Consider the following 263,281-nt stretch of genomic DNA (forward strand, 5'->3'; position numbering starts at 1 on the left):
GTACCTGAATATTTAAATAATCAATTCAAGTAATGATGGACTGTCATTTCTCTTTACTTAGCTGATTGGTTCTTGCCATAATATGAATTCTAACAGTTCTCAAATAGGGCTGTCAGCTGTGTACCAACCTGACTTCTGCACAAAATAACTGATGGTCCCAATTTCTTAAGAAGGCAAGAAATTCCACAAATGAACCCTGACAAGGCACACCTGTGAAGTGGAAACCATCTCAGGTGACTACATCATGAAGCTCATTGAGAGAAGACCAAGGGTTTGCAGCGCTGTCAACAAAGCAAAGGGTGGCTACTTTGAGGAATCTAAAATATAAAACATATTTAGTCATTTAACATTTTTTTCTTTGCTACATAATTCCATATATCTTGCTTCATATATTTGATGTCTTCAGTATGTATCTACAATGTAGAAAGTAGTAAAAATAAAGAAAAAACATTGAATGAGAAGGTGTGTCCAAACTTTTGGTAGTGTATGTGTAGTGGCATAAGTGAGACAGTGTGATGATATGTCTTTCCAACATGGATAAAGATTCGTACATTTGAGAAGTAAAAGCATAAGTTTACTGCAGACCTTGGTTACTTTCTATTGGTATCACAGAAGGTTAGGCTATAGTTTTTAATCTTTTTCACATCTTTTATGCTGAGGCATTGCCCTACAATACTATTCCACTAATACTTTATAAAAACTGGATTGGCATCCATAGGACATGATTTAAAAAAAAAAAAAAAAAATACAAACTGTAGCTGATATGACTTAGACTATGTTGTAATTCTGCTTATAGGAAATTACTGAAATGTTTTGTGAAAGTAAGTGCAAAAATAGTTATCTCCATATCTGTACTCAATGTCTGTCTGCACATAATAGCTGAAAGGGTCACATATGTAAAGTCAATCACAAAATGGAATCTGTCCCTGATCATGGTCCTTTGAGTATATAACTATTTTAGGTATATATCTTTTTTCCACTGAGTTGATAGCAATTGCTTATGCAGCAGGGCACAGATACCTATAACTTTCCTGGACATCCTTTTGCCAACATGGAATGGATGCATGTTTCCTGTAGAAAAATGGTGGAATTATGGGCCAGTGGAAAATGTTACCTGTATTGCAAAATTACGACATCACACAAAGGATATATTAAGTGGCATTTGCACAAATAAATCCACCTGTTTGTGTAATATCCTATGACTTAATACTTTTACCATTTAGCACACATCTATATATACTTGTAAATCAGGTTATTTTACGCCTCACTAGCAACCTAGCATGATGGTAACATAATATTTATCAGGCAATGCCTGTCAAAGATAACCAACCTGTGACACAAGCAGTGTTAGTGTTGGATCTGTGTTAGCAAAATATTTTTTTGGTTGGTGGCAGCAGCAGAATTCAATGGATCCAGTTGCATATAAGAGGGATTAAAAGTTTTAAACACCATCTTAAATCACAGATTGTGACAGGAATGGTTCATGTGAAAAGCCAATGGATTTGACATGGGAATCCATATTTGGGCAACAGTTTGTGCTCCATGTGGCTTCTGATATGATGATAGGCATGGTTGGATTTATATATTCATCACATATTCATCACCTACAGCATTAAAATGACCACAATTTACATATTCTGAAACATTTACCAATACACAGGATTTGTTTCAGTTCAAAATTCGTAGGGAACTGTGAGTAGTTCACCTAACTTTTTTTGCCCCAAATCTGGCAGCAGTCCAAGGATCTGCGCCAGCCCAAAAAGCTCCACTAAATTAGTTTAAATGAGTAGCATCAATCAAATGGTTAAGCTTTATGTTTGAAATGGTTTGGGACAAGGTCTGCCAATTCTAACAGAACAGGGACAACTGCTAGTGTTAACCCAACATGTCCCTGGTCACCTGGTCTCTTGTCCAGTCCTGGCTCTCAGAAGTTCAGTGGTGAATTGATACGTATTCCACACACATTTAATGATTCCCAAGTTTCTAATTCTGTCCATGGCACTACTTTAACAGTGCCATGATATCTATCCATTTCATTGATCTCCTTGTATTTTTTTTTCTGTTGTTACTTTTACGTTCACTGTTCCCTTTGTGGTTTGACTGGTTGTAAAGCATATAGCATAAAATTACAATAACCCAATTCTGTGTTTCACTTTGTTAGTCAACTTCACTCCAACTCATTACCACCAATTTACACTTATTTTTGGAATGTATGTGTGGTACATCCAAAATATAATTATATGGTCATACTTTAGTTTAATAGTTGAAACTGATGCTAATGTGGTGGCACTAACCCAGTGGTGCAGGAGGGTAGTGCAGCCTGGGCCTGACTCCTCCCTTGTCCCAGCCCCCATTCATTTGAGCCAGGAAATATAAGGCACCTGGGGGACTTTTGTTCTTTCCTGCCTGCCTCATGCCCTGTCCCTGCTCTGGCTGGATGTGTGTTTGCACCAGGTTTGAGGATTTCCTTCCATATTGCTGAGGGGCTAGGCACCTGCAGTGAGGTCCCTTCACTTTTGTGTGTGAGTAATTGCACTGGGACACCATAGACTGCACCATTGTTTTTTTGTGTGAGGATTGCTGTGTTTGCTGTGCCCACTGGTGGATAGCGGTAGCACCCCTAGGCACCCTTCTGTGTAGTCTGCCTCTCAACAAGTGGCCTCTACTCAAGTTTCTATTTTAGTTTTGCTTAAGTTGGGCTGAGTTTTAGCTTTTGAAATTGTCCTTTTTTAAATTTATATCCAGGCCTTTTTAGTATTGTATGTAATAAAGTAATTTATCCATTGTCAGTAGTTGTGCTGTTTTTTTTTTTTTTGTTTTTTTTTTCCTTTTCAGCAGCTCCAGCCCCTGCCTTTTGCTTTTGATTATTTTTGCTTATCTTTAATAAAACTTCTTTAAATTGTAAATACTTGCCTCTGCCTCCTAATTGGGAACGAACCTGAGTGTCCTTACAGTATTTCCTGGGGTGAAACTCCCCAGGTGGTGTTGTCTGGCTTCTGTTTTTCTCATTGCCATAATAACTTCTAACAATTCCAACCTACCCTCCTACACTTGCCACATTAACATATTACTTCAGTAATTTTTGAGCACTTTATTATTATTATTATTATTATTATTATCATTTTTTTTTTATTATTATTTATTTTTTATTTTTTTTGCCAATTTTAATTTAACATTTCCATATTAAGGTTTACACTTCCAAATATTAATGTCATATTTGTTTGGTGATAACATGATCAGACCGCAGGGAAACAGGAGGGTGGAACCAAAGTTTAGTTCGCGTTGCGCCCAGGTGATTCCAGGTGACGGACTCAACATATTGGAAACGCAACATGTTTTCCTGTGTTTTTCAGGTTAGTACACTGTGACAACCACAAAATAACTACCTGGTAAGAGTTAACACTGGCATTAGCAGCATGCTTTTGGTGACTGTCAATGAGCAAAAGTAAGTTTGATGCGAGTTTGAAATCTCTGCTCTAGTAAACAAAGCCGCTTGGCGGGAGTATCCGGGAAAATGGCGTCTGCCTGTTGTATAGTAAGCGGCGCTCATATATGCACATTGTGTATAGCCATTGTTTTAATTTATTATTCCTTTTTTGGGTCCTGCACACCTGACAAATACTGTAAAAGAAGTTGTTTTTGTTGGGAACTAATATTATAGGGTGTTTGTTTACCATAGGAATATTATAGAAAACTACTTGAAAAGTTGTATTTTTGAATGTTATTTTCTGTTTAAATAGCTACAGTTTAATGTGTCAGTCTGTATTTTCGATTTGTTTAACGGTGCTAGTAATATTGTAGATGAGTTTTTGAATATTCCCTATGCAAAGAGTTCACTGTTTACATTGATACCAGTCTGCACTATTTTAAATAGCTTTCAGTGAAACTTGGTATGTTAAATGTGATTCTTGACTTAAGCACACTATATATAATTGTAGCCATGTTAACAGCACAGATGCTGAAAATATGCTTTTGGATAAAGTAAAATATATTATGAATTCTTCTGATTCATGGATAGTTGTTTTGGATGTGAGATGGAGTGAAATACACTGTATCCTTTGAATTGATGTAGGGACAGATGAGGACCAAACAATGGACACTGAAACAGAGACTTGCATTAGGGAAAGAATGTTTATTGTATTGTGGAGAATTGCAAAGCAAAAGAAGAACATATTGGAAACGCAACACAGGTGGTTCATCTCTCTCTCTCCTGTGATGTTTTCCTGTGTTTTTCAGGAGTGAGGAGAAAAGAACCACCATTCATTTGTTATTTAGGTCACTCAGTGTTAGAGACCGGAAACATATGGTCAATAGACCTCATTTACATAAAATTATACCTCATTTTTGAGTAAAAATAAGCAGAATTTCTGAATTATTTTGACTCTAGTTAAATATAAATGGATGGATTATCACAGACTGGTATATGTGAAAATGAAATGAAATCATTTCAAATGTTTGGACCACCACCCAGAACCACCCAGTGATGGACGGATCAAATTGACCAGGGAATGTCACAGGGAAATTGAATAAAATATCAACAATTCTGTGCAAGTAGTGATCATCAATTTTATTTTAAGTGAGTGTAACAGAGAACCATCTTCCATTTTCAGGCAGTTATATGGAAGAAAATCAAATTTTAAATATAAATATAACAATATCAAATGTTAATGTAAATGAAACCTCTGATATTAAAATCCGTCTAGCTGACGTCACCCAGGCAGAACAAACGCCCAACATGTTAACAACTTACAGTGGCAGATGAAGACAGACTCCAGGCCAACGAGCTAAACACTGGTGATGAGCAAAGCCTTTTTTTTTTTTTTTTTTTCCACCAATGGGCAAATCCAGGCACTGTTTACAACCAGATGGAGTGACAGCGGGGACGGCCAATCACACATTAGCAAGAAACGGCAGAGCCAATCGAAGAGCTTGTGAGAGGTCTAAAGGGAAACAGGCTTCAGCTTGAGCGGCCGTTATCCGCTGGGTCCTAGTGCTTGACCTGTCTCCATTTAATATAACTTAACATTGTTTTTTGGACAGTAGAAACTGCAGGGGACCAAAACTGCCTTTTGAAAAAGTGGAGGGGACATGTCCCCCTCCCAAATTACGTCCGTGAGTCAAAGCATTAGCACTTTTCAGTGTTAACACTTTCCAGGCAAGCATCAATAGACTGGAGGGTTACCATGACAGTCTCTCGAAATTTCGCCACATCACATGTACTGATGGTTGCATAATGTGAAACACTTGGGTCTGGTGGCGAGGACTTCTTACTCCTCTTTCCGGACAACAAGGCTGAGGTGCAGCTTCTTCCATGAGGCTGTGAGGCTCATGAACTCTGGGATATGAATTGTCCTCTGCACCTCTCCATCACTACTGCACTTTATCCCACATATTGCAGTTTACACATGATTTGTTATGTTTTATTTATTATATATTTTAAGTTATTGGTTTTTAGGTTATTATTATCTATCTATTATTCACTGGTCCTGGGAGACACTTTTTGTTCTTCCATGTTTTTTAAACATGTTTGAATGACATTAAAAATAAATGAATCTGAATCTTTCATCACAAGAAGGCTTAGATACATTTGACAAGCAGACGCAGATGAGGGTTGAAGAGCTGGGAGGTCTGGATGACCTTGAGAGGGGACTACACCAGCTAATATTGTCCAGAGCTTTTTGCCCTCTGCCATCGCAGCCCTAAATTCACTGCCACATTGAACATATGAATGATTTTGTGCATTGGTGTATGCATGGATGATACATCTTTGATATGGATATATGTTTGGTAAGTTGTGTAATGTATGCTGATACAGCTGCTATGTTATGGATAGTGTATGGTTGTCATACATAATGTATGGTTATTTCTGCAGTCCAAATCTTGCAAATTTCCCCCTTGGGGACAATAAAGTCTATCGAATTGAAATAGAAATCCCCTTTTTTTTTTTTTTTGGGTGAAAATAGTGATGTTTAAAGTAATGATATTTGACTTATGTAAGACCAAACTTGTAATTTTGGCCTACCTTGAATCTTATTTTCCTGATGTAATGCAGTATCTTTATTTTCAATGCTAATCCTAACCCAAGCACTTCAGGCCGTCCCCTAAGCCTGTAGCAATGCCTGGGCAGGACTATAATATCTAGAGCCCACTGTCCACTGGACGCAGCTGCGTTGCATTCCGGCTGCACCATGGTTGCTGGAGTTAATTGAGGCTGTTCTAGCCAATGTTTCAATGTCCACCAGACGCGTGAGTGGTTCATGTCACTTGCATCCCAGGTGTGACTCTCCACTAAGCTAAATATACTGTATGTGCCTGCTCTATTTTTGCAGTAGTGGCTTGCTGTCATGTCTTGCGCCTAAGCAGTTAATTTAGTGTTTGGTTTTTTGTTTGTGTGTGTGTGTGTGTGTGTGTGTGTGTGTGTGTGTGTGTGTGTGTGTTTTAAAGATTATTGTTTAGGCATTTCCTCTTTATTAAACAGTCACAGTGGAGAGATAGGAAAGAAACAGTCGGCGATTTTTTGCCAGCATTCCTTGCGGCTTTTGGCAGCTGCAACTGTGTTGCTTTTTGCCTGGATGATTGATTTATATTCCTCGTATTTATTTCAGATTGTTGTCTGCTCCTCCGTCGTAAAGTATGCGGCTCTGGTGGATTTTTCCATGTCTGCGATTAGTTGTATGCGGCAAACACCGCCCTTTTTATGTGAGCGCGCACATATCTAGATTGGAAAACCCTGGGTTCAGTTAGCAAGTTGAAAACCGACTTTATGGTACCGAAAATCAGGATTGCGGATGCCTGGTTAAGTGAAGCCTGGTTAAGTGAAGCCAGATAATTAAGAGAAACCCCAGGTTTCTCTTAATCCAGCTGTTAATCCAGCTTTATGTTACAGACCCCAGATCTCCAGCCTATTTGCCTTCTCATCTTCCTGCCTGCCTGCCTGCCTCCTTTCTGTCTTTGTGCTAATCATACAGCACAATTCCTAAGCAACATTTACTTTACTTAGCTTAAAAGGCAAGTTCGCTATTTTGGAACCTAAGCCCTATTTTCAGATTATCTGGCATCATCCTCAGGCATAGAGACCATTATTTCACTGGCTGCTTCAATACTGAGCCTGATATCTGTTGTGCTACAACAGCAGTCAATTGGGCAATCACAAATGGCTTTGAAATGGTTTGGAATATTCATTTTTTCAAAGCCATTTATGATTTCCCCATTGACCACTCCCCAGGGGGGAGCCTGCAACACATTGATCAGTACTGAAGTGACCAGTGAAATGATTCTCTCTGTCTGAAAATGATGCCAGATAATGGGGGTATATATGGGGGTCAGCCCAGCAGCCAAAGACAATGGAAAAGAAGACATTCTTGCGGACCTCCTGGCAGTGTTAAATCCTTACCCAAGTAGGCTTACAGAGATGAGTAAAAGGAAAGCACATGGACTTTGTTGCATGCTATCCCTTTGTTTCTGGGAAGACAAAGGGATCTGGGAATTCCTGACTAAGTGGCTGGGAGAGGTGAGTCATGGACAGTGGCTGGTGGCAATTGGAGAGTGAGCAAGAGGAGCTTGGAGGGCATACTAAAACCACAGTTTGGTGGTCTATGGACCCTCGACATCACTCTTGGTTCTGAGTTTTTTTCTTCCTCTTGGCTAATGGTTAAAAGACCCAGACAGCAGTACACGCCGGAACGGATCCACCCTCAAGTCGCCAGATCCACGTAGCAGTCACACTGTTACACGCCTCTGCACCAGCTTTGCCCCAGACCTCCCATATGACAGATCCAAACCGTATATCATGGATCTGGGCCAAATCCAAATCTAAACCACATATCATAAGCATGGATCACATCATGGATCATCTGGGCCAGATACAGACCGCATGTCACGGCTTTATCCACTGTACTGGGCCAGGCCCGGTCAAAATCTGTTACAGAGCCGTTATCCAAATGTGTGCCAGTATTGGGCCGTTGTTAAGAAAGACACAGGCACAGATATGTTTAGTGGATCTGCACCAAATTGTGATCTATGTCTGGCCCTGATGCGGCACAGATATATTTTGCTGTTAGGGGAACAACAAAGACTGTTCTGCCAGAAATTAATGTGCAGTGTTTTGCTAACAAGTGAAGACTGATAGACTTTTCCCCCTCTCTATCTCTGATTGCTTCATTTTATCTTGCCTGTAATAATTAACTGTTTTTTTTTTTTTTTTTTTTTTTTTTTTTTTGTACTTAAAACTTGGCCTCTGGGCTGCACCAGTAGCTCACTTGGTAGAGCGTATACCACTTGTTAAGGCTGACTCCTGATTGCAGCGTCCTAGATACAAATCAAACCCGAGGCTTTTTGCTTTAGGTCATCTCCTCTCTCTCCCCTGCCTTTCCTCTCCGTACCACGAGTCAAATAAAGCAGAAATGCCTAAAAATAATCTTAAAAAAGGGCTCTGTCTGTATACTTGAATACCAGCGATACAAACAAACCTGCAAGCTCTCATAAGCCCTGTGCACACTTATGGTCAATTTCTGTGTGCTCTTGGTACTCCAGCTCAGAATGCTCAGTGTGCCCACTGCTAAGAACCTTGGAGTTATTTTCAATTGGACTCTTAATCTCAAGTCCCATGTTAAAAAGCTAGCTCAGTCCTGGTTTTTCCACTTAAGAAAATCGCAAAGGCATGATAATACAGTCCTGGTCATCATTATTGGCACCCTTTCATTTTTTTGCATAACCTGTACTGTATCCAGTAGTGGTTTTAGGCACGGGCGAAGCGGGCAGCCGCCCGGGGCGGCATTTTTTCATGTCACATGGGGGGCGGCGCGAGCGCAAAAAAAAAAAAAAAAAAAAACATCAGCGCTGCAAAGCAGTTTTCTATTACCATATTCATCTGACTATAAGACGATATTTTTTCCAATGAAAATGCCCTGAAAAAACGCTCTCGTCTAATATTGGGGGTCGAAGCAAATACACATGTATTGTTGCATATGTAAACCAGTAGGTAGGCTCGCCTGATGCCGCGATTACCGGCGAATGGCCGCATTGCGTAGTCAATAATCAACCATGTTGTCTGTGTCATTGTCTGTTGTGCTGCTGCAGCCACGTATGAACAAAAGTTGATTTATAATGAAGGGTATATATGGCACAGAACACAGAAGGGCGCAAGGCAGTAATTTCGCCCAGGGCGGCAACATGGGCAGAACCGCCACTGACTGTATCTCAGAGATAAATGGAAATATACCAAATTTATACAAACAGAATCTTTTAATTGGATGTCCAGAGCAATTTAACAAAAAACATTATTTTTCAACTTATATGTTGTAATTTCAAAGAGGAAACAGAAAAAAATGACATGGACAGTAATAAAGGCACCCCTCTTTAATATGTGGTTGCACACCCTTTGACAGCGATGACTACCCCCAAATGTTTCTTGTAGCCATCTATAAGCTTCTTGCACTTCTCAGCTGGTATTTTCTCCCACTTTTCCTTTGCAATTTGCTCAAGCTCTTGAGGGTTTGCAGGATTCCTTTGCCCAGTGGCAGATTTCAGCTCACCCCAAAGATTTTCAATGGGATTGAGATCAGGACCCATTGCTGGCCAGTTTAAAACAGTCCATTTTTTCCTTGTCAACCATTCCTGTGTGCTTTTGTTTGTGTACTTTAGGTCTTTGTTTTGCTGGAGAATGTATGATCTTCGACTGAAACCTAGTTTTCTTAACCTGGGTAGCACATTTCGCTCTAAAATCTCTTGGTAATCCTCTGATTTCATGATTCCTGTGATACAATCTTTTCTTCAGCAATGGGGTCTTTTTTTTAGCCCTAGCCCATACAACCCTGCTTGGTTTAATGTGCAGTGTATGGTACATGTCGAAACCATAACACCAGATTGTTCCATGTAGGCCTTCGGGTTTTCAGAGGTTTTATGTGGTGTTTTTTTGTGGTGTTTGCACCAACCTTTGAAGACTTCTGTCATTAATTTTCCTCTTTCCCCCATGTTCCATGCTTAGCAATCTTCTTAGTAACATTGCGTACTTTTGAAACAGGGGTACCATGGTCTTTGGAGAAGGCCTTAGACCCTTTAGAGTTCTTGTGTTTGCTATTAATATCACTTCTGATGTACTCAGCTCCATTGTCTTTACCATTGTGACAAAGGAACAGGGAATATCATGGGGCTTTTAAAAACATTTAAGTCATCATTCATGGGCTAATTCAAGTCATGTGGGCAGACAATTTATCACAGCTGATTCTAATTTCTGATTTATCACAGGTGAGTCTAAATGTTTTTTTTTTTTTTTGTTTTTTTTTTTTTTTACCCCCACACTGATTTAAATGGTTCCAACACCAGTGTCACAGCAATCTTTCACAGTTTTTGTATTGTTTTCCCTCCTATTGTTTTTTTTTTAATTGTGGTTTTATCATTTGCTGCTCTGTATCAAACATGAGTTGTCTATAGACCAAAGCTGTTCATTTTTTTCAAGAGATATTTTACATTATGTACTTCAATTCCATGGGTGCTAAAAATGGTGACGAGGACTGTATCTCTCCTGTTTTAGATTCCCATCACTGGTTGGCTGTCTGTTTTACAACTTAGTATAGCAATTTTTTAGTCTTGACTTTTAAGGCCCTGCGTGGTGGAGCACTGAGCTACCTGTCTGAGCTCCTAAGCCCTTACTCACTAGCCCACAGCATGACACCCTTTTATAAGGCCCTGCTAGGTATTGCCTAGTCAAGGCTGAAAACCAAGGGTGACAGGGCTTTTTGCCTCAACTTTTTGGAATAATTTACCTGAGAAATTTGCATAATTTTTAAGTGTTACTTTTAATTATCTGTTCATCAGCCATTTCCTTTACAACACAAATACTGTAGTATCTTACATGGAATGAAAATAGTCTTTTTATTTCTTTGTATTTCTGCTAATATGGCTCACACACACACACACACACACACACACACACACACACACAAACCCAACAACAAACAGTGGATGTGAAAAATCTGTTTCAGTGGGATTTGGGGAAAACTGGTGAAGCTGAATTGACGGGCAGAGAAGAAATAGTGTGTGGTTGGTTGGGGGTGGGGGTTGGTTGAGGCACAAAAATCAAGGAAAACTGAACACAAAATCCTGCTGCTGAGGCACAGGCTTTTTCAAGACTCTTCACTTCTAAAATGCATTCGGGGTACACTGTAACAGAAAGGTGTAAAGATGATTCATTTTTGTCACTATGTGGACATTCAAATGGCTCCTTCACCCTATATTGGGACCACGGTGTGTCCATGAAAAGTGTCAATTAAAACTTTGTCGCAGGACTAACCAAATGATGGTTGGATAGGTTTTGACCTGGAGAATATGTGAGTGAAGATTCTGAATGGCTCCTTCATTGAAATACTGACTTCTGAACCTTGCCCCTGGTACATGTTTTAAGGCTTATAATTAAAGCAAAAGAATGGGTTCAGCTGAATGTGGTTGAAATTAAATTTCACCCATTTAACAATTACATACTGATAATATAACAAAAAACTGAGGTAGCACTTTATGAGTACACACTATTAAGCATTAGTTAAGCATGAATAAATACTGAATACATCATTTATAACGCATGAATACTCATTAGTATGTAGTTTATAAACACAGTTATAAATGTTTTACTCATCATTTTTCTTTCTTTTAAGCCCGCATCCGCCGGAACCATCGATTCACTTCAGAGCCCTCCGTCTCCATCTCTCCAGTCTGACTGCTACACCTGTACGGAAAGTGTTGCCGTCTGCCACGTCATCACGTTGATGACGTGCTGAGAGCGGGATCCCTTGAAATCACATTTGTAAATGCTTTATAAGGCATAGATAGTCCCCACTTTAGATGAGCTCACACAAAATGCTTAATTAACGAGTAGTAAGTGCTTTGCAACTGCCTGTATTCATGAATTCCTGCATAAATAATTGTTAATAAGCCATCCATTGGAAATGGAATTTGTGAGGTTTTTATAAAACATCTACCAACACACTCACTAATCATTAGTACATGTCTGAATAGTGGAGCATGCAGACATGTACATCTAAATAGACTGTTCATTATTTGCACAGGCTTTCTAAATGAGCTTACCAACCACTGACAAATCCTAAATACCTGGTGGGTAAGTGATGTAATACTTAGAAATGCTGAATCCATCATTTATATAGATGAGCTTATTAATGAAGAGTAAAATATTTATAACTGTGATTATAAACCACATACTAATGAGTATTCATGCTTTATAAATGATGTATTCAGTATTTATTAATGCTTAACTAATGCTTAATAGTGTGTACTCATTATAAAGTGTTACCAAAACGGATATTTCCGATCAAATGTTAGATTAGATTAGATAGCCTTTATTGTCATTGTATCAAATATACAACAAGATTACGAGCGCTGCTCCACTTTGTACTAAACATACGCACACTCACACAATTGCTGTCAAAGGTGCATCAACAAAGTGTTGAGCAAAGGCTGTGAATACTTATGTATTCACAGTATTCACAATACTTATGTATTCACAGTATTCACAGCTGATATTGTTTTCCTATTGTTTATTCAGCCATTGGTTTCCATTCATTCCACTACAATATGAAAATGAACTTACAGACTTCACGCTTTGGTCAGACCAGTACTTCACCATTATAATAAAGGCATCCATACTGGCTTTCCTAATTAGTTTTATGAAGGACGACAACTTTCAGCCACAGGAGCAGAACATTATAAGGTGGATGACACAAGAGGGCTGTGTTTTGCAGGTGATGTCTGAGTCTAAAAAATGTTTTGAACAAAAATTCTAATTTGAAAATCAAGGGATTTTGATTGTATGTTGTGAAATATTTAGTAGGCCTCAATTTGCAAAATGGTTTGTTGCAAATGGTTTGTTGTTGTAAAATGTGCATAAATTGTAGTAAATGGGCTAAACATTCAAATCACTGGTATGATCCATTAATCTGTTAAAAACTACAGTACAATCCAGTAATCCAGTAATTACGTGGATTAAAAAGAAAAGTCCAAGAGTCAGTGAGCAGGAGACAATATTGTCAGCTGCACCAAGAACTAGGATTGTTGTTTGACATGTTTTCTTCTCTCAGTGGAGTGGAGTGTTGCACCACTGGAAACGGCAGTCAGTTTTGTTGATCTATGGTGAAAATGGCAAACTCGAAAAGTTACCAACCACCCGACGAGAGGCAGTCAGAAGCAAGAAACGACTACCATGAACAATATTTTATTGTTACAAGGTAACAATAAGCTTTTAGAGTGTAAATATGATGATAATTTATTGATGGAGATGATGAAGAAGACAGTGGTGTAATGAAGATGTGATGATGTTGATGAAACTGCCTGTTAAAGATTTTAGACGCAGGACTTTGTACTAAGTGAGGGGTTTGTCTGTACTAAGGTTACACTGAAAAATAGGATGTTTCCATTGTTTCTGTCCCTTATACTGGTGTCTCAAATGTGATATTTGAACCATTCAATTTGGTTACAATGGGTTATCACTAGTTTTATGGGGGAAAAAATCTGATATAATTTCGAATCTTTGTCTTTTTTGCCCCAGGTTGAATGTGCCCCTCTGACAAAACCCCTGGCCCCAGCCAGGCCCCTTCAGTAAAATTGGTCTAGAACCTCCACTGGTGCTCAGTGTTGAGCATGAATTCATTAAAGAGTGATGTTCATACATGTGGAACGCTGAACTGAATGTATCCATTTGCAACTAATAAAAGAGACCATAAGCATCACGCCCTGTTTTATGGCACCTAAGGCTGAGGATTTATAGCAGCCAGCGTGCAGCATGGCTAATGCTGCATGTTCACTAAGTTCAGACAATGCATCTACTGGCACTGCTAAAGCCTGTCCATATGAATATTTGAATATTATAATATATCTGAGTTTTATTAACAAATCATTGAAATTAATACAGATTCCAAAAAAAAAAAAAAACATAAATGTTTGTGGAAATTGTGCCCGCTGGGTCTGAAAAAAGAGGTCAGAATGTCAGCACATCAACATCAAATTTGAAAAGACACATCAAGTTGTAGCATCCGACCAGTCTTGGGAAGTATTTATGAGTGAATGATAATCACAAGAAATCATTAACAAAGGGTAAGACCACACGCCAACAGCTGCAAAGTTCCTCTACTCAAGTCCAGATCACTGCATTTTGTACATCTGTTTTGAGTTGTCCTGCTATATAAAACATTGTTTAAGTGGTAAATCATATACTCACATTCCTCTTGTAGTACAGCAATTCATTTATTTTGCAGTATGGGCAGTAGCGGCAATTGGGGGCTAGAGATGGATGATAGGAAGTTCTGCTGAAAAAGAATAGCCCTGATCAGCCCTGGTCTGGCATGCTCTCTTTCAGACAACAATCCATTCTAATGATTCCAAGGCTTAAAAAAAAGAGAACATTTCAAAACCCACCAAGTGGGTGAAGAAGAGGGCCATCAGACATAAGTGTTTTGAGATGACCAATAATGAGTGATATCAGTGGTGGATAAACTGGAGACAGCCTGGGATGTCAAAGGAGGTTGTATTGGAAACTCTCAGTGCATTACACAGACAGGAATCTTATCCTTTTCCTTCAGCTGGACAGCATAGTGCTGCTGTTGTGAGTATAGATAGTTTTCCCTTTAAACAAAGGCAGAGTTAGAAAAAAATGATTTAGGGCATTTAATTGTGAGTTTATGTATATTGTTCTATACACTTATATGCAGTGCTTTGTATAATACAGTGTTTATATATTCACATACTAACATAAACTCATTACATTACATAATATTACATTACATAATATAGTTACATAGTTAATGGCATTCAGCCAAAAATGATTGAGCCACCATTGTAATAACAAGTCAATAACATTATTATCAAAATACTATTATGTTGCTGTTTCAAGATTTTAGCGCATTATTAACCTAATTTAACCTAACCTTATTATGTTATATAGGCATAATTATTAGGCATAATTTAGTATCAAAACATTTTAATCCTCCTCAGTCATCAAACATTTCTACTGCTGTCCAACAAACAAAAAGCCACAACAAAACATTTTAATTGTAGGATGGCATGTAAGCTGTGGGCCTTGATAAGACGCTTGGCTGCAGAGAGCTGGGGGTTTTCCACTCCCAGATGAGTCTGTTCACCAAAGCATATGAGTTGTTATGTGAGAGAATGAGCATAGCTGTCTGTTCAGTATGCAATTCACCCTACTGTCATTTCTCTGTCCAAATCTGAACAGTCATGCTCAAAGTGAGGCTCCTACTCCACCCGTTATTTAGTGAGCTCAGTGATGTTAAATGTCACACCATGCTGTTATTGTGCAAGACAAAATCTAAATTTGGTCTCAAGTGTGTGTGTGTGTATATATATATGTATGTATATATATATATATACAGTACAGGCCAAAAGTTTGGACACACCTTCTCATTCAATGCGTTTTCTTTATTTTCATGACTATTTACATTGTAGATTCTAACTGAAGGAATCAAAACTATGAATGAACACATGTGGAGTTATGTACTTAACAAAAAAAGGTGAAATAACTGAAAACATGTTTTATATTCTAGTTTCTTCAAAATAGCCACCCTTTGCTCTGATTACTGCTTTGCACACTCTTGGCATTCTCTCCATGAGCTTCAAGAGGTAGTCACCTGAAATGGTTTTCCAACAGTCTTGAAGGAGTTCCTTATCTACTAATTTATTATGTTCTACAACTCATAAACATACACTAACACTACATACCAAGTGTTTGAGCAGCATATCTCCTCTGTGCTACAAAAGGTCCATGGTAAAAATTATTGACATTAACGCTGAAGCCCTCCCCCACAGTTTCAAAAAATCCTGGAGGAAACCCTGCACAGAGAGGGAAAGGGAGAGAGGGCGCGGGGCGTGAGAGCAGTTAAGAAAAAGAAAACCATAAAGAGAAATCTGGAGACATGGAGGAAGACAGTTGCCAGGGAAGATAACGTTAGCCGACAACAAAACAGAGTCGGAGAAGCAAGAAAAAATCTCTTAAAAGTCATATATGTTAGGTATAGGATTGAGAGTACCAAAGCTGTGATCAAGGTACTCATTCAAGACCTCTGGGCAGTTCAGTCTTGATTATTGTGTGAAACTGGGCTTGCAGCAAAACTAGACTGTTGTGTGATTTTTATTCTCTGTACCAGCACTTTGCAGGTTGTTAATAAAAGAGGAAAAGTTCCTGTTTTGTGTGCCCTGAACTTTTTTTTCGTCAAAAAGTTATCAAAAAGGTATATGTATCATTAATGGTAAAAAATTCATTTTACTTTTGTACTTAAGTACATTTCAGAGCCTGTACTTTCTTACTTTTACTTGAGTAAAGAAGTTGAAGTGGTACCTCTACTTTTACCAGAGTCTTTTCTCACACAAGTATCTTTACTTCTACTTAAGTACAGAATGTCAGTACTTTTGCCACCTCTGTCAGTGACAAAGCAATTACTGTGATATTACAGTACATAACTGGGGAATTACAACCTTTTGCTGTACATCATTACAACAAGGCCCTGTACTTTTACAGTGTGGACTGTGAAAGTAATGCACAAGTTGACAGTAATTTACTGTGAATTTACTATGTATACTGTGGAAATCATGCAAAGATTGGCCAGTAATTTACTGTGAAAGTAATGCAGATGAAGTTTCCATTTACTGTGAATTTACAATCATTGTACAATTAACACACCAACACACAACTCTGAGGTAAAGTCAATGTTAGCCCAATGGCATATTTATTTACAAATAAAGGGTTATTCAACATAGATGCCAAGAAATTCAGCTTCCTAGTCCTAGTCAAACTTTTCAAAGCATCTTAAAATGCAGAGAAACTGTGCAGAAATTTGCCATTCAACTCCCCAGCTGTGTCCCAATAACAGTAAGAGGATGGGAATGAGGCCTACATGGCAAGGTAAGAGAGGAAGGGAGAGAGCGATGAAGGGTACAAAAAGGGTGAAGGGTTGTACAAAAATCTTGTAGTGCAAAGTTGTCTTCAAAAAAAAGTACAAAAAGAACTACTCAAAACTGAGCCTGACAATTGCTGCAGCAAAAAAAAAAAAAAACGCACAGCAAAGGTACACAGAGAAACTGCAAGTTATTAACTGTGTTGATCTATACATTTTGACGACCAAGGACTGGATTCAAGACCCCAATGTACTCCCTCCACTGACTTATCTGGACACTGTGACAGAGCTGTCTAGACTCACGCACTGGTATTTTCATTATTGAAAATACAGTCTAGGCTATGTTTGGTCTGCTTGGCTATTATGACCCTGAATCACACACGATTTCGGCCGTCGTGTTAGCTCCTGATTCTTTTGTTGAAAGCCCAGGAACAGACCGGAGTCAGTCTTCAATTTTCTGATGCAATATTTATTATGGTCACATATAAAGCAAGGCAGCGCTGGTCTCAGTGTGACAGAGCTCCTGCAGGATCTCAGTCAGAATGAGCCCCGATATCAGGAAATGATACACATTTATGTTCTTGGGCTTGGGCCTGCCCCGTACAGAGGTTGGACTTAAACGCAACTGAGAATAATTGGCCAGTTACCCGGACATGGACAGGCCAACCACTGTCCATGCCTTGTTTCTGGAATGTGTGATGCTATGTGTGTGAATGTTGACTGGGCGTGTATCTAATGCAACAGACCTAACTAACAAGATAGAGATAGTACATCTGGCTCCTGCCGTGTCTGTCCTCTAAATAGCAGCCAAGCTGTCCTGAACTATGTAATACATAATAATAATAATGTAAGAAACAGTCGAACTAAAAGGCCAATTGTAACAGTCGTTACTATTGTTATTATTATTACACGTTAAATCAGCTGCTCATCTGTTTTTTTCTTTTTCACGTATCCAGTTTCTGTCTTTTTCACGTATTTTCTGCGCTCTGTTTGCTAATGCGCTAGCTAGTGCTAACAGGCTAACTGTAGAACACTGCTCCCAAACTCCATTCAGCATTTTGGTTCTTTGCTGTGTTCCACTCACACCCCATAACCCAGCGTGCTGCCTCTGTGGGAGCAGCTGTTTGTTGGGCACACACCAAACACATGTGGCCTTAATAAACCTGTTAATAAACCAGGTTAAAGCTGTTAATAACGTGTTGGTAAAGCCCGGGCTCCGGTGCCTGCAGCGGAGTGAAGAACAACTTTTCCTGGACTATCTCGTTTTTGGACTGAGCGCATATACGTTAAAATAATTCAACACCTATAAATCTTTAGAAGCCCATGAGCAGTTCAGCAGTGGACGGGTGCAAGATCTGCTAATTCACAAGCTGGAGAACTGCGAGAACACGCTTTTCAAAGTGGAAGTGACTGTTCGGTGCAGAGAAGTGAAGACAGTCAGACAAACCTGCACACTGCATCCTGCCTAGCAATGTCAATAAAGTGCATGCTGCGGTGGGACATGAACTACACTTCTACTGCTTCGTCACAAAAATCCCTGAACAGACTCCTGGACGGCCAGACTGTCGTCAAAACGTATGGATCAACACCGTTAATAACTTGCAGTTTCTCTGTGTCCCTTTGCTTCGCGTTTAATTTGAGTTAGTCAAAGTAGGGTCCTCCTTCAATTTTTTTCCTTCTCCATCTCTTTTTCTTTTTCTTTTTCTCTAGTTTCAGATAATTGTGCCAACGCCCCACAATGCATAGCGGCGTGATGTAACTTCACATTCTCTATAAGCAAAGATAGTAAAGATAGTTTCAGTTTTAAATAGACTTATGTATTGCAGGCAGCATTTATCAAGTCATCATCCTTCATAATCTTATCATATGCACACTCAACAGTTCAGTAAAAGCATAATGTACAGTATTTAGGTATTCACATTTAAATAATAAGATCGGCTGTGGTAAACGCTAACATTAGCTAGCTAGCGTTAGCTAGCCTATATCAGACCACACGGGCAAATGCTACAGCTAGCTAACGTTGGCTAGTTAGCTAACAGTGCTAATATCAGTTAAAATCCCATGGGTCACTGCAAACAGACGTTCTGCAGCTCACCTTCTCCATTCAGCCCAGAAGAGAAGAGGGAAATGGCCTCTTCAGGTTCAGTGCTGAGTTTGGTTATGTCATGTGACTTACCAGGGAATATTTGAATACAAAATTTCACTGTAATAATACTGTTGAATGCTGTGAAGTCCTTGCATTTTTTTAATGTGTTGCTGTGATATTACAGACCTTTTTGTGATATAACGGGTGTTTTGATTTGCAGGATTTTACTGTAAAATAACAGTTAAATGGTGTAAAATCCAAGGATACTGTAGTTTTTACAGGTATTCATTGGGATATTACAGGGGAACTTAATTACAACAAATTACTGTAAAATAATACTGTTAGTTATTGTGAAATGCTGGTAATTTATTACAGAGTATTTTCTTTGAGTAACTTACACTTTGACTTCTAAAGAAACTTCTTATGTCCACTTTTCTTTTTTTGGGACCCATCCTAGCTGTGCCTTATTACTAAACACACACACACACACACACACACACACACACACACACACACATGTTGGTTTCCATCACTTCAGAGGACATTACATTGACTTACATTCATTTCCTGGAGATTTATCCTAACCTTAACCCTAACCACTACCTGCCTAACCCTAACCCTAACCCTAACCTTAACCCTAACCACTACCTGCCTAACCCTAACCCTAACCTTAACCCTAACCACTACCTGCCTAACCCTAACCCTACCCTTAACCCTAACCACTACCTGCCTAACCCTAACCCTAACCCTAACCTTAACCTAACCCTAAAGTTATCTTAGCTTCAAATCAAGTCTTCACCCTAAAATTAATGGTGCTCCCTTATGGGGACTTGCTTTTTGTCCCCATAAGGGAGGCGAGTCCCCACAACGTGACTGTGTAAACAGATTTATGTCCCCACAACATTAGCAATACCAGGTACACACACACACACACACACAAACAGAGTTACCCCAATCCTACTGCAGCCCATAGGGCACATCCACTTATGTTGTCTCTTCGACGTTAGGGCACATCCTCTAATTTTATCACTCAAGACTAGGGCAGCTGATCGGACACATCCTCTCTTATTGATCATTCAAGAGGGCGGCTGATAGGGCATCATCCTTTCATTTTCGTGAATCCAGAGGGCAGCTGATGGGGGCACCCCGGCACACCCTTGCATTTTCATCCCTCAAGAGCATCTGCTCATTTCTGTCACTCAAGAGAGCAGCTGATAGGGCAAATCCTCGTGTTTACATTATGTAAGGACATGTAGGAGTGACTATTTTATTCACTCAAGAGGGCACTTAGTTAAGTGTGGCATTTTCATCAAAGAGGGGCGAGGGCACCAGGTGCGCAGCGTCTTCATTTTTCAACCAAGAGGGCGCTTTAGCACGGCGTTTTCAACCAAGAGGGCGCTTTAGCCCGGCAATTTCAATCAAGAGGGCTTTTTAGTGTGGCATGTTCAACCAAGAGGGCACTTTAGCGCGGAATTTTCAACCAAGAGGGCACTAGGGGTGCAGCGTTTTCAACCAAGAGGGCAATTTAACACATCAATTTCAACTAGGAGGGCATTTTAGCGCGGCATTTTCAACCAAAAAAAGGGCACTTTAACGCACGATTTTCAACCAGGAGGGCCAGCAAAAAAAAAAAAAAATTGTAGTTTAAAAAGAAGTTTAAAAAGTAGTTAAAGTAGTTAAAAAAGAGTCACAGAAAGTAATAAAAGTATTGCTGACTGTCCCTCTGACTCCTGCCACTGAGTCTCAAATATTTTTGTTGTGAAGCACCTTTTATGCAGCATCACTTGATGAGTGGCCTCCATTTTCACTATGCAAATATTCATCAAACACACATCCAAGAAAAAAAAAAAATTAGAAATGTATATATATCTAAATTAAATATAGATAGATAGATAGATAGATAGATAGATAGATAGATAGCCTACATACCATTGCCAAATCACCAAATGTTGTAGAAATATCATCTTAAACACATAAAGGGCAACATTGAGATCAGGTAAGGTTAAATGAGGTGGTCAGTCTACTTCTGTTCATATTACACCTAAACTACTGTGCAGTGTTACAATAAAATAAATCCCCATTCTGCCTAAACCCCAACACAGGAGAGATTGCCACTGCTGTATAGTATTCTTTCATTTATTTCAGACCTGGCAGACCTAGGTGTCATCACAGCACCAGAATAATTACTATTTTACTGATATGCATATCCATATATAAATCATCCTCCAGGGATATGAGAGTAGCCTGATTGATTAATCAGCTGGAGCTCCTGTGGCTGTGGCTCCATCTGTACACACAGCACAGGTAGTCAAATGTTTCTCTTCTCATTCTAAAGTTGCCAATCCAGTCATTGTCACTGAAAGTCCCTAGAATGACATCTTCCCACCAACTCTGACTGTGCCCTCCATTGTGTCAGCATTTAGTATGATATAGTATTCAATATCTGTCACCAGTTGCCACAGAGAAAGGTCCCCTGTGCTGCTTGTACACAGTGGTGATTTCTTTCATTCTGTTGGGTCCCAGGCCATGGGAAACAGCAGCTCCAGCATTGCCTCTTGTATAGTAAACACTGTCATTTTTGGACACAAGCTAGCTTACTACCCAAACTTGCTCAGTAGTAGCCTAACCATAGACACTTGGCATCTCATCCGACAGTTTATATATGAAGGAAAATCTAAAAATACAAACAAATGTAACTCAAAATGAGCTATAGCCAAAGAGATACTATAGAGCAGTTGTGAATATGAAGGCCTAAAATCTGTAATGCAAGCACTATTGTTCAGTTGTACATAACAGTCAAATAAATTTCAGTCTATTAGCTAAACCACCTCCTCTTTTACCACATGCCTTTTTCAGCAGACGTCTGTGTGGTGTTACATTGCCAGGAAAAAAGAAAGCTGTTTCATTAGTTGTGCCATTTGAGATTAAATGAGATTTGTTCGGCTTCTAGAATAGCTCTGGAACTGTCTGTTAGCCAAAAATTACAGTTTGCCACTTGTGTTAACATTGGCATCTGTGGTTTGCATGTGTGTTTTGAAGTATTCACCCTCTGATTGAGAAGAGCAGGGCTTCACCCTTTCTGTTCTTTGCTAAGAACACTGACAGTTTTATGCTCTTATGTGTCAACACATCAGCAGCGACATTAGCATGTGTATGCCCTTAAGCTTTCAGCAGAGAAAAAAAAAAAAAAAAAAAAAAACTGAGCCATTTAGCTTTAAAAACTTCAAAAGGGAGCTTTATACAGTGCTGTCTTGGTGTTGAGGGTTTAAATGGGACTGGCTTTGTCAGGAGCAGATGGGAGGATGGGAATGACCTGATGGTCTATAATGAAATAAGGCAAGCAGTGATTTATGTTCAAGGGGAGCAAAGCTGTGCTTGAATTGAATTAATGAAGATCCAGACATAGGGACAATCCAGATGTTTACCTGAACAGCCATGGGGGTTTCTTCTAGGCCTCATCAAGGATGGAGCATCTGCACAACCTTTCATTCAAACGCACCTGGAAGCTCCCTAACTTATCTTGGTGCTTAGAAAACATGGTGTCATGATTACGGAGAATGATGTGGCACAAAGGCCATGGGCGTTGATAAAAGGCTTTACAGTACTAATTAAGGACAGGCAGGAAGAGCAGTTTGGCATCAGCATGTTTGAATCAGCATATTGTAGGAGCTGGGCTTATGTAACTCAAGGATGAAGATGCAAATTGCTGTAACTAGCAAGCTCACATTGTCCCATGGCCAAGAGGGCTAGAGCACATTAGATTACACATATTTCAATCCAGTGCCCTTTGCCTTTGATTCATTACAGCAAAATTAAACTGCTTTGACTGCATGGTTCCCCTGACTACATCTGACTACGATGGGCAGTGAGACTTGATATAATACCTCTCCAGCCCTGCCCATTGAGCCATTATTTCTGTCTTTGTTATTTTGCTGTGATAATTAACCCCTGTATTTAATGAATTACAGGAAGAGCAATACTGAGCTTACAGACATTTACACCAAAAATGGGATTTATTAAACATTTCGGGAGTCCTACTTGTTGGGACATGCAAAGGAAATTCATGACAACCTGAGGGCACATGTAAAGCATGTGCAAACATCATCGCTTGTGTTTGATCTAGCGTATTTAAGATTTTTCAATGGTGATACTTAAGAGCATATGAGTCATATCAAAAATGGCACCCTGTTTTGTATGATTTATATTTTTTTCAGTATTAGTCAGGGGGCCAAAACAGTAACTGACAACTTTGCTGACCTCTCTGGGTAGAAGCTGACAACCTATCCAATATTAATATTTAACCCCTTTGCATGTGTTCTAGCCTGGTTGTCATCTCAGAAAATTATTTCTGTGTCATTTTATCACTGTATACTTAAAAGTGGTAAAATCCGACTTTCTTCCACAATACTGGTGATGAATATTTCTTTGTCTGGGATTTAAGATGGCTGATTTATCCTGTGTGTAGTCACACCTGTCCAGTATTAATATGTAACCCCTTATATGTTCTAGCTTGGTTGTCATCTCAGAAAATATTTTTTTTTGGTCATTTTATGACTATATATTTCAAAGTAGCAAAATAGTAAAATTTCTTGGTCTGGGATGAAGGATGGCTGATGTATCCTGTGTGTAGTCACACATATATATATATATAAACTGAAATATTAAACACATGCATATGATGGAAAAACAAACATATATATACAGTGGTGGAAAAAAGTTTTCGGACACTGAAATATTTGTGGAAAAATCTTTTTTGTGTTTCAAAAGGTGTGGCTGCATTAGACAGATACAAACAAATACAAATCATATTTTTTGTTTATTGTTTACAAGGAAAACAAAACTAAATTCTTGACAGTTTAATATTTATCTTCAGGCGTGTTTCCTGCGTTAGGTTCCTTGTTTTAGCCATTTTTGTGTCTGAAGAACTTTCAAATGTGCTGGCTTTATATAGACACAAAACTTGGCAACAAAAATTGTGTCTTTTAATAAAAAGAACCACCTTCATCACTGGTACCAAAATGACCCAATACTCAAAATTTCTTATGTATTTTTATGGAACCAATAAAATGTAAGTTTTTAGTGGCTTTTTTAGGATTTGTTTAGTATTTTGGCTGTGACTGTACTAAAAGAAATTGCACTTGAAGACCTAAGAGTGATCATCCTGTCATCCTGTAGTGTTTTTTTGCCGCCCTGCCATTGTGCCATGCAGTTTGTTGTTTTTCCTGTGTGATATTGCCAACTGTCATACTGTCTCCCTGATTCTATCTGAGCACAGTCTCAGCCTTACCCTAAAGGCCCAGAGCTCAACGGATCCGGATACGGACGGAGCCCTTCTGTCCATGCTCCGCGTTCATTTTGTCCGATTTCTGCACGTTTTCATAAAGCTTACGGATATGGGCCAAACAGAGCAGTACCACCAGAAACCGTGGGGGCAGTGTTGCTGTCACTACCCGATACGTAGCTCTAGTGAGACACAAAGAAGAAATAAGACTGGCGGAACTTTTTGAGGAAAGGCTGTGCGAGTTGATTAGAAACTATAAACATCTTTATGATGTTACGTCAATTTCTCTCATCGGCAGTACTAGAGAAAAGAATTCTCTGTCCTCTAGTCGCGATGTATTTAACGGCCTCACTGACCACCGCCTCCTATAACGTGGCCTCGGTTTTTGTCTTTTATGCAAGAGGTACAGTATCAATATCTCCTCCACAGTCGCCATGTTTGTTTTTGAGTTTGTTGTTGTCATAAACTTTTAACTCTGGGCTGCCCCCTGGTGGATATATTAGTTAACATCCATGCCAACGTAAAGGACATATGGAAGTATGTGTGTGCAGTGACAGTAACATCGTTTGAAACGAACGTATACATTTTCTTGCGTCAAGGGAGCATAAATGGGCCTTAACATGGCTGTTCAGTGTACACGGTGCAGTAGTGTGGTAGGCAACAACAGCACAGTGGTAAGTGTCTTAGTGGAGTGGTTCTCAAACATTTTTCAGTAATTTTTTCAGTACAACCTTGGAAATGTTTTTTTCAGCCAAGCACCCCCTAACCAGCAGGACTTTCTGCCTCTGGAGCTGTAGAGCAGTGTTCCCCAACCCCGTCCTCAAGGACCGCCTGTCCTGCAGCTTTTGGTTTCAGCTCTACTCTTGCACACGTTGATGTTTTGGGCAGTTTTAGTCACTCGTTGCAGAGTCTTCCTGTCCTCCCATACGCAAATCTGATATATGGCCATATATGTAAACTACACATTAAGTATATATGTCCATGTATGTCTCATACATATATGATAATTATATAGGCATATATGACAAATTAAAATATAGCAAAAATGAGGCTCTAAGAAGCACACAGCATGAGTGACAGTGGAGCTTGGGAAAGAGTCGCCTAAAAGTGGTGGTCAAACAAATGCTCTTATCTCAATGACAGTAAGTCCAAGCGTAAAATATAAGATATCATGAGAAAGGCAAGGCTTTGGGCTTTCAAACTGTGTCAAATTATTTTCAAACTCCCAAAAATCCCAGAGATTCGGCGAGTTGAAAAAGTGTGTGTTTCTCCCTCTCTCCCCAGCTTGTGGGTTCCAGATATAATGGGAGTCTATGGGGGAGAGAGCTGGCACTCCTGCCTCGTTAAGTGTCACCGTTTAAAAAGTTGAAGCTACTTTGCTTTTGTATTTACATTTTTCAAAGCAAAACTAGTTTTCCTACTACTTTATCCTGAATTTATGCATGTGGAGTGAAAACTGTCTCTCTTTCTCTATCCATCTCGTCTGTCTGAACGCTGAACTGAGCGGAAGACAGAAACCCCGCCGGCAGTATCAACGCCACTTAGTGAGTGACTGAGTGACGTCACCGGCTGCAGGCCAGGGTCGCCAGATACTGCGACAAATACCCCCCACAATCTGACCTGTTTCCTTCACTGTAAAATCGGGAGATTAGCAGGAGAAATTACTGACTGGGATCATTGCGGAAGATAAGGTTAAAAATCGGGAGTCTCCCGCGTGAATCGGGAGAGTATGTATGATCCAAATATACAATGCATGTATGGATACATAATTGCATCATTTATGTGCAAAACAAATACATCTGCCACATATTCACACTTAAAGTTCTTAATATTTCACTAGCAAGGACCACACCAACAACAAGATACGATTGAACGATTTATTGCGAAGTGAATTGTGAACTTGATAGACAGTCTTGTATTTCGGCTGCGTGTGGGGAAGCTTCTTAGGGAATCCGCCGGAGCTCCCGGGCACGACGAACCCCCTCAGGACCCTATGAGGACAGGAGAGGAGAAGGTAGAGAGAGGTACGAGAGTGACAGAGGGGGAGACAGAGCTGCCAACTCTCACGCATTGGCCGTGAGACTCACGCATTTGATTGGCTTCACACGCTCACACGCCACACCTCTGATTTCTCACGCTGGAGTGCTCATCAAGAGCCTTTTTTTTTCTTTTGACTAAAACGGTTCTGTTTATCTGTGATCTATCTGTTGAGCCTGAGAAAAGCCACTTGTGATCGATAAGTTATGCCTGCAGAGCAGAGGCAGCGGCGGCTGGGCCACTTTTACAAGAGGCCCAGCCAATCAGAAGAATCTTTTCGATCAATCAGGGACTTCCACTCACCCCACCGGCATATTATCCAATGAAATGAATGAGTTAGAGGCTACTCACATTACAAAGTTTGTACCGCGCCCAGGCGTTCATGTACAAGCACACGCACAGTCACGCAGCGCGAACGTGGATACGGTGTAAATCATGCAACTTTCCTCCTTCCTCCGCAAAATCATTTAATGCGCGCAGTGCGATTACCGGCGAATCGCCGCGTTGTCAAGTCAAGTCAAGTCAAGTATAATTTATTTGTCCCAACTTGGGTAATTTGGTTGCAGACGGGTATAAAAAAGACATGAAGGACAACACGTTTCACACACATACATTAAACAGATCACAGTCTCACTGAATATATAGAAAAACAGTAGTGCAACAAGAGGCCATCTCAGGTAAAAGTGTCAACCACATAAATCTCCGACAACAACAAAACAACATCTTCATCATCGTCATTATCAAACTCATCGTTATCGTCAACAACGTCATCAAAATCATAATCATCATCGTTACAATCACCACTAACATCATCGTTCCACCAGGTTCAGTTCCCTGATGGAGGTGGGGATGAACGAATGTCTGTACCTGTTCTTTTTCACCTGAGGGGCACATAAGCGCACACCGGATGGCAGCCAGACATACTCAGAGCTAAGAGGATGACTGCCGTCTGCACAGATACTCCTAGCTTTCCTTATTACTTGCCTTTTAAATGAACAGTTCAAGTCAACAAACTTAGTCCCCACAATCTTGCTAACAACCTTCACAATTCCCTGTAGGGCATTTTTGTGTTTAACTCCAAGGTTGCCATCCCAACAGACAATGGAGAAGTCAGGTATCGCAATCAATAATGAACCATGTTGTCTGTGTTGTTGTCTGTTGTTCTGCTGCAATCGCATATAAACAAAAGTCGGTTTATAATGAAAGTACGGCAGTCTGTGTGCGCGGCGCACCTGTCAGATCCGGCAGACCTGGTGCCGGCCGGCACTGTGACGGCACCGGCCGCGGCACCGCACAGTGCGCGGCCACCCGGTCAGGGCAGGTCTTCCGGATCTGACAGGTGCCGCTCCGGCTGTCAGTTGGACCTTTCTGAAGGAGGAAGTTACCTCCGACTTAAGGTAAATGAACTTAAGGTAAATAAACATCCCTATGTCTGATTACAAGGTAGCCTACAAAAATGTTTTTTAGTGAAAAGGAAGACATGATGGCCCAATCCCAATGTCCACCCTCACACACTCACTGACTTTGAGGCGTGCTCCTGCTAAGTCCGTGAGGGCTTAGGGTTGTCCCATTGACAAATCATGAAGTACGTGAGGGATCTCTTGCCGACTTTTTGAGCCCTTAATGCACCCTTTCCGTAAGTGGGCATCTCCGCAGACCTAGCGTAAGGGAATTACCCATAGTTCATTGCATTTTGACGTATGACATGAATCCCCTGGGGAGACCAGCTGGCGGCCGCTATTAAAGCAAAGTAAAATGAGCGAATTTGTAAACAAAAAACATGGAGGGTGCAATCAGCAGTGACGCCGCAAAAAGAAGTTCTCATGTGAGTATAATATTTTATAAAAGATGGCCTTCAGAAATGAAGGAAATAAGCAGATAGGAAATGCATATTGTTTTTTATCTCTTGGCAAGCTCATCAGTGCCTTTTGTGAAATAAAAAGAAAATAAAAATAATTAAATAAAATAAATAAAATAAAAAGTCCCAAAGCTGCGATTGTGAGAAACAGGATGTATCGCTGTTGACAAGCAAACAAAGGGCTGTCCCATTCCCTTTTTATAGTACTTCAGCCCCTTGCAGCCTCACGCACTCAGTCACTTTCCAGGTGCAGCTACTTAAGTCAGTGAGGGCTCAGGGCTCAGGGCTCAGGGAGGAGATCGAGATTCAGCCCCTGAATGTATTTGAACTAAGTCTACTACTAGCCGATTTATGATGACGTCGGGCCATGCATGTGTTGTATTTAAACGTGATGACGTACATACCAGGGGCAATCGTGCTTGCGCGTGTCCTTGCCCCCCCCCCCCCCAACAAATCTCACTCCAAGGTTTTTTGAAAAGTTGGCAGCTCTGGGAAGAGGGTTAGGAGAATTTAAGCAATGCCGGAAGAGGCGTGGTTGTGGTGTGGTCCTGCTCCTGAAACTACGCTAATTAGCTTCAAATGTGGAAAATAAATAATGTAATCCAGTATATGCACATATATGTTACCTTATACAAGGATACAAGGATACAAGGAAGTTTATTTGTCATTATACAACAGGTTGAATAATGAAATTAAAGTGTGGTTCCCTCTTGATTGATTAATTGATTGTATAGAAAATAAAATTATTAAACATGGAGGAGTGCAGATGGTGCATTTAGTAGTCTCACAGCCTGAGGGAAGAAGCTGCTCTGTAGTCTGGTTGTACGGCAGCGAATACTTCTGTATCTTTTGCCTGATGGCAGCAGGGTGAACAGGCTGTGGCTGGGGTGGCTGTTGTCTTTTAGGATCCTTTTGGCTCTGCGCAGGCACCTCACCTCCCCGATATCACTGATGCTTGGTAGATGGGTGCCAATGATGTTTTGGGCAGTTTTAATCACTCGTTGCAGAGTCTTCCTGTCCTGGGCCGTGCACATCCCATGCCAGTTTGTGATGTTTCCAGTCAGGATGCTTTCAATCGCTCCTTTGTAGAAGCTGACAAGAACTTGGCGTGGGAATTTTGCTTTCTTAAGTTTCCTTAAGAAATACAGCCGTTTCTGGGCTTTTTTAACCAGGGCAGAGATATGTGAAGTCCATGTTAGGTTCTCTGTTATGTTGATTCCCAGGAACTTAAAACTGCTCACTTGCTCCACCTCAGCTCCATTAATGTAGACAGGGTTGTGTGTCTTTGCCTCTTTTTTTCTAAAATCAACTATCAGCTCTTTGGTTTTGCTGACGTTGAGCAGTAGGTTGTTTTCTGTGCACCATTCTGCAAGATGGTTGATTTCCTCCCGATATGAGAACTCATCATTGTTGGAAATCCGGCCGATGATGGTGGTGTCATCCGCGAACTTCACAATAGAGTTCTCTCCATGTCGGGGGTTGCAGTCGTGGGTGTACAGCGTGAACAGGAGGGGGCTGAGCACACAGCCCTGGGGAGCTCCGGTGTTGAGCACTAGAGTGGAGGAGGAGAGACTGCCAATCCGAACTGACTGGGGTCTGTTTGTGAGGAAGTCCAGTATCCAGTTGCAGAGAGTGGTACTGATGCCCAGAGTGTTCAGTTTTCCAATCAGCTTCATGGGGGAGATTGTGTTGAAAGCTGAGCTGAAGTCAACAAACAGCATTCTGATGTAGGTGCTGCTTTTCTCCAGGTGAGTGAAGACTGAGTGGAGAGCAGTGGAGATGGCATCCTCTGTGGATCTGTTGGTTCTGAATGCAAACTGCTGAGGGTCCAGACTGGCAGGGATGTTGTTCTTTATGTGCTGGAGAACCAGTTTCTCAAAGCACTTCATCAGGATGGGGGTGAGTGCCACAGGGCGGTAGTCATTTAGATTAGACACTGCGGACTTTTTAGGCACAGGGATGATGGTGGCTGTCTTGAAGCAGGTGGGAACACTCTCCTGTGACAGTGATATGTTGAAGATGTCAGTAATGACATCTACTAGCTGGTTGGCACATGTTTTTAGTACACGGCCAGGGATGTTGTCAGGCCCAGCAGCTTTACTCATATTCACTTTCAGCAGGACTTTCCTCACATCCACTGTGGATACTGACAGTGGCCGGTCCTCTGGAGGCGGAGTAGACTTTACAGCTGATTCCTTGTTGAGGAGGTCAAAGCGAGCATAGAATGTGTTTAGCTCGTCTGGTAACGTGGCCTCACACATGATGGGAGCGCTCCTGGTTTTGTAGCCTGTCACATTTTTGACCGCCTGCCACAAGTCTTTGCTGTTGTTGGTGTTGAGGTCTCTCTCCAGTCTCTGCTGATGCCTTCGCTTTGCCTCCTTGATGCCAGCTTTCAGGTTTGCTCTGGCGGTGTTGTAGGCTTCTTTGTCACCTGACTTGAAGGCAGCTTTTTTGGCTCTACATAGAGCTCTCACCTCTCCATTCATCCAGGCTTTCTCATTAGGGAATGATTTAACTGTCCTTGTTTTTACCACATCATCAGCACATTTGCTGATGTATGATGTCACTGATGATGCGTATTCTTCAAGGTCAATATGGTTCTCCTGGGTAGCAGCATCCCTGAACATCTGCCAGTCCGTGCATTCAAAACAGTCCTGTAGAGCTGCTGCAGCTTCATCTGTCCACACTTTAACTGTTTTTACAGTTGGTTTGACCCTTTTTGTCAGCTGGATGTAGGTAGGCAGGATAAGCAAGGAGATGTGGTCTGACTGGCCAAAATGAGGACGAGAGAGGGCTCTGTAGCTGCCAGGAACATTGGTGTAGACATGGTCCAGTGTGTTGTTTCCTCTGGTGGGGATGTGGACGTGCTGGTGGAATCTTGGCAGAACAGTTCTGAGGTCTGTTTGATTAAAATCCCCAGCAACAATAATAACAGCATCTGGCTGTTTTGCCATCTGGCTGCTGATGACCTCATACAATTCCTGGAGTGCATTTTTTGAATTTGCATCCGGTGGAATGTAAACAGCAGCAACAAACACACTGGTGAATTCTCTTGGCAGGTAATATGGCCGACATCTGAGCAGTAAAAACTCAATGTCAGGTGAACATTTTCCATCCACTCTGACTGCACCTGTGCACCAAGCATCATTGATGTATACACAGAGCCCGCCCCCTCTCGTCTTACCGGAGTCTTGTGTTCTGTCGGCCCGGAACAGGCTCCGCCCGTCCAGTGTTAAAGCCTCATCCGGTATGTTTTCATGTAGCCACGTCTCTGTTAGGATGAGAACGCTGCAGTGTCTGATCTCTCCCTGCTGGGTCAGCCTGAGCCGTATCTCGTCCATTTTGTTCTCCTGTGATCGGACGTTAGCCAGGAGTAGGCTGGGTAACGGCACAGCCTTGGGTCCAAGCCTCCTCAGCCTCAGTCGCACCCCGGCTCGCCTCCCCCTCCTCCTGCGTCGACTACACCGCCCGCGATGACGTCCGATCCGAACGCCCTGGTCGTCGGATCTTAAGATGCCGAGTGCAGATATAATCCCAACGTCCGCGGCACTCAGTTCAATTTTTGCACTTCCTTTCCTGATGTTGAGGAGTGTATTACTGTCATAAGTAATACACACGCAGGTGGTACGATTCTCAGCAGTAAAAACAGAAGAATCGCTCCTATTTTTGTTGAAATTAAGGGAGCCATCAGCTGCTGCATCCATGTGCGCCGCCGTTGCCATGGTAAATAAATTATGCCAGAGACCCAATATTTACGCCACATATTTGCATACATATCCTGAAATATATGTCCAAATATGTGAACTTATATGTCCCATTATTTAATATATATGTTCATATATAGCCATATATCAGATTTGTGTATGGGCTGGGCCGTGCACATCCCATGCCATGCCATCAGCTCTTTGGTTTTGCTGATGTTGAGCAGTAGGTTGTTTTCTGTGCACCATTCTGCAAGATGGTTGATTTCCTCCCGATATGAAAACTCATCATTGTTGGAAATCCGGCCGATGATGGTGGTGTCATCTGTGAACTTCACAATAGAGTTCTCTCCATGTCGGGGGTTGCAGTCGTGGGTGTACAGCGTGAACAGGAGGGGGCTGAGCACACAGCCCTGGGGGGCTCCGGTGTTGAGCACTAGAGTGGAGGAGGAGAGACTGCCAATCCGAACTGACTGGGGTCTGTTTGTGAGGAAGTCCAGTATCCATACACATACCCCTATTTGAGAACCACTGTAGTCGTGCAAGGGTTCCCAAACTTTTTTCAGTCCAGCTGCCAGGAAAAAATCTTGGTATTTTATGTTTCTGCAAACTAAGGATATGTTGAAATGTAATGTTTTCAAATTTTGTGACATTACGGTATAGGTTTCAAGTTTTTTGCTGTATTGTATAAAACAAGCGAAAAACATTGCATTCAAAGATATGGGATAGTGGATGGCACAATCAACAGGACTTTGCATCTGCAGACCAGAATATTGACAAATTATAGCTAATGTTTTGTGACAATTAACCGTGACCTTTTCTTAACCTTAACTAAGTAGATTTGGTGACTAACCAAACTAATGATGCAAAGGAAAATGGCTAAAGTAGCTAACAAACTAACGTTCACACATATACAAATGTTAACAGTCACATAATGTTAACACATGGCTTCACCACAATGGCCATAATCTTAATGTAACATATTTTTGCTTCAGAAACATTCATGTTTTGTTTGTTTGCAGAAATGTAAAATGGCAACATTTTACTCAGGTGCCTAAGTTCATTTTTTCATGTTAGGGGTACATGTAGAGGTACTATTTGTCCTGTCACCCACTACTTATTTTGTGAAGTGAAATGAAGCTTTTACAAAAGTTGTTATGTTTTCAGTGCATGTATTTCCATCATTACAGAGAATGCTAGTGATCCTTAAATATTTGAAAAATGTATCTCTGGCTGTACTCCATAACATGCTACTAATTCCCTACTCTGTAAACCACGTTTTTTTGTGTTTTTGTTTTTGTTTTGTTTTTTCCTGATATTAATTAAAAATTATACTAGCAGGCTGTATGAATGTATGTATAAGCAATATTGGCTTTTGCAACAAAAAAATAGTTTGGAGTTTTGGATGTGACAGAAAGTGAAATTGTATAGACAACAGTGAGTTGTTTTTTTTTTTTTTCAGGAATGGGATCTATCTGTTTTTCCAAATAAATGTAAAACTTTATAACTGTTACGGCCCAAACCGCACATGCCAAACAACCATTTTGACGAACCCCCAAATATGTTATGACCACAACAACAAAGATTTGGCTCCACCTTGAGACCAGCAACATATAGAAAGGACGCCACAGCCCAACATTTAATTCCTGAGCAGAAATTAATTTTATTTTAGAAAAATAATTGCCAGAAATTGACCAAACTTATGGGAGTATGGACGTTCCAGACTCCCATGGGTAAGTCTAAGCCAACCTCTCAATGGGCCACTGGACCCAGAGCTTCCCCCTAAACTACCAAAACAGTGTTTAACTAAACTAGGAAACAAAGTCTGGACTGGACTACCAGACCTCCATCCTCAAAAGAAACAAACATAAAATAAGGAGCAAAGCAACAAAAAATAACCTGGAGAACTCCTACTGCCCCAGCCTTGCTTATATAGGGCAGGGCACTATTACACTTTCCAAATGGTGATTTTTTAAATTTTCAACATTAATTTATTGTTTTAGCCAGCACATTAGTTGTTCTGGGTTTTTAAAAAAAATGTGTTCATGTTGTCAGCTGGCTAATAAGGCTGCTACCACTCTGTAGTCTTTGTCTTCAGTTGAGCTTTAGTGGGGTCTGACAGAGGTGGAAATTTTCATATAAATTTGTTCAACATAAAAATATTAACATTTAAACCTTTTTTACATTGTCCCAGTGGTGACTTTTTGATTTTTTACCTTTCTTTGACCGATTATTATCAGCCACATGATTAAGGAATTGTCATCTGACATTTTTGATGGACAGATGCAGTCATGTAGCCTTCCCATGACCCACACAGCAAATACAGCAGTGTTAAAAATACGGTGTTAGGGCTTTTCAGTGTGAAATGTTAAGGTTTCAGTGTTAAATCCATCATATTAGCACCACCTGGTGTTAGTACACTGTTGAGCACAGTGTTGTTTCACGGTGTTGAACATAACTTAACACTTAACACTATATAATTTAACACTTAACACTACACACGTGACATGTGAGCAGGATTTGAACTTGCACGTTCTCCGCCATCTTTCTTTCCCGACTGGATGCGAAGCGGAGAGGTGCGGCGAGCGGCAGCTGGCGAAGCAAGGTAAATTTCTTCGACATTTAGCTGTTATTGTGTTAATTCATTACATTGTGGTGTCAAACATGAATTTGAAAAAGTGTAGCTAGCATATGGGTAACTTGTAGGCATAGCATAAACAGGAGTTAACATTAATAAAGTCACAGTAACTTTAGCTAACGTTCACTTGATTGTTAACATTAAAGTCAGCTAGCCTAACCACATTAACCGACATTTCGAACGGCAATGGAAAATAATTAATATAATTTGAAGATTTGGTGTGCAAGTTAATGGTATCAAACGGTCCTAAATCATCTACGGTATATTGGTAAGCAATGAGGAAAAAGTCGGCTAGCACTAGTTGGCGCCTAGCACGTCCATTGTGCTCCCAACGATGAAGACGAGAAGACCTCTCAACAGCAATGGTAACGTTATGTTAACGGCATCGGAGTCCTCGTTTGCTAGTTAAGTAAACGTTACGTTACAACATCAGCCATCTGACGTTAGGCTTACATGAAAAATGAGAAATTTTGAAGTGTTGCAGTGGTCCCTCGTTTATCGCGGGAGTTACGTTCTAAAAATAACCCGCAATAGGCGAAATCCGCGAAGTAGTCAGCTTTATTTTTTACAATTATTATAGATGTTTTAAGGCTGTAAAACCCCTCACTACACACTTTATACACTTTATACACTCTCAGACAGGCATTAACATTTTCTCACTTTTCTGTCTTGTTTAAACACTCTCAAAGTTCAAACCTTCGTAGAAAAATAAGTCCAGTATTATAGAATGAACGCATTCTGTACTGTGCAGGAGACACGCCACGGTCTCCAAATATGGCCGGAGGAACAAGTGTACTCGTCAAGATGGCCCCAAGACTCAGCGTGAGACCTCTACGTCAGAGCAGCTCTCAGGCGATGAATGCAGAGAAGCAGTGTCCATGATGAAGCATTCAGCAGACCAGTCTGTTGTCAAGGAGAAAATGAAGGCAACGTTCAAGTACAGACAGAGTATGGTGCATGACGAAGACAAGTCTGCACTCATCCTTGATCACTTCCCCCGGTTTTTGGATACACCTGGCTTGGTAAGTACATTGGAAACCAGTTGGATGCACTTAAAGTATCCAATCAATCAATCAATTGATATTTAGATGTTTGAGGTATTTTTGTGATAAAGCGTTTTAATGTGTTGTGAGTTGTTTTGAAATGAGAATGAAATAGATCTGTCAGTTTAAGGTAATTCTGTGTGATTGTTGCTATGTACAAATATATTGACAGTGTAATGGATTTGAAAGAATTTCAGTAGCTGTTTGTGTAGACCTCAATTTTTTCATATTGTCCTGCACCAGCGAAAGGCAGATGTGCTTAGGAACCTTATATTTTCTTCAAATTGAACATGTTTTAACATAATTTCTGTGTGCTAGATTGACCAATACTTCAAGTTAATCTTTGGAGAAGACATCTCTTGCAAGTTCATCGCGAAATGGCCAACATTCTATAAGCCCAGGGTCATCACTGCATGCAAAGACCTTCGCCCTGGCACTGTGGATGACCTTCTATCTGCTCAGGAGGAATCTAATGATTATGGTAAGAGTGTGTGTATATTTCTGTGTCAACTATGTTCATCCGTGTCTTATTAGCTATGACTATACTCATGGGATGTGGATGTTGTCCTTCTAATCCACTAGGATGGGACAGTGACTTGGCAGCTCTCCTCCTGCTTGTCCATCTCTTGCCTCCAACCGCCAAAGGAAAGAAAATGGGAAAAGTCAATGCCAGGGATGCTGCTGACCGTGTGATGAAGTTTGTGAAGGTATGCTCCAGACATGGAGGATGAATGAATGTTGCTTTGCCCTTAACACATCACAGTGATTTCTTGATCAGTTGTGTACCCCTTCCCAGAGATACCATGTGTCTTTAGGTGTTTACATATAAACATATTTAGTGTAGCTAAAGGAAAGTGGATTTTTTTCTGACTCCTCAATGTGAGCAAAGACAAAACATTACAACTATTTCCACTTTCTTACATTAAAGGTGGGGACGAGCATGGACACATTCCTCAGCAGGTCTGGATCAACACAGCCCTTTCTCCTCGGCGTTGGAGAAAAGAAGAGCAGAATCCAGAAGTTCTACGTCATCTTGGACCGGAAGGCCATTCCATGTGAGGCGCAAACGGCTGTGGCAGCCTTTGACGAACTGTTTAAAGCACACTTTGTGTTTGCAGTGTCCTATGATGAGGCCTTAAACTTTAAACTTTTACACCTTCATTCAAACTACAGTCTATGGCATTGATGTGGGAACTGCCAGGGAGAGTCCAAGAGTGAAGGAAATCAGAGTGAGACTTCACAACATTGAGGTCTAGTAATTTTCACATGTTACATTTGTAAGGCACAGCACTAGTTCTGCTTTTTTTCAACATTTGAAATTTAGTCATGCTTTATACCGAGGTCGTACTCTGCGTCTGAAATGTGGTGAACGTGGTTGTTCTTCTGTTTTTTACACATATTGTGGTTTCAGTTTTCAACTGAGAATGGTGAGAGGACATACATTGTTCCCTTCTGCAGTTTTGTCTGAGCTCCTCAGCAGTTTTTTCATTGCAGATGTATTATGATGAAAAGCAAAGTGCTAAGTGTGTGTGGCCAATAAAATTGGTTTATTGATTTATTTGTCTTTATTTTTCTTTCATCTAGACCAAGTTGTATGTGGGGGTATTATTTACACCTATTAGTGTTATCATGAATAATTTTTAACACCGAATTTTTGGTTATTTAACACTCCACATTGTAAAATTTAACACTAAACGGGTGTTGTATTCACACTACACTGGTGTTGTCATGTAAAAGTAAGTGTTACTTTTTAACACTGTATTTCAACACCAACACCAGTGTAGTGTCAATACAACACCCGTTTAGTGTTAAATTTTACAATATGGGGTGTCAAATCAACACAAATTTGGGTGTTAATTTATTAACACTTTCGATAATGTTAATTTAACACTCTACAGTGTGGATGCATATAGACACTCTGCCGGTGTTAAAATTAACACCGGGGGTGTTAATTTAGCACTTGTGATTTTACTGTGCACCTGTCTCAATGCTAGGACCCATAGTGTGAAAATCACTGTGTAAGTGTATGGTAAGGAAAGTGACCATCATGCAGTGGTATCAATTATAGTGCAGGGTGCAGCAGAGTACAGTTCACAAGTGTGATTTATCTGATGACAGCATTGATCAGCCTGTCAACTTGGGGGAAATGACTTTCTGGTGGTCTTGGCCTGGATGCTGAGAAAACCCTCTCCTTAATGGAAAGGAACAAAGAGGCCCAATTCTGATAATATGCCATATATTTGTTTTATGTTATTTTTGTATTGGTTAGTTTAGGTTTACACCAGTACAAGCAAAACAGCATTTCTGATACCTTTCCCTGTTGACTTAACCTGAGTATAATGGACCTGTCTGCAGTCTTTGCAGTGATTTCTCTCTGATATTCTCTTCTGTTTGTACTAGTTAAGATAATCATGAAATACATAAATAACGTCGACCCATCTGTCTGCTGTAGTTAAAAAAGGTGAGTTCACTCTTTGGCAGTCTTTTGGGAGTGGCAAAAATGCACACAGAAGGATAACAGAGGGACATACTACTCCTCCTAAACCAGATTGTTTTCAGTTTCTGAACAGTAGAAACTCTAGAGATGCATGTTTGTTTGTTTGTTTGATTTTTTGGGATATGAAAATTCAGTAAAGTATAGATTAAAGTGTCACTGTGGTTATAGATTAAAGCTCTGGTCAAAGAAGCTTTATATTTTGGCATTGCAAGTAAAAACAAACCTCTTACAGCTGCTGCATTAACATTGGAGAACCGTTACAAGCAGCTGATTTATCTTTGACCACTTCATTTAATTTCCCAGGGGACTGAGGACATAGATTCCTTTAACTGGTTTTCATTTATTCATGTCATCTGGGTTGTATTTAATAGAACTAAATACTATAGATCCAGTTGTTAAGGGGCTGCATGCTGCGTTTCACACATGGCATTTTGGGATTCACCATGAGCACAATTTCCTGGTCTGAGATCAAATCATATTCATATCGCTCAAGAGCAGAATGGGAAAATTTGAGAGAGCAGTTTACCAACATAGTGAGTTATGTAGAATAGAGCAGGAGGACATTAAGTTTGAAGTTACAATTTATAGTCATGCCTGAGCATTACGAAAAAATATGCAGAGATGTAACAATAAACAAACAAAAAACAATCTAGGAAGCAGGACTTTGCCAGAAATATGATTTACCATGTGGGAAAAAATGTTCATATCACCCTCAGAAGTAGGCCATTTAGGATTTTTCACATGGGCTCCTCTCTTGCTTTGCCTCATTAATTGTGGAGGTGTGCCAGCACAAGCAGCAAGCATTGCAGCAAAATAATAAAAATCTGAATTAGCAGCAATGTTCAAAGTGATATAGTCAAGACAAAATGTAAGGTCTGCTACAGATGATTTTTTATGGATGATTTTAAATCCATGAATAAAAGCTCTTTGGAGAATAAATGCTACCAAACTGCTGCACGATATAGCCTAAACTCAGCATAACTTCCAACAACAGCTCATTAAACAAGCACAGTGTGTTTCAATTTACAGCCCACCTAAGCTCTGCTGGGAGCAGGGGGAGGGATACAGCCTCCTGGAGTTTGGGAAGCCTCTTTAGACCTAGGGTTTCATTTATAAAACTCTGCGTGATTTCCACACAATAAAGTGTTGTAAGCACACCAGGAAAAGTACATATGCCAAAAAATATTCAAACTGGAAAAAACATGTGTAAGCAAACCTGCATGCAATTTTCCCTTTTATGAATCACACTCAACTAAAATGTTGTGCAAGTGCAGGAGCTTAATTCTCCACCCAGTTATAAGAAGCAATCACTCTCCCATTCATCAGAGGAATAACAGAACCAATACAACGTCATGAAAAAAATACAAAATACACACAGCAGTAAAACCACACATAAAAATAAAGGAGCTGTTGGTACATCCCAAGGACAAAATAGAACAGGATAAAAAATCTAACATAATATACGAAATACCATGCAAATCATGCAATAAACCATATGTGGGAGAAACAGGAAGGTCATTCAACACTAAGAAAGAACACCGCAAGGAATGCGAAAAGGAAACAGCAGGACGGCTCACAAGAACGCAAAAAGAAAAAGCAGAACAAGAACTCTTAAAATCAGCCGTATCAGACCACTGCAAAAGAAATAATCACATTATGGACTGGGACAAGGCCAAAATCACTGGATCAGAGACAAATAAACACAAAAGATGGATTAAGGAGGCAATCGAGATCAGGAAGCGAGCTAAAGATACCATTACATACCATTAGGAAAAACAGCTGATAAATGACACGTCACAGCTGTCAGGAGACGCTTCTGAGGAAGACTGCAGACACCAGTCGAAACATGTCAAGGTAAAAAAGAAACATCTACTACCTTAATTTTTGTCTGAAAAAATGAACGGTAACTCTCATGTGAAAAAAGAAGACAAAAAGAACCTTTTCAAACTATTCCAAAACCTTTGATCAGTCATTACTATTGTCAAAAGGAATTGTGTAGTTTGTATTTTTCTCAAAAGTCACTGATGTGTAAAAAATGTAGAGCATTGAATTTGCAGCTACTTTTCAGTAAAATCCAACTAGTAGGACTAGTAGTACACAAGGCCAATTAATCAAGCTGACACTTTAGTGTGTATATTATTGCAGGATCTTGATCTATCAGAATAATGCACTCAGCATGATATGACCATGCGCATATTACAAAAAGATTCACTGTATGAAATTAATGAGTTCATTGGGTGAGACTCCAGTCGCCCTTTGCTGCACCAAATTGCAGTTTAATTCCATTGGGTATCAGCTCACCTTCTGAACTGTGGGGAATTAATATTTTTCTTTGTAGATGCTGGGTATGTGGAAAGTGGAAGTATGGAGATGGCTGAAAAAGCTCCTGGATGCAGTGTTACCTGTGTGCCTTGTGCCTCCAGCAGCAGTGGGCATGTCCTGACAGATGTTGCAATGCAAACACAAATGCACATTATTCAGTAAATTGAAAATGTTGCTGCTGACTTAAAGAACATTAAAGACGTTTTAGCAGAAATCTATGTGAGAATTTACAAAGCAAGCAAGCAAGCAAACAAACAAACAAACAAACAATTATCTCTACCTGTCTCCCCCACTACCACTTGCCATTGTTATTGTTTCAATTTCCCTCCAAGAGTCCCCACAGATCATTCACTGGTTTCCCCTGTTTTCATTTTTTCTGTATCTAATCTTCTTGATTAGATTAGATCATTAGGTTAGATTGAAAGATGGCGCTCCCTGCGGTGCAACGTCGCGGCTCTCGCTCGGTCATAGTTTATTTTGTTTTGTATCTTTATGTGTTTTTTCTACTTTTTCCCGGATTCAAAGTGACCAGATACACATATGTTAGGGCAGGGGTCCCCAAACTTTTTCCTGTGAGGGCCACATAACTTTTCCCTTCTCTGATGGGGGGCCGGGGTCAGTTTGTAACAGAAAAAGTGTGTCGATCGCAGGGGTGCCTAAATATAAACATTGATTGTTTTCCAGAAAGCCACACATAACCAAATATTAATAACCCATTCCGGGATCTTCACAGAAAAAAGCCTCAGGAAATAAATAATAACACTATTAATGAAATAAATTACACTATTAATGAAATCAATAAAAATCAAATAACCCTCTCTGGGTTCTTCACAGAAAAAATAAAGTCAGGAAATATATAATAACACTATTTATGAAATAAATAATAACCAAATAACCCTCTCTGCGTTCTTCACAGAAAAAAAAGTCCATGGAACATTAACTTTCTGTTGTGCTGTGCACAATCTTAACAGGTAAAAGTTCAGCTTAGTTGTCAGAGCAGAATCTCTTACTTAAATGCAGGGATGGTTTTTGCTATGGGCAGTGTGGGCCAGGGCGCAATCTACTTGGGGGCGCACGAGAAAAAAAAAATCACCAGTTTTCTAGACTATCGTATTGACCCACACATGCCATCAGTACCATCAGTCGGCATCAGGCGGGCTGGTACCGTGCCCACCCGGTCTGGTCTGCTGGATCTGACAGGTGAGCGGCTTCATGCCTATGATGCCGACTGATGCTGCCCCGGTTGGATTAGTAACATGAAAGGGCACAAGCAAGTAATATCGCCTAGAGCGGCAACATAGGCAGAACCACCACTGCTTAAATGACTCATATGAGCAGTCTCTCAAAGTTCTTGTGTTCCTTCCTTATAATCCTTTTGTAGGTTCCAGTAGGCTTGTCACGTTCTATGCGTGTATTAGTCTCGATCGCGTGGCCAGACTGAAAAAAAAAATCATAATGCGTCTCTGGTATTGTTCAGGGGGCCGGGCCTAATGTGGAGGCGGGCCAACTTCAGCTTCTTGCATTCCCGGAGCTGCAGCCCAAGGCAGGGAGGACGCCGACAGCGGGCGGATACACCCCCGACGAGGCTGTTACACCTCCAGGTTTTGCTATCTACCGGTGCGACCATACCTTGGAGGAGTATGGCAAAACTCACGGAGGGCGTGTTGCGGCCCTCGTCAAGCAGTCATGGTGTACAGACACTAATTTGGAATACCTGACCATCAAATGCAGACTGTTCTACATACCGAAGGAGTTAAAGTGGATTACTATTATAATGGTGCATTTGCCAGATAAGAAGAAAGACTCTTCTGCAGAAACGGCTCTGCTTGTGCATGAAGTGAAAGCTCAAGTGATCTTGAGCAGATCATCTACAGCAACTGCAGAATTCCATCAAAGCTCCCTCAGATGAAGTAGGCGTCCCTGTGTGCTTAACAAGCAGAGAGGACGTGTGTTGGTGCCCTCTATGTATGTATTCATGCATTACTATCTTGATAATGAGCTTCAGATAACAGAAAAACCTGCACCACTGACTTCAAACCAGCTTTTTGTTGCTCAGTCACATTCAACTGCCTCAAGATAGCAATGCACCAACAATGTGCCTGACCACACCTCATTTTAAGATGTGCATGGGCACTCAGATAGACACAAGTACATGTGCCATTTAAACAATGTGCGCACTGGACGCCAGTTGGAAACTAGCAAAGACAGTTCAATCACACTTAGCAATGCAGTTTTATGCAGCACTACGATCTCAGCTGAATTAAAGGTAGTGATGATGCTTTGTTTCCTTGCCACAGGAAAAATGCAGCATTGTCATGCTGATGATTTGGGGCCATTACAACCATGAATTAGCCAAATTGTTATGGAAATATTCCACACTTGGGGCTCGAGTTTTGCAGACTGGGTGAGGCGGGGGCGCAGCACAGATGCGTTTCGCCAACTGGGTGTGGCCAGGTGGATTTTGCAAGTTTGGCACACTGTGCGTGCTAGCGCAAGTCCCTCCTACCGGTGGAAGGGAGGAGAGAAGGCGTGGAGTGGGTTTGACACAGCTGATTCACTTTAAACCAATCAAATGAGCCCCTGTCCTCGCCTTTAAAATGCGCTGCGCGAAGGCGTAATGAAAGTTTACACAACTGACACGGAGGAAGAGAGCAGCAGCAACACACACTCAGGACAATGAGGCCAGTCTTGGCTGCTGCCCATACGCAAATCTGATATACGGCCATATATGTAAACTACATATTAAGTATATATGTCTATGTATGTCTCATACATATATGATAATTATATAGGCATATATGACAAATATATTTTAAAATATAGCAAAAATGGCCACTTTCAAATATGTTCCATATATTTTTCCAGATATACACATATATGGCAAATATATTTCTATTGCATAAATGTTAATATATGATTTAGTCATATACTGTTAATCATATAATTAATCATATTATCATACTTGCCAACATTGGATTGTGAAAAATAGGGAGTTTTTTTTTTTTTTTTTTTCTTTGAATGTGCTTGCCACCCGTGTGGACATGTGGCAAACCGCCAGCCCTATGCTGTTTGTAGGTTGTGTAGTGTTGTTGCTCTTGACCAGGCGGGGAGTTGAACCCTGGTCTCCTGCATGGCAGGCAGAGACACTATCCACTGTGCCACTGGGGCTTGTGTGGGCGGAGCCAGAAATGAGGCTCTAAGAAGCACACAGCATGAGTGACAGTGGAGCTTGGGAAAGAGTCGCCTAAAAGTGGTGGTCAAACAAATGCTCTTATCTCAATGACAGTAAGTCCAAGCGTAAAATATAAGATATCATGAGAAAGGCAAGGCTTTGGGCTTTCAAACTGTGTCAAATTATTTTCAAACTCCCAAAAATCCCTGAGATTCGGCGAGTTGAAAAAGTGTGTGTTTCTCCCTCTCTCCTCAGATTTTGGTTTCCAGATATGATGGGAGTCTATGGGGGAGGGAGCTGGCACTCCTGCCTCTTTAAGTGTCACAGTTTAAAAAGTTTACGCTACTTTGCTTTTGTATTTACATTTTTCAAAGCAAAACTAGTTTTCCTACTACTTTATCCTGAATTTATGCATGTGGAGTGAAAACTGTCTCTCTTTCTCTATCCATCTCGTCTGTCTGAACGCTGAACTGAGCGGAAGACAGAAACCCCGCCGGCAGTATCAACGCTACTTAGTGAGTGACTGAGTGACGTCACCGGCTGCAGGCCAGGGTCGCCAGATACTGCGACAAATACCCCCCACAATCTGACCTGTTTCCTTCACTGTAAAATCGGGAGATTAGCAGGAGCAATTACTGACTGGGATCATTGCGGGAGATAGGGTTAAAAATCGGGAGTCTCCCGCGTGAATCGGGAGCGTTGGCAAGTATGATCCAAATATACAATGCATGTATGTATACATAATTGCATCATATATGTGCAAAACAAATACATCTGCCACATATTCACACTTAAAGTTCTTAATATATGTGGAAAATAAATAATGCAATCCAGTATATGCACATACACTACTCACAAAAAGTTAGGGATATTCGGCTTTCGGGTGAAATTTCAGGATGAACCTAAAATGCATTATAACCTTTACAGGTGAACTTAATGTGACCTTCTGTAATCTTTTGAATGCACATGTCCAACTGTTCAATGTTTCAGTACTTTTTGCACAAGTTGCTGTTCTCTAACAAGGAGCTTAACGGCAAAATTCACATCAGGTGTTTGATGCTCCAGCTCATCGAGGCCGTATCATGCATGAGACGTCGTTGTCTAGCTGTAATTGATGCTCAAGGGCACATGACAAGTTATTGACACTGACATTTTTTGTTGTGGTATATCCACCACTGTTGTTGGCTTTTGTTTCAAGAAATTGTTTGAGATGAGGAAATCACCAGTGTATGCTTCTACTTAAATGCCCTACTTTCATGATATAATATCACTGTAGCGTGAACATTTTACATTTTCCATAAATTTCACCCAAAAGCCAAATATCCCTAACTTTTTGTGAGTAGTGTATATGTTACCTTATGTCAGAGACCAAATATTTACGCCACATATTTGCACACATATCCTGAAATATATGTCCAAATATGTGAACTTATATGACCCATTATTTAAAATATATGTTCATATATGGCCATATATCAGATTTGCGTATGGGTGGAATGTTGCTGGAGCTACCTGCCATCTATCTATCCACCCATCTATCCATGCATCTATCCTTACATTCGTTTTCCTCATTCCCGTCTTTCCATGACCTACCTGCCTCACATCTCTCTTTTTCCAGCTCTGTCACCGTCTGTTAAAGTTATTGATTTTTACGAGCAAATATAATTTTAACTGTGAAGCCCCCATTTTTAATGAATGTTTTTACCTCAAAGGATAATCCGCGCCATATTCATATAAATACATGTTTGTTTTGCAACTTTCGACTCCATCACTTAGTGATGCAACAACACACTAGAGATTAAAACAAAATCCGATTCATGAAAGCTTTTACATGTGCTGTTTTAAACGCCCAGTGTCTGGCAAGGAACTGATACCTTTTACAACAACAACAACAACAACAACAACAACAACAACAAAACAAGAAAAATATGTGTGAGGTGTGATTAGAAACCTATAGAGGCTTACATGAAAACCACACCCAAGAGATATACTAATGTTAAAATACACACAATACAAAACTCACAAATACATATTAAATGTTCAAGTTGAAAATATCATGTAACGGGATGTGACGGGACAGTCGATATGGAGATACATTTATGTGCTGATTGAGATAGTAGCATTGAATAGTGGGTTTTGTGGGTATTTATTGCATTGTTAATGTGCCTGACATTCTGTAAACCTGCCTGTGAGGTTTTGGTGACCGGTGCACACTGCGCACCGGTCAGCCAAACTTCCACTGCGCCGGCTCTGCTCCGCCTTGCGTTGAAAGTAGACGTGGTTTCAGATGGCGAGCTTTGAGCCCACCTCGGCGAAGCCTTTTGGCATGAAACTGTCACTGCACCAAGCTGAATCTGTCGACACCTCCCCCTGCTGCAACGCCACTCCCATCTCAGTGCACCTCGGTCTGCCAAACTACCAAACTGTGGAGCACTTACTGCTCCACTGTTAGTCAATGTTTATGCAATGTTTATGCACTTCCAAGAAAAAACACAGAAATTCAATGTAATTTCCAACACAGCTGACTTACTGTTTGTTTGAAATATTTGAAGGCTTAAATATTTGAATGGGTAGCACAGTGGTGCAGTGGTTAGACTGTCGCTTCACAGCATGAAGGTCCTGGGTTTGATTCCCAGCCAGCTGGCCATGGTCCTTTCTGTGTGAAGACTGCATGTTCTCTGCGTGTCTGCGTGGGTTTCTTCTGGGAGCTCAAGTTTCCCCCCAAAGTCTAAAGACATGCAAGATAGGTGAATTGGAGATACTTAATTGCCCCTCGGTGAGAATGTGTGCAGGGATATGCTTGTTTGTCTGTCTATCCTGTGACGGCCTGTTGACCTGTCCAGGATGTTTCCCCTACCATCCACCCAAAGAGCACTGGGATAGGCCCAGCACCCCCCACGACCCTTACAGATATGTGGTTTGGAAACTAAATGAATGAATGTGACAATGAATGTGTATATGGTGTGTGTGTGTGGGGGTGTGTGGGTGTATGTGTGCAGTGTTGTGTGAAGTTGTGCATTGTAGGATCCATGTCTTATCAGGCATGAGCGCAACAGCTCGCACTTTTGATCTCAACTGTCCGGAGAGCGACCGCATCTCACTGGAACAGTTCTCGTCACCTATAGATCCCTAAAAAGGGCCCTTTTGTCACCTCTGAGAGTACCTTTCCAAGCATCCCCTTTCCAAGTGCTAGTCCAGACTGGCAGACATTAGTCACGGCCTGAAAGCATCTGCTGAATAAACATTCCCAACACATTGTGGATTCCAAATGGCCATCAGCATCAAGACTCACCAAATCTCCTGTAGGAGATCAAAAGACCTTCTAACTAAATGGATGCTGATAACATCTCCCAGTCCTCCATAGGAGGTTCACACATCGGGCATGGCTGATATAGGTAACTCCAATAAACAACCTGGCATTCCTTGGTCAAAGAAGGAGACAACCAAGGCTGCACATGACTGACCTACAAAATAAGACACTTTACCCCTGTGGTCACAAATGGACCTCAGTTAATATGAAATATAACAAACCCATGTAAATGCTCTGTTTAAGTATGAACCCCATGTAGTCACTTTGTCTAAAACTTGGTTAAACAACAATATTTCTGATGATGAAGTCAAACTTGACAATTATATTTAGGAACGATAGAGGCTCAAGAGGTGGGGGCCTCTTAACATATGTATCCTCAAATCTGACTGCAGAACTTGTTTCTCTAAATGAGAATCCCCGGCATTTTGAAGGCCTTTTTGTTAAAATTAGTTTTCATGAAAATAAACGACTAATCATTGGAAATATTTATAAACCTCCATCTGCTCCTGAAGAAACCACTGAATGCATCCTGTCTACTATAAATTTTTTAGACTGCACCAGTGAAAAGATTATATTAGGTGACTTCAATTCTAATTGGCTGGATCGCTCCTCCCAAAAAGATCGCAGTCTCTTTAACAGTATAAATTTAACTCAACTCATAACTGAATCCACAAGAGTGGGTCCTAGTTCTTCAACGCTGCTTGACTTGATTCTGCCAGGATGACTTGATTTGTCATCCTGGCAGAATCTCACAATCTGGGGTTTTACCTGACTCATTCAGCGACCACTCTATTGTTTTTTGTATTTGGAAAATCAAAATGCCTCATCTTCCTCCTAAACTGATTAAAGTAAGAAATTTTAATAAAATTAACCCTGAACACTTCACAAAAACAAAAGATCCTGTTGACTGGAATGCTTATAAAGAGTTAAGGAATAAATGCAAAACCAATACCAGAAATGCTAAAGCAAATTACTATAAGGACTGCTTAGCAACTGATTTTAAGAACCCAAAGAAATTTTGGAAGAGAATCAATAGTATAACTAATAAATCCATAAAAAGCCCTACAACGCATATTAAATTAAATAATCAAATTGTCAGCGAACCTTTATTAATTGTGGAGGCATTTAGCCAGCACTTCTCTACAATTGGCAGCACTCTTTCTGGTTATTCTAATTCTGCTCCTACCCCGACTCAGAATAGGTGTGGCAGCTCCTTTTGCTTCAAAAGTATCTCTCCAACTGATGTTCAGAGGGTTATTGATAATCTAAGCTGTGGTTGTAGTGCTGGTCCAGATGGTCTGGACATCAAGTTCTTTAAACTTGCTTCTCATGTTCTGTCATTTCCACTGGCTGACTTATTTAATTTGTCTTTTGCAACCTGTGAAACGCCTTCATTGTGGAAAAGTGCTAGAGTAACCCCTATTTATAAAGGAGGTGACATCACTGATATCAATAATTATAGACCAATCTCAGTTATTAATAGCATAGCAAAAATATTTGAAAAACTAATCTTTAATCAACTATCCACATATCTTACTAACTATAATATATTATCTCCACATCAATCAGGCTTTCGACCCAACTACTCAATCACCACTGCGCTCTTAAAATTTACAAATGATATACTGTCAGCATTTGACAACAATATGCCTACAGGTGCCATATTCATTGACCTTACTAAAGCATTTGATATGGTCGATCATTATCTTCTTTTAGACAAATTGTATGCAATTGGTCTCTCTACCAACGCTTTATTATTCTTTAACTCATTTCTTCATTATAGAAGTCAGTGCGTCTCCTTTCAGGGTAGTCAGTCAGACTTCAAGATTATTGATAAAGGTGTTCCACAAGACTCATCCTTAGGTCCTCTTTTTTTCTCGATCTTTATTAATGATCTTCCTCAAATCTGTTATGACTGCCAAATTCATTTATATGCAGATGACACTGTAATATACTCCTCCAGTTCTGATATTTCACAAATTCAACACTCTCTACAATCTGATTTCAACCTGGTTCAAAAATGGTTTTCCTCAAATAAGCTTCTTTTGAACAAGAGAAAATCATATAATATGTTATATGGAGGTCACCATACGGGCCTCTCGGTGGGTGGTTGGCGGACAGCGAATAAGACCTGGGCTGAGGCTGCCACCGGTCAGAGCCTATATGGACGACCTTACAACACTCACCATGACCAAGGCTTGTACAGTACGGCTACTAGGGAAGCTACAGCAGAACATCGAGTGGGCTCGCATGAAGATCAAGCCGAACAAGTCCAGGAGCATTTCCATTGTCAAGGGGAAGCTGTCAGACCACCGCTTCCACATTGGCGAGGAACCTATTCCAATGGTCTCTGAGAAGCCTGTGAAGAGCCTAGGTCGCTGGTATGATGCCTCCCTTAAGGATAAAGAGCAAATAGAGCTGCTCAGGAAGGAGGTAGCCAGCAGCCTGGAGAACATCGACAGAACCCTGCTTCCGGGCAAGCTGAAGCTCTGGTGCTTACAGTATGGACTACTTCCACGTCTCCTGTGGCCACTAACCCTCTATGAAGTCCCGCTCTCAAAGGTGGAAAAGCTGGAGAGACTGATCAACTCATATGCAAGGAAGTGGTTTGGCCTTCGCAGGTGCCTCAGCAGTATTGGCCTCTACAGCAAAGGGATGCTACACCTGCCCATTTCCAGTCTGGCAGAGGAGTACAAGTGCGCCAAAGTCAGACTGGAGATGATGCTGCTGGACTCGAGCGATCCATTTGTAGCCCAAGCGACCCCTGTCCTGGCCACCGGGAGGAAGTGGACCCCTTCGGTTGCAACTGAGCAGGCAAAGACAGCACTCAGACACAGGGACATCGTGGGCCGAGTTCAGGAGGGGAGGAGTGGCCTTGGTCTCGGGGCCAGTACACTGGCCTGGAGCAATGCCAATCCAGCTCAGAGACGCAAGCTGGTGGTCCAGGAGGTTCGGCGGGAAGAGGAAGCAAAAAGGCGCTTACAAGCTGTGTCACAGGCAAAGCAAGGGCAGTGGATGTCATGGGAAGGAGTGGAGAAGAGGAAGATCTCCTGGAAAGACCTGTGGGAGATGGAGGCGTTCAGGGCGAGCTTCACCATCAGGGCTGCCTATGATGTCCTGCCTTCTCCTGCAAACCGAAACCAGTGGTATGGCGAAGACCCCACATGCCCTCAATGTCCAAGTCCAGCAACACTGAAGCACATCTTAGTGGGATGCAAGACCAGCCTTACCCAAGGCCGTTATACCTGGCGGCACAACCAGGTGTTACAATGTCTTGCAGCAGTGCTGGAAACTCAACGGACAAGCATGAACGCCCTTCCTCCCCCGTCATCCAGTTGGCAGCCAATACCATTTGTCCGGGAGGGTCAAGCTAGCCTTGCCACCATAAGAGCTGACCCTGGGCAGCTGGGCAGTGCACGGGACTGGAAGCTGCTGGCGGACCTGGGCAAGAAACTCTGCTTCCCAGCTGAGATCGCATCTACCAACCTGCGACCAGACCTTGTTCTGTGGTCACCCTCACTCAAGCTCGTCTACATCATAGAGCTCACGGTGCCCTGGGAGGGTGCAGTGGAGGAGGCCTATGAGCGGAAGAAGATGAGGTATGCCGACCTCGCTGCGGATGCTCAACAACAAGGCTGGAAAGTCAAGGTCCGCCCAGTGGAAGTAGGCTGCAGAGGTTTCATAGCCACCTCAACATCCAGGCTACTCAGGGAAGTGGGAGTGCGAGGGAAGGCCCACAAGCAGGCAGTCAAGGACCTCTCCAGGGCTGCTGAGAAGGGGAGCCAGTGGCTGTGGATGAAGAGAAAGGATCCGACTTGGGCCTTCAAGTGAGCCGATGGCATCTAGGGAGTGAACCTGGGACGCTGGGACTCACTGCTGAACCCTCTGGAGGTGTCGTGGGTCAATCAGCAAAACACCCGTGAAGGAGGGCGCCCACTTGATAACCCGAAGGATGCCACCACTCACTTGAACTCCACAGAGTCTCATCGGTGCCTTAAGTATGTTTCTTTTGAGGGATATCAACACCTAGTCCTACATAACAGATCTTGTTTTGCACTCAACCTGATTCTTTGCTGTTAACTAACTGGTTCATCAGCTTTCTTGATGGAACAACAATAGCAAAAGTTGAAGAATTTAAATATCTAGGTCTCTGGCTTGATTCCCAGCTATCCTTTAAACCTCATATCAACTCAATTTCCAAGAAAATATCTGGTTGTCTAAAATCACTTTATCGTTCTGTTGACTGACTATGGTAACACCTCTGACACAAATCTCCGTCCTCTTAATGTATTATATAACAGTCTTTGTATTTGTGCTCAGGTGTCCGTATGGAACCCATCGTTGTCTAATGTATGAGTCCTTGAACTGGCTGGGGTAGCCTTGGGGAGCATTATTGGACTGTGCATGGGTAAGTGAGTGTGTGTGTCTCTGCGTTTATATGTTTGATATTTTGTTTAGTATTTACTTTTTATTATCTTGGTACTGTTTGTCATTATTTGTAAGGACCCCCTCGAAAATGAGATGGTGCATCTCAAGGGGCTATCCTTGAAATAAAGAATATAAAGTATAGTATCAGCAAAGATCAGATGGATGTTGTCATAGATAGATCTATTTAGCCATTCAACCTGCGACATTATGTGGCAGGCACGGTAACACACGCAGCATGCGAACGTGGATACGACAATCATGCAACTTTTCTCCTGCCTCCGCAAAAATGTTTATTGCGTGCAGTGCGATTACCGGCGAATGACCATGTTGCGCAATCAATAATCAGCCATGTTGTCTGTGTCGCTGTCCATTGTACTGTTGCAACCGTGTATAAACAAAAGTTGATTGATGATGAAAAGTATATATGGCAGTCTGTGTGCGCTGCGCACCTGTCAGATCCGGCAGACCTGACCCGGGTGGGCACGGTGCTGGCCGCGGCACCACACGGTGTGCGCAGCCACCCAGCTGAATGTAGCAGACAGCTGACATGCTGCTCCAGCTGTCAGTTGGACACTTTCTGAAGAAGGAGAAAGTTACCTCCAAAACTGTCAAGGTAAATAAACATTCCTTAACCTATGTCTGATTAAAAGAAACAAAAACGTCTTTTAGTTAAAAGGAAGACATGATGAATGTATTTGAACTATATTGATTTATGATGAGGTCGGACCATGCCTGTTGTCATATTTCAACATGATAATGTGCGTACCGGGGGCAATCGCGCTTGGGCACATTTGGGCTTTAGGTAATGTGAGTGCAGGCCAGCCGAGGACTGGGGAGAGGGGCATTTTTGCTTTAGTACGATACGGAGCAAATGGCCCTAATGTGAGCAATTAGTAACCTGGCTTAAGGTTACTAATTAATATGTAATGTCAGCTGTCTTTCTGTTCATTAGAATGAAGAGAAAGTGGATATAGAGTATTAATGTACATTAGGCAAACTTAGTTCCAGTTATTAGATTTGGGCAATGTTTAATAGACACTTTATCCGGCCTCAGAAAAGACTTGTTGACCATAAATTTGACACGAAGGGGACAGCCCCTAAGTTAGTAGATAACTTAAACATATTTGATTCGCCTAGAAGTCCCAAAATTGCTCAAAATTGCCATGTACAGAATCAGTGAGCCCTCTAACCATCACCATATGCATCACCTTGTTTCTTGTTCATGTATTACTTGTCATTTTATATATTTCGTAGTTGTTAGTGTGTAATTAGTAGTTGTAGTTGTAATGAAGTGTGTTTAATCCACTAATCCCTCATCATGAAAAGATCTTCCTGCCTTTCAATTTATTACGTCGTATACTTGTGTGCCTAGGTTGCAAGTTTTAGGTAAAATTACTATGGTGTATTAATAAGCACTCTTATGATGGTTATCAATCTGCAGTGATTTCCCCACTTATTCATAAAGACATAACTAAGCCAGTATCCTACAGCATATTTATATGTGTATATGTGTCAGCATATTTATATGTGTATATGTGTTTATATGTGTATATGTGTCTCACACAGTATACCCACCTGCTTAGACACCACTCTACCACTGTTCAAAACAGCTTGGCTGTCCAACTTTAATTATGTAAAATCCTACAGTCATTAACTTAACCAAAATAATGTAACTGATGTAAATGCAGATTGATTTTCATTGTATTCTGTCTAATTTTCAAAAATGCACTGTTTGCAAAGATTTGCACAGAGTCTGGGTGGAATGAAAGCATGCTGGAGTGGTTGAATGGCTCGCATCCACAGAAGGGCAACACATGACTTGTCCATGACGTCTCCAAAAATATTCAAAAATGGGAAGAGTAGCCTACATTTTGGGGAGAGAAAATAAATAAATAATAATGCTGATGCCTTGTTAATAATCACTTCTCTTTCATGGCCTTATCCAGCAAATGAAAGCGGGCCCCTCTTAAACTATGCTGGTATAAGCATTACCTTTGGATAAGGAAAGAGAAACATGATACACACACATTCCTGTACAAACTTTGAGCAAGCCATACTTCTATAGGGGAGAGTGGGGTAAGTAGTGCCAATTTTTACTTAAAGTGCCTTTAAAGCGAGGGGATTACAGTAATGCCTCCAACTAAAATATGGACATATAGTTTAGGATGTTGTGCATCCCTGGGAACAATCACTTTGGATCTTACATAAACTGTTTGAGAAATATAGCTTTCGAAAAAAAAGTGGTTTTGTGGCACAACTTGCCCCTGGTGCGGGGTAAATTGTGCCATTAGAGAGAATACACTGGGGTAAATTGTGCCATTGATAATTGAAGTAAAACAGATCATTTTAATCTCACAAATGATGATGCTATACAAAAGCAAATCAAATTCAATACAAAATTATTTATTTAACATTTATTTATTATTTTAACAAGATCACAGGCCACTTTTCTATAACAAGGCCTAGCGCCACATGAATACATACCCAGAACAAAATAAAAATTCCAAAATGAGCACCTGCAAATCATCTTCATCTAAATCTGAATAGTTTTAGTGATTAAAGGTAAGAAGACAATGCACAATAACATTAAAATACAATAAAGTAATATATAGTATATAATCACAAGTTGTGCTACTGGCACAACTTACCCCAGGCCCTTTGGCACAAATTACCCCAAGCCCACCATTTTGAAAAAAATGCATCCCCCAGCTGTTTTGAGCTAACATCATGCTAACTGTATAGACTCATGGTGTAGCTTACTAAAGTACTAAAACCTGTGTGAACTGTTTTCAAAGTTTTCTATAATTGTTCAAACACAGCAATCAAAAAATCTTGATCATAGAAATTTTACTTTGGAGGGCAAAAAAATGTATTTTGAACTGAAATGTGCTTACCTCTCAAGCCATGTGTCTCCCTTCTTTGCAGGATTAGTGAAATGGATGCCTCTTCAAAAATATGTGGTCACATGACCAACTTCTTCTATGGTTTTCTAGATAACAGGGGTGGCACTACTTGCCCCTTGGCACAGATTACCCCACTCTCCCCTACTATACAAAACTACAAGCATGAATAAACAAGAAGGACACAACCATATTTTCCCTCTCTGTAGTGTATAATATGTCTTGTAGTCTAACACATTTCAGTGAATAACCCTGTGTTGGCTGCAAGCTTCCAAGCCTTTATAGTGTAGAAGTTTGTGGTGTTATGAACACAGAGGAGGCAAGGGAGAAGAGTGATGAACACAATATCAGACTGTAAGCTGCTCTGCTGCAGTGGAATCTGCTTTGGATGTGATATTTTTTTTAATGATGGCAATAAATGATTTTTGAGTTGAGGTGAATTGAGTAAGAGTAAGCTGTTTTGTCTGTATAGTTGCTGCCCTTAACTTCCTCCAATGATACTCTGTCAAACTGTGAGCTCAAGCTGATCTTGAGGCAGTGTCATAAAATCTGGTATGGTTAAGCCTGTTCTTCAGCTGATAAAAATACATGCTACAAATGCTGAGTTATCAAAGCAGGGATGCAATGCTGACAATCTGTTCCACTGCACTGCCAATGGGCAGAGAGGAAGTAAAACACCAGGCGGTATAGACATTGCTCACCTACACACACACACACACACACACACATACACACACACACACACACACACACACACACACACACACACACACACACACACACACAAACACAGCAAATTACCTAACAGACCATTCTCACGCGCATAAAATACATGTGATAAAAATTAAATGAAATAAGGAAGTTGGGGACTATGCACAGCATTTATAAATCTACAGTACTTACAGAACATTACTTTTTAGTGTTTTGCCTGCCATTTGCAGCTTTACATTGTAGTAAACCAACATACAAGGATACAAGGATACAAGGAAGTTTATTGGTCATTATATAACAGGTTGAATAATGAAATTAAAGTGTGGTTCCCTCTTGATTGATTAATTGATTGTATAGAAAATAAAATTATTAAGCCTGGAGGAGTTCAGATGGTGCATTCAGTAATCTCACAGCCTGAGGGAAGAAGCTGCTCTGTAGTCTGGTGGTACGGCAGCGGATACTTCTGTATCTTTTGCCTGACGGCAGCAGGGTGAACAGGCTGTGGCTGGGGTGGGTGTTGTCTTTTAGGATCCTTTTGGCTCTGCGCAGGCACCTCACCTCCCCGATATCACTGAGGCTTGGTAGATGGGTTCCAATGATGTTTTGGGCAGTTTTAATCACTCGTTGCAGAGTCTTCCTGTCCTGGGCCGTGCACATCCCATGCCAGTTTGTGATGTTTCCAGTCAGGAAACAACATAGGAAACAACATAGTGTGACCACTTTATATCTGTTTTTTGTGGTCTACAAATTGTATTTTCCAGACTGAAAAACAGAAAAAAAAAAAAAAAGCAGAGAGACCTCACCTCCTCTGCACCAATTTGTTTTTAGGCCAGAATGCTGACACATTTCAGCACCACACCTTCATCACAGCATGCAGTCAAAGAGAAGAAGGCCAACCCCTTTTATTGCCTCATAATAGGCTAATTAGGGGACAGGTGCACCTGCTATGTAGGTGTCACAGATAAGAAATACCCGATTTAGGGAAAGAAAAGTGCAAATGATCTGACGGCCACAAGTAAAGTAAATAAATGGGTAGGTAAGAGATACTGTACCAAATAAGTTATAATATGAATTGGTAAAGCAATAAAGTAATGATATACACATTTAATTGTATTTTCCAGATGTAGGAGAACATGTCTGTTTGGTACAGACCCCTGCAAAAATCATTAAAAATTAAAATTTTAACCCCTTACTGCCTGAATTTATTTGCAATTATCTAAAAAAAATTAATTGTGTTTTCCTTCAAGCAGATGCTAAATTAAGTGGAGATTGTTAATTTGAATATAGCACATGCAATAGATATAAATTTAGGTATGATGCAAATTAGTGACATCACGCATCTGTGACATCAGGCATCAGGCATTGAAATTGAACAAGTTTCTGCACTGTCCTCTAACCTTTTCACCCATGCATCTGACCTGTGAAAGGGTGATGACTGGAAATATACTTATATATACTTATATATTCATAATATTTGATGTATATGCACAGATTCGAATTTCTACAATATTGCACCTAAACACAATATTATTCATGTGCAGCCATTACTGCCTGATGTCGCGAAAACGTGACAAACCAGAAACTGGCAAATGCTTAGGCAATTTTCATCACATGTAGTTTATTCTGATATATCAGCAGTAGAAGCAACCAATAAGCTGCTGTGTATTTTTATCTTAGCAAACTTATCTCAAATTTGGACAATTTGCCGAGTTTAGCAGCCAAAATCCGTATGCTTTGCCGAGTGAGCACTTCCTGTTTCATCAACCGGCTGTATTTTACTCTCCGACCTCTAGGTGGCGGTAGAGTACTTCCAATACAATTCTTGGTATGTGTGAAATATGCATCAACAGGCATCAGTGGGATACATACACCAACTCGGCTGCATTAAGACCGGAAATGGTTTGTCGCGAATTCGCGACAGTCATCCATAAGGTGTTGCAAAATTCCTGCTAAAATTGTGAATCATTTTGCAATCTGTAAAATTAAAGCAATTTGATTTCTTTGCTATATTGTTAAGCCTTAGTGGACGGACTTTCAGATTGAGGCACATATGGGTGAACAGACAAGGTGGAAGTGCAAAGGGGCCCTTCCCCAGAGAGTAGATGCACAACCACAAACAGTGTTCTTAACTTTCTCTGTTGTTTTTTCTCCTTTCTAAAAATGTGGCATCACCCACTGAGGAGGCAGGTGGAAACTGGGATTCAGTTGCCAGGAAAAGAAGTCTATGTAAAACAGAGAAACAGAGGAAGGGAGAGAAACAAATGGAAGCTTCCAGGCTGTGCACCGACATCTGAAACCCTCATCGCCTCAGCATTAACTTCAATCAGCATTTCAACTGGCAGTAGCATGGCTTGGGAAGAGTCCAGCTGTGGGAGACAGAACAGACATGATAATGTAGAAATTGGAGTTTTAGGACTAGGAGTTTTAAAAACTCTTAATCCTAAAACTTTTTATGTATTTATTTATTTTAATTTTTTGCCATTTCTATTTATTTATTTAACCCCATACAATTCCATCCCTTTCTTAAATAAAAGGGGCAAGGGGTCTTCAAGGTGAAATTAAAGGTCAGCAGTAGATGTCAAATAGAAGTGGTAAACATCATCTGAAAGCTAGGAACCTGAAGATTAATTTGAGATGTAGATCGCCACTGTGTCAAGTTATTATTGCCATAAATCTGTAATAACCATTGTGTTTTGGTTAGGCACCTATTTATTTATTTTTTAAATTTATTTAGAGTGTATAAGGGTTAGATTTAGAATATTATGATAATAGAATTTGATGGCCATTCCAATGCCTATTTATTTGTCATAAGTTGTTGCAGCAATTTTGAGGTTGATCCCAATTGGGGATTATGCCTGTGCACAGGCCTAACGCACCCTCTCACAGTCAGCCATCAATGGAGGTTGACACGCCCCTAATTAGCTCATTTCCATATAAATACCTGTTGCTGCTCACTTATTTTTTTTTAGACATGGCAACCAAAAGGACAGCAAGCGCCAAAGCTGCCATTGCTGTCAAATGCACAGCTCAGCCTGTTTATTGCTCATCATAATGACTATTAATTGATCACATGTCCCACTAAATAAATCTGTATTATGTGTGACACAGTACAACAGACATATTCTCACTCAACATAATGACAAAAAATAGATATTTATTTATTTATTTATTTATTTGGATCCCCATTAGCTGTCGCCCTAGGCAACCGCTACTCTTCCTGGGGTCCACACAAAATAAAAATACATACAACAATGAACTTAAATATAAACACTTATACAAACAAACAAATTAAATGTAAACATGTATCTAAACAAATAGACACTTAAACAAAGGTTAATCCGTCATCATCAAGAAACAAAATTTGCATAACGATCTAAGCAAAAGCATCCCAGATTCAATAGATATATAATATGGCAGATATTTTCAAATACACCTCCTAATTATCCTATATTACCATACATTAACATCTGGAATCTATTTATCCTTAAATTATCATGATGTGCTAAAGTATATGTAATACCATAAGTATACTTCTTATAATACAATCGAAGCTATATAAATATTATTATTGTTATTATTACTATTAATATCCACATCATTATCACCGTTATCATTATTCTTATTAAAACAAATATATACATACTCTTATGTAATACCATAAGTATACTTCTTATCATACAATCAAAGATATCTTAATATTATTATTGTTATTATTACGACTTTTACTATTACTATTAATATCCTCATCATTATCACCTTTATCACCATTCTTATTAAAACAAATATATAGCCTACATACTCTTTTGTCTTGTTCCCAGTGCACATAAACACTTCCTTGTTCTCAAATTAAAGTTTTCCCTGCTGCAGTAAATACTGTTTTACTAATACTTTGAATTTATTAATGCTTGTGGTAAGCTTGATCTTTTTTGGCAGTGAGTTCCATACTTTCATACCTCTATAGATAACAGTTTTTTTTATGGCATTTGTTCGCACTAGGTAAGGTAAAATTTCCCATAACTGCGTGCCTGGTGATGTGTCCATGATTTTCAGTACTGAAATTTAGGTTCTTGAATAAAATAAAAGGTAACTTTGAAACAGAAATGTTTTTGATGAAAGTGATCAGTGAGTATAGGAGTCTGTCTTTAACCATTAACCAGTTTAATTGCTTGTGCATAGAACTGATGTTTGTCCTGTAGTCGCACTGGAGTACTGTGCGGGCAGATAAGTAGGCTTGTATCATACAGGCACAATGAAATTGGATATTAAGGACACTTAGTAAGTTCAAATAATGAAGTAAGTAATGTCACATAAATTCCCAATTTCATGTCATTTTCTGTCACTTCTCCATGCTGATTTTTGAGTAGAAGACAGTGTCTGCATGTGTCTGTGTGTATGCAGCGTTTACACATCTGGCCCCTGGTCCTTTGAGCAGCTCTGAAAAAGGAACAGATCTATAAGGGCCAGTTCCAGACAAAGAGCCATAATTCCCATCACTACTGTTTTACTAAACCCACCCATGCTTCTGTGTAGAGGGTGGCTTTTGTCATCTGTTATGAGTTAGATTTTTTCATATATCAGTTCAGAGACCAGCTTAGCTTTAGATTTTTGACGAACACTGGTTGGTTACGGGGCTGTGCGGTGTTGCAGTGCCATCTTGGGCATCAGTACCACACCTGAGTGACTGAGAGAGAGGTTGTCACTGTGCGTTGTGTGTGGGCGGCACTGCTGCAGTAAACTGTGTGTGTGTAGGGGTGGGGCGCTGTGTGTGACTGGCTTATCACACAACGTGGACACAGTCAGCTACCCAATGAGGATTTTCATTCATCACAAGCACAGATATTGACTCATATTACTCGGATAACACTCGTACTCGTCAAAAGTTCTTTATCTGTACCGGATATTCATTTCAGCCGAGTATCTGGCTCAACCCTACTATCGACATTCTATGTAAAAATCTGAGTATGCCACCTGATACTAAGGACCCCCAGATGCTTGTAGCAGGGCATCCAGGCCCCAGCTGACTACAAGTTCACAGCACAGGCCAATGACAGTGACTCACCTCCCTGACATGCTGAATGACTTATGTGGATGGTTTGAGGTGTTGAACAACAGCCATGCAAGTCCATGCCAACACGTGAGGAGCAGGCGCTCTATCTACATGAGGAGTACGCTATCCAGAGTCAACCCACGCAAAACTGCAGGCCTGGACAACATTCCAGGCAGGGTGCTCATGGACTGTGGTGACCAAATAGCAGATACAGACATCTTCCAGAGCCAGGCTATGGTCCCTGTGGACTTCAAAAAGACCACTATCATCCCTGTGCCGAAGAGGTCCCCGGTGAGATGTCTAAATGACTCAGTGACCCCGTAGCCATAGCATCATGACTCCTATCATGGTGAAGTGCTTTGAGAGGCTGGTCATGAGACACATCCACACCATCCTCCCCACTTCTCTGGCATACCACCCCAACCGATCCACTGAGGATGCCCTGCACCAAGGACACTTACATCAGAATGCTGTTCATCAACTTCAGCTCAGCATTCAACACAATCATCCCTCAGCAGTTACTAAGGAAACTCTGCTGCTGGGCCTCAAGACTCCCCCATGCAACTGAATTGTGGACTTCCTGACAGAGAGACCCCAGACAGCGTATTGGTAGCAGAACATCAGGCACCACCATGCTGAGCACAGGCGCCACACAAGGCTGTGTGCTCAGTCCACTGCTGTTCATGCAGCTCACACACCACTGTGCTGCCAAGTCCGAATCCAGCATTATCGTCAAGATCACTGATAATGCGACAGTAGTTGGCCTCAGTGTTGACAAAACAAAAGACATGGTTGTGGACTTTTGGAAAAGGTTGTCTGCACACATTCCCCTGCTCATGGGCGGCGGTAGAGTTCACATCTCAGTCGACCTCAACTGGTCCATCAACACCAACTCCTCTGTGAAAAAGTTACAACAATGTCTACACTTCCTGTGGCGGCTGAAAAGAGCCGGTCTTCAACCACCCATCCTCACCACCCTTTACAGAGGAACGGTGGAGAGCATTTGCAGGAATCTTTGCAGCATCAGGACACGTGCTGCAAGGTTCTGCAACAGCTTTTCCCCCCAAGCTGTCACAATCCTGAATGCACTGGGCTGTTCATGGCCACTCACACGCACGCACACAGTACAAACAAACTGAACTGAACTGTACAATGTACATGACATTACCCCCGGGTGTACAGACATTACATCTGGTCATTACACCAGATGAACACTGCAATTTAAATATTTGGTTACAGCATACCTCAGTTCAATCTGTGCACTTGTACCTTATTTTATTACTTGCGCTCCAACCTACTAGTAAACTGTTGTGTGTTGTGCTCGCCACTATTTTTTGTCTGTTTTTTGCACAAGGTATATCATTATATTGTTATGCTATGTTATCTTGTTGTATTGCTGTTTTGTCTGCATCCTGGACTATGTGAAACGCAATTCTGTTCACCTGTACACTTTGTTTATGCGAGAAAATTTCCCTTTGATACATCAATCTTTGCGTAGATTTTTGCTCAGCATCATTTTTATGCGTACACATCCTTGATACATATGGCCCCTGAAGTATTAGTCTTGTAGTCTTGCATTAGCCAGAAAAACTGTGATTCATTAGCGCTGCTTTTTTAATTGAACGAGTCTACTTGATCTCTACTTGATCTCTACTTGAAATGTTTGTTGAAGTAAAACTACAATCTATGCCATGGTTGGACTGAGGTTTAAGATGAAAATGATGCCCATTATTGATCAACGTACTTCAGTCAAGGTCTAACACAGGCAGAAATTGCATTGTGGCTCTCTGAGATAACATTCAAAACAGTCCTTGTCATTTAAGGAGAAGACTAGATTTTTGTTATATCAAGATAATGACATAAGTAAGGGAAAACAACCATTTGTTTTTTGGAACGCAGCATAATTATGTTCCTATCTCGAGATATTGATCTTTGGTTATCTTGACATATCAGGCCTCGGTTTTCTCAAGATAAAGAAAACACACTTTGTTATCTTGACATAATGATATTATTAATTTGTAATCTCAAAAAGTAATTGCTTCCATAACCATCTGTTCATGCTATCTCTCTCTTTTTTTTTTTTTTTTTCAGAATCAGTTTATTATGGGAGACTGTAGTTGTGTAGTGATAATTTAATTTGGTCCTTCTTTACAACTGTACAAAATGAATGCATGAATGATATAAACAATAAGCCTCAGCTCATTATACCTACTTATCTTCTGCCCATCTAGTATTATCATTATTATTATTATTATTTATTGTTGTTGTTGTTGTTGTTGTTGTTGCTGCTGTTGCTGTTGTTATTATAATTATTATCATCATCATCATCATTTATAAAGTGTACTACACATTTTTAAATTTCTTGCCACAGCTATTCTCTAGTTAACCCCTTAGACAGATACATCTATTTTTATATTTGTCCTCACTCTTGTTTTTTTCAACAAATATATTCCCTGAAATTCTTTCTGGTCCTCACTAATTTCAAACAACCTCTGAATACAGTCAGGGAGTAAGTTATTTTTTGTTCTGTACATTGTTTGTCCAATTCAAAGATGACTACATCTCTACAATTAAATATCAGATCAGATAAGATACTCAATGTCCACTGCTGTGGAAATTTGCCTTTGGCATCACCATGGTTTTGAAAAGCATGTGAATTCATTTAAAGGGCATTTTAAAGGCAACCAAAGACCAAAATCCTTTGAAATGTAAGGGCAGAAGCTATGAAACAAATTCTCAAATCCTAACATTTGTAGTTTTCTAAAGGTGTTTTAATCAACCTATTAAAAAGAGCACTATAGTGCTATGAAAACTAACCCATGGCAGCAAAGCTCCACCATGTTCTATACAAAGATGTGGCTGTACAGGCTATAACACATTATGTCACATACTATATCCTGTCAACCTGCAGTTGCTATTTTAAGCATTACCACATACAGTATAGTACAGTACATAAACCCTGAGGAGCTGCTCTGTTCTTCAGTTTGGATTAAAGAGGGGGAGATGGGAGCATTTACAGCAAACCTGGGCATCAGCAATAACAGCCAATGCTTCTCAGAGAGTTTGAGACCCTTGAAAGCCCCTCAAGGACCCTAGGTGGTTCCTGGACTGTGTTTGAGAAACACTATAGTAGAGTAAGTGTAATCCAGAGCCTGAACCCTTCTGTCATAATGTCAATCACAACGCATAAGTTATGATCACAGAGCTTAAGTTCAATGCTGTGTCAATGATGTCATGACAAAATGACAATATGGCAGCAGACACTGTCAGAGCCATGCAAGTAGAGGGGGTGATTAATGAGATCAGGGCCATGGGCTTTGGTTGCCTCAGTTAACACTGAGGGAGAGTCACTGCCAGAAGCAGGTCACCTTTACCACACAGACAGCACAGAGCTTTTGCTGGCAATCAGTCACAGTAAGTCTGTTTGAGACCCTTGAAAGCCCCCCCAGGGAACATATCATATGTCAGGTCAAAAAAAGGAAGGTATGAGAAAGGGTTGAAAGAGCTAAAGACAAAGAGAGATAAACAGAAGCAAGGGATGATATGCACTGTTCCACTGCTGCTGTTGCAGATGGCTGGTTAAATATGCACTGGAGTATCTCAGGATACATTCATACATTAACATTAGTGAAGCCACATTTAATCATTTAATCATTTAGTCATTTCTAACATTATAATTCAGAGCTAGCCTGGTTCCAGACCTATGAATCGCACATTCCTTTTAAAAGAAAAAATCTAGAAATTTGGGTCTGGTGTTTCCCAATTCACATGTAATTTCTTTGTTGAAAAACTTTCTTGACCAGTTGTGGGACAAGCACTGACATAATCACTGCCAATCATTAATATTTTCCACACATTATTTTGAATTTACACTCCCCTCCAAAAGTATTGGAACAGTGAGGCCAATTCCTTCATTTTTTGCTATAAACTGAAAACATTTGGGTTTGACATCAAAAGATGAATATGAGACAAGAGATCAAATACACACATTAGAAGATAGCACCTTTTGTTTGAACCCACCCATTTTTCATGTGAGCAAAAGTATTGCAACATGTGACTGACAGGTGTGTTTTGTTGCCCAGGGTTGTCCCATTACATTGATTATTCAAACAATAAATAGCACTGAATGTCTACGCTCAGTTTCAGATTTGGGTTTTGCCTGTGCCGACTGCATTTATAGTTAGAGGTGAAACCAACATGAAAACCAGAGAGCTGTCTATGGGTGAGAAACAAGCAATTGTGAAGCTGAGAGAAGATGGAAAATCAATCAGAGCCATTGCAGAAACATTAGCCATAGCCAGTACAACCATTTGGAATGTCCTGAAGAAGAAAGAAACCACTCAAGCCCGGAGTGGCAAATGGGGATGACCGGGACAAGGGTGGCGCGGAGAAGGCAAGGATTAAAAAGAGGAAAGCTCTGGAAACAGACTCAGCCAAATGTGCTAAAATTGGCAACTTTTTCACTAAAACGAGCTCACCGTTTGAAACAACAAATGAGGACGATGAAACGGGTAAGGCAACATGTTGAACTTTGCCTGCAAACCACCGTTCAAGTTAATTAATTATCAAGTCAATGAATTGTGTGGCATTGTGACATATAACCAGTGGCGGTTCTGCCTATGTTGCCACCCTTAGCGAAATTACTGGCTTGCACCCTTGCATATAATTTAAATAATAGTATGATGCAACGCCACATAACTGGGAAACTTTGTCTTGGCTGGCTCCTGGCTCTGCTTCTGACACCAAATCACATTTTAAAAATTGTCATAATTCTCAGCCCAAATCTCCCCTTTTTACAAAGCCTTCTGATCAGTTCAGGTCAGTTTCATTAATGTAGTGCTGAATCATCTAGCATCTCAGGACACTTTTCATATAGAGCAGGTCTACACCATACTCTTCATTATATTAATTCTAATAATATTCACTCAATGAGCAATCCTACCTGCCCACTCTGGACTTGTGGGCTCATGGCTGGTGCTTGGTGCTGGATCTTGCTTGTGACTCTGAGGAGCTACAAGACAAAGTTTCCCAGTTATGTGGCGTTGCATCATACTATTATTTAAATTATATGCAAGGGAGCAAGCCAGTAATTCCGCCTAGGGCGGCAACACAGGCAGAACCGCCACTGGTTATATGTCACAACGCCACACAATTCATTGACTTGATGATTAATTAACTTGAACGGTGGTTTGCAGGCAAAGTTCAACTTCTTGCCTTACCCGTTTCATCGTCCTCATTTGTTGTTTCAAACGGCGAGCTCGTTTTAGTGAAAAAGTTGCCAATTTTAGCTCATTTGGCTGAGTCTGTTTCCAGAGCTTTCCTCTTTTTAATTCTTGCCTTCTCCGCACCACGGACGTGTTACGTCAGGGTGCGTCTGCAAAAAAAAAAAAAAAAAAAAAACAACTTAAACTTTTAATCATCTGATGAACAGCCTTCAGTTTCAGTTTAATGGTTGTTTGCAATAAATTGTTTACTCAATTTTTTTTTTTGTTTCACTCCCATTTCTTCTTTTTACATTTTGAAGCTCTGCTTAGAACCTTCTTAAGAACCACGAGTGCAAAATGTAAATTATTGCCATTTCTCAACTGATCTTAAGATTTTGATCAGGTGTGCATTTGCAGTTGGCTAAAGTTGCTATGTTAGAGGCCACTCACACTGGCAAGTTTGATCCGCGCCCAAGCACGATTGCCCCTAAAATCTGAATTCTTTGACCAGTGTGATCGCTCCGTATCGTGCTTGAATACAGTACACTTCCCCCACTTTGGCACGGTTGGAGGGGGTGTGCTTCTGCACGGTACGGGCGCATACACGAGCACATGCACGGTCACGCACGCAGTGCGCGGACATAAATCATGCAACTGTCCTCCTGCCTCTGCAAAATTGTTTAATGTGCGCAGCGCGATTACCGGCGAATGGCCGCGTTGCGCAATCAATAATCAACCATGATGTCTGTGTCATTGTCCGTTGTGCTGCTGCAACCGTGTATAAACAAAAGTCGGTTTATAATGAAAGTACAGCAGTCTGTGTGCGGAGATCCGGCAGACCTGGCGCTCCGGCTGTCAGTTGGACCTTTCTGAAGAAGGAGGAAGTTACCTCCGAAACTGTCAAGGTAAATAAACATCCCTATGTCTGATTAAAATGACCAAAGACGTTTTTTAGTTAAAAGGAAGACATGATGAATGTATTTGAACTACACTGATTTATAATGACGTCGGGCCATGCCTGTTGTCGTATTTCAACGTGATGACGTGCACACCGGGGGCAATCGTGCTTGGGCGCGTTTGGGCTTTAGGTAATGTGAGTGCAGGCCAGCCGGGGACTGGGGAGGGGGGGATTTTGGCTTTGGCACGATACGGGCTCAAACTTGCCAATGTGAGCCCTTAGACTGAAATAGTGCTGTAAACTGACAAGAGCAGCTGCCATGTCCCACTGAAAATTATGTCACAGTGTGTGGACACATCGGTCTTTAGTGATAAGTGACGTTCAAATCCTTTTGCTTTTTTTTTTTTGCAATAGTAGACAGAAGTGGAAATTGAATAGTCATTCAGGCTAAAAAAATGTTTAGGTACCAAAACCACTTGGTTAAGGTTAGGGAAAAGTTAGGTTTAGGCACCAAAAATGACTTGATAACGGCAATATAACATATGCTACAAACAAACACCACTATCACTTCATACAGGACTCAAATTCGAGTTGCCTGAGTTAAAGTCAGTTGTTTGACCCATCTGCCACCAATCGTGTCTCTTGCCGTTGCCATTTAGTTGTGTGAGAATGTATTTTTTAGGAGACAGGAAACTTAATGACTAAACTATTCATTGATCCATTGATTATATCTTGTCTCCTTCACTTTGTGTTATAGTGGATATAAGTGGAAGGTTTAGTGATAATATTAGGCACATCAGTTTATTAGATCATAAACTGATGTGCCTCTCATGGTGCAGGCAATAGACAGGGAAAGGCTTTAGAGGTTTTGCTTGTTGCTTCTATTACCTCCCTTGTACCATTTCAATTAGCCCAAGTGGGACCGGCTGCCTAAGGCTGCCTGGATGCCCAACATTATTCAGCTATATTACTGTACATGTCGCCTCAGGCCTTGCTGAAATGAACAGATAGGGGAGAGTTTGCACCGTTGGCAGTATCCATAAAACTATGTATGTTTTTAGATCATTTTTAGGTTGTAAATACACATACCTGCTGTGTTGTGATTACTTGTGAGATATAATATCCCCACAAAGTTGAGGGGATTGCATGTTCAGCAGTAAGCCACCTGAAGTAAGACTGTGAAAGAATAATTATCTGGAGAGCTAAAGTTCACCACTTCACAGTAAACATCTGCTACAATGATATTCATCTTATTAAGTTAAAATTAAATTATGTTAAAGCTGCTCTGGGTACCTTTGTACACTGGAGACCCCAGATGGCAGCGAAAGGTGAGTGTTGTAGCTGTTAAGACCCAGAAATCTTTTAAGGTTTCAGTCAACTACACAAAATATGTTCATGTTTACCAATCCAGCAAATATTTTTAATTTTCTGTCTTAAAGGAACATTTTGTTTCTTTTAGATAAATTTTTCGTATAAGTTCCAATTCAACACTTCTGATTTGTCATGTCCTGTATGGGGAAGAATTCCCACTAGTGAACATTTAATTTGGGTAAACAGGGTGAATGTACAGCATCTCAGTTAATGAGGATGGGACCCTAATCTGTACTACAGCAGCACTTTGAAATTTAGTAGGATTAGACAGCAGCAGTTTTACATTTAGATATCTCTCTGAGTTTCTCTCTTCCTAAGCTTGACTGCTTTCAGTCCCAACCATGTTGTTTTCTGTGCTGCTAACATATTCTCCTCTGTCTACGTGAGTGACTGGTGTCTCTGTTTCGCTGCGTGGATGTGGCTCCCATCTTTAGGGCAGCGGCCTGAACCTGTCCCTGTGCCCTGCTGTCCCTGCTCCTGGTCTCCCTGCATGGCCCTGCACCTCCTGCCATCTCAGCTCCGCAAACATTAGCTTTGTTTTATTCATTCATTTATGTATTCTCTCTTTGCTTCATTCATTCTTCGTTGCCTCTGTGTTTTCCTTTTGCACCCTCATCTTTTGTGTGTGTGTCTCATATACTGGTATATGAATGCCTTGTGTGAATGTGACTGTGTAAGGGACCCTAACCCTCCTCCACTACCTCATCCCTCATGTGTTTTCTTTTATGACAGTATTGCTCTAGTGATTTGTACACTGGGTTGGCACCTGCTGCACAGCTGTCTGGCTAGGAAGTGGTCTCCTCTCAGAATTTCTTCCATTTTTCCCTACTTCTTCTATGAGTTACTTCTTGCCCACTATGAGGATTGGAGACTGTAAACAGTGATTTTGGCCTCTAAATAAAATTAAACTTGAAATCTCAAGCACAGTAACAACAACAACAACAACAATAATAATAATAATAATAATAATAATAACCTTGACATAGCTTTAATGAATTGAAATCCCACTATTTTAAATTTAGAATTTTTGGTTTAAATTAAATTGAAATTACATTGTTCTGCTACTGTGGCGAACAAAGACGTCACTATAAACCACAGAACTGATAATTCATTGTGTTAGGCAAATGTGGTGTGGTTTCTGGTGGCAACACCATTTCACACCATTTCAATACACCCAATTTCAAGCAATTCAAGTAATCAAAATGTAACAGTGCTGCTGCTTATAGGACAACCAATCATGAAAGTTTTAAGTCTCAGAAAGTTAACTTTCTAGAGGAATGATTGGAATCCATTGGATGGAAGAAAAGAGTATTGGACTTCTAGAATATGACTGCTTGCTTCAGGAAAAGATTAACCTAAACGTTATATAGGTTATATGTAAGTATATACATTTTGTAGATATTATGCCAAAAATACAAAATCACTCGTTTGGTTGTTTTCAAGAGGAAAACAGTGCATTGAGGGGGAACTTTAAGACAATTTGAGTCATTACCCTATCGCAAAGGGATGAAATTAAATATAATCAACACATCCATGTGCCATGGGGCAAAAACAGTTCTTGCATATCAATATTTCATTATCAGTTTCATCGTCCTACTAACTGCCTAATTCTGCTTCCTGTCATTGACTGAAAAAAAAGTAACAAAAAGTGTTGCGTACAAGATAATCTACTATAGTAGGAATTCTAGTCAGTGGAGACAAAATGTTGTCTCCCTGTAGTTTAACTCAGCATGCACTCAAGAAGACAGGAAACATTCCTTGGGGAGGCTAGTTTTCCTCTAGCAGTGCTTTTAAGTCAGCCGCAGAGAAACGTACAGAACATACAGTAGCAATTTCCTCTAGTTATGAAGACTAATTATGCAAATGACCTTATGCAAATGAAAATATTGTTGAAGTAAAAAGGTGTAGATAAAATTTGCAACTTGAATGGTCATTGGATTTTCAAAATGTGATTTCTTTCTCCAGGCAGTTTTAGAGAATCTCCAGTAAACAAATCCCAAATGATAGTAGTCTTGACTGGCAGTTGTCAGTTGTTTCAAATCTTCCATTTGGGAAGGTTTAATATTTAACTGACAGACTCTGTGAAAGGGCGGCACAGTGGTGCAGTGGTTAGCACTGTCGCCTCACAGTGAGAAGGTCCTGGGTTCGATTCCCACCCAAGGTCCTTTCTGTGTGGAGTTTGCATGTTCTCCCCGTGTCTGCGTGGGTTTCCTCCCACTGTCCAAAGACATGCAGGTTAGGTGAATTGGAGATACTAAATTGTGTGTGTGAATGTCACCCTAGTGAGGATAAGTGGTTTAGAAGATGAATGAATGAATGACTCTGTGAAAGAACTTAATCAGCAGCATAGTACAAATGTTTGACTTTTTAAAGACCTTTTATGTTGAAAATGGTGTAACTGACAACAACTTCATCAAATTAAAATTCACTTTGATGTTTCAAGAAAGAAACAAATCACAAAGCAAAACTGTCACTGTCACTCAACTTACATTCAACTGCAATATGTGAGAAACTGAATTGGTGTTCTGTGACTAGACTGAGGAAATAATAGCCCAATGTTTAAAAAAAAAAAAAAAAAAACAGCGTTGAGGAGAGGAAAACAAAAGAGAACAATGTTTAAAAAGCCTCTAATACACCAGTGATCATCTTAGGTCCAGTTTTCATGGCTGGACAGAGTCACATATGGTGCACCAGCTGCCTTCAATAAATAATAATCATTTCTCACAGCAAATGTATGAATATGAATCCAAGACCATGGACAGACCTGTCTCAAACAGCCCTCTGCTCTGAATGGCTAAATACATTATTTCATTACATTACATCACTTACTAACTTGACTACTAACTAACTGGAGCATTGCGCACTGATTAACAAAAAAAAAAAAGAAAGAAAGAAAGAAAGAAAAAAAAAGAATTTGTTTGCACATCCAGATTTGTAAGAGGGAAAGCACAAAAGTAAAATTCTTAATTTCTTGGTTCTCCGCAGTGATGTTTAGTCAGAGAAGCCTGGGCTGTATCTCATTTTCCCCAAACAGGAAAGAAAAAAACACCGAGTGGGAGAAAAACAGGAACCCTGTCTCCTACAAATTACTTTGTTATGCAACTAAACTGAATTCTCAGTTATATACCAAGGGGATAATATGTTTGTTGTGGGTTATGTTTGTTTGTAACGTATCACAAGATCATTTGTAATCCTTTAGTTTCAGTGCCAGGCTCGGAGGTAGGTGGGATGGCAGATGAGTCACACAACCGACTCTTTCCCAAGGGACTGTAGTTAGAGTCCAGCCCAAAGTGATAGTGGTAGGAATGCCAGTGGGCGCTAACTAGTACTTTACGGGGTCAGCTAATCCATGGACGAAGGTGTCGCACAGTGAAAGACTGTTCTAGTCTCTGTCAACTGCCAGAGGTCGGAACTTGATGGTGTACTCAGAAACTCAGTGTTTACCTGGGCGCAGAAACATCAAGGCTCTCACAGCCTCCCGACCAGGAGATGTGCAGTCAATGATCATGTGAGTGTTGGATAAACTTTGCACAGAGGAGCAGCCCTCAGAAATTCTGGCCCATTCAGCTATCGCCTTGGCCCTATTAATGGGAAAGATTTAAGCGACTTTAGCCTGCTCAGAACTAGAATTGGGTATCGGTTGGGTTTTATCCGATACTGGTGCCTACTCTGTCTTTTTTAGACGGTTCCGGTGCTTAAACGGTTCTCGAATCAGACCTAAAAAAACGAAAACGCACACACTGTCAAAAAACAATGCCCTTTTATTTCCAGGGCCAAATTGAACACAATATTAACTTAAATATTTAAACAATATAAATACAAGTCACATATGGTACTAATAAACTCGTGCCATTTGTGCGCAACTGCGGGGGAGGAGGGGTTACAGTCGGGCTGCACGGCCCGGTCGGGAATGTCTCGCGGACCGGTGGTTGTGGACCGCTGACATAGATTATCAAACACGGTGCATTGTTCGGCTTTTAAATAAACTCCATGTGTGCCAGATGTTTCATTAAATTCAAAGTGTTACCTCCCTTGCATGATGCTTTAAGGCGTCTGTTGCATGTTGCAGAGTCTCCATCCTCCTTAGACGTGAAATGTAGCCAAACCTTGGAGCGTTTTGCCTTCGACATCTTTATTGATCTTCTCACTATCAGTTTTGATCAACAAGTGTGCGGAGTAGCGGCACTGACGTCACGTTCAACAACCGTAAGTTGACACCGGAACACCAGCGGCCGGCACCGAAATGTTCGTTCTTATTCGGTCTCATTACTACCGTTTACGTTGGAACCGGTTCCCTATTGGCACCTCGTTTCGGGACCTAACCCTACTCAGAGCAGAATGAGGATGCCTGGACCTCAAAACGCAGACCGCATGGGACCAGGAATGCTCGACAATCATGAGAGTCCCCAGAAAATAAGTTCTGGACTAGGTAAATGCAGTGAGCGGAACTGGAGCTCACGCTGAAGAAGGAGCTAGGTTAGGTGTCGAGACAGAATTCAGGTTGTGAGACACAGACATAGACGCAGGAACAGGAGTAGATGCAGCCAGAGTTTTAAGGCATACGACCAACTGCTGAAGTTGGTTTACCTGGCGCTGATGGATTGATGGATCAATTGAAAATGGCACAGGATGAACAACTGTTTGAAAACAAGGCAAATAAGACAAGACCACTTACCATGGGTAGAAAAGGGCATAAGCTGTGAAAAAAATCAGAATAAAATCAGAGTATAATCTGAGAAAACAAATTCCCAGAGTTATTTAACGTTTTTTTCTCAGCTACATACAAGGACAAGTTACTGAATGGGAGCACTGGTGGGAGCATTTATACAGAGACTCCTGAATGATTTATTTTTACCCTGACAAATTTCCCTCCTCCCTTCCCCCCATTGAGCGCTGGGATAGGCTCCAGCACCCCCTGTGACTCTTACAAGAATAAGCGGTTTGGAAAATGAATGAATTTTCCTTGCTTCACACTATGTGGTGACACCCTCTAAACATTTGTGCCAAGGAAAGGGGACAGGAAAGGTGGGCTCTGGGAGAGGATCAAAAGACAACCTTACAGATACCAGCAATCCTGCCTCATCTGTCTGACTCACCTGTCAAAAAAATAAAACAAATAAACAACAAAAAACAATATTTTGTTCATACAACTCATGGTTCAGAAAGCTATCGACCAAAAGAGACCAATCAATTTTTTTGTTTGCCTGAGTAATGGGTGACATTTCCAACCTACCTGTCAAGTTTGGTTGCTGTAGCTCTAATGGTTTCTGAGATCCAGATACTTTTGGAATGAAAGATGAAGAAGAAAAAATATAGCCACAAGGGGCAAGGTCTAACAGACCATATTCACACAGTGGCCATTTTCCTCTGATGTCATGCTCAGGTTGGGAAGCTCAAATGCAGCTATCATGTGGAACTGCTGTGTTCCAGGTTGCACATTGTATCAGCAACTGCAGTAGACAGTGAAAATCTCAAGGGACATCAGGCCATATTTCAAGGTAAAACAATATGATCACCCACTAGGTTAAACACACAGGATGTGATCAAGCTTGCAGTGTAATGTTAACTGTCCTGCTGTGTTTTCACCCAACCTTAGAAATGTTCAGGTTAACTCTGTAACATTATGTGATGTTTTGTTCACTGGAACACAGATTTCTGTATAATATTCGTACAGATTACATCCAATACAAAAGTGTATTCAAAGCACTTCAGCAGTGTGTGTTTTGTGTGGCATCAAGAGTCGAACATGATAACAGCATTTGAACTTCCCATCCTGAGCATGACATCAGAGGAAAATGGCTGCCTTGTGGATATGGTCTATGCCATGCCAGACTGGTTACCTTTACCCAGGGCCGGCCCTTCCTATGTTGGCGCCCTAGGCGAAATTACTCTCTTGCGCCCCTCCACCGCTAAGATCACTTTTTCATCTAGCACCATCATCATGTCACATCAGGCTATTTGGGCTCGTTAATGTTGAATTGGATATTTCCATTAATGGTGCAATTGTTAAAATAGTGTTCAATTATGTTTGGACTCCTCTTTGCATGGACGGTGGCGTGCGTTTCGCAACAGGTGCGTTTTAGCGCAGACCTATGCCTAACGTCGGTTGTAACAATAACAATAATAATAAAAGTATACTGTTAACTTACCATACATCGGTCATCGGTAGGCTACATCTGTCACACTGTGTCCGCTTTGGGTGGAGATAAAAGGCAGGTGGATCAGGAGGCAGCAGGGAGAGGTAGGCTATTTCTCCAGGGAGGCCACCGGACACAGTGGGTTACCCGGCTGCTCATATATGAATCCCCTCAGGCTTTCTATGTTTTTTTCGGCAGCATCTTTGTGATTTTTTGTGCATTCAGCGTGACATATTTTGGGCCATTTTCGTCTTGGCGTATGCTGAAAGAGTCAGGCTTTACGGTTGCCCTCGTTCGCCCTGCATCCCATGAAGCTGCACGTCAAACCAGACTTTACAGACAAGCCCCCAAGGTGTGTCTGAGCTTCGTGCCTGAAAGTGCTTCATCTTCTGGCAGTCTGCCTCGGTTCTGGCTTGGTGGTGGGAAGATTTGTCACGTCCTTCTCGGCGGAGTTTCTTTGCCACAGCGGCGAAAACATTGTTGCTGGTGGTGAATTCAGCGTCTTTTAACAGACACCAAGCAGCTCCTCCAACCACTCATCCAGGCTCAGGCCACCCAGCAAATCAAAATTCACCACAAAGTCTGACATTTTGTTTACAAAAGTCTTGAAACAAATGTGACCTAACGAGTAAGCTGAGTGCAGAGTAGTTGGTTGCTAGGCAACGCCATGTCCGTTTACACTGGCACAGGGATATTTTGTGCTGCGGTCTGCCAGCGGGTTACACTGATTTTACAACGGCATGGAACGCGGCTCAGCCAATCACATTTAAGGATGGGAAGCACCCGGGCCCACCCTGATTGGGTGGGCCTGGCTCAAAATGGCGCCGCCTATGCGGTAGAACAGCCGGTGCCCCTCTGGCCGCTAGCGGCGCCCCTCCAGCAGATGGCGCCCTTAGCATTTGCCTATACTGCCTATGCCACGGGCCGGCCCTGCCTTTACCTGTCTGTGATGGCTGCCTCGCTGAACTGCTGTGACTTGCATGCGGAGTGTCCACACAAATCCAAGTGCTGCTGCAGCACTTATGCTGACAGCCCTATTTTTTTGCATTGAGCTTGCCTTTGATAAAGAACAATGGAATGTTGGAACTTACGGTCTTAATAAAATGGGACTAGCACTGTTGTGTTGAGCATTCCTGAAAACTCACATACGGGCAGCCTCCACTTTCTCTGTACACTTGAAAAACTAGTTCAGAAAAAAATCATTTTTTTTCATGTGTGTGACATATGCTACAGATGTAAATATTAGTGAAAGTTATGTAATGTTGCTGGTATGCTGTTGATATGACCACTAGCAGATCATTTTTCCTCTCTATTTTTGCTGATAACTGTGCAAAAAAGGGGGAAAATAGGCTCAGAGCAAAACTGTAGCTGTAGCTGTAGCTGTAGCTGAAAACTGTAGCTGATAAGGCGTCTATTTATATGGGCACCAAAATGAAAATCAAGAGCTTCTGCAGTGCATACACACTGCTCAGGTAGACAGTGTCGCCTGTGTCTAAGCACTACAAGTCTAAAAGCAGACTCAAACAACAAACAGGTTAGAGGAGATTTCCAAGACATTTTCTTACTCAAACAACACTCGCATAGCCATTGTTGGCAGCACATTGCATGTTGTGTGTCGTATTATCATATTTCACTATCTCAGAGCTTATCTGGAGTAAGACAAAGTTTGTAGAACTTAGCTAGCAGTCAACCTCCTCATCAGATGCTGTTGTCCTGTCTCTCTTTGTGTTACCTGCTTCATCAAAGCTACTATTGGTGATTCTAGATAGCCATATCATGAAGCTGGTTATCACCTAGCTCTGTTAGCACTGGGGTATCCAGCTACAAGCAGAAGAGGCAGAATGTCAACCACTATGTTACAAGCAACATAATCAAAACCATGAAAGAAGTATTGAGATAGATAAAATACAAAAAATAGGTTACAGCAACAATTAAAAGTTAAAGTTTATGTAAAACCCAATATCACTGTTTACATTTTCAAAGGGCTTTACATACCAACAAACAGGACAACCCCCTGACTAAATTATCATAGCTGGCAAGAAATAACTCTTCAAAAAATTAATAAATAAATTCATAAATAAAGAGAAATTTGGAGAACTCATTTAGAAATTGATTAAAGGGCCCTGAGGGGTGATAGAGCAATACTATGAGGAAACGTGCTAGCACAGGACCTTTGTTGTCCTAGCAACATGAGAAAAGGAATAACTGGAGGGTGAAGCTTCACCCTCATTCATTGCTTTTAAAGGTTACAGTATGAAAGAGTCATGGCCATAGCCATGAAACAACTGAGGCCTGTCAGGGGTTATTGTAACAATTTCAACATTGTCAAATTGCTGTATGAACAACAACAAAAAGATGAAAAATTATACCAAAATTACACCTATAAACATTTGGCATTATAGCACATATTAGTCCATTATTTATACCGTATTGACCCGAATAAAAGACGACCCTGATTTTAAGACGACCCCTCTTTTTCAAGACCCTTTTTTGGAAAAATACTTTTTATATGGACAGTCTGCCAGGAGCGGACTTACCATTAGGCAAAACTAGGCGGTGGCCTAGGGCCCCAAGTTCCTGAGGGCCCCATAAAACTCCTCATACACTTATGGTTAATACAGTTATTACTTATTTGCGCACATTAATTATGTTTTGATTAAAATACTTTTGCTAAAATGCCAGCAGAATGCTTATCGTATTATGTGTGTCTCGGGGCCCCTGTTTTGTGTGTTGTCCTCTCATCTCAGAGGGCCCCATGCCTGCCTTTGCCTTGGGTCCCAAATTTCTTAAATCCGCCTCTGCATTCTGCAACACCAGCCCATGCTAGCTTTAAACTCAGTGCGGGCTATGTTGAGCTCTGTGGCAGCTTCAAGTGCTTTTTGCTGCATCACAGCCCTCGTAACGGGCAGTCCTTCACCACGTTTCTCATTCACAAAATTGCACACCCTCCTGTCATCTCGTTGAATCGACCAGTTTGTGGACCACGATAAGCCCTTCTCTGGCTGTGGGCATTTTTTTTTTTTAGCTCTTCTTTCTGAGACCGCCACCGTCTCACATTGCACTCAGAGCCAGGGTTAAGGGATGTTTATTTACCTTGACAGTTTCGGAGGTAACTTCAGAAAGCGTCCAACTGACAGCCGGAGCGGCGTGTCAGCTGGCTGCCACATTCAACCGGGTAATCGCGCTTCGCATTAATCGATTTTGCGGAGGCAGGAGGAAAGTTGCATGATTTACGTTGTATCCACGTTCGCCCGCTGCGTGCGTGACCGTTCATGTGCTCGTGCATGAAGCGGGGGAAGTGTGCTGTATTCAAGCACGGAACATATGCAAGTACAATACATGTGTATTTGCTTAGACCCCCAATATAAGACGAGGGCGTTTTTTCAGGGCATTTTCAATGGAAAAAATATCGTCTTATATTCAGATCAATACGGTACTTAGATATAAAGTTAGACCTGTTGACATACATTGTATGGACAAAGGTTTTGGGCCATACCTCTTGATCATTGAATTCAGGTGTTTGATTCAGTTCCATTGCCACAGGTGTATAAAGCCATGCAGTCTTGCCTGACTTTTGCCTTTACAAACATTTGCGAAATAATAGCGTGTTCGAAAGAGCTCACCGAATTTGATTGTGGTACTTTAATAGTAATGTAATACGATGCCACCCTTGCAACAAGTCAGTTTGTGAAATTCCTTCCCTACTAGATATTCCACGATCAACTGTAAGTGGTATTATTGCAAAATGGAAACATTTACGAACCACAGCAACTCAGCCACCAAGTTGCCGACAACGTAAAGTTACAGAGTTCCAAACCTCATCTGGCATTAACATCACCAAGTCAGGGTTTGGTGAATGCCAGGAAAACGTTCTATGCCTGGATGCATTGTGCCAACTGTAAAGTTTGGTGGAGGAGGGATAATGCTATAGGCTTGTTTTTCTGAGGTCCTTAGTTCCAGTGAAGGGAAACCCTAATGCTTCAGCTCACCAAGACATTTTGGACAGCTCTATGCTTCCAGCTTTACAGGAGCAGTTTGGGGAAGGCCCTTTTCTGTCCCAGCGTGACTGAGCCCCAGTGCACAAAGCAGCTCCATAAAGGCATGGTTGAGTGAGTTTGGTGTAAAAGAACTTGACTGGCCTGCACAGAGCCCTGACCTCAGCCCCAACACCTTGGGGATGAATTAAAATGGAGATTGCAAGCCAGGTCCTCTCATCCAGCATCAGTGTCTGACCTCACAAATGCTCTTCTGGATGAATGGACAAAAATTCCCACAGACACACACAAACAAATCATGTAGAAAGCCTTCCCAGCTGAATTTAAATCCAGCAGTCTTTTCCAGTGATTGAAAAAAATGATCTAAAACATCTCCAATTTAATGGTGATGATAGGCCAGCAGAAGTCTGTTGGACATATGTGGCCATCTATGAGCTTAACATTTTCAAGTCGCAAATGTGAGAATAATGTCCTGATACTAGACACTGAAACTGATACTAGTCCTGAAACTGCATTTCTATAGCATTTTTCTAGTCGACCGACCTCTTTACAATGTTTGCATCACATTCACACACTGGTGGCAGAGGCTACCATGTAAGGTGTCTAGCTGTCCATCAGGAGCAGCAAGGGGTTCAGTATCTTGCTCAAACTTTGACAAACTCTTGAGGAGCTACGGAATGAACCAGGAACCCTCCGATAACCAGATGACCGCTTTACCTCCTGAGCCACGTTGCCCATGCTGTTACTCACTGCTGGTAGGCTCATGCTGTGCTTATCTCTCTGACTATGACAGAAACCTGGTTGTTTATCATTCAGGAATAAGTTCTAATTGAAATCAGTGACATAAGTCTTATTTGGAAGATTGATGTGACTGTAGCTGAGGGTCCTGATTTGAGCCTATACTTATGTGGATTGGAAAAAATAACAGAGACTACATAGGTTGAACCAAGACGGCAAACTTTTACTGCATTCAGCATTGTTCATGGCAGCAAATTACAGTTCCACTACATCAATTTTCTGTTCACGATAAAAGCTTTAGACATGTACACTGCATGCCCCTCCGCAAGTCATTTTGCTGATACAAACTCAGTATTTATGAACACATACACATTTTTTATTAGCATTTCTTCTTCTTCTTCTTCTTCTTCTTCTTCTTCTTCTTCTTCTTCTCATCATCATTATTGTTGTTGTTGTTGTTATTATTATTATTGTTATTATCATCATCATTATAATGAAATCTGTGTTTATTGACAATAAACACAGACAGGGGCTTCTTACTCCATATCGCAGGGGCGTCTTCCCCCCAAAAACCTACCTTTATGCTTTTACATATTACCAAAAAAAGTATTTCATTTTTTTAAACTAATGGATCATCCATGATCCATTATTATCTTACTAACAGTAAAAAAAAAAAAAAAAAAAAAAAAAAAAAAAAAAAAAAAAAGTTTGTATAATATATTCTTCCAAAAACACACAGACACTTATTTTATACCACTTCTTTTGATTTCCTCCCGCAAATTAAATGATTCCAATGCTATTCCTAGAATGCACAACCTCTACCATCCAAGAAAGTAGCTGAAATGAAAACTGGCTCCATCTAGTGGTTAGAAAGGAAAATGCACTGGGGGAGGGGCATCTTACCCTATACACTCCTGATCAAAATTTTAAGACCAGTTGAAAAATTGCAAGAATTTACATTTTGCACTCGTGGATCTTAAGAAGGTTCTAAGTAGAGCTTCAAAATGCAAAAAGAAGAAATGGGAGTGAGACAAAAAAAAATTTGAGTAAGCAATTTATTGCAAACAACCATTAAACTGAAATAGGCTGTTCATCAGCTGATCAAAAGTTTAAGACCACTGCCTTTAAAAGCCCAAATCTTGGCAAAAATGTGGATTCAGTGTCATTTTCTGTCAGGTATCCACACTGTCATGACCTCCTGATGGCAAAGGCAAAAAAGCTTTCTCTTTTTGAACGCAGTCGGATTGTTGAGCTACATAAGCAAGGCCCTCACAGTGGAGGGGGCGCCATCATGATCTGGGGGGCTTTTTCCTTCAATGGAACAATGGAGCTTCAGGTTGTGCAGAGGCGTCAAACGGCAGCTGGCTATGTGGAGATATTGCAGGGGGCATCCCTCATGACTGAAGGCCATCGTCTGTGTGGTAATGACTGGGTTTTTCAACAGGACAACACAGCAGTTCACAATGCCCACCTGACAAAGGACTTCTTCCAGAGAAATAACATCACTCTTTTGAACCGTCCTGCGTGTTCCCCTGATCTAAATCCAGTTGAGAACATTTGGGATTGGATGGCAAGCGAAGTTTACAGAAATGGACACCAGTTCCAGACAGTGGATGCCCTCCGTGAAGCCATCTTCACCACTTGGAGCAACATTCCCACTAGCCTCCTGGAAACAGGAGGCTAGTTGTGATTTTTGTTGTGATTTGATGCTAAAAAAAACAAAAAACAAAAAAACAAAAACAAAGAAACCCAACAGATTCCCTCCTGCGCATGGTCTTGGCAACAGTGGCGAGGTAAAACTCCCCTTTAACAGGAAGAACCCTCAGGTAGAACCAGACTCAGGGCGGGCAGTCATCTACCTCTACCGGTTGGGTGGAAAGGGTAGAGAGAGAGACAAAGACACAGAGACAGGGAGAAAAGGACAAACTGGGACAAATGACAACAACAGAACACCAGAGCATCCTGGGGCTTTACTGCACTTTACTGTGCAGTAAAGTGCCCATTCTGTGCCCATTCTTCATTTTGCAAACTTTACAAATTGAGACCATTTTGGTGTGATTATCTTCACAATTGAAAAAATGAAGAATGGGCAAAGACTGGGCACTTTTCTGCACAGTAAAGTGCCCATTCTATGTGACATTTTACAATTTTTCAAACCAAAAATTTGGAAGATTTGGTAAAAAGTTCATGAAAATGTTGATGTTTTGACAAATAAATGCATTTCTGGTGCAATGGTCATTGTATTTTAGGTTAATAATGACCAAATAACAAACTCTAAATGAATATAAGACACAAACGCAAGCTAGAATGGTCTAATATTGAGGAATTTAAATATTTGCAAGTGGTGAAATAGCCCCATGTTTGGGATAAAAAAAAAAAAAAAAAAAAAAAAAAAAATGAAGAACATGCATAAAGAAAAAATGTTTTATATCCCAAGAAAGAGCAAGCTTTGAACTTTAAATTAAAACAAAAATCAGATTTTTTAAGACATTCCCACATGCAGTTAAGGGCCAATGAAAATGTGACATGAAAACTTTTTTTTGGATTTGGAGAAGCTGCCATCCAGAAACTAATGCATATATCTGACTAACCATTACTGCTTTGAACAGTCCATGTATGTATCTCAAAGCCCTGAAAAAATCAAGAAGGTGGGGCAAATACAAAGTTGTTTTCTGAAGGCCCAAACATGGTCGACCACAAAACCCACGTAATTTTTTTTTTCCATTTTTGAGGTGCTGGCATGCCTACCAGTTATGATGTATGACAGATGTTTTTGTATATTCTGAGAGAGTAGATGGAGGTGTATTATCGTACCAAATTTCAGTTTCCTATGTGGTGTAGTTCCTGAGATACTGACACCTGAAAATGGAGGAAAAATAAGGACGCGTGAAAATCGCACCAAAATTGACACATACTCCCTCACTAAATTGGCCATATCTCAAAAAGTATCCATCTGAGCAAACTAAAATTTTACACTGTGCCTTTTGGATGCATAAGGAACAACTGGTGAATTTTTCAGAATTTTTTGAGACTCAAGTGCATGGGCCATTTGGTGAAATGATGTGGAATGACCCTCTATAAAAAATTTGACTGTTATTATCCATTATTATAATAACCTTTATTTCAACAGGGAAGGCTAAAGCGAGCAAGTTCACTTTTACAAGGACACCTGAGAAATAACCAGAAAATAGGACCCACCACAAACATCAATAGTAGGGATATACATCAGCTCAGAAAACATGCAAACTTTGTCAGTTTCAGCAGGCTGTTCCACTTGTGTTGAGCATAATAATAATGTAAATTTCCCAACCTTCATGCTGGTGTGAAAATTTTCTGGGCCAGATAATCTTGGGATCTGTGTAGTTTGTTAAACAGTGCTTGGTAGATAAACAGAATGCAGTGCTTTTCTCTCTGTTATAAATGTACGGGCTGAATGATACATGTTTAATCGTAGAGACAACAGAGTGTATAAATTACATCTCCAAACAAATAAAAATCATCCAAAATAAATTTAAAAATTGCTTGAACAATTTTTCCTCAATTTCAGTACAACCATGCAGCATTCTCACAAATCAACGGGTTGTTTCTGTTCTTCTGAATTTCATAAAAGGTGTATGATTGACTGCAACAGAATTAAAGGTTCTGTAAAATCTAAGGCAATGTGTGAGTCAAGATGCAAATAAGTGCAATATCACTGCAGTACATGTCAAATAGAAAAGCTTGCTCAATTAAATATTCAAAATTACTCTTAGCAATAATAGGTGGTTTTAAAATTTTTGGAATTTTATGTGACAGATGCATGCTGTTGGTCACTGACATCTAAAGGAAACCATACCTTGATATACAGTGCTGAGGTCTATTTGTTAAGTAGCTATTTGGCAGCACGGCAGTGACAGGAGGGTTGGGGGGAGTGATCTCTTGCTCTTGACTTGTGATGTTGTAGTCCTATTGCTAAGTCTGTGGGTGGAGTGGAATTAACGCCAGTCAGCAGAGGCTGAATTTTGTGTAGCTGGTCTATTTTTTTTTCTCCAGTGCTCAGCTGCACAGCATGATGTGCTGTATGTGTGTCCGATGTATTTTAGCTGTTGGACCGTATGCAAACCCCACTTGGGCAAAAGGTGGCAGGAGTGTGGCCAGGTGAGGATGCCCTGGTTAGAGTGGAGCTTCCAATCCACAGGGGTTCCTGTGCACCTGTGGCTGGGTGGAGTTGGAGAGTGGGGTAGAGGTCAATGCACAGTGCCTAGTAGAAGGTGGAACAGATGGGTAAGCAATCAGTCCCTTCTCTTTGACTCAGGCAAGCCAATGCCACCATAGTGCAGCTCCAGTGAGTCTTGCTGCCAATGGCAGTGCTCCCAAGGCGCCAGTGGCATAGGATGCACAGCATGACTTACATACTGGCAGGTCGGTGACTCCCAGGAAAATGAGAACCTCAAAGTCGCAAAAGAACGCTGTGTTCTTGGAACATTCTTAAATCTAATCAACCAAATCAGTCATGTTCTTTAAAGTTTTTGTGGAATGTAATTAAAGGAAATTACTGGTCAGTATTATGGGATCTTTCCAGATGGCGGTGCGCACAGACGCAGCAGCCCAATGCTCCTATGCTAGTGGCAAGCTAAAGACTTATACTAGAACGGAGACTCTTCATATAAGAGACAACTTCACTAAATGTGTAACCGACAAGTTTGGCTCCACTGCAGAGGATATTACTTATATTGCTTAATCGGGCATATGGAGACCTACAGCCAGACAGAGAGGAGGTGAAGACAGTGCTATGAGAGACTCTCACTCAGTGACACACTCGCTGAGAAATCGTCTCTGATCATTGAAGACTCGATTTTGGGAAATGTGAAGTTAGGGACACCAGCAAACATAGTCAAATGCATTCCAGGGGCCACAGCGGTGAACGTCGAATCAGATTTGAAGCTGCTTGCTAAGGATAAACGTTAATATGGTACTAAAATGGTGGTCACTAAAATTAGAGTTGAATCGGTGTGTGCTTATGCCAAAACAATGGTGGATTCCGTAGTTTTCTCTGGACCCCTGCCCAATCTGACCTCGGACTATATGTTTAGCCGCATGTTATCCTTCCGCCACTGGCTGTCTAGGTGGTGTCCAGAAAATGATCTGGGCTTTATTGATAATTGGCATTCATTCTGGGGAAAACCTGGTCTAATTAAGAGAGACGGCCTCCATCCCACTTTCGATGGAGCAGCTCTCATCTCCAGTAATATGGACAAGTTTCTTAGAACCAAAGCCTGACAACGCAGAGATGACACCAGGAGGCAGAGTTGCAGTCCTACACACTTCTCTGCACTTCTATTAGAGTAGTTACCCACCCAAATGTCCATAGAGACTGTGTCTGCCCCCCGACCACTGAGACCAGCTCAATCAAAAGCAAAAAGAGGAGGAATTAATCACAAAAACATGATAAAAAATCAACACTTCCTCTACTAATGTAAACAGAGATAAGACAATTAAATGTGGGCTCTTGAATATAAGATCACTGTCACCTAAAGCACTACGAGTTAATGATTTGATATCCGATTTGAATATTGACTTATTTTCCTTGACTGAAACCTGGCTTGGTGAAAATGGCTGTGGGCATTAATGAGTCAACCCCTCCTAGTCATATTAATACTCACATTCCTCAGGATGGTTGAGGTGGTGGAGTCGCAGCTATTTTTAACTCAAAATTGTCTATAAAACCAAAACCTAAATTTAAGTATAATTCATTTGAAAGCCTAATTCTTACTCTTTTTAATCCAGCTTGGAAGACAGTTCAACCAACCTTATTTGTTATAATATACCACCCTCCTAATTCAGCGTATTTGAATTTCTGTCAGAATTCCCAGAGTTCTTATCAGATTTAGTTCTTAGCACTGATGAAGTGATCATAATTGGAGATTTTAACATACACACTGTCACAGAAAACTCTCTTAACACAGCATTTATCTCATTATTGGACTCAATTGGCTTCTCTCAGAGAGTGAATGAACCTACTCACAAAGATAACCACTAGGGATGAGCGAGTACACCACTATCTTTATCTGTATCTGTATCTGTTCAGCCATCTACATTATCCATATCCGTCTCTGTACTCGGAGTGGCCGGAGCCTAAACTGGAAGTGGGTGGGGCTTAAACTGGAAGTTGGTGGGGTCTGACTGGAAATGGGTGTGGCTTAACCAGTATGTTATTTTAAGCCTGAAATTGATAGAGGTTGATCAGAAGTTGCTATATTTATTGTTCATTAGAAAACTATTTACAGAACAGCCTCAGAATTGAGCTTCAGATCAATGTTCTTTATCACAATAGTAAACGAACTATTTACAGAACAAGTTTTTTATAAACACAGAACATGAATATTCTTAAGTGCAGCAGTGAATACAACACATGCAGTAGGCAATTATGAAGTACTAGAGAGAGAGAGAGAGAGAGAGAGAGAGTATTAATATATCCTTGATTTGTAATATACACGATGTGAGCTGTCAGACCTGAGTGAGTGACAGAGAGGTTGTCACTGTGTGTGTGTGTGTGTGTGTGTGTGTGTGTGTAGGGGAGGGGTGCTGTGTGTGACTGGCCTATCACACAACATGGACACAGTCAGCTACCCAATGAGGATTTTCATTCATCACGAGCACAGATATTGACTCATATTACTCAGATAATACTCGTAAAAGTGCTTTATCCACTGGATACTCGTTTAAGCCGAGTATCCCGCTCAGAGAGAGAGTATCCCCTCTCTTATCTGACCATTATCTGATAACCTTTGAATTCCTTCTTCAGGATTACTTGTCGTCGGAAAAAAGTGTTTCTACTAGATGCTTATCTGATACTGCTGTAGCTAAATTTAAGGAGGCAATCTTATCAGCATTTAATTAATTACCATGCCTAAATTCAACTAATGACTCACACTTGAAAGGTTATGGTGCTCTACAAAACTCTTGCCTTTAGTCCCTGGCAAACTGACGATCTCTTTGATAGTGTTGCAGCCTCACTGCAAACGACACTTGACGCCATCGCTCCTCTAAAAAAGAAGATTATAAAACAAAAGAGGTTAGCTTCATGGCATAACTCGCATACTCGTGAACTGAAACAAACCTTACAGAGACTTGAAAGGTTATGGTGCTCTACAAAAACTGAAGAATCTCGCTTATCCTGGCAAGATAGTCTTAAAATTTACAGAAAGGCCCTCTGCGTCGCTGAAACGGCCTACTACTCATCTCTGATAGAGGAAAACAAAAATAATCCCAGGTTTCTTTTTAGCACCTTAGCTAGACTTACAAAGAGTCATAACTCTGTTGATTCTTGTATTCATACAACTCTCAGTAGTAATGACTTCATTTGAGACAAAACTGATAACCTCCTACCCACAATTGACATTGACCCAATCCCCTTAGAGACCTCTGTCAAAGATACTAATTTAGAGGCCTTGTCCCCGATTAATCTCTCGGAACTAACTTCATTAATTTCCTCCTCTAATTCATACCTGTCTCCTAGACCCTATTCTAACCAGGCTGCTTAAAGAAGTATTACCTTTAGTTAGCACCTCTTTGCTAGATATGATCAATAAGTCTCTATCGACAGGTTACATGCCACAGTCCTTTAAAGTAGCTGTAATTAAACCACCTCTCAAAAAACCTACTCTTGACTCAGATGTCTTAGCCAACTATAGACCAATATCTAATCTACCTTTTCTCTCAAAGATATTAGAGAAAGTAGTCATATTATTGGATCTCAGTGCAGCATTTGATACTACTGACCATCACATCCTATTACAGAGATTAGAGCAATTAACTGGCATTAAAGGAACTACAATAACCTGGTTTAAGTCCTATTTATTAGATCGACATCAGTTTGTTCATGTTAATAACTAACAACGAAACTGGAATAAATTATATATATACATGTGTGTATTAATTAATTAATTAATACACAATTTCTGCAAGATGGTTGATTTCCTCCCGATATGAAAACTCATCATTGTTGGAAATCCGGCCGTTGATGGTGGTGTCATCTGCGAACTTCACAATAGAGTTCTCTCCATGTCGGGGGTTGCAGTCGTGGGTGTACAGCGTGAACAGGAGGGGGCTGAGCACACAGCCCTGGGGGGCTCCGGTGTTGAGCACTAGAGTGGAGGAGGAGAGACTGCCAATCCGAACTGACTGGGGTCTGTTTGTGAGGAAGTCCAGTATCCAGTTGCAGAGAGTGGTACTGATGCCCAGAGTTTTCAGTTTTCCAATCAGCTTCATGGGGGAGATTGTGTTGAAAGCTGAGCTGAAATCAACAAACAGCATTCTGGTGTAGGTGTTGCTTTTCTCAAGGTGAGTGAAGACTGAGTGGAGAGCAGTGGAGATGGCATCCTCTGTGGATCTGTTGTTTCTGAATGCAAACTGCTGAGGGTCCAGACTGGCAGGGATGTTGTTCTTTATGTGCTGGAGAACCAGTTTCTCAAAGCACTTCATCAGGATGGGGGTGAGTGCCACAGGGTGGTAGTCATTTAGATCAGACACTGCAGACTTTTTAGGCACAGGGATGATGGTGGCTGTCTTGAAGCAGGTGGGAACACTCTCCTGTGACAGCGATATGTTAAAAATGTCAGTAATGACATCTACTAGCTGGTTGGCACATGTTTTTAGTACACGGCCAGGGATGTTGTCAGGCCCAGCAGCTTTACTCATACTCACTTTCAGCAGGACTTTCCTCACATCCACTGTGGATACTGACAGTGGCCGGTCCTCTGGAGGCGGAGTAGACTTTACAGCTGACTCCCTGTTGAGGAGGTCAAAGCGAGCATAAAATGTGTTTAGCTCGTCTGGTAACGTGGCCTCACACATGATGGGAGCGCTCCTGCTTTTGTAGCCTGTCACACTTTTGACCGCCTGCCACAAGTCTTTGCTGTTGTTGGTGTTGAGGTCTCTCTCCAGTCTCTGCTGATGCCTTCGCTTTGCCTCCTTGATGCCAGCTTTCAGTTTTGCTCTGGCAGTGTTGTAGGCTTCTTTGTCACCTCACCTAAAGGCAGCTTTTTTGGTTCTACATAGAGCTCTCACCTCTCCATTCATCCAGGCTTTCTCATTAGGGAATGATTTAACTGTCCTTATTTTTACCACATCATCAGCACATTTGCTGATGTTTGATGTCACTGATGATGTGTATTCTTCAAGGTCAATATGGTTCTCCTGGGTATCAGCATTTTTGAACATCTGCCAGTCTCTGCATTCAAAACAGTCCTGTAGAGCCGCTGCAGCTTCATCTGTCCACACTTTAACTGTTTTTACAGTTGGTTTGGCCCTTTTTGTCAGCTGGATGTAGGTAGGCAGGAGAAGCAGGAAGATGTGGTCTGACTGACCAAAATGAGGATGAGGGAGGGCTCTGTAGCTTCCAGGAACATTGGTGTAGACATGATCCAGTGTGTTGTTTCCTCTGGTGGAGATGTGGACGTGCTGGTGGAATCTAGGCAAAACAGTTCTGAGATCCGTTTGATTAAAATCCCCAGCAACAATAATAACAGCCTCCGCCCGTCCAGTGCTAAAGCCTCATCCGGTATAGTTCATGAAGATTCATAGTGTCTACACTTTATATAGATCATAAAGTTTCATCTGTATCAGACACAAAACAGGTTTCTTCTTACCTTACATGTTTCGGTGGTAAGCTTCCGCCTTCATCAGAGGTGTCACTAGGTGGTGTGTGACGTGTCTTTATCAGCTGATGTTACGCTTAGAGGCGTAGCCTACCTGTCAAATTTGACAGGTAGGCTACGCCTGTCTGATACAGATGAAACTTTATGACCTCATCCGGTATGTTGTTATGGAGCCATGTCTCTGTAAGGATGAGAGCACCGCAGTTTCTGGTTTCTCTTTGCTGGGTCAGCCTGAGCCTTATCTCATCCATTTTTTTTTCCTGCGACCAGACATTTGGCAGGAGTAGGCTGGGTAGCGGGACAGCCTTGGGTCCAAACCTTCTTAGCTTAAGTCTTACCCCGGCTCGCTTCCCTCTCTTCCTGGGTCGACCACACCGCTTGCGATGACGTCTGGTCCGAATGTTTTTGAATGTTGGATCTTGAGATGCCGAGATGCCAAGAGCAGAGATCGTTTCAAGGTCAGCTGCACTCAATCCAGTCACTGCACCTCCTCCTTCGATACCGACGAGCGTATCACCGTCATAAGAAGTAAGAAGAGTGTATCACCGTCTTTAGCTTAGCTTATTGTAGCTTTGGCTTTCCAGTCCCTGCTTCCTTCCTATGTCCTAGACAGGGTACTGAATCTCAGGTGGGTGGTGTTTGAGTTCACTTCCACATTGAGTGCACAAGTCCACCCACTTTAAAAAAGTTACCTACATAGGCTTCTTACCCATGTGAGTGTAATACATCCACAAAGTTTACTCACTTTTTCAAGAATGGTAACTTCGCCTCTTTGAGCGGCAATGTACAGCTGTTTTCAGTGATGAATAACAATACACATTTGTTTTGGTTTCACTTTGAGCACTCTCTTCAGCCCACTGTTTTCCAAAATGCTAGAACTACTTTCAGCTACATTACTACTACTGCATCACCACCAGTGGCACTCTGCTCTCTTAAGGCCGGATTATGGTTCTGCAGACACTCGACCCTGTGACGTATGGTCGCTGCTCTTCCTATTGTTGTCCCAGCAGCTCCATTTTTCTTCAACAAGATCGAGCATGATCCAAACTTTCCAAAACAATTCACAACAATTTAAAAACAACCGACGAGTCTAGACTGTGTTTTTTAATGGCAGCTTTTCTCAGACTAGAAGTACTACATGTGGAGTGCACCAAGGCAGTTGTGTAGCTTATGCATTCAAATGCGTTTTGATAACATTTCTAGCGGGAAATGTGCATTTTATTTCCAAAATCTTCGTTCAGTTAATGTATATGATGTTTTCTTTGTTAGTTATTACGAAGATTCTTTCAGGTTCCTATCGTTGCTATGGCTGTTGCTATGGACGCTGCTACCACTAACTGATGTAGCTTCCGCTCAGAAGTATTTTCCTCACTGTCACCGTGGAAATCTGGGGAGGGAGGCGTGGGGTTAACCTGAAATCCGTGAAATGAGCATGACCTCTTAATAACGCATTGCATGCTCCTCGCACGTGACCTGTTTTAATCATAGATTTCTATGGTTTTGATTCGGTGTGGTCACCACACAAACAGCATCCACTGAAAGTCTACGAGGATCCGTGCTGGACGGATTCTCGGCTTCAAAGACGTCACGCTGTGGGTGGTGGTTCATAGATCCTGGAAGAGCAAATTTAATCGATATTCCGGAAAAAGTCTGATTATTAGCCATAACGTTGTAACCATCCAAGGCAGACTTACCACGAGCTATGAGGATGTGTAACGATGGCATGTGCTTCAGCCGAGTCCACAAGTCCCGTATAATATCAACTTTATTTTAAGAAAACACGTTTTATTTGCGAAGCACTACATTACCCATAATCCTAGTGTTTATCAGCGACGTGTCTGATTTGACTTTTATCAATAAAGTCAATAAAGTGTAATAAAGTGCATGAAAGTTGATAATATGCTGATATGTTACGCCATTGAACACAACCCTTTCAGTCAGAGAAACAGAGCGGGTGGAAAAACCATGGAAACACGTCAAAATAGCACTAAAGATTTATATATATTTTTATTTTTCATAACACATCTTTATTATCTTTGTTTACATTTAATTTGTTTGTTTGTATAAGTGTTTATATTTTGTGTGGACCCCAGGAAGAGTAGCGGTTGCCTAGGGCGACAGCTAATGGGGATCCAAATAAATAAATAAATAAATGCGATCACAACAGCAGTTCTTTTTAAAATGGCGCTGCTGGCACAACAACAGGACGTAACACTGGAGGAGCGAAATCCCGGAAATGATGTAGTTCGGCGGACCAATCATAGCTCTTGTTGTCAGTGGGGGGCCTGCGTTGGAGGACTATGTGAGGTTCGCGTAGCTACAATTTTTCGAAGGTGCGCGGCAAGGCTCTGCGGCGGTCACACACACCCTGTTTTTTTATTTTTTATTTAGCCTTTATTTTACCAGGAAGAAGCTTGAGCTCCAAGAGCTCTTTTACGAGCATCACCTGACATAAAAACAACAACATACAAACATAAGACCAAGAACAACCAGAGCAGGACAAGATTACAAACAAAAAGAATAAAATAAAGATAAAAGAGCAAGAGAGCATGCACGCAAGCAGCAGCCAGGGGGAGATAAAGAAGAGAATAAGGTAGCACAGGAAGGCTGGGATGACATAAAACATAAATGCAGAAGGATATAAGAGCAAGAGCAAGCAAGAAACAGCCGGGCTGGGAGGGGGCAGTTAAAAGTCAAGGATGGGGCAAGAGATGGAAAGGAAAATAGAATACACATCAGGCAGGATCATTAACCAGAAAACAAGCAGGGGTCAGAACGAGGAATCAAACAGGGAAGCATTTGCATACTCCCCTCTCAGATATTACCAGGTCTGAGATAAGAGTTCTAAAACTAGACATGGTAATGAGAGTATTAAGCCTAAGAGTTTTTTGGAGACCATTCCAGGTTGAAGGAGCAGAGTAAGCGAATGCTCTCTTCCCAAACTCAGTACGAGCTCGTGGAACTGAGGTGGTAAGGTAGTCCTGAGAGCGCAAGCTGTAGGATGAGTTTGAAGAGATGGTGAGATATGAACAGAGATATGAAGGTAACAGACCAACTAAAGCTTTGTAAATGAAGGTGTACCAATGTTGAAACCTTCGAGCCGACAAGGACAGCCAACCTACCTTTTCATATAGAATGCAATGGTGAGTGAGTGATCTGCAACCAGTTATGAACCTTAGCACACCATGATAAGAGGCATCCAGCATATGCAATGAAGTGGAACAGGCATTCATATAAAGTACATCACCATAATCAAGCACTGGCAAGAATGTGGCAGCAACAAGCCTTTTTCTGGAGTTAAAAGAGAAGCAGGTTCTGTTTCTGAAATAGAAACCCAGCCTTACCTTCAGCTTTTTAGATAGTTTCTCAATGTGTGGCTTAAAAGACAAATCATCATCCAGTATTATACCAAGGTATTTAAAGGAAGAAACCGTCTCAATAGGAATTCCGTGAGCCGTATATACAGCAGGCAAGGACTTGGGGTTCGATTTGGATTTAGAAAAGACCATCATTTTAGTTTTGTTAACATTGAGTACGAGTCTTAACTGCAGGAGTTGGGTTTCTATTTGATTAAAGGCAGCCTGCAAAAACTCAACAGCCTGAGACAGAGATCCCGCACAACAGTAAATCACAGTGTCATCAGCATAGTAATGAAAAGCAGCATTAAGGACATCCTTACCCAGATCATTTATATAAATTATGAAAAGTAAAGGGCCCAGCACAGAGCCCTGTGGCACCCCCTTGTGGACAGACAGACATTGGAGGTGATGCCATCAGCTTTAATGCATTGTGCCCTGTCAGACAGATAATTGCAGAACCAACCAACAGCAGAGACTGACAGACCTATACCAATAAGTCTGTGCCTCAAGACGTCATGGTCCACAGTATCAAAAGCCTTAGAGAAATCAATAAAGAGGGATGCGCAGTGTTGATTGCTATCTAGTGCTACAATTATGTCATTTACAACCTTAGTGGCTGCAGTAACTGTACTGTGTCCCTTCCTAAAACCAGACTGAAAGCAAGACAGGAGAGAATGTTGGTGTAAATATGCTTTCAGTTGGTCACTTACCAGGCTTTCCAGAATTTTAGCTAAGGTAAGCTTCGTACAACCGCCGTACACTTCGCGTACGCAGAACCATAATCCGGCCTTTATTCAGCCTATGTGGTGATGTTCTTGTAACCAGCAAATACCACTATACAAGTAAAAATTCCAACTATCAGTGTAAGGCACTGCAGGGGGGAATGCACCTCCTGTCCACTAGAGAGCAAAATCACATTCCATTTCTAGATTAATAGGTTTTGTTTGTTTGTTTGTTTATTTATTTATTTATTGTTTCTTTTTTTTTTTTTTTTTGCAGTAAGCTTTATAAGGCATTGGAAAGTCTCAACATCTGATGATAAAAACTGCTCATGGCTAGTATATGCCGTTCCTGAGATATTCATAAAATTATAATGAGCTCAACTTTTAACACCATTTTTTACTTGCAATGTTTCCCAGGTTCTGGCTATTTCACTGTAAAAAACATCTAAAGGTTAGCAATCTATACCATGATGTTTTAGAAAACCCACCACATAATAACTTTTCTGAAGCAGAAATGAATATAAGAATAACAATAATGAATGAATGAATGAATGAATGAATGAATGAATGAATAAAAACCCAGTGAAAACATGGAAAGACAGAGTACAGTGTACAAACAGAGCAGGAAGCAAAGCATGGAATAAAGTGTCTACACTTGTGTTTATTCAGTGCATGGTGCTCTTTTATTACATTTTGTTTTCCAGTAATGGGAAAGAGAAGGTTCACAACTAAGAACGAAACACAAACCTATATGTGTTGGTTTGCTTGTTTTCAGCTCCCAGGTCAGACAAAAGAAAATGGAGTGCCATGATGAAGACGACAGCACACTGAAGTAACTACAACACATTAGGGGCTGCACAGAATATTATTTGTACTAAAAAAGCATCATGTTTTAAAATAGACCAAACATTAGAAAATGCATGTGCTGTACTAAATATGTGTCTATTTTGAAGGGACAGTGCATACTACACAGGAGGTTGGATTTAATCTTCTGGCCTTATACCTTGCAGCGTAAATTAATATACTTAATATACATTACCATAACAATATTTATCTCCTTGTAGAGACTGATAATGAAAAGAGTTGCTTTTGCAATTGTCATTTAAGTCTACCCAAGTCTACCATTTAAGTCTATCTAACTAATTTCAATGCTGTTTGAGTTATATGGGAAACATTCTGGGTTGGCTGAGTACACACTGCCCCTTTTGGTAGAAAAGTAGAAACACGTGAGAATGAAATGTATGCAGAACAAAACATTGCTGCCATGCCCAGTACAAATTAACAGAGCTCTAGCTGGTGATCTGCTTAATACAAAACCATGAAGCTACATATACCTGTACTTAGGCAGGCTATCTAAAATGCAAAACACAAAAAAGATGAGAATAAATAATGAAATAAAATTGTCATCATTGCAACATACTGTTGTCTCCTCGGTTGTGATAAAGCCACATCCTAGTGAGATATGGACTGAAAAAATGCCAACTTATCTTAAACAAGCAAAAGATGTAACAATCATCCCCCAAATTATTATCTTATCAATCTTTTTACACATACATTGAAAAAATATTTTTTCACATTGAGAGGGAAAATAAAATAATATTTACTGTACATGAGATGACACCAGTATTAAAACTTGAGAGGAATCCTTATGCCCTGATGATGTACAGTCCCAAGAAAAATCACCCACAATCCCATTCTTGATGTAGTTTGGAACAAGTCATTAAAAAAACTTGACCTCCAAGTTGTTGATAATCAATTATGATGGTAAGAAAAGCTGTAGAAAAATAAAGTACCAGTAATCTCAAGATTAAAAGACCAAATGCCCTTGAAAATTTTCTTAAAATCTCCAGACAAATCGGAGAGGAATAAATCCACAAATGCTGTAATTTATTTTCATTTCTCCTTAAAAAAAAGAAAAGAAAAAGAAATTTCGATCAGTCCAGTGCTTTGTCTTTTGGCAGTGAGGAAAAGAGGGGGGGGGGGGGGGGGGGGGGGTGGGGGGGGGGATTGTGGGGAATACCGGAGGATTCTTGGAAGGTTTTTTTTTTTTTTTTTTCTGACAATTCCATCTCCTTCAGGCCAAACTCCACAAGCATGGAGGTCTAAGTCCAGGGGTCCAAGTTCAAGCTTTTTCCCTCTGATTTGGTCTGGTGTTTATCATCCAAGGCAGTGCAGCTGGGTGTGGCGGTGGGGGGCACTGAGGTAAAACGTGGAAATGATGACACAAGTGAGGAGAGGGTGGGGGCAGCTGAGTGTTTTTTCCTAGATGTAAGAGGGAGAGAGATTCAGATAGCCTCTCACCAACTTGATCTTAACAGATAAGAACTGACACAAGAATTTAGGTTGAAAAGGGAAAAAAAATACTTCCTATCAGAAGCAAATTTTATATGTTGCACATGGACATAATTACAAACGCATGGATAGTGACTGTTTAAAGTAAATGTTTTGTTAACGATATTCAGTCAACCATGGACACATTAGCATATGATTTTGAACAGTTTTTCCTTGAGTAGATACAGTTAAAAGGCATTTCCCTGTTCCATGCTGATGAAGGAGTAAATAGTTTGGAAGTTTCAGAACTTGTAAGAATTTCTTTATTTATGTATTGATGATTTAAAAAAAAAAAAAAGGGGGAATATATATGGATAAGACCTTAAAGATTTGTACAGTGAAAAATAAACAGTAAATAATAAAAATTAACTAAAAAAGAAATATGAATAAACAACAAAAAAATAAACTTAAGAAGTGGCACGCAAGATATCACAATTTCTACAACGAAATTTAATTAATTAATTTTGTGCTTGTACATGACACAGCTAGAGCCAAAATATTGTAATATTGCAAAACTGCACAATCCACCTAAAACCTTCATATTCACCAGGAACACCTCTCCTAGAACTGCAAGCACAATCTGATCAATAACACTGGTTGTGTTTCCATGCCAAAGTAACCTGGCTTGTGTCAATTCCTTGGTTGTATTCAGTTTAATGTGTTTACATGATCAGGAATTTAATCACCCTGTTGCTGCAAATAAACCAGTTTGCAGAAATCAGTTTCCCTTCCTCTTTGACTAAGCAGTGCCTTACCTCTAATTTCAGGGAAACAAATGATGACCCCAAATGTAATAGTAACAGTAAGTACTGCTGTTGCCATTTTTTTGTTACAGAAATATGGACCCATAATGGTATATATGTCTAATCCAACAGATAAAAGGTAATTCCATTCCTTGGTAACCTGTTTAATACTGGAGTGAGTCAATGACCATCATCAAGATTCTAATCGCAGTGCATGCTTACTGGGTTATTCTGGCTCAGTTCTGATGTTAACATGTTACCAGGTGTTACCAGCTTCATCACGCAGCCCATGATGATGAACATGTCTTGGTTGGAAAAGAAGGGCATTGTACTCACAACACACAGAGGTAAAAAAAAAAAAAGGAAGGATTTGTTGGCAGGACTAGGGTGTGGGTGATTGTTATGGCTGTTCTCAAGCTTCACTCCGATGTAAACACTGCTAAGTTGATTGAATAGAAGTATAACAGAGCAGTGCTTTTGCACGCAGGGGCTCAACAGGTGTTTGAGCCCTCAGCACTGTCTTACAGACAAGTGGCAGTGACATGGATAGGTATCTAACATAGATCCTTAGAAACAATTTCTCAAGGTGTGTCTCCTCAACATGTGTTACTTTAATGATGTTATCCCAGACTAAAGGTACCAGCTAAGCAAGATCAGTTTCTTTCATGATATGCTTATCTTCCAGACAAGGTTTTCAATGTAATGGTCTCAAAGCATAAATTTTAGATTTAGAATCATTTTGTAGTGAGCAAAGGTGTGATGATTTCTTCAGCAGCTGAGGCTGAGTTTCTCTCTTTTGGGGGAGGAGCTAGCTGTTTACATAGGCTTCCTTTGGTCTGTCAGACAGTGCAGAGGGTTTTAACATGCTTTGAGCTCACCGGGGCTGTACCTAGTCCCCCATTGGTAAAATAAAGCAGGAGACAGGCCTGCTGTGTTTACATACCACCCTGGCAGCCAGCTAAACAGCACCAGACTCCTGGCCTGGACGCTTTACTTGCACAAACAAGACCACAATTAAAGCCACATGGGCACCACAATTTCACATACCTCATGCTGAGATACCTTGATTCATGCTGGAATGGACTTGAGCAAACTCTTATAAGCAAATCAATGTGCTTAGGTAGTGCAACAAAACTGCAAAGACTTTGTGCTGTGCTAAGGCAATAAAGCAGAATATTATATAATACTTTGGATCATATAACTGGTTGCTGTAGCGTAATCACACTATGATTACCACAATCACAATATTTACATAATTTCGTTTAGTCTCTGCTTGTGTTTTTTTTCTCTCGGTGTAGCTGGTAATTGCTTTGGTGGTGTAATTATGATAGTGGCTGCTACAAATGCTTCTTCAATAGCACATTATGGATTTCCTTTAAAAAAAAAATGCAATGTAATTACCACTTAAATGAAGGCTTAATAAAATCACTGATGTTCTTTTAAAAGCAACCTTATTGGTGCTCTGTGGTACTCCCCGTGTAAAAAGGTATATTCAACCACGACAAAACACAGAATTTGCCTGTACACTTACAGAAGGCAGGCATGTTTTTTGTGCTAGTACAAGGATGCACAGTTAGCTGTTACTGAGTGATTAGCAGTGCAGAGTAGAGGCAGTAAATCCTCTGCTATTCCCATTTGTATCCATTTATCTGGAAAGATGAGGCTGTAGCAGATTATTGGACTTGGATGTGGTGCTTTGTCTCGGACGTCAAACAGTGAGAGTAGCAATGCCATGCTGTTTGGATGGTAGAGGGTAGAGCAGAATCACATGGAAATTAAAGGACTGAGGTGAGAGCAACAAGTTGCAAATACACCATACCATAACAGTTATTTTGAATGTTTGGCTCATTTATAATTATTTACCCACATTTTACATTGCAACAAATTATTTTGCAAATTATGCAGGATTACTAAAGATTTCACAACATATAATCAAAATCCCTTGATTTTCAAATTTGAGACAGTGGTTGAAACACCCACCTTATGATGTTTTGCTTCTGTGGCTAAAAAAAACATCAATATTCAAAAAACATGGAACTGATACTTATCTGTATAATGCACACATTTCCCTGAGGACTATTTTCCAGCACAGAGACTGTCTCATTCCACCAAAGTTCAAGTCATAAAAAACACAACAGTGCTGCTGCTTTTAGAAAAGCTAATTTATTCCGGTGATGGAATACTGGTGTGACGAAACTTTGAAGTCTCTGAAATTTCATTTTGTGGCGGAATGAATGAAACCAATGGCTGTATAAAAGGTAGGTAAAATGATATCACAGTTCCAAACTACACTGTGAAGTATATACATTTTGTAGATATTACACTAAATATGCAAAATCACCAGCATGGTCCTTTAATAGGTGATCTGTCAAATGGATGTCTTGTTTCCAAACTCCTTATCATTTGATTTCTACTGTGAGTGAAGTTTTCATTTTCAGAGTAAATTTTTTCAATGGCCAAACCATTACCTTTTAAAAATGAAATGTTTGTTGCCTAATCTCAACCATAATATCAACTGAATTTGTTCTACTTCCTTAAATCTATTTTTGTTGATAGGGGAATATAATCTCATGTCCACAATTTCTTTTGTGCTTTTTTTTTTTTTTTTTTTTTTAAATGATATTTTGACAGACTGATGGATGAATGGAGCAACATGTGGGGTGGTTAAAGGTGGGTTCAGTGTAGACTGCTCACCTTCCCAGGGTTCAGCCTGTTACTCTGGGGTGATCTCTGTTTCCTGGTGCACCACCACTTTGGTAACAGACATATCTGGATGCTGTTCCTTTGCCTCCTTTATAGCCTGGGCCAAAGCCTAAGGAAGGAAATATCAACACCAGACCAATACCCTTCTGTTAAATGGAATAGTATTTTTGGGCCTAATAAACCACACTGCATGTGGAATAGGCTTCCGCGACATGTAAACACAGAAATGGAAGATGCTAAATAATCCCATGTGGTCACTTATTTTTACTCAACCCAGATCAAAATGCAGTTATGTCCAAAAGAAAAGAATGAGTCGTGTGTGTAAATACAGCAAAACCTACTAACCCTCATTTTTTTTTTTTTTTTTTTAAAAAGAAAAGAATAGTGTAACAAGGTAGGGTTCACACTATGTTACTAATAAAACCATGGTGTCTACAGGTATCAGAGTTCAATTTAATGCTTTTGAAGTCCATTTCAAGATCACTTTTAATAAAATTTACAACAGATTTTGGGGAAAATCACCTTTCTCTCATTAAAATGAGCACTGCAGTTAAGTGTTGAGTAATAAATATTGAGTCTTGCCAGTTTAGTTTTAAGTAAGAATATGGTTGGGTATCTAACAGCCTCCTTTAGCTTTAGCTAAAGGAGGCTGATGTTGGAATAAATCTAACCAAGACTTTTTTTTTTTTTTTAAAGATTATTTTTTTGGCATTTCTGCTTTATTTGACAGTCACAGTAGAGATAGACAGGAAAGGCAGGGGATGATGTGCAGCAAGGGACCTGAGGTCGGATTCGAACCCCGGTCACTGCGATCGGGACTGAGCCCTGGTACATGGTGCACGCTCTTTACCGGTGAGCCACCAGGGCGCCCCTGACCAAGACTTTTTTAACACAGAACTTGAGACAGGTAACACCAAGGATAGATTTTTCTTTACAGATGTTAAAGTTAATCATCTGCTTTCTTGTGTGCATCTTAAATGTAGTATATGGGAGAAAATATTAAGTGAGTTAGGTTCATCCATTCAAGGTATTTTCCCAGCAGGTTAAGTGTAGCATGTAAGTATAAAAATAATCAGGTTCAGCAGTAGGTTTTGTAACATCAGATATATTGCTTTTCATGCAGAAATTAAAAGACAGATAAATGAAATTAGATAAAATCATTATGTGAAAATTAAGACCCCATGAATTCAAATTTAGCTGTTTATTTTTAAGGCTTAATATTTATAAAATTGAATTTAGTACTTCTTATGTCTTTCTAAGGACCTGCACACACAGCCTGAAAATGGGATACTGCACTGGGAAGCCAAACATGCATTCTTCACCTTATCATGATCGATCTCGGTGTCTCCGGTGATGACAATCCTCTTCTCAATGCGAGTCTCAGATATTCCTCCTTTCACTGTCTGGAAGACAGAGATGAAACAGGATGGAAAATCTAACATATAAACAAACACCCACACACACACACACACACACACACACACAAAGGATGGAGACTGGTCCTCCCTACTGAGACAATAAACTACAGTCCAGAGATGGACTCAAAGTCAAGGTCAAGGTAAACTTTATTATCCTAAAAGAGGAAATTCATGTGGTCACACCATATACGTCTCGCTTCTAACATATAAATACATAAAACAAAATGCATAGAAACATTCCCACACACCCACACCCCCACCCAGAAAACAACCCACACATTTATAGGAAAAAAACAAAACCCCTCAGCTATTAAGAAAAAAAAGGGCAACCTAAAATACATTCAGCATACTTACAGACACACACACACACACACACACACACCCAATCACTCTCTTCCTCACTCATACGCAGGCCTCAGTCACAGTTATTTACATTCATACACATCATATACAATCTAGACAGTTAGCAATATTTCTTGTTTAACAGCCTAATTGCTGTAGGCACAAATGATTTGCCGTGCCTCGCTGTTTTCATTTCTCGTTGCAGGATTCTGCCCCTGACCTGCCATTTCTTTGAAATGTTAGATGGAGAGGATGGGTAGGATCATTAAGGATCTGGTCAGCCTTTTTTAAAAATCAACTCTTCATAGAGCTGTGCTGCTGAAACTTGGTCGACCCCAGTGTTCCTTCTTGCTGTCTTAATCATGCATTGCTCTTGTTATTAATAAAGCTATCTGATGTTTACACCTGATGGTATTTGTTGATCCACTCCCTCTCTACTGTTCGTCTATTATTGGCTACTTTGGCCACCTGTAAATGGTTTGCCTTTGTTTTTGTTTATTGTTTGCCTGTTGTCTGTCTGTATTTTACTGTATTGATATTAACTTGTGATATATGTTGGGACCCACTCAAAAATGAGCTGATACATCTCAAGGGGTTTATCCTAATAAAAATTGACACAGATCCCCAACCCAGAATCTCATACAGACATCTGATTTGCAAAGTAGAAATCAATGAGTACGTTTACATGCACACCATATTCCGGTTCGGCTCAATATTCCGGTTAAGGTAACTGCGCCGCGGCAACTGGAATATTCCGTTTACATGTTACTTGGCATGCCCCCGTGTTTCGGCGCATTCCACTCTCTGACGTAATGCGACACTCAGCCGCGGGGGGCAGCAGTATGCGTATAGGCGTCTGGTCTGCCGGAAAAACAGACGAAGAAGTCTTCTTCCTCGTCTTCTTCTTCTTTTTCTTCTTCTTCTGTTGCTAGTTCTATGTTTTCTCCCATCGATATACTCCGTGATATTTAAGTCTTTCATTAGCTGAAGGTGGACTGCAGTCTCCTGCTGCTGTTCGCCCTGCTGTTTTCCCCGCTTGCAGGTAACCATAGCAACAAAGACGCCACAGAATTCCTTGTGAGTCGAGCATGCGCAGTCGTGACTGAATATTCCGGTTCGGGGAGTTTTCCGACTAAGGTGTTTACATGCCCCAATATTCCAGTTGGAACAGGAATATGCCAGGGGTCTTATTCGGAATTCTCTCCAACCGGAATATGACCTTAATCAGGTTCGGTGCGTGTTTACATGACACGTGCGCAACTGGAATATTGCGAATATTCCGGTTAATACAGGAATAAGGTGTGCATGTAAACGTGCTCAGTGACTAGGCAGACGGTGTGGTTTAACCTCACAGTCTCCATTCACTCCTCATCAGGTACTTAAATGTGGTGCAGTGAAAAGTCAATGTTGCTGGCACAATTGATGGAAAGTAAAGTGCACAGTGTTGAAGCACTAGCATGGTTGTCAGTTTTAATTTGTTTGCCAGCATGGTGGTAATTTACACTATTGATTTCTACTGATTGCTGGCCTGGAGTTGGCTGTGGTGGTGAGAGAGGAAGAGTTGGCAGACCTTGGTGATCTGGGTGGTGGTGGTGGTGCTGACGGTCTCAGAGGTGATAGTCTGGGCACTCAGTAGCACTCCCGATTCCCTCTCAGCCAGGCTGTCCACCGGCTGCAGGACAGACACCTTTTCAGTGTTAGTCAAGAACCTCTTGAGGACTAGGGACAAAACCACAACTTTACTGGACTATGCTCATAATGAAAGGATTTTTTTTTTTTTCAGATAAAAGGCCAAAATTACCAATTTAGGGGAAACAGGAGATGGAATCCATGTTCAGTGAGTGGTTGTTACCATAGAAACAGTTCAGAATCCAGCTGTTTACATGTCATGCCAGTTGGCGTGTGCTTATTAAAAAAAAGGCTTTTTTCTAAATTATGCAATTGTAATGCTGCATTCAAGACAATTTGCAACTTGGAAAAACACAAGCTCCTTAAAAATGAATTATATGGCATCAAACTCAGATTTACAGGTCAGAAATTTGGATGTCATTTCAGAGCTCTGATTTCTCCGACTTGACATCAGTGATGACATCAAACATGGTGGCCTTCATTGTTAACTGTAAGAATGGAGTTGTTCTAAAAGTATTTGACATTTTAGCACATAACTTGACGTGTACTTATGCAATCTGTGAAATATATTTATATTTCACTCTGATTATTGTAATACGTGGAATTTACCAGCTATTTTACCATCTCTCTAGGATTTTTAACAAGCCCCATTTTGACTAGCTAGCAGCACAACATTGGGTTGCGCAGTGCATCACAGTGGCACTAACATAGCTTTTTAACGTTTAACGTTACTGACCACCTCCGCCAAACGTATTTCAGGCATCCATGTTTTCTCCTGTGTTAACCTGCAACATGAATACATGCTGGAAGTCAGAAATCTGCAGTTTGGAGTTCCAACTAATGAGTTGTTTGGAAAGCAGTGTATTTTCTTTTTTTCTTTTTTTTTTTAAATACACAATTATAACACAATCAGACATTCCTCCATGGTTGTTTGTTTGTTTGTTTGTTTGTCTGTTTGTTTGTTTTTGTTATTGTTTTTGCACAAAGTTGCATAGCTCCCTGTAGCTCAGTGCACAGGTTGTGTGTGGTTAAGAAACAGAGAGACAGAGTGACAGATAGTAAGGCTGGTGACTGGAGCAGAGAATATGAATTTAGTGTTATAACTGTGCCATATGTGTACAGTTCAGACTCTTTGTCAGTGAAAAAATGCTACAACTCCTCAAGACCAAGTCAAGTTCCCATGTTTCTTGTGTAAAGTGCAGGGGGTTAGCCCCACAGTTAGCCAAAATGGGTTAGCCTAACTTGACCAGGTTCACGTAAGGTGGATTGGCTTTCAAGATGGACTAGGTTTTCTCATTTTAATAAAAATCTCAGTTGCTTCTAATGTCTCCCACCCACTCCATGACACACTGGCCAAGCACAGGAGTGGGATCAGTGCAAGACTTCCTCCACTGAGATGCAAAACAAAGCGCCACAGGAAGTCATTCCTTCCTGTGGCCATAGGACTTTTTAACGACTGCTGTTGAGGGTCAGATAGTCTGAGTTACCAGACTGCTAACTGTACACTATATAAACTGTTTATTTAACTAATTAACTTTGCAACGCTTTTATACCTGTAGAACTTGACAATAATTCAGTATTGCAATACCCCTGTGAACATATGATGAATATAGTATATAGTATAGTATACTTTTTACATATTCTCAATTTCTTAACTTCTGTATGTGTCGTGGTAATATGATTGTAGGATTAATGCAGGATTTATGTAGGATTGGTCACTGGTCAACAACAAATTTATTGTTTAAGTTTTTTGAGCTGATTTAGGATAATTTTGGTGTGCTGAATCCAAAAATCACATTGGTTTTGCTCAATCAGGTCAACTTTCTGAACTATGCTACATATTGGCTTTTTACCATTTTTGCTTACATTGATGGGCATTTTCATGTCCTATGATACAAAATTCTTTCATATTTCTTGCAATAAACAAATTCTGAAGATTTTACTTTTTATTTGTGTTGACCTGAAGATGGTAAATTTTTTGTTGGGGCAACAGTCCGGCTTCACCAAGTACCCATGCTTTCTGTATATGTGGGATAGTGGGGACACTGCTCAGCATTACACAAAGAAGGACTGGCCGGTGCGGCAGGAACTGGTGCCTTGCAGAGCAAAGAATGTCATCAACATTCCTCTGGTAGACAGAGACAAGATTCTCTTCCCACCACTGCACATGAAGCTCGGCTTGATCAAACAGTTCACCAAAGCTCTAGATCAGGATGGTGGCTGCTTCGCCTACTTGTGCCATGCTTTTCCAGGATTAACCATAGAGAAGTTGAAAGCTGGCATCTTTGATGGTCCTCAAATCCGTCAGCTCATCAGAGATCCTCAGTTTGAAAACTCAATGAACGAAGTGGAACTGGAAGCATGGAAGGCTTTTGTTCTGGTCGTGAAGAACCTTCTTGGCAACAACAAGGCCAGGAACTATGCAGACCTTGTCACCAATATGCTGACTGCTTTCAGAAACCTTGGATGCAACATGAGCATCAAAATGCATTACTTATTCTCACATATGGATCGGTTTCCTGAGAATCTGGGATCAATGAGTGATGAGCAGGGAGAGAGATTCCATCAGTTACCTCGCTCCTCCGAGTGGGGAGCGAGGTAACTGACTCAATGGAGGACTTCAAGTATCTCAGGATCTTGATCGCGATTGAGGGTAGAACGGAGCGGGAGATGGATAGGCAGATTGGGGCAGTGGCAGCAATTATGCGGCTGCTGTAACGGATCATCATGGTGAAGAAAGAGCTGAGCCAGAAGGCAAGACTTTCGATTTACCAGTTGGTCTTTGTCCCAATCCTCACCTATGGTCATGAGCTCTGGGTGGTGACTGAAAGAATGAGGTCACGGATTCAAGAGGCGAAATGGGTTTCCTCTGAAGGGTGGCCCTTTGGGATTGGGTGAGGAGATAAGACATCCATGAGGAGCTTGGAGTAGAGCTGCTGCTCCTCCACATTGAAAGGTGTCAGTTGAGGTGGTTTGGGCATCTAGTTAGGATGCCTCCTGGCCGCCTTCCGGTGGAGGTGTTCCGGGCACATCCACCTGGGAAGAGGCCCCAGGGCAGACCCAGGACACCCTGGGGGACTACATCTCCCAGCTGGTCTGGGAAAGCCTCTGGATCCCCCAGGAGGAGCTGGTGGATGTGGCGGGGAAAAGACTGTCTGGGCTGAAATCCTCAGCCTGCTGCCACTACGACCCAGTTCAAGATAAGCGGCAGAAAATGGATGGATGGATGGATGGACGGATGGATTAATGCACATATTTTTGCATCATGCACACAATGTACATACTTAAATTAGGATTAACACACATTATTCCATACATTTTTAAGTAATGCATATATTTTGATATTTCTTATTTTTCTTCTCTATTTCTTGTAATTTAACGTGTGTGTGTGTGTGTGTGTGTGTGTGTGTGTGTGTGTATGTGTGTGTGTGTCTATCTGCAATGCACTTAATTTGAAAAAAAAAAAAAAAAGTATCAACTACACAAATGTCCACACATGATCAAACAACTAAACTTGGTAACAACAACATATGAATGAAAAATAAATAACATTTAACAATAGCAATAACAGCATTTATCAGCAGATAAGCTCCACTGCAGCTACACATACAAGGAAGATGTGTCTGCAGAATTTGTTTTGTTTATAAATCACAGAATGCGTCTCACCTGTGCTGACTCATATGTGATGGTTTTGGTCTCTGTGTGCACTATGGGAACCTCCTTGTTAGCCACAGTTCCTCTCATTGAGTTGGTGACGTCTGAGATGGTTATTGTCTGGGTCTTCAGCACAGGAGACTGGGGAGGTGGGGGTGGGGAGGTAGAAGCAAACAAATAAAAAAAACTAATCAGGTTTCTCTGTTCCTTCTCTCCATAAAACTACAAAGTTTATGAAGGCTCTATCAAGAGGACAGTACTATGAAATATTAACTGCATTCTGTACATCATCTTACACAGCTGCAGTGATGTTTCAATACATATTATATAGCAGTACAAGAAAATCAAAACAAGGCATGTCAGTCTAGAAAAATATACAAAGCCCCTTTTATATTTCAGATAAAAATCTTGATTCCTAGAGTCTAAACACATGTATATACAATCAAAACATTCCTTTGAAGAGCGAACATATTTTTAATTATCTAAGATAAAAAATTAAAATGCTGGCCAAGTGTTTTCTGAATAATAATAAAAAAAACAGTAAAAGTCTGAAAGCTTATTATGTACATTGTCATTGAGGGTGAAATCTCGTCAGGGAAAGAAAACTAAAACTGCATCGTCATCAACAATCTGATCACTAAGACAGCAGACGCTCCCTGAGGGGCTAGCAACGGTTTCTCATACTAAGAGTCCTCCTGTGGGAGGATACAAGATAAAGCCCCAGGCAAGCCTGTCAATTATTCAAACAGCACAGCTCAGATACTGCAAATTATGCAAATCACAAACTTCATTAATTACTTTCATTTCCCTTTTTCATCTTTCATCTCCAACCTCTGCACCAAGCAGAAGGCATTTGATTTGATTAATGCTTAGCCAACTGAAGTCCAATGCATCTTTAAGCTTAAGCTAAGAAATAGAGAGGAAGAAACAATTTATTTTCTTAAACTCTGGATTTGCTGAGTTTAAGAATTTTCCATGTTAAGATCAATATCAATTTGGGGAAGCATTTTACTTCTGTGTGGAGTAAAATGCTTGTCTAGAGTAGCCATCACATCAGCACTAAAAAAAAATTCACAACCCCTCATTCACATCCAAAAAAAGTTTCCAAATGAAAAATATTTCTGCTTCTCACCTGCACAGTTTCTATATGGTGAAATTTTGACGCACAACTTTACAACACATTAATGCTCAATGACCAATTTGAGAGACTGGGTGGGATCAAGCAGAACTGACCTCTCTTTCACAACATTCAAAATGGAAAAGGCTTTTATTTTGCCTGGCAAAATCCAAAGTGACATCAGAGGGAGTGAGTTCCTGTTGATTCACTTTTGTAAGGCTCTCTCTTTCTCTCTTCCATAGCAGACATTCCTCATAAAAATATTCATTTTAAGACTATATCACTTTCTTTTTTCATTCTTGCCTATATTGGATTAAAGTCTCAGCTCTTTGAGCATAATGTTTTTCCATTGTTGTGCATCCATCTTATGCTGTTTCATGATTTCATAGTTCCAGTTTGGCTGGAAATTTAAAAATTTACTCAATTTAAACATAAACACATCTTTATCTATATCTATATATCTATATCTTTGTCTGTCTATCTGTCTATCCATCTATCCATCTATCTATAGCTAGATAAAGAGTTAGATGTTAATAACTTACTAGACTGAAGTTAGAATATAATACTCTAAATAATGTAATACAGATATTGTCATTTGTGTAGAACTGTCCAGCACAGTATTACCAAAAAACACCATTTAGTGATGTTGAACATTATGAAGCTTTCCCCTGAACTTGGAACTAGTATTAATCCACCCTCTTATGTTACTTGTAAGATGAAAGCTGGAATTATGGAGATGAGAGATCTGAGTTTGCCAAAATACCCATACATGACATCACAACAAAACGATAGACAAAACATAGCCAATGATAAACAAGCTTTTTCTGACCAGATTTTTATTTACACATTTGACTTCAGTGTAGCACTTTCTATAGTCTTTCTCTTAGCACTACCATTGAAGATGACTAGCTGTAGCTAGCTTAGCTAACATTAGTGGCTAACGTTAGCTATTGTCACTGACTCTTGTTAGTAAGATAATTTGCTGTCAGGTGACAAATCAATGTTTTTCTATCTCTATTTCTTGTGGATGTCAATGTCAGTTCCAGTGGAATTCATTCAGCACCAAGATGGAAAGCTCCCACTAGGACATCAGAACATCCAACAGTCAGTGTAAAGCTCCATTACATTCATCAGTTACTCGAACTTCCATTCTTTGCCATGTAAATAGCTTGGCAAAAATAAATGCACATATGTCTTGCTGTGATCATTTTAAGCAGTGAGGTGCATTTGTTGCAATGTCATGTTCAGGCCTTAAACACAAGAGTTTTCCAAACGTAACCCTAGAGATTTCCACCATATCCACTAATGGTACTTTGCTGCCCCGAAAATTGTCTGTAAAGCCGCACTTCCTACACCTGGTCCTATCCATCACCACAGCCTGGGAGGCAGCACTGCTGTATAATCAACAGTGGCAGCATATCCAGGTTCTTTTTGTAATTTTTTTTTTATACTTTTTTGTTTTTTACTCTGTAAAACTTTGTATGAAAGTTGGTTTATAAGACATTTGTTATTATAGCTGTATAATTTAGCTAAATTGCATGATTCCTTTGAAAATCAGGAGCCTGTGGGCAGGCTTTTGTGGGGGGTGGGGGAGATTATTTATTTTTGCTTCTATTGTATTTTATTAATTATTAATTTATCGATTCATTATTTATTTATTTTGTAACTTTACTAATTCTTCATATTTTTTGTACTCTTGTACTTATAATTCATTCTAAGTTTATTTATATGGGCTGGGCACCAGTGTTGTGTATAAACCTATAATAAAATCAATCAGATACAACTGTTTTGAGTTCTCACACAGGCTAATGTATCAGTAACCAATAAAAAAAGACAGCAAAAAGATAGATTGGCACATAACAACACAACCATTTCATACTTTGCACCTAGGTTTAAGGTTCAAGGTAAAGTAACTGGGGGTTTGAGCCTTGAAAATAAGTCACAATGCAGTACAATGAAAATTTAACAAGTAAATATAATTCATGAATATAATATAACTGCTTCTTAGTGGTGCAACAACATTCTGCCAAATAACTGAATAATAACTGAAGCAATTTAACCGCAAACGGCACATGCAAACCTTTAAGTACTGTATGTGCTGTACTTGAACAGATAAATTTGGACAAGAAATTCAAACTGGTTTTCTTAAGCTCCCTCTCTTTTTATCTTTGCTAAAAGCATGTTTGTTTCTGTGTGTGTAGTGTGTGTGTGTGTGTGTGTGTGTGTGTGTGAAGGAGGGGCTGCAATATGTAACTTTTTTTTTTTTTTTACAGTATAATTAGATATTTTTTTCTGATATGAGATTCAATAGTATGTCTTGTAAATGGGTTGAAAACTATTTATCTGAAAGATCTCAAGCTGTGTTGGCAGATGGTTGCTCATCAAATTTCCTACCTATTGGCAGAGGGGTACCGCAAGGATCTGTCCTTGGACCTCTTTTATTCTCTATTTATATCAGTGATCTTAATCTTGGTTTTAAACACAGTTTAATTCCACTGTATGCAGATGATTCTGTCATCTATTCATTTGTCCCGTCCGTTAATCTAGCTCTTCAAAAGCTACAATCTGATTTTAGCATTTTACAAAGTTATCTTTCTAATCTTAGATTGGTTTTAAATCCTGGCAAATCCAAATACATGATTTAAAAAAAAAAAAAAAAAAAAAAACTCTTCTGATGGCTATGACAACACTATCACCACTGTTGATGGGTTCAATTTGGATAGAGTTTCTTGTTTTAAATATCTTGGCATCTGAATTGATGACAAACTATCCTTCAAATCACATGTTGCAGAACTTTTTTAAAGACTCCTCTGGACTATCACTCTGCCATTAGGTTCATAACTGGTGATGAATTTAGCACCCACCACTGCATGCTCTATGAACATATGGGTTGGACTTCTTTGGCTCTGAGAAGAGAGACTCACTGTATTCTGTTTATTTATAAGGCCATGCTTAACAAGCTTCCTGTCTACTTAACTAGCTTGCTGTCATCTAGGCAGTTTAATTATAGCACTCGTGCCTGTAATTCATTAGCTCTTAATGTCCCTAATGTTAGGACAGAGATAGGAAAGATCGCTTTCAGACACTTCGCACCATCAAAATGGAATGTGACGCAAACTCGTCTCCAATTAAGCAGCTTGATTCCTTTCATGAATTTTAAACAAGTTCTCATTGATTTTATGTTTTCTCAATGCTGTTGTACACATTAATGTGTTCTTTCTCTTGTACCATTACTGTGCCGGTATTTTGTATGATTTATATTGTGTTATTGTTATTTATGTAATCAGGGCATCATTGGAAAAAAGAGCTTGCTCTCAACTGGCCCTCCCTGAATAAATAAAGGAATGAATGAATATGATGTCAGTGAACACCTGTAGTCTGTGTTCCCCAAAACAACCTGAACTTGGCTTGATGATGGTGCTAGAGGTCAATTTGTGGATTTCAGAGGCCATGTGGCCGCTGAAATCTGCAACTTTGAAAAGATTCAATTAACAAATTCACAAATTATTCAACCTGTTGGTGGGACTAGAGGAACAGCCCTGTAGGACTCATGAATATGCACTGCAAAATTGAAAAGATTCAATTAAAATAACTCAAATTATCACATACACAACTGGGAAGTTTGGCCTGATGGCAGCGCTATAGAGGAGAGGTCAAAATCAATAGACTTCTTTGTCTTGAGGTCAGGAGTGTGGTTAGCAAATAATAAATTTAACAAATGTACTTTATATTTAAAAGTAATTCAAGTTATCATATTCATAGCTGGGATCTGTGGTGGTGGATGAGGCCACAGTTGGGGGCGATTCAATAATATCCCTGACACTGGCATTTCCACGATATAATAATCAGTAAGCAACACATGTTCCTAAAAAGTACTGTTGTGTCTATAACGTTATAGATGTTTTTCAAAATAAAATGCTACTTCTTTTGTGTTTTTATGGGGGTGGGGTGGGGACAAATGCACATGCTCTAAAAATACAGTGATGTTGAAGGGTTTTCAGTGTAGTGAGACCCACAGCTGGTCACTGGAGTGGTTCCCAGGTAAACTGAGTGGGTCCAAAATAAATAAATAACTGAACAAATACATTATTAAAATAAACAATCTTTACTTGCCAGCTTAAGCTTAAACTTAACTGGATGTTTGGGTGCACCTGTAGTTTAACTCCAGCATAACCTGGTGCGCTGTAGATATAAAAACTTGCTAGCTCTGTTCTTTAGCTCTGTTTTGAATCAGCGCCCTTTACTGAATAATCCACTGTCTTTCAGTGAAGGCTAGATAAGGTGCTGAGTTAGCATTATAGGATGTTAGCATTATAGCATAGGATGCATCCACTGGACGCATCAATGTTGAGTTTCCTGCGTCCTTTCGGATTTTAATTTGTCAGGGACTCAGGACGTGTGCCATTCAACATCACTGTAAATATATCTATCTACACCAATGCTAGCAGCTATGAGGCAGGGAGGTCTAAAAAAAGACAGCAATAAAGCTAAAGACAATATACATCCAAAAACACAAGGTGGTTCAGTAAGGCCATTCGATTCATTCACATTTTGCATGTAAACTTCTAGTACCTTTATCCATCTTCACAGTCTTTTGTTTGGAATTGCAGTGATGCACCAACAAATGCATAATGAAGAACACAAGAACAACAACACAAAGATGGCACACCGTAGAAAACATGTTTGCCAACACAATGCAGTTCAGGATATGCCATTTCCATGTCCCATAGTTACCTAAATTGAAAGTGTATCAATTCCTCTTCAATACTTTTCATGCTTTTAACTGAAGGTAATGTTTTTGTTTAATCAATGCAAATATTAAACAGCTATATATGTGTGGTTGATTCAGGGAGTATTTCTGTTGCACATTTTCATGATAGGCCACACCCACCACAACACTCCCTTTTGGCAAATCAGCATGAAAGGTTAATGAACTCTTCCTTGCCCCATGGCCAAGCTTTTCACAAAGTTTTGCCATGTTATGTGAATGTTTGGCAAGTTATACACTTTTTGTGATAAGCCATGCCCACTGTAATTCTGCATGTTGGCCAATCATCATGAAAAGTTAATCTGGTCTTTCTTGACTGATAACTAACCCTTCCACAAATTTTTGTGCAACTCCATTTATAACTTTGAGATATCCTGCTAATAAGCAATCAGACAAATAAGGCAAAAACATATCCACCATCCAACTCCACTGGCGGAGGTAAATATCAAGTAAGACCAACAGTGATCATCAGCGTTGCTTTGTTACAAAAAACTCCCTGTGTGCCTCAACCTCAGGATATACTGTGTTGCTTCAACATAGAGAGTTCATTGGGATGGGAAGGATAGCAGGGTCACACAGTTCTTGTCTCAAGAAGAAAAGTTGCATATTGTAGTTATGCAAGCAAAGGAAGCACAATACCTCCAGTAGTAGCATAATGCTCAGCAACCAGTTTTTTTTGGTTTTGTTTTGTTTTGTTTTGTTTTTTTCCCGTAACCAATAGTAGTGTCAAGTAAACAAGTACACCATGTCGTGACAAGTGCAACAGCATCGATTTAAGGCCATTAAAGTTAGATGAGTGAAAGGTGATAGTTAATAGTACATAACTCAAAGAGATCTATTACTCAATCTGGTACTCTTTTCAAAAAGTGATAGTATTTACTTAATTACTCGACTGGAAGCAGTAATAACTTACACAGCTTGATATGTTGCTTTTGCATAATACCCCTAAAATTGTCAGTTGCATTCTCTCTTACTTTTAACAACTGAGATAAGCACTTTGATGTCCAATGCTCCTCTAATCCTCTAATGGCTTAGAGTTTATTTTTTAACAATACAGGCTCAATTTGATTGTTTACAAAGATGACTCTTTTGATCCTAATTTGTTCCTGTACTCATTACTGGAGAAATAAAAAAAATAAATAAAAATACTGTAACATGTTACTAACTAATGTGTTACCAACACTGCTACTAGCTCATGCATTCTTTATTTATACAATACATAGATTGATTGTCTTCCCTGTGAACACCTGCTCCAACATTAACACGGTACTAACACATACCAGTCACAGTGGCACACAAATTTTAACATTACTGAAGAGCTTCAGTCAATTGATTAACCAGAGATGTGTCAGAATGCAGTCCTGCAGAAAATACTAGCACTCTTAAAAGGGAGAAAATATATAACAATGCAAGCAGTATTCATTCATTAGTAGTACTGCTTGGCTTTTCCCTATGGAATATATGGCAATGACTCTGTGATTACACTGTGTTCAGACAGCAAGCGTCACATGAAGTTTTGTGCTTCCCCTGCCATTCATAGATGAACAGTCAGGCTGTTAAACGGCTGTTAAACCAAATGACCGCCTCTAAATTGGAACCTACACAAAAACAAACCTTAAATGATTAGCAAATGACTTTAAAAGACTTTAAAATTACACTGAAAAACAACACAGCAACAAAGCAACACAACAAAACATGCCTGGTAGATTCTTCAAGGGTGAAATCTTTCTCTTAACTTCCTCCTTTTGTCTTTAAAATACTGACACCAACAGTCACACAGGATTAGATTAGATCTCAATGATCAGTCATAACATGTCCTTTGTCTTTACACTGTATATTCTGATGCCAGGTTCAAGTAAGCATCAACATCAATTACTTGATCGATGCAGATTGTGTGAACAAACGTGTCATTTAATATGGACAAGAATTATTTTATGCCCTGACATGACACACGCTGTGTGAACATGGTGTGTCTATTCATGGAACAAGGGATTATTTTTTAACAGATAAATAGATAAGTAAATTGTTAAAAAAAAAAAAAAAAAAAAAAAAAAAATAGCAATCCCTTATAATTTTCACTCCATCTTAGCTTTATAGGACAGATGTGTGTGTGTGTGTGTGTGTGTGGGAGGGGGTTTAAAGGTCAAAGGTTGTGAATGAAGACCAGATAGAATGACTCAGAGGTAGAGGGGTGAAACAGCACTTGAATAAAGCAGTCTCTAGATGGTCAAGGTCACCTTGTAGGAGTAGATCTGCAGGAATCAAGCCATTTTGTCTTTGCCTTTTATATGAAGGCAAGCCACAGCATGGTCAGGGCCATCACTAGCAGGCCTGACAGAAAGAACGAGATCCGGGATTGGTGAAGCTTGGTAGTGTTTAGCTCACAAGGGTTAACCATGTTCCTGCCCTCCTCTGGCACATCGATAGACACCCTTACAGTGTGACCACAGGCTTGTCCTTCCTCTTGTTCCACCTCCGACTCAACCTCACTGTCATCCTCATGTTCTTCCAGCAGATAGTCATGATTGCAGAGTGGTGGTCCCCCTGGCGCTGGGGATAAACTACATACTCTTACCTTGTGCCTGAACAGAGGTCGCCTCCCTCGCTGTGCTCAGCAGTGTCAGACCAAGAGAGACAGAAAACAATGAACAGACAAGTGGGGAATGGCCAGCAGACAGGCGAAGGAGGTAGAATGACACAAGAGGAAATGGAGAAATGGGATGTTGGACAGCGGGCACATGGAGGGGGGTTCAAGAGTATTGGCAAAGCTCTCCAGGCTGTTATAGTTTGGGGAGGGAAAGGAGGAGGTTTGCAGGAAATCTCCTGCAGCTTTTAACAAACTCTGACTGTGGTGTAGTCTGACAGTAACTATGTTTACATGCACAGAGAATTCTCTTCTTAACCCAGTTACTCAGTATCCAGGTTTTGGGTCAGCGTCAACATGTATTTCAAACCCACATGATCCACTGTGTTAGTGAGACAGCTTTGCAGTTGCTGTAAGGTTTATTTTTTCATTTTGACAGAGCCAGGCTAATGACTTGTATAGCCTTCAAGTCTTTATGCTAAGCTAACACAAAGGGTTACCCCTAGGAACTAAACCACTGGATGCACAGAGGTGAAAATGGTATCAAACATCTTGTCTCAGTCTGGGGAAGTTGAAAAAAAAGTATTCGACCCAAACGTTGAAGTATTCCTCGAAAAGATGTGTTCACCACTTTCCAACCACAGTTGAGATTAATAATGCCCAAACTTGATAAGAGAACACCCATATGCACAGGTCAACATATTTTCACATAAAGCTTAGAGTCTACTAATACCGACTTTTGCATGGAAAACAAACACTAAGCATCACCAACCTTTTCTGGTAATATCATAGTAAGATTTTTGTTAAGGGGGTAATATTTTGTGTGGTGTCAAGCTTTACATCACATCGTTTATTTATTTATCTATTTATTTATTTATTTGTAAAACATGTCTCAACCTCAGAGCTGCCAGTATTAGCTGGTGCTCCTAGGGCGAGCACACACTAGAAGGTTACAGAGTCATGTGGATCTGTGTTCACCATTTTCTCTTTTAATTTTACATTTACTCTTAATTTTAATATGGGTGAATATTTTCTCCTGATTAAATATCTATATCTATATCTATATCTATATATATATATGTATATATATCTATCTATCTATCTATATAGATATATATAGATATATATATATATATATATCTATATATATAGATATAGATAGATAGATAGATAGATATATTTGTGAATGTCAAATCTACCCACAGTAATAAAAATGAGGCTCCAGTACATGAATGACACGATTAAAATTCAGCTCTCCATGTCCCAAAAAAACACTGGTGTCAGCCACTGGTTCTTGTTGAGTTGAGTTCTTCAAATCACCCAGCATTATGGGCCCATTATCCCTTGTATTACAGATTCTCTTATTGCATTCATGGCAATAGAGACTCAATGTAGACAAGATTCAAGTAAATATTCTACCTGAATAGGACATCCTCCAGAGTATAACAAGTAGCTGGGTTACTCTGGCATGGAAACATAGCCAGTAATATATGCTATAATATCAAGAGAACTCCAAGGTGACAAATAGGGACCCACACCACAGACAGGAGAAGCAGCAAGAGCAGCTGAGGAACAAGAGTAAGGGGCCACTGTGTTTTTGTGGACTTCTGCTACATGGCAGAGATTGGAAAGGCATTCTCTGGCAGCTAAAATACTAGCTAGTGCAAACCGTTTTGGCAGTGCAAATGCCAATTGCGGAGAAGAAACACCATAGAAACTATGTGATATGGGTTGGCAAGACCACAATATGCCACCCTCACTGGTTTATTCTGGACCATCTGTCTGTCAATCATCTTGCCATCTCCAATGGCAATACTCCTGGAAGAGCTACACAGTTTTTCAAGTCACTTCAGGGTCAGTCCGTACTAGAATATAATACTGCCTATGTGTGGGATGTAGTGAGATGTGATATTTGCCAAAGTGTTTAGCACATAATACTGTGGCAAGTCGGAGACGAGTTGACAATTTTGCTAAATGTGCTGTGTCTTTTAAACTGATGTAAGATGTTGCAATCAGTTGTTTCTAGTTTTTCATCAAATGTTTCATCATAAATCTTAGAGACCATTAATAATATCAAATTACCAAAATTGTTTATCTGGGCTTTAATCATAATTCCTAGAGACCAGTAATAATATCAAATTACCAAAATTGTTCTATGGGCACAGTGAAAATGTGCCTTTATTCAATAGACTCATTATTGAAGTGCTAAGAAAGGATGTGATTATTATGCAGGAACTTGTGGATAGGGGCTGGATCTCAAGTCTGGGATAGAAACTGTGATTTAAAGACATGTGTAGAGGAGGGACGAGAGCCAAAGGAAAACACTGGGTGACCAGAAGACTGAGATCCTCTCTGGCTTTCCATATCCATTTCCAAATGTGGAGGAAGGAATGGAGAGGGTGGTGGAGAAGAAGATGGAGTCAACTGAGATTTGATGGGGGAGCCAGGGCAGGACTTCAAAAGTGAAGGGAAAGATGAGGACAGTGTTGTCATGGGGAGGGAGAGGGAAATATAGAGGAAGGACATGTCAAAAAAAAAAAAAAAACATAACGACAACCAGTGAGGGGTAGGATGAGTGGGTAAGACAATGACATGAAGGGGACGAATGGGGGTCAGTCTTTTGGCTAGTGACTGTTGGTCTTCTGGTTGTTTTCCTGTTTTTTTGCTTTTTAGTCTTTCACTGATCAATTCAGACATGGTTATAACAAGAGTCATGCGAATACATTGTCAGGACGAACCCAGCCATGCGACTGATTGAAAGGTCAAGCAAGAAAACAAAGCTTGCAGGAGCCATTCATTGAGCAGAGGCACTGGTAAGGAGGCAGGGATTAGGGTTTAAAGGGTGAGGCTTGGGATAGGGCATCTCCAAGGTTGCGGCCAAGCATAATCCAGTGAAGTTGAAGAGCTACTTCTTTTAGCCAACATGCCATAGCCATAGCCTTCAGTTGCCATTCACACTAATAGTCCGTTCTTTATATAGATCATAAAGAAACGCTAGATAGTGTTCTCTTACTGCAGCCTGTGCCAGAAAGCCCCAAATTAGAGTACCTTTACCTCAGACACACCACCAAATACTTTGTGCTCAGGTACAACTGTGGGCATCCTGACCTACACACACACACACACACACACACACACACACACACACACACACACACACATTTGTACAGTATATACACAAATACCATCTTCAATGACAAAAATCCCCTGTATAACTCGTAATGTATGACATGAATCTTACATTTCCATTCAAGCCAGATTAAAAGAAAATAGTTTTATTACCAAAGTATGTGGTTTCATTCTTTCCTGTAGCAACCTAAGGTGACAGACTTGACATTTGCAATGCTCCAATGCCAAAACAATGGAATGACATGGATAAAACCCAACACCACGACCAAGTGAAGGATATGTGTACAGTTCAAGTTAAGAACACAGTGTCATAGCTGATTCTCTAACAATATATCACATATTGCAGAATTGCCTGTATTGCTATCCTATATCCTATTTGTTTTTACAATGATAACCAACCTGCCCAGGGACAAAGGATGGAAATTAGCTGCTCGCTACAATCCTACATATTTACACGAAGGTGTCTATTAATATGTACTGTCCCCTGATTTCTCTATCAAAATAAAAAATACTCAAAATATTATCATAGGTAAAATATTGTGATAGCATCATATCGCAACCCCCCCCAAAAAAAAAACAGCTAGCAGAAGGCAGAAAAAGATGCCCTCTTAAATCGTCAATGAGATGGTGTTACCTAGCTTAAATGTAGCATAATTTACCAGCTGGCAAGCTACTGTATAAACACATTTTGATTTAATTTTTGCTAGTTAAACTTTAATAGCATAGGTAAATATATTAAGCCCAGTAACATCATCAAATACTACTTGACCAGATGTAGTCCCTGTGCTCAAAAGCAGTAGTGTGGCTTCAGCAGTCCTGCTGTTATGGGGAGGATTCTAGAAATGATCTGTGCTGCATGCACAGTGCATGCAGCAGGTGTGGCCTCACTAGCTTTATAGTAAAGCCGCTTTCACATAGCATGCGGTTTGGGCCGCACTCTGCACTGGGTACGGTGCAGACTGGCGTAGAGCAGCGTGCACGCGTGTGTAGAGCAGGGCGCACACATGCACATCGGTAGGACTGTAGTCTGGTATCCCACAGCTCTGCACACAGAGAGACAGCTGCAGTGATGCTTTCCTCTATTGTTGTTTTGCCGTTCTGCCAAAATCTGCCATTTTTATCCGATTCCACAATTCTCTCCTATTGGACGCGCTGAGGTGACTAGGGATGCTACAGAGCTGCCAACTCTCACGCATTGGCCGTGAGAGTCACGCATTTGATTGGCTCCACACGCTCTCACACCACACCTCCAATTTCTCACGCTGAAGTGCTCATCAAGAGCCTTTTTTTCCTTTTGACTAAAAATAGTTCTGTTTATCTGTGATCTATCTATTGAGCCTGAGAAAAGCCACTTGTGATCGATAAGTTATGCCTGCAGAGCAGAGGCGGTGGCGGCTGGGCCACTTTTACAAGAGGCTCAGCCAATCAGAAGAATCTTTTCGATCAATCAGGGACTTCCCCTCACCCCACCGGCATATTATCCAATGAAATGAATGAGTTAGAGGCCACTCACATTACAAAGTTTGTACCGCGCCCAAGCGTTCATGCACGAGCACATGCACGGTCACGCACGCAGCGCGAACGTGGATACGGTGTAAATCATGCAACTTTCCTCTTGCCTCCGCAAAACCGTTTAATGCGCGCAGTGCGATTACCAGCGAATCGCCGCGTTGCGCAATCAATAATGAACCATGTTGTCTGTGTTGTGTCCGTTGTGCTGCTGCAACCGCATATAAACAAAAGTCGGTTTATAATGAAAGTACAGCAGTCTGTGTGCACGGCGCACCTGTCAGATCCGGCAGACCTGGTGCCGGCTGGCACCGCACAGTGTGCGGCCACCCGGTCAGGTCAGGTCTACCGGATCTGACAGGTGCTGCTCCGGCTGTCAGCTGGACCTTTCTGAAGAAGGAAGTTACCTCCGAAACTTAAGGTAAATAAACATCCCATGTCTGATTACAAGGTAGCCTACAAAAACGTCTTTTAGTTAAAAGGAACACATGATGAATGTATTTGAACTAGGCCTATATTGATTCATGATGACGTCGGGCCATGCGTGTGTCGTATTTAAACGTGATGACGTACATACCGGGGGCAATCCTGCTTGAGCGTGTAATGTGTAATGTGACCCCCCCCACTTTATTTAACTATTTGTACCAAATAGTTAAATAAAGTTGTTGAGCAAGAAGCCATTGACTTGAGTGGTATAAATTTTGGAAATGTATGTTGTAATGAGGCCACTGTCACCACCGTCACATTAGTGTCACCACCGTCAGAGGCAGTTATATTGGTTTTAAATGAATATGCTTACAATATGTTTCCTGGGTGCTGTTGAGTTATTAAAGTAATAGTCTCTTTAATACAAAAATATGTTTTTCAAATAAAAAAAAAAACATTACGGTAACAGTGTTGACAAAAACAAAGTAGCCTAATAACTGGAAAAACGCCTATTTTATGAAAAAAATGCAAAATGAGGCGGTTGCACCGGTACATTGCTGAACAGCCAAGACCTTGGCCTATAATGATATACCTTCAGATTTTGGAATTTAACTCACTTTTTTTTTTCAAAATTAAAACCTGTTTTATCCAAATTCCCAAGAATCAGTGACATGCATACTGCCTCTCACCCAAGGCAAATGCTGGAATAGGCCCCAATCCAAGAATCTGTCTCCAAAGCCTGGACTGTGTATGGAAGTAAGCTGAACTCTACCTATCAAAATATATCTATCTACATCACGTAAATTTTGCTAAATTAGCTTGCTGGTTAATGTTCCAACTCAGTGGGCCACATTTATCAAGTACCATATGAACACCTTTTTTGGATTTCCTTTGCACTGACATGTACACATGAAAAGTAAGTTTCATCCAACTTTTCAGGAGCCCAACCAATTTGGATGTGTGGAAGAAATTTACAACAACCTTAAAGCACGTGTAAACCGCCAGTAAACTTCATAGTTTGCTTTTTGTCTGCAGTATTTTTTTTTTCAATTGTAAAACTACCATATGACCATATTTTATCTAAAAATATTGAAATGTCAGAGAAAATCAGTAAAAACTTTGTTAAGCGTTGGGCTAAAAGAGCCAGTGAATTCTCAAAAGGGTACACTGTTTTTTAAATTTGTCTTGACTTTGTTGCAGAGAGCGATATGAATTTCTGATTCTCCAGAGCCCTTCTGATCCAACAAGTCTCACTTCAGCACCTGACTGCTGGTGATAAGAGCAGGGGGATTGCCCATCATTTGCATGCTGGGATTAAAAGGCATGTGATTAAAAAAAACATATCTACCAGGAAAACCAGAGGCACAAAGGAGTGGAAGGATGCATTACTCTTTTGGGGAACACTGCAAGCTAAATACATTTTAACATTTGGCTGTATAGGCATGGCCTACCTTCAAAACTTGAATGCTCTTTGAGGAAGGGCAATTGTGGTAATTGCAGGGATTGGAGATGAAAACTTGCATTTTGGCTAATTCCAATGCATATTTACGGAAATGTTTATCATTGTGCATTGTCCCTGTATGCCTGAGGAAATTTACACATTGGAATGGATTGGATTAGAGACTAGTTCAAGACAGATTACTACATAGATTATTTCATTTCAAACTACATTTGAAAACACATCTATTCCTTTTATTTGTGATATTGGTGACCTGAACCATTTTGACTTCACAGCTATTTTTTCCATGGTCTCAATTTCTAGAGTGATTGTTATATTTAAACATTATTTGCACACAGTCAGTTTCCAATGGACCCCTGTCATGGAGATGGGTGTGGATGAACTTATCAGCTTAGGTAAAACAAGGTGGTGTAAACCAGCAGTACTGATACCAAAGCAGCATGTATTCGCCTCCCAAGATAGTGTAGGCCTACTCACTGCTGGCTGCAGCTGGCCATTGATGCTGGCGGTGCGGAAAGGTGAGTTGGTGGACAGACGCTTGTCCCACTCGCTGGGGCGAGGCTCTGGTACTGACTCCATGAAACTTCTCTTCAGCTCACTAATGCTCGTGTGGTGACGCATGATCTCAGTCTGGGTCTTATCCAGATCCTTCAAGAGGAAGATTACAGAGAAAAACAGAATACAAAGTTGGAAGGAAGAATATGAAAGTAATGAAGGAAAAATGGTGATGAAAAGAAAGAGTGTAATGTGGAAAGGAAGATAGAAAAAAGGCAAGCAGAGTGAAAGGAGAGTAGGGCATTAAAGTGAATTAGAAACTACATGAGAAATGACATAAAAACAACAACAAAAAAGCAAAAACAAAAAATAAACAGTAGAACTAGTTCTTGTACCGTCTAAGATCTTTGTGCTGGTAGGCCTATGTGAAACATGTGGAACAGAGAGGAGTGGAAGAAGTGAAGCTACAACATTACTTTCCAGCTATCTTTTAGTATTCTGGAGGAAGTTGTTATTTTTGTCTTCTGACATACTGTATATCAGAAGACATTTTTAAAAAAATAGCGGGGGGAAATTTAAAAAATATATATAAATATTTTTTTTATTTAAAAAAAAAAATAGCTGGGGGAAAGTCCACCACAATAGCAGGAGGCTAACAGTTAGCATTTAGAGCATCCACCCAGTATCCAGCACTCAGTAACAATGGGAACTATCCTTCTAATCCTGAATTTATTCTTATCAGCTCAGCAGCACAAGCAAAATTAGACATAAAAACAACAACAATCGATAATAATCAAGTTTTTTAATGATTAATTGTAATAAAGTTAAACAGCAAGCCAATGCAATCCCCAAGATGAAGATGAAAAAATAATATAAAGGAAAAAAAGGTTTGTACTTTGTTTAATAGTGGGTGACTGCTGGATTACTGACCATTTCACAGCAACTAATTTATTGCTGCAGTGACATTATATTGGCTTTACTCTAAAAATGGAAAAATAACATTCCCTGTTGATTAAAGGAACACTCCAGCCCTAAATTCACTGTTTAAAACCAGGGATTGGCAAGTAATGTTTTCTTTCAGGTGTAGTTTCATTGTTTTAGGGCATAATACTGTTGTTGAGTTGGTCAGCTGCCCAAGTGCAATGAACAAAGAGAGCAGCTACAGTGGCACTTAATCAGAGTGTAATCTCCTTCGATGCTGAATTTCTCCCAGTACCTTTCTTTAACACTGCTGCAAATTAGTGATTATACAACAAGCCCTTGCTTCATTTTTAGACACTGAAACCTCACAGCTAACACACCTGTTTTAGATTTAAAACCATTGTCGCTGTGCTGAGAATATCCACCAGTGACATCAAGTGGATTAACTTTTGGCTAGTTAGCTACAGAATAACAAAAGCACCACATCAAACAACAAAACAGCATCAGAAATGCAATACAAATCATATATCCAGAGATTTAATTAGTTCTGACAGTGTTTTCGTCTGGAATTTTCCTTTATGCACTGAATGGAAAATAGTACAGAATAGAAAACAATGGAGATGAACAGTCACAGAATTACAGTGCAGAACCAACACTGTAAGGAAGAGTGAGAAATCTAGAGTTAATGAATGAAATGCCAGGGAGCTGGAGGTCTTCTGTAATTATGAGGACAGCAACAGATGGCCACACAATGACATTAGAAACTGCTACATGTTCATGATCAATCACTAACATCACTGTGAAATATCTGACTGGGAGAAAAAAAACATTCTGGCATTCCCTGCCTTAATTATGAAGCAGGAAATACACAGATGATCAACTTGGGCATGGAAGCTGTATTTTCAGGGAGACTTGTGCATGGTATCCTTACAACAGCTCCTTAATGCTCAATTTGCCTCTTGGACCATTGCTGTTAGCCATCTTGATTTTTTTGCATTATGCAACTTTTGAAAATGAACTCAAAGTATAAAATTAATAAGCCGGTCATCTGATTTTGATTAAACTTCACATGAATAAAAAGATATCAAAGGAATTTGAAAATTCCAATATTAAACAGGATGCCAGACAAGTGGAGCTGCTACATCATGGTCAAATTTGAGATTTTCAAATACTTATAACTGACTCTGAGACTCATGACAGGTGTCATATGATGCAAAAGCTAATCCTCTCCACTTTCCTGCAGAGTGCTTGAACACGGCAATTGCTGTTTGTAGGTATATTGTTGAATGTGTTTGCTGCAGCTGCGAAGCCCAAGCTGTTGCACTATAAGGTTTCCTTGAAGGATACTAAGCAAGAAACGACTCCCAGTCATATATTTGGTAAAATGAAAATAAGAAATTACAGACAACATCAAAGAGAAGTGAAGCTACTTGCATTAGAATTAGAGAGGAAAATAGTGCATGCCAAGCCTTTAGGGTTTAGCTGAAAACAAGGAAAGAAATGAAGAAAAAAAGAAGAAAAGGTATCAAAGCAAAAAGAAATTCAACATAAAGTCCATGCTGACAGCAAAACATATGGGGGCCAACATTTGAAAAGTAAGATGACATTTGAGTTTGATACAAACCTCCAACATTAAATTGCTATGTCTGATATAAATAGTTTCACCCTCAAGTTTCTTAGCTCTTTTCTGTGGAAAATGAGAAAAAGGGGAACAGCTGGTTGGTCTCAGATGTGGAGATAATGCAAAATTCATTCTCATGTTTTACTTTTACTGTTAACTTGCAATAGAATCCAGTAAGCATTACTGAATATGAGCAGACTGGCAATGACATAAAACAAAGGGTTTGCAGCAAGACAGAAGATTGTTGCAAAATCCAGTATGTCCACCTCAGAGAAGGAGAGATGAGGAATTCAGCCAAAAAAAAAGAAAGAAAATGAAGGAAAGCATCACATTGCAGCCTTCAGTATGAGAAGCCAGGCAGATACACATACACTAAGAACTGTGCATGCAGAGGCTGCTGCTGCAGTGCAGTGGACTGTGCAGAAGGATGAGTATCACTGCTTTACTTTTTACCATACAGTCCTTTCAGGAATTTTGCAATTGCAACAGCTGATGTAAATTCAACCAATCCCTTCAATATTTGTGAACCGATTACTCTAATCAGAAAAAAAATACTTAAAAGCAGTATTCTCAGGTATTTTCAACTTATACACTTTTGTCTCTGAATGGAGGAAAAGTTAATTAAAAAATGCAAATGTAGTTAATAAAAATACACTGCGCCAGATGCAAGGAACAAATTATATGTAATGTTATCTGATTTGTTTTTGTTTTGCCTGTACCCACTGATTTCTGGGATTCACCAATATTTTCTTATTTTTGCTTTTATGTTGAGTAAGAGACTTTTTCATGAGTGGCACAGAGAACTCTTACCAAGATCAGAAAAAAATGCTCACTGTCATCGTCCACAAATTATCTACCCAATGCAGGGAAATGAAAATGCATTACATGAATATCAGTTCTTTATGACAGTACTGACAGTATTAGGTTTTAGGGTAACTATAAGGATTAGATTAAAATAACACTGTTTGAATGCAGACGTTTGGGAGGTCACATAACAGCAAAAAAAAAAAAAAAAAAAATCCAGTAGACAACAGACATTAAGAAGCAGTTACAGTGTTGTTTAGTGTTTAGTATTTTTTTTTTTTTTTTTTTTTTTTTTTTTAAATTTTCAGTTCAATTCTACATAGATTCCAGCCCTGCATTAGTTAATTTTCTTCCTACAAGCCTTGTTTGGTGGCGTGTCCAATTCTTTTGCACACAGTACAACAAACTGCTCTTCAGGGAACTGCATGCCAAAACTGGGCACATTATTTATGCTAATAAGAAATGCTCATGACAAATGTTTAGTGTGTCACAGCTAAAAACTTCAAACATAAAGTCATATTTGATATATTTAGGCCCCAAATAATTTGTTTTCCACTAGGTTTTTTTTTTTTAATAACACAGTGATAAACCTAACCTTGTTGGTTAAATCTAGTCTTTTTGACACCCACTCATAAAGCTAATTAGCTTATTAAGTTATGGGATTCATCTTTCAGCACACCTGGATAAGAGCAAATTTAACTGACTAAGAACATTTGGGGAGCTGAGTTCTTTTTTTTTCTTGACAGAAAAATAACAGAAAATAAATATAATGATAAATATTTAAGAGAATGTTGCTGGATCTGGCCAATTGTCTTTGATTCTTGTGAAAATAGTAGTATATTTTGAGAAGCAGCAACCAACACTGTCTTTGAGAAAGTTGAATCCTTAGCACATTCTTGCATAGTCAAGAAGAAATATACAAGCCTTAAAAGAAAGACAACAATCAGAAAGCAACCCACAAGCAAACAGACTGACATGCTTGGTGTCTTTTTTTCCCAATACAAAGCAATTGTTAAAAGGTTTCTGGTGATGTGCAAGTGATGCAAAGATGAAAATGGTGAGTCGGTCCTCATGTTTGAGCAAGGAACACCAACGGAAGAGCCATGCTAACCTTCCTCACTCGCATCGTGTCCACCTTTGTTCTGTCCTGGGGAGAGCGCTGCTCCCCGGAGAAGGAAAGAGAGAATTAGGCCGACATTAGGGCTCCTGTTTAATTCAACCCCATGCACAAATCCATTTATCACGACACATATGGTAATAGAGTACACTATGTAACATGTATAGAGGGCTTGCAGGTGACAGTCCTCAGCTCTTGAACAAGAGTGAATATGAACAGCTAATTGTCAATTTTGCCATCTCAACATACTGAAAAGACAATTTTGATACTGTTTTGACTAGAATCTGACCAATTTGCCACTGATTTTTTTCAGTGGCAAATTGGTCAGTTGTGTTTAAATGTTTTTAAGGTTTGTAGCTAGTTACCCATAATAATAACTAACATACATATTGGTGAGAAAAAGATGATAAGCCTAGACTAGTTTACAAACATTTTCATGTTCTCAACCCCCAGATTGACTTTCCTGAAGCTCTGGACCCCCTTTTGAAGTGATTTTGCCCTGATATGAAGATATTTTGTTAAATAGTTTAGATATCATGCTTGAATATTGACAATAAATTCAAAGAAGTGAGATAAAAATACAAGCTGCTGTTTAAATAATCACTATATTTAAATAATCCTTTTTTGTATCATACCATGAAGTGAATTAAACTGTAATGAAATAAACAATTTTTCATTTTACTGAGTAGTCCTTGAAAGCTCCTGAGCTGCTCTGAAAACCACTAGCCCAGCCAGTTCCACCAAATGTCTCGCAAGAGGCGCAGGCTGCTGAGCAAACGCAATTCAGTTAGACACAAAAGTCACACACTCCAACTCCAACTATGGTTTATTTTAGACAAGCAGAGCCTTCTTCAGGGTTTAAAGACACAAGATAAACATATATTTATTTAAATGACTGATGCATAGACAATCAGAAATTATTAGGTACAGGTGTGGTCACTAGGCCATAGGTTAAACAACCATTTCACTATTAATTTCACAGGATACTACACCATATCCATTACATCATAACAGAGAAAAAAATATTCAAATTAGTAAGACACAGAGGTATACAGTTAATAAGTTACTTTCATTAACTGATCACCTATGCATCAGTCCTATAACTATAAAATGTCTGTTTATCTTGCATCTTGAAACCATGAGCAGGGCTTGGCTGATTGTTTAAAATACACATAAGTGAAGGAATTGAAGCAACAGCAAAGCCAAAGTACAGCTTTGCTCTAACTTTCATGTCCCAAACAGATACACATTAGGTCATAACAACACCACACATATATGTGCAGTATATGTGTAGTATCATTCCTCTGGGGGGTCCCTGTAATTTCTAGTGATAGACCGACTATTGCCATTTTGCATACCTTCTCAATCCTCTGTACATTTGTACTAATCATGTTTAAAGTGTTGAAACTGTCAGTTGAGTATGCTTATATATCCTCCATTTTCTCTACTCTGACTCTTTTCTGTATCCTCTTTGCTGTCACAAAAGCCCAATGTTCCCATGAGAACAATGATATGTTTAACTTACAAAGTGAGACAGTGGTGATAAAGCCCATGACTAGATTAGTCACATATTCTCTTGTTGCAATAGTTTCTGGCAAATTAGATTATTGGTAAATTAAACTTTTCTCATCTGTGGATCTCTGGAGCTCCTTAAGGACCTCAGTTTGAGAACCACCGGGTTAGTCCATGCATCTTGAGCTCATGCATGAGATCACAAGCCAAGAAAACAAACCTGGCTCTTTTTCTCCCTCTCCCCATTGGCAGTGGTCACAGCGGGGGAATGCCTCCGCTCTCTCCTGGCCACTGTCTGGTAGCACAGACACAGCTTAGACACCAGAATTAATCCCCACAACAATTGCCAAAACCATGACTAACACTTTCTATAAAACCATTTACTTTCCATATAGACTTATAAGGAATACCTCAAGTTTTTGGTAAATTGTCTAGTTGGTGAAGTTGTATGTGAACTAATAAGAACAGAGACAACAAAATGTATACACGGAACCATGTATACACGGAAGATCACTGGCATGCTCGCCACTAACAATTAAGCATCAACTATGTTGAGGCTCCATAGTGACACTCCCTATTTTCATGCCATTTTGCCTGCATTATTTGTGGGTGCATGCAAGTGTGCACTTTAGGTGTTAATTTCAAGTTTTCCTTGTAAAACAAATTTAAACTGAAAAATATTTTCTCTGTAACATTCTCTCAATACTCTCCCATAAGCAAATGTACATATAAAACACCATGCAGCACATAATGAAATAACATTTAAATTGGTAGACCTCTTAATCCCACAGTCTTCCTCTAGCCAAAATGTGGGTAAAAAGGTGGGTAGGTTAAAAAAAAAAAAAAAAGAAAACATCATGTTGCTGTTCTACAGGGCCAACATAGAATCTATTATCCGTTATGGCACCTCCACATGGTTTGGTAACCTGTCCGTCAAACTCAAATCCCGACTGCAAAACTTAGTCAAGAGGGCTGGTAAAATCATAGGTATGCAGCCCCCATGTTCTCTCCAGGAAATCTTTGAGAGAACAGTGAGGAAGCAAGGCCTCAAAACCACCCAAGACCCAAATCACATCCTCTATAAAGAATATGAGTTAATGCCGTCTGGCAGGAGGTACAGGCCACCATACTGTAAGCTCAATAGATATAAATTAGATATAAATAGACAATAAAGGCTAATTGAATTGAATTGAAACACACAAGTAAACAAAAATTAACATCATCCACTACAAGTTACTAAAATATCAGGCCTTATTAAATTAATTAAATTGATAAAGTAAATGGTACAGAATTCAAAGACATAAGTGCTCAAAGTTTTCAATATATTTCTAAGTAAAATGATGTGAATATAAAAGACGCAACAATCATAACTGTAAGGTCATGTTCAGTGAAATCTGCTAGCAGATTAGAGAGTGAGACAATAATCATGTGTGTGTGACATAATACATAAGGCACCGCCCTTGGGCAAAATGGCATGAAAATATAGTTCCTTTGGTGATAATATGCTGCAATTATTCATGTCATTCATGTACTAGTGGGATGCAATCTCACTATAACTTACTGTATTCCTTAACAAATTGCCTCTCCAGTGATCTGTCATAGTGGGGGTCATTACATGACAGCCAAAAAAAAAAAATAAATAAAAAAAAAAAATAAAAATAAAAAAATTTAAAAAAAAAATTTAAAAAGATGCTTGTCATAGAAACACTGTGAGGTCAAGATCTAGATTGTATTTCAAACATGTCTACAGCCTATGGTGGTGTGAAGGTTTACGTCCACTACCTTGATTTCTGGAGTAGACTCCTGTCTGGGGTTCTGGGTTTTGGTAGACTCTGCTGAATGGCTCTCCACCTTTATCTCTGCCTTCCTGTCTGCTGAGCGGGATTTGCCCTTGGGTGTGGAGCTTTCATGGCGCACGGTGTGAGGCAAAGCAGAGGGCAGAGGTGATGGAGCAGGCTCCCCAGGAGACACTGGTGACATGATGGGCGCACTGACTGGGCGAGTGGTTTTGTCTGGAGTGGATGCCATGGCTAGAGTGAACAGGGGATGAAAGAAAATGAGGATCTCCAGAATTGCAGGAAACCAAATGTAAGACTTGTTAAAACGATTTCAATGCAATATAAAGCTGGATGTAAACGATAATTTCAATCACAATGAATGTTAAGCCTGTTTTTCCAGCATATCCTCTCTCATTTTTAAAGAGTTAATTCAACACTAAATTACATAAAACAGAAAACTGCTGCAGCATTGTCCTCTAGGGGCTGGAATGTTTTTGGCATGTTCTATTTTTGGCCACAGCAAACAGCAGCAAAATTTTTGCCAGGTCTAGAATAATAAAATGCATAAAACATGGTGTTGTGATGGAAAAGCGGTTTCTGTCCAAATACATTTGAATGGTTTCAAGTTTTTGTTTCTGTGTGCATTCAGAGAACCATCATCAAAATTAACCAGGCATGAGTGTGTGTGTCCATTAGGCAAAAATGTAAACATTGGATCATGACTAGCTTGGCCAGTTTTCACCCAAAACTGCCACTATGACCTTTGCTAAAAACTTTGTTTTTATCAGCAGTCCTGTTTTTTCTAGTGTTTTATTAGAAACTGTCATGTGATTTAAGCTTAGGATGTAGGATATTATCACAAATAAAAACACCAATGAGACACTGGAGATGTATAGCCAGGCCTTGTTGGGGCTTTTTTTTCTGTTTAAGGTTTATTGTAATGATTCACCAGGCAGATCAATCGGACAGTTTGACTTACAGCAAGCTTGAAATTATACAGTCTGACACATATCGTAAGCAAGCTGAGACTCACCGCAGTGTCACATGCAGTGATCTTGTAAGACTACTGTTGTCACATAGCTGTTGTCAAGCTGGCTTAGCACTACAAGTGGAGCAGAATCACAGTTTATGGAGCAGAAGAACTAAAGAGCAAAACTGTTACTTTTGACTTCCACTGGTCATGGTCATAACACGGTGTAGAAGCAGGGCAGAGCACGACGGGATGTTTTTTTTTTTTTTTTTTTCGTTTTTTTTTTTTTTACCTGTTACACCAATAGCATTTCTTTTGCCTACCCAGAATGCAACCATGTTTACAAAGAAGAACTTTTCAGCAGAGATTTCAAGCTATTTTGCCTTGTGATAATGCAGTTGGTTATGCAGGACTTGTAATTAGAAACGGCATAGGGTATATAAGAACCAAGTGCAAAATTAATGTTTAGCTAGACTGTTTTAAGAATTATTGGATTGTCATTATGAACCTACAAGGGTGCACTGCTTCCTCGCATTGCCTCTGGTGCAATCAAGTATTCATTTTAATGGTTTTTGAATAGATTGTATTTATTCATTACACATTTCTATGCAGTTTTACCTGTTTGGTCTGGTAAAATAGACAATTTCATAAAAATATGAATCAATGTGCATTGTGCATGGCTACATGTAGCTTCTGTGGTCAGTGGAGCAGCTTCATTTGACTATAATGGACTATAATCCCACAACAGAAATGTCACGCCACGTCCACTTGTGTATTTTCCCAGTTACACTCTTTTTGGAAATGGCTAAATTTGTAACTTCTGAGGTCCTTCACCTGGACCTTAGCACTTAAAATGGGAGAATATAAAGCCAAGACTATGCAGTGTGGTAGAACAACTTCACCTACAGTACTAAAGAAGTTTTAACTTGAAAAGTTAAAACTTTCAACTTGAAAAGTTGAAAGTTTGAATCCTTATCCTTGATACACTCATAGTATAAATATGAAATCTCAAAAATGTGTAGGATGGGACTAATCATCTTTCTCTCAAAGGAAGAAATATTCATTCATTCAGGGGACTGAAAGAGCATTGAAAGTGAAACCAAAACAAAATGATGTTGACATGCATCCTTCAAAACTATTTTTCAAAAATTCAAAATGTTGTTTTTTCCCAGTCTTTATCTATTTCATTCATTTCAGAATGGTATATTCCTGGTGAAGCAGGAATATATGTTGTTTTTACAACAGGGAAGGGTTTAATGGACCAAATTTGGTGAATGTACTACATTCGCATAAACCAAAAAATATGTTATATGGGTAAGCATCCAAACTATCACTTTAAACACTCTGATGCATCACAGCTATTATGATTTGTTTGACTGTCTTACTCTGCTTTCAATCAAAATTTGATGCTATTTGGCAGGAGCTCGACTTCTAAGATTTTTTCAGTCACAAGGTTCTTCTTCAGGGTTGCTTCTTCATACAATACAAAGGGAAACAAAAGGACTTAACTGGTTATGGCAAATCCCAGATTACAAAAAGTTTCAAGTTACCTTTGGTACTAGAAAAGGACCATACGTGTGCTGCAGTCATAGTTATTTTTTCAATTTTTTTTAATTTGAATCAGAATACTTATGGCATATCACATTATTATCTTGTCACCTTCTACAAAGGAGCGATTGAAAGCATCCTGACTGGAAACATCACAAACTGGCATGGGATGTGCACGGCCCAGGACAGGAAGACTCTGCAACGAGTGATTAAAACTGCCGAAAACATCATTGGCACCCATCTACCAAGCATCAGTGATATCGGGGAGGTGAGGTGCCTGCGCAGAGCCAAAAGGATCCTAAAAGACAACACCCACCCCAGCCACAGCCTGTTCACCCTGCTGCCGTCAGGCAAAAGATACAGAAGTATCCGCTGCCGTACCACCAGACTACAGAGCAGCTTCTTCCCTCAGGCTGTGAGACTACTAAATGCACCATCTGCACTCCTCCATGTTTAATAATTTTTTTTTTCTATACAATCAATTAATCAATCAAGAGGGAACCACACTTTAATTTCATTATTCAACCTGTTGTATAATGACAAATAAACTTCCTTGTATCCTTGTATCCTTGTATTACAATATATTATTAAATTACAATATATTACAATAATAAATCCAAGACAATACATAGGGCCCTATCTTGCGCCAGACTCCCTAAACCCGTTATTTTCGGATTTAGGATTTAGGAAGAGGCGTTCCCCCGTAAAAGTTGCTATCTTGTGCACCTCCCGCTATCAGCAAAACACCTGCGCTACCCGCTATATTATGAATAGGCGTGTTTTGGGCATTACACCAGTTAAACCAATCAGTGTGCCAGGTGCCATTGCCTTTAAGGGCAGGCTGCGCTATCCTAAATCCTAAATCCTAAACCCGCGATGGAGAGAAGGAGGTAGATTTTCTCAGGGGTTCTACTGAGGCTAAAGGAAGTTGGCTTTATATATATATACATATTATATATTATATTATAGGCGAGTTAATTCGGGAGGTGGAGCCACATGTATCCAAGTGGAGTGTCACAAGGTTGTACTGATTGAGTAAAATCCCCGGGCCACACCACACACACACAAGAGGCAGAGGTGGAACTATGTGTAAACTAATTTATTGACAAGGTAGATTGGGCAAATAAAATATTAAAAATAAAAATATAGCACAGCTGCTGGCTTATGATAAAACAATAAAACGTGCTGGCGTTAGTGTCCAATTAAAACAGTCTTTCCTCTAAACAGTCTATATGAGTAATATACTCAGTCCATTCCGGCGGCGTCCCGGTATCAGTCCGACCGTGTGCGTGGCGAGCCTCCGTCGGGGTGCATTGAAGCCGCCTGGGCGCGCTCTCCTAACAGCCCAAACTTTAGGGATAGCGGATAGCGGGTGGTCCTGACCACCCGCTATCCGCTTTCCCTAAAGTGTGTGCGCAAGATAGCAATTTTAGGGATAGCGCATAAAACACGCCCACAGACACACCTCCAGGCGCAAATGACGGAGTCGGCATAACGGATAGCGGGTAGTGTGGGCGCAAGATACCGTTTAAGGATAACGGAAGTTCCTAAATCCGCAATTTGCGGGTAGCAGGTAGTGGCAACAGGTAGAGGGTGGCACAAGATAGGGCCCATAGTCTCATATCACATTATTAATAAGACATTAATATATCAACCAGCCCTAATTAATTGCCTTTAATTAAACAACATGCAGTAATTAAAAATAGTTCACATATATTACAGTAATCTTGAGTATTTTAAATCAATTTCAGTGATCACAGGTTTATTACCCCTCTATTCTTCAGTGTCTCAATTCTGTAAAAGGTGTGTGAAACTATATTGCCAATCCACTCTGAAACAAATCCACCCATCTAGGTGGAATCAACATATTTTCAGATTTAATCTAATTGTTTCAATTTTATTCTGGAGGAAAATTGCCTCGTTCTGTAGGTGACAAAACCTCTGGGAAGTCAAACCTACCTACTTTGGATTCTTTACAGCTCGTGACCCAACAAATTAAAAGCTTTAGTCTGGCAGCCTCAACTTTAGGCAGGTCTGTGGCCTTAGGTCTAGCTGCCAACTCCTCAATTTTTCTATCATCCTAACATCACTTGTCTAAGTCATCATCACGGCAGCTGTGTGACTGGGAGAGGCAGAAGCTTGTTTCGGTGATGTTATGGCCAAAACAACAAACATTTGGCTCCACCTTGTGATGAGCAACATAAGAAGAGGATGCCACAATTCAAGATTTAGTTTCTGCACAAAATGAAATTGCCACATATTAACCAAAACTATAGGAGTCTGGAGGCCTGGCCACAGCGAACAAAAGGATGGGAAAGTGTGAGCCAACCACTATCAAACTATCAAAACAGTGCTTAAACTAAACTATGAAACAAAGGTGCCAAAACTGAGACTACCAGACCGCCATCCTCAAAAGCAAAACAAACATAAAATAAAGAACAGTGAGAAGTGACAAAACACTCTGGGCTGATCAGGAGACTGCTTGTCTGAGGGAGAACTCCTACTGCCCCAGCCTTCATTTTATAGGGCAGGGCCAAACATCCAATCACATGATCACACTCTCCTGAGAGAGAGAGAAAGAAAGAGGGAGAAGAAAACAAACAAGGATGGGGAGCACAGAACAGGTGGCCCAGCTGATATAAAAAACGAACTCTCAAAAGAGTTGAGAGTAGTGGAAGAAGGGGAGGGTCCCGAGGGAAAAAGATAAATGACTCTGAAAAGCTTGAGTGCCTTTGCTGTACATAAAAAGCCTCACAGCTTCATTCACCTCACAACATAAAGCACTTCTGTCATTCTTCTTCTTCTTTTTACTAATTACTTGCTGATGTTTGAGAATTTTTTGCCTGATTTGCTCAGGTTTAAATGGATTAAATGCTGATTTATGCTGATTTACACTAGATTTGCCTTGAAAATCAGGAGGTGAAATCCCAATTGGAAGCCTGCTTAGGAGCAAAGCCATCCAAATATCTCAAAACCTTAACTGAGCTGCTGCTAAAGGCCAGCAGGGGGCAACAATATGCCAAACGCACCAAACACTAATTCATCCCAAATGTGATGCAATTTCAGATGCAATACATCAGGATTAACAAACATCACTAAGCCGCCTCTTTTTCCTTCTGTACACCACACTCCCAGAAATGGAGATTTTCTTTAAGTGAATAATATTGGTCCAGACTACTAAGTTAAGAACATTTTAGTTTCTTCAAGAAGTACACATGATCTCTGATCTCTCTCATGCAAGGCAAACTGAGTTGAATATAAATCTTAACTGTACTGGTATTTTTTGGTAACTATACAGATACATTAGATTTTGCCTCTCATAATCGTCAGTGATGTTGAAGGGTTTTCCAATGCAGTAAATCCCTATGACCAACAAGCGCTCATTGGAGTGGGTTCCAGAGAAACTGAGTGTTTTGTATTTTAAACAAATTGTACTTATATGGTTATAATTATGCTTACATTCATATACAGTACAGGCCAAAAGTTTGGACACACCTTCTCATTCAATGCATTTTCTTTATTTTCATGACTATTTACATTGTAGATTCTCACTGAAGGAATCAAAACTATGAATGAACACATGTGGAGTTATGTACTTAACAAAAAAAGGTGAAATAACTGAAAACATATTTAATATTCTAGTTTCTTCAAAATAGCCACCCTTTGCTCTGATTACTGCTTTGCACACTCTTGGCATTCTCTGGATGAGCTTCAAGAGGTAGTCACCTGAAATGGTTTTCACTTCACAGGTGTGCCTTATCAGGGTTAATTAGTGGAATTTCTTGCTTTATCAATGGGGTTGGGACCATCAGTTGTGTTGTGCAGAAGTCAGGTTACTACACAGCCGACAGCCCTATTGGACAACTGTTAAAATTCATATTATGGCAAGAACCAATCAGCTAACTAAAGAAAAACGAGTGGCCATCATTACTTTAAGAAATGAAGGTCAGTCAGTCCGGAAAATTGCAAAAACTTTAAATGTGTCCCCAAGTGGAGTCGCAAAAACCATCAAGCACTACAACGAAACTGGCACACATGAGGACCGACCCAGGAAAGGAAGACCAAGAGTCACCTCTGCTTCTGAGGACAAGTTCATCCGAGTCACCAGCCTCAGAAATCACAAGTTAACAGCAGCTCAGATCAGAGACCAGATAAATGCCACACAGAGTTCTAGCAGCAGACCCATCTCTAGAACAACTGTTAAGAGGAGACTGCGCCAATCAGGCCTTCATGGTCAAATAGCTGCTAGGAAACCACTGCTAAGGAGAGGCAACAAGCAGAAGAGATTTGTTTGGGCCAAGAAACACAAGGAATGGACATTAGACCAGTGGAAATCTGTGCTTTGGTCTGATGAGTCCAAATTTGAGATCTTTGGTTCCAACCGCCGTGTCTTTGTGAGACGCAGAAAAGCTGATTCGCATTGTGAAGCATAGAGGAGGAGGTGTGATGGTGTGGGGGTGTTTTGCTGGTGACACTGTTGGGGATTTATTCAAAATTGAAGGCACACTGAACCAACATGGCTACCACAGCATCCTGCAGCGATATGCCATCCCATCCGGTTTGCGTTTAGTTGGACCATCATTTATTTTTCAACAGGACAATGACCCCACATGGACATGGCCCTTACACACCTCCAGGCTGTGTAAGGGCTATTTGACCAAGAAGGAGAGTGATGGAGTGCTGCGGCAGATGACCTGGCCTCCACAGTCACCGGACCTGAACCCAATCCAGATGGTTTGGGGTGAGCTGGACCGCAGAGTGAAGGCAAAGGGGCCAACAAGTGCTAAACACCTCTGGGAACTCCTTCAAGACTGTTGGAAAACCATTTCAGGTGACTACCTCTTGAAGCTCATGGAGAGAATGCCAAGAGTGTGCAAAGCAGTAATCAGAGCAAAGGGTGGCTATTTTGAAGAAACTAGAATATAAAACATGTTTTCAGTTATTTCACCTTTTTTTGTTAAGTACATAACTCCACGTGTTCATTCATAGTTTTGATTCCTTCAGTTAGAATCTACAATGTAAATAGTCATGAAAATAAAGAAAACGCATTGAATGAGAAGGTGTGTCCAAACTTTTGGCCTGTACTGTATGTGTTTTAAATGTATCAGAAAATTAAACAAATAAAATCCCAAATCAAATGAAAACTGTATTCAGAAAACAATGTCACATCATCATGACATACAGTACAAGCTGTACTCAACTCACAATTTTCAGTTGACATTTCAATATGATGAATCAACAGTTGTTTCACCACAGTGGGAATCATCATTCATTTGGAAGATTAAGTTCATTTCAGTCCATTCACCAAAATGATTTGCTCACTGATTCAGTCACAATTTCAGTCAGTGGTCCTTCATGAGTACACAATACACTACTCACAATAAGTTGGGGATATTAGGCTTTTGGCTGAAATTTCAGGATGAACCTAAAATGCATTATAACCTTTACAGGTGAACTTAATGTGACCTTCTGTAAACTTTTGAATGCACATGTCCAACTGTTCAATCTTTCAGTACTTTTTGCACAAGTTGCTGTTCTCTAGCAAGGAGTTTAACGGCAAAATTCACATCAGGTGTTTGATCCATGAATCAACCAATAAATTTCCTGGTTCAATTAGAATTGGCATTTAAACAGTCCTCCTCATCATGCTGTTCACATCTTGACATCATGAGACCAAGATGACACGTCAGTACAGAACTGCCCTACACTTTGTGAATGTTGGATGACCACAGGATTGCATCCCTGCTTTTTGCAGATGATGTGGTCCTGCTGGCCTCATCAGGCTGTGACCTTCACCATGCACTGGGGTGGTTTACAGGCGTGTGCAAAGCAGTCAGGATCAGGATCAGCACCTCTAAGTCCAAGGCTATGGTTCTCTGTGGGAAAAAGGTGGTAAGCCCTCTACAAGCTGGGAGTGAGTTACTGCCTCAAGTGGAGGAGTTCACGTACTATACAGTATGTTTGTCTCTGTCCATGCATATGTCTGAGTCTACACCTGTGTCATTGAGTGGAGCAATGGAAAGATACGTGTACAACCGTCAGTTTTTTTGAACATCAAAAACAAAGAGGTTTTCTGGGATAAGCAGTGGCTGAGTGTGCTGAGCAAGTTGGGATTACTACGCGGCATGGGGCCACAGACCGGGACTCTGCTTGAGGCAGAACCAGCCAGGAGATCATGTAGGCAGTGTGGTAGGACACGGAAGCCGGGCAAGCGCAGAGGAGTGCATGCTAGGCTAACCACCAACCCACACAAACCGGCAGTTCCTACAATTATCCTGGTGAATGTCTGATCCCAACAAACTGGACCATATTAGCCTCTGGTTAGCTTCCCAGCACAGTGTGAGGGAGTGCTGTGCCATGGTTTTTACCGAAATCTGGTTGAACCCCAACACTGCAGCTCAGCTGGATGGGATAACTGCCCACAGAGCGGACAGAACTGCAGCATCTGGTAAGCTGAGAGGAGGGGGGCTAGCTGTTTTCACGAACAACTTGTGGTGTCAGGACGCTAAAGTAGTTTCTGCTTACTGCTCACCACACATCGAGTACATGACAGTCAAGTGCCGGCCATTCTACCTGGCGTGTGAGCTGTCAGCGGTCATCATTGTTGCAGTTTATGTGCCACCGAGTGCCGACGTGAAGGAGGCTATGAGTGAACTCTACCACAACATAAGCTTGCAGCAGACAGCTAACCCCGATGCCTTCATTGTGGCTGCTGGTGATTTCAACAAAGCAAGTCTCAGGTCAGTGTTACCAAAATTCTACCAGCATGTTAATTGTGCAACCATGGGCAATAACATACTGGATCATGTTTACACAAACATCAAGAACTCCTCTGCCATATTGGCAACTCTGACCACCTAGCTATCATACTTACTCCTACATATAGGCCAAGGGTGAAACAAAACAAACCAGCACTCTGTGAAATCAGACTGTGGCCACAGGAGGCTATTCCAGCACTGCACGATTGCTTTGAGGACACACAGTGGGATATCTTCAGGGAAGCAGCGACCAAGGAGGGTAACACTGACCTTCGTGAATACACTGAGTCTGTCTCTGGCTACATTAACAAATGTATCGATGATGTGAATGCTGTAAAAGTCATCAGGAAGCGTGCTAACCAGAAACCCTGGCTGCCTGGGGAGGTCCATTCTCTGCTAATGGCCGGCAATGCTGCTTACATCTGGAGATGAAGCAGCATATAGTCTAGCGAGGAAAAACCTGTCTCAGGGAATCAAGGAGGCGAAGAGGCTCTATGGGCAAAAGCTCAATAGTCACTTCACAAACAACAGAGACTCACAGCGGTTGTGGCAGGGATTTAACATAATCACTGACAACAAGTTCACATAGGGCCAATCCCAATTCACCCCTTAACCCTACCACTTGCCCCTACCCCTCCGCTTTGCGCGTTCACGCATAGGGGTAGGGATGTCCCAATTCTTGTTGAGGCGGAGGGGGAGGGTGGAGTGCTAGGGCTATATAGCCCTCCAAACGGAGTTTTTTCAGAGGCACACTCCAAAGCAAGTGTGACGAGAAATCTCCCACACTTCTCACACAATTAACACAAAAATCAATAAAGTCAGCGATTGTTTGTTTGACATTACACTACTACACCAGCTGGCTAGCATATTGTGTGGCTAACGTTGGGCTAACTACAACAAAACTTGTTTACGGTCTATCATTCATACCTCAAGCTGATTCACCGGCGCTCCCAGGCGTCAAATTAAACAATAAGCCCTGAGAAGCCGTGGGTTACAGTGATTTTACAACGGCTGAGGGGTGTTCTTATCGGCGGCACGAAGCGCAGCAGAGACATCTCCTTACATTCGTCTGATTCGCTATTGACAACCGCAAAAAGATGCCAATAGCCCACGCAAGAGAGACAACTTGACCTTCACCACCAAAACCATGGCCATTGTTAAAAAGGCCCACCAGCAACTGCACCCCCTTCGGCATCTGAAAAAGGCTGGCCTCCCCATTACTTTTTCACATAGGGCCAGGTAGGTTTTGATAGCCTTTTTCCCTTAATAAATGAAATCATCATTTAAAAACTGTATTTTATATTTACTTGGGTTATCTTTGTCTAATATCAAAATTTGTTTGATGATCTGAAACATTTAAGTGACAAATATGAAAAAAAAAAAAAGAAATCAGGAAGGGGGCAAATACTTCACAGCACTGTACACCCCCCACAAACATACATGCGTACACAATGACTAAAATACTGCTGCTACAGGTATAATTGCACTCTTTAATACCATTTAAATATGTGCAGCTAAGTGATTCTTAACTGCACTCTGATAGCACTTTAAACACACTGTGCTGCTGATGGACCAAAACATTTCTGTGCACCTTAACAGTGTGCTTTAAGCTCCTGTTCCAGTTTTTATGTTTACAATTTTTTAGGTTTTGATGTGTTTTTAGCACTACTTTTATTTTTTATTTATTTATTTATTTTTTTAATGTCTTCGATGTGTCTTTGTGGGCTGGGGAGAGCGATATTTCATTTTTTATGTAAGCAAGGGCATAAGAAGTTACAAATAAAGAAATCTTGAATCTTGAATCTTGGGGTCTTGTTCACAAGTAAGAGAATGCAGCAGGAGATCGACAGGTGGATCAGGGCAATGGCAGATGTTATGCAGTCGCTCTACCAGACCACTGTGAAGAAGGAGCTAAGCCAGAAAGCAAGATTCATGATTTAGCAATCTTTGTCCAAACCCTCACCTATGGTCACAAGCTTTGTGTAGTGACTGAATCTCAAGAATGAGATTGTGGATACAAGTGACGGAAATTAGTTTCCTCAACACAGGGTTCCAGGTTCCAGATAAGTGACCAAAAATGAAGCTGAAGACACAGGGTGGATTGATGGTAGGTTTACTACATCCTTTCAAATTTGAATGCATCAGGAACACAGGATGCTGTTCAACATCACTGCTATTTCTATGATTTGGTTATGAATCAGTACATTATGGCAGTGTGTTTTTAAAGTGCGGTCTTCAGCAAAATGAGAAAGAGTTACTGTAATTTAATAAAATGAGACAGTTAATATGGTTTAATTGTTAGGATTGCTAGTTAATGTAATATAATTGTTAGGATGCAAAAATGTATGAGGAATCATTTACAACATTTACTTCTTTACAGTTTAATCATTGTCAGTGTTCAAGTATAATATCAAAACAATTCAGCCCTTTGGAAACCTGAGAAATCAATTGATTGATGACAAAAAAAAAAAAAAAAAAAAAAAAAAAAAAAAAAAAAAAAAAACAGGAAAAAGCACAAAAAACAAGAAAATTAGCAAAGAGAACCTTCAAAATTAGCAAAAAGATTTATTTTAATTTACAAAAAACTATTTTAAATAGATTAGTTAAAAATACAAAAAGATTGTTTAAAAAACTGAAAATGAGTCAAAAACCCTTCAAAATTATCACCAAATAAACATTTTTTAAATACTACAAAACAACTCTAATTATAATGATTAAACTGATATATTTTAAGGTCTCAGTGATGCTGTACCAGATTTCTTGTGTTTAAGTGTTTATGAACGGTATCTGAACAAAGCCTGAGATGCCTTTCACAAGCATTTAATACAGAACATGTATTATGGGGCAAAGTCACTTGAAACAGAGGTCTGTGGCTCACTGGGAGTAAACTTGGAGAAAAGGTTTGAAAACCCCCTGTGATATGGTTAAGCAACCGCAACAAAGGATTCTACTAATTTTTCAGTGAGCCAGCATGCACAACAGCAGGGTCCTGCCTCTTTTTAATGGAACAGAACCGTAATTATTGTATTAGAGCATGTATTGTACATAATGAAAGCATGTGTCAGCCATCATCACCATTTTGGAACTTCCTCAACAGCACACCACAGTGTCACTGATTTAAAAAACATTTCCTCCATAGCTTATAGCTGAAGTGGAGCTTTGGCTTTAGCAAAACCAAGTCCATAGCTAACCTGTAGTAAGTTTTGGGACTGAGACCAGACACTTAGAGTTGAAAGTTAAGTAAGAATAAGAACAGTGTAAGGGGCAGATGGATTATTAACTGCGAGGGGAGGAGGAGTCGATCAACCATACAATCCACTGCCTGCCCAGCCTGTTGTCAACACAACTGAAAAACAGATGCTTTCAAGATAACAGTTACATAACCCTCTGTCCCAGATGACAAGCTGTGAAGGACATAACAGTAAGAAGAGTGGGGATAGGGTGAGAAAAGAGAGAACAGCTTGAAAACAGAGAGAACAGAGACTGACAGAATAAGAACAGAATGAGAAAGAGACAGAAAAGGCAGAACAGAACAAAAACAGAATACTAAAATATTGTTTGAAGGACGGCTACTTAGTTCTTCTAACTCTAGCTGGGTTGCTGGGTTCTTCTTCATTTTCCAACTTTAATGTATTTGTTCAAAAAGATTAAACCTAATCCCAGATTCCATTCCATTCCCCAAATGAAATTTGCTATGAATTGAAGTTTTAGATTAATCAAATTTAAATCTTCCAAATACATTTTCTCAGATCTACTTTACTAAATTATAACAGAGCATCTTGTACAATATCTGAATAAACAGATAAAAAGGCTCAGCCATATCATCGTTCAGGATGGTTGTGCCAGTCAACGCTACAGGGGGACAGCCAGGCCAGTCTGCTTATGCTACCTGTGAAGCCATCTGCTATGTCTGGCCCAGACACCAACAAGATGCTGCAGCGGGCCCAGGAGGCCAACCAGTGTGCTGAGGAGATGTTAGGGGTTCTGAAGCCAAACCAGGAGTGGCATGGGTTGACAGCCACACAGACTCAGACTAAACCACCTCAGCCTGGGATGAGGGTGACCTCAGAGTCTAGAGGCACAGTTTTTTTCATTCATATCATTGCAGACCCCAAGAGTCATTACATAGTTGTTACTGGTCTTATTATTAGGATACTTGTGATACTAGCAAATTTAACTGGGATAATATATGTAGTTTACTGAAATTCTCATCATTTAACATTACTTGGAGATCTTAACCACTGCCAGCATCGGGTATTGGATTGCTGTTCAGCCACTGTTTCCAAACTATTCAAATCTGTCCGAGTAATTAACACCTTTTTCTTAAAAGACTACACCATATTTGTGTGAACCACTTGTATAATTTGTGACTCATCAATAGAATTTTTTCTCATTAAGGTTAACTCTAGCACAAATGTCTTGTTCAGTGCCCTTTAGGAGTCACTTACAGTGCATTCAGAAAGTATTCAGACCCACTTCACTTTTTTCACCTTTGTTATGTTGCAGCTTGATGCTACAATCCTTTAAATTCATTTTTTCTCTCAATCTTTCTCTCAGAATCTCATAATGACAAAGTGAAAACAGAATTTTAGATTTTTTTGTAAATTTACTGAAAAGAAAAAAATGAAATATCACATTGACATAAGTATTCAGACCCTTTACTCAGTTCTTAGTTGAAGTTGGCAGCAGTTACAGCCTTGAGTCTTTTTGAGTATGATGCAACAAGCTTTGCACACCTGGATTGGGGGATTTTCTGCCATTTTCCTTTGCAAATCCTCTCAAGCTCAGTCGCTGGCTCAGTGGTTGGATAGGGACCGTTGGTGGACAGCCATTTTCAGGTCTCTTCAGAGGTATTGGATAGGGTTGAAGTCAAGGCTCTGGCTAGGCCACTCTAGGGCATTCACAGAGTTGTCCCTAAGCCACTCCTGTGTTGTCTTGGCTGTGTGCTTAAGGTCATTGTGATGTTGGAAGGTGAACCTTTGGCCCAGTCTGAGGTCTTGAGTGCTGTGGAACAGGTTTTCATTGAGGATATCTCTGTACTTTGCTCCATTCAGCTTTCCCTCAACCTTGACCAGTCTCCCAGTCCCTCATCTCATCTCTCATCCTCAACCACTTATCCAAAGTCGGGTCGCGGAGGAAGCAGTTTCAGCAGGGGACCACAAACTTCCCTTTCCCTAGCAACATCAACCAGCCTTGACTGGGGGATACTGAGGCGCTCCCAGGCCAGTGTGGAGATATAGGGCTCTATCTTGCGCCAGAGTCCCTAAACCTGTTATTTGGGGATTTAGCATTGCGTAAGAGGCGGTCCCCCGCAAAAGTTGCTATCTTGCGCACCTGCCTTTAAAAGCAGGATGCGCCATCCTAAATCCGCAAACCGAAACCTGTGATGGAGAGAGGAAGGTCGCGATTTAGTACTATCTCTGTCATTTTCTCAGCGGTTCAACTGAGGCTAAAGCAAGGTGGCTTTTTATTCGGGAGGTGGAGCCGCATGTGCACGTCTACATGTGCCCAAGTGGACATGCATTGAAGGCACCAGGGCGCGCTCTTGTAACAGCCCAAATGGCTGTTACACTTTCCCTAAAGTGTGTGCTCAAAATAGCAATTGTAGGGAAAGCGCATAAACACGCGCAAGGACACACCTCCAGGTGCAAATAATGGAGTCGGCATAATGTATAACAGGTAGCGTGGGCGCAAGATACCATTTAGGGATAGTGGAAGCTGCTAAATGCACAATTCACGGGTAGCGGGCAGTGGCAACGGGTAGTGGGTACACAAGATAGGGCCCATAATCTCTCCACCTGGTCCTAGGCCTGCCCCGTGGCCTTCTCCCAGCTGGACATGCCAGGAAAACCTCCCTTGAGAGGCGCCCTGGTGGCATCCTTACCAGATGCCCGAACCACTTCAACTGGCTCCTTTCCACGCAAAGGTTCTACTCCGAGTCTCTCACGGATGACTGAACTTCTCACCCTATCCCTAAGGGAGAGACCAGCCACCCTCCTGAGAAAACCTATTTCGGCCACTTGTATCCGTGACCTTGTTCTTTCGGTCATGACCCATCGCTCATGACCATAGGTGAGGGCAGGAGTGAAGACTGACCGGCAAATCTCACGTTCCAATGGCCCTCACTCGTGAACATGACCCCAAGATACTTAAACTTCACTTGGGGTAAGAACTCATTCCCGACCTGCAGTGGGCATTCCACTGGTTTCCTGCTGAGAACCATGGCCTCAGATTGAGAGGTGCTGATTCTCATCCCAGCCACTTCACACTCGGCTGCGAACCGATCCAGTAAGTGCTTATGGTCACAGACCGATGATGCCATTAGGACCACATCATCTGCAAAAAGCAGCGATACGATCCTCAGCCCACCGAACCCCTCTCATCCATGACTACGCCTCGATATCCTGTCCATGAAAATCACGAACAGGATTGGTGACAAAGCGCAGCCCTGACGGAGGCCAACACCAACAGGAAACAGGACCGACTTACTGCCGAAAATCCGGACACAGCTCTCGCTTTGGGCATACAGGGATTGGATGGCCCTAAGAAGTGCCGCCCTCACCCCATACTCCTGCAGCACCTCAATGGTGTTCTGTCAGACACCCTCGTCTCCTCCACTGTATCACCTCAGGGCTGTGTCCTTTCACCCTTACTGTTTGTTTTGTACACAAACGAGTGCCGCAGCCAACATGTGGGGTGTCACATCCTGAAATTTGCAGATGACTCAGTAATCGTGTCCTTGCTGAGCAGTGATGACCCTGATCTTGGCCCCGTAGTGAAGGAATTCACAGACTGGTGTTCCTCATCCTTTATGTACATCAATGTGTCAAAGACTAAAGATTTGTTGATAGACTTTCGCAAACACCTGTCAGTCACCCCTCCTCTTGTCATTGAGGATCAAGCCGTCGAGCTGGTTCATAATTATAAATATCTGGGCACTAACATTGATGACAAGCTGTCTCTTGATTTCCATGCTGATGCTGTTTGCAAGAAGGCACATCAACGCATGTATTTTTATAGGAAACTGCGGAGTTTTAATGTTGACAGCACTTTTTTGAAAATGTTTTACTTGTTTTATTGAATCTGTTCTGACCTTTTCTTTTGTTTGCTGGTACGGCTTACTTTCCCTCAAAAACAAAAACAGATTGCAGGGCATAGTGAGAGTGTGCAGCAAAATTGCAGGCATTAACCCTAATGATCTATCTGATGTGTACAAGCTCAGAATCCAAAGTAAGGCCTGCTCACTCCTCATTGACCAGAGCCACCCCTTGGTTGGTGAGTTTGTGTTGCTCCCGTCAGGCCGCAGGTACATCCTGCCAAGATGCAGGACAAATAGAGTAAAGTATTCTTTTGTCCCTGCTGCCATAGGTCTGCTAAACAAGTGATTGATTAATTTGTTTGTTTCTATTTACTGGCGTCTTCTGTGCTATATGTTGTTGCTATTCTGTGATTGCTGCTGATTGTTTTTGTTACTGCTGTCTGCAGAGCGATTTGCCCCATGGGGACAATAAAGACTCCTTGAACCTTGAACAGAATATCCCGGGGAACCCGGTCATATGCCTTCTCCAGATCCACAAAACACATGTTGACCGGATGAGCATACTCCCAGGCCCCTTCCAAGATACCTGTGAGAGAAAAGAGCTGGTCTGTTGTTCCAAGACCCGGACGAAAACCGCATTGCTCCTCTTCAATCTGAGGTTCGACTATCGGTCGAACCCTCCTTTCCAGCACCTTAGAGTAAACTTTCCCAGGGAGGCTGAGGAGTGTGATGCCTCTATAATTGGCACACGCCCTCTAGTCCCCTTTTTTAAACAGGGGAACCACCACCCCGGTCTGCCACTCCTTCAGCACTGCCCCAGCCTTCCACGCAATGTTGAAGAAGCGTGTCATCCACGACAGCCTCTCAACACCCAGAGCCTTCAGCATTTCCGGACAGATCTCATCAATCCCCGGGGCCTTGCCACTGGGGAGTTTTTTAACTACCTCAGTGACTTCCTCCCTAGAGACTGACACCAATCCCCCGTCATCCTCCAGCTCTGCCTCTACCGTAGAGGGCGGGTTAGTTGGATTGAGGAGTCCCTCAAAGTGCTCCTTCCACTGCCCAACAACATCCTCAGTTGAGGTCAACAGCGTCCCATCCCTGCTGTATACAGCCTGGATGGTACCCCCCTTCCCCCTCCTGAGGTGCTGGATGGTTTTCCAGAAGCATCTTGGTCCCGACTGAAAGTCCTTCTCCATATCTTCTCCGAACCTCTCCCACGTCCACTGCTTTGCCTCCCCCACAGCTGCGGCTGCTGCCCTTTTGGCCTGCCAGTACTGCCTCCGGAGTCCCCCGGGACAACATATCGTGGAAGGCCTCCTTCTTCAGTTGGACAGCTTCCCTGACCACCGGTGTCCACCACGATGTTCGAGGGTTACTGCCCCTTGAGGCACCCAAGACCTTCAGACCACAGCTCACAACTGCAGCTTCCGCAATGGAAGTTTTGAACATTGCCCACTCTGGTTCAATGTCCCCAGCCTCCACAGGGATGCGGGAAAAACCCCACCGGAGGTGGCAGTTGAAGGTTTCTCTGACCGAGGCCTCCTCCATATGTTCCCAATTCACCCTCACTATACGCCTGGGCTTACCAGGTCTGTCCAAAGGCTTCCCCTGCCATCGAACCCAACTCACCACCAGATGGTGATCAGTTGACAGCTCTGCCCCTCTCTTCACCTAAGTGTCCAGAACATATGGCCGCAGGTCAGATGATTACAAACTCGATCATTGATCTTTGGCCAAGGGTGCTCTCGTACCACATACACTTATGAGCATCCCTATGTTCGAACATGGTGTTCATTATGGACAATCCATGACTAGCACAGAAGTCCAATACCAAACCACCGCTTGGGTTCAGATCGGGGAGGCCGTTCCTCCCAATCACGCCCCTCCAGATGTCTCCATCATTGCCCACGTGTGCGTTGAAATACCCCAGTAGGACTACGGAGTCCCCTACTGGAGTGCCATGTAGAACTCCATTCAGGGTCTCCAAGAAGGCCAAATACTCTGAATTCCCAGTCCCTGCTGCTGAAAAACAGCCCCACAGCATGATGCTGCCACCACCATGCTTCACTGTTAGGATGGTATTGGGCAGGTGATGAGCAGTGCCTGCTTTCCTCCAGAAATAACGTTTGGAATTGAGGCCAAATAATTCATCTAGGTTTCATCAGACCAGGGAATCTTGTTTCTCACAGTCTGATAGTCCTTCAGTTGCTTTTTTGCACAATTCAACACAAATTTTCATGTGTTTTGCACTGAGAAGAGGCTTCCATCTAGCCACTCTGCAATAATGCCTAGATCAGTGAAGGGTAGCAGTGATGGTTGTCCCATGTCCACATAGGATCTCTGGAGCTCAGTCAGAGTGACCACCATGTTCTTGGCAACCTTTCTTACTAAGGCCCTTCTCCCATGTTTGCTCAGTTTGGCGAGGCAACCAGCTCTTGGAAGAGTTCTGCCTATGCCAAACTTCTTCCATTTGAGAATTATGGAGGCCACTGTGCATTTGGGAACCTTCAGTGCAGCAGAATTTTTTTTGTAGCCTTCCCCAGATCTGTGCTTTGCAGCAATCCTGTCTCTGAGCTCTGCCAGCAGTCCCTTTGACATCAAGGCTCTGTTTTTGCTCTGATATGCATTGTCAGCTGTGAGGCCTTCTATAGAGAGATGTGTGCCTTTCCAAATCATGTCCAAACAATTTATTTTACCACAGATGGACTCTAATCAGGTGAAGAAACATCTCAGCAACCATCAAGAGAAATGGGAGATACCTGAGCTAAATTTCAAGTGTTGTTGCAAACTGACTAAATACACTATATTGCCAAAAGTATTCGCTCGGCTGCCTTCACACACATATGAACATGAGTGACATCCCATTCTTAAACCATAGGATTTAATATGATGTGGGACCATCCTTTGCAGCTATAACAGCTTCAACTCTTCTTGGAAGGCTTTCCACAAGGTTTAGGAGTGTGTTTATGGGAATTTTTGACCATTCTTCCAGAAGTGCATTTGTGAGGTCAAACACTGATGTTGGACAAGAAGGCCTGGCTCGCAGTCTCCGCTCTAATTCATCCCAAAGGTGTTCTCTCGGGTTGAGGTCAGGACTCTGTGCAGGCCAGTCAAGTTCTTCCACACCAAACTCGCTTATCCATGTCTTTATGGACCTTGCTTTGTGCACTGGTGCGCAGTCGTGTTGGAACAGGAAGGGCCATCTCCAAACTGTTCCCACAAAGTTGGGAGCATGAAATTGTCCAAAATGTCTTTGTATGCTGAAGCATTAAGAGTTCCTTTCACTGGAACTAAGGGGCCGAGCCCAACGTCCGAAAAACAACCCCACACCATAATCCCCCCTCCACCAAACTTTACACTTGGCACAATGCAGTCAGACAAGTACCGTTCTCTTGGCAACCACCAAACCCAGACTCGTCCATCAGATTGCCAGACGGAGAAGCGTGACTCGTCACTGCAGAGAACATGTGTCCACTGCTCTAGAGGCCAGTGGTGGCGTGCTTTACACCGCTGCATCCTTTGCTTTGCATTGTGCTTGGTGATGTAAGGCTTGGATGCAGCTGCTCGGCCATGGAAACCCATTCCATGAAGCTCTCTACGCACTGCTCTTGAGCTAATCTGAAGATCACATGAAGTTTAAAGGTCTCAAGCTATTGACTCTGCAGAAAGTTGGCGTCCTCTGCGCACTATGCGTCTCAGCATCTGCTGACCCCGCTCTGTGATTTTATGTGGCCTACCACTCCGTGGCTGAGTTGCTGTCGTTCCCAATCGCTTCTACTTTGTTATAGTACCACTAACAGTTGATTGTGGAATATTTAGTAGCGAGGAAGTTTCACAACTGGACTTACTGCACAGGTGGCATCCTATTACATTACTATTACAGCACCATGCTGGAATTCACTGAGCTCCTGAGAGCGACCGATTCTTTCACAAATGTTTGTAGAAGTAGTCTGCATGCCTAGGTGCTTGATTTTATACACCTGTGGTCATGGAAGTGATTGGAACACCTGAATTCAATGATTTGGATAGATGAGTGAATACTTTTGGCAATATAGTGTACTTATGGAAATGTGATATTTCAGTTTTTCCTTTTTAATAAATTTGTAAAAATTTCTAAAATTCTGTTTTCACTTTGTCATTATAGGGTACTTAGTGTACATTAATGAGAGAAAAAATGAATTTAAATGACTGTAGCATCAGGCTACAATATAAACAAAAGTGAAAAAAATGAAGGGAGTCTGAATACTTTCTGAATGCACTGTAAGTCATACTTGAGAGGTCAAATAATTTCATGCACTGTACATCTTACAACAAAAAGCAAGTTAACGAGAGAATGTCAGACATAACAGACTACATTTCACAATTAGCAGGTCATAAAATACATAAACTCTCCCTCACCTGACCTACTGAAGGAATTACTGGGAAAAATGAAGTTGACGCTTTATCATCTTTCTTCTTCTTTATCTGCTTTTCTTATCCTTTATCACTTTCTCTTCTGAGAATGGTAGAGATTTATTAATCAACATAGCTACACCCCTTTTTTTGATTTGATTTACCCACACCTTGTTCACTTTTTTATATTCACCCTCCACCTCTTGATAGGATGATTTAAACCATGGACATTTATAGGACACAAGATTTAACCCATTCATATTAGTTTAAGTTGAGAGCCAACATCTCTGAGATCACATAGTAAAATAGTAAACGCGTCCTGCAATCTTTAAACAGATTTTCATTTGGTATGGCAATTTAGATTTTAAAGTCATGGCTCTTACACCATGTGGCACTGAAATACTGTAGAACATCCATAATCACAGAAGTAAAAAATAAAAGCAAAATTTGTCACTAGTGCCAAAATACCTAAGACGTCATAGAAAATAAATTCTTATTTGGTCTTTTTGCAATCAAGGTCAATGTGACAATGCACATGAAGCATGTAGGCACTGTCCACAACAGCAGTAATTAAATTTCAACCTCTTTCAGTGTAATATTTTAACAACAACCCTATATATTATATGGACAAAAGTACTGGACCACATACACAACACCTACACACCTACAGGAGCTTTCATGACATCCAATTCTAAATGCATAGGCATTAATATGGAGTTGGTCCACCCTTTGCAGCTGTAAGTATGTCTGTGGGAATTTTTGCCCATTCATCCAGAAGAGCATTTGTGAGCTCAGAAACTGATGTTGGACGAGAGGGCTTTGCTCACAATCTGCATTCTAGTTCATCCCACAGGTGTTAGATAGGGCTGAGGTCAGGGCTCTGTGAGGGCCAGTCAACTTCTTCCACACCAAATTTAACCAACCATGCCTTTATGGACCTTTCTTTGTGCACTGGGCCACAGTCATGCTGGGACAGAAAGGGACCTTCCCCAAACTGTTCCCACAAAGTTGGAAGCATAGAATTGTCCAAAATGTCTTGGTTAACTGAAGCATTAAGATTTCTCCTCACTTTAACTAAAGGGCTTAGGCCAATCCCAGAAAAACAAGCCCACAACATTATCCCTCCTCTACCAAACTTTACAGTTGACACAATGCAGTTAGGCAGATAACATTCTCCTGGCATTCACCAAACCAAGGCTCATCCATCAGACTGCCAGATAGAGAGGCATGATTTGTCACTCCACAGGACACATTTTCACTGCTCCAGAGTCTAGCAGTAGCATGCTTTATACCATTCCATCTGAGGCTTGACATTGTGCTTGGTAATGTAAGGCTTGAATACAGCTGCTCAGCCATGGAAACCCATGCCATGAAGCTCCACGCACACATTTTTGTGCTGATGTTAATGCCAGATGAGGTTTGGGACTCTGCTCTGCTGTTATTGAGTCAGCAGCGTTAGCCATTGTTACAAACTATGCGCCTCAGCACTCTGCAACCCCACTTTGTAACTTTACATGGTCTGACACTTCATGGCTGAGTTCCTGTGATTCCACTTTGCAATAATGCCACTTACAGCTGATGGTGGAACATCTAGGAGGGAAGAAATTTCACGTACTGTCTTGTTGGAATGGTGGTATCCCATTACATTACTATTTCAGTATCATGCTCAGATTCAGCAAGCTCTTTAGAACAAGCTATTCTTTCACAAATGTTTATAAAGGCACCCTGCATGGCTAGGTGCTTGATTGTGGCAATGGGATTGAATGAAACAACTGAATTCAATGATTAAGAGGTGTGGCCCAATACTTTTGTCCATATAGTTTATCTTTGGTGATAAGGGGTCATTACTGTGATGCTTGCTTTAGCAATCTGCAATCAGACAGTGTGTCCAGTGCTGTGATGCTTCTCCTTGAATTTTCTGTTTGAATTTCTGTAGGTGGCACTCTTTGTTCAAATTTTAGAGCCTCTTATCGCTGTTTACAGTCTCAAGGGGTGTTAGAGACCCACAAGTATAAAACAAACAGACAAAACAGCACACCCCATGACTTAAATGTCATAGAGGGCAAGAAAAAAAAACCCTTTGCCTGTTCAGCCATGTTGGCTATTCCTGGTCATGCAGACTACCAAGCTCTTCTATTCCTCTAAACAAATTACTAAGCTTGAAATTCATAACTTACTGTGAGCCACAGGATTTTTCCTTGGAAAAATCTACCAGACAGCAAAAGTCGCAACCATTTCCTTGGTCTCTTTAGTTAAAATCAACAAAAATATTTGATTCTGGAACTAATGCCACAGTTAAAAGCTGCTGCAACTGCAACAACAACGACAACAACAACAACAATAATAATAATAATTATTATTATTATTATTATAAACATGTCATGTTACTATGGTTTTACTGAAGGACAGGTAAGACCTATGTGTATCACTCTGTGCAGATGATATCATACTGTAAGTAAGATATCAAATCAAGAGGGAACTATACCTTGGGTTGTCTCCCTTGCTGCCTTTCGTGGTAGCTCAGAGAATAATTCCTCTGCTTGACTTTATTCTTTTCACAAATGTATCTCAATGTCACTCAAGTTTAAGAATAATAATAGAATCAGAATAGTAAATAATGGAATAACTTATTTACAATACCCGAGGAACTAGGTGGTATGACTTTACCATATTATATTTCAGCTGATGTAATCTTGAAGCAAATTCTTGTGCCCGCTCCTCACTGTCAGCATTAGTCCACACATCTTTGGCCTAAGATGGCATTCCCCATTCACCAAAAACAGTTTGGTGAAAACAACACTTAGAATATGGAAGCAGGTGCGGCGCCATTATAGATGGCATGGGCTCTCATTTCAATCACCAATCCATGCAAATCATATGTTGTGAGATAGACTCACAGACATAGATCCAGCATATAATCATAGTAAATCCTATATCTACATACATTCTGAAACTGCTCCAAGCTAACAAACCACTGGACCTTGCTGCTTAAGATACTTTCAGAGATCCTCAAAGTGACAAAACAGACCTGCACTTTATTAATACTCTTTTTGGAACTCTCTGATTTCTACCCTTTGAATAAGTTTTAGTGTGTCTTCTTGGCATCTTTGTACACTATTGCTCATTGTCTAATCCTACTGAAAAGGAAAGATACATTTCCCTCATCTCATGGATCAGGAAAATCTTGTATGGCATTAAAAATGCCCTTTCCTTAAAAAAAAAAAAAAAAAAAAAAAAAAACATGATTGTCAGCCAATTCTAGGTGGCCAGGGAGGACCTAATAAACACACACACACACACACACTTACAGCAGACACACTATACAGTGATATACCTCCATCCAGGCTCCGTGAATTCCTCTTGCTGGATGAGCGCTGGAAAAGAGGGGCCGGTCTGTCTATTAAAGAGCTGGCCTGGCGTGTCTGGGCCTGGGTCCGGCCACTGTAGCGAAACTTAGAGCCCAATGCCAGGAACTTCCTGGGAGTGGTGGCCACCTCAGTGGATGTCAGCCTGGATAACAAACCAGGAGCTTCAGATATTTAACCACAGCAACATGACATGGCTCTGAACTGCAACACACAACAACTGGTGTAAGTGGACAGTAACCGAGGGACTTAACAATCGTGACAGCTTACCTGAAAAAGGTATGATGTTCAACACACACTTTCCACAGCTTCTTGGATGCCTTGTAATTGGGTAGTTTGAAGCCAATTGCACTCTCATACTGTTCCAACTATTGAAAAAATATGAAGAACAGAGTTAGGATTGTCACAGCCAAACTCTATTGCCTATATGCTGGCCTTCATTTGTTAAAAATCGCATTTAATTTTTGAATGATAACATGGAGGAGGATATCATACATTTACTGCAGAATCATCTAGCCTGGTCGCACAACCCCATGAATCACACTGCAATCAGAATCAGAATCAGAAATCCTTCACTGATTCCTAAGGGGAAAATGGGTCAGTGACCCAATATTGAAATGAAGGCACTCGGGTGTGAAGTCCAGAGTCTAGCTATGGAAGACGTTACACACCGACGTTAGGTTGGCAGAGGAGGAATGTAAACAGCTACCACAACAGCATGTCAAATTTCTCTGGGTAAATGACATGGCCGGAGCCCCACAGCTAAAGGTTCAGTGTCCAGGCAGCAAATACATTCCTCAATCATAATGTGACCAGGATTGCACCATTTGTTATTAACTAATACAACAAATCCCCACCTTTCCACTTACTGCTCTTTATGTAATCCTGTTGGCCTGGACTGTCCAAAAGCCATCAGTGGATCTGGCCATGTCTATCAGTGACTATTTACTGAAGTCAGGGCCTATCCCACCTGACCATAAGTTAGCGTTAAACCAATCATAATCATAATCATAACCAAGACACAATCAAAGTGATTGTGTCATCAAGCATCAGAAACTTTGTCAACTGGCATAGATAGGCATCTCACACAGATTCCACTCAAATCCTCACCTGGGGGTGAGAGCAGAAAAATGCTGTCCACTTACTGCATTGTCCACTTTTTGGCAGCAGGTGGCCAAAGTTAAAAAAAAAAAAAAAAAAAAAAAAAAAAACGTCTTGAAATTGAGAATAACTGTGAGATCCTGAAGGTGTCACAGTTTTGGAACACTGAGTTATGATTATTTTGGATTATTCAACTTTTTATAGTATTATAGTATAGTAGTATAGTAGTATAGTAGTAAGGTTTGTTTTTTTTCTTTTTGTAATTTTTTTGGTCTTTGCGGTGATTTGATTTCCTTCTATGGTTGCTATGCAGTTTGCCAAGAGACTGCAGTTTGCAAACTGTCTTTGCTCTATCAAGTATCTTGCTCAAAGACTACCTCTACGATCACAAAATTTACATATGAATCATGTTTGTGAATCTGTTTGTTCACAAGAACCACTATGTACCTCTGATGGCCTTATTTTGATGAAAAAGCTGCTGCGTTTGTATGAAACTTTTAGGACCTTGGGCCATGGGAAACGATTGATCCTCAGTTTGTCCTTGTAAACCATCAGACCACTGGAGCAAACCCCCAGCATGATGTCCACCCCATCAAGATCCTGACAGACAGACAAAGACAGAGAAAACAAGAAGAGAGACAGACATAGATTTATTTAGGCTCATAATCATGGCATCTGCAGATTTCAGAAAGCCAAAGACTCTAAAACCTTTTTAATGCTACCTGGAATTGAAATTGAAAAGACTAAAAAAAAAAAAAAAGACAACTACAACTACAACTATAAATGGACAAAACAGGAAAATGACAAAAGGAAAACGTTATGGGATGTCTGTGTTTAGTGTATTTAGTGAAGCAGAAAGCTCATACTCTGCCTGCCTTTGATGCTACAAGTTTTACAGATTTTGAGAATCTATATCATTGCTGTGCTCTTGCACAACAGCCCAGAGAATGTCTTGTAGTGTTACAGTTATGTTTCTCCTTTTTTCTTCATTCTCCAACACAGAATGCTACTTGTCTTTGGTCAGTGTGAAGTTAATCCTGATTAAGGCTCCAGTTTGCCAGACATCATTTGAATGTACCTGGATTAGTGAGCGCAGGGCATCATTTGTTCAGTTTTCTTTGGCTTTGCATCTTTTTTTAAATTTTATTTTATTGCAAGTTTTCACATCATCAATTATTGCTTTCATCAATTATGTCATTCATCCTGCTATATTTATACATTTTTACAGTGCACCTTCAAGACAAAACAAAAATGCAAAAAACAACAGTACAGAAAAGAAAAGAAACAATAACAATACCCAGGTTGGGGGGTTTCAGTTGTAATCTTGCAGTACTCATGACTTTACAGTTTTACTGTTTTACTAATCCACTCCTTCTATTTCCATGACCCATTTACTCCAGTTTCTTTTGAATTCCTCCTCTCTATTTCTCAATTTATAAGTTATTCTTTCCATTTCCTTGATCTCTTCAATTGTTTTTTCCCAAGACTTAACAGATGGTGGTTTCACATTTAGCCAGTTTCACGTAATTTGTTTTAATGCTGCTATACATATTATTGAATACAGATATTTATCTCCTTCCTTCTTAATCTCTCCTGGGATGATGCCTAATAGGATATTTTACGGTTGTAATAATTTCTTTAAATTATATATGCTTGTGATTCTCCTCTGAATTACACCTCAAAATTCTTTCAACACTGGACAGAAATAAAAAAAATATATATATGTGCATGATTGGCTTCCTGTTCATTAAATTTCCTCCAAGATTCAGCACTACCTAAAACACTGTATTTGGATTTGAGTTTTGGTGTTACAAAGAATCTCATATTTATCTTGCACGCAATTCTTTCCAGTATTTGGACTGTGTTGTTTTAAAGATTATTTTATATGATTCTGTCCATTCCTCTTCTGAAATTGTTATAGCCAGTTCTGTTTCCCATCTTTCTTTTGTGTTATCCATGTTCCTGTATTTCCTGTAGGATTTTATATAATTTTGAGATTTTACTTTTGTCACTATTTGTGTTTTTGTTTATAAATTCAAATAATTCATGTATTCTCTCATCCTGATTATCTCCCTGCCATTTTATGAGGTAGTTCCTGATTTGTAAATATTTAAAGAAATTATTATTATCTAACTTAAATTTAGTTGCTAATGTTTCAAATGAGTCTATCCTACCATCTGTGCATATATTTGTAACCCTTTGCCTGCCCATTGTTCTAGTAGTTTATCTATTTTATTAGGTAAAAAGTTTGGGTCATTCGCCATCTCTCTCAAATATATGCATTCTCTGGGCTCTAGTTTCGCAGACCTGGTGAGGCGGGGGCGTAGTGCAGATGCGCTTCGCCAACTGGGTGTGGCCAGGCAGATTTTCCAAGTTTGGCACGCCATGCTCGGTGGCACAAGTACTCCACCGTCCCTCCTACCGGCGCAAGGGAGGAGAGAAGGCGTGGAGTGGGTTTGACACAGCCGATTCACATTTAACCAATCAAATGAGCCCCTGTCCTCGCCTTTAAAATGCGCTGCGTGAAGGCGTAATGAAAGTTTACACAGCTGACATGGAGGTCTACTGCCGCAGGCGGAGCGGAGCCCAGGAGACCGGCGCGGAGCGGAGACCGGCGAGCAGTGCGGACATGTCACCAAAACCTCACAGGCAGGCTTCCAGAATGTCAGGCACATGAACAATGCAATAAATACCGACAAAAAACACTATTCAATGCTACGATCACAATCAGCACATACATGTGCTGATATCATATCAACTGTCCCGTCACAGCTGATGTCAGATCAAAGGAGATTGGCACTGTTTGTGCTGATTGTGAGGTTTTGGTGATGTGTGCCAGCCAGCCAAACTTCCACTGCGCCGGCTCCGCTCCGCCTTGCGCGGAAAGTAGACGTGGTTTCAGATGGCGAGCTTTTGGCGCACCTCGGCGAAGCCTTTTGGCACAAAACTGTCACTGCGCCAAGTTGAATCTGTTGACACCTCCCCCCGCTGCGCCGCCACTCCCATCTCGGTGCAAGTCCGTCTGCGAAACTTGGACACTGTCCGCCTCTCCCGTTTCGCCGGTCGAAACTAGCTCTGCGCGGGGTTCGCCTCACTGCGCCACCCCGCGCTGCGCCGGGAAACTAGAGCCCTCTGTCTAGTTTATACATTGATCGAATGTGTCTCCAATTTATTAGTGTGTTTTCAACACATCTATTACTTCTGTTATATTTTTGCATTTCTTTTAACCCTAAGTAGGGTATTGTTCCAATTGATATTGATGTTGATTGTTTTTCTATTAATTTCCATTTATCTGTTACTCCATTATTCATCCATTTTATTATTGTGTCTATTTGAGTTGCGTGAAAGTAAAGTAAAGCCTACCCTTCTTTTTCACTTGAGTAAGGAGACTAAGTTTTTTCCTTTTTCTTTTGTAATTCTAAATAAAATTTGAGAGCACTGTAATCTTTTAAAACTACTGTGTGGGATGGGTATTCGTAAAGTTTGAAAAAAGAACAAAATTGTGGGAGGACCATCATTTTCACCATTTCTACTCTATTAAATATTGATTCTGGTATGGTTTTTCACCTGTTGAGGTCTTGTTTCAATTTATTTTCCAAAACTTGATAATTATGTATATATAGCGTGTTAATGTCTACAGTCAGATGAATTCCCAGATATTTAATTTTCTTTATGTTTTTTTTTTTTTATAAGTTCTTTGAGTTGTACTGTTTTATCTCTGTGATATCTGTTTTCCAACTGTTAATACTTAACATTTATTTTCATTTAGTTTATAGCCTGCATATTTGCTATAATCTGAGATTGTTTCCATTAGGTTTGGTAGAGACTGATCCAGGGATGTTAGATAAATGATTACATCATCTGCATATAGTGCCAATTTATGTTGTTCTTTTATACCTATGCCTTTAAGTTGTCATTTTTCCTTATACTTTCTGCGAGTGCTTCTATACAAAGTGCAAATATAATGAGTGAGAAAGGGTCTCCTTGTTGTGTCCCTTTACAAATTAAAAATTTTCTTGACAGTGTGCCCTTGACCTTTACTCTGGATATTGGATTTTTGTACATTCCTTCAAGCCACAAGCTAAATTTTTCATGAAAACCAAAACTATTTAAAATCTGAAACATAATTGGCCACAACACCCGGTCAAAGGCTTTTTCTGCGTCTAATGTCAAAAGTAACATATTTATATCATTTTTCTGTGCATAATCAAGTCCTTCTAATGTTGTCTGACAACAGTCTACCTGCTATGAAACCACACTGATCACTGTCTATTTTATCAGGGATGATGTCCTTTAGTCTATTGGCTATAATTAGTTATAAGAAGTTATTATTTTATGATCAGTGTTCAATAGTGATATTGGTCTATATGAAGAGCATTCTGTGGCATCTTTACCTTCTTTATGGATCACAGTTATTATAGATGAGTTCCAAGTAGTTGCTCATGTTCCAGAGTTTAAAGCAAAATTATAGGCCCATTGGAGTAGCAGTGTTAACTGTTTTTTGAATACTTTGTAAAATTCATTGGTGTATCCATCATCTCCTGGTGTTTTCCCTATTTTTAATTGCTTTATCTGTTGTAATACCTCATTTTCTGTAATTTCTTTAATCAACCCTTCATTTTTCTTCCGTTACCTGTTGTTGATTAAGTTTCTGTAAAAATGTTTTCATTTTTTCACAAGTCTATATCGCTTGCATCATCTTTGTAGAGCTTTTCATAATATTTTGCAAATTCTTCAGCTATTTTGTCCTTTTCTGTTGCTATTACTGAACTGCCTTCTGTCTTTAATTTTGTAATGTAAGCTTTCTTACTCTGCTTTTTTAAGTCTATATGCAAGAAGTTTTAATGAATTTGGCCCTCCATCATAATATGTCTGTTTTGTATATGTCATTAGCTTTTCTACTTCCCCCGTGCGGATCCTATCCAACTCTTTATATTTCTTTTTTTAATTTATTTTTAAACTCTAGTTCATTTGTATTTTTAAATTTTTCTTCCAAAAATTGTATTTGTTGTTCAAGTGTCTTCTGTTTTTGCCTTTTTTAAAGCTTTAGCTCCTTCCCATAATATGATTGGATTAGTTTCCCCTGTGTCATTTATCTCTATATATTCCTTAAGTATATTATTTATCTTTTCCACAAATATTTTATCTTGAAGAGTAGAGTTATTTAGCTTCCATATTTTTTCTCCTTCCTTTACATTAAAATTTATATTTATGGTCACTGTAACATGATCTGATAAGTCCCTTGTACCTATTATGCAGGTTTCAATTAACACTACATCTTTTTAAACATAAAGAAATAATCTAATCTATTATAAATTGAGAATCTGCCTGAGTAATATGTAAATTCTTTTTTTTTTGGAAGAGAGAGATTGTTATTGAATCTATTTTGCCAACCAATAAAATGAACCTACCCTCTTTATCAACAATATAATTTTCCTCTTCAAAGGCTATGTGTGGTTGAATAATTATAGCTATTCCCCTCCTTTTGGATCCATATGAACTGGAGTAAATTAGTCCCTTAGTCATTTTAACTAACTTTTCATGTTCTGTTTTCTTAAAATGGGTTTCTTGAAGGAAAAGCACATCTCCTTTAGCTTTTTTCAACTAAAAAAGAATCTTCTTCCTCTTAATTTGATTATTTAACCCATTAACATTTTGGCTTTGCATCTCTGATACAGTTGTTCTGTTTTGTAAAGATGTTAGTGTGATATATTGTGGAGGTATTTCAGAAAGCAAGATTACTAATAAACCAGAGTTTGTAAACCCAGGGTTAACGGAAACCTGCAACTTTTGTTTCCAGTTAGTGAAATTAGCAGCATAACCATGAGACAGTCCTAATTATAAACTTTGTCAAGAATGAAGGGTTTAAGCCTACTCTTAAACAAAGAAAGGGTGTCTTTTTCTTGGACACAAATTGGAAGATTGTTTCACAGAAGATGAGCCTGATAGCTGGATCCTCTGCTCTCATTGTACTTTGGATACTCTAGGAACCACACATAAGCCTGCATTTTGGGAGTGCAATACTCTAGTGGGGCACTATGAACACTATGAGCTCATTAAGATAAGATGGTGCCTGACCATTAAGGGCTTTGTAAATGAGGAGGATTTTAAATTCTACTATGTTTTTTGCAGGGAGCCAATGCAGAGAAGTTAATATGGGAGTAATATCTCTCTTCCTAGTTCCAGTCAATACATGTGCAAGCGCATCCTGAATCAACTGGAGAGTCTTCAGAGACTTGTTGGGGCAGCCTGAGAGTAAGGAATTGCAGTAATCCAGCCTAGATGTAACACTGGACTAGTTTCTCTGCATCTTTTTGAGAAAGGAAGTGCCAGATTTTTTGCAATAATGCGTAGCTGAAAAAAAGGCAGACTTATAAGTTTGTTTAATGTGGGAGTTAAATAACATATCCTGGTCAAAAATAACTCCTAGTGGTGGTGGAGGCCAGTGCATAACTGTATGTACTGTATGTAACTGTATGATTACATAATGCATTTCTAAGGTGTTTAGGGCCTCTTACAATAACTTAAGTTTTGAATTTAGTAGTAGAAAATTACAGGTCATCCATCTCTTTATGTCTTGAAGACATGCTTGAAGTTTAGCTAAATGCCTGATTTCATCTGGCTTCACTGATAGATATAATTATCATCTGCATAACAATCAAAATTTCTGGAGTGTTTCCTGATAATATTGCCTAAAAGGAGCATATACAAGATGAGTAGTAAAGGTCCAAGCATAGAACCTTGTGGGACACTATGTGGAACTTCTGTTGCATAGAGGATTCAAATGGTCAACAGTGTCAAATGCAGCACTAAGATCTAACAGGATAAATAGTCCTGTTAGATCTCAGTTGTCCAAAGCAATAAGGAGGTCATTATTAAGTTTCACCAGTGCTGTCTCTGTGCTGTAGTGTGCTCTAAATCCTGATTTAAAGTCCTCAAATAAACTAGTTTCTCAAGGACCTTGGAGAGAAACAGAAGATTAAAAATCAGTCTGTAGTTAGCTAAAACACCTAGACCTGGGGTATATTTTTTTAAAGAAGAGGTTTAATCACAGCTATTTTACAGGAGTGTGGTACATAGCCTGTTAATAAAGACAGATTGATTATGGGTCATTCCATGTCATTTCAACAAATGGCCCACGCACTTGGGTCTCAAAAAATTCTGAAAAATTCACCAGTTGTTCCTTATTTATCCATCCAATAGGCACATTGTAAAATTTTAATTTGCTTAGATGGAGACTTTTTGAGATATGGCCAATTTAGTGAGGGGGGTATGTGCCGATTTTGGTGCGATTTTCACCCATCCTTATTTTTCCTCCATTTTCAGGTGTCGATATCTCAGGAACTACATCACATAGGTATATTCTGAACTCTCAGAATATACAAAAATATCTGTCATACATCCTAACTGGTAGGCATGCCAGCCCCTCAAAAATGGAAAAAAAAATTACACAGGTTTCATGGTCGACCATGTTTGGGCCTTCAGAAAACAATACAATGACAACCCCAAGTGGGTGGGGTTGTGTGTGCGGTGTCTCGCTCGCCCTCTCCCCTCTCTTTTCCACAGAGCGTGATTAGATTATGGGCCTCCGGTGTGCATCTCCAAGGGGGCGGGGTGCCTCTCTAAAACCCTGTGGAGTCCACCAGTTCGGTCTCTGCTATCCATTCCCAGCCTGGCCCTGCAGCTCACCTGTTGTCCCTCTTTGTCTTAGCCTGCATCCAACACCCACACATACAGCCATGCACCTGCATACACTGCTGACCTCTTATATTACAGATATAGGTTGTTTGTTGTTATCATTGGTTGTTAGTGTCTGCGTTTGTTAAATAAATATTGCCGGTAACATTCCCTCTAGCGTTTTGTTTGTCAGAGATCTGAGCCAGCTCTGACAAATGGGGGCTCGTCCGGGATAAGTTATGTTGTTTAGATTTATGTGGTAGTATACTGGTCGGGGTAGGTGACACGCTATAGGTGCGCATTTTCTGGAGGTTCCCGTTAGGCTTCAGGGCACTCTCTCCTTTGGGATTGTGTTTTGTTTTGTTTTGTTTTTTGTTTTTCTTTTTTTGTAGTGCTGTGGGGAGTGGTAAGTGTTGGTTGCACAAGCAGCCTTCTCGGGGGCACTCCGGGGGCTCACCTGTGGTGATCCCGCTGGTTTCGTGCTTAATCGACCTGCTGCAGAACTGCATGAAGACCAGGGTTGAGGTTAGTCAGATCCTGTGTTTTTGGACCCGTGTAAGAAGGATCAGCTGGTCGAAATTGCTGAGCACTATGATATTGTGTTGCAAGAGGGAATGCTTAAGGATGAATTACAAGTGTTTGTGTTGTTGATATTGTTTGAGAAAGGTGTGTTGCAGAAAGAGTCTGCTGCTGAGCCGGCGGCTGCGGTGAGGTCAGAGTCAGCCTTTGTGTCTGTGGGACAGGTTGGGGAGCTCTCGTTTGAGCAACGGAGAGAGTTGTTGCAGCTACAATTGGAGCTGAAGCGGACAAAGCTGAGGGTTTTGGACCGCAATAGTAGCATGTCTGACGCGTCAAATGAGTTGGGGTCTGTGGCTGCGCATGAAGGCAGAGACCTGACCATGAGTCTGCGCCTTGTGCCTAAGTTTAATGAGCGAGAGCCCGACACTTTTTTCATGTTGTCTGAGCGCATGTCAGAGGCCAGGCAGTGGCCAGATGGAGACAAGGTCCTCCTCCTGCAGTGCATCCTCACTGGCAAGGCGCAGGAGGCGTACTTGGCTGTGTGCGCACAGGAGAGTCTGACCTATGAAACAGTTAAGTTGGCCGTCCTAAAGGCATATGAACTCGTCCCAGAGGCATATCGCCAGAGGTTTAGACATTGGGTGAAGTCCGATAAGCAGACAAATGTGGAATCTGTGTGCAATTTGACCACTCATTTTCACCGCTGGTGCACAGCGGAAAAGGTAAATGCATTTGATGGGCTGTGCCAATTAATTATCATGGAGCAGTTTAAAAACGTTGCTCCTCAGTGTGTAGCCGCCTACTTGAATGAAAGAGGGCCAGCTACTGCGCTTAGAGCGGCCAAATTGGCGGATGATTTCTTGCTGACGCACAGGGCTGGTTTTGCTGGGGTGCGCGAGCGAGTAGGTGATGACAGCAGTTTTACGCACGGCCGTTTTTCTAAATCAGGTCTGGCCTGGGGCGCGGCAGCCTCGGTGCGCCCAGGGCGTTCGAACCTGTGCAGTTTCTGCCGTGGGGAGGGTCACTGGAAGGACCAATGTCCTTTGTTAAGGCGTAAAAACGCTGCGCCTTCCCTAGCTCTGGCGATGTTGTGCGCAAGTGCGCAGGAGGAAGAGGTGGTGGAGGTTGGTGCCAGTGACAGGTCTGGGTTTGAGTCTTTCATCATAGATGCGCAGGTGTCCTTGGTGGGCAGTGCTGAATGTGTTGGTATTAGAGTGTTGCGTGACACGGGGGCCCGACATTCTTTTAATGTGCAGTTGGCGCTTCCTTTTTCTGCTGCTACGCAGTCTGGAGATTTTATTGTGATGAAGGGAATGGAACTCGGCTTTATCCCAGTGCCCCGCCATGATGTAATGTTGGATTGTGACTTGGCTAAAGGTGTGTTTTCTGTGGGTGTGCGGCCCGAGTTGCCTTTGCCGGGATTGTCAATGATTTTGGGCAATGACATCTGTGGTGGTCATGTTTGGCCCAGTGGTCCCCCACCACCTGTGGTGGTGTCCGAGCCGTTAGAAGTGGCATCTGACAGTTCGGTGCTGGAGGTTTTTCCTGTTTGTGCCGTGATGCGCGCTCAGGGTAAAGGTGCGTCTGTGCCATGGGAGGCTGCGGCCTCAGTGGAACCAGTTATGCTGCCTGACTTGCCTCCATTGGTGTCAAGAGACGAGTGGATTAAGGCGCAAAAATCTGATGTTTCATTGTCCTCATTGTGGGATCAGGTTGTGCCGCGTCACCAGGTTGGCGATGTAGCGCAGGGCTATTTTGTTCAGGAGGGGCTCTTGGTGCGTAAATGGTTGCCTTGTGATGAGGATGTTGTGGGGGCACCTGTGTTTCAGGTGGTGATGCCTCAGGATTTTCTTTCCCAAGTTTTGAGAACTGCACATGATGAATGTGGTCACTTTAGAGCGCGTAAAACCTATCTATATGTGCTCAAACACTTTTTCTGGCTGCGGGCCAAGAAAGATGTGGCTGTGTATATTAAGACATGTCATGTGTGCCAGCTGACGGGGAAGCCCAACCAGCGCATAAAGCCAGCACTGTTGCAGCCGATTTCTGTGGTGAGTGAGCCTTTCGAGTATCTGATTATAGACTGTGTGGGCCCGTTGCTTAGTGCCAAGTCGGGTCGTAAGTATTTGTTAAATGTAATGTGTCAATGTACCCGCTACCCGGTGGCTTATCCACTTCGTTCCATCACAACTAGGGCTGTGGTTAAAGCACTTTCACAGTTTATTTCAGTGTTTGGGATACCCAAGATCATACAGAGTGATTGGGGGTCTAATTTCTGCTCACATATGTTTGCTCAAGTGTTGAAAATGCTGGGGGTGAACCACAACCAGTCCGCTCCATATCATGCGCAAAGCCAGGGGGCATTGGAGTGCTTCCATCAGACGCTTAAGTCCTTGCTGCGCACTTACTGTACGGAGCTGGACCGAGACTGGAAGGATGGTCTCCCATAGTTGATGTTGGCAGCGCGAGAAGCCGTGCAGGAGAGCATGGGCTTCAGTCTGAATGAGTTGGTCTTTGGGCACTCGGTGCACGGGCCGTTGGCAGCGCTGAAAGGTGGGTTGGTTCCTACCGAGGCACCCCGAAACCTGATTGATTTTGTTAAAGGCTTTCAGCACAGGTTGTTTCGGGCAGGTCTGTCGGCGCGAGAAAAGCTGGGGCAGGCTCAGATGAAAATGAAGGCCCAGTATGACCGTGGTAAGGTGCACCATGAGTTCAGTCCTGGGGACCAGGTCCTCGCACTGACACTGCTGGTCACGTCGCCATTCCAGGCTAAATTCACTGGCCCATACACTGTGTCTGAGAAGGTCTCTGATTTGAACTATCGTGTTGCGACTCAGGTCAAAGAAAGTCATCTCAGCTGTACACATGAACATGTTGAAACCATATTATCAGCGCTCTGGGGATGGTGAGCGCATAAAAGGTAACGCGAGTCCTGCACTCACAGTGGACACCTGCAGTGTGGTGCAGGAATCAGACGGCGTTCCCGAACCCGATGACAGTTTGTTGAGTGGTAGGTTGAAAAATTCTGAGTCTTTGGGCTCTAGTTTTGCAGACCTGGCGAGGCGGAGACGTAGCGCAAATGCGCTTCGCCAACTGGGTGTGGCCAGGCAGATTTTGCAAGTTTGGCACGCTGTGCTCGGTGGCGCAAGTACTCCGCCGTTCCTCCTACCGGGTGAAGGGAGGAGACAAGGCGTAGAGTGGGTTTGACACAGCCGATTTACATTTAACCAATCAAATGAGCCCCTGTCCTCACCTGTAAAATGTGCTGCGAAGCCGTAATGAAAGTTTACACAATTGACACGGAGGAAGAGAGCAGCAGCAACACACACTCAGGACAATGAGGCCAGTCTTGGCTGCTGGAATGTTGCTGGAGCTACCTGCCATCTATCCACCCATCCATCCATCCATGCATCTATCCTTACATTCGTCTTCCTCATTCCCGTCTTTCCATGACCTACCTGCCTACCTCTCTTTTTTTCCAGCTCTGTCACCGTCTGTTAAAGTTATTGATTTTTACGAGCAAATATAAATTTAACTGTGAAGCCCCCATTTTTAATGAATGTTTTTACCTCAAAGGATAATCCTCACCATATTCAAATAAATAGCCTCCATGTTTGTTCTGAAACTTTCGACTCCATCACTTAGGCTACTGATGCAACAACACACTAGAGATTAAAACAAAATCCGGTTCATGAAAGCTTTTACATTCGCTGTTCTAAACGCCCAGAGTCTGGCAAGGAACTGATGCATTTTACATTTTCGATTTGTGTGGAATCAGGGTTTCCGTTAGAAAAAAATGGCACCGAACAACGTGACCGACAGGCAGGGCCAGAGTGGGACTCATTTTCAGCCCTGGAGTTTCATGCCTCAGACCGGCCCACTTTAGATCACAACCTATTATTATTAAAATCAAAAAATATAACGGGTCACTACTATCTTTTGAGCATAGAAAGTGGGTGTATTGGAACTAATGCTTGCTTGTTCACACACTCTGTTACAACAGCTCACCTGTTCCTTCCATACTGACAGGAGCAATCCCCTCATCACTACTGGCTCCTGGCTCTGCTTCTGACACCAAATCACATTTTAAAAATTGTCATAATTCTCAGCCCAAATCTCCCCTTTTTACAAAGCCTTCTGATCAGTTCAGGTCAGTTTCATTAATGTAGTGCTGAATCATCTAGCATCTCAGGACACTTTTCATATAGAGCAGGTCTACACCATACTCTTCATCATATTAATTCTAATAATATTCACTCAATGAGCAATCCTACCTGCCCACTCTGGACATGTGGGCTCATGCCTGGTGCTTGGCGCTGGATCTTGCTTGTGACTCTGAGGAGCTACAAGACAAAGTTTCCCAGTTATGTGGCGTTGCATCATACTATTATTTAAATTATATGCAAGGGCGCAAGCCAGTTTTTTTCGCCTAGCCTAGGGCGGCAACATAGGCAGAACCGCCACTGGTTATATGTCACAACGCCACACAATTCATTGACTTGATGATTAATTAACTTGAACGGTGGTTTGCAGGCAAAGTTCAACTTCTTGCCTTACCCGTTTCATCGTCCTCATTTGTTGTTTCAAACGGCGAGCTCGTTTTAGTGAAAAAGTTGCCAATTTTAGCTCATTTGGCTGAGTCTGTTTCCAGAGCTTTCCTCTTTTTAATCCTTGCCTTCTCCGCGCCACCCTTGCTCTTTCCACTGACCGAGTGTACGGACGTGTTACGTCAGGGTGCATCTGCAAAAAAAAAAAAAAAAAACTGCCAGTGGAGGCGGAGGCGGTCCAGGGACAGCGGTAAGCAGCATACGTGATCAAACCACTGCCATGACTGGACTGAACACCAGCCCCAAAAAAAAAAAAATTAAAAAAAGTGAACACCGGCCCTCGTGGCCCAAACATCAGACCGGCCCACCGGGAATTGTCCCAGTCCTCTCGATTAGCCACTCCGGGCTTGCCGACAGGTTTTCAATTTACCGGCCAAATGTTTGAAATTCCGGTCAAATATTATCTGAATTTATTGAGCTTAAAATTATATGCAGGCTATATAAGAATGATATCAAGGCATGTCAATTTATAGCGTAATCCTTTTATTGAAAAGTAGGCTATATCAAATAAAATGAGTGCCGTCAATTGACTCACGTGCGTAAAGTCTAAAATAAATAAATAAATATTGAACAAGCCTGTGCTCTTTTAATATGAACATTGCATACATGTGCAAACAATTGCAACTACAATTTGCAAACAAAAAAACAAACAAAAAAAAAAAAACTGGCTCATACCATTTTAATAACGCGGCGTGCTGCCAACTTGAAATTAAATAGATGCAATAAAAACTTAATTCAGCAGCTGAATTAAAATCCAAAGTCTCAAGTGTCTCTCCACAACTTGCAATGCGCATCAGTCTTGTGACCTTGTTCTCCCCCAGGCGACTTCGCTGCGCTGTTTTGATCCGGTTCTGCAGAGAAAAACCTTTCTTTCTCTCTCTCTCTGGTACACTGGAGACAGGGATCACGCAGGCTATTTTTAAAAAAATAAATTAATTAATTAAATTATGTGGAAATTGGCTGTTTTAATAAAATTAAAATTGTGCTTAGAGGGAATATTTTCACCGGACATTTAAAAATTACAATTTAAAAAATTACCGGACTTTGGCAGATTTTACTAGTCATAGTCCGGTGATTACCGGATAATGGAAAGTAGACCTGGGGCCCTATCTTGTGCCACCTGCTACCCGCTGCCACTACCCCTGGTCCTGGATCCTTAGGATTTAGGATAGCACAGCCTGCCCTTAAAGGCAATGGCACCTGGCACACTGATTGGTTTAACTGGCGTAACGCCCAAAACACGCCTATGCATAATATAGCGGGTAGTGCAAGTGTTTTGCGGATAGCGGGAGGTGCGCAAGATAACAACTTTTACGGGGGAACGCCTCTTGCGCAACCCTAAATCCGCAAATAACGGGTTTAGGGAGTCTGGCGCAAGATAGGGCCCTTAGGCACGTAGACATGACATGGTTCACAGCATTCATTATTTTTCAATAAAAGTCAGTTTACTTGTAGATTATCTCTTACATTCACTTAGTAACAATGATCATTTTAAGCAGGTGCTCACCAGTGTATGAAAGTCTATTACTTTTATCAAATAATGCAGTCTCTCTGTAAAAATCCATCTTGTGATGTTCTACAAACAAAATAGTCATCCCAATTTTAGTCACTGGAAAGGCACAGAAATGCCAGCACACACCACTAAACGTTCTTCCATGTATACGTTCAACATGCCAGATTCCACTGTGAACAGGAATTGGCTACTGATCCCTGATTCTGTCTGGCGCAAGATAGGGCCCCTGGTTTCAGATGGCGAGCTTTTGGCGCACCTCGGCGAAGCCTTTTGGCACGAAACTGTCACTGTGCCAAGCCGAATCTGTCGGCACCTCCCCCCGCTGTGCCGCCACTCCCATCTCAGCGCACCTCAGTCTGCGAAACTTGCAAACTGTCCACCTCTCGCGTTTCGCTGGTCGAAACTAGCTCTGCGCGGGGTTCGCCTCACTGCGCCACCCTGCGCTGCGCCGGGAAACTAGAGCCCTTTGTGTAATCTGGATTCCTTGTTGTCGCACCTTCCTGTACAGCGGGTCGAGCTGGTGGAGCTGATAGGGGAGTTCCCGCAGCTTTTTGGTGATGTTCCGTCCCACACCACCTGGAATGAGCATGATATCGATGTGGGTGAAGCGCAGCCAATCAGACAGCGGTTTTACCGCATGGGTCCTGAAAAGCTTAACCATTTGAATGCTGAGATTGATTATATGCTTAAAAATGACATTGCTGTTCTATCTGCCTCCAGCTGGGCGTCGCCTTGTGTGTTGGTGCCAAAACTGGAAAACACTCCGCGGTTTTGCACAGACATGAGGAAGGTTAATGCTGTCACCAAGTCTGATTCATTTCCCTTGCCCCGCATGGATGACTGTATAGATAGAGTGGGGGCTGCTAAATTTGTGTCCACGTTCGATCTCCTGAAGGGCTATTGGCAGGTGCCCTTGTCAGAGCGCGCAAGGGAGATTGCTGCTTTTGTGACCCCTTCAGGCCTCTATTCATATACTGTTATGCCGTTTGGGTTAAAGAACGCCCCGGCCACTTTTCAGCGGCTTATGAACCAGGTTGTACATGGGTTAGAGGGCTGTTCGGTGTATGTAGATGACTTGGTAGTATACAGTGACACATGGCATTCACATTTGCAGAGAATAAGAGCGTTGTTTGTGAGGTTGGCTGAGGCACAGTTGACAGTGAACCTGGCCAAATGTGAGTTTGCTAGGGTGACTGTGACTTACTTGGGCCGTGTGGTGGGTCAGGGTAAGGTTGCTAGGTCTAGTGAGTGCCAACAGGCCTTTGAAAATGTGAAATCTTTGCTCTGTTCATGTCCTGTGTTGGCTGCCCCCCAGTTTGACAAACAGTTTGTGTTACAGGTGGATGCCAGCCAGGTCGGGGCCGGTGCCGTCCTGCTCCAGGGAGGGGACGAGAGGGTGTTAAGACCGGTCTGCTTCTTTTCTTGAAAGTTCAACCGTCATCAGGCCAACTATTCAGTTATAGAAAAAGAAGCATTGGCACTCATTTTGGCCTTACAGCACTTTGAGGTATACGTGGGGGGGGCGGCACCTCTTGTTGTTTATACAACAAGACCACAACCCTTTGACGTTCCTGGGCACCCTGAAATCTCCAAACCAGAGGCTGGTCAGGTAGTCTCTCTTTTTGCAGGGTTATGATTTGGAAATACGCCACATTAAAGGGCAAGATAATGTCTTGGCAGATGCTTTGTCTAGGGCGTCTTTGCTTTATAGGTTGGTGTTGGGTCAAGTCTTGTGTATTGTCTATTTTTGTATGTTGTGACATGTAATTTTATCCCTACCTCTGTTTTCCTGCTCTTCCCTTGTCACCTTGTTTGTTTGAAGTGCCTCCACTTCAAACATTCATCACACAGAGGTCAAGCACTAACCGGGCAACCAGAGGCTCCACTCGAGGAGACTGTGTCATACCCATCAGAAAAAGTGCCTTTAGCCACTCAGCATTTTCAGTTAATGTGTTGCAGGACTGGAATACAGTACCAGGGCATATCAGAGAAAGTAGTACATACCATTTGTTCAAAAAACAGCTGTAAACATGGCTTATCAAAAACCAAACTACACATTAGTACTGCAATTGCTGCTTCTGTTCATATCTTAACAACTGCTTGCTTATTTCTAGTACAAGCTTTTTCTTGTCCCCTCTGTTAATGTGAATGCTGTGTGTCTTAGTGTTGTCATGTGTGTTGTTGTGGATCTGCCTTGTTGTGTCTACCGTGCATGGGTGGTACAGTTATCCTGTTGATTGTGTCTGCTTTGTTTGTCAGCCTTTGCTAATGTCTGTTTTTGCTTTGCTGCTAGCACAGTTCTGTGCTTGATTTACTTTACTGTTATTATTGCTTTGGTGCTCATATCGTTTTTGCTCATGTCTGTTTTACTCATGTTTGTTCTTGCTGATATCACTGTCTGTGCTTGTTTGTGTGAATTAGGCTGCTTTGTAATTGTTGCCTTGCCATGTTTGTGCCGCTATGTCGACCTGTGCTCTACTTTTATCATAACTGCATGCAATGATATCATTTTAAACCTGTTTTTATTTTATTGAAGGCTGCCAAATTTACATTTGGCCAGAGACTACGGATGAAAACCAGCCTTCTAGCTAATTCCGGCATGTTTACAGTATACTGTTCATCAATATGCACTGTCCCCGACAAATAAACAAATAAATAAATAAAATAAATAAATAAGTTGGCCCCTTCCTGTTCCAACATGACTGTGCACCAGTGCACAAAGCAAGGTCCATAAAGACATGGATGAGCAAGTTTGCAGTGGAAGAACTTGACTGGCCTGCACAGAGTCCTGACCTCAACCTGATAGAACACCTTTGGGATGAATTAGAGTGGAGACTGTGAGCCAGGCCTTCTCGTCCAACATCAGTGTGTGTGTGTGTGTGTGTGTGTGTGTGTGTGAATACATGTGTATATATATATATATATATATATATATACACTACTCACAAAAAGTTAGGGATATTTGGCTTTCGGGTGAAATTTCAGGATGAACCTAAAATTCTAACCTTTACAGGTGAACTTAATGTGACCTTCTGTAAACTTTTGAATGCACATGTCCAACTGTTCAATGTTTCAGTACTTTTTGCACAGGTTGCTGTTCTCTAACAAGGAGTTTAACGGCAAAATTCACATCAGGTGTTTGATGCTCCAGCTCATCGAGGCCGTATCATGCATGAGACGTCGTTGTCTAGCTGTAATTGATGCTCAAGGGCACATGACAAGTTATTGACATTTTTTGTTGTGGTATACCCACCACTGTTGTTGGCTTTTGTTTCAATACAAGAAATTGTTTGAGATGAGAAAATCACCAGTGTATGCTTCTACTTAAATGCCCTACTTTCATGATATAATATCACTGTAGCGTGAACTTTTTACATTTTCCATAAATTTCACCCAAAAGCCAAATAACCCTAACTTTTTGTGAGCAGTGTATATATATATATAGATATAGATATATTGACACACACACACACACACACACAGAACACACAGAAAGGAGCCTATAGGATGCCTTCACCATGGGTCACCCCCAATTTTGACTGAGGGCCAGGTCTTCAGCCTCTGTGACAGGTGGTGGTGCTGCCCCCCTACACATTTTCTGGGCTTCAGCCCTCTTCCTGTTGGCTAGAGTGAAATTCCATGAACCTCTGCCGATCATGAGACTACAATTAATAGAATGAAGCTGCTGCAAGGGCTTTTTTTGCCAGTTGCATTACGAATGAAAAGAACATGCAATATATAAACAGATGAAATAAATCTGGAGCTCATAATGACTATGCTTTGTTGAAATTTAACACTGACTTTGTCAACTATTTTTTCCCACACCAACTCACACTTTTTTGACGCTGTTGCCACGTTATGTTATTCTTCTTAGTACACAGTATGCTCCTATACTGCATAGTTTTGCATTAAATATTCCAATTCAGGAAAACTGAAACCCAACACTTGAGGGAAACCATGAAAAGTGTGTTCTAACCCTTAAAAAGAGTTAAGGGTTACGTTCAGGGTTTCTGTATCACCAGCCCCACTCACACAGGTGAGTCTGTCATTATTGCATGGCCGAGATTTTTTCAAACCTACAGAAATTTATTTTAAATTCTAGTAGAGATCCTGAGTTTTCCAAACATGCCAAATATGTCCTGCTGAATTACAAAGTAATGAGTATAAAGCAATGCACAAGACATCTAGATATTTTCTGTTTGATAGAACACTGGAGCCATTAAATAATGACGTCTTGGGTTTGAATATTAAATTCAATATAAGTTTGAAGTGCTTTCAATTAACCATTGCCACCAGAAGATACAGAATATGTATGTTCCTGAAATACCCTCCTGCTCGTCAAATGATGTCATAAGTTTACATCTGCTAGGTGTTACCTTGGATAAAAATGACTGGTTTGTTAAAATGTGTCCAAAATGCAATGTACTACCCCCTAGAAAAATATGAATACTTTGTAAAGATCTACAGATTCCCTGTACAATCATGTGATCATGCAAATACCAATAAAGTGTAGACAATAAGGTTTAATGCTGCTTTACTCTATTAGCATGCAACTGATTATGTAACTGCCTTGCTGTATTAACCATCATCCACACAGGGGCAGCATACACCTATGAAAATTACTATTTTTATATTCTATTAAAATCCTTGTTGCATGAAAAGAGATTACCCTCATTTCTGCAAAGAAAGCTGAAAATGTACATGTTTTCAGTTTTTGGGACAGGCAGACACATACGTAATAGAAGAAATCAAATTCTGAGTGTTTTCTAAACAAAATTGTTCTCTAAAAACACCACTGGAAAGATGAATCACATACAGTCCTGCCTTAAAGATATGTTTTAGTTCTTGTAAGAAGCTTAATTTTGCCTTGAGCTAACTAAATGAAAAACCCACCTTTGGATTACTCTTAGAGTTAATCCAGTTGAATGTGTGACTTATTTTGTGAAGAAATGGTATGCTCACTTCCCCTAATCCTGTCTCATCTACTTCTGCATCAGTTAGCGATTTCCGACATCTACTAGGCTGCCTTTCAACGATCCACAGAGGAGGTTCTCTGTGTTTTGTAGTGTGAGAGAAAAACACTGTAGTAACACTTCCAGATGAGAAAAAAGTGAGGTAAAAGAACCATGATCTTCAATTTACACTATAAGAGCTATTAATTAAGATGTATGTTGTATTTCACATGCTACCAAAAACAGAGCTCCAAAAATATAAAATGTAACTGAATTGCATTCTTGTCTAATGAGAGCACTGTTGACAGAAAAAGTTACAGTTATAATGATTTTCTATGGTAATGGAGATATTGTCCAAAATCTGAATTTTGACCATTTGGGTAATGCTGCCTTTTGCCTTTGATACTCCAGATGTATGTAGTAACAGACCCTCCATGAACTTTCATCCAAATCCACCTGTTACTTTTTGAGTTACCTCAACAGACAAATAAACAAACAAATGGAGGTGAAAAAACATAACCTTCATCCACCATGCATTTAGAGGTTACAAAGCACTAGGGTGGAATTGATATTACATAAATCTATAATATTACATAATTTGAACAATGCTCTTGTATGTTGCAACTATGCTCTTGTTTTACACTCAGCCTGGCCTGTATGGTCAGGTAAGATGCTTCTAACATGTTACAAAATACAAATACATCCTCATCAGAGGTATCAAAATAAACTATAAAATACTAGTGTCATAATTTTAATTAATTAAAATACATGTATTTTAAAACACCAAAAATATTCAGTGTGACAATAGGGTCAGTGCCGATAAATAAAAGGAAAAACAGGAATGCTGTGATTATTCTGTCACTTTTTTTTCATTTTTTACAAACCTAGTATAGCCTACTACTGCAGTCTCATTCACACAAGCTGAGAAACACAGAGTATGTGACTTGATATAAACTAGGCAAAAAAAGTTCTGCACCGCTTTTCAGTCTATAATTTCTCCCCTTTATTTATACCCAATAGTGTTGTATCTTATACCGTTGTAAAGGATTTTGCTCCCCTCAAAAAGGGGGGGAGGGGACATGTTTAGCCATGTTGGTCATACCAATTGATTGACCAACTTATTTCTCATTGAAAAGGGGACTAATCAGGCTTTCTAATGGTATAAAAGACAACACCAGTCGGTATTGTTAAATGGGAGAAATGATCAACTGAAAAAATATTGCAGGGGATTTTGTCAAAAAAAAATTGGTCGCTTCCCACACAATTACCGGTGTCACTCATTCCAGAAATGCCGGATCCTTACAAGTTCTCATTGGAAAGAGGACGAATCAGGCTTTACAATGGTATAAGATACAACACTATTGGGTATAAATAAAGGGGAGAAATTATAGACTGAAAAAGCGGTGCAGAACTTTTTTTGCCTAGTTTACTTGCAGGATATATGGTACTGTGCAAAAGTTTTAGGCAGGTGTGAAAAAAATGCTGCAAAGCAAGAATGATGTCAAAAATAGAAGTGTTAAGAATTTATTTTAATCAATTAACAAATAGTAAAGTGAATGAACAGAAGAGAAAGCTAAATCACATAAATATTTGGTGTGACCACCCTTTGCCTTCATTAAAGCATCAGTTCTCACTCTTTCTCTCCTCAGGGGCGGTTCTGGGGAGCTGGCAGCTGCAGCAGGTGACACACCTGCTCTTCATTATCTCATCAAGCACAAGACTTAAATTGGCTTCACAGTCAGTGACTCTCTTTAACACCAGTTCGTTGTTGTAACGTCTGTGGTAACTAATGCAAGGCCTTGTGAAATTCTAGTTGTGTTTTATGCGGAAATTTACCCGTGTTTCTCTGTGCTCTAGGACTCAGCTTGCCGATCTCTAGGATCTCTAGGCCCCGTTCATCTCTCCGTCGTTGGTCGTTGCTTCACCGCCTCCATCGCCCCGCTGCCTGCCCTGCTGCTCTGCCTCCAGCCCTCCCCTGCTTCTCCATTCATCATTCCCTCACTCCATATTTATATTCTCTTGAATAAATCTGCTTAACCGGTTCAGTCTCCGAATCTGCATCTTAGGTTCAAAGGAGGAAAATACATCTGTTGTCACAATTATGACCCCCAAAGAGCCCTGATCTCAACATCACTCATTCTGTCTGGGATTACATGAAGAGACAGAAGGATTTGAGCCAACCTAACTCCACAGAAGATCTGTGGTTAGTTCTCCAAGATGTTTGGAACAACCTCCCTGCTGAGTCCCTTCAAGTGTACCTAGAAGAACTGATGCTGTTTTGAAGCAAAGGGTGGTCACACCAAATATTGATTTGATTTTAGCTTTCTCTTCTGTTCATTCAATTTGCATTTTGTTAAATGATAAAAATAAACTCTTAAAACTTCTATTTTTAACAGCATTCTTACTTAGATTCTTACTTTGCAGCATTTTTCACACCTGCCTAAAACTTTTGCACAGTACTGTAGATGCTCAACTCCAGTGTTAAGTGCTATATTAAAACACATTTTAATGCGTGCTTATGTGGACTAACTGAACACTGGAAAATATCTAGTCTTATTTACGGACCTGTTAAACACCAAGATTTCTCAGACTGTACCCATAAATTAATTTAAATGTAAAATACTGCACCCAGAAGTAGCACTTCTTTATAATAAAACAACTGATAAAATACCTATTACAAATACAGGGTGACCCCAAAAAACGGGAACTTTTTAACAATCCAATAAAACCAAGAGTGATGGAAGAAAAATATTTTATTCATAGTAATTGAAACCTTAAAACATGCCATTTAAGAAACAATGATGGAATATTCATTTTTTAAAAATTGTGCTGCCACTTGCTCATGTCTGCCAATACGCACTTCAAAGATTCCCTTTTTTTGGGTCACCCTGTACTTTTAATTAAAATCGTGCCCATCCCTGTGAATTGCCAGCACTGGAACACTACCACACACTGACTGAACACTCAAATGGCAACTAAAACCATTTTTACAATGACCTAAAATCTCACTACCATTAAAGACTTTTAGGCTCAGTGTCAACATGTAAACAGTGTAAAGTGGCATTAGAGTCCAACGTTCTGAACCCTGCAACAGTCCTGGGTAATTATTGTCCTTGCCTTTGATTAGCATGGGTCACCCACTAATTTGCAATCCACATAGACATGCTTGCAGGGCATGCAGCAGCAGCAAGTGGGCTAAATTGGAAATTCAGTTGGGGTTTGTGGGCCACACAGAATAATTTGTCAGTGAATGGCTACGGCTAACTCTTACTCTCAAATTATTAGTCTTATGTTAAAAGATCTATTACTATTTGAAATAAAACAGCCATGTGCATGATGTTTTCTTCAATGGTTTCAATGGTATCATAACAATTAGTTCCAGACGGTAGCCAGTCCACATAATTAAGTAGTGCAGATAGGGCTACAAAGCTTGATACAAACCAAGGAGACACAAAGCCCTGTTAACTCAGCAATCACACCATTCAGTGCAATATGCTGCATAATAGCATGCACAGTCAGTGAAGAAGTATTCAAGTTAACTCACTATTTTCATTCATCTGAGTGCAGCCATTTCCACACACAATGAGTGTAATGGGTGTGGTGGAATGCATTGGGGAGGTTTGGAGACTGCTATCTTCACAGAATTATGTCAAATGAATAACTAAAGTAGACATGGAATTCATTATTGATTTTGTCTTAAATAAAGTAACAAATCACTGATTCTTGGGAATTTGGATAAAACAGGTAATTTTGAAAAAAAGGTGAGTTAAATTACAAAATCTGAAGGTATATCATTAAAGGCCAAGGTCTTGGCTGTTCAGCAATGTACCGGTGCAACCTCCTCATTTTGCATTTTTTTTCATAAAATAGGTTTTTCCAGTTATTAGGCTACTTTGTTTTTGTCAACACCGTCACCGTAATGTTTTTTTTTTCTGAAAAACAGATTTTTGTATTAAAAAAGACTATTACTTTAATAACTCAACAGCACCAAAGAAACATATTGTACGTATATTCATTTAAAACAAATATAACTGCCTCTGACGGTGGTGACACTAATCTGACGGTGGTGACAGTGGCCTCATTAAAACATACATTTCCAAAATTTATACCACTCAAGTCAATGACTTCTTGCTTAACAACTTTATTTAACTATTTGGTACAAAAAATAAGAATCCTGAGCTCTGTTATAAGCATTTTTCAGACTTCAGTCATCACCGTCACACAGAAAACCTGACGGTGGTGACGTCTGACGGTGGAGACAAAAACCTGCTCTTTCACATGGTAAGCATGAGTTGTTCACATTAGCCAGCTTGTTTTCGCCCTGTTGCTACCTACATCAGACCTCCAACCACAAAATAATAGTAAATATTGTTCAAAACTCATCGTTTGTAGTTTTTCATACATATTATGATTTACTCTTTCATGCGGTAAATATATTATTCAATGAAATTATTACTTTTTGTTGTTTTAATCAAGTTGAAATGATTATCTCCTATCCGAGGACAACTGGTTTTGTAGGCCATGGGCCAACATATAATCATTAAATTAATAAAAATTAAAAATAAACCTATAAAAGAACCTTACAAATGTGCAAAGGACCCCCTGATTATGCCCTTGATTGTTTTTATTCATTAAAATGTTGTAAATTTCCAACAGAAATAGCATTTTTCTTAGTGGGACATGATTTATCCAAATTCCCAAGAATCAGTGAAATGTAACTAATGCCATAAAGGGGTCTTATCACAATGACTTTTAACAAAATGGCAATCTAACCTTGTGAGACCTCTTCTAAGTAAACTTCCCATTTCATTGGTGCAAAAGCACCAAAGCACAACAGGAATGGGTAAATCGTGTTTCCAGGTCACCAAAACACCAACTGCTTACGATGGTCTTGGCATACCCACGAAGATAGATAGATAGATAGATAGATAGATAGATAGATAGATAGATAGAATGAAGACCACAGAGGCTGAAGCACTGTAGGCTAAGTACAGTAGGTGAGGCAGTGACTAAATAAAACTATCTTGTCAGAGCAGAGTTATAGAGCTTGACTGCACTTGGTAGGAAGGATTTTCTGTGCTGCCTTACAGAGCGTAAGGAAGCGGGACTGGATCAGTCTGTGGCTCAGGTTGCTCTTTTGCCTGTTTATAATGTCATGGAGGGGTGGCAGGGGTTATCCATGATGGTCAATATTTTGGACAGCTGTCTCTGCCACCACATCCTCCAGTGAAACCAGCTTCGAGCCAATGATGTTTCCAGCTTTTTTAATAAGATAAATAGGGCCTATCATGTTTTTCTGACAGGTACACATCCATAAAGATAGTAAACAGGATGAATATAGTAAAACACTATACATCAGACTAACTGCAGCCTAGGTAGGCCTGTAGCGTATGGGATTTTATTCATCATAGATTATCACAGATGCCAGCCTGATTTAGGCCTATTGGCAGCCTCTTGCAGGCCATATAAAAAAAATTTCAAGGGTTGGATCCGGCTCACAGGCCGCTAGTTGAATAGTCCTGCTCTTCATATGAGGTTAGGCAATTGTTACCTCAATGTAACTTTAACCTATATTATATGTTAAAGTACTACTGGAAGACTGAGAAGTGAATCTAGAAGTAAAATACATGGTCTGGGACTTGTACTCCTGTGAACAGTATCAACTTTTTTTAGGGGCAGTTCTAAATTTAAAAAAGACAAAAAAAAAAAAAAAAACCTGGGTAAAAACTACATACAGGGTGTCCAAGTGGTATATGAATTTAGAATTGCTCTGTTGGTTATGAACTTACCTTGGCCTGGTGAAGGTCAAGCCCATACATGGCGAGTTTCTTGGCATTCTCGAGGAACATCATGTCTGCCTGGGCTGGGCTCATTGACCTGTCAGGACACAGTGTAAGAATCGACGAGAGTCAAATGGAATCAAGGTTATTATCATTAATGAATACCATTGAAATAACAAAACTAGGTATGAAAAAAACATTTTTGTTGACTTAAATAAAAATGAAAACAAGGCTTAACAAATAATGATAACTAACTGAAACTTGTGTGGTTACAAAACAAAGTAAAATAAACTAAAATTATAGCAAAAAAATGTCTTTAGTTTTCATCTGACATTTTCTTTCATAGACAAGCTGGGTGTATGGAATTTATCTGCCATGGGCACACATGTGTGTTGCCAGTCCGTCCATACCTGGTATGATAGTGGCAAAAGCTGAGAGGGAGTGCCAGAGTTTCCTTTGGGATTACTTTAAATATGACTGTCACAGCTATCTCGGAAAAGTGTCACACAGATCAGAAACTGTTGTATCATCCTGGTCATTGACCTCACTTTCCAGAGCCACCTTAGCAGCATAATTAAAACTGGATTTTATCATTTTCGAAATATTGCAAAGGTAAGGAGCTGCTAGAGTTTTACCTAGCGAAAGGAAATATGACCAAAAAACAAATGCACTGAAATCATTACAGTTGTTTTCAGTCATTTTTAGGATTGATTTTAAAATTTTAACACTCATTCTTAAAGGCCCTACATGGTCTGGCACAACAAAATATATCTGACATGCTTGTGAGCTATGAACCACCTAGGTCAGGTCATCTGGAAGAGGCTGTCTGATTATTCCCCAGGTCTCCACCAAAATTGGTGAATTTGCTTTTAGCTGTAATATATATATATATATATATATATATATATATATATGTACAGTGGTGGAAAAAAGTTTTCGGACACCCCATGCATTTGCGAAATATTGCATTAAGAATCACTCTTAGGTCTTCAAGTGCAATTTCTTTTAGTACAGTCACAGCCAAAATACTAAACAAATCCTAAAAGAGCCACTAAAAACTTAAAATTGATTGGTTCCATAAAAATACATAAGAAATTTTGAGTATTGGCTCATTTTGGTACCAGTGATGAAGGTCGTTCTTTTTATTAAAAGACACCATTTTTGTTGCCAAGCTTGGTGTCTACATAAAGCCAGCACATTTGAAAGTTCTTCAGACACAAAAATGGCTAAAACAAGGAACCTAACGCAGGAAACACGCCTGAAGATAAAGATTCTCAGCCAGGAAGGGTACAGCTGCCCCCAGATAGCCAGGAAGTGGAGATGCAGTCCTTCAGCAGTTGGATACACTCTGCAGAAATACAGACGAACCAAAAGCTTGGAAGACAAACCAAGATCTGGGCGTCCAAGGGTTTCTTCAGCAAGAAATGACCGCATCCTGATCCGCATGTGCAGACAAAACCGCCCAGTGACATCACAGGAGCTTCAGCAGCAGTGGTCAAACCAAACTGGTGTCCAGTGTTCCACCCGCACTGTACGACGTGGCCGACTTTTAGATCATGGCTTAAGGCTGAATTATGCTTCCGCGTAGGAAGAGCGTACGGAGGTTGTGCGAAGCTTACGGAGGTTGTGCGACCGCCGCAGAGCCTTGCCGCGCGCCTCCCAAAAATTGTAACTACGCCGAAGTACATCATTTCCGGCATTTCGTTGCAACCAGCATCACATCCTGTTGTTGTGCCGGCCGGCAGCGCCGTTTTTAAAACAACTGTTGTGTCTCGACTCGTCGGTTGTGTTTGAAAACTTTGGAGAATGCTGGATCTCGCGGAAGAACGCCTGGCCGAGGAGGTGCACAAATACCCGCACCTATACGACTCGTCCACTCGCCAATACAGAAGAGCAGCGACCATACGTCACAGGGTCTACGTTGGTGGGAGGAGAATTGCTCAATGTGTGTTGCAGAGGTATGTTGGACACACACGCGCTGCGTAGGAAATGCGTGCTTCGCACAACCCCCGTACGCTCTTCTAACGCTGAAGCATAATTCAGCCTTTAAGGTCCTACAAGGCTATCAAGAAGCCCCTGATCAGTGAGAGACAGAGGTTAGCCCGGCGTTGTTGGGCCCAGGCACACAAGAACTGGACAGCCAGGAATTGGAAGAAGATTCTGTGGTCAGAAGAATTTGTCAAGAATTTAGTTTTGTTAGTTTTTCTTGTAATCAATAAACAAAAAAATATAATTTGTATTTGTTTGTATCTGTCTAATGCAGCCACACCTTCTGAAACACAAAAAAGATTTTTCCACAATAATATTTGATAATATTTGAAACTGTGTAAAATTTTAAGGGTGTCTGAAAACTTTTTTCCACCACTGTGTGTGTGTGTGTGTGTGTGTGTGTGTGTGTGTGTGTGTGTGTGTGTGTGTGTATGTGTGTGTGTGTGTGTGTGTGTGTGTGTGTGTGTGTGTGTGTGTGTGTGTATACAGTACAGGCCAAAAGTTTGGACACACCTTCTCATTCAATGCGTTTTCTTTATTTTCATGACTATTTACATTGTAGATTCTCACCGAAGGAATCAAAACTATGAATGAACACATGTGGAGTTATGTACTTAACAAAAAAAGGTGAAATAACTGAAAACATGTTTTATATTCTAGTTTCTTCAAAATAGCCACCCTTTGCTCTGATTACTGCTTTGCACACTCTTGGCATTCTCTCGATGAGCTCATGAAAATAAAGAAAACGCATTGAATGAGAAGGTGTGTCCAAACTTTTGGCCTGTACTATATATATAGGTCAATTGCTTTGTTTGACCATTTTTATTTGATCCCTACGTTTTCAGTATACATGTCCTATTTTTTACTGGTCGGTTGCTGGTCTTAATTATTTTATGTCACTGACTTGATAATTTGTTCATTTATTTTCTGTTCACAGGTATTATTTTGTGCTTATTTTAATTGTGCTTGCTTATGTCTAATATTTTATTTTGTATTGATCCACACAGTTTTTGTGGCTCGAACTTCCATGGTAGCCCAGATTCTGTGAAGCACACTGCTTCGACCTTGCTTGCCTGCTTGCTGGTTAAAGTAAAACTAGCAAACCCATGTTAAAAACAAATTAAAACTGAATTGAAATTGAAAACAAAAAGTTAAAACTAAAGAAAAATAAAAACTAAAGAAAAATGCTATAACTATAATAATCTTGAGAGGAATCACAGTGACGTGTCAGTGTAAATGTGGTGAATTAAAAATATTAAAATACAGATGATCTGTTTTTCACATTCAGTGTTAATATTGTGTTAATAACTGTATGTGCCCCTTGAACCCAGACAGAGGTTCAAGGACTTGCTTAAGGGCATATGGCTGCTTGATCCTGAACCACCTTGAGTTTTAGACCTTGTCTTAGAGGGTAAAAAATCACCATAATATTAAAAAAGCATCATAATAATAGCATATTCTCAGAAACTTTAAAAGAAAACTATAATGATATTTATTACAATTATATATTTAAAAACTTACGGCCCTATCTTGTGCCACCCGCTACCTGCTGCCACTACCCACTACCCACAAATTGCGGATTTAGGAACTTCCGCTATCCCTAAACGGTATCTTGCGCCAATGCTACCGCTATAGTAGCGGATAGCGGGTGGTCCTGACCACCCGCTACCACCCGCGCCCAGGCGGCTTCAATGTACGCCCCAACGGAGCCTCGCCACGCACACGGTCGGACTGATACCGGGACGCCGCCGGAATGGACTGAGTATATTACTCATATAGATTGTTTAGAGGAAAGACTGTTTTAATTGGACACTTACGCCAGCACGTTTTATTGTTTTATCATAAGCCAGCAGCTGTGCAATATTTTTATTTTTAATATTTTATTTGCCCAATCTACCTTGTCAATAAATTAGTTTACACATAGTTCCACCTCTGCCTCTTGTGTTTGTGTGGTGTGACCCGGGGATTTTACTCAATCAGTACAACCTTGTGACACGTCCACTTGGACACATGTGGCTCTACCTCCCGAATTAACTCGCCTATAATATAATATATAATATGTATATATATATAAAGCCAACTTGCTTTAGCCTCAGTAGAACCCCTGAGAAAATCTACCTCCTTCTCTCCATCACAGGTTTAGGATTTAGGATTTAGGATAGCGCAGCCTGCCCTTAAAGGCAATGGCACCTGGCACACTGATTGGTTTAACTGGCGTAACGCCCAAAACACGCTTATGCATAATATAGCGGGTAGCGCAGGTGCACAAGATAGCAACTTTTACAGGGGAACGCCTCTTGCACAACCCTAAATCCGCAAATAACGGGTTTAGGGAGTCTGGCGCAAGATAGGGCCCTTAGGCACGTAGACATGACATGGTTCACAGCATTCATTATTTTTCAATAAAAGTCAGTTTACTTGTAGATTATCTCTTACATTCACTTAGTAACAATGATCATTTTAAGCAGGTGCTCACCAGTGTATGAAAGTCTATTACTTTTATCAAATAATGCAGTCTCTCTGTAAAAATCCATCTTGTGATGTTCTACAAACAAAATAGTCATCCCAATTTTAGTCACTGGAAAGGCACAGAAATGCCAGCACACACCACTAAACGTTCTTCCATGTATACGTTCAACATGCCAGATTCCACTGTGAACAGGAATTGGCTACTGATCCCTTTAATTGTCATGAATGAACCCATATTACAACCTGTATGTGCGGTGCAACTCCATCATCTTGTCCTCCAGCTCTTTGGTTTGGCCCTGGGCCAGCTTCATGTCCTTGGCGTAGTCACTGGCATGCACCTCGGGATCGTACTCACCCAGCTCCGACTGCAGGGCGTAGGAACCCAGCAGGGCCAGGGTGACAAAGGAGCAGGGCAACCGGCCCTGCAGGATGTCCTTACGCAGCTGGAGACATAGGTAGTACCTGTCATCCACAAAAAGGCTAACGTTAGAGCTGAAGAATTAATCAAAATATTTTCAAAATCGCAATATGGCCAAGTGCAATATCCAAATTACAGTGACTATTTGCCAGATATTTGGTACAGACCACAGCAAAAATCACACCATCATTTTAATATCTTTTTTAGTGAAAATGAAAATTATCATGTCAAAATGATTCCTACAATAATCATGAATCATATTGCAATATCTGTAAAATTAACCAGAACATGATTTCTTACAATATCATTCAGCTCTAGCTAACATGTAGGTCTGGTACATCAGCCAATACCTGTGATGTTTTACACCTGGTACCGGGTAATGTAATGCAACAAGATGGTGTTCATCCTCAAAGCAGTTTACAAGAACATTTGGAGCGCCCACAGGTGGCTGAGGTATCAGTCAGGCATGAGAGAGACCACCACAAAGTGAGAGCGAGTGGGGCATATCAGCACCAGGGACAGCACTACAGCGCAAATCTAGGTGAAGTTCCACAGGGAGATAATTCCACAGTCCACATGTTAGGTTGACACCTGTTCCACTCTAAAACAGAGTGAGCAATAACCAATTACAGATTACACCTTGGAAATTTTCTTGACAGGATCCAACAGTGTCCCAAAAACGGGACCCAGGCATCTTGCAGCTTTTACCTGACAAAAATGAGTGAACATCATGATCTGTCATGATGGGTAATGTTAATTACTTGAATTTAAAAAGCTTGCAATTTCTACCTATGTTTCGTTTTTGTTCAGGTCCTTGGAACTTGTGGACATCCTTGGAACATCAAAAAGAGGCAGACACCTCTCTACTCTCAAGATCAGCCTCTCTACATCCATCTGTTCTCTACCCAGCATGACCAATACAAAGGTTCAGTGCAGTTTCCAGCCAATAGCAGAGCTTTACAGGCCTGGTACACCTGCAACATGCCACTGAAATAGAGACAAAGTGACCAATTTTGCAACATTTGCTGAAAGTTTAGATACTATCATCAAAACTACAGGCTGCTTTATATTTTTTCTTGCCACCCCTCCAGTCACCAGCTTCCAGTCCATTCAGTTAGGGAATGTAGTCCATTCAGTTAGGGAATGTATTATTACTACTTATTATTTGCCTATTATTTACTTATTTACCACTTATTTGGGTCCTAGCTGGAAATTTCAGACATTTCAAAAAAATACAAGACTCAAGAAACACAAGAAAGTTGTAATTATAAATTGCTAAAATTTGTCCATGAACACAACACAAGCATAACAGCTCACAGCGGATATGTAGCACGTTCTGCGCCTGATTGAAAAGAAATAACTCTCAATGGCAGTGGCAGGTAGTATTTGCAAAAAAGCAAACAGGAAGCCTCAGAAACTAGGGTTAGCCATGGCGTTAGCCCCTCATTTTCACATTACTATGAGCCTGTACGATTCGTCATACAAATAGAGAATACAGTTAAGTCAATAAGTATTTGGACAGTGACACAATATTCATAATATATACATCAATCCTTTGCAGTCTATGGCTGTTTATAGTATAGCCCTATAAACATCAGAATTCATCCTGCTACTGCCATCAGCAGTCACATCATCAATAAACACTAGCGAGCCAGTCCCACAGGCAGCCATACATGCCCATGCCATAACACTGCCTCCACCATGCTGGACAGATGATGTGCTCTGCTTTGGGTCATGAGCTGCTCCTTTCATTCTCCACACTTTTCTCTTCCCATCACTCTGTTACAGGTTAAATCTTTGTTTCATCTGTCCAAAGAACATTGTTTCAGAACTGGGCAGGCTTTTTAGATGTTTTTTGCAAAGTCTAATCTGGCCTTCCTGTTCTTGAGTGACACCAGTGGCTTGGACCTTGCTGTTTACCCTCTGCATTTATTTTCTTCTGCAGTCATCCACTTTGGATGCCTTCTGTGGTCATCCAGGCCTTTTGGTGTTGCAGAGCTTCCCAGCCCATTCTTTCTTTTTCAGGATACACCAAACCATTGATTTGACAACTCTTAAAGTTGTTGCTATCTGTCTGATAGATTTTTTATTCTTTTTGAGCCTAATGATGGCCTCCGTCATTTGCATAGACACCTCCTCTTTGGATCACATGTTGAGGGTTCTGATAAACAACAACCAAATGCAAATGCAAACACTTGGAATGAACTCCAGACTGTTTATTGTCTTCATTTGTCATGGAATAACAAGGGAAAAAAGCCACACCTGGCTATGAAACTGCTTTTAAGTCAAGTGTCCAGTAACTTTTGAGCCTCTGAAAATGGGGTCTGACAAAAGTATTAATTGTATTAAACCAATATATTAAACCAACAGTTCCACCAGAACCCCTACAAGGGACTGATAAGTAAGTCCTGCCAAACCATCAACACACAAAAACAAAATATATAAGAAAAACACACACACAGTATTCTCCAATTTACCCTCAGTGTATTTCACAGTGCTCCCTCAAAAATCCCTAGTACAATATTTACACGTAGTCACAAGTTCATATAAAGTTCACACCCAATCCTCAAACATTTGTCACAGTCACAGTCATGAAACAGGGTCCGGAGAATGTCAAGAGTTCCACTCGGAAGAGCCGTAAACCGTAGGAGTTTACTTGCCTACGACAGCTTGGAGCAGAACACGGGAATAGCTAGCAGCAGTCGGCAAGCAGTTGCTAGTGACGGCACTTTACCGTGAGTAGATCCGACGCTTGAGTCGCTGCAGAGCTCCCTAGCAGAGACGAGCCTTACTTTCCCACAGAGGACGTCCAAGCCAGGATCTGGGCGAAAACGGCGGAGCAAGCTAGGCTAAACCAGACTTTGGGGAACCCGGACCAGAGGTAGGCCTGCTACATGCACTAGGACTCACAAAACCCCACTCTTCTCAGTGAGACAGCCCCCTTTCATACGCCGAGGCCGGCTTTTTTCATTCATTCGATTGGACGGTGTAGTGGTGTGACGGAGGAGAGGCCGGCCGGTGTTTCATTGATAGATTCGGGTGGAGGGTGTGGTTGTGTGACGTGGGGAATACAGGTTATCAAGGCGCCGATCGCCACAAACGGTTAATGCCATATTTTTATTCAACCCCTTAAATTAAAGCTGAAAATCTGCACTTCAATCACGTCGTGATTACCCCATTTCAAATCCACTGTTGGTGGTGTACAAGGGCAAAATTATAAATACTGTGTCACTGTTCAAATACTTACGGACCTGACTGTATATGGTTTACACTTGTGAAACATTGAGTTACATGCATACCCTTACCAAAAAGGAGTATACTCAAGTATACTTATAAATATACTTTTTATGAACTAAGTATACTTTCTGTGAACTAATACTTAGGTAAGTATACTTTTCAGATTACTTTGAATGCACTATCAGGAATTTAACAAAAGTATACTTAGTTTATACTGACAAGTACACAGACAAAGTTTAAGTATACTCCAAGTATAACATACTTGATATACTTTAAGTATATTATCCAATAGTAGTTAAAACTTAGTACAAGTATATAAAAATGTTGTACCTGCTTGCAACATGGAGTGTTATTTTACTGTATTAGCTGGCTTGTTGTATAGCTATTTTACACATTGGCTGCTTTGAGGTAGTTGCCATAACACATACACTGTGAGTGAACCTGTAGTGTACTGCTTATACTTGACTACATTTACACTTAAATACTACTATATTTACGTATATACTGTTTATAGGTTCAAGGTTGCCAGTTGCCACACACAAGTACACAATGCTCAAATCAGAATTCAACTCATACTTAAAGTACCATCCATCTTTTTTTATAAAACACATTTAAAAACAACACTGTGCCAAAGTGCTTTACAATAAAAAAAAAAAAAAGAAAAAGAAAAGAAAATACACACTGCACATGAATCATCATATTGTAGTCACGTTCATATACATTTGGCAACATACAAATGATGTCATCAAGTGTTTTGATGACGTTGATCTCTTCCAAACCTTGTGTGTGGCAACTGGCAACCTTGAACGTATAAACAGTATATACATAAATATAGTAGTATTTAAGTGTAAATGTAGTCAAGTATAAGCAGTACACTACAGGTTCACTCACAGTTTATGTGTTATGGCAAAGCAGCCAATGTGTAAAATAACTATACAACAAGCCAGCTAATAAAGTAAAATAACACTCCATGTTGCAAGCAGGTACAACATTTTTATATACTTGTACTAAGTTTTAACTACTACTGGATAATATACTTAAAGTATATCAAGTATGTTATACTTGGATTATACTTAAACTTTGTCTGTGTACTCGTCAGTATAAACTAAGTATACTTTTGTTAAGTATATTCCTGATAGTACATTCAAAGTAATCTGAAAAGTATACTTACCTAAGTATTAGTTCACAGAAAGTATACTTAGTTCGTAAAAAGTATACTTATAAGTATACTTGAGTATACTACTTTTTGGTAAGGGACATCTTTCGGGACCATATTTGGCCAGATTGCACAAACATTACCAGTCTTCTTAACAACATTAATGAAATTACTCTCTACCCCAACTTGCGGGTCTTTACACACTGGCCTTCTGTTTGTTTTCAGCATCTCAACTAAAATACAACAATTTTTCTCACACTCACAAGTTGCAGGGCTTTGATGTTCACAGCTGCTTTTAAAAACCACAAGGTCGCCAAGCAGGCAAAATGTGCCATCATTCAAGCGTGCTGCATTGTTAGATCTCCATCAATCAAAAAACATCGATATGACCAAAAGCAGTCACCAACAGTAAAGTGGTTACCCAAAGATTGACACAAGTTTTGAATGCCATGCCTATTTGTCACATTTGCTCTCACAGGGTTGGCGCCCAAACCCTGTAACACTTTCATTCAGTACCTCGCATTTTTCAGTTCTTCGTTCATTAAAGTGCATTTTTTTCCAAGAGGTGTTTATTCACATGGGATACCTCTCCACTCAGCTATTTGATTCAACTTAGGCTGTGCCAACTCAGTGGCCTAGTGGTAGAGCGTCCGCCCTGAGACTGGGAGGTCGGGGGTTCAATCCCCGGCCGGGTCAACTAATTCAAGTATGGTTGTAGTATGCATCAAGTATAAGTAAAGTATATTTCAAGTACATTGAAGGTAAAAGAGTAGTGCACTTTTAAGTTTATAAAAGTGCAAAGTAAGTAAAGCAATAGTGTACTTGAAGTATACGAATGGTTTACTTTAACTAAAGAATAGTACAACTCAAGTACAGGAAATAGTGTAATTTAAGTATACTTATATATAAGTAAAGTAACCTTGAAGTTTACCCGAGTATACTCAAAAATGGGCCAAATCAGGGTACTTTTAGTCTAAGTATACTTTGTAAGTATACTAACTAGTACATATGTAAGTACACTACTAGTACATAAATACAAGTATACTTGGTAAGGAAAGTATACTTGATAAGGTATACGCAAACTCCACTTAAGTATACTTGGAAAGGTAAACTAGAAGTTTACTTCTTTTTGGTAAGGGTACAGACACTGTATGCATGCAGTAGACGGACACTGACTGATCAAGTGTTATGGGTTAACAAGGAGAGTAGGCTATAATGGCTTAGCTCCACACAAATGTGGCCACAAGGTATGTTGACAGAAGAACTTTGCCAGCAACATGCTTTACCATGTCGTTGGTGTGGAAGTTGCTCTGTGTGTGTGTGGCTGTGACATTACTGTCTGTGCCACTGTGTGCAACATGAACCTTTGTGTTGCACATGTGTGTATATTAGACCAGCACAGAATCAGATACAACTGAAACTGATCTGGTTGTCACCGGTCATGACCATTCACACTGAAAATTATTCAGTTCTGGTCACCAGCCGTTCAATCTATGCATTTCTAGTGAGCAGGAAACACAAGACAAACAACTGGTAATCACTGGTCACAGACACTCAACATGGGTTAATGTTGGCCTTAGATTGACTTATGACAAGTTAACCATCAGTGCTGCAGCCCACTCAACATGCTTCTCTGCCAACAAAAATACAGACACAACCTATGTTGCACTGCTGCCTAAGCAGCAAGCAAGAGCGGCTTTGTAGCAGCGGTAACTACACAGTCTAAATGTCTTGGGCTCAACATGCTCTTTGCTGTTTTATCCATTTAGGTATGTATGTATGTATTTATTTATTTATTTATTTAGACTGTTTCTTCACACTGACACCTTAGTTGACTAAAGAAAACATTTGACTGAGTAAAAATTTCAGTTATCCTTTCTTTCTCCCTCTATCCCATCATATTTTGCACATTTTTGTTCAAATGTCACAACACTTACTGCTTCTTGTAGAGAGAACCACATACAGTGGAAGCATACCGCACACTGGACTGTGTCATGAGGATCTTTTATTTAGAGCAACGCGTTTCGCTGGTAGCTTCTTCAGGCTTATTCTGAGCCCAGGAAGTCAGGGGTATTTACAGTGCGCCAGTGCGCCTGCATATCCAGTGTGCCTGTATATCCAGGCGCACTGGCGCACTGTTGATGTTTTCATCCTGCTGGAAACAGCATGTATGCACTGGAATACATGTGATAATGGTATTCCGTAGCCATTGATATTAGATTGTTGTTTGATTGTCCAATCATGTATGTAAATTTATTGAGTACCATTTCCTTTAAATACCCCTGACTTCCTGGGCTCAGAATGAGCTACCAGCGAAACGTGTTGCTCAAAATAAAAGATCCTCATGACACAGTCCAGTGTGCGGTATGTTTCCACTGTATGTGGTTCTCTCTACTAGTTTATCCCTTCGCCACATTAGCGGCACCTCGACTGCCTGCTGTGCACGGGCATTTTCTTATTTCTTATTTTTTGACTTACTGCTTCTTATTTCATAAGGAATGTTCTTTAATATCACTGATGACTGAGTATACTCACGTATCATCATAATTATCGTAAATTCATCTAGCCATAATGTCAGCTAATGTCCATCCAACACTGTGCCAAAAATTCTATGACAGTTACACCCAGTACCTTGTTATGTCTTCAGAAAGCTGAGCTGGATCCGGTGGGTAGAATTTCACATTAAATGTGAAATTATAGTTGGTGCCTAAAGAAAGAAAAGAAAAGAAAAATGTTTAAACAACTGTCAAAAAAGGGAAGGGCATTAAGGTATTTTTAAAGTGGCAGTAAGTGATGACTGCCCACTACAGTGTGTTGAGAGCACAAATTCCCTATTTAATTTTCCCCATTACCTACTTAATTAATAAATTGGTTTAACTGGTTTCTGAATGGGAATGAGGAATACGTTTCACTATCAGAAGGCTCTTGTTGGATTACTTGGATTGTTTTGTCTCTGACCTCCAAGTCAGCTGCAAGGTAAACTCTGAATGAACTTGTTCTGTGGCTTCACTGACTGCAGAGGCAGTCATGTAATTGATGATGATTGATTAAAATTTGGATACCCTAAATCTGTGCAGCGGAATGTGCAGTTCAGAGAAATGTTGAATGAAGTTGAGTAATGAGGGGGCAAAGAGGAGCTCCTTCAGGCCAATACAGAAATTTAGAAATTTAGAAATAAGAACGAGCTGGCTATGAACTATATGGTTGACAGAAGACCCACAGTAATGACTCTCACATTTCAAGGAGTCATTTGCATGTAATTTTTGCATGTAAAAATACATGCAGTTTTGCTTAATGTAGCTTTAACAAACATATTACACAGATGTCCGCCTGGTCCTGCGGGTGTAAGACGAAAAGTCAAGAAGTCATCTACAATACCAGGTTTGATCCTCTAGCCTAAATCAATGTTATCACTAAATTGCGTGTTGAAATTTTTTGATAGATTGAGATATTCTACTGCAATACTGACAATTTGACGCGCTGGTGGAAAGGTTGTCAGGTATGGGTTGGCAAACGTTTTAGATCAAGGGCTGTACAGAGTTTTGAAGAGTTTTGAAGGTCTGAATTCCAAGTTTTCAAGTTATGTTCATCTATGATCAAAAAACACTGCTTCAAAATACTTTTTCTTTTTATATGTGTGGCACAGAAAAGTACCAAACAATTTGTTTGTCTAGAAACATGCATTTTGCAGTGTGACTGGAGTCTATTATAAATGGTGATTTCTAATATTTATAAACGAGCCAGACCAAGCCAGCGGCCCTTAGTTTACAGGGTCACCAAAATACACAGGTTTCATCCTTTAGATGACATGAATGTTGTCACCAAATTCCATGGCAATCCACAAGATACATTTAGAGATATGGCCCTCTGGACCTACTTGCTGACTGACCAACTGACAAGGTGACGTATAGGTCCCTGGTTTCCAGCAGGACAAAAAGAAGCCAAAACAGAATAGGGCAGTGTTGTAGTGGTAGTTGATGAGGTGGGTATACTTTTAAGTAGATGGGCAAGTCACTACAGAGGAAGTGGGTATACTCTTCTATAATTTTCAATGGCTTTTTGGCTGATAGGTGTGTATACGGCAAATTGCCAGAAAATGAGATGGGTATACTTTATTTATATGCATATACCCTCCACTACACCACTGGAACCATTGGAGGGTGTATTTGGGGAGTTTAACTTACCTTGTACCTGCCTGCGAATCTCCTTGGCCAAGTCCATCCAAGTCTGATGCAGGAAATTGTAGAATAACAGTATGAGTTGTATGACCATGATTTTTTTTTTTTTTTTTTTTTTTTTTTTTTTTTGAGAATATTCTTGCACTAAGGACTGCTGTAATCATCTGGGACATTTTTTAACATAAATGTTTACGTTGCTTTTCTTTGTCACTGATAGAGACATCCTCAGGATATAACACTTATTTGTTGCAACTGCAGAATTAAAATAGTTTCCATCAGTAAAGCAGAAAGGGTGCATATTGTACTACTAATCCAGTTCTGTATTAATCAAAACATAATCATTTGGCACAAAGTAAAAATAAGACATTTAATGAATGGGCTGCACAAACTTTGTTTTCAGCATTTTCACTGTTATTCCAGTCTTTTAAATTTTCTTCTTAATTAGTATTAATCTGTTAAAATTACACCCATTACATGCAAGTACACTACATTTATAGATATATTTATACTGTCAATTTTTCTTGAAATTGTGTTTATAGAAAGTTATTATCCAGTATAAGCCCATTATCAGTGCCATTATATTTAGAAGGCAAAATATTTATGAAAATTACTATCTACTGTATAGTTAATGATGTGGCATTAAACACTGTCATTTTCTGATGATTGTCTCATTATCATATTGTAAGCAGGGTTCTAAATTAACTTTTTTGATCACCAGCCAATGTGGCTGGTAACTTTCTAAAGTTACCAGCCAATCAGAATTTCCACTAGCCAAATTTTTTCCGGTGAAAATAAGAGAGATTATGAGTGCCACTGAATGCATTTGATCTTTTTATTAACATCATTGGCATGAAAAATGCACAGAAAGTACAACACATGCAACAAAATTTACACAGAAAGTGCAAAAATTTCATTTCTTTTTCATTCTGGTAAATTCCAAGACTTTTCTGAAGAAACTTTGATGTGCTTGCCTTGCGACCGCCTGGACATGCGCTAAACCGCCAGCCCTATGCTGTTTGTGGGTTGTGTAGTGTTGTGGCTCTTGCCCAGGCGGGGAGTTGAACTCCACTCTCCTGCATGGCAGGCAGAGACACTATCCTCTGCGCCACTAGAGCTCATGTGGGCAGAGCCAGAAACTAGGCTCTAAGAAGAACACACACAGCATGAGCAACAGTGGTGCTGGGGAGAAAATCGTCTAAAACTAGTGGTCAAACAGCTGCTGTTTTCTCAGTGACATTGAGTCCGAGCGGAAAATAAAAGGTATCATGAGAAAGGTAAGGCTTTGGGCTTTCAAACTGTGGCAAAATTTTCTAACTTATTTTCTAACTCATACCTGTCAAGTATCCCGTTTTGGCCGGGATTTTCCCGTATTTTACCCTCCTTTCCCGGCCCCCTCCCGTATTAGTATTTTCCCATATTCCGTATCCAGTAATCCTATTATGTCTAAATTCCCGTATATTTCCCGTATTTAACCTGCATTTATTAAAAATAATAATAATACCCCGGGGCGAGCCGCCCATTCCCAGTCTGAGTCAGACTGGTGTGATCGCTCCGTTCCGTGCTTGAATACAGTACACTTCCCCCACTTTGGCACGGTTGGAGGGGGTGTGCTTCAGCGCGGTACGGGCGCATACACGAGCACATGCACGGTCACGCACACAGTGCGCGGACGTAAATCATGCAACTTTCCTCCTGCCTCTGCAAAATTGTTTAATGCACGCAGTGTGATTACCGGCGAATGGCCGCGTTGCGCAATCAATAATCAACCATGTTGTCTGTGTTGTCCGTTGTGCTGCTGCAACCGCGGATCAACAAATGTCGGATCTGACAGGTGCCGCTCCGGCTGTCAGTTGGACGCTTTCTGAAGGAGGAAGTTACCTCCGAAACTGTCAAGGTAAATAAACATCCCATGTCTGATTAAAATGAGAGTTAAAAAAAAGTGTGTTTCTCCTTCTCTCCCCCAGACGTTTGTCGCATTTAGTTTAACTTTACTTTTTACTTTACTTTACTGTTTAGCTAGCTCAGTCCCCTTTTGTACAGTCTATGCTCCCTGCTCTCGCTCCGAGTCCGTTCATTGTGTTTTCTGGCGTTTCCATGGTTTCTCGTGCAGGTTGCACTGTAGCGTGCCTGCGCTCAGCCAATGGGCGTCTGATACGTCATCATGTAGCATTGCGGCAATGTTCATGGGAAATGTAGGAAGTACTGCCAGGGGGGCAAATGAGCGAGAACTGCAGAGCGGCTCTGACTGACATGATTGCCTCATGCATCACTGGCCAAACTGGCTAGTAAGTTTTTATTAACACCCACCAAAATGAATTCTAACCCGCATTTGGCGGGTTGGCGGGTGTTAATTTAGAACCCTGATTGTAAGAAAAGTTTATCTAGCTTCAAATGGGCTTTGAATTTGCTTGTAATGCATCATAGTGCATTTCTAGTATTTCAAGTGTTATACTCTGTTGTCTAATTGCTATCGGGTTGGTGAGAAAATGGCAATAAAGCTAATGCTAGCTAATGCGCAGCTCACCTTCACGGTGGGTGTCTCCCAGATGACCAGGCCATAGTAGTCCCTCTCCAACAGGTTGAGGTGATCACACACCTTGATGAATAGCTCTTGGCCATTGGCATGTTTCTACCACAGACACACACAAACAAACAATATGAGAGTGTGATGCACTATAATTACAGGTTTGTCAGTTAATTTAATGGAGCACTGCATACAGATGGGCGTGGACTGGCAATCTGGCAACTCTGGCAAATGCCAGAAGGGCCAGTCCACTAGTGGGCCACGATGTCAGCAATATTTGAACAAAAATGTAGGAAAATACATGTATCATGGACACAGACTCTACAACTCCAGAGGTAGAAATACCTGCTGAAAAGTGACAGAGGAAGAGAGAAGGGAGAGAGCACAAAACAAACAAATATGGCTAAAAGCCAGAGCAGCATCAGCCTCTGACAGGGAATTAGTCCCTGAAAGGAAGCTATGTCGGTCTTTTAGAAGTGGCTTGGGTACAAAAGATCAGATCTCCAGCAAACCACAATTTTCTATGAAATATGCAAGAAAACTGTCACAGCTACAGGTGGAAACACAACTAATTTGAGATTTAAGGGAGTTTCTTCAGTCATGTAATCTGGAAGTGTGTGTGAATGTGAAGCAAACATTGTAAAGTGTTCTGAGTGGTCAGTAGACTAGAAAAGCACTATAAAAATAAAGTACATTTAACATAATTATTATAACTCAATGAAAAAAAAATGTGTTAAAGATACTTAATAATACTTAATACTTAATAACTTAAAGGACCATACTAGTGATTTAGCATTTTTAGTGTAACATCTACAAAATGTATATACTTCACATTTCCACCTATTGGATTCCGTTCATTTCACTACAATATGAAAATGAACTTTCACAGACTTCAGACTTCCTTCACACCAGCATTCCATCACCGTAATAAAATCATCCCCAGGAAGACATTTGCTTTACACAGCAAATTATTAGTTCTACGGTTTATGAACATTATAGGGTGGCTGTTTCAACCAAAAATTAAAATTTGAAAATCAAGAGATTTGATTATATGTTGTGAAATCTTTGGTACCCCGCACGATTTGCAAAATGATTTGTGTCAATGTAAAATGTGGGAAAACTATAGTAAGCAGCACAAACATTCAAAATCACTGGTATAGTACTTAAAGACTTTGTCATACTTTTTAAGGGTCTGCAGATATCATGTGCTGGCTCTTACCTCCAACTCACACTCATATACAGTGTCATCCAGCAGGGTGACTTTAATCTGCATGATCTTGGGCCGACGGAGGACTTTAGGAGGTTTGGCCTCTTCCTCTGCTGTCTTCTCCTCCTTCTCTCCCTCTCTGCCTTCTTCAGGGTTAAGCCCCTCCTCCTCCTCTTCCTTCCCCAGAGCAGCCTCGTCTCCTTTCTCCTTCTCTTCCTCTTTATCCTTTCCACGCCTCTCTTCAGCTTCTTCTTTATGATCTACCTGAGCAAGCTGGAGAAGAAACTCTGATTACAATGCAACGGTCAGGTTCTTTCAGTTCGTCTATGACACTGTATCTGATTAGAAGATGTTCCCTCAAAAGGCAGTGGCACATTAAAAAAATGACACCCCAAAGTAGAAACACCAATCCATAATTCACACAGATGGCACATTCAAGTGCGGATTCATTCCCTGAATTGTTTCCTGCACTGAACTAGGGTTGCACAACCTGGTGATATACACTATATGGACAAAAGAATTGGGACACACCTCTTAATCATTGCATTCAGGTGTTTCATTCAGTCCAGTTGCCACAGGTGTAGCCATGCAGTGTGCCTTCATAAACATTTGTGAAATAATGGCTCATTCCAAAGAGCTCACTGAATTTGAGCATGGTACTGTAATAGTGATGCCACTATTGCAACAAATCAGTTGGTGAAATTTCTTCCCTCCTAGATGTTCCACAATCAACTGTAAGTGGTATTATTGCAAAGTGGAAGCATTTAGGAACCACAGCAACTCAGCCACAAAGTGTCAGACCACATGAAGTTACAGAATGGGGTTGCGAGTGCCGAGGCGCATAGTGTGTTAAAGTGGCCAATGCTCTGCTGACTCAATAACTTGAGTTTCAAACCTCCTCTGGCATTACCATTAGCACAAAAACTGCTCCAGAAGCTTCATGGCATGGGTTTCCATGGCCAAGCAGCCACATGCAAGCCTTACATAACCAAGCACAATGTCAAGCTTCAGATGGAGTGGTGTAAAGCACGCTGCGTTGGACTCTGGAGCGATGGAAACATGTTCTGTGGAGTGACCAATCACAGTTCTATCTGGCAGTCTGATGGATGAGCCTTGGTTTTTCGAATGCCAGGAGAATGTTCCCTGCCTGACTGCACTGACTGTAAAGTTTGGTGGAGGAGAGATAATACTGTGGGCTTGTTTTTCTGGGATTGGCCTAAGCCCTTTAGTTAAAGTGAGGAGAAATCTTAATGCTTCAGCTTACCAAGATATTTTGGACAGCTCTATTCTTCCAACTTTGTGGAAACAGTTTGGGGAAGGTCCCTTTCTGTTCCTGTATGACTGAGCCCCAGTGCACAAAGCAATGTCCATAAAAGCATGGTTGAGTGAGTTTGGTGTGGAAGATGTTGACTGGCCCTCACAGAGCCCTGACCTCAGCCCCATCTAACACCTGTGGGATGAACGAGAACGCAGATTGTGAGCCAGGCCCTCTCGACCAACGTCAAATGCTCTTCTGGATGATTGGGAAAAAATTCCCCACAGACACACTCCAAAATCTTATAGAAAGCCTTCCCAGAAGAGTGGAAGTTGTTACAGCTGCAAAGGGGGGACCAACTCCATATTAATGCTTATGGATTTAGAATGGTGATGTCATAAAAGCTCCTGTAGGTGTAATATGTAGGTGGCTCAGTGCTTTTGTCCACATAGTGTATACTGCAGCCAAAATTATGATTATGCTATCAACTTTTATTTTTATGAACTATGTATAAATTTAATGAACAGGAAGAGAGGAAATGTGCTCACCATAAATGAAAAGAGTGAACTGTTGCCATAGCTGGGAGGATAGACACTCCCATTTGACAGCAATTGTGCCAGCTGGTATATAAGAACTGGGGTGACATGAAATCAGCGTTCTTTGGTTTGTGGATTTTTGACTGCTGAGTGACGGCAGTATTATTTGGGTTTTGTCTTTTGTCTTTTTTTGTACTTAAATGTCATCAGTTATGCATGTCATCTGGTAAATGCAATTTCCTTGTTTGTGAAAAGAAGAAAAATGTAGCAGTATGGAATCGGGAAGAGAAAGGAAAATGAACATGAAAAAAGAAAGAATCAATGGACTCTTTTTATTCTCATTTTATATAAACTATTTATTCAGGTAATGTACTGAAAATGTGGTATATGATGCGTATTGTTATTGGGATATAAAGTGACATATATCAGGATATGAGCTTTAGGTCACATCATACAGTGCTACCGTGAACTGTTCTGTCATGTACATGTCAAAATGTGATTAGTTTTGGCTTACTGAAAAATTATTTTGCCTTTTCCAGTGTATTGTTTTTTTTTCTTCAGTTACAGATATGATGATGCATATCACAGAACTGCATGTACCGTGAAACGATCATGACTAAAATATCACAATATTATTGTTTCGCAAGTAACCCAGTGATTCCCACCCTTAGCTGTTCACACACTGTATTTACACTGCATGCAAATGGAGTTACATGAAGATTTCAGAGATAACTACCATAGAGAAACCAGGAATTGTGGTGATAAAATCTGACAATAGGGAATCTGATCATTCATCATCATCATCATCATCATCATCATCTGATCAGATATCTGAAGTGCTCAGAGGCTCAGCAACCTGACTCTGGACTATTCATTTTGAAGAGCTTATCTTCAGATTTAGCATGCAGGTGGAAACAAAGAAAATCAACGGAGAAAAAAAAAAAGTGGACATGAAATGAAGGCAGAACTTCATTCAAACCAAACACTACAGCAGATGGTTTAGCTGGTTAGTTACTCTTCTCTAGTTGAAGGTGTGCTCTCAGTGAAATCAGCTGCTATACTGTTTGGTTTGAACACCAACAAGGAACTGATCTTGTTCTGGTTCATAAACCAAATTTTGATTCTTTTTGTGCATTTTAACCAAAAATAAATTCATTTGGAACCTGAACAGTTGTTTCCCAGCTAGAACCAAAAATGAGTTGAACCTAAAGTGAGAGCCATGACGAAAACAAACATGGGCATGTATTATTCTACAGGGACAGATGGAGACAGATAATTGAAGAGCATGCAGTGGTCAGCTGAAGAAACAAAACTATTCTTTTCAATTTGGACAATCAGGAAAAGATGGAGGGGAGTACTAGAAATAGTAAAACTGTATCTTGACTTTGCCAAAGAGTTGGTGAGGGCTATACTCATTAGAGCCCTGAACCAAATTATCAACAAGTATGACACCAAACTGTATGAATTTACAGTGTTTGCAAATAAAACTAATAATGGGGATACTGAGCACACACAGGATTGCTTCCTTTGTAAAATTCTACCAGGTAAAAATGCCTTGACACTACACTAGTGAGCAGGGTAACACTAAACAGTGCCAAATGTTGTAAAAAAATAAATAAAATTAAATTTAAAAAAAATTGCATTTGACAGATACAGTAATTCATAGAGGGGTCACTTGCCACAATGGCACAGTGGTAACATTAAGAGACAAACCATCAAGACCTCATAATGGTTCAGCAATAGGGCTGGGCATCGGAAATTGGTTCTAAATTGGAACCATTTCTAAAATTTCAGTTCCAAAGGAATCATTAAGAAGTTTTTATTTCAATTCCGATAATCGGCTCCTATTACACAAATTGAACAAATTTCACACGTGCTAGTTTCAGTTTCCATAGCAGCTACCGTAGTATCCACCTGTGAGAGTTGGATGGGTTGAATCATGAACCGCAGCAAGCAGCGCTCAAAAGTGTGGCTTTATTTTAGTGCAACACCTGTGCTAAACTGAATTGGTGTAAGAGAGCATGCACTACTAACATGTGTAAACACCTTCGCCTGCATGGCCTTTTCTACATATAAGCCTATATACATGCTGTTATAATTATGACCTATTAACTGCTGATAATACTGGCCAATCTATTGGTGGGTCTTTGCAATACATCATGGCATCTGACCTGTGCCTCAGTGCTGCTGACTGAGTGCTGGTCGAGAGCAACGTCTCCCTCAATCCTCAGCTCGGGTTCTGGGTCAGCAATAGGAGCCTTCGCTTCTTCTCCTCCTTTGTCCTCCTTCTCTCCGACCTCCCCTTCACACTGTGAGCGCCTCTTCAGGAAGGAGGAGAAGAGGCGTGACAGCCCACGTCCAGCCGAGTTGCGAGTACGAGGCCGGAGCTGCTCTTCTTCCGGTGAGGGTGGGCCAGCTTCCTGGCCAGCTTCGTCCTGCTGCCGTGGCTTCTTCTGGTTACTCTCCGCTTCGTCTGTCGTCATGGCAACAACTATGGAAGTAGAAAGAGATAAACCTCAGTTCAAGTCAGCAACAGATCCTGCACAGCCCATCATGCCATAAGTGCCTCTATGCCAGGGTTCTCACCCGCACCAAACCCTGGCAGCACATCACCCCCACAATCATCCACCTCCACTGGCTCCCGGTCAAATCCTGCATCACCTATAAAATCCTCCTCCCCACCTACAAATCCATCCATGCTTTGGCACCTCCCTGACCTCCTCCACCCCTACACACAGTCACGGAACCTGCGATCCTCTGGCACGGGTCATCTCTCCATCCCCCACACCAGACTGCGGACCTTTGGGGACAGGGCTTTCAGCGTGGCAGCCCCCACCCTTTGGAATGCTCTCCCAGAATTTTTCCAGAATTTCCCTGGTTGGGATCAATAAAGTATATCTATCTATCTATCCATCCCAGCTGAGCTCCGCAATGCCCCATCTCTGGACACCTTTAAAAAACTCCTGAAAACCCACCTCTCTAACCTAGTCTAAAGCCTCTAGCTTCTGCTATGTCTTTGTTCTATCTGTGTAAAGCGTCCTCTCTTGAAAGGCTGCCCAGTAATGCCCAGTAAAGAATGCCCAATAAGGTGAAGCTGAGTCTTTACCACAGCGTCCTGAGCTCGAATCCAAGCCCAGGCCATTTACTGCATGTCATCTCTCTCTGCAATGCCTTTCCTGCCTCTCTCTACTGTAACTATTAAATAAAGCAGAAATGCCAAAATAAATAAATAAATAAATACATCTAAAATAAATAAATCAATAAATGCTTAATATATTTATGTCATTTTGTCTTATTTTAAGGCTACAATAAAAATATTTTTGCACATTACCGTGGCTTGGTCAATCAAGTTTTTTGTTTTCTTTCTTGAACTCCAATCATCATTGTTCCTCCCTTTTATCCAGCCACTGGTTTCCATTCAGTTAGTATACATGCATGACTTGTTAAATGGTTTGATGCAATGTAAAATGTGGGTAAATTGTAGTAAATGTCCCCAAAATTCAACATTACTGATGTTTCATGAATGGACACTAATATGTAGTTTCTGAAATTTAGTAATGGCACTGCTAATATATACATTTAGTTACAATAAGGGCATTACTAGGCACAAATATATCATGATTGAGGTAGTAGAATAATATTAATATAAATATCATTTTCATGTTACAATTATGCTTCAAATGGGCACCAATATGATTCTGATGACAGTAATAAGTCTATAGCCTTCAATTAGCATTATTGTTAAAATGAGGGCCAGATCGCCAAAGTAATCAGCACTCTGCATCAACAGCTCACTGAGAGCTGAGATCAGGCAGGGCAGCAAATCAGAAGCTCAGAGGAACATGAGAGTCCTTTTTTAAAAAAAAAAAAAAAAAATACAAGAAAGTTGCCACACATCTTTATTTTATAAGAAAACTATATTTAGAATTATTACAATTCTATATTTAAAAATCAGATCAGTGATTACAGGAGAAATAACAAATTTTTAGTTTGGAATGTATAATCATATGGCCACAAATTGGCAACAAACTTAGTTGAAAGGACCAGACTCCTGGAACATCCAGCTCCAGGCACAGCATCTTAGCAACACTGCCAGAGCAAACATGAAAGCAGTGTTTCCATCATCCCAGTACCATGGTTTAATTATACCCTAGATCTACTCTGAGCTGCTTTCCATATCCTCTTCAATTGAATGCTAGACCAATGAAACATCCAGAACCGAGCTATACTGTCCAAGGCAGCTCCACAACACCAAGAACCCCCCGACCTACTCTTAGCCTGCTATATGCTGATTTCCACCGGCTCTAGAATGCGTGCTCTCCCAGTTCATTTAAATATATATCTCTATCCATTTATTTAGACCATGTGCATATTTTGAATTTATAAGGTCATTAAAGGCCCCAGCATACTTCATAAGAAGAAGAACTTTTAGGGCAAAAAGATGTCTTGACAAAAGTCACATTGATTCAGGCTCTTTCAATGATCTTTTCACACCCCCAACAAGCAAACTTTTCTTATGTTTTATCTCCTTCTGATATTTTCCTCTCCCCATGATTGGTCATGACTTCATGTCACTGATTGCATCACTGGTGAAGCCAGTGATGCCAAGCCACAGCAGCCTGGGTTCCCATCAGACCCTTTGCTGCATGTCATCTCCTCTCTGTGCCCTGTCTTTCCTGTCTCTCTCCACTGTGACTGTCCCTCAAATCTGAAAGGAGAACTTCCTCCATATTCCCTGTGTGCTCAGAAAATAGATACTTCAGGATTACTTGCTACAAGACTTGAGCAATTATCTTCAGCATTCACATATTCACATTCTGTCCAGCAGATGTCAGCAGAAGGCTCTATAAATGACCTTGGACTTAGCTAATGGTTTCCTGGTCTTTTAATGATGTCATAACTGTGGCAGTAAAAATGACTTTACTTACTCTTAGAACACTTTTTTTTTTTTCAGAAAAGGATAACTATCCCTCTGAAGGCATATGTTTATTTGCATGCATCAACCATGTAACACTGCATCCATATATGCATCATAAATCAGAGCTACAGAGCTGAGGGCAGACTGATATTAACCCCCCACCCCCATCCAGCTTTAGTTTACCTCTGAGTGACAGTTGCACCACTGTATTGCACCATTAATCTGCCATTCAACTACCCCCACCATATTTGAACCACCTACAGTGTTTCATCTCTGTACAAACACTGCACTGACCCATTACAATGCATACTCTTGCTTTCTGCTTCATCCCATTAAGCGCCTTCACCTCTGCACACCAAAGGGCACAGGGCACAATCCAGTCATCCCAGTAATTTTTGTAGGGGGTGTAACGATTAAGCTTTGTCACAGCTCAGTTTGTACCATGTTTTGGATTGTATGATGGTTTAACTCAACAAAACCAACCAAAAAAATCAACTTATTTCTTTTTAAATTAATCATATACCAACAACTCAGTACAAAATGTTGAATGGGGCCTTTGCCAATATTCTATAATGGTTGTGCAACCTGACAACACAATGGTCTGTATGCTGCCTGTGGCAAAGGCCTAACATTGTAATCGCTGAGCTTGAATTGTAGTAGAATTGATCTTCTTATTTAAATCTCTGCAGCAGGAAGGTCAGTACAGCGGCCATTTTTATGCACATTGTTGCACCAGGCTAACTTAATTCTGTCTTCCAGTTAGTGGTAACTATTAACGATTAGCAAGTCAAAAACAACACAACATATCTTCTCAGTTTTCAAAAGAGTGTTGACACACTTTCCCACTGCCCTACCTGTGCGTTGTCACTGTGGCAAATAATCAAAATTGCCATTTTATTCTGAACTAGCCAAATGACCACTGCAAACCATGGCAGTTCAACTCCATTCAGGTTCTGTGGTTATTATTTATCAAAAGCAGTATGAATGGGCTATATTACATATGTGTTACCTGTAATTTCACTGCATCACTGCAAACCAGCTATCAGCTGCGTCATGCATTCAGCTGACAGCGTCAGTGGCTGTTTGATTGATTCACCCAGCTGACTCGTTATCCAACCACATTCACACAAGCATACAAAATGGTCTTCTCAAGCTCTACGTTTTGCCTATTTGCTGCTGATTTCATTCCTTGCTATGCTGCAAGTGCTTCCACCACCCGACCATCCTCTGCTGTTATAATGATGCTGGATCATGTTGGCTAGCTGTGATTTTATCTATATCTACTGCTATGCTGTGACTGTTTTGCTTTACTATGCAGGGGGATTATTGCTTCAGCAGAGTTCTCATGCTGCAAGGATACCCATAAGCTCAAGCAAAGCCTGTCCACCAAATATAACTGTGCTACCATTTTCAACAAATGGTTAATTCCTTGTCTTAAGTGACTCTGACTGAATGTATGTTGGCATGTAAAGTTCTAATGTTTAAAACAGCTACAAGAAGTATCAAGTCAATCAACAGCCATAGGAATCAAGACAAACATACATAGGCTACTGTATAAGCAAGTCAAAATGTTTTGGGAAGGACTAGATTGGCTATTTCAGAGCTCAAAATCTCAGCAGTTATTGTTAAAACAAAGGACTGAATGGTATTTATCAACAACACTTGTGATCCCCCAGAGCTGTGCTTGAATTGTGAGTACCATGCACTGACAGTCAGTAATCTGCTGTTTTCAGTCAAACATGCCACCATCCCCCTGACCAATTCAGTTTTGTTCTGAGGTGTGAGATGTAGTAGTGTTTTCCAGAATTATTTTACTAAGGCAGTCTGCAAGTAAGATTAAAGTCAGATAAAAAAAAGATTTTGCAATTAAAATAAAGTATGAAAATGAAAAGTCAAAACTATAGTCCCTCTGAGAATACTTTATCTGCATCCTTATTCCTCACAAAAAAATAAAAGATCACAAAACCCTCCACAAAGACTTATAAGATGATATTTAAGGCTAATAGGCTTTAGCTTAGTTTTAGCTTTAGTTTAATATAAAGTTTTCAATTCCTTTCCTTTCCTTCCAGAGACTGCAGACACCTTGTTAATGGATCAAATATTCATGACTTCTACTGCTTACAATGCAATGGACAACAGAAATGGATGCAACAGGAAGTGAGCAGGCATGTAGAAGAGTGATGGTGGACAGAAATCACAGCATGCCACTCCAGGAAGTTATAAGAGCTGATGCTAACTTGCAATGCTGAGTGGATGCTGGCACAGCCAGAAAATGCTGAAAGGGCAGAAAAAGCTGAGAGTATAGGCTCCATAGCACTAGAGCAGCCAGAGCTCAGCACTGCTTTTGATAAAAACAAGGGTGTGCATAAGTCCCTTTTCTCCTCATCAACTACTCAGTGTGTGGTCTAAAACAGTGATTCTTAACCATGTGCCAACGTAAACTCTTAGTCAAGTTTTTTGTCCAAACAAAGACTACAGCACCTCATTTCACTGAGTAGTTCCTCCTTTGTTAAAGGAGTGGAGCAATTAACTACTGCAGTGACTGGATGTAATGAAAGTCTGCAGACTCCTTGGTCATCATATGATATTATTGAAAGCCACGGGTTGAAACAAATGTGAATGTTTTGCAAAATTTAAAAAGAATAAAACTTTACTAGTTTGGCTATCTCTGTCTTCCAGGCTGGGAGAAGTAGTTGTACTGAACCACGTAGGACTTTACATGCTAGAATTTTGCATGGCCTAGTTCAGCCATTTTTAAATTTTTGTTAACTAGTTCCCTTATCCCCTAGCTGTTAGGTAGGACACTTACTAGTGCTCTTCTAGATCTACTCTAGAAACTCCTCTTGACCTGTGTTAGGACTAATGCAATCCTTGTTAAAATGTATGAAAATGTTGATTATACAAGTGTATTGGGTGTATGGGTGCTCCATCGCGGGTACCTCACGATTCGATTCGATTTCGATTATGGGAGCTTCGATTTTTTCAATTATAGCAATTATAGCAATTGTTGATTCGATGCGATTATTGGTGCCACGATTCTTCGATTATTGTGATTTTTACAGCTATTTCCATGCAAGACTGATTGTGTTAATCTGTGGCTTTGTAAATAAATAGCCCATAAGTTAACTCATGTCACTCTCAAAATAAACATTTTTTGAATATTTGACTAGGAATTATTTTTCAAAGACAAATATAACAAATATAAATATAAAAATATTTTGACTATGTAATCTGGGAGTAGCTCCAAACATTTAACCAAACATTGCCATGGAGCACAGCCCCATCTAGGGGCCAGTGAAAGAATTGCATATGGAAGTTCCATCATAACAAAGACTGACACCACTGACTATAATTTCTGTACAGATAAGTATGACTCCCCTGGACCTATAAGACACTTTAGTAAGGTCATTAATTCACGTAAAGAACAACATAATTATGTATCTCCATCAAATTTTATTAAATGGAAACATGTGCCATTTGTAAATGCAAAGTGACATTTTTACAAGGCAACAACAGCCTTCACTACAATCCCAAGACAAAACTGCCTTCATCCAAGGCAAAACAGTGCAATCTTCAAAATAAAGTCAGCTTATTCAGTCCGGAATTTGCCATCATAAAGATAGATAGATGGATAGATAGGTATACTTTATTGATCCCAGACTGGGAAATTCACACATAATCACATATTCACATAAACCGCCATATTATTGCAAGGGAACAATAAAAAGTGCATTCTTCAAAATCAAATACCGTATTTCACCAATTAATCGCCCGGCAGCAAATAGCCGCCTGGTTCTTTTAAACGCCTGGGGTCTGCACCCATTTTATGTATTAAACACCCACCCGAATAACCGCCGGGGCGATTATTTGCATTATATGAGGTAACCCAAAATAAGGCTATTCACCTTATTTTTGCAGAAGTAAACAGTTAGCCGCACAATAACTGTGCGGCACTTCCGTTTTCTGTCAAAATAAGAGAGCTAGCTAACGTTAGAAAAAACGGTGTACCGTAATCTTAAATTGCCCGACTGTAAATATGTTGGACAGTAACTGTCATCACAATAATGGCCTGGTGCAGGTCTGTGCAAAAATAAATAAAGGCCTGCAGCGAATAGCCGCCTGGTTCTTTTAAACGCCCGGGGTCCAAGTTGATTTTGCGTATTAAACACCCGGGCAATTAATTGGGGAAATACGGTTAGGGCTGAACGATTTGGGAAAATAATCTAATTGCGATTTTTTCCCCCAATATTGCGATTTAATACGCGTTTTTTTTACCCCTGTGAAGTAGCAACGGTAGCACAGTATGTTCTGCAGCACAACACCTTCCACTGCGCAACATCTTTTTTGAAACCAAAATAATTCCACACCACCCACGTGCTGTTCCTCTTCGAGACTAAAGTCTCACTTGTGTCAGTTTCTGACTGCTCCGTTGAGCCAGAGGCCATTGTGCAACAGGTTAAAGAAATGCGAATTTCCTGCGGGATGAATAAAGTATCTATCTATCTATCTATCTATCTAAAGGGCAGGACGAAAAGTTTGTGTGGCTGAGAGCTCCACTCACTGTAGCTCGCGTCTCGTGACCAACTTATAATCGTGCAAGTTGCGGTTAGGAAATCGCGTTTTATCATATCGCGATATTATTGCAAATGCAATTAATTGTTCAGCCCTAAATACGGTAATTCAACTTCAGTTTGGATAAGATAAAATACCGTATTGACCCACGTAAAAGACGATCCTGATTTTAAGACGACCCCTCTTCTTCAAGACCCTTTTTTGGAAGGGTACATTTTATATGGACAAAATCTTGTTTGAAAAAAAAAGCCATCGGCCGGCATCAGGCGAGCCGGTCGCGGCACCGGTCAGCATCAGGCGGGCCGGTCGTGGCACTGGCCGGTGCCACGCCCACCCAGTCAGGTCTGCCGGATCTGACAGGTGAGCAGCACACACATACTGCCATATAAACCTTTCATTATAAATCAACTTTTGTTCATACGCGGCTGCAGCAGCACAACAGACAATGACACAGACAACATGGTTGATTATTGACTGCGCCATGCGGCCATTCGCCGGTAATCGCAGCATCAGGCGAGCCTACCTACTGGTTTACATATGCAAGTACAATATGTGTACTTGCTTAGACCCCAATATTAGACAAGGGCATTTTTTCCAATGGAAAAAATATCATCTTATATTTGAATGATATTCCCTCTGCTTCCGGGTGGCGCGCGTTACCTACTTTTTGTTCCGGGTACCCGTTTTTTTTTTTCGGGCTTGGCTGAAAAGAATCGACGTGAAAAAAATCGATGCCACATCGTCATGTAAAACATCACAATGAATCGCGATTTCGATGAATCTAACCCACCACTAATTGGGTGCAAAACCTCACATGAAAATGTTATGAACTCAATGAAGCTGAAGTGACATTTATTGTGTCTAGATATAGCCCAGATTTTACAGACTTCAACATCCCGACATGAGGTGATGCTGCTCCACAGCAGCTTGTCACCACTACACTGTATAGTTGTAGCGCGCTGTAGACTGTCCGGGTGCTGCACTGCCCTTCACATTTGAGTTCCACCTTTCACGGTCTGTCAACATCACATTAAAAACATTGTAAAAACGATTTCTGCAGCTTATGAAACATACTCAACACTACAATGCAGAGGGTCTGGAGCAAAGCACCTGCAAAGTTTGATGCCTATGGGAGTCACTGTCATGGAAATAACTGAGCCACAAACACACATGCAGACAGAGATTTCTCCATTTATAGTTAGATGTTATTCTAAAAATGCATCCATCAATTCAACATCATCTCTCTGACTTGGGCTCTGTGCTTTTCCAACCTATAGTGCTAAAAGACGATACATTCGCCCTAACCATAATCTGTGGTAAAAGTCCTACATTTAATATTCACCACCAAAACTTGCAAACCCACCATATATTAAATTTCTGGGCACAAAGTGGAGTAATAACTAATGATTGACCATATACTGTCATTTGGTCAGTGATAATTATTAGATCGAGTTCATCATGGGCTTCCAGACAGATTTCTGCTTTATCTTGGAAGTTACTTGGGATGATGTGACAGCTAATATCATACTTTCCCAAATGAAGGTAAAAACTGAAATTCGTTTGCAAGAAAAAAAATGAAACAAATCTAAATTTCTGAATGCTTGACAGCTTGTGACAGAGTGCTGAGAGTGAGCTTAAGGATTGAAATCGGCTTTAAAATTAATCAGGCCCTGCGTGGGATTAAAGCTTGCTCTGTGCTGATGTGGAGGGCAGAGAAAGCTGGATATATCAGTCGCTGCCATACCCCCCCTTTCCTGTCCTCCCTCCCTGACCGATACAGAGCCTCTCTGGTTAGCAAGACCTTTGAAAAAGACCCAGAAAATGGGAGGTAGCCTGACCCAAATGAAAATCAAGGCAGGGGACACATGAGGGACTCAACTGAAGATGTGCAAGGGGCAGGTTTTTCCAAAGGCCCAATAAATAAACAGCTACGTCCAAACAGAGTGTACATGTTTTGATAGAGGAGTGTGGGGTCACACAGTTAACTAAGCCTCTGAAGCCTAAAGATGCTGGATTCAGAGGGGGCATCGGTGACAGCAATCAAAGTAATCAATACCTGCATGGACATCTTAAGTCCACCAAACAGACACATACTAGACCTATTTGCCTAGATGGTTTGGTTCATATGCTTGCCAAATGTCCATGGAAACCAGGAAAAAAGACTTGATTTGTGTACAGTGAAAATGAGTCAAGAGTGTGTGAGTGGGATAAAGCATAAAGAAGAAGTTAAAATTGAGATAGTTAAAAAGGGAGAGGCAAGTAAAGAGACACAAAGCCACAAGGGAAGTTGTGGGACGAAAACAACACAAGCTGTCGAGACAAGGAGTCTGACACGATTGACATTGATGTTCTGCTGTGCAGCAAGCCAAAAAAGTCTGCTGGTGTTACCCAATTTCCCCTTGGGGATCGATTAAGTATTTCTGATTCTGTTAAAGAACCATACACTGCAAAAACTCAAAATCTTACCAAGAATATTTGTCTTATTTAAAGTCAAAATGTCTCATTTCTAGTCAAAATATCTCATTACACTCAAAATAAGACATGATCACCTCAGAAGTAACTTGTTTTAAGACAGTTTTCAAATGAAAATTTGCTTGTTTCATTGGCAAAATTTGCCAGTGGAACAAGTGAAAATTCACTTGAAACAAGTGAAAATTAGCTGTACCCACATACTACACTGAAACAAACCATTCTGTAAATCATGTGGGTATACTAAATACTTTACAACATACAATTAAAATCCACTGATTTTTAAATATGAATTTAAATATGAATTTAAATATTACTTTTTGGATGCAACACCCACCTTGTAATGTTTCAGCAAAGGGACCGTTTCACTTCACTACATTTCAAAATACCATTCATAACCGTAGAACTGATTAATTCTCTGTTGAAAGGAAACATTTCCCCAGAGGACTATTTCTGACAGAGACCATTTCACTCTGCCCACTTTCAAGTCATCAAAACACAACAGTGATGCTACTTTTAGGAAACTTAATGTGGATAAGTTTATTTTGGTGATGGCATACTGGTGTGAAGAAAGTTTAAAGTCACTCAAAGTTCATTTTCACATTATTGTAGAATGAATGAAATCCAATGAAAACTATATACATTTTGTATATGTTATACTAAACATGTAGAATCACTGGTATGATCATCTAAAATAAAGAAACGTCTAGACAACTCACTATCACGCAAACAAACAAGCTGCTCAGGCTGCAGCTTTAGCATAATTGGATGTGCCAGTTTTGTACATATATCATCTTAGCATTAGAGAGAAAAGCATGAAAACAAAAAAGTAAACATAAGCAGGAAGAGAATCTAAATGTTGGTATAGGACTCATCAGTTGCTTCTACACCTCATACAAGAAACAGAAGAGAATAGGAAAGTTCATCATGCCAAGCCATAAACCTGCAAAATTCTGCTCTGACAGTCTGCTTGAGACCAAGTAAAATTCCCCAGAAATGTTCTGGCATGGGATGGTGTTAATCTGAGCCACAAGATTACCATGACAAGCACATCCTAGGGATGACCATTTCAGGCATAGTTCACCTGGCTAAAAATGTATCTCAGGTGACCACTTGTCTTTGGATACATCATCCCCTCTCTATATGCAAATACTATACTATACTTACGACATACATCACTTATGTTACTATATCACTTCCATTGCTACATCACTTCAGTTCATTTCCGTTTCAATGCCTGCGCTCAAAATGAAAAACAATACAGACAGTTACCACTACAGGCCATGTTTCATACATTGTTACATGATATTTTTGGACTTTTTCAAATTCCGCACTTTTTCTTGTCATGGAAATGAATCCGTACATCCACTTACCAACATGGTGCAGCTGACTACACAGTCAATTGCGGCTGGGGACACATATGCAGTCACAATACATAATGTGAAACATGCATCTCAGGCCACCTCCAAATGTGGTTTGAGTGATCGGATCTCAATGCATCTTAGTGTGTCCCGACCTGTATTTAGAGCTGTCCACTTGTCATCGCATCACCTAGGACAGATGATAATGCCAGGTCTGAACAGGCCCTAAGTTGACAGGCAATTAAACAGCAGCTTGATTTTGGAAACAGCAAGAATTACTACCCATTCCAGAAATGTAAATTCAATACTGTGCCAGCATGTCTGCATCAAAGTGGCTGCAGTTAAAGGGCCTGGAGTTCCATTTGTTTTAACCCCTTGTCTGCACCAGACAAAACCTTTGGCAAGCAAAACTGTCCACAAAACTGTCCTCTAATCCATATGACATTTGTTTACATGCTCTGGTTCACTTGTAAATGGGCAGAGTGAACCTAGGTCAAGCAAATACAACAAGTAAACTTTTCCACTGTGGTTCAGGTCAAAAAAATGACCTGCACATGAACTGCAGGCGTGATCACAAGCTCAGACTACATAGGCTAAATACTTGAAGGATGAAGTTGTCTTTGTGTTCTGCCACTTGCCTGGAACTCTGCATTGAGAAACCAATTATCCTTTGGGAAGAAATAAGGTTGAAATTTGAAACTTGAATTTGAGCTCAGTCTTCTCAGACCTGTTCACATTCATTCCATCTGCATTACTGAGCTCAACAACAGAATCTATAAATGAGTTTCTTCTGTCATGAGGTGTGCTTACAGTGTCAGACCACTGTTGCATTCTCAATAGAATGCAACTTTCTCTCCAGCAGTGCAGAGCCTGTGCAACCTGCTGCCCACCTCTCCCACTGTTTCCATTCCATCCCCTACAAAAACAAACTTTCAGAGACTTCAAACTTTACAGCAGTATTCCATCACCATAATAAAATCATCCCCAGGGAGACGTTTGCTTTACACAGAAAATTATTAGTTCAGTGAGTTTATGAGTAGTGGCAGTACTGTTAGCCACAGAAGTAGAATATTTTAAGGTGGGTGTTTCAACCAAACATTCAAACTTGAAAATCAAGGGATTTGATTATATGTTGTGAAATCTTTAGTACCCCTGCATGATTTCACAGCAGTATTCCATCACCTTTATAAAGTCATCCACATTAGTTAAAAGCAGGAGCACTGTTGTGTTCTGATGGCTGAAAGTGGGCAGAGTGAAATAGTCTCAGAAATAGTCCCACAGGGAAGTCTTTCCTTTCAGAGAATTATCAGTTCTGTGGTTTATGAATGGTGACTACTTTTTTAGCCACGGGAGCAGAACATTATAAGGTGAGTGTTTTGATTACATGTTGGTGAAATCTTTAGTACCTCACATGATTTGCAAAATGGTTTGTTTAAATGTAAAATGTGGGAGAATTGGAGTAAATAGGCCAAACATTCAAAATCACTGGTATGGTCCTTTAAAAATGGACTTTGGTCCTGTCTGTTACAGTCTGATTCCATTTTTATTAGGAACTTGATCAACATTGCACTGGTTGTCAGTGGAAGACACTTTGCATATACTGATTAAAATTTGACACTGTGATCAGATTCTACACAACTATGCCTGAATGTGTTTAGCTGCATTGTCATTATTGTCATCCTTGAATTAAATGTCATATGTTCTAAATGCTGTTTCAGCAGTATTACATCATTGTTGAAATTTATTTGTAAAACAATGCCATTAATGTTACATTATTTGCTGTGGAGGGGACATCAAAATGGGCAGATTTAAGAGGTATCAGAGAGTTAAATTTGATGCTTTTAAGACCTTTTCAGCATAGGTTTTAACAAAATTTAGGACACATTTTTAAGGAGGAGTGTAAAGGTAAATACTATACACACACGACAAATTTTGATTTTTTTTTTTTTTTTTTTTAATTAAAAGATGTTTAATGTGAAATTAGGCAAAATGTTGGTACCAAAATTAAGACCTCATAAATTCAAATTTAAGACTATATAATAACTTTTCAGCATATTGATAAAATTGAATTTGAAACATCTTAAGACTGTTTAAAGACACTGCATTTTAGAGCAAAACATTGGCTATCAGCAGGTTCAATTCACATTAACGGCAACATTCTGAGCTCTCAAACAGCCATCTGGGATGTTAAGATACATAGAGATAGGGAGGTCCCTCTTCAGTGACCTGTTTGTAGTTTTCCCAATATGAGATGTGCCTAAGTAGTATGGTGACATACAACTCAGTGACCGGACGCCTCTCTGAAATTGTGCTGCTGTAGTTCAAATATTAGTCTTGAACTTCAGTGAACTGAATGGGTTATTTTTTGAGAACAACGTGTAGCCTACAAGATAATAGGGTCAGGTTTATATGTACCCTGTTTAGACAGCATAAGTGTGTAGATTATTCGATTTCCAAGAGCAAATATGGAGCTGATGATTAGTCCACTGGGTGCAGTGCGTTGTTGGGTAAGATGCGTGTGTACAGAGGCAGGCTCCAGCCTCTGTACCAGGCAACAGAATGAGAACGATGCTGATAATGACTTGCACACGCAATAGGCCAATGCGTTTTATTTAGTCATTGATTAGGCACATTTTGGTTGCTGATTGAGAACAGTATAATGCGTTAACACTGTAGCAAAATAAACAGTGAAATTATCTCTTTTGGTTTCCCGGATGCTCGGATGCTCGTTCTTCTCGTTCCAGCATTTTTTTTTTCTTAATTTGGCGCTGAATATATTATGATAAAATATGCTACATTTTTTTACGCCTCATTCAAATAAATACTGGTCACATCGCTGAGTATATTTCCAAATAAAATCGCTGAATTTCAGAGTGGGAACAATAAAAGGGGCGGTAGGTATACCTGTCTGCAAATGGCGCCGAATGTGAAAAAAAAAAAAAAATGTCAACAAATTCCTCTCAACAACACAAAGTGATAGCGCTGCCGGGTACATTCACGCTGCTCTTACCTTTGTTTCTTTAATTCATGAACTAGACGAAAATGTCCTCGGTCTGGCTGTCACAAATTCCTTTCATGCATCAAATAAACTATGTCGTAATTCCATGTGTGTTTTGGAGCAGGCTTTTAAAAATGTGTATAGGTGCATGTAGAAAGCGGCTGCGTGGTTTTTAAGCCCTCAGTGCTGTCTTACAGACGACCGGAGAACTCCTTCCTCCCTGACTACTACTCAAGTGCCAAGGAAATGTTCACACCACAATTCATTTCAAAACTGTTTAAACTCATTGGCTTATGCTTGAAGACAACAGTATAGTGTCCAGAACAAAACATAACAGCTCTGTTTGCAGGGGCGGATCTACCGTAGTTGCATGGGGTGGCAGCTGCAATCCTACAATTAAGCCTTGCCACCCCAGCTGCCACCCCTGTTTGGGCAATCTAATAGAAAAATATAAAGCTGTGATGACATTTACAAGAATGAAAATCCACTGTCTGAGAGCAAGTGAAAGTGGCATAAGATGACATAGCAGCAGGTACCATTCCTTTCATTTTTCAGAGGAATTTCTCCAGTGATAGAAAGATAAACATTGATGCAAACCAGTCATTTTGACTTTTAAACTCTGAAGAAATTAGAATAATCAGAACTGTGTTAAGCTAGTAGGTCTGTATTTTAATGGTTAATGCTGTTTGGTCACTAGTAAAAGTGATGATTTCTATCTATCCATCTATCTATTAATCTATCTGCTACCCCCTATCATTTCCATTCCCCTCCAAGAATATGTCTCTAGACGTTCCACTATGTTCGTCTGCTACCTATAGAGCTGTGATTTGATCAGGTTTTCTTAGGTAGGGGCTCCCACACTTTGTCACGCTGGGACCCACATGTAGAGATGACTATTTATTGCCTAATCTTAGTTAGCTGTGTGACCCCAGAAAAACAGATCTTCTCAGTTGTACTCTTAATTATATAAAAAAAAATAAAAAATAAAAAAAATCATAGTAGCTGGCTAATGTAGAGACATTATCACCTTTTGCAGCAAATTTGTGGATTTTGGTTTCAGAAAGAAAGTGGAACTTTACAGACAGTAACAATAAGTTTTTATTGTTTGATTTTTTTGTTGTTGGTTTGTTTTTGTTTTTTCAGTGATGGAATTTGTCTGAATGTCTGTTTTTTTTCCAGGTAAGTGCAATTTTTTTATTACATTCCATTGAGCAAAATAAAATGTATTATTTGTTGAACATTAAATGTCATTTAAGTTTGTTCAACTGAAAAACATCAGCATCAAAATGTTAACCTTTTAAACAAAATTAGTTAATTAGTTAGCAAAAATTACAGAAACATTTGCAAAAAAAATTACCAGAATATACGTAAAAAGGTAGACTTTTTAGCATGCCCCATCTAGCCTTGCAGTGGTGTGCCTCTGCACACACCACTGCAAAAAAAAAAAAAATGCTCCTTAATGTCAAACTGAAAACAAATTTTTACAAAGTAATGTCAATTAATTAAAATTCATAATGTAAAATAAATGACTGCATAAATATTCACCCCCTTCAAGTTAGTATTCAGCAGATGCACTTTGACTGGGCCACTCCAGAATATTCACATGGTTATCTTTAAACCATTTCTGTGTAGCTTTTGCTGTATGCTTTGGGTTGTTGTCTTGCTGGGAAATAAGTCTTCTCCCAAGTTGTAGGTCTCTTGCAGACTGAGTCATATTGTCCTCCAGGATTTCACAATATTTTGCTGCATTCATTTCCCCCTCTATCTTTACAAGCCTTCCAGGCCAGCTCTAGGCAGATTTATACAAGTGCCATACTCCTTCCATTTCTTGATGATGGATTTAACTGAACTCCGGGGGATGTTCAGTGAGTTGGAAATTCTTCTGTAGCCACCCCCTGACTTAGACTTTTCAATAATCTTTTCTCTGAGTTGCTTGAAGTGTTCTTTTGTCTTCATCGTGTAATTGTAGCAGGAATACTGATGAACCAGTGACTGGACCTTCCAGACACAGGTGTCTTTATACTACAATCACTTGAGACACATTGTCTGCACTCAGGTGATCTCCATTTCACTAATTGTGAGACTACTAGCATTAATTAGCTGGACCTCAATTGAATTAGGTCAGCCACTTTAAAGGGGGTGAATATTTATGCAATCATTTATTTTACATTATATATTTTTAATTAACTGACATTACTTTGTAAAAATCCGTTTTCACTTTGACATTAAAGAGATGTTTTTTGAAAAAATCTTGTCAAAAAAGCCAAATTATATTGACCATGACTTCATTTATAAAACCAATAAAAAGGGAAAACATCCAAGGGGAGTGAATACTTTTTATAGGCAGTGTATGCCTGTACAGACTCGGCAAAATGGAAGTTATCACCATGTTGTCGTGTATGATTTCAGTGAATAATTTCCTGTGAGAAACATGCTGCCTTCACCAAGAGACTATTTCTACAGAAGAATGCAAAGGACTGATAAGCAGCTTTGTCACATGATACAACTATAACTACGTGAAGCTCAATATCAGAAAGACCAATGATCCTTTGGTGGATTATGAGATTCCATCATGTTTGAAGTCAGCAACCATCATCCCGGTTCCCAAAAAAGCATCCGCAGAGGACCTACTACAGGCCTGTCGCACTCACTCCTGTAATAATAAAGTGTTTCGAGAGACTGATCCTCCACCACATCAAAGCCAACTCCCTGCCCTCCTTCAACCCGCATCAGTTTGCCTATAGAGCCAATAGGTCAGCTGAGGATGCCATAGCCATCACTACCCCCACTACAACTGAGTAATTTATAAAACCAAAAGAGCTATTTGAGATCTGATTTCAGCTCAATGTTCAACACAATCATACCAAAAATCATACCAAAAGTCAATTGTTGGACCTAGGTCTCTTCCTCTCCAGCTGCTCCTGGATTAAAGACTTCCTCACTGAGGGCTGTGTGCTGAGCCCTCTCCTGTATTCTTTGTACACCTATGACTGCTAGCCAGCCCACCTGTCAAATACCATCATTAAATTCGCGGACAACACAACCATTGTAGGGCTCATTTCAGAAGGAGATGAGTCTGCGCATAGGGACAGCATACAGAGGCTGTCGGCATGGTGGGCAACAAATAACTTGACATTGAGCACTACAAAACCTAATGAGATGATAGTGGACCTCATAAATGGAGTAAGGGTGGAAAGTGTGCAAACAATTAAATTCCTGGGAGTCCATGTTTCTAAGAACCTCTCCTGGTTGCCCAACACCATGGATTCTGTTAAAAGAGCACAACAGAGACTTTACTTCTTCAGGAGGAACAATGCAGAGAGGAAGTTGCTGGTGGCATTCTACAACCATCGAGAGTGTCCTCACATACTGCATATCGGTGTGGTATGCGGGCTGCACTGCTGCAGATAAAAAGGCCTTGCAAAGAGTCATTAAGTCTGTAGAAAAGATCACCAGCTATCCCCTGCACTCCCTGGAAGAACTCGCCACTACACACTACATCAGCAGAGCAACAAACAAAATTAAAGATCCCTCTCACCCCGGTCATCACCTCTTCAAACTGTTGCCATCTGGCAGACGTTATCGGACTGCAAAAACATGAACCTCCAGACTCAGGGACAGTTTTTTTCCCCCACTGTTATCACCACACTAAATAAACAAAGACTCATGTAATGTTTACTGCTGCTATGCTGCCATCCACTTAGCACTGCTGCACCTTAAAACATTGCTGGATTTGCACTACTACATTGACAGTTTTGCACTACTTATTTATTATTTGCCCTTCATTTTAGTTAATTTTAGTAAATTCTCTGTCTTGTGTTTTTATGTCTTTTTAATGTTCTTTTAATGCATCACTTGAGTGCCACAGCGACCTTCGTTGTATTTATATATTATGACAATAAAAGGCTATCCTGATTCTGATTCTGATATAAAATGTCATGACATCATCATTTTATCATATTTGACATTAGTGTGAAACATTGTCATAATTATTGTCTCAATTATTGAGTTATGGTCATAAATGTGTTTTGTGAGGTCATAGTGACTTTGACCTATGACCTCTGACCATCAAAATCTAAAGATTGACTTGGTACCCTCTGACAATACAGGATAATCCAATCCAACAATCAAAATCTAATCAGTTCATCCTTGAGTCCAAGTAGACGTCCGTTCTAAATTTGAAGAAATTCACTCAAGCTAATTCTGATATATCACATTCACAAGAATGGGACAGACGGACAGACAATCCAAAAACATAATGCCTCTGGTCATGAGGCAAGTCTTTCAATGGATTCAATGATTTGTCAGGAATAATATGACTTTAGATTAGATGTGGGGCTTAAGATTGACTCAGTACTCTCTACAGGATAATCCAGTCCCCACAAGGTTTCTGAGAAGGAGAAGCAGATCAGGCCCAACTGGCCCAATTATCTGGATCTAGTATTTGTTTGGGAAGAGGGCAAATTATGTTCCAAATCAGCATCCTACTCTTACAGTAATAATGATACATTTGTATAGTATATCTATGAATTTGTCTGTATTGTTTCATTTGTATTCTCTTGGCACTCAAAGATATTTTATAGTAAATTGAGATAAATCTCTTTTTTGCAACAGTTATCAAGGAGTAGCTTTCTGTACAAAAATAACTGTCTGGCAGGAGATTTTTTTTTAACCTACCCTCAAATCTTGCCTATAAGAAAGACATTTTGAGATATTCATCTGTGCCATGCCAGGGGTTTTCAAACTCTTCATGCTCTGCACCCCCAGGTTGACTTTCAGTATACTGCGGACCCCTATTTGAAGTGATTTTGCCCTATAAGCACCATTATATCAAATGATAGTTTGGTTTCTTTTAAGTATTAAATGCTTGTGATGAAAGACTCTCAGTGTCACTGATCTGATCTTTAAATATATCATTTTATTAATTAAAAATATAACTTTACTGTACCTCAATACTGAGAAATTGTAGTGAGCTTAAATTTTGTACTGTAACAGTTTCTTCTTGATTAAATTACAATGAAATTGAAGTATTTCTCATTTTGCTGAGGACTGACTGGAAGACCTTCAAGTACCCCTGGGTGTCCCTGGACCCACTTTGAAAACCACTGTGCTATGATGTTACCAGCATCAGCAAACTGTGATGTTGGGACACTGTCAGCGATAAGTCTAAAGTAGACTTAATTTTTCCACATTTCAGCCTGCAGTCTGGAAGACAGCACTGAGGGCATATACACCCTTTGAGCTATGGTGTGTGGGAGGGGGGGGGGGCTTAGTATGTAATAAGGTAAGTGTATTTAGACAAGCAGCCAATGGGAGCTGGACAGGGATCAGTCTGCTCCAATCAGTGCTCAGAACTACTGTTCATGGCTGAGCTGTACCATCAGTAACCAAGGATACAGAAGATGTGTCCTTTCACAATGAAAATAAATGCATCCATTTTTACAGAGATCCAAAACAGTGCATAAGAAAAAGAAGAAAACATGTAGGGTGGAGTAATTTGAATTAATAATTGGTTGAATTAAAGGTGTGGATCCTGCCAACCAGTGGAGTTATTGCTGATTTAATGTCAGAGGTGTATTTTATAATACCCATTTTAGAGCAAAGAGAGGACTGTTAATACAATCCCACACGTGTTTGGACACAGCTTGTTATATAATACAATGTAGTAGGCCAACATTCTCTGTGCATGTGAGACAAGGTTTGGTGATCGGGTCAAGCATTCCTAAGAGGTTTTTAATAATGAATTAAGCAACATTTTGAGAGTAGCAACAAAGCATCAGGAACTGGAGATGGCGCTGGTGACAGCAGTAACAATTTTAAGAGCCAACTTTCCATGCATTCAGTACCCTCAAAGAAAAAAACTACCAGCAAAGTAGCAGATGAGTTAGAGGAGATTTGGACTGGGAGAGGGTCTCCAGGGATACAGCGAGGCTGTAATTGGCATATCTAAGCCACTTTTAGTCCTATTGTCTTGGGAACAGCACTGCAACACAATGGTCAGTGGATCACTTTTGTGTACTCAGCAGTCTATACAGTCAAGTGTTCTATTTCTTTCTCCCTCGCTCTCTGCACAGTTGCATACAAACATTGCTTCCCCCATCACTACACAAAAGACCACCCTTCACCCTCACACCAATCTCCACTCTCTCCCTCTCACTACCCATCCCCCTACCCTTTGACGATACCCACCACCCCATTCCCCCATTATGAGGAGCAGGTGCTGAGCCAGACTGTCTGCTGAGGTGAAATGACAACACCAAGCAGACTGGCTCCCCAGAGACAGAGAGGAGCAGGCGGAAGCCTCACTCCAACACACTTGAGCACACACACACACACACACACACACACACACACACTACACCTCCAAACATTCTCCTCCCCCTAGTATACGACTACACAGACAAAGCATTTCATATATACAGTACAGTTATCATTGGTTGTGATGAAAAGATGAACAAAGCTGGAGAAGATCCAACTCAAAGGCAATTATACAGAGGGAACATTCATGAAATAGCTAATGTTAGCAGTCAGCAACTTCATGCTGTCAATACCTCCAAGTCTACTAGATCTGATTCTCATTTACTCTATTTCTAACATGCTAACATTATGTCTTTCTTCAATAGGCTTTTAAAGTTAAATTATTACAGTTTTTTTTTTTTTGATTGCTTGAACTCATTTTACAAATGCTTTGCTCACTGTGCCAAAACTCTAAACACAACGCAAATAAGACACAACACCTGGAAATAAACCATACACATTTATGGCAAACTGAAACTCAGTCATCAAAACTTAAAAATCCTTTGTCAAAATGCAACTCTGATAACAAAAGGATACACATTTCTCTAATATGAACACACTTTCACAGCAGCAAGCAACACAATAACATACTTAACACAAAACACTGCAGTTTTTACTGCTTTTCATTTATTTCTTCAAAAAGAATTCTGCAAAGCTCAAAACAGAAATTAAGCATCTTTTCACAGTAACAGCTGTTTCCAAAATAACCAAAAAATAAAAATAAATAAGAAAGGTGTCAACTCTGTCAACTGTATACAGTATACAGTATATTGTACTTTACAGTACAGTTTTTTCAATCACTTTTTCCAGTATAATGAAACTAGGATCCACTTTGTCGTCAACTTCACCTCCAAACCACAGCAGAGGTTTTCTTTTGCAAATGTGTTCATACCTTTTCATTGGATTCACACATTTTTCACACTCTTTTGCACCTGCATCTCTATGAAACCACTAGTGCACCTGCATCACTGCCCTTTCCACCAATCACCAATCAGTCAGTATGCACCTACAAAAAAAGGGCCTATAAATTGTATTCTGTATTTTTTTCAACTCCTTTGAGTTTTTCGGCCCTGAATGATTGGTGTTCAGTTTTCTAAGTAAGTGCTTTCACGTGTGTGTCTCAGGTTTTCTTATAACCTGATGTGTTTTATATTTTGAACATAAGTGTTTTCCCAATTGTAACCACATGCTTTCATTTTTGAACGAGGTGTCTTCTGTAGGAAATAGTGTCTAGTGTTCAGGAGGAAGTGTGTTGCAGAATTGCAAACACAGTTTAAAGCAGCACTTGTGTCTAAGGTATGGCCACGCTGTGTTTAAGGTTTAGTTCCAATGAGTTCAAGTTTTGTCACATTGGTTTAAGAGTATGTTCTTTGCGTGTAAGCAATCGAAAAAAACTGTAATGTTAGTAGGGATGCACTATAATATCGGCATGTTATTGGTGTTGACTGATATTGGCTTTAAAGAGGAATGAAGAGGCATTGGTCTGAAATGGTCCTGGTTGTGGCTATTGTCAGGACTGTTTCAGGAAGAACATCATCTAAGCCTGTCCAAGTTGGATGAATCTTAAAAATTTTGTTTGAAAGAAAAGATTATATTAAAATATATATGGCATGTTTTACAAAGCCTAAGTTGAAGTAGTTCTTATTTTGCCCAGTGAATGTGTACATTTTGAAAAGCACTGTATTTTATGTCTGCATCTGCCATGGGCCATCATGATAAGAGTAGGCATAGTAATATGTTAACTCCACTACAGGAGAGACTTGATATTTTCTGTAATAGGTGGGAAAAAAGTATGTGCACATATCATATAATATCATATTGGCTAAAATAATAAATGAATAAATAAACATAATTGTTAGGGACCAAGCAGTAAGGCAATGAGGAAACAGGATTTGTAAATGATGAACTGGGTTTTTATTTACCCTAAAATGCACACTTTTTATAAACCAATGAATGAATGAATTACTTGGCCTAAAAAAAGATCAACAGAATATAACTAAACTCAAACTAATAATCAACCAAATAACACACAAGGGGTAAACAAGATGAAAATCAACTACAACTAAATACAAAGGAAACTAACTTAACCCAAATCCCTGCCCATATTATTTGCAGCCCAATCAGCTGAGCATTTGACAGACCTCAGCCTTCAGCCACACCTTTTGATCCACCAAGAAGAGACCTCCAACCAGCACAGCTCTAAGTCATACAAACTGTGATGTTAATTGTTTGGGTGTGGAGGAGGTCATGACAGTGTGGATAAGATTTGGGCTTTTAAAGGCTGTGGTCTTAAACTTTTGATCAGCTGATGAACAGCCTATTTCAGTTTAATGGTTGTTTGCAATAAATTGCTTACTCTTTTTTTTTTTTGTCTCACTCCCATTTCTTCTTTTTGCATTTTGAAGCTCTACTTAGAAACATTCTTAAGATCCAACAGTGCAAAATGTAAATTCTTGCAATTTCTCAACTGGTCTTAAAATTTTGATCAGGAGTGTAGTTCTCTTATTTATTTATCTATTTTTTTTTTTTTTTTACTAATGTTCCAGTAATTCTACTAATCACTTTTTCCCCCATGTTTTTCAAAGAAAACAAGAGAACTTGCGCAGGATCAGATGGGCTAAACAATTTAATACTATGAACAAAATGTCTTTTTCTCATATCAGGGTCCCTCCAGGGCAAAATCCCTTCAAATGGAGGTCAATGGGCTTAATGAAAGTCAGTTTGGAGGTCTGGAACATGAAAAAATTTGAAAGCACATTGTTCCAGAATGTTCTGCTGTCCCTCTCACTTGTATTGACATCTGTGCTTGTGGCCTCCAGCTGAGCATTTGCTCTTTAATTACATCCTTCCAATTCCACTCAATTACCTCATGGCCAATATAACAGCACTGGCTGCTTGGTCATAACACCATTGCACTAATAAGCTTGCCATTGGCATATATATACATTTTTTACTTGAACTTTATTTGATAGGGACAATGCAATTTAACATAGTTCAATATAGTACATGAAACTGATGAGCTGAACAGTTTTTAGCTATGACTAATTTTCAACTCTTGTCCCCAGTTGGTCTTTTATATGTACAGTGTAATCAAAAATATACAAATTTCATGATCATAAAATCACAATATACTATAGATATGGAAATTAAAATTAAAACACATATGTAAAATAAATACATATAACAAGATATGTTTATTATTAAATACAGTGTGAGAAGAGAAAAAAAAATCTTAGTTAAATTTGGTAACACTCTGGTTTGCTTTTGGCCAGCACTTCATTGTAAAAGACTTTATATCCAGAATTTGATTTCAGCTGGTATGTGTTCTAAAGTTGACAGCTCTTTATGGAGAAAGCTGATTGTTGAGATCTATGATGTGGTACTTTGATGTTGCATCTAGAAAGAGGCTCTGGGGCTAGGCTGTTGATACATTAAAAAAAACTATTTTGAGGTAACAAAAAATTAAAATTAAAGCTCTCAAAGCTAAGTAGGCTGTATCTTTTCAGCATGGACAGTGACACTAGTCTGTTTTTGTCCATTCTTTTCATTGCATGATTCCATAAGGATGTAAGGTGCTTGGTTGTAGACTGTGAGGCCATACTGTCATTAACCGGGTTTCCATCCACCTATTTTTATTCGCATTTTCAGAAATTGCGAAAAAAAAAAAAAAAAAAAAAAAAAAAAAACTTGGATGGAAACGTATATTCTTGATTCACACAGATAGTAGTTTCAGATAGTAGTTTCTCCAGGTTATACCAGACAATTTTGTGGGAAAAGAGTTGGTTCATCTGTGGTCTTCATTAACATGTCCCTATAAATGATGTGTAGTTTACTTTATTTATAACATTATTAATATATGAGATATTCTTGACCTCTTCGGGGAGAGTGGACACATATTCATGCATTATTGTGTAGAGGTTAGATAGATTTTCCATCAGTTGAAGAGATGTGGAAAATATTCACAATTGCACAGGTTACTATCTCTGATCCTGAGGTTTTATTTCTTCAAAACACATTTTCAACTGACAAGATGCAGTGTTTTCTTATTGCTTTTTAAAAATGAGAAAATGTTAGTTATATTTCAAAAAACCCACAACAGACAGTCAGCCACATAACTGCTTAAAATATCCTCTCTATTCACAGTACAGTTCCACAGCAGACATGTTGATGTTTTCAGTGACTCAACAAAACCCTTCATAGTGAAATAATCATAATGAATATGTTTTATTCTGCATCTAACATAGGGGTGGGTTTTGACCTAACACTCTGCTCTCTTCTAGCTCTTCCACTATTGGATCTCCATGAGGACATTTTATGATGATAATCCCATCCTGAATCAGAGACCACCTGTTCATGCATTTCTCTTACTCCACTCTCTGCTGCAGCCTGCTGGACAGAGAGGCATGGTTCACTTTTGATTCCTCAGCTACAGGTAACCAAATATTGTAGCACCCCCTAAGGCCCCCTAAGAAACTGCATGGGGCAGCCATACATCACAATTCCACTAAGCACAGTTGTCCAGGCCAACTTTTACCAGATGGTATTCGAGCAGTTCTGCAGATCTGGTGTTGCACGATTCAACTTTGATTCCTTGGCTGAAAAACCAAGGACTTGAGGCAATCAGCACCACTGTAGGGCAGGACAAATGTTGACGTAATCAAAAGAGACTGAGAGCCAGATAGCATATTAACTAAAATGGATGCTAAAATACCCCCTTGACACAGAAGTCAGTTAGAGCAAAGTTAATGTCAGACTGAAGATGGAAACAGAGTGGAATGAGTTGGCATTTCAGTCTTGATATCAGGCAAAACCTGAAAGCCTTAGGCAAAGGCATTTTCCTGAATGCACTACACTCTGGAATAGATCAGGGGTTCCCTAACGTTTTCAAGATGGGACCCACATGTAGAGACACTGTTTGTCACAAGACCCACAAAATATTTAGCAAAGTGAAATGAAGCTGTCAGAAAAGCCAAAGAGAAAAATCCCTCCTTCCACCTTAACATAATGCTGAAGATGACATTTCTGTTTTTTCAGTTCAGAGGGGACTGCGCTTGAGCTAAATTTTTCAGGCAAAGAACAAATTTTTCAAATCCTGCACCATCAGGTCCTACAAAACAGTAATCAAAACTCATCATATTCATCATACTATTGGTGCGATGTCTTTTTGTTTTTGGAGTGTAATCCTTAGTTATTTTAGATGTCATTGTCACTTTCACTTGGCATGTCAGTGATGCATTAAATTGTTCTGTTTTGCATCATTTTTGTTATTGAAAAAAACGGATGCACTGATATACACTATATTGCCAAAAGTATTCGCTCGGCTGCCTTCACACACATATGAACATGAGTGACATCCCATTCTTAAACCATAGGATTTAATATGATGTGGGCCCATCCTTTGCAGCTATTACAGCTTCAACTCTTCTAGGAAGGCTTTCCACAAGGTTGAGGAGTGTGTTTATGGGAATTTTTGACCATTCTTCCAGAAGTGCATTTGTGAGGTCAAACACTGATGTTGGACAAGAAGGCCTGGCTCGCAGTCTCCGCTCTAATTCATCCCAAAGGTGTTCTCTTGGGTTGAGGTCAGGACTCTGTGCAGGCCAGTCAAGTTCATCCACACCAAACTCGCTCATCCATGTCTTTATGGACCTTGCTTTGTGCACTGGTGCGCAGTCGTGTTGGAACAGGAAGGGCCATCTCCAAACTGTTCCCACAAAGTTGGGAGCATGAAATTGTCCAAAATGTCTTTGTATGCTGAAGCATTAAGAGTTCCTTTCACTGGAACTAAGGGGCCGAGCCCAACGTCCGAAAAACAAGCCCACACCATAATCCCCCCTCCACCAAACTTTACACTTGGCACAATGCAGTCAGACAAGTACCGTTCTCTTGGCAACCACCAAACCCAGACTCGTCCATCAGATTGCCAGACGGAGAAGCGTGACTCGTCACTGCAGAGAACACGTGTCCACTGCTCTAGAGTCCAGTGGCGGTGTGCTTTACACCGCTGCATCCGATGCTTTGCATTGTGCTTGGTGATGTAAGGCTTGGATGCAGCTGTTCGGCCATGGAAACCCATTCCATGAAGCTCTCTACGCACTGCTCTTGAGCTAATCTGAAGATCACATGAAGTTTAAAGGTCTCAAGCTATTGACTCTGCAGAAAGTTGGCGTCCTCTGCACACTATGCGTCTCAGCATCCGCTGACCCCGCTCTGTGATTTTACGTGGCCTACCACTCCGTGGCTGAGTTGCTGTCGTTCCCAATCGCTTCTACTTTGTTATAGTACCACTAACAGTTGACTGTGGAATATTTAGTAGCGAGGAAGTTTCACAACTGGACTTACTGCACAGGTGGCATCCTATTACATTACTATTACAGCACCATGCTGGAATTCACTGAGCTCCTGAGAGCGACCCATTCTTTCACAAATGTTTGTAGAAGTAGTCTGCATGCCTAGGTGCTTGATTTTATACACCTGTGGTCATGGAAGTGATTGGAACACCTGAATTCAATGATTTGGATAGATGAGCGAATACTTTTGGCAATATAGTGTAGTTTCCCCCCGACCCACCCATCTCAACATTGGGACTCACCAGTGGTACAGGACCCACAGTTTGAAAATCAGTGGATCAGATAGGTATTGCTTGTCATTCCTCATCTTCAGGTTTATTCCAGCATTCTTTGTAAATGGAATCATCACAGGCTCACTCCTTTTTTTCTGTTTATTCCAACACAAAATGTTTCACAAACTGAGTCTAACTATTGTGTTTTTTTTTTGTTTGTTTTTTTCTCATTCTGTACAACAGCTTTTACAAATTTAGGATTATTAGCTTCAGAGATGATGAAGCTTTGTGTTTAAACGCCTGGGGAAATCCTGAAGGAAGAGCTGCAGTTTAGTAAAGCTAATGCTAGCTATTCATAGACTACTGTGTGCTAAATTCAGTAACAGGCAGTATTATAAAAAATGCTGGACATTGTTAATAAAGCAAATACAAAAATGTCTGAAGACTGACTGCGACTCAACTTAAATTCACACCTTTTTCATACAGACACATAAGTTTCATGCTAAAACTTTTATTAGTTACTAGGCTACAGTAAACATCAAGCTTCATCAGATTGCACCCAAGATTTAATTTTATATTGGATGTTTTTTCCAGAGCTGATGATGGAAGTAGCTAACCAGAGAAACGTTTCGTTTGTCTCATCTCTGCTGACAGCAGCATATGTGCAGTCCCTATTTGGCAGCCCATACTGATAGTGACAACCAGTGACCATGAGCTATTTACAATGATTTTAGCTAGTTGGACTTTGAACTGACACAGCATCTCATCGTATTCTTCAGTGCATATGGGGCCAATATTTAAATGAAAGACATTAGCATAATTTCCTTTTCTTCTTCTGACATCTTTGAATGTACAGTGCATTCAGAAAATGTTCAGACCACCCCTCACTTTTTTCACTTGTGTTATGTTGTAGCCTGATGCTACAATCCTTTAAATTCATTTTTTCTCTCATTAATCTACACTCAGTACCCCACAATGACAAAGTGAAAACAGAATTTTAGAATTTTTTTGTAAATTAAATAAAATAAATGAATAAAACCTGAAATATCACATTGACATTAGTATTCACATCCTTTACTCAATACTTAGTTGAAGCACCTTTGGCAGCAATTACAGGTTTTCATTGAGGATGTCTCTGTACTTTGCTCCATTCAGTTTTCCCTCAACCTTGACCAGTCTCCCAGTCCCTGCTGCTGAAAAACAGCCCACAGCCTGATGCTGCCACCACCATGCTTCACTGTTGGGATGGTATTGGGCAGCTGATGAACGGTGCCTGGTTTCCTCCACACATAATGTTTGGAATTGAGGCCAAACAGTTCAATCTTGGTTTCATCAGACCAGAGAATCTTGTTTCTCACAGTCTGAGAGTCCTTCAGGTGCTTTTTTGCAAACTCCAAGCGAGCTTTCATGTGTTTTGTACTGAGGAGAGGCTTCCGTCTGGCCACTCTGCCATAAAGCCCAGATCGGTGCAGGGCTGCAGTGATGGTTTTCCTTCTGGAACTTTGTCCCATCTCCACACAGGATCTCTGGAGCTCAGTCAGAGTGACCATCAGGTTTTTGGTAGTCTTTCTTACTAAGGCCCTTCTCCCACAATGGCTCAGTTTGGCCGGGCAACCAGCTCTGGAAGAGTCCTGGTTGTGCCAAACTTCTTCCATTTGAGAATTATGGAGACCACTGTGCTCTTGGGAACTTTCAGTGCAGCAGAGATCTGTGCCTTGCAACAATCCTGTCTCTGAGCTCTGCAGGCAGTTCCTTTGACCTCATGGCTTGGTTTGTGCTCTGATATGCTGTGATGCCTTCTACAGAGAGGTGTGTGCCTTTCCAAATCATGTCCAATCAATTTCATTTACCACAGATGGACTCTAATCAAGATGTAGAAACATCTCAGCAATGATCAAGAGAAATGGGAGGCACCTGAGCTAAATTTCAAGTGTTGTTACAAAGGGTCTGAATACTTATGTCAATGTGATATTTCAGTTTTTCCTTGTTAATAAATTTGCAAAAGTTTCTAAAATTCTGTTTTCACTTTACCATTATTAGATACTGAGTGTTTAATGAGAGAAATGAATGAATTTAAATGATTATAGCATGACACTGCAACATAACAAAAGTGAAAAAAGTGAAGGGGATCCGAATACTTTCTGAATGCACTTCAGCTAGAAAAAGTCACACCCCTTCACTGATTTCAATTTTGATCTCTGCTGAAAAGTATTTTTTTAAATTATTTTAGAATATAAATTCTGCTCCCAAAAGTAGCATATTACAAATTATGGTATATATATTTTGTCAGACTGGTCAAATACAAATCACAAAACATTTAGAGGTACCGTATTTCACCAATTAATCGCCCAGTCGCAAATAGTCGCTTGGTTCCTTTAAACGCCCAGGGTCTGCACCCATTTTGCGTATTAAACGCCTACCCGAATAACCGCCAGGGCGATTATTTGCATTATATTGAGGTCAGTGGCGTCGTTAGGCCTATTTTCTTAAGCCAAGTTTAAGGTTTTTTATATATATAATTTTTATATATATAATTTTTTTTTTTTTTTTTTTTACAAAAAAGTGCAGACAAAATCAATATAAAGACGCAAGAATATGAATTTAAATAAATAATAATATAACCTGTCATTATTCACTTGAATATGATCATAAATCTGTTGGTTTCCCTTCACTTCACAGTGTAAGGTGGAGAGCGCCGTCAGTGCTCTCCACCTTACACTTAAAATCCAGTCCACGTTTTCACTGGTACCTTACACCCCGCCGGCATACACGGCATATGTGCTGCACACAGCCGACTGAGAGCAGCGTTAGGACAACATGAAGCAGGGATATACTCAAGTTTTTCAAGAAAGTAAGTTGTTATCACTGCTGGTAGTAACAGTTAGTTAGCTACAGCCTCCAGCTAACAGCAGAAAGCTCTATATAATTTATCAACTAGGTGCTCCCCATTTTGATAAATAAAAACGTGGCTTGCATAGTGAATTAAATTGTTGGCATGATGTTGATTTCTGTCACTTGTTTTAGCTCTGAAAAAAGGGAGCGGAGCTCCTTGATGTATCACAGATATCAGTACATAATAATGATATACTAATAATAATATCCAGACGCGGCACACTATGTATCAATAATGTCCTGATGGCAAATAGATTAGTATGTCTGCCTGACATGCAGGAGACTGGCGGTTCGATTCCCGGTCAGGACAACAAGGTGTTCCTACTTTATTACCTAATTTTGTTGTTGACAAAAACAATAAAGTGATTCTTATTATTCTGCCTGTCATTGGCTAGATGAAACACACAGTGGCATTGAAGGTTTCTGTAATTTTCATTTCTGTGCTCTCACCTAAAACTGAACTGAAAAGTGACCTGGTGACTGTTTGTTATGTTTGTAGCCGCTAGCCTAGCCGTCTCCATATATTTCAAAGTGACCATTAGCTCCGCGGCTAACGCTACTTATTGAGTATGTATTTTGACTTAAAAGCAGAGGTGGGAAGTAACGAAGTATAAATACTTCGTTACCGTACTTAAGTAGATTTTTCAGGTATCTGTACTTTAATTGAGTATTTAATTTTCTGCTGACTTTTTACTTTTACTCCCTACATTTGAACACAAATATCTGTACTTTCTACTCCTTACATTGTCAAAACAGGCTCGTTACTTCTCTCTCCCTCTCTCTCTCTTTTTGGTGGGGGCGGGCGGCTCGTTACCACCAAGAAAAACATTACAACAGCTGCACCGGCACCGTACGAGAACAAAAGGCAGAGAAACTTTCCAGGCTACAGCAGCGCACTGACATAGATTGTGTAACGAAGTGAAGAGTCGCCACTCCAAAATATTTTCACTGGCTAACAGCAGCACACTGGCTTAGCTTGTCTATTCATAGAAGAGCTATCACTTCGGCTTATTTTTCATTCTATGTTAGCACATGCACACTACTGCTCATTCACTGGTAGTTAAATTGTTAGGTCTGTTTGATAAGTAATTTACATTTTTAAAACAAATAATAATTTAACATATTGTTAAATTATTGGAGTCAAGCTTACTGGTAAACATCTACTCCTTCAAGATAATTTATTATGTTCTACAACTCATAAACATACACCAACACTACATACTGAGTGTTTGAGCAGCATATCTCCTCTGTGCTACAAAAGATCCGTGGTAAAAATTATTGACATTAACGCTGAAGCCCTCCCCCACAGTTTCAAAAAATCCTGGAGGAAACCCTGCACAGAGAGGGAAAGGGAGAGAGGGCGCGGGGCGTGAGAGCAGTTAAGAAAAAGAAAACCATAAAGAGAAATCTGGAGACATGGAGGAAGACAGTTGCCAGGGAAGATAACGTTAGCCGACAACAAAACAGAGTCGGAGAAGCAAGAAAAAATCTCTTAAAAGTCATATACGTTAGGTATAGTGTTGAGAGTACCAAAGCTGTGATCAAGGTACTCATTCAAGACCTCTGGGCAGTTCAGTCTTGATTATTGTGTGAAACTGGGCTTGCAGCAAAACTAAACTGTTGTGTGATTTTTATTCTCTGTACCAGCACTTTGCAGGTTGTTAATAAAAGAGGAAAAGTTCCTGTTTTGTGTGCCCTGAACTTTTTTTTCGTCAAAAAGTTATCAAAAAGGTATATGTATCATTAATGGTAAAAAATTCATTTTACTTTTGTACTTAAGTACATTTCAGAGCCTGTACTTTCTTACTTTTACTTGAGTAAAGAAGTTGAAGTGGTACTTCTACTTTTACCAGAGTCTTTTCTCACACAAGTATCTTTACTTCTACTTAAGTACAGAATGTCAGTACTTTTGCCACCTCTGCTTAAAAGTCTGGTGCTGGGTGCTTATATTGATTTGAAATGAACCGGAATGAATGTCAAATCTGAGATTATTGCATTGCATTGTATACTAGGCCTATTGACCCTAATTAAGCATACACCCTTAATTGATTATACAGTGACTTGAATGCATTATGTTTTAAGTCTAAATTTCGATATTATAAGTCTCTTAAAAGTCCCCTGAAGCCACTATTTAAGGGGTTGTTTTTCAAAAATTTCTCATGAATATGAAACATTTCAGTCATGGTACACCTTATATGACTTATTTAACTTTAGCTTTTATTTAAGAGTCAAGATTAGAAAGTGGAGAGAGCCAAGAGACATATATATGAGCCAAATTAGCCAAATTTAAAAAATAGACCGAAGTAAAAAACAAACAAACAAACAAACAAACAAACAAACAAAAAACAAATCTATTGGTGGCCTAAGACCTTTACACTGTACAGTATCTTTGTTAAATCTGTCCAAAAATGTTGAAAAGCAATTTCTCAGTCTTTGTTTTCTGTCTGTGAAATTTTGTGCTTGCACGCGTTCACTCACATCCTGTGCATCTCCTGGGGCTAAGCCCCCCCGTCCTTAAAACCTAGTGACGCCCCTGATTGAGGTAAACCCAAAATAAGGCTATTCACCTTATTTTTCATTTTCCGTCAAAATAAGAGCTAGCTAATGTTAGAAAAAAGGGTCTACCGTAATCTTAAATGACCGATTAACTCTTATTTTGACAGAAAACGGAAGTGTCAGAGGGAACGACTCGCGGCGCGAGCGGTTTGTTTGTATGTACAGATATGTTTACCTTATGCCTTACAATACTTTTTTACTAAAAAAATATGTTGGGCAGTAACTGTCATCACTATAATGGCCTGGTGCAGATCTGTGTAAAAATAAATAAAGGCCTGCAGCGAATAGCCGCCTGGTTCTTTTAAACGCCTGGGGTCCAAGTTGATTTTGCGTATTAAACACCCGGGCGATTAATTGGGGAAATACGGTAATTAAAATATGTATTCTGAATAATTTTAATTAAAATACCATCCATCCCCAACCATCCCTGCTCAGTGCCATCTCGCAACTGTTTTTGCGTGCTCTATACAAACAGTGTCAGACGACAGTTGAGACAGGGTTATACAGGAACATCAAACAGACACAGAGACACAGGGAAAATATTTGTTCAAAGGTTGTGCTCTACAGAAGACAGGACAAAAAACTTAAGTTGTTCATATGTTTAGCATTTAAGTAGTAGTGAAAAAGAGTGTACCCTCTCTGTTGTGCAAAATAAATGTGACATTCATATACCAGTAACTACCAGTTACCAATTTCATATTTTTCATTTTTGTCCTGTCTGCATCAAGAGTGCAATAAACACTCTTTCAAAAAAACGTTTTCTTAAGAATCATGACAGAATCACTGTGGCATGATACTCCCTCTATCCAGAATTGTCTCCTGATGAATTATTTGCACCAACCACTGCATTTAGTAATAGCTGGTTAATATCCTTTATGTTTTCCATCTTATCCAAGCTGGTAGGCTTCCTTTCCATTCTAAAAGATTTCTCTCCTCCTGGTGAACCCAATATGCTGTGCTATTTACAGCTGACTTTGCTGACATAATACCACACTGTGCCCTGTCATCCCAATAACCTCTGGCACCTAATCTGCAGAGCTGCATGTCCCTTTTCCAAATGCTGACAGGCACTCTAAGGCTCTATGAAACCACAGCCACTGTTTGAATTGAACCCGTCTCTTTTACATTTTCCTCAGCATACCAGGCAAAAACGTCCGCTGTGGAGCATCAACTAATGTTTAATATTCCCCACCTTTCTGTTACTATGCACACCCCCATGTAATAATCAAAAACAAAGTGTGGTTTTACGTGGGTACCACAACTCATCTTGCTCTAATGTTTGATTAGAATGAAAAACCCCCATACAAGGTTGCCTGATGCGTGAGTGCACCACAGATGGGCAGTGCACTTAATTCTCATTTGTGGCTCAGATAATTACAGGAAGAAAATCTGTAAGTAAACCTGCATTGATTTGGTTCAAGTGGAGGTAAGCAGACAGACTCTCTGGATGCTTCTTTCTGCTTAATGATCTCACAGTAACCACTGCAGGCTGATTTTACAGCGAGTCCCAGTTAGACATAGTACTATGTCAGCAGGTTCAACACTGTACATTACCTCTATTATACAGGTTTTTCATCAGTTTCCATGGCACTATAGGAAGTGCTATTATGAAATCAATAGATGGAACATAAGTGCCTTCCATTTCTCAAAGACTGTGTAGCTGATTACTGCTCAATTAGACCTGCCCCATTTTCTCCACTCTCTTTTTCTCTCTCTGATGGACTAATAAAAATGTAATACTCACCATATATCAGAGGCGGAATTTCAGCAGAGATCAGCAGCCATTCCAGGGCATGGACAAAAGGGTGTGAAAAACCACAGAAAAAAGAGGTTACTAAAGGCTCAGCATAACCCCTTGGGCAAAATGCACACTTAAGTCTCCTAAAAATGTAAACCCCTATCACATGCTTAAATTATGCTTCTTTTGAACAAGCTTTATTCAAAACAGTTTCTAACATTCTGTCACTAATCTTTACATTAACAGACGCTGATCAGAAATGGGATCTGGATGTCAAAGGCTGTTTGTGAATAAATCATTCTTGTTAAAGAACACACAGCTACATTCAAACCCAGAACATTGCAGTAACATGTTATGTATCCTTGACCACTGAGCCACCAGAACAGCCAATAATTATATTATCACTCAATATGGTGTATGCTGAAGTAGCCGGGTTCCTGACTCAGGAATCTCTCCTTCACTCAAAAAATTTCAAGCAATGCATACAGCTCTGGTGGTGGTCAATTCAAACTAACTGGGCCAATAAGCACGTAGGGCAGGAAAAACATTGTTGACCAAACTAAGCTGTGCCAGTGCCAGAGGGATCCTAATGTACTACAAAACACTGGCTAACAAAAAAAGAAATGGATATAGATGTTGTCATCAGCATTTTAAATCACTTAAAACTAAAAACACTCAAAGTACAGCAATGTTGTGAGCTGACAGCAGTCTGAGAGGGGAAGATGTTTTTGTTTTGTTTTTTTTGTTTGTTTTTTTGTGTTCGGCTGACTGGATTTGGCAAAGGTTTAAATTAATTTATCAAATAGCCCTGTTGGAAAGGATCTGATCTCTTTGCTAGAATTAGCCCAGCTCTCTTCAAGGTTGTTAGTTTTCATGGTTAGCATGTTGTTCGCACACTTCATTGAATAGTTCAATAGTTTTTTAAAAATCTCTTTTTAGCACTGTTTTATTTATTGCTGTGTATATGTTGTCTTTCTTCAATGTTGTTATTTTGTTGTACCAAGAACAATGGAGCAGCACCTTGTAATTTTGTTATATTTTATATAATGACAATAAAGCTTTCAGTTCAATAGTGCTGTAAACTAGCTAAAGAAGTTATCATGTTGACTGAAAACAGTCATTCAGTCTGAATATCAGGCTAATGCTTAAGTGTTAAGTGTAAGCTTAAGTGTAAACCTACTGTGGCATCACCACCAGCATGAAAGCATATGTTCAAATGATTGATCTAAAGTGTTAAAGCCCTGCAGGTTAGATCTGCCTTGTGTATTTTTCATCTACATCATACAGTATATGTTTGAGCTGTACACTGTCCCTTTTAGAGCAAATAAGAAAATGAAATGAAACTATGCCACAAAATAATGCTACTTAAAATGCACAGCCCTTACACATTTAAATTATAAAGTGTAACTGTGGGCCTATACAACATCAAACTCAAAGTACAAATAGCCTACTTTAAATTTAAAATAAATAAAAAAATAGATATCTATCTAGAGACAAATTCAAAATATCAGTAAATATGAACTATTTCTGACATTAATATCCTGACAGACTTTTTGAAAGAATAAAAATATCAGTATTTGCTCCTCCTGTGGTCTGTCCTCTCTTCTCTCCCTTCCATTCACTGTCATGCACTGTTTTAGCCATTAGCTTAAACAGTGAGCTGAAAGAGGCAGGTTTTGGACCAAGCAGGGGAAAAATATCGCTTTTCATATTACAATCTTGTGCTTGGTGAACAAGTGCTGTGATAAATGACTCACTGGCTTTCACTTATGGAGGTTTTCTTGCTAGTTCTCATCAGGCTGCTGCCTCTCAGGCTGACGGACTGACTGACAGCTATCCGTCTGAAGTCGCTGGCCTCAGCCATGCTGAGGATCTGGTTCTAGGTGTCCTATGTAGTCCTGCTCAAGTATCATGTCCTTGAGGCATCTGAGTTCAGTCTGTGAGCCTGTTCAGCCTGTGTCAAGCTGCCCCAAGTCTTCCGAGCCAGGTCTGTGTGAAATTTCTGGTTCCCCATTGGCCCTGCTCTCTGGTTCTTGTGTGCTTGTACCGCAACCTGGTTGTCTGCTTTAGAGGTCCTGTCTGCCTGGCCCATCCAGCCAAGGTCTCCAGTGTTCTGGTTGCCAATCTGAGCCAGGTGTCTGCTGAAGCCCTGGCATGCACCCAGGCCATCTGCCAGAGCTCTCCTGTTCTCCTGACCCTTGACCATGATGACTATTTGTCACTGTTACATTACATGGGCCTATAATTTCAGAGCAATTTAAAATTAAAAATAAATTAATATTCATTAAGTGGTAACACTTTACAATAAGAGTACAACAATTAACGTTAGTTAATGCCGTACTAAACATTAAGTAACAGGTAATAAACATTAAATAATAGTTAGCTAACTGTTAACTAATGTGTCTAAGAATCATTTACTAATGCTATTCATGCTAAGGTATTAATTTATATGTTATTTAAGGGTTATTGTAGATATCATTAACATTAGTAAATGCTATAATAATCATTAACTAACAGTTAATTAACCATTACGGCATTAATTAATGTTAACTAACGTTAATTGTTGTACACTTATTGTAAAGTGTTACCCATTTATTATGCTTAAAATTAGTCTATGTTCATGACTTTGTATCATAAAATGGCATTAAAAAACTAATTTCAATTATTTTATCATCAATTAAAATGTCATGATTGTAACAGCCCTAAGCATTAGCATGAAGCTTTTACTACTAAGTATAAGCTTTATACTAAGTGTTAGCATGGAGTCTGCTGTTTTTAAACAGAAAAACAAATTAGTGTATACTAATTTGTTAGAATAGACCACTGAAGCTAAAGATGCATCAGGGACAGGAATGATTTTGCTGTCTGTTCTCAACCACTGAGATGACAAGATAATCTACTGACAATCTTTGTGTTTTACATTGTACTCTGTACAGATACACTGATTTTATCTCACACCAGCACAAAGTACCACTAAGGCAGCTCCAGAACTTGTCACTAAATATTATTTTTCAGCAAAGGGGACATGATATAATGCACCAATGCAGTTAGAATTTTCATCCCTGATTTTCTTTGTAAGAATGAGATATGTGACTGGGATTGTAGTGAAATCAAGTCAAACTGATGTCACAACCTCATCCTCTGTGTGAGACAAGACATGGGTGCCAAGCTTGTGCACAGAGACAGTAGTAGCATGCTACTAAAAAGAATTCAGTAACTAGATAACACCGATAACCAAGTAGTTCACTCGCACTGACACAACACTTAATTGTCAAGTCTGTATGGGGTATAAAGCATATTTGAAATGCTAAAGGATAGGTTTGGTATTTTCCAACCCCAAACATATTAAAATGTTGATTCCCATCATTTTAACTGTATATCACATAGCTTCACCTCTAGCTTTAGTGACAAGAAACTTATCGTGACCTCTATGCTGCAGCTTCTTCTAACCTTATATACAGTTCAACAGGATACTTGTTTTCAGCCTCTTAAAACCAATTATTAAAATATTATTTTGAAAAAGAGTAATTCACAGCAGAGTCAACTACAGCTGAAATTGCACAATTGCAAGACTGAACTGAGGTAGTGATGCCTTTTTGAAGTGACTGGTTGAGTTGCACCAAGATAGATTTTAACAAACGAAATTACAGCCCAGAAGTAGCCTGGAAATAGGTCTGTGCTATCTACTGATATTATATCAATGTCATAATGTAGAACTAGCTATTGTCTGGGTTTTGGATATCATAATATCACAATATGTATAAGACTGGTCTTTTCCTGGTTTAAGAGGCTGCATTATAGTAATGAGATGCAATCGGGGGGGATTTGAATATAATTGTTTTGCAAATTTTGCTTTTATTCATAGTTATAATTTATTTTTCCCTTTTCCAATTCCAGAAATTTACTTCATGAACTTTTATTTGTTGGCTACTCTATTTAAAGCACTTTGATTAATTAACTCTTTGAAACCTTAGCAAATTCACCTGATTTCTTTCAAATACATGGGTCACAGTAGAGATAGACAGTAGAGATAGAAAGGGCATGGGAGAGAGAGGGGATGACATGCAGCAAAGGACCCGAGGTCGGATTCGAACCCCGGTCGCTGCAATCGGGACTAAGCCCTGGTACATGGTATGTGCTCTTTACCGATGAGCCACCGGTGCGCCCCCACAATTATTAGGGCCTGAGCGCTGAAACAGCGCGAAGCCCTATTGTATCTGTACCGATTCTTTCTTCCTATTATTACGCGTCATTCACCCTTAATTTGACCCCCTAAACATGCTCAAAAACTCACCAAATTTGGCACACAGGCCAGATCTGGCGAAAAATTTGATAAAATGGACAAACAGACCCCTAAGTGCAACAATGGGCTCGGTAGCGCCACCTAGGCACACAAAGGCAGCCACTGCGGCCCAAAGGAATGTGATAGAAACACCAAACCAATGCCGAAATGTAGATCTCATCAAGCCCTACAAATTAATCGCACTGACACCCCCCCTCTAAAACCAACAGGAAGTCTGCTATTTGCGTTGCAAACTCACGTTCTCGCCCAAAATTTCACTTTGAACAAAATCGATCTCCTCCGAGGACGTAAGTGGAATCGGCTTGAAGACCTAACACATGACAGAGGACATAGTGCTGATCAAAAGTTCTCTGGGATTTATTATTAATTCAAATGGTTTGGATTTTATTAGCCCTCAAAGTCGGACTGGCCAAAACCAAAACCTCATTTTTTCCCATGGAGTTTGGTGTGAAGAGGCTGACGTTTGGCACTAATTAAGCCCCTGGAGTCTAAAGTAAAAGTCTGACGGCTTTGAAAACTATGCAGATGGAAAGAGGACGAAAATTCCTACAAAAATATGTAGTTTTGATGTGGATTGGACCAAGTTTGTGGGAGCTGTGAAGAGTTTTCAAACGTTTTTGACTCTGGTGTGCTCTGCTCTGCACTCTGCCTGGACATGTGACTCACTCTAGCTGCCTCAGGAATGCGCAATACACACCCATTGTAAGAGCTCAGAGGGAGCAGAAAACACTCTCAAACTAAAACTGCCATAACTCAAAAATGGTAAAAGATAGCAAAATCATGGAAATACAAGCTTTAGAGTCTTGTGCCTCATTTAAACTTTGAATCAAGTCTGTAACTCAAACGGTGACCGAGCTGTGACACCTCAAACAGGGGTGGGTTTGATCGATTTCTCCATTGGATTGAATGAGGATTTCTCTGTCTGCCTGCATTTTGGTGTGATCATGCCACAGCTGCCAGTACTCAAGTCAGTCCCACACTAGGACATCCTCAGCCTTTCAAAATAAAAGCCCAAAATTCTTTCAAAATAAAAGCAATGAAAAATACCCTGAAAACTGAAACAGATGGACGAATTGTCTGTGTTTCGACACACGCACCATCCCCAATGTGCACGCGGGTGCGAGGGCCCGTCCAACACTGCTTGCAGCTTTAATTAAAATTATATTTTGATCACGCTGGATCACCTTCAAAATTCTTGTGTTTAAATGCAAAAAGGACTTCTACTGGGCTTCTGTGTGGAACCATTACCCTGTTGCAATGTGCTGAAGGCTAGTAAGAAGCTGCAGCACTGTGGCGCATTTCTCATCATTAAAGCTACAGTGTGTACAGCTGAAAATAATTTGAACCTATCCTTTAACTAGTCTCTGTGTTATTTGACTTTAGTATAGAAGTCAATGTCAGGCATTAAGTACATAAGTTCAGTTGATGATGATTTAGGCGCTAAATCAACAGTTCTTGTTAATCTGGGTTTAAGATGAAAAGTACGTTGACGCCATCAAGTGTTTTCTTGTATTATACTTTAGTTCATTTTTACATAATCAAATTTGATTGACAACTGCTCCTTCTTCCTCCCTCTCCACCACAGCTTTCCACACCCAATGCACTGCAGTGTCCAAATAGTGGGGTACTGTACAAAGAGAAGTGCTAAAACTGGGGCGAACATCATCCTTAAATGAGACAGTTCTGTCTCAGTAACAAATGGACAAGTCCCATCTAATTGGAGGAGCTAACTTCATCCTGATTAATCAGAGTGCAAGGGAAGACAAAGGGACAGCTATAGCTTGTTCTCATGTTCTCTTACTGATGCAGTGTTCAATATTTAATGTCTGCTGGAATGGAATCGAATTTTGATTAAAATTAAGACACATAGCTAATTTTTCAATATATACCGGTGGAAAATCTTTTGTCTCACATTTCAGCACTTTCCCCAGGAACTTTATTTTGCAGCACTCCAGGGTGTTTCCCTGCCCTCCGCCCAATGAGCGCTGGGATAGGCCCCAGCAGCCCCCATCATTCACTTCCGAAAGTGGGCCAGGTAAAAGGTTTGGTAAAATCTGGATTTTGGTCTGTCAGCCACATGTGGGCCACATAAGGGCCATATTTAGTTTACTCCTGGTAGAAGTCTGGTTTTGTTATGGTTCAGTTAAGGCTAATACACCCTAGGGCCAGGTGTGGCTCATCATTCACTTCCGAAAGTGGACCAAGTAAAAGGTTTGGTGTACATTAGTTTAGCTTCTGGGTAAAATCTGGATTTTGGTCTGTCAGCCACATGTGGGCCACATAAGAGCCATTAGGCTTTACCAGAACTCAGCCATACAGGCATGCTGTATGAGGCCCAGCCATGAGCCATATGATCTTCTTTGCAGTTGGTACAGCTGTGGCAGAGGTCTGGCTATGTTATGGTTCAAACACAGCTTTCATATAGCTGGGCCAGATATGGGCCGTCATTCACTTCTGTAACTGGGCCACATCTTTGCTGTTTATTTGGGCCACATCCAAGCCAAAGGAAATTTGCTATTGGGGTGGGTGGTAGTACCTGGTAGATACTATTTTGGGACCTACTCAGCCGGGTTTCCAAGCGAGCTGAGTCGAGCCGAAATGTGACATAAACCACATGCAGGCCACTGATTGGACGGGGAGCGATGACACATGAGAGCGACTCCTGCACGAAAACCAAACCCGGCATTAAAAAAAAAAAAAAAAAAAAAAAAAACAGCAACAGCGACCGTGTGCATTGATCACCGCTGAAGTTGGCAAAGTTGTTAAATGGCAAGCAAACTGGTACTGTGGTCAAATGAAGAGGTGGAGACTTTTCTGTGCTTGGTGGCGGCCCAAAGAATCCAGAGGGAGCTGGACGGTGCGCCACCTTGCTATGACAACTCCACCCACGGTGAGCTGGTACTCAATTGTAATGGAAAACCACCTAAACCGTGTCGAGCCGAGTAGAGTCGAGCCGAGTAGGTACTAGTGGAAAAGGGGCATAAGCTGACAGTAGCTCCAGCAGTGAGGCCAATGGTTTCCTTGAAATTTTTGGCTTCACAACGCAGTATCAGGATTTGATCATCATCATTACAATCACCACCAATAGTTCTGTTCTGTCTGACTTGCAGGCTACCCATTATCAAAGGCAGAGTACTTGCATTGGCAAAAAAAACTGTGAACCCAAGGCTCTGTCTCTATGCAGGGATTTAACAGAGGATTTACATGTCCAAATACACAGAAACACAACAGAAATAAACTGTGTCTGACTGTAGTGGTGGATTAGATTAATCAAAATTGCGATTCATCGCGATGCTTTCGTGCATTGATTTTTCCACGTCGATTCTTTTCCACCAAGACCGGAAAAAAACGGGTACCCGGAACAAAAAGTAGGTAACGTCCACGCCACCCGGACAGTTTAGTAGGTGGGACCATAGCAAACGGAACGCGATTGTAAAATCACTGTAACTCACGGCTTCGGTGGGCTTATTGCTTTTATAAAACGGTTACCCCACATATAGCCCATAAAATAAACGCACAAGAAAAAAATCAATAATTTATTGGTAATAATGCAACAATAAAATTGAGAACTATTCATTCTTCCACCAAGCAAGATAGAGTGGACAGAATGGTTGCCAAGTAACACCGACGGTAAGATAGCTTTTTCATCTAGCGCCTTCATCATGTCACATCAGGCTATTTGGGCTCGTTAATGTTGAATTGGATATTTCCATTAATAGTGCAATTGTTAAAATAGTGTTCAATTATGTTTGGACTCCTCTTTGCAGAGACGGTGGCGTGCGTTTCGCGACAGGTGCGTTTTTGCGCAGACGTATGCCTAACGTCGGTTGTAACCATAACAATAATAATAAAAGTATACTGTTTATTTACCATACATCGGCGCTGTCACACTGTGTCCGCTTTGGGTGGAGATAAAAGGCAGGTGGATCAGGAGGCAGCAGGGAGAGGTAGGCTATTTCTCCAGGGAGGCCACCGGACACAGTGGGTTACCCGGCTGCTCATATATGAATCCCCGCAGGCTTTCTATGTTTTTTCGGCAGCATCTTTGTGATTTTTTGTGCATTCGTTGAAAGACACGGTGACATATTTTAGGCCATTTTCACCGTGGCGAATGCTGAAGGAGTCGGGCTTTAATTTGCGGTTGCCCTCGTTCGCCCTGCGTCCCATATGAAGCTGCACGTCAAACCAGACGTTACAGACAAGCCCCCTCCTGATCCGCCAGCCTTTTATCTCCACCCACGAAACGGACGCCACCGTCAAGTACTTTCGCAACACGATAAATTATAAATTATTATGAATAAATAAATAAATAAATTATAGTCAGTGGTGTACTGTAGTGCCTGTGGACCAAATTTTGAGTTACTCTTGGAACTGGCTTATGCAGTTCTTTCACTGGCCCCTAGATGGGGCTGTGCTCCATGGCAATGTTGGGTTAAATGTTGGGAGCTACTCCCAGATTACATAGTCAAAATATTTTGTGTCTTTGAAAAATAATTTCTAGTCAAATGTTCAAAAAAATCTTTATTTTGAGAGTGACATGAGTTAATTTATGGGCTATTTATTTACAAAGCCACAGATTAACACAATCAGTCTTGCATGGAAAAAAAAAAATCACAATAATCGAAGAATCATGGCACCAATAATTGCATCAAATCAACAATTGCTATAATCACTATAATCGAAAAATCGAAGCTCCCATAATCGAAATCGAATCATATCATGAGGTACCCGCGATGGAGCACCCCTATCTGACTGACAGGCTTCTATCAGACACCCATACATTCTGATGTCTCTTAAATGGAGTGCAACATAAGCCAAACTGTGGCAATGTAAACACCTTCACGAAAATTCCTGTCTTTATTTATTTATTTATTTATTTATTTTTACCAACAGCCCTGTTCCCTCCCTACTCCCTCCCTCATCAAATGACAAATTACTTGACCATTTTGGAAGTGTCACTCTTCAATTTGGCATATAATCCAATACAGGATGCAGCGCTCATTTCAATAAATTTCCAACTTTTACAGTCGGCTTGGCTGTTGTTGCTGCAATGCTCCTCTACCAAAACACAAGGTGGAATGAGTAGCTGGCGTGACCCAAAATTAAAAAGTTGAGAATTTATTGAAATAACGTGCCGCTAAGTGGATCACGAATATGCCGAATACACCAGAGAAACTTGTAGATACATGCTACGTTATGTTGTAAAATGTGAGCGAAAGGCAAAGCAGTAGGCTATTAATGATTTTTAATGGCGTTCCACGTACCGTGCTCTCTTGAGGAGACGGAACAGTGGGTACCAGAGCCTCCAGATGATGCTGAGCAGAGCCACACCCCCACTCCAGCAACAGCATCAGACCGGAGTCGAATTTAACCAACTGATATAGCCAGAATAATGCAGAAAATCTTCCTGGTGAACAATAATGCTAATTTACCTCCAATGCTTTCACTGCATTTTGTGCCTGCAATGCGTTTGTCCACCTGACTACACTTCATAGCACAGAAAAACAAACTACAGGGCTAGACGCGCTATAAGCATACAGTATCATCATCAGCAGTAGCAGTGTAGATTAACACCCTGCCTCTCCTTAAAAAGTCTAAGTGAACTGGTTATTGCAGGAAACCTGCTGCAGCAATTTGCTATTTCATATTACAGTTAAACAGTAGAACGGCTAGATGGAAACAGCAGCAGAGCGTTTGTACCTGAGAGATTGACACCGAGTATTCCAAGCCTCCTTTCAACTGAGACAAAATATTCGTCTTTTCCATGCAGCGGACGTTTCTGGACGTCTCTGGTTTTAGAGCTGAGTCCACACAGCCTGGCTCGCCCAGCGCCGTCACCGATCCGCTGGCAGAATGAGGGCCGGTGCGCCTCCGCTCGAAAAGCAGCGTCAATGCATTACAGTAAGGACAGGCCCGGAAGCCGCATGACTTTACCCTTCAAAATGAAAGCGCAAAGTTTGTCACCAGTGTTGGGAGTAATTACATGATTTTTACACAGGATGCCGTAATCAGATGACTTTCCGCAGTAACGAGGTAATGTAAGGGATTAAGTTTTAATTTTCAGTAATCACATTACTTTACTAATAAAATTTGCATTACTTCTGTTACTTAAGCACTGGACGTTTTGAAAGAGATGAGTTCTCAGTGGAGAGAATAGAGGCCTAATATCGTTGTGAACTAAAAGTTTGTCCGGACCATTCCTGCCTGCTGCTCTGGACTGGAATCTTATTTGTTATGATTAATAAGCAAAACTGTTCCTAAATTAGCACTGATATGATTGAGTGTCCTGTCTTGTATTCTCCTCTGATAAGGGCTGATTGGGTTTTAGAAGTTAACGCAAAAGTAAAGTAATTAGTAATTAGTATTCTAAGGAGCATGTTTTGATGACCAAGGCTATACTATAGGCAACATTTATTAAAAGTTTGTCTGTATGTGGGTCATTCTATAATTATGGGACATTCTGAGTTTCAGAATTTTGGGGAAAAAAAGGTTAATGTTTTCCAATATAAATATTTTTCCCTGACAAAGAAGTGTTTAAATGTTATGTTTTTAGTAATTGGCAAGCTCCAGCATTATTGATTTCTGATATTTATTAAATAAAAGGAGATATTCTCTGATTATTTCGTCAACTGACAAAAACTGTCAAATTGTAACTCTGGATAAATGCCAGATGTTAAAACAACCACTAACAACAACCTGGTATGTGTCCATTTACCAATATTTAGGCCCTCGCCCTCCCTTAGGGTTATTTAAATTTTAATTGCCAATTAAAAAATCAAGCTCTTTTTTTTTTTTTTTTTTTTGCTTTTAAACCCCCAATTTCACAGAATGTAATCAATTGTCTACATATTTTCTTCAAAAACTTTTGAAATCCAAGGTAATTTTGTTGAAAAAAGTATACAGCATGACATACTTCTCAGCCACAAAGTTTCTACTTATTTACTTTGGTTTTAGGAAACAATTAAATATATATATATATATATATATATATATATATATATATATATTTTTTTTTTTTTTTTTATCACATATTACATAATGATAACTTAGTTGACAGTGTGGTATCATAGTTGACTAAAGTAACAGACTTGATTGGACATAATATATATATATATATATATATATATATATATATATATATATATATATATATATATATATATATATATATATAATGAAACTTAATCATTCTGTAAATTATTAATATTATACTGCTTTTATGTTAGCAATACTGCATATTCAAACTCTTTTACTAGATTTACATAAACCAATTTGGAATCATTGTGACATCAAAAACACATATCAACCAGACTAGTTTGTAGTGGAACACTACAAACTAGTAAGTAGTGTAATTTTATTAACTGCATTTATAGAAAATGTATATTAATTTCAATTTAACAGTCTGAAGTCTTAAAAGGTTAAACAAAAGTGTGTTGATTTCTTATTATATGTTACAAATTATTAGAATTTATTTTAAAATGAATTCCTGAAAACTACAAGAACATGGTGTCAAGTGTCAACTACACTATATTACCAAAAGTATTCACAGCCATCCAAATCATTGAATTCAGGTGTTCCAATCGCTTCCATGGCCACAGGTGTATAAAATCAAGCACCTAGGCATGCAGACTACTTCTACAAACATCTGTGAAAGAATGGGTCGCTCTCAGGAGCTCAGTGAATTCCAGCGCAATAAGTCCAGTCATGAAATTTCCTCGCTACTAAATATTCCACAATCAACTGTTAGTGGTACTATAACAAAGTGGAAGCGATTGGGAACGACAGCAACTCAGCCACGAAGTGGTAGGCCATGTAAGATCACAGAGCGGGGCCAGCAGATGCTGAGATGCATAGTGCGCAGAGGACGCCAACTTTCCACAGAGTCAGTAGCTACAGACCTCCAAACTTCATGTGATCTTCAGATTGTCTCAAGAACAGTGTGTAGAGAGCTTCATGGAATGGGTTTCCATGGCCGAGCAGCTGCATCCATGCCTTACATCACCAAGCGTAATGCAAAACGTCGGATGCAGTGGTGCAAAGCACACCGCCACTGGACTCTAGAGCAGTGGAGACATGTTCTCTGGAGTGACCAATCACTCTTCTCCATCTGGCAATCTGATGGACGAGTCTGGGTTTGGCGGTTGCCCGGAGAACGGTACTTGTCTGACTGCATTGTGCCAAGTGTAAAGTTTGGTGGAGGATGGATTATGGTTATGCTAACTATTACAGAAATAATAAAGTAAAATATTATTAAACATAATTTAGATTTTTTTTTAGCATTTCTGCTTTATTTGACAGTCACAGTAGAGATAGACAGGAAAGGCATGGAAGAGAGAGGGAATGACGTGCAGCAAAGGACCTGAGGTCGGATTCAAACCCTGGTCACTGCGATCGGGACTGGGCCCTGGTACATGGTGCGCGCGCTTTACCGGTGAGCCACCAGGGCGCCCCTATTAAACATAATTTAATAATGATATTCGAGTAACACTGTTGACATTTGCTAAATGCTTCCTTGACTCAGACACTACTTAATAAGAAATATTTAAGAAAAGGCAGAAAGAACATACTGTGCAGCCTGCTGAGTGTCTTCCTGAGGATGAAATGACATCACAAGGTGAAGGTCATAGGATTTAGGTAAACCAGACCTTATTGGGAGGGTTTTTTAATGGGTAACTTTGTTGACAATGATTTCGAGGACACACATAAAAAATGTTATTCTGCATATAATATTTTATATATTGACACAAAATTTTTATCTGTCATCATTATCTCTACTTAATGAATGGGAAATTATGAAAATAAAAAGTAAATTAGTGCTTTTCATTGTTTTTTCGCTAATTAGAAGTTGGCTGTGATTAAAGAAGGACAGAGGGAAAATGTAGATTGTAGTGATACAGCCATTTTTTAAATTAATAAATGGCTGTTTCTACAATAAATAATCATTGTATTTGTGAAAACATGATCAACTGTCAATATAAAAATGATTTTTTTTAAGGTTTACTAAAAATTCATGCAAGATGTATCCCAGGGACATAAGATGTCCCAAAATTATAGAATGACCCATGTAATGATTTTACATTTCATTTTTTGTTTTCATAATCAACAAAGTAAACTGCTCCTATTAATTACCTCTGCCAATGCAGCAGGATGGGGGTTATGTTTTCCATCTGTTTGTTGGTAGGATATCTCAAAAAACTAGAAAGAGCTGATTACCATTTCATGCTGATTCGTCAAAAGGGGTGTGTCGGAGGGCCACATAGGCCTAAATTAGTGTTAATAAATAAATAAATAAGTAAACAAATAATAGAGGTGAGGCCTGCTTCAAGCCACGCAAAAATTAAATTTCAATTCAATGCAATTTTATTTGTATAGGGTCAAATCATAACAGAATTTATCTTACTGCACTTCACAGAAACCCACCAGATATTGGCCAAATCCATGGACCAAAATCTCCCCCAAGAGCAAGCACAGGGCGACAGTGGAGAGGGGGGCATACATCCAAATGATGTTTATAGAAGGTTTGCAAACCAAATCTATCTATCTATGTAATGTTTGTAGATATTTTACAGAGTTTTTCTCAGATGAAATCATTTCGTAATCATTAACAAATACATATATAAAATGTTATGTGTGCAGCAATTAAGTGTTAATAAATAATTTATTATGTAATAAGTAAATATCATTTAATTGTTTGAACTGTAAAACTGTTAAAAAAAAAACTACTAAACTAAATTTTAATTAACTATCAAATTACCCTTTTTTATGATAGTTATAAAGTTTTGGGATGCGAAAAGTAGAATTGACAAAAGTTTAATTTGGTTACAAATTTTGTGCAAGTCGGTCAAACTATTTGGAAGTCATGCACCTTGTTGGGATAGACCTCTCCCATTGCCACGCCCCCTATTAGCCAATTGGCACATACACAAACCCACACCTTCATACACACAGGTAGACACAGTTGAAAACTGTGTCTACCAAAGGTTTTAAGCTGCTGGTTGCAGCTTAAAATACCTTGAAAACTGCTTTTTTCATCTCTGCAGCACTGCCAAAATTGGTCCAATGTTATCTATAGTTACCGCAAGGACCCTGGTGCATAGGCCTACACATCACATCTCACAGAGCTCTGTTCTCTGGCTGCCTGTGTCTAGTATTAAAAGCCTCCAGTACGGTTGCCAGAATTCTCACCAAAACAAGGAAATTCAAACATATCAGACCTGTTCTTTCCTCCTTCCAGTCCTCATCCATGCGAGTGGCCAGTACCCATGTTGATCTTTTGTGCATGAGACACGCATGCATCTCTGAAAGCATGCCTGTCTGGATTTCCAGATTTCCTAAGCTAAAAATGTGACCCATGTGAATTATGCAAATCCATAAAATAGTTAGGTGGATATTGGATGGGGGTAGTGACCTGCCATTCAATGGAGAACTCCAGAAGGACAAAGTCCAGCAGCTGTTAGAATATTTGGGCACAGTAAGAGAAAAGATACTATAGCTCAAACAGTATTACAGATAATTAATATTTGTGACAGACAAGATTAAAAAGCGCAGGTATTTGAGTTTCCCTTATGCACCTCCTCCTTCGATGTCTGAAAATACAGCATTGCAATGTTGACCAAACACACACACACACACACACACACACACACACACACACACACACACACACATGCATTAGCTGTTAGTACCAGTATTCCCTTTTCAGATGCCATTTGAATGGTTTACATTTTGTCACTTTATCACTTCCCATGAGAAGAGGGAGACACAAAAAGCTCTGGAAACAGCAGCCCAGTGCTATCACCCACCGTATTATATTTCACTTCCTCACACAAGTTCTTCTCTGATCATGGTGATGCAGAAATACAGGCGTTTACTTTGTCATTTTGCAGGCATTTCACTGACTGATACTGGTGTCAGAAGTTGCTCATGTTTTATGTCTTTGATTACTCCTTCCTACAGGAGATGAGACTGCTACTGTGTAGTTTCATTCAAAATGCCTGGCTTTTTTAGAGCAGTATAACCCTGACAAGGCTGAACACACCCACCTACCAATTTCTATTTTATGCAAAAGGAACAAGATGAACATCCAGTGTATCTATAAAAATAAACTTTCTTTATTTATTAAGTAGAGAAAAGTGCAACAAACAAGAACTCATGAGTATTTTATGTGGTTGCAGTGAAAAGAAAAAAAAAATATTATACAGTATTACAATACAGCACTATGTTAAACAATTGTGGCATAAATTATTGTACAAAACTGCACACAGTCTTACAGTATTTACAATTGTTAAATGTCAAACTTCTTTCATTCCTGCCTTTCTTTTTAAATAAACGGTAAACAATATATAGTAACTAACAGTAATTCTTTAGTCCAGCCACATTAAATATGATTTTGGATTAGTTGATTCTTTTTTTCCCCTTGCTGTTGTTTGGTCATAGTCTTTTGATGACAAACTAGGGAGAAAGTCTGTTAATGTCAAATATCATGTAGTGGTTGGCTCAGACTTCCCCATCCTTTTGTTCTTTTTGGCCGGGCTTCCAGACACCCATAGTTTTGGTAAATTGCTGGCAATTATTTTTGTAAAATAAAATACACTTTTCTTCAGGAATTAAATTTCAGGATGTGGCATCCTTTCTATATGTTGCTGCTCACAAGGTGGAGCCAAATGTTTGTTGTTGTGGCCATAACAGGCAGGTGCCTGAAGGGTATGTGAAATGTGAGTGATAGAGGGAGCGCAGAAGAAAAGAAGCTGGCTACAACATGGCTTGCTAGCTATCTTTTAGTACTCCAGAAAATATTTATTTTTGTCCTCCAACATGCACACATACCGAAAGTGCAGATCTTTTTGGATGTGGATATCAGGGAAAATACAGTTCTAAACATTAATTTGAGCAAACCAGGGTGAAATAACATGTCCTCTCCACTTTTTCAAAAGGCAGTTTTGGTCCCCTGCAGTTTCTACTGTCCAAAAACAATGTTACGTTATATTAAATGGAGACAGGTCAAGCACTAGGACCCAGCGGATAACGGCCGCTCAAGCTGAAAGCCTGTTTCCCTTTAGACCTCTCACAAGCTCTTCGATTGGCTCTGCCGTTTCTTGCTAATGTGTGATTGGCCGTCCCCGCTGTCACTCCATCTGGTTGTAAACAGTGTCTGGGGTGTATTCAACGACGTTACGATACATAACGTTGTGTGACGTTGTCTCATTGAATGATCTGTTTGGTTGTAACGTTTTGTAACAGAGAGCAACATGCCTCGGAGGTAGTTTTCCTCCTTTTTGTGGGCGTGTCACAGGTGTTATCCAATCAGCATCAGCCTGTATTGAAGCCTCCGCGATTTAAAACGCTAGTGCTCCATTATGGCTTCCAAGTCGCTATATTAGTGCAGCCTATGTTTAAAATGTTGCCCATCATTTGAGGAGGTAAAAGCGCATGTATGTGGTAAGTATGATGATAGATCAGACATAGTTTATTGTTTTTCTCAATAATATGCCAACTTTTATTCAACTTAAAACTTAAAACTCATTTGTGTAGGCCTATGATACAAATCTTGGAAACAATGTTTAACAATAACTGTTTTTTTTCATAGTGGACATTGAATGTATTGCAGTACCGCTATAGTTAATGATCCATGTAAAGTAATGTCCTGCTCAGACAGTTCTTCGGCTACAGTCGCGAGGAGAATGGCCCTCTGGGCTTCTAGACTTGCAGCGCTGCGTAATGCAACAGGTTGTTCAGAACTTTATCGTTTCTGTTAGCTTGACGTTACATACCGGTGCGTCTGCGCTGAATACACCCCTGGACTTGCTCACCGGTGGGGGAAAAAAAAAAAAAAAAAAAAAGGGTGGGGTGGGGTGTGTGTGTGAGTGTGTGTGTGTGTGTGTGTTTGTGTGTGTGTGTGGGAGGGAGGGGGGGTTAGCCAGGAGTCCGTCTTCATCCGTTACTGTAAATCCAATGATGGTGGTCCAAACATTTGAAATGATTTCATTTCATTGTCACATATACCAGTCTGCGATAATCCATCCATTTATATTTAACTATAGTCAAAATAATTCAGAAATTCTGCTTATTTTTACTCAAAAATGAGGTCTATTTTTTTTTTTTTTTTTTTTTTACCATACATTCCAAAAATAAGTGTAAAATTGGTGGTAAGGAGTTGGAGTGAAGTTGACTAACAAGGTCAAACACGGAATTGGATGATAATTTTATGCTATATGCTTTACAACTAGTCAAACCACAAAGGGAACAGTGAACTACAAGGAGATCAGTGAAATGAAAAGTAACAATAGAAAACAAGAACTACTAGAAAACACAGTGAACTGAAAGAGTTTTACTAAAAAGTTTATTTTTTTGCATACCTGTGTCTGTGAAATTTCTGTGTGACAACTTTGTATTTAAAAGTCTCTAGGCTGTAGTTGTATACATATTTTGAACTTCATATTGCTTTGAGGTGTAGCGTAGATGTCACCCAACCCAACCCAACCCCCTTTCTCACACCAGTTGTGTCCCCCCCACCTCTGAAATCAAAATTTCGTCCATGGCTGCGATAAAGTCACACCAGGTTGATTCACACAGCACAAGAAAGCTCGTAGCTGGTAACAAGCAGTGTTGCCAGAATGGGCGGGGAAAAATTGCATTGGGTGGGTAGACGATATTTTGGCTTCTTTTGTCAACATATGGCGTTTTTTTTTTTTTTTTTTTTTTTTTTTTTTTTTCCATATATTATGAAAACAATATTACCAGAGAAGCTGTCATTTTATGATAAAAACACAGATACCAAATTCATTCACTCATATTATGCTGACTCATTTATGAACATTGTTCAAGTTAATGACAAGATGCTGATTCCAAGCAAAGGTAAGATATTTTTTATGTAACAATAGCTTTTTGCACTGTGACTGATTTAATTACTGTACTGTACCATGACTGATTTAATTACCGTAATTGTAGCCAACTAATTCAGAGATTAACAAACAAGATTTTCTCTACAATCTTGTTTGTTAATCTCTGTTAGATCAGATCTACAAAAGATGTAAAAAATGTTTATTTTTCAAATTAGTTTAAAGCACTAAATAAATATTGGCCTCTTTTCTTGTTCATTGAGAATGCAGTAAAGCATACTTAATGGTCCATTTCAACCTTCGTCTGTATGTTTTTAATGTGCCTCATTCAAACCAAAAATAATCACTTTACTTTTTTGTGTGACATCACTGCCAGCCCCAGACAAATTGCAGGCCTAACCTTTTGGCCTCCAATTGTCGGACATGGCAACAGCAGATTGGATACAAACCTTTCTCCTAAAAATTTCCAACCATTTCCTCAAACTGGCACAGGATATAGAATGGGAAATCACCCAGACTAACACGACCAGGTGGAGAGAGGCCTGGACGGTGGCAGTTCGATGGGTCCAAAAGGAAATTAAAAAGCTAGACAGCTCTACTACCAATAAGGCACAACAAAGACTCACAGCTCTATTGGATACCAAAACAGTGCCGACCACAACTGACAACCAAAAGAGCCTCTTTAAGAGACACGAGCACTACGGAAACAAACTGCAAAATTGGCAATTGAATCCGAGCTGTCCCTTTTTAATTATTGGAGACTCGAACATCTCTAGGCTACCTAATAATTTGGGCCCACAAATTCAAATGGACTCCTATCCGGGAGCCAAAATATTTCATGTAATAAATATTCTAAAAATAAAGACCCCCACAACCGAGAAGGTCCGCAAGGTAATCCTGTCATTTGGAATCAATGACAAAAACACAGCTGTCCCACGACAAACAATTGGACAAGTGGGACAACTGTATGAAACCGCACAGAGCACATTTCCCTAGGCAGAAATCAAATGGGCACTAATTAATTATAGTGACAGACTAACAATCAAAGAGAGAGACATGCTCAAAAATATCAACCTGGAGATCAAAAAATACCCGCATGTCATCCCACTAAAACAAACAGAGTTTCAGACAGGGGCAGACAAAGTCCACTGAACACCCAACACGGCACAAAAAATAACAAAACACTAGCAAGACATACTAAAATAATTCCAAAAACCTGGAACATTAGCTGGGATTTGATCACCCCAGCTGGCCTCCACGGAGGAGAGGGTCTAGTGTGTAAACGGCTGAAACCCTCGATGATTCTGTGGTGACACTACTGATGAAATGTTCCATAGTCAACCCAAACTTTAGGAACTAAAATGGGGGGAGGTATGGGTGCACTGATGCCACTCATATACACACACACAGACTTATGTGTGGGTGGGTATGTGAGCGTGGGTGCATACATACAGCCCCCTACTTAAAAGCAAGCGTCAAAAACTCTGCCACCCTAAAGTAAAACCAGCCCCAAAACAAACCAAAAGAAATAGCAATTCATTTATGAAAAAAACAAAAAAAATTGACCATGTCTGGGGAGCCTGAATCCCAGTACTGGGCGTCAGGTTCAGTCACGTGGTCTCGTATCAAACCAAAAAAAATTTTGCGCGTCCCCCATCTTAGGAGTCCAAAATGCCAAACATCTGCGCTAACCTGACCAAGTCTGACAGTTCCTGAATCCCAGTACCGGGCGTCAGGTCCAATCATATGGTCTCGTACTAAACAAATCTTACAAGTCCAACTGCCAACCATCTCTGTATTTAACATGTATTCTCTCTAAAACAGTAAGACTAGACCCTAATCCTCCATCCTTAATCTTATCCCTAACTCTAAAAAATACCTTAAATTAACCTTTGTTTAATGTACACCTAAACCTAACCTCACTCTAACCTTAACCTTTCTAAATTACACCTAACCCTAACCTTATCCTAACCTTAACCTTTTAAATTACACCTAAACCTAACCTTATCCTAATCCAAATCTTAACCTTTTTAATTTACTCCTAACTGAACCTTGTCCTAACCTTAACCTCTGTTAATTTATACCTAAACTTAACCTGACCCTAACCTTAACCTTTTTTATTTACACCTCACCCTAACCTTAGATTTATTATTAGGACTAGGGCCCCAATTTGTTGCAACACGTAACGACTGGAGGGGAAGGGGTGACTCCATAAGGCTGGACCAAGTCTGACAGTTCCTGAATCCCAGCACCGGGCGTCAGGTTCTGCCACATGGTTTCACACTGACCCTGAACCTCAGTCAAGGAGGGTTGTTCTTCAGGGTTTTGGCAGCTCAGTAACGGATGTGGGTCAGTGTCTTTTCACGTGAAAACTCACAATCAAAGCCGCTCGTACTACCGATATTGGAGATGGAGTGTGCGTGAGATATCGAGTATATTGTTTCCCTAACCTAACCCTAACCCTCTTTTTTTTTCTTTTTTTTTTGTCTGTTATTTTTTATATTGTGAACATCAACCTGCCAAGGGACTACAGATGGAAATTAGCCTATTACTATAATCCGACATATTTACATTCAATGTTCATTAATATGTACTGTCCCTTTTAATTAATTAAATAAATAAATAAATAAAATAAATGTAGGTTGACATGTTGTTTCTCAGTGTGATGGGTAGATTCTCCTCCCGGCCCTGCGTTCCAATACTCATACTACCATACTATTTAGTAGGGAAAAAAAGATTTAGTATGTCCCAATACATAGTATGTCAGATGCAGTATGCCAAGAGTACCAGGATGTTCTACTACATCTGGTCAGATTTCGCAGTATGGATTTCAGCATGCTGCTCTGGCCATTCTGACCCACAATCCTTTGTGCAGCGGACATTACGTCTCACTGACTGAGTTGCGTGTACAAGCCACGCCCACATACGGACGACAACAAAACACACATATCTCACAAAACTCGCTCAGTGACAGCAGAAGCGACAGGAAGACAGAAGATCAGAAATATGACAGAGGACAGCGCAGTGTGAAACAGCACCGCCATTTTGACAACAACATTCAAATGTGGCGCTACGGACGGTGGCGGAAGTGAGCGAGAGGGGCGGACTTCAGGGATGATGTATGTAGTGTGTCCCAATAGTATGCATATGCATGCATATTTCATACTAAACTACATACTTTGTAAGGCAGCTGCAGTACACACTAAAAGTAAAAAGTATAAGTATGTGATTTGGAACGCAGGGCCAGTCTCTAGTTTAGCCACACCCTGCAATCACTGAGTGTCTGCAGGTGAGGTCAATCACTCCCAGCTCTCAAATGTGGCTGTGAGCAGCCAGCAGCAGGGTTTGCCTCACTGCCTTGACTCCACACTTGAGGGACACAGATTCCAACTGAGGTACACATTTGTGTGATTGTGTTGTTGGGGGCTTGCATTAATGCGTCCCTCATCTATGCAGGTGGTTGCAGGAATGGGAGCTGCTTGAAAGCATAGGTGTGTGCCAGATCTCACTTGGATAAATGGTTTGGTCATAAAACTTGCAGGCCCCAGGTATGTTTAAGTCATTTTTTTATTATGTTTTGTTTAATACTTTTACTATTTGATATTTTAACTATTACAATTGTGTTCATTGGAACAGGAAAATGATGCCGGCCATGACCTAGTTGTTGCTGTTTCTAAGGAGCGCTGGCCACTGCTGTTTTTGCCCTTTCATAGATTTTTCTGTATGGTTACTTTGCTTATTGTGGATTAATTTGATAGTTGTTTCCTGTCAGTTTATTGGTTTTGTTGTTGTTGTTTTATAAAAAACAACTTTGTGGGGCTCTGTTAGTGTCAGTACAGGTGGGCTGTCATACGCTTGCAGGTGGTGGGTCACTGGGTGGAGGGTCCTCGTCTCCCCTTTTTTGGGTCTTATTTGCATGCTTCAGTTGCTGTGTATTCTAATTCTTGTGCCTTTTTGTTTTGCAGTGTGTGTGATCTCCTCCCCTCCCCCGTACCTGGTGGTGGTGACTCTCCTTTCCTTCACTCCTCACTCCTGTAGGCTCCCTGACAATTCCCCCTCCTGTACTGGTACTCATCTACCTGTAGCTATACCAGGTGTGGTGAATGTTGCTACTGTTATAATTGGCCTTATAGTTCATGTCTCTTGCAGTATCCAATGTATGTTCAAGTTCAATGCTTCTTGTGTTATTCAGAACAGCTTGACTGTTAGCAGAAGGTAAACAAAGCTGGAACCAGACATATTTTCTCTATCTTATTTGTTAGGTCTATTGCATTAGATACACACCCAATCAACATACATACACATAGCATCATACATTCCGAGATCAAGGCATGGACAGTGGTTGGCCTGTCCATGTCCGGGTAACTGGCCAATTATTCTTGGTTGCGTTCAAGTCCAACCTCTGTACGGGGCAGGCCCAAGCCCAAGAACATAAATGTGTATCATTTCTGATATCAGGGCTCATTCTGACTGAGATCCTGCGGGAGCTCTGTCACACTGAGACCAGCGCTGCTTTGCTTTACATGTGACCATAATAAATATTATATCTGAGAGCTGAAGATTGACTCCGGTCTGTCCTTGGGCATTCAACAAAAGAATCGGGTCCTAACACTACTCTAATTAGTTTCTAGTTCTGTGGAAAGTTTCAGTGTCCCATACTGTCCTTACAAGCTGTTTCGAAATATGGAGTAAGATAGCTGTCAAAAAGATGTGTCCGTAATTCAACAATTCGTATTCATAATGTTAACAATTCATGTGTAAAAAAAATTGTTGCACACAAATTTCTGCTGTCATATCCGTGACCGTGAGTCTGTGAAATTGGGTTCAGGTTAGGATTGTTTTTATGAATATGAATCTAAAAGCTGTGAGTGCAAAGTCGTGTGAATACGAATCAAATTTCTACGAGTACAGAGTCTTCACTGTGAATACGACTTCAAGTTTACGAATACGAGTAGAACGGTGCTGAAATGACGTCACTCAGATCGCAGGGGAAAATAATCGATCCGAGATTCTTCCAACCGCGCATGCGCATGCAGCCCCAGAGGCAAGACGGACATGTTGGGCAACAGCCGACAGGGTGGCGCTGCTAGCTCCGAAGGAACATCACAGCTAAAGTCAATAAACGTGTATGTCCGCATGCGCGGTTGGAAGAATCTCGGATCGATTATTTTCCCCTGCGACCTGAGTGACGTCATTTCAGCACCGTTCTACTCGTATTCGTAAACTTGAAGTCATATTCACAGTGAAGACTCTGTACTCGTAGAAATTTGATTCGTATTCACAAGACTTTGCACTCACAGCTTTTAGATTCATATTCATAAAAACAATCCTAACCTGAACCCAATTTCACAGACTCACGGATATGACAGCAGAAATTTGTGTGCAACAATTTTTTTTTACACATGAATTGTTAACATTATGAATACGAATTGTTGAATTACGGACACATCTTTTTGACAGCTATCTTACTCCATATTTTCAAGGGCCTTTTCCAGTGTCTGAATACAAGACTGATAGGTTTTGACATAAATGGTCAAATTTAGATATCAACCACTGGTGGCTTCAATTAAACAAAACAAAGCCAACAAAAAGACATATCAGTGTTCAAAAACACATATCAGTTTAACCCTAATTCTGGGTAAGAAAGAGGAAAGAGGAAAGAGAAGGTGGTGGGTGGTTTGTGACAGTAGTGATGCTGACCTGCCATAGCTGACTGGTAGTGTTGGCCCCTGGCCCATTCTTCACAGCACTTCCCAGGGATATGTATGTGTCGTGGGCAGGGGCGGACTGGGACAAAAAATCGGCCCGGGCATTTTGGACCAGACCAGCCCCCACATTCGATAACGCACACCTTTCCGGTCTTTTTGCTCTCTTAAATGTGTTTACCAAGTGTGCAACTCTTTAAAGCCATAATGCCATGCAATTAGTTAGCTGTCATCAGCAGTGTTGGGCACGTTACTTTGAAAAAGTAATTAATTATAGTTACTAGTTACTTCTACTAAAAAGTAACTGAGTTACATCATTGTCAAAGTAATTATTTACCAGGAAAATCAACTATTACGTTACTTTTTAAAAAATGTTCAAATAGGTCAAATTACTTGGCTGCCCCAGTCATACTGGCCTATAGTACTATAGTGGAACAATAAAATACAATAGATGAATAGGAACTTTTTTATTCTATTGAACAGGCCACAACTGGCCAACAGCTTTTGGGCATCTATTTCAGATCAGTAAGTGCAGGTGCCTGTCAACATGAATGGAGAATGAGCCCAAACTGCACATAGGAAGGTCATGGTGACAAACACAGTATACCACACAAATCCTTTAAATCTGAATCTGATTTGATTGGTATATATCTCTCCCCATAAAGTTAGAACAAGGCATTAAAAAAAAGGCAAAATAATAATAACAATAATAATGATGATGATAATAATGATAATAATAATTTAGCACCTGGGTTACAATACAAATTCACAAAGGCTGCATTTACATTGCAAGTCTTGATGCCCAGATCGGATTTGCTGCCTGAATCCGATTTTTTTTTTTTTACTGTGCGGTTACACGTATTTTATCAAGTGACCCATATCTGATTCACGCGATTACACTTGCCTACAACATCTGAAACATTGCGCATGCCTTGGAACACGGCTTTATTTCTGTAGGTCCCTTTTATTTTCTCCTGAATTTTCTCCTCTCCCCAAAGGCTGAGAAGACATCTGACCTCTTCAACTGACCACTGTGCCGAATTTTCCTCCTCATCTTTCTCTACAGGTTAGCCTCCATGTTCAGTCTGTCGTTTACCACGTGTTCACTATTTATGCGACAAAATAAGCTAATTGGTCGCAGATTTGATGACGTTAGAGACGCAACGTGTAAGAAAATCCAATCAGCCTGTTTACACAGCGGTCGCATTGGCACATATCCGATACATATCTGATTTATTTCCACATATGAATGAGGCCTGTATCCGATCTCAAAATATCCGAATGCATGCGTCTTTTTCCTGATTACACTGTCAGCGAGCAGATCCGATCTGTGCCACATAAGAGCAAAAAATCGGAATTGGGTCACATTACATTGGCAGTGTAAATGCACTCAGAGTACAGAAATGAAAATTACAGAAACCCTAAATTCCACTGTGTGTGTCATCTAGCCAATGACAGGCAGAATAATAAGAATCACTTCATTGTCATGGTTAACAAAGTGAGGTAATAAAGTGAAAACACACTCTTGTCCGGGTGGGGAATTGAACCCAAGGTCTACGGAGGCACTCTCCGCTCTGCCACTGGGGATTGCATCATGTTAATTTTGTTTGGTCTTATTCTTCATTCATGTTGATAAATCACGAAAAACTCTGAAAGTGAAAAAGTCCGATCGGTTTGAAAATTGACAGCCGTTTTTCTTTTTTTCTGGCAGTTTCTCTGCACCACCTTTGCGTTTTCTCTCCATCTCAGTATATCCTATGAGATAACGTTCGACTCGAGTTGCACTGCACACCGGCGCACCGAGCCACAGGCTCGTGATATGATTGGGCCAGCCCCGTGTCAGTGAAGAAAAATAACCAATGGGCCGCAGAGCAGCGTGTCTCAAGGGCCGGCCCGGTGGTTAGTAGACAAACTCTTGAAATGACTTTATTTGCCGAAATCATTATGCAGGCGGGCCGATGGCCAGTCCACCCATGGTTACGTGTATGAATGTGGTGGATGACACTGACTGACTGGTAGCCAATTTGTATGGAAATAAAATCAAGGCTTTATCATTGTAACCTAATCCTATTGTGATATTTGTAAATATCTACTGAAATTTGTATTTGTGTATCCATATTTGCTAAAGTGCACCCATATTCGCAAATGTGTGATGACGTTTGCAAATGTTAGCCCATATCTGTGTGTTTGGATGGGTGAATATATAATTTTGAGATTTGTAAGTTTGTATCCAGACTTGGAAATATGTAATTAGTACTTGTTTCATTTAACCAAAATTCAAAGTCCCCAAGTTTTTGCAAATTTGATTGATTGAAATTTGTTTGATTGAAATTTGTGCAGCCTTTACCCAACAGGAGGGGGCACCAGTGCCTTCACCTTGGATGGCCTCGGACCTGGGACTTGATGGCTGCCATTGTTATGAATGAGTCACAGCAAGGAGTGAGCAATGGATGAAACTCACACACCAGAAACCTTCACAAATTTAACACACCAGACACCTTTGGCCTGTCCCAACCAAATGTCACAAGATACAGAGAACAGATTCTTGCCTCAAGCCATAACAACATGGGAAAGAAGGTCAAAATCCTGTTTTATTTTCTATTATAAAACCAACAGGCTAAAAGCAGTGTCACCACAGTCTAAATTTAAATGATCTTGAAAGTTCAGCAGTTCAGCATTTTCATTACAGTTTTTTTTTTTTTCAATTGTTTACACACAATTTTGAAAACAGGGCTCCTTTTTTCTAAACACCTCACACAATTAACCAAACACCACACCCAATTTGCAGAACACCCCTGTTTGTTTGCAAAATGAAACATATCAGCCAAAATCATAAACAAACTGACAAAAATCTTATTTTGTTCTCATGTCACTAACACAGTCTTTCAGTTATCGTACACTGTTTTCATCTATTACATACTACCGTAATGAATTCAAAACACATTTGTAAAAACCCTTTTTTAAGAAATAGTGAGAGAATTCATTCAGAAATATTGTTTGAGAGCATGGTTATGGGATAATTTAGATGACAAAAATACATACTCACAAAAAGTTAGGGATATTCGGCTTTCAGGTGAAATTTCAGGATGAACCTAAAATGCATTATAACCTTTACAGGTGAACTTAATGTGACCTTCTGTAAACTTTTGAATGCACATGTCCAACTGTTCAGTGTTTCAGTACTTTTTGCACAAGTTGCTGTTCTCTAACAAGGAGCTTAACGGCAAAATTCACAACAGGTGTTTGATCCATGAATCGACCAATAAATTTCCTGGTTCAATTAGAATTGGTATTTAAACAGTCCTCCTCATCATGCTGTTCACATTTTGACATCATGAGACCAAGACGACACCTAACAATTGATCAGCAGCACCTCGCCATTGCGAGGCTTCAAACAGGATGTCCTCAGACGAAAGTGGCCACTGAGCTTAGAGTGTCACAGAGTGTCATCAGCAGGTTGCAACAGAGATACAGAGAGACTGGAAGAGTCACAGAAAGGCATAGAAGTGGACTTCCTTTGGCCACATCCCACACTGATGACTGCTTCATTGTGAACAGTGCCCTGCGGAACCGGATGATGAATGCCACTCAACTCCAGGCACATTTAAGGGAGGTGAGAGGCACCCAAGTGTCACGTCAGACCATTCGAAACCGTTTACATCAGCATGGTCTGAGTGCTAGACGACCTGCAAGGGTACCTGACCACACCACCAGGCACAGGTGTCATCGTCTTGCATGGGCCAGGGAGCATTTACGCTGGACGGGGGACCAGTGGGCCTCAGTGCTGGTCTCTGATGAAAGCCGATTCATGCTGAGCAGAAATGATGGCCGCCAACGATGTTGGAGACGTCAAGGAGAGCGCTATGCATCAGCCACTGTTGTCACCAGATGAGCCTTTGGTGGTGGTGGTGGTGTTACTGTGTGGGCAGGTGCGTCTAGTCAATACAGAACTGCCCTAATGGTACAGTGACAAGCCCATACTACCTGAATAACATCATTAATCCAGTCATTGTGCCCCTGCATGAACAACACAGGCCTAATTTCATCCTCATGGACGACAATGCTCCAGCTCATCGAGGCCGTATCATTAGGGAACGGCTGCTGGAGACTGGGGTACCTCAAATGGAGTGGCCTGCACTTTCTCCAGACCTGAATCCCATAGAAAACCTATGGGATCAGCTGAGTCGCCGTGTAGAGGCTCGGAGCTCTACCCCAGAACCTCAATGTCCTGAGGGCCGCCCTTCAAGAAGAGTGGGATGCCATGCCTCAGCAGACAATAAGTCGACTTGTGAACAGCATGAGACGTCGTTGTCAAGCTGTAATTGATGCTCAAGGGCACATGACAAGTTATTGACACTGACATTTTTTGTTGTGGTATATCCACCACTGTTGTTGGCTTTTGTTTCAAGAAATTGTTTGAGATGAGGAAATCACCAGTGTATGCTTCTACTTAAATGCCCTACTTTCATGATATAATATCACTGTAGCGTGAACTTTTTATATTTTCCGTAAATTTCACCCAAAAGCCAAATATCCCTAACTTTTTGTGAGCAGTGTATATTGACAAACCCAATACATTCTTCATGATTACTTTGAGGTATACAGAGAAAGTACACAAGTACTACAAACATACCAAATACTGAACAACACTGATGCTGCAGACTGAAAATATTTATTTCTTACCATATACTCAGTTACAGTAACATGTCAATCAACAAGGAAAATCAGAACAAAATAGTAGTTTTCTTCTCTGTAGACAAACAGGACACAGAGGGAAGCTGGACTGAGAGTTCAGTCAAATCTCAGCAGAAACACAGCAGACAGTCATTCTTCTTCTTTGTTCAGGTGCTATCACTTCTTCAGGTCCCGCTCTACCTCTTCCTCTACCTCCTTCTTCTCCTCTTTGAGCTCCTCCTCTCATTCTCACTCTTCTTCTTCTAACTCCTTCCATTTTTGTTGAAGACAGGTGAACTCACCTGCTGGCTTTTATACCTACCTGAGTGCTGTATTTTCAATTACAGTCTTTTTTCGATTGCTTGAACTCATTTTGCAAATGCTTTGCTCACTGTGCCAAAACTCTAAACACAAGCAAATAAGACACAACACCTGGAAATAAACCATACACATTTATGGCAAACTGAAACTCAGTCATCAAAACTTAACAATCCTTTGTCAAAATGTAACTCTGATGACAAAAGGATACACATTTGCATCATATGAACACACTTTCAGATCAGCAGCAGATTTTTTTTTTACTGCTTTTCATTTATTTCTTCAAAAAGAATTCTGCAAAGCTCAAAATAGAAATCAAGCATCTTTTTCACAGTAACAACTGTTTCCAAAATAACCAAAAACTAAAAATAAATAAGAAAGGTGTCAACTCAAAATTGTATACAGTATACAGTATATTGTACTTTATAGTACAGTACAGGTTTTTTCAATCACTTTTTCCAGTATAATGAAACTAGGATCCACTTTGTCATCATCTTCACTTCTAAACCACAGAAGTTTTCTTTTGTGTTCATACATTTTCATTGGATTTACACATTTTTCACGCTCTTTTGCACAACACTTGTCACATGTGCCATTTCCATGGCCCTGACTCCATTGACTTCACTATGGTGGTCAAAAGCAAAACATCTGCTCACAGCTGATAGAAATGAGCTGCATCTCTGTGAAATCACTAGCACCTGCATCACTGCCCTTTCCACCAATCACCAATCAGTCAGTATGCACCTACAAAAAAGGGCCTATAAATTGTATTCTGTATTTTTTTCAACTCCTTTGAGTTTTTCTGTGTAATACTGTATGTGAAT

The 263,281-nt window shown here is 40.3% G+C and overlaps 1 protein-coding gene across 4 annotated transcripts; it reads right to left on the bottom strand.

The window, feature by feature from the left end:
- Positions 1–92,644: 92,644 nt before the first annotated feature.
- On the bottom strand, positions 92,645–213,792 carry epb41a (erythrocyte membrane protein band 4.1a). 4 transcript variants are annotated; one of them, XM_030063846.1, is made up of 21 exons: positions 213,587–213,792; positions 199,428–199,747; positions 195,478–195,738; positions 194,259–194,363; positions 191,741–191,783; positions 190,188–190,263; positions 182,989–183,207; positions 178,297–178,384; positions 153,687–153,839; positions 152,409–152,506; positions 152,108–152,283; positions 128,068–128,315; positions 126,506–126,580; positions 124,768–124,815; positions 122,666–122,713; positions 120,293–120,463; positions 104,836–104,964; positions 101,111–101,212; positions 99,103–99,183; positions 97,772–97,889; positions 92,645–94,265 (listed from the first exon to the last, which is right to left on the bottom strand). In XM_030063846.1, exons 2-20 carry the CDS (start codon positions 199,737–199,739, stop codon positions 97,791–97,793), a joined length of 2,532 nt encoding a protein of 843 aa, XP_029919706.1. In that variant the 5' UTR covers positions 199,740–199,747; positions 213,587–213,792; the 3' UTR covers positions 92,645–94,265; positions 97,772–97,790. The 4 variants fall into 4 exon arrangements, with proteins under 4 accessions (XP_029919706.1, XP_029919707.1, XP_029919708.1 ...); XM_030063847.1 differs by lacking the exon at positions 122,666–122,713 and having other exon boundaries at positions 101,111–101,227; XM_030063848.1 differs by lacking the exons at positions 122,666–122,713; positions 124,768–124,815 and having other exon boundaries at positions 101,111–101,227.
- Positions 213,793–263,281: the final 49,489 nt, after the last annotated feature.

This window comes from Myripristis murdjan, chromosome 11, assembly GCF_902150065.1.
Source record: "Myripristis murdjan chromosome 11, fMyrMur1.1, whole genome shotgun sequence".
NCBI classification, from domain to species: Eukaryota; Metazoa; Chordata; class Actinopteri; order Holocentriformes; family Holocentridae; genus Myripristis; species Myripristis murdjan.

What these genes read in the sequence shown, in the direction of transcription:
- epb41a (XM_030063846.1), bottom strand. Translation starts at nt 199,739, where the DNA reads ATGACGACAGACGAAGCGGAGAGTAACCAGAAGAAGCCACGGCAGCAG. An exon ending in GATTCGCAGGCAGGTACAAG is followed by an intron (nt 190,264 to 191,740) that starts GTAAGTTAAACT and finishes TTCTTTCTTTAG; the next exon opens with GCACCAACTATAATTTCACA. An exon ending in GAACATCATACCTTTTTCAG is followed by an intron (nt 152,284 to 152,408) that starts GTAAGCTGTCAC and finishes TTTGTTATCCAG; the next exon opens with GCTGACATCCACTGAGGTGG.